We start from the raw sequence: 282488 nt of genomic DNA on the forward strand, positions 1-282488 counted from the left end.
GCAGGGCTGATCACCAGAATGATCCCGGCAGCTGATTCTCAGGAAATGTGCCCAGAGACCTGAAGGACTGTAGCTTAACCTTCCATCAGAGGTGGTGACTTAGACCCTGAGATCATAAGAGCATCATATTTGCAGGTCCTAAAGAAACGTATTAAATATACGTTTCCAAGACACCTTGCATAGGTATGTCAAAATAACATGAAGAATGACACCTTCAGCAGTCCTCATTTAACAGGTTGGATATTTTTAACTAAGGTGAATTATCAAATGATATATTTTCTGAAGATCTCATCTTCAGGATTTTTCTGTGTTCCTTAAAAAACTACAACCAGAATGGCATATGTTGACTAGGACTATTTGGTAATTTGAAAAAGTAACTTGAGTATCATCCTTTGATTAAGGACAATAGATTCTTTAGATAATTGCCTATGTAAGGTACATTTGTATTTTGTAAGCACAATTGATGCTGTGCAGTTATTGCACTCCTTTGCTTTGATTTAGTGATCATCTTGAAACCAGCCAAGTTTATTTTGAGAGACAGTATCTTGTGAACAATGATCAAAGTGTAAATTTATGCAAATTCAATGCTTCACCTTAATTACCTTGATGGCGCTTGTCAGAAGCCTTTTCCATGCTTTCACTGATTAGTAAGCTATCACAAATAATTATTATTTCATCTGCAATTACAATGATGCTGTTCACTGGCTTATTGCCCAGCCACTGTATTGCAACCCACCCCTTGGCCTGCTCTTCTGGAGTTATGCCACAATGCACGTCTCCTGAATTAGCATCCCTATTTTATTTAATCAATCATCTAAACTCCTGAACTTTATGATCCCATAAGATAGGTTTTCTCTAAGCTTCTACAAGTTGGATTACTACATAAAATTGCTAAATATAGCCTAGGAAAGCGTGAGGGCAAGAAAGGGATGTTTTCTCAACAATCATTTTGCACTATCTTCACTCTCCCTTTAAAAAACCCTTTCACTTCTCCCCTCCACTTTTTGTTTGCTCAGCTACTAAGAAAAAATGAGCTCCATCCCAGTCAAAACTAGGGCAGTATTTTGCTTCAACAGATTAAGTGATGCTACTGTTGACAATTGAAATATGAAGTTTGGAGGTTAACAAATCGCTTTCAGGCAGCCCAAGGTTATCACTGTGAAGTGGACTCTATTGCATGGAAATGCATTTGGTTCCATCGTATTGGAAGCTCTGAGGAAATCTGAGTATGAGGTGCAAACAAGGAACAACTCAGGAAGTAAATAAATATCTGTTTGTTCCTTTTTCCAGTTGAGTAACAGAGCAGAAAAACTAACATACCCAAACCCTGTCCCTATTTCAAGCAAACAGTTTATTTTTCATTGCACTAAATATACTTGTGTGTATTAAAAAGGGCATAAAGAATGGGGGAAAGTGAGTGGCTGGCTGGTTTTCTTTATGAATGCATGTACATAATCTTAAATTAATAGCTATTGCTAACAAGCAAAAAGAAAGCAAATATAACAGTAAAAAACGCAATTAAGTAGTAACATATGGTCAAATATGTAATTTCTAAAAGCAGGAATAAAATAAATTAAAAAAAAAAAGAGGAAAATATTGGAGGAGAAGCCTGAAGCAGTGTTTCCATACTTTAACTGCAAACAGTGATTATTGACTGTTCAAGGTCAGAAGAAAAACACCTAAAACATAAGTGAATGCTCGAGCTACACAAACCCGATCTAAGAAAAAGGAAGCTGAGGATGATACAGGGAAACTGCAGTTAATAGCAGCCACCAGGTCTAAAATCATAAATTGCAAGTACCTCTAAGGCATAAATGCTGTATACCAGAAATAGAAAGATACATTTTTTAAATAGTCCCTGGAACATGACACAGGTCTCAAGGAATAACTTATAATTACTAACATTATAATGATTAGACCAAAGGAAGGTACTTTAATTAAACCTGCCATAAATTATAGGGGAAATATTCCAACTTTAACCAGAAACAACTAGAAGGTATTAAAACGCATTGCTTACTACCACACACTTCGAAACTACAGAATAATGTCCCAGAATGACAAACTCAGATCAATAGATAGAAGAGTCAGCATCGATTTAATATAGAAAATTTGCACAGAACATAAAGATAGCAAAAAATGTGCAAATCCATCTATTTGGACTAATAAAGCAGGGTATTTCCAAGAGACATATAAAAGAAAAAAGAATCCTGGCTGGATTCAAATCAGAACTAGAAAAACAAGTCTGTTGAAGATTCACAATTCTTCTTAATATTTTGCAACAAACAGACCCTAAAAACAAGTCAAATGCTCAGGTATATCTCATGAAAATCTCTCTTTTGAAAGGACAAGCAATGGTTGCAAACCACCTGTCCTAGTATAACATAAATTGAAATAGTGTTACAGGTAACATCTGAGTGCTCAGCTGAGTCCAGTGGACTCTAAGGGGGGTACACAGTGCAATATAAGCATGTATAGAACAATGAGTTAAATAGCTTTCTGTAATCCATTGACTGTATTTACCAGACCTGCTTCTAGCTGTCATATGAACATCTAGACTGGAACATATGGGTCTAGTGCCAACCAAGAAGTCTGCACCCTGGTAGATGCAGCACAGGACCTATAGTCTTTCTGTTGTGGGTCAATAGGTCGAGTGGAATACCCTACATGATCTTCATAAAACATGTGGTACCTAGGCTGAAGTAAGTGACTAATACTGTTTTGCAAATTCTTAAGCATCCATGTCCTAAACTGCATGATGAATACTTCCCCAAAATTCTATTGGATTAAGTCAAAACCTGTACTGAACCAAATTCTAATCAGCATCCACTGCTCCAAAGTGCAATTTGGTAAAAGGTGCAAAGCAGAGAAAGAGTCTCAAATCTTAATCTAAATTCTCAGTAGAAATAGTAAGACCAAAAATCCCAGTGTATACAGTCCTCCATAAGTAGTCATTGTGTAACTAGGAAAGCTCAGAAGCGAATGTAACAAAAGGAATCATTATACTATAACATCTAAAAATTCTTGTTCATAATAGAGTGATATTCTTTCAAATTATCTGCTTGTAGGAGACCACTAACCATTCCACCTACTACAAAAGAGGAAGGTAGCAAAACAAAAAATGTAACAAACTGCTGCCACAGGATGAATTGAAAACAGTAATAAGTAAAGATTAGCATCCCAAATATATTTTATTGCCTCATCATTGTGAAACCGTGTCTTACTATTATTTGAAGTGTTTTCTCCTACATGTTAGAAATTCCCTGGAATCATGACAGAAAGAATATATGGGTATTTATGATATTGGAGAAGGAAAAAAAATGGTAATCCATTTCTTCACCTACTACAGGGAAAAGTTGAAAGGATTTCTCTTTCACTGATGGGTAGTGAAATCCTTCCTAATATGACAATGATCCTGAATCAGTGAGCTGAAGTAGAATGCACCTGTACACAAGATTTGTTTTGCATAGTGGAAAATGCATCTAGGCATGTTGGATATAATTTACTAAAAGATCAGTAATTTTACTCCATGCCCTAAAGCTAAAGAAGTTTGAAATAGAAAAGAGCTATATAATCTAATTAAGTTAGTTCTGAAGTTTTCTCAGTTGTACATTAACCAGGACTTTTGGTCAGCCTAGTTTTGAATGCATTAATGAGGTTATTTTTCTGGGTAGGAAAATATTCCACAACCTGCCAGAACACAAGCAGGAAGCTGTTCCAGCTATTTGCGCTTCAGTTATGTCATCTCACTTCTTCGCTGTTATACCCTATTGACTGCTATGAGATTAAACATGAGGGTGCTGAGTATTACTGTGCTGCAGTGAGCGTGTGTTGCATATGTTACTGAAGGTTTTTCATCACCCTTCTCAAATGGAAATGTTTACAGCTCAAGTGTTGCATGTGGGTAATCTTACACACCACGGAATGAGGTGCACACTGCTAAACCGCTTTGCCCCACTAGGCTTGATTTGTAAACCAACACTACAGACTGATATTCTTTGCAATCTTTAGCACTATACCTGTGGAGAAGAATTTTTATTAACAAGAAAATGCAGATGAATACCTAGTGCAGAGCATATAGGTAGTAAAAAAATTTGTACATAATAAAGGTGAGTGACCATTTGCTAATGGAATTATTTATTCTACTGGTGGCAGAATAAATATAAAAGAATAAAAATATAAATATATAATTACATATATAATTATATAAAAGAATAAATAAATAAATAAGACTTCTGACTAAGTTTTTCATATAAATCTATTCATTAAATCTGCTTTTGACTGCCATTTACTCATTGTCCAATTGCAGAAACCCTATTATTAAAAACCTAAAAGTTCAAGTGTCCTCTCTGTCATATGTTTATACTAATGGGATTTTATCTGTGGTTCACCTGAAGCTTGACATTGTACTAAGACTGCAGTCTGTAGTCTTCACCTTTATCTGAAAGCTACAGTATCAACCCAATATGTGGAATTTTTGTTGCATTTGTCTTTGACCTACTGTTTTTATCTTCCCTCAGTACATGAGGAACTTTTCTTATTAATTGCTTTCAACCTGAAATAGACTCTGAAGTAAAATTCAGTTTAATCTGCTTCAAAGAGAAAAAAAAAAGAATTTAAACTGGGAAAACATAAACATCTGGTACCTGGAAACCTGGGGACAAAGTGAAGAAGTATCTTTCCAGCATGGCTGTAAAGTTCTGTTCACCTCTTGATTGCTAAATCAGACAGCCTTCAGATTCCTCTGTCAGAGGCATTCAATAATTTTTATTGACTCATCCCTCTGCCTCAATGTCTAGTTTTAAAATCCATTATTAATACAGTATTTGACCTATGTAGTTCATTAAACAATTAATATTTCCCTCCTATGCCCTGTATAAGCGGCAAGGTTATGTCTCTCCTACAACACAAGCTTGGAACTGACTGCAGCACACCATGGTGTACTGAGGCCCAATCCACTCACCACCAGCACTGCATATCTACCTCCAAAACTGGACCAAGTGTGAAGGGTAGGAATAGGTTGCCTGGTAGTGGTTCAGGCAGGGGAGTATTGTGGATGGGTTAGAGGAAAGACTCATGCACAGCCAGTGACTCTGTTGACAGAGCTTACTAGAGCCATCCTTATGTCTAAAATCAAGCCCTGAGTTTGAGCCAGTATACCAAAAGCCTCTGTCAGCCCTTTTTCATCATCCCTCTATTGAAAGCTGCATCTTCAGTTTCAGATGTTCCAACGGCAGGTTCAGACCAGCTTCAAATGGCTCTAATTCTGCCCAGTCTATCTGAAAATGAGGTTGTCTGAGCAGATTCTCCATCTTCCCCTAGATAGCTGTTTCACTGGAAGCACAAATAAAATTTATTCATACAGCTCTTGCAAAAATGTACATTAAGAAAAACCAACCAAACCTTACAATCATGACACGGATATCCAGAAATAGCCATCTGTCACAAACAGCTACTGGCAGTAACAGGAACAACATTGAACCCAAATTTCTGTTAGCACTTCATTCTGCTGCAGTATCACAAGCACAGCTTCTAGCACAGGTGCCTTGTGATACTAGCCATATTCATTTAGGAAACCAAAGCATTCAAAGTCACACCTAACAAAAGCCATGGGCACAGACAGATGCTTTCCACTGAGTGTTAAATTTCATCTGAGATAATTTCCATGAAATTTAAGCAAAACAAATGCATTCTTTCAGAAATGTAGACATTCAAGACCTTCAGGGATCCCTTTCCAGAGGATCTACAGAAAGTAAATTGCATCCAGGAAAAGAAATGCCATTGAAACAATTCACTAGATTTCTTGTAAAATCTTAACAAACCAAAACGTAGCCCAGGATGACTTTTTTTTAGTGATTCACAACAGCATATCCTGACCATTTTGCAGATAGTTACTTTGCCATAGATGGCAATACTAAAGCACAGGGAGTCTCCTTACAGGAAAATCAGAAAGGATGATAGATGGAAAGGAACTGAATCATGCTGAAGTGCATTTCAACAGCAAGTGCAATGCTATGGAAACAGAAGGGTAACAAACAAGTTCCGTCTGCAGGGAGATGGTGATTTATAGTTAGGCTTGATCAGATTACAGAAAGATTGTGTACCTGCTCATATCTGTTCTTTCTGATACCCTTCTGCTGAGATGACCATCTCAGAAGCACAAGAAGTAATTTCATGTAATGATCTATTATTATTATTATAAATGGTTTCTTCTCTTATAAAATCTTTCTAAATATGGGCACTCGTACTATGGAAGACAACGGAGTCCCAATCTCCATAAATGTTGCTGGATACAGGATACAGGAGTACAAGCACTTGTAGAAGTATATGGATGGAGAAAACACTTTTTTTCAATATAGTCTACTTAATCAACAATTATACTAACTTATTTCTAATGTGGGTAGTAGCAAAATTTTAGGTGTCCTTCAAAAACTTGGAATAAATAGAACATCCATCTGATTAGAACAGTCAATCCCAGTAGAATGTACCAAAACCAATTCTAAGCAAGAATCTTTATCATTCATCAAATTGAAATCATTTCACTGAGACTATTCAAACTCAATAAACTCTAAGGAGTTGTTGACATAGATTTTTCAGTCTTTGAGAAAAAAAGTTCTCCTCTCCCTTTCTTTATTATAAAAAGCTCCTGACTTGGTGAGGTTGGAAGACTCTATTTTGAAGAAAATGAAGAAAAACTACAGGTCAAAAGCCTGGACTATGTGAGAATCTTGTCATTCATTTTCATTCTGTCCTTACTTGACCTCTTGTTATTTTAAAGAAAAGCTTTACACTTCAGATAAGGACAAAGCAGATTTTTCAGGCAGCATGAAACTGTGTACACTGCCTATTCCAGACTGCTTCATCTTTCCAGTTCCTTTGTGCTGGAGAAGGCAGTACTTTTTGGGGCCAGATATCCCTGAGATGCACAGATAAGCCCAAGTAACTGGTTTATTAATTTAATTCTCTAGTTTCTAAAACCACCTGTTATGCTGACAGCTAAGTGCTGATTATAGAAAATTAAAACACAAAATGAGAACTGAGTAAAAACAGTTAATTAAATGCTAAACAAAATAAATGGGGTTTGTCTCCTTCCTTGAGTTCATTCAAATTATTCATTGATTAGATTCTACTCCATTGCCACCTGCTTGCCAGTTAATAAGGTAATCTTTGGTAATTTTAAGTTTTCATGTTTCCATTCCTAGGCATGAGGTGCAGTAGGGAGTAGGCAATAAAAAGCAATTTAGACAGTGCCATTATCTCTCTTCAGAATAATTTATTAAAGGTACTTTCAAAAGATTCACTTATTTCCCTTTATCCAGGCTTCCCAAAAGAATGAGGTTTATGTGATCAGGAAAGGTTGGTATCTTAGGGGAAGAAGGAGGAAGATGAAGCATCTTTGTGTAGGTCAGTTTTTGAACCTGGTAGTATCTAAACAGACTCACCAAAATTTCACACTGGTAATTAGACTGAGAAACAACTAGTGAAATAAACAGCCACAATGAGGAAATACATCACTGCTTGCTCTGTGGGAGACATTACAGTGGCAACTCTTGTGTTGTTGAATAACCTAGTGAACTCACATGGAGAGAAGACCTTACAGATACCCCAGCCACAGGAAAGCTTTAATTGAAGATAATAAGTAATAAACGAAATAAAAATAAACAAAAAATAAAAATAAATAAAAAATCTGTAGGAATTTGAGTTTAATTCTTTCTCACACTCATGACAGCACTTACCATTACTGTTCTAGTGTTTCACAGACTCAGATAATGGTACAGGAGGTCCGACAGTCCAACCTCTCACTGTGCATCCAAAGCTGCAGAGGAGACTGGACAGAGGTATATTGGAATATTAGGGGTCCTGTATACCAGTTGTTTGAAAAGTGTCAGAGAAGGCAGGATTCTGCTTTTGTACATTTAAAATTGACTCTATGGTGAAGAGCATGCTGAGGAAGCTTGATAAATGTAATATAGAGAGAAATTGAACTGGAATTGAAAATCACTTGAACAGTATTATGAAAACCCTGTTCCATGTGTGACAAGAAGAAACAAGGAAGTTCTGGTTTATCAGGTGGCCGTCTATAACTGGCCATTCCTACGGGGGTGTTACGACCCGCCCCAGAAAAAGGGAGGGGGAGAATAACCCAGGTTTTTATCAATAATTCCCTTGGGGTGGATTAGAGTGAAAAGACACTGAATAATTGGTGTCTGAAAACATATATTGGTAAGGTTTGTTTTAACAGTTCTGTATCAACAGGTATGCTAGCATTTTGGGTGTTGTCATATAACAATGTGGCATAGAGATAACCTTTGGGGGAATAACCTTGGGGGGGGGGGAGAAAATGCATACAGGAGAGAAAGACAGGATAAGAGTAAGGGAGGGTAAGGAAAAAGAAAAGGTAGAGTGGAAAAAACATATATAGTCACCGCCCACGGGGTCCAGCGATGACACTTGGTAGCTGCGGCTTCCAGGTCTGTCAATTGAAGTGGTGGCCTTGATCTGCTGGGGGTGAAGGAGGGAAGCCCCCACACTCCAAGAACTTATGATTTATTATATCCATGGTTAGTGTTCACGGGCCATGCCTCGAGCCTCCAAAAGCTCTCCCTGGGCCCTGCGCAGAGTTTCTGTGTCTGGTCTGGTCTGGTGGTTTGGTCTAGGCCTTCCTTGTGACCAGTTTGTAACCAAGGAAGGGCCCAGATTTACCCAGTATTCCCTATGATTTTTACGTAAGCCAGGTTATAAGAAGAAAGGAGGAGAGGCCTTCACTCTCATTCCTTCTGGTCACTTGTAGGTGCAGGTTCCCTGCTGTTGAGTCTGCTGTGTTGGGGAGCGAGGCCTGGTTAGGCCTTGCCGACCTTGGGAGATGGAGGTTGCCGGCGATCGTTCCAGAGTGACTCTTGGTTGTCCCAAGGAGAGTAGTGAGATATTTCTTTGCTAACTCTTTTAATTGTTAGATATTGGGCTACTAATCGGGATATATATATATTTTATTTTGGTTTTGTTCCTTTTCCCTTCCCCCTTCCCTTTCCCTTGTGAAATTGTATATATTTCAATTGTATATAACTGTAACATAAGTGTAAATATATTTATATATATCACTTTAACTGTCTCTCTCTCATTTCGGGGTTTCTTAGTTGTTTTTCTCCCTCTTCTCCCTGAGGTTTGACTTCTTGTGGTAAGGTTTGGAGACTTGGTAGGGAGCCAGCTTCAAATGATATCATCTGGTTCCCACCTTTTTAGATTGGAAGAGGGGGGGATGGGCTTTGATGGGCCATCAGAGATACAATGCAACAGTCAAAAGCCTGCAAACTTGGCTCTTCACTGGAGGGAGGGGCAGGCCCAACTGTCCATCCAAGGTATAATGCAAAAGTCAAAATCCTGCAAGAGTCTCCTACTTAACCATTTCAGTCTCTGACAGGGGGTCTGAGAGTCTCTTCACCAAAGTGTATTCCTGTGGTTATTAATGCTGAGGCAACCTGTGTTGAGCATAAATTCATGGCATGATAACTCATTAAAACACCATTAAAATATAAGGCATCTGTAGTATATTTTTGCCAAAGGAATAAACAGTAAAAAGTCTGTAACATACAGATTAGCAGTTGTGAAGTGGTAAGAAGCAGCATGTTATAAACTACTAAATTGAGAGACTGTAGTAAAAAGTACCTTAACATCAGTAACTTTCAACCACATAACAAGATTATAACATTTTATTAGACAAAATAAATTAATACATAAAAATCTGCAGATAAGGTAGATGTTAAATTCATCTTTAATGACTTCTAAAGCAGAAGAACTTTTTAAAGATCAATGCAAATGTAGAAAATCTCCAACATTGTGATCATATCTACCATTAAATTATCTTTTGTACTGAGATGTCACTGCCAACTATGTCTTCTTTTCCCCTTAAAAAATAAAATAAGACTCTCTTTTTGTTGTTTTCTATTTCTTCCTTGGATTTAGTATAGTTTTAGCCTTCAGACTCTTTGTCTTTGGAGACTGCTATGCAATCATGAAAAGATTCTCTGGATAAATTAAATAAAATGAAGTGAGTGTACTTAAATAGAAACAAAGCGTACTTAAACATAAACAAATCTAAAGATTTCAGGCTGTAAAGGCTACTTTAAGAATTAGAAGACAATAAAGATCCTACAACCTAGATTTGTCCTCAAGTCAACTAAAATGTTTTATTGTCTAGTCATACATTTAGAATCAGTGAATAGAATATATGCCCAGACAACCCTATTTTATTCAATGTAGTTGTGCATGGGAGAAGAGAAGAATTTAAAGGTAGTGGAGTTCAACAGCTGGTCTATAACTTGAATTATGATCCTGTAATAACATTGTTGGGTTTGTATTCTTTTTTTTTAATCAGCTAGGATTTAGGTCTTGAAAAAATACTTAATTAGAATGTCACTACTGTAGTCTGGTTTATTTCTGTGTTTTTCTTTCTCAACTATGTTGATTCCTCAGGTGTGCTACTGTGTAGAAGTAGAATCCATCTCTGTAAACTCTTCATTACACAGTGACCATAAAGAAAAGTGCATTTTTCAAACCCAAAGATTGCTAATAGTTGCAAAATATTTGTGCTTATGTTGACACAAGAGCTCATACTCCTCTCATGAATATTATCTGATGTCATCTTTGATTGAAGTTGCACTCCCTCTCCCCTCCACAGATGTTCCTGCAAGACTCAAACAAGAAGGGGATCTTGAAATATTTTCCTATGATTTGGGGTATGTTCTTTAAGGCTGTTGGAGATGGTAATGCTTTCTAAATGCTTATTATCTTAAAATCCCTACATTTTTATCCTTAAAGCAAACCAAAAAAAGGCCTGAAAATCACAGTCACTCAGTTTTGCTGTGGATATTTAAGAGAAAGAGAGAGTAAGTTATCAATGTTAGATTTTTTGCTTGCTGCTTAGATATTCTTAACACAGTGACATAGTATTTGAGCAGAAATTCATGGTGTGTTATTCAAGAGCTTCAGCTGCCTTGCTTGAAAGGATTTCTATGCAACCTTAGCTGTTTATAGTACTGAAATCACCTGTCCAAATCCTGTTGCTTGCACATGGCGTGGAGAGACTTGACTCGGTGAGTCACCATGAACAGCGTAGAGCTGCAGCTCTAAGACACCTTGGAAAGGGACCTTGGCTCACAGCGAGATGAAAAGGGATAGAAAACAAGTGATTAAGTGTACAAACTGCAGTGCAAAAGTCTTGGTAGGTCCATACATTCAGAGAATAAAACCGATGATTAAGATGAGATTTTCCACAGGCACTGTGTAGGCAGTTTAGTAAGTCCTACAACTAACCTTAAATACCACAGGAGCACAACAGCAAAATGCTGCCTGCTTGCAGTGGGTAACAGCAGGCATTTCTTTCATTATATTCTTTAGTACATCCATTGTAATGTATTGGGTTTATATGGCAAGATTTTGGTAGGGGTTGGGGGTGTGTGGATTATATCAACCTTAAATTATTAATCAGTTCAGAACATGAATACAAATACTTTTGAGCCAACCACATGCTATCTGTATTTGAATACAATTTCCTTTCTTTTAATCTTTCCAAGCACTAGAAATCTCAGTTAGGTAACCTAAAGTCTAGATTAAGGCTGTCACCTCTTCAAAACCCCACACATGATCAAATCGTGTTTTATTATTTTATGGGAAAATAGTAAAAGTAGGTGTGCTTTCTATTACATACCAAAACATATTTCCTATTGCACAGCAAAATGAAATGAGATTGTTTCTCTCTTACAACCAAAATATCCAATTTCTCTTATTAAAGAGAAAGGATAACATTGAATATTTTTCATCTTGCTGTCCCCAGGGTAGCAGATATGAAAGGTCAACATTTAAATCACTTTCCAATAAAAAGAAGATAAAATAGGCAGTAAAAATGGAAATCAATGAAGGCTGAAGCACTTTATCCAACCCACTTCTTTCTCTGAGCACATAACATTACAGCATCTACACAAAGTTTTAAAATCTTCACAGAATTCAGAAGACAGTTCTAGTTTATTAGTTTAACTAGGAACACAAGCCTGGGAGGTGCCATCCTAAAACAGTGACTCCAGTCCTCTGTGATCCCTGACCACAGGTGGGCAGGGTGACCACTTCACACACCTTGGGCCAGGGAGTCCATTCCTACCTGCAGTAAAGAAAAACCCTACTACAAAAAGGCTGAAACCAAAGCCAAAATGTGCCGTGCAAATAAAACAGGGAAGACTGAAGACCATCTGCTTCACAGCTAGGTCCTCAGAGGACTCTAGGAAATGTATCACTGCAAAAAAAAAAAAAAAAAAAGATAAATTTGAATAAACAAACAAACAAACAAACAAACAATAAGTAAATCCTTGTAGGCTTTGTAAGTCTGGTCTGGGAGAAACATCCAATCTCTTCCACACAGCCAGAGAATGGATAAGCAACTGGCAACAGCTATCTGGAAGTGTGATAGTGTTTAATAATATCTAATTAATTCTCATCTAATTTTTCAGTGAAGGACAAGAATAGATCTTAAAATTTGAGGGAAAAAGTCATTTCACCAACTCCCTCACTTAAGAAGCAGTGACACTTCTAAATAGTGGTCAGAGACAGCATTAATATTCAAAGGCTTTCACTCGTAAGGTTACTTGTCAGTAATCTTTATATTTGGAAATGTTTTATGTTTTAAATCAGAGATTGCATGACTGCTTCAGGGGAAGTGGTCAGATTTCTAAAAGCAGACATCAGCTACTAAGCTCAAACTTTTAAATAAGAGACATTACCTTCAGAAGATTTTTTTTTTGCTTCATGTTCAAATGAATATCTCAGTCTGGTTTCTAGTGGCCCAATTTTCCACAGTAGAAAATGAATAAAAAAATAGAAGACAATACTATAGCAGTTTGCATTTGTTAACAATTTGGTTAGCTTTCTCAGTACAAAAAGAAAATAAGACAGAATACGACTAAAGAACAACTTGCTTTCATCCTTCAGAGGGTCTCATCATCAGGGCAAATCATGGCAGTAGGTTGCATGCAAGAATTTAATTTCCTTTCATTACTTATCAGATTTAAAAAACCCAAAAGGTCCACATGTTCCAATCCAGCTGCTTTCAGAGTAAGTGAAATTTACTTTAAAAACATACAGTAAAAAGAAGAATATATGAGCAATTTAGAGTTCCATATAAATGGCACAGTGAGAAGTCTCAGAAAATTATAAAGGACAGTGGCAATGCTCATTTATCTATGTCACAGAACTGCACAAGTTATGTTCTTAATTTCCTAGTTTAACTTAAAGTTGTTGCTTAAAGAATTCTTGAATGAGACAATCAAGCAGCTTCATGTGTTTGCTAAGAGAGACTTACAATGTTGTAGTAAAATCTTAAGTAACAAATATATGCATTATTTTGTCATGCCAAACGTAAGAGAGGCAGAGAGGAGAGAAAGCACTTTCACATGAGTCTTAAGAGAAAGTTAATGAACTGTCAAGTTTAAATGATGTTGTCTGCATGGATACTCCATCAAACTAAACCCAAAACCAGTTGTTGACTTGTGTGAGAACATTTGAAAAAATCATCTGTTACAGAGCCCAGAGTGGCAGAAATAAAAAGAATGAACCCTCATTTACACATACAATATGCTCACACACACACACACACACACACACATATGTATGTAGCTGTATATTTACACAGTGTGAATATAAGAAAAGTCTTCCTTAATATCTTAGGTATGTTCTTCTTTGTCCTATCATGTTAAAAGTTCTTCAGCCCATGTATTAGTGATCTGTGTTGATTCAGTGTTGCAGTGCCTGAACTGGCATTTTCGGTCTCCACAAAGAAATGAGAGAGAAGTGTTGCTCAGTGTTCTAATACCAGCTTGCAAGTTTTATGAATAATTGATTTCCTTTCATTGGACCTGGGAAACTCTGATAATAGTGTTGGTACGAACAAGGAGCACATGGAATCTGGAGGGATGCTTCATGCATGTTTAATTTTTACCAGTCCACTGGGGTGCCTTGCAATTGTTTTCTGTTACTGTTCATAAAAATCAACTTTTCCTTTGCAATGAAAGATCACTGAAATATATTCTAATAGATATAATAATGGACAACTTGTTTTCAACCCAAAGGTTATTTTACAGAAAAGAGTGATATAGGAACTATCTTTTGGGTCTAATCAGGCTAAACTTGTACAGACACACAGATACTGCATACCAAAACTCCTTTTGGAAACGACAGGCTCTGAATCTCTTTGCTCTTACAGCATTTTCTGGCAGGCTGAACTTATGAATCTGAAAAAGATGTGAACCAAAATGGATGCTCGAAATCCTAAATCAATTGACAGTATTATTTTTACATTGGAAAGAGATCTTTAAAGTAATCTCATCAAGTTATTTTAATATTGTAATATTATCAATTATTTAGTATTTTATCTACAATTATGTAAATTGTAATATCAGCTATTTTATCTCATTGATTTTTATGAGATGTAGTTTGTGAATTGTTATGAAACCAGGAAACATTTCTCAATAGAAATCATATAATGCAGGAAGGGAGAAGAGAGGTAGTATGTTAATTCAATAGATTGCTTAAACACCTAACCATGTCTGAGCTGAGAAATATTGATCACATTTCAATAATAATATATTGAGGAATCTTTGTGTAATTCTGGATTAATTTGAAACTCTGTTTTAACCTGAATAACCTGAATTCCTTTAAGCACTTGAGATAATCAAATAAGTAACATCTTGAAGCATCCCACATGTATTACTGGAGTTAGAAGACAGGCAGAAGTGGGTAGAGGTCTCCAGGAATGGCTTTGAAGATTTATTTGCATACAGTGACATCACAACAATGTTAAAGGGTGACAGAATGGGATAACAGAGCCTAAATACTAGTCCTATCTCAAAGACAACACTGTTAGGCATCTGCTATCTTTGAGCGGTTTCTGCTTGAGAAAAATGTGCTAGAGAAAACTTAGATATCTAAGATTTGGGAGAGATTTGGTTCAGATATGTTGCACACTACTTAGAGTCTGTTTTGTAATAGTCTTTCTAACCTTGTAATCAGGAACTTATATTTTTCTTAGATTTGTTTCATTTTGAACTTTCCTCATATTTAAGATTGATGTAGACATTTTTGAGAATATATTATTTCCTTTTACTTCTTTTTATAAGCAAATCTATGTCAGGCCATACTGAAGAAAAAATCTTGGTACCCAAAGTTCGATAGTATAATATATTCCTTGGCCTTCCTAAATTCATAAAAGAATGACGAATAACATTTTCAAGAAAACAAGCTAATTTTGATTAAAAAAGTAAGCGATATTGGCAATAGTCCTTGGCAGTTTTTCTTTCCTGGTTTGTTGTTTAAAAAAGCATTAATAAAGTTATCAAACAAATGGATGCAGTTAAATAAATAAGAAGCAGAACACTAAATACTAGTAATGCAATTATATCTGCCCTGATGCTTCACCAGTGGACAAAAAGAAAAATTTGCAGAAGTACCAGATTTTCATTTCAGTTTAAGCAGCATTGCTCTGAATAATGCCAGACTTTGACTAAAACTGATTATAACGAGTTATAGGGAGCTAGAGGGAAATGTTGCAAATTTATAAATTATGGCAATAAAGATCTTTGACACCTATTTTCTTAGATTATATGACTGATAAACTAGAGTTTGTACATTAGCAGAACTTCACAATATTTTTCATTAAAGAAGTCATTCAAATCCCTTTATTTACCTCTCTTTATCCAGAGAACAAAATGGTCACCCAACATGAATTTCTCTGAAAAATGTTTTTGGGTTTTTTTCCCTTTTTCTCCTGATGTATATGGGCAAGTAGCAAAGGTCCTTATGTCTGCTGTCAGTTGATGAAGTGCATATTTCATGTACTGGGTAGGACACACTTTGTAAGAGACACCAGTTTCTTGAGGCTGACAGCCAAAAGGATGTAAAGTGAATGGAGCTGTTACTGATATTAGAGGCTTTTTCCAAGGGAAGTAGAGTTGGTGAAAGTGGGTTTTTAACCTGTGGAGCAATGCAATAATCGACAGGTAGGCACTGGCAGTAAGGCAGACTCTGAGTTATCACAGCTTCTGAATGGGGCTACATTGTCAAATAATTACAATTTGAGCTTTGAGTTTAAGTGTTTGACTGTCAAAAAATAATCTCCACTTTGTCCCTTTTGCTTTAAAATAACTTTCTTTTATTAATTCTATTGAAGAGTTTGATTTTGGGTTTAGCATCTAATGTCAGGATTTGAGTGGATAACAAAAGGAATAGCTATTCTTCTGCAGGAGTGCAAGTAACTATTTGTCCAAAGGTAACTGTGCAGTTTTTTCTGCTTTCTCTGTTCTTATGATTTGATATTATTATTTTCTCAAAAAATATACTGCAATTGTTACTTTTTTTTTTAATATGTAACATATTAGGTTAGAAATTCAGCCATGGGAATAAACAGGAATTTCTGGCTTTTATGATGTTTATTTTGGTTTTCAGGAAAATAATCTTGGCCATAATAATGTTTTCTTCTGCTAAGTGTGTTGACCATTGGATGTGGAGGGTGCCTAGTACTCGAGAAGGTAAAAGTGTCTAATAATAGAAGGAAGGGATGGAGGCTGACTGCCAAAAAAAGGTGAAATAGCTGGCAGCTGTGATGGATAACCTAGTAACAAAGATGAAGAAGTCTTAGCAGGAGTGCACAGAGAGAGAATAAAACATAGGGTAAAAGGGGAAATGACAAAAGGAAGAAAATGGATCTGTAGAAACAAAAAGGAATTGTTTAAATGAGTAAGTGAAAAAAAGTATCACTTTATTTGCCACAAATGAAAGGAGAGGAGAGAAAATCTATCTTAGGAAATGACCAAGATTATTTTAATACTATTTTCCCCTGGAAAAAACAGTGAAGAAAGGAATTATGGAACTTAAATTAACAACTGAACAAAATCCATTAATGAGAAATAAAATCAGTCTAATTCACAAATCACAGACTGTGTCTTATAGAGACAATGTGCTTTTGAGAGTCTTCATAAGACAGAAGATATACACCAATTATATTCAATTTAGCGATATACTGCATCTAACTTCTACATGACTCACAAAAACCTGTGTTCTACTGTTTTCATGGAAGCAAAAATTTAAAAAAACCAAACCAGTAAGTTGCTCGTTAACTATTAAAAGGTTACATTTCCAAGAAGTGTCTGGATTAAGGAATTATCCTTAAGAAATAATTTCCATACATGAGAATTTTTCACGTGTTTGCAAATAATATAGAGGATGGATTAACTGGGAATGCTTTCAAACTAACAAAGGGTGAGAATCATACTCTTGAACATTATGGGAAAACAAAATTAACTACTTCAATTAAAAAAAACCCAACAAAACAGTGATTTGTGCAATACAATGATATTTAGCAATACCCAACATAATATAAAAGAAGCGATAAAGTTGTGTTAGATGAGCATTTTGCCCCAGGCTACATTCCCTAGGGAGAAGGCTTTCATATACTGTACTAACTGAAAGCAACCAAGGAAGTTCAGGCTCTGTCCTCCCACTGCTTCCTCACTGTCTTATGCATCACACACATTTGTATCACATCGTTCTGCCTTGGCCATAGGATGGCTCCTCCCTGAATATGAGGATGGTCTACCACTGAGACACCTTTACACACTTTACTATCAAGATCATTCACTTTCTCCTATAGATTTATTTAACATTAGTTTGTTCTCTCCTCCTTTCTGTTGCTTTTGGCAGCCTAAACTATACATCTTCAGAAGGATACCAAAAAAAAATGTATAAAATCTATTACGCAATTGGAAGAATTCCCTCATGTTAGTATCTGAAACCTTTACAAAACCTCAATTTTCTTTCTACCAAGAGTAGCAGAATCAAATTATTTTCTCCATTTTCTAGAGGACCCCAAGGAGGAGACTTAACCAAGACCACATGAAAAATCTGTGGTGTAAGAAGGCATTGAAATCAAGAACCATGAACCTTAGGTCACTGGCTATGCTGGTGTATGCAATTCCACAGGCAGATAAAAAATTAGCAACAAAAATAAATTTGTGAGTAGATAAATGTGAGCTGACTTTGTATACAAATTTGCAAAAACCAAGTCCCTGAGTTGGTTTACAAAATGCTTGCTTAGTCCAGACAGATGGATGTTTACACTATGCAGTTACCATAGTACCTGGTGTGGTGTAGCACTATATCCTGCTGAAAAGACAGAATGTTTACTAAGGCTCAGCTATGTGGTAGCACCACTTTCAGGTAGTTCAAAATTTAAGTAGGATGTGCTTCTACTTACCTGCAAAAGCCTGCCTAAACATATATAAAGCTGCCTTCTAGAGGCAGCTCCCAGGAGTTTTGTGAAGCCTTTCCACAAGAGCTTTTTTCAGTTCCTGAAGAGATTGGCCATGTGGCCTGTAAACTCCAAAGTGAACAAAGATGCTGAAAAATTCACAGACAGCACTTATCAGGTCTAAACATAACTATTTCACTACTGCAGAAGCAAAATGATTGTCATATTTATCAAGGAGAAAATGGATGACTCGGAGCCCAGAAACATTTGGATGTGCAGCCTGAAGACATGACTAAAACTTCATTCTGAGTATTGCACTTGAGCAGGTGTATTGTAACCCTAACAGTGAGTTTTGTAACAGCACAGTTGCCAAACACAAACTAAAAATTCAAGATATCTTCCACAGATTTTTAATGACATATCTTTTTAAAATCCAGTGCTGGGGAACATTTTGTCTTTTAGATAAATGTTAAGAGTCGCGCAAGGCCATGGGTCAAGGTTTAAGAAGTATGCCCAAGTGTGAGGGAACTCACAGCAAAATGTAAAGAACTAACAGAACTGTAACAGACAGATGTTCCAAAGTCCTGGTAGATTGTATGGTGCTAGATGCCATATTTCATTGGATCAGCCCAGAAAACTGGACCATTCCTAGAAAAATTGGCAAGATTTTAAACTCGGTGTCTTTCCATCAAGTCTGATACAGAGTAACAAAAGGCTAAAATTGCAATATACAATTTTACTCTTAATAAAATCAAATTATGATTATATAAATTTATTATATACATCAGCCTCAATGGAATTGAAAGAGATAAATTTATTAGGACTTTTGCCATAGGAAGATATCAACAGGAAATTGTAATGGACTGTAAGAAAATACATTGATTATATATCTGATTTTCATATCCACTAGAGTTGCACATTTTAGTTGATGGGCTCACTTTTAGGAAGTATCTCAGTTCTTCTCTTAGAAAAGTGGTTTTAAAAATCTGAAGCAGAATGGTTGTTTACAATGGTAACTGTGTTTCTGCATTTCATTAGTTGGCTGCACAAATTTATTCTTGTGAGTACTGATTATTTTGTTTCAACAAAATTTCTTCTATTTCAAAATCTTCATGAGAACATTTAGGGAAAGGAAGAACATAGAGATTCTTCCACAATTCATCCACCTCAAGCTGTCTACAATAAACAAGCAGAGAAACTTAGATAGACCTATTGCAGCTGAAAACAGAGTCTTCCTCAACAGTTATCAAAATTGATATCATCACTGGAACAGTCCTCAAACCCCTCATTGCTCAGGGTATTCCTTTCTCTGGAAAAACAACAAATATTTTATAGCAATGGTAGAGCCTCCCTTCTTGCTGAAGGCATCACTGTAGCAATTACTAGACTGTAGACCAGGATCCCATTCATTCTGTGGCACCCTTATCAGTCGTCTTTGTTAAGGAGTAGTGGAATGCAGCACTGTTCTGGAAACTAGGAGTTCCTAATTCCTGTTCCAGGAGAGCTGAATCTAGTGTATTTGCAGACCTGGAGGCTTTGCCTATGCCAGCCTGATGTGTGCTGTTCCACTACCCTTGGCAAGTCCAGCCAGCAGCAATGCTGAAGATAATCTCCAAAAGCTAGGTACATACAATTCACAAAATACACAGAGGATGCTAACACAGCCAGCCACACAGACCTGTGTGCCTTTACAGCATGAGTGCCTTTACCAGTACTGCATAAAAACCCACAGCACTCCACAAAACACAGACAGATCAGACTTGTTCCTCTCTGGACTGAGGCTGACATGCACACACACATGTTCTCTGATTGCGACACCCACAGAATTACAGGACCCTTAAATATGTGCTCAGGCTCAACATCCATCAGATCTCATGCCTGGGTCCTGATACCCTACCATAGTCCCTGGCTGTCACCTTTGGTCTTTCCAAACATGAGCCTCTCTAATTAGTCCAGCCTAAAGTTCAGTAGTGAGTTGCACAACCCCCCAGGCACAACGGACTGGGTGTCAGGAGGAGGGTACACAGCACGATCTCCTGTTGTTGGTCCCCAGACCTATAGACTAAAAGCCTGGGCTTCCTTGAGGACTTATGCAGCCCAAGCATAATCAGATGTAAACCCTGCTCTGAGATTTCTCCATCTATCTCTGAAATAAAAATGGGCATTTCCCTTTGCCAGTAGTTGAAGGGATAGACTCCCTCAGAATAAAAGGAAAATTGTCAGGGTTAAGTTTGTATGTACTCTGCTGAGAACTATAACTTTTCACAAAGAAGCAAGGAATGACTATATTACCAACTGAATAGTTTTATGCTTATACTTGTCTCTATCTGTTTTTGTAGTCATATACCTTTATCTTAGTATTGTCTGGGCTGAGACTACATAGTCAGACCTGTGGTAAGAACTGTGCCTCTTTGGGATTATATAGGCTCAGAGAAAAGAATTGTTTATCGCCTTGCAATGCAAGGTTATTTTTTTCTATGGGAGATATAGCAGAGTTGGCCATGATCTCATTATCTGTCTTTCCTCTTGCTCCCTACTATCCTCACATTTCATATCAGACTGCTTTTCTTTTCCTTCTCTGTGTTTTTGTCTGGTGAGACCAAGCTCTGAGATGGTGCTCATTGTTTGGACAAGAGTGTGAAAGCTTTTGGCAAATAAGATTAGAGGGGCTCTGTGGGAGACAAGTATGTGCTTGAACAACCTGTATTATTTAGATGTCTCATTTTTAGATATGTTCTGTCTCATCAGTTCTGTAACAGAAGAGTGTACAGATGTATCAGCTTTTTAAAAATGAAAAGCATCAAAGGAAGTCTATGAATTTTCTTGCAGCATGCACTGTATATAAGAAAAACAACACCTATGAGAAAATTGTTATCAATATAGTGAAGCTGCATAATTTTGCTCAATGTACAGGAGAAATTATAGCATAAATGAACAATAAAAAACATTTTCATTATAATGGTTTTATGACAATGGATTATCAATATACAGGACCAAAATATTTTTCTCTATTTTTTTTTTGTTTTGTCCCTCTTCAGGGACTTAATCAAGGAACTCAAGTTAGAATCCAGCTTTTCCAGTCTGACTAAATAAGGGAGACTACAGAAACCTGTGAAAGGTGACTCATATTTAAGATCAGCACCTAAAAATGGCTATAAATTTGATCACATCTTTTTTTCAGCTTACTTTTTAAGTATACAAAGAAATGTTGTTTACCCATGCAAAGCACGTTAGAGTAGAGATATCAGCCATCATCGTGGTCAAATTTGTCAAACTATTATGATCTGTTAAAATATAACAGAATAGAGGTTTCCTTTACAGGATCTCCTTTTATATGATTGCACACTAGTTTTCCGTTTGCTTTTTCTTTTCCTTCATTGGATGTGTAGAATAGATCTTCTGTGTTAAAAAGTCAGCATTTGGGATGAAGAAAGCTGTTGATTGCAGGATTCTTTCTTGTTGCTGAATTTAGAAAGAGCATACTGAGTGACTAATGTGATTGCAAGCAGAGAGAAAAGGTCTCATTAGTCAAAGTAAACAAATGATTCTGTGGAAAATTCCTGTGTTAAGTCAGTTAATCTATCTCTTCACAGATGGTCACTACTATGTATTTCTTATTTTTTGAATGCTCAGCTTGATGATCTGATAGCTTTGATAGACTTGCTACTCAGTCACAGTAATAAACAGCAGTGAGTGGGAGCTAAGTTTTGGGCATAAGAAGTGCCATTCAGTGATAAGCATTCTGCAAATAGCAGGTACAAGAAACATCACATTAGGTACCTGGTCTTGCAGAACATTTTCACACTTATCTTACCTGTCCTTGTCTTTCAGTGTTAAAATGAAACTGCTTTGACCGAAGAGTTAGGGTAATACACTAAAAAAGATTTACATTCTTAAATCCAGTAGTGATATATGCTGAAGAAAAATCCAGAGGCAAACTTTGATTAAGGAACCATAGAATAAGGGATGGAAACATATGCTGATTATAGAGGGAGGAAAATAAAGACATGCTGCTCTAATTATAGCATATGATCTTGTTATTGCAACTTTTTTCACAGTGCACAAGCATCCCTACCAGGGCATTACCTAGCTTTGATTTTCTTAGCTCAGTGGTTCTAAAATCTAAGTGTGAGGGGCTGACTTCAGTATACAACTCATTTTGGAATTCTGAGAGAGGGAATTTTCTAAAACTTACTTTACATAAAATGCTACTTAGATTTCTACATATTTTGGTTTGAGGAGCCAGCATATCTTACTAGTTTCTGAGTAATGACTGTTTCTTGAAAACCAAGACTTATCCTAAAGAGCCTAAGCATGAATTTTGCATCTTAACTTCAAGATCCTGTTATATGAGATCTTGACAACTGTACATTGTTTTAGTTTAAGACCAGTTGGAAATAAAGCACCACGCAGTTACTCGCTCAACCCCCTTCTCCTCCCCTAAACCAGTAGAATGGGGAGGAGAATCAAAGTAAAACTTGTAGGTTGAGATAAGAACACTTTAATAATCAAAAATAAAGTATTTGTAAAGGATATTAATAATTACAAAAATAAGGGAAAAAACAAATGATGCACAATACTATTGCTCATTACCCACTGACCAATGCCAGACCTGCCTTGCAAACCCATATTGGCCTCCCTTCTGGGTAACTCCCCCAAGTTTATATACTGGGGATAATGTTCTATGGAATATCCCTTAGGTCAGTTCTGGTCACCTGTCCTGGCTATGCTGTCCCCCAATTTCTTTTGTGTATCCCCTCACTGGCAGAGCAAGAGACAAGAAGAAAGTCCTTGATTTAGGATAAACATAACTTAGCAAAAAAACAAAACATCAGTGTGTTATCAACACCATTTCATTCTGAACCCAAAACACAGCACTCTACCACATATTGAGAAGAAATTAACTCTACCCTAGCTGAAACAAGGACATACATAAAGATGCAAACCCCAAAATGCAGGCATACATACAAGCATACTAAAAATGTACAAACATCATACAAAAATACATTTGAATGGTGACACCCAGACAAAGCATTCTCACATTTTCTTTCAAAATGTCACATCTATGTTTTCATCTCAATTTTATAATAACTTTCTGCAAATATTTGAGCACTAATTACGTCTTGAACTCAAGGTACAAATTTCATTAATCTGAGTAACATGGATTTTCTTCTCTCCATACCCAAGTTCTGAAGTCACTCAAAGTCTTTAGCAGAAGTAGAAGTTAAGAATAAGAAATTGGCTGGATGACCACATCGAAGAGTTTCAATCAGTGGCTCAGTGTCCAAACAGAGATCAGTAAGAAGTGATGTCCCTCAGGGAGAAGTATTGGAATTGATGTTCATCTGTATTTTTATTAATGACATTGAGAGTGGGATGGAGTGCACCCTCAGGAAGCTTGCAGATGGCACCAAGCTGAGTGGTGCAGTTGATACATATGAAGGATGGGATATCATCCAGAGAGACCTTGAAAGGTTGGAGGAGTGGGCCCATGTAAATGTCATGAAGTTCAGTAAGACCAAGTGCAAAGATCTACACCCTGATGGGGCAATCCCCAATATCAATACAGGTTGGGAGGTGTATGGACTGAGAGCAGCCCTACAGGGAACAACTTGGGGTACTGGTGGATGAAAACTTGGACATGAGACAGCAACATGTACTCGCAGCCCAGAAATCCAACTGCATCCGGGGCATCATCAAAAGCAGGTCCAGGGAAGTGATTCTGTCCCTCTCCTCAGCTCTTGTGGAGTACTGTGTCCATGTCTGGGTCCTCAGTACTGGAAAGATGCGGATCTGTTAAAAGGGGTCCAGAAGAGGACCATAGATCAATATGCCTATGAAGAAAGGCTGAGAGAGCTGGACTTGTTTAGTCTGGAAAAGAGAAGACTCCAGGGGGATCTAACTGAGGCCTTTGAGTTCTTAAAGATGGCTTATAAGGAAGATGGTATAGTCTTTTTAGCAGGATCTCCAGTGATAGGACAAGGAGTAAGGGTCTTAATTTGAAAAAGGATAGGTTTAAATTGGATATAAGGAAAAATCTTTTTGTGATGAGGGTGGTGAGATGTTGGGCCAGGTCGCCCAGAGAAGTTGTAGATGCTTCCTCCATGGAAGTGTTCAAGGTCAGGTTGGGTGAGGCCTTCCAACAATCTGATCCGAAGACCCCTTTCTAACCAAACCATTCTATGATTCTTGATTCTATTTTTCTGATTTCATGGAATAGACTTAGTATGACATTTTAAATAGTAGGACATCTAGGACACAAAAAAGGACACTGAGTTTAAGGGTGGTGTCAATTATTGTGATGTTGAAACATAGAGTAGCAATTATACTGTGAAGTGTCTTAACAAAATGTATAAAATGCACATTAGGTCTTTCCTGACAGAATAAGGGGGAAAAAATAAAGGAAGGAGTGAGACATTTAACCATAATCATTGCCACTGTTTATTTACAGAGTCTTCCTAGTAAGTGCTTTTATGACTCTCAGGTTTACTTATGCAAAGTTTGTATAACAGGTTTATAATTATGAGAATTATCCTCCCTGATGTGGTTTCCCATTAGGCGTTTTAGATCCTGACAATTATGCATATGTCTATTTTCACTTGAGGACTGTCATCACCACATATTTTTTACAGAGCTGGTCAGCAGGAGTTACCTACACCCATTAAGCATTCTTCATTCTGGGTCTGCTGCCAACAAAGATCATTAACTGAACAATGTATTTAATCTCATAAACATTTTTTATGCTCACAATTTGCTAATGTTAAATTTCTAGAGACTGTAAAATTGCCATAATTTCTCCTGGGTTAAGCAAGTCCTGTCGTATTATCTTTAATTCTGAAAGTCTGTACAGATGAATGATAAAAGTCTGAGACTATAAACCGGAACCTTTGAATTTCCCTCGACAGATAAATGCCCTAATTGTTGATCTAGTCAATTTTGCACATGCTCTTGATCTCTGACACATTCAATGTTTTGTGCTGTCTTGGAGAGTGGAATGGCTTCAAAGGAAAGATGGAGAATTAACAGCATCCTTTCACTCTGAATGGACTCCAGTTTGTGATTTTTACTACTATCCCATGGAAGGAAAGCTAAGATCTGGGTAAAGGAGGGAATCGTACATGTTTTTTCCTGTATTCAAATGTAGTGCTTTAGACTTAGAGGTGAAGGAGGTTCCCAGACTTCATCTGTCTCCATTTTTCTAAGAAAGCTTTTGGGAAATTCCAGGCTATAAACCCTGAGTGTAAAGGATGCTTTGTGTGGATCAATAACATATTGAAATGCAAGGGAGGGGCATTTATCCCGCAGCATTTTCATTTAGTTACCTTAACAGGCTCTAATTTACCTTACTGGTATTAATTTTTATGACAGTAACTAGACACAGCTAGGAATAAAAGCTAAAGATTGAGTTTAAAAGTTAGACATCCTTGAACACTAACAGAATTTTATTAGTTTTTAATTTGGGGTTGGCTCTGTCCTAATTGGGAGACATTCGCTTAAATGTGATTATATGAGCATGCCAGGTTTGTGTTTCAGTTTTGATTTACAGATGAGATTTTCAAAGTTGTCAGATTTGGTTTGGCAACTAGCCAAAAGCATGCAGTTTGGGGGCCTAGGTTGCTTCAAAAACATCTCATCTTACCTCAGTGCAGTTTACTCTGCGGAAATTTTGGTCGTATTTCTGTCAAGATGATGTTTGCTATTGACTTCAGTTAAGCTTGTTCTTCCATCTGGACAATTTTTCCTGTAAGATAATCAACCATGACAACTGAGCAGAGGAGAGCTTTGGAGTATTCTCCTAATTATATTTGACATATTTATTTTGTAATAAGCATGGTTCTGGCTGATATTTTAAAGAAGAATACAATGAGACTTTGAAGCTGCTAAAATTTCTTCTGTTTCAATATACTTAACAAATGTAGACTTTGTATTACGAAGGCAAAAGTTCTACAGAGAACATGGTGCATGTGATGGGAAGACATATGTAAGGAGTTATATGCACACAGATAAATTGAGAAAGTGTAGAGAGCTGAGATATTTTTAATAAATGATGATTTAAAGTGTTTTAAGTAGATGGTCAGGCAGTCTTATGACCTTAAAACTAGGATTAAAATAAGATACAATTTACCAGTGTAATTGACAGCTAGAGATGTTAGCAGCTCTAAATCCTAGTTTTTATTTTAGCTCCTGTTTGTAATATAGTCAAAATTTGCAGTTCAAAACAAAAATTTCCATGAAAATTACTGACAAGTAACTTTCCAATAAATATTGGATTTTAAAAAAAACTCTCAACAAAAACTACCTGACGCATAAATCTGAGCACAGATTTATAATGACATAAAATTTTATTAGCCAAACTAGCTCTTTCCAGTCTCAAGAACTTTACCTCTTTCTCAATATATTTTTCCCAGATTGTCAAGTTTTATTTAACTAAATAGTACTTTGACAAGGTAAAGCAATGCATTCTATCACTCAAAATTTTTCTGTTATGTATTCCTAGCTCTTTCACAGTTTGTTTGAGCTTTTCTATGGTTGACTCATGTAATGACTACAATAGAAGAAAATACTATGACTTTTAAGTGAGAACCATCCTCAAAGAAATGTTTCTTCTAGGTCAGTTTCATCCAGGTCACTGTAAAAGGCTGTATTTCAACAGGACAAATTTATAATTGAGAGCTTAATTAGAACCAGGTTTTGACTTTCATATGCTTTTCAATCTTGCTCTTTTACTCCAAGAACAAAAACTTGTCTAACAAGGTTTTTCCTTCCTTGAACAACATACTCACACTTTAAAAATTAATCCACATCATACTTGTAGTGAACAGTGACGTATGAAACATACACATCTAAGGGAGTTATTGTGGAGCTGTATGTGGAGATCCTTTCCATGTGGAATATTATGGACACCTTGGTCAGGAGAAAGCTTATTCTGCCTGGAGTCTGTTCCCTCTGCAGAGTGTAGACATGTATGAGGCCCCTTTTTCAGGGCATTTTACTACAATAGGACAAACTTTTTTCTTAAATGCATACATATGCCTTGGTACTACACATTTTTAACCTTTTTTTTTGACTGATCTCAGCTGTCTTGGATTTTTTTGACCTTTTAACTTAATTAATAGCATGTAAAATATTTTTTCTTCTGCAGGAAGTGAAACAATTGCAGTGATTGATCAAGTTCTTTGACCCAGGCTTCTTTCAGCTTTTAGCAAGATCTCTAGGTAACTGCTCAAGCTGGCAAGTAACATAAAATTTACTTACAAATGTACATGTATACTTATGTAATAAAAATTATCATGTGTTAAATATTCTTAAACTTTTTTTTATCTTCTGAAACATCTTACTTTTTTATCTCCTGTAAAGTTTTTGGTTCCCCTTCAATCTAATTTTTAGTAATATTTGAATATTCCTTTTTTAAATTTATCATTAAGATAAATTTGCCCCATTTCTTGCTTAACAAGCAAAATGTAAAAATTAATACTTCTAGATATTTAATAACTCTTATAAGTTATATATCTAGATAGAAAATATTTTTACATGAAAATCAAGGAACAGCTAATATTTCTCTATATTTGTCAGAGACAAACTGATTATATTGATTACTTTGCCAGAACATGTCTCTTCTCAGGTTAGTTTTTGCCTTTTTTAGGGCAACAATTGAAATATTGACATAGTGCAATGCAAGAAAATTGCTACTTTTTCTCAGTTTATGAATAACTATTAACGGTAATTCTAATAATGTTTATTTAATTTTCCCCAAATATTATTAACTCTTTTTCTTTGTAATAAGTGTTTAAAATTTTCAAACTGTATAAAAAATGAATTAATAAAATATGTTTGTGTTCTGAACCAGAGTGTAATGAGTAAATAACATTCAAGAAGAGTATATTGTGTAGACCTGGTAGCTGCGATCTATTATGAAAATAAAACTTCCAGGCTTCCTCTGCTTTCTCCAACAAGAATTCGAAAGAGAAACCAAAAAAAAGAGAGTGTCGAGTCTGTTCATGACTGAAGAAGAAAGATAAGGGGAGAAATAGGTAATCCTGAAGTGTCAGTTTTTATATGCTTTGATTTGTATTATGACTGACAGATACTGATATCTTAAAAAAAAAAAAAGTCACCCTGTCATGAAATGGTGGGAAATTTCTAATTACAATTTTGTGGAGGAATCTAGTCCACCAAACATGTCTAAACATACATGGGATAAGTGGTCATTGACCTTCAGGAATAGGTTTTGGCACTGAGGTTCAGTGGTGAGAATTTAAAAACAAATCAAGAATCTTGTCTACATGTGTTTCATTTGATAAAAACAGAATCTTAGATGTGGCAGCAAACTGTATTTTGTATTCAGGATTCCACGTTTGCTCAGATGCAAAACAAAAATCTCTTTTTGTCTCACTGGGCTACTTGGCATGGTTAGCATGCAGGAGCAGAACAAGCAATGACTAGAGGAACAGCACGACTGGAGTACATGTGAGAAACTATGAGCAGAAGTAACTCATACCATAAGAGCAGTCTGACTCAAACTGGGCTTCACTGCCCAGAAAAACCCGACAATCTTAAAATTTGAGTGAAATTTTATGCATTCATAATGATGTGAGGAATTAAGTAGTCTTATCCTGTTTATTTATCTTGTTGAATTTTTCTCCTGCTAATGAAAATATTAGTTTTTAAGCTGATTTAAGAATGTCTGAAAAAGGCAAAAAGCTGTTCATTGAATGCTGGGAAATTTAGGTTAGTGGTTCTGGATTTCTGACTTCAAACTTCATCTAGTCTCTTAGTAGTAACACCTTCAAATTTGAACCTGGTTTTTATTTTTGCTAGTCATAACCTTGGGAAAATTTTGATATCTCAGTAGAGTCTTTCTGGGACATATACCCAACTATTATAACACTAAATAATATTATTCCTATCTCTTTTGTCCCCTGACATCCTACTCAACACTTGGCAGAAATCTGTCTTCTAAAAGCAAGTGTCAGCTACAAAATTCATATTCTCAGATTGAAGCACCTACACTTGAAGCCCAGCCAAAGCTGGTTTCTCTTTGTATCCAAAGTAGATAGCTGGGCATCTTCACAGACAATTTCATTTAATAGAAATTTACTGTTCACTGTCTGTACAACAGACCCAAAAAGAAGTGATAGAGGTGGTCTTCTGAGAGGTGTAACCACAGCAGATTGCAGTGCTTCCTATCAGACCCATGGAATTAAAATCCACCAGTATTAAGAAATACATAGACAATCACAAGCATAGACGAAAATACGTGATTATTGGTCAAGTGTTGCGGAGGAAAAATACATATATTATTCCCCTGTTCTTACACTTTTCCCTCAGCATCAGCTTTTGACCATTGTCAAGGATAGGACACTGGGCTGAAGGGACTGTGATGTGACCCAGACACCCATATTCTTTAGTCTCAGGAAGACATGGAACATTTGGGACCTTTTGAAAAGGATCTACACTGGAGATTTTTTGACAGAGAATCACCACATATTATGGTATCAGGCACAGATTCCTGTATGAGAAGTTTCTCTTCCAGGATCAAAGCCTAGTTTTACAATTATGCTGATGAAGGTATGATTTATACTCCCTATACTTCAAATTACCTTCCTTTACTGCTTTTACTTCCTTCAAGGCACTCAGAACTTAAATAGATCTTGTCAGCCTACCATCTGCTTCCAGTGGCAGCCAAGGGGCAGAAACATTTATAACAACAGCAGTGAGGCTCAAAAGTGACATATCTTTCATATGTATTCACCACTTATTAGAAAAAGAGGCCTAAATGACAAAAAGAAATATTTTTGTTCTGAAAAATAGTAGCTACTCTCCTCATCCGAGTTCATTGAGACAAGAATAGGAAATATTTAAGGTACCTTTGTGCACTGAACAAGTGGGCTAGTGAAAGAATTTTGGAAAGCTTTGAGGTCACTTAGTGCATGTTTTTATTTTTTTTCTATGTGTAAAATGTTGATGTGAAATGCTATCCAGAAGACAAAGTGAGTTTAACATTAGGAGGGATAAACAAACCTGTAACCAAGGCAAGTTTAGATTGAAATGCAAGTCATATGATAACACTGAGACTTAAGAAATGTATCTTGGAGTTGGAATTTCAATTTTTCAGTAAGGCCTGAAGTTCTAGAAAATAAATATATGTTCCACATAGACATTTAAAATCAACTATATTCAGTGGAGATTTACACAGAAAGCAAGCTCCTTCCCCCAAAATTTCTGGTTCTCTAGGAATTTGTGTCCTATAAACTGCAGTGAAACAAAGACTGACATGGTGTTTAGAAGCTGAAGTTCGTATGTTCTACATTTCAGCTTAAAGAATGCACTGAACTTCATAGTAATAACTAAGTTTGCAATATTGCGTGGGAAATCCTGGACAACAGTGTTCCTCCTATTATATGTGGGAAATTTTTGTCTGTGCATCATGATATCTATCCCGCTGTTTTTCTATGTCTTGGTTAACAGGGATTACCTATTGTTTCATCTTAGTCCAGCCGTAATGAAATAAGAAGTATTTAAAAGAAAAAAAAATACAGGCAGGCTAAATTCCTTGTATGGCAAGGCTATCTGTAAAAAAAGCACCCTAAAGCATAAACCTTTATTTTTCTCTGCAAAACAAGCAGTCATCTTTGCTTGTCTCATATCAGTTGGTACTGGTATGCAAAAAGCAGAGAATTTAACTTACAGAATATGTAGCTCTTACCATCAAGAAATGACTACAGAAAGAATATGGCATAAATTATCATTTCTCTAGAGAGATTTAACTTAAGCTGAATGTTTTTGCTGGGTTCACCTTGTCCCATGTTTTCTGAAACTCAAGATGTTTTGGATAAATGTAGCTTGTGGGCAGTTGATGATTCAGTCAGGGCTTTTACATCAAGGCAATATATCTACAGTTCCTGAAGCCTAAGAGGAAACCTGGTTGTACCTGTCTTCCCTAAGAATCTGATAAGGTCAAGCATTAAGCTTTTTGTGTGAGATTAGATAATGCAATATAAAATATGACATCTCAAGAGTTGAAAAATTTACACAAACCGGAAATTAATTAATGAATCAGTTATCTATACTGTTTAACTACTAACAGAAATTATTTGTTTTAATAAATCAGTCTTCAGAAATCTAAATACTGCAGAAAACTTTCAGAAGCAATTTTTCTTCCTGCCTTTTTTTCAGTCAACAAATAATTTTCATATAGCTTTTAAGGATATTTCTTTTGATGGTGTGCGTTTTTATCTACATCTATAACAAATATTACCAGCCTAAACTTTTCTATGATTTAGATCACACATTAAGTGTGATCTAAAGCAGCGTTGCTGGGTTAGTCTTTTCAATTAAACAAACCAAAAAGTTAGGCTTGCAGTTTGCAAGACAGATTTTACAAAATGGTAGTCAAAGCACAAGTAAATTTTTGAAAAGTCTTGGAGTCCATTTCTTAAGACTTGCATACACTTGCAGTTAACTGAATAACTGTTACCAGTTAAATGTCATAGAATCATAGAATGGTGTGAGTTGGAAGGGACCTTAAAGATCCTCTAGTTCCAACTCCCCTATTGTGGGCAGGGACATCTTTCACTAGACCTGGTTACTCAGATACCCGTACAGCCCTCCTTGAAAGCTCACAGAGATGGGACACCCACAATTCTCTGGGCAACCTGTTCCAGTACCTCACCACCCTCACAGTAAAGAATGTCTTCCTAATATCTAATTGTCTTGGGTTTTTTGTCAATATATTCAGGAGGATATATTTATTTTGCTAAAACAAGAGTTGATCAGAACAACACTTAAACAAAAAAAATATTCAGTTTCTTGGGAAAAAAATCCAAATATCTGTGCATTATATATAATTATAAATATTTAAAACATTATAGCATTAATAAAATATAATATTAGTTTTTATCCTTAGAATTTAAGGATAAGGATTTTCCAGCTCCAGTATAACAACACACAGCATTCAAAATCTTCCTGAAGGTTACAAGACTCTTCAAAAAGTTAAATTGTACAAACTGCAGATCTTACATGGTGTTTGAAAACACTCAAATTGTGAGATAAAACAAGTTTCCTAGGAAATCAGATAGTTTAGATGGAAGGTCTCCATTTGATGCCAGAGTAAAGTACAGGGGATTGTGAATAGATGCTTGGCATAGTAACTAGTCACAGTAGGACAAAAAAAAAAAAAAAAGCATAGCTCTTTATTCAGTTTTCAAACTCAAAAAAAAAAGCTTATTTTAAGTAAACTTCAAAGTATAAGCCTTTACTACAGTAGAAACAGAGGATGATCCTGTAACTTCAGCAACTCTTTGTCTGAATTTCCAAACAGTTAAGATATCATCATACATACCATACATGTGAGGAAAAAAACTCAATAAACAAGACAATCAGTTCAATCAGAATGAGACCCAGTTCCAACTATGCTACAAAGTGGTGAATGGCTGCTACTATACAGTATTATTTCTGAAAATGCAATCATATGTCCCATAGCAGTCAGGGAACGTTTTGTAACACAGAGGAAAAAAATATTTGCATTTTGACCTGCAGAACCAAATGGACACTTAGAACCAAAAGTTTTAATGTAAATTTCCTGTTTGGTCTGCTTTCTCCCAATTCCAGCCAGTTGTAGACCTCATACAAAAGGATCCTTGTGCTAGCCCTGCAAGAAGTGAAAGTTGGAGACTGGTCCCATAGTGGGTTCAAAAGGCAAATATCCAAGGAAAGAGAGGTGTCAAATTTATGAAGATTGCAATTTACAAAATATCACACATCATTGTATTTTAACAAAAGAGAGTTCCTCAAGTTTCTCGAGGGATATGCACCTGGATAACCACAAATATCTGCAGGCTATAAGAAGGTCAGTAGACAGATTTCTGATGGCTGGGTAGGAAGTAATCGCAATTAGTTGAAGAAAGCTGCTTTGGAGGATCCCCTCTGACTTTGTTTTCTTATGTTCGCATTGGCATGCTATGAGATAAACTATGTTAAAGAAACCAGGGGCCTAGTTTACAGTACAACTTAAACAAGACCAGCACACAACTGTGACACTGTTTCTAAATCAATACAGAAATGGACCAGTCAAGGCACAGAACATGTTCCACCACACTCGCCACACTGTTGAGGAGAATAACGAGATTTTGGTTGCTCTTGCAAATCAATTATTCCCTTCCAAGCAGTTAATAGGCAGAACTTTATATTGCTCATGTGCTACTTTATTTGGCCTATTATATGAACATTGATATGGTAGATAGCTATCTTCCCCCCCTTGCCTTATAATTTTTATTTCTCTCATATTCTCTGTTGCACAGATGGGCTTATGTGGATAAGGAAAACGTGTCATTTCACGAAAATTATTTTGTATGTTATTTGAAGAACACACTTTCATTTTAAACCTTCATTTTTGGAGAAGGCAGAGCAAAGATGGCAGTGTATTACAACAACATTCCCAGTATAGTTTAGATTCATTAGTACAATCTGATGGAATTTTTTATTTGGTTATTGTTTTTCTCTGCTACTGTTTCTAACTCACATAAGTGCATAACATAAAATGGCAATATAACATTTTAAAGACTGCAATCCATTGAAATCTAAAAGAAAAACTTGGATCCTGATGGAACAGGCTGCTGAGAAAGTCCATAAATAAGAACTAAGGCTGAGAAAATAACAGAAATCTAGGTTCAGGTATTTTATCTTGTGCATTGCTGCTGACTGTGAGCACTGGTTCTTGATGATATAGAATGGTTTGTTGCACCAGAGCTCCAGATAATAGCTACAACTATACTGCACAGCACGCTCATCAACCCACTGTTCATAGCTGAGCTGACTTAGGGACCTATCTCTTGTCAAAAAACACATGACACAAAAAGGATTTTTTTTCCTAGGACTGTTAAAGCACTCAATTTGTTAGGCTTGCTCAGATGTCCAGTTTATTTAGAGTGCTTTGAAATGTAATGTTAATTTTTTAATAATCTCCCAGGACAGAGCTTTTCAGTGAGGTCCATACCTGCTAGCCTTGACATGAAGTGTGATCCAACATGGAATTTCCACAAATAGTCTGAGCTAATAGATTAAACCTAAACAGTTTCATGCAAGGCTAGGTGGACCATTTCTTTCCATTTAATCACACATTTATTGTGTGATTAAATGCTGTAGATACAACCATACAGTTCACAAATGATTCCTCATAAGTAACCTTTAATAATCATAATTTTAGACAACTTTCAGGACTAAGAAATGTACTTTCCCCTCTCCTTCTTTGATACTCTGTTCACACTAGAGATGAGCACCAAACTGTAGATCTGTCCTATGTAGTTACTTTTATAACAAGTCCTCTCTCCTCAGAATGCAATTATTTTTTCAAACTATGGAACCCAACTTCTACCCCAAAATAATCAATACTTTTCAAGTCAGAGATTTAATAGGATGCCAGGAAGATACTTTGTATGAGTGGACAAAGCAAAAATGTGAACATTAAAACCTGAAATTACTTATTCAATCTTGTTTTCTTTGGTTTCTCTGTAAGCAGGGGTGCTTCTATTTCATTCATGGTAGTTTCCACGGCACACAGTATATATTGATTCTGGATAGTCAGTCGCTTCTAGTCATTTTCTGTCATTTAGAGATGCCTGAAGATATCTGAATGGCCAAAGAAATGCTAACATCAAGAACCCTGCTTCTTAAGTACCAGATGTTTTCTCTCCATTGGGAAAATTTTTGTCTCGGCAAAAAGAATTATGACCTAGTGCCTAGGTATGTTCTAGTCATTGCTTCATTTAATTCCATGAATGTATATATTTCCTATCTTGTTAGTACTATCTGTCTTTCATACAGTTTAAAAGGATGAAATTTGTGTGGTTCATCCAATGAAGAATAAGTGTGTACACACATAAACACACATACCTATATATATTTAATTCCACATAAAATATTTACAATATGTGATTGTGTTCTAGTACTAAATACCTTGTTTCCTAAATATGTTATTAATGCTTTTTGATGCTTTTTTTTTCAGATTCTCCTTTCTTTGTTACTGATTTCTTTATATTTAAAGCTATAGATTTTCTCAGAACAAAGGTATTTAGAGAGAGAAATATTATGCAAATTTCAGTAAAATGCTTCCTGCAGGATAACCATTCATTTGATACATCCATTATATTTGCTTTCCTTTTAAACTACCTAATTTTTGCATTTGTTTAAAAATGTAATGTTCTAATCTAGCATTACCCTTTATTTTAAGCACAAAGCAGCAAATATAAAAGTTAATTGCTTGCTATTTGTGAGAGAGACCATTATACTCCTGGCCTCATATTGCTTTGGTTGACAAGATCAGTTGTGTCTTGTGTGAGATACGAAGCATTCTCCTAAATTTTGTATTGACATTACTTAAGAGAGAAGTTCACCATTCAAAGCTCTCCAAAAAAACACTACTTTGAAAGAGTTTTGCATAATAATTGTTTTATACAATCTTACACTGGAACTTCATCTTATTCTCTCTCTGTTTAAACTATTTTTTGTCAGTCAGGTTCCAGAGTTCATTTTATTCTCTTCCTTATATTCACCAGTCCGAAGTGTGAATGCTGGTGTTGACCTACTTTAATAAGTTGATGCATACTAGAGCTAAAACAAAGCACTGTGTATTTTCATTAATTTTTCAATTGTCACTCTCAAGAAGACTAATAGTATGAAATGATGCTTGGTCAAAAAGTCAAATAAACCCTTGCCTCCTCTGTATTTTACTTCTCCCTTCTTGGAAGATTTTGTGATACCTACATTATTATATATACACAATAGTGGGATTTCCACTTAGAAAACAGGCAGTCAGTAACATCTAGGTCTCCATTACAGCTGGGTAGCCAGTCAGATGAGTATGTAGTTATCTTGTCAAATCTATATTCAGCTTTACAGTGGAATGAATAAACCTCTGGAGGCCACAGATGTCATTGAATAGGTCTCAACGGAATAAAATGAATGTCTAGATACCCTAACATAAACGTTACACCTACACTAGAGACATCTGAATGTGAGGTGATGCCACTCTGAATGTGACAGACAAAATTTCAATGGCAAAAGGTTTCACATCTTTGTAGATGTGCTACTTCAGTGGGTCAGCAGCTAAGATCTTTATTCATAAATAGCATGTATTTAACTACTAGTTCTGACATTTCTGTATAATACGATGTCATAATATTTAATGAAACATCCCTTTTTTTATCATGCTTCATTTGAAATAAGTTATTTACCGTTTGGTTTTGTACCAGATGAAGATGTATTAGTCAGGCATGCAATTTTAAAGGATTCAAAGTGCTTAATTGCTACTTTGCCATGTATAAAAACAAAATAACTACTTTGAAGGTAACAACCTATTTTTCAGGGATGGAATGAAATTAAGCCCTTTGCATGGTACTATCAGAAAGTATATCACATCTTCACTTGTTAAATCAAAAGAATTAATGGAACAAACAGAAACAGCTTCAGTCTCTGAGAAGGAGAATTTTTTCCAAATCTTGTTTGCTGACATTCATTCAAAATCTTTTATGCTAATAGGACTAAAAATTACATTATCTTTTACAGCATTTACAGTAGCACAAAAATACACAGAAATACATAATTGTAATTCTGCATCTTATTAATAGCAATTTTTTTTCTTCAGGGTGCTGAGGAAGTGTGTACAGTTTAGGGGTAAAAGCTGACCTGATTTATTCATTTATACATACATAAAGTTATAAATGAAAAATAGTTAATGATTTTAGGAGAGGAACTTTTGACAAGGACTTGTAGTGATAGGACCAGGGGAAATGTCCTGAAGCTGAAGAAGGAAAGGTTTAGATTAGACAGTAGGAAGAAATTCTTTAACTCAGGGAGTGGTGAGGCACTGGAAGAGGTTGTCCAGAGAGTTTGTGGACTTCCCATCCCTGAAGGTGCTCAAGGCCTAGCTCTGAGCAACCTACTCTAGTGGAAGGTTTCCAGGCCATGGCAGGTGGGTTGGAATCTAGATCTTTAAGGTCCCTTCCCACCATTATAATTCTATGATTCTATGATTTTGTAGACCAAATTATTAAACCCACACATTGAGAAGGAATTATGGATGAGCATGTATATGTGCATATATAATTTTAAAGAACCGATGTAAAGTAAAAAGCTTTACTTTACATCCATTGGGCTGATGAGAAATTTTAAATATTTTTAACTTATACAACGTTAAGAACCTAAACAGTCACTGTCTAACATACATGTATTAGGCTATTTGTTACCCTATAGTTCTATCCATTCCACATTCACTCCTCATGACTGTAGTCTATAGGAGTGAACAATTGGGGGTGAACAATTATGCTGTAAAGTTTATCATGAAATGAACCAGGACAGTTATGTAATGTGTTACATTTGTGCTGTTATAACCTTGACAAAACTGCATATTTTTAATTTTATAGCAAAGAATGTCAAATGACAGATCATTCTTTTTATTCATTTTCACATATCTTCCTGTATTGACCTTGTTTTGAAAAAGGAAACTTTTAAGCAAAATCATAATTAGCTGACAGAGGTATTTGTCAAAGATTTTGCTCCCTAACATCTATTTCATCACAGCTGACTAACAAGAACCAGATTTCTGTTAATATCTTAGATTAAGTTCTCTAATTTTCAGTCTGATGCAAAATTTTATTTTCCGATTATGTCAAAGCAATGGAAATGTATTGCTTCCTAATTCTAAGAAATTCCTTAGAGACTTTCTACATTAAATCTACTTCATTGACATATAATTTCAAATTTTCACGGTGCAAAGCCCTGCGTTTTTCATGGAGTTCCTTCAGTAGAAGTATGCTGTTGGCACATCCATGAGATCCCTTAGTTAGTGTCACACTTCAATCTCAGTGAAGGAAACAAAACAAGATCTACATCAATTCCAATCCACTGAGAGCACCATTGGAAAGGCAAAAGAGTCGGAACACTTGGAAATTTGCTTTATGGCTCTTAGTCGCTAGATTATAAAGTTTTACTCAGAGGAAACAGAAACAGATCTTACTGAAAGAAGGGTCACTGTCCGTGAGCTGGTGTTGGATCAGCCTTCTGTACGGACAACAGCAGAAGAGACGGCAGGTTTTGGAGCTTGTACGCCAAGGTGGGGACCACCCTGCCTCCTGAGCTGGAAAGGAGGGTCATCTTCTTGCGTTATGTCTCTTTCTGTAACAGCTTCACACATACAATGACATAAAATGAAAGAGCTTTCCCTCTTGCAGGTGTGGTACCAAGTAAGTTCACCCCAGTGCTGTAGAGAAAGAAGGGGTCCCTAAGGCCCTTTAGTCAGTGTCATCCCATCTTTCTGTGTGCCTTATCACATTCCTGTTGTTACTCACTTTCCTGTGGATGTCTGTTCATGATGTTTTGATTACAAATTGATAGGTATTCTACCTGTATTTTTTGACTTTAACTATTTCTGTGGATTGCCAGATCTTCTAGGTTTTCAGTTAGGAGATGTCAAAAGCTTTTCTTTATGTTTATACAATGATATAGTATTGATTAAATATAACCTACTTAGCCCCTGTTATAGCACCACATTTTGAATTTGTAATTGCAACACACTGAAAACAGCTTTAATATGATGGTTTCTTGATCCTGATGTCTGTTTCTATGTTCAGATCAGGAAAGCAAACTGGAATCAGGTGAAAATATATGTCTACCCTGCTTATCTATCTCCAGAAAACCTGCTTAATCTTGATTACTTATGTCTCATTCTCTCTGGCTACTCCTTTGCACACAGGATAACCCCATGTTTGCAAGTCAGCTAGCTCTTTTTCCTGGGAACAGTATTCAGCACCTGTGATATCTGTCTGTGCACTTTTGTGGGATCATTTTAAATGTCTGTCCTTTTCATTTTTTGCATCAAAGAGGCTCAGGGTTTTCAAGTCGGGACTTGAGAGAACTTACTCGTTTTTCAGCAGTGCTTTTATCTTAAAACTTGTGGATGACAGCAATATAATTCACAGACATCTTCCAGCTTTACTGTTGTAGCAACAAGTTGCTGTATAAGGAAACAATTTTCACCTCTCTGAGATTAGGTTAGCTGCAATGTGGTGGGAGGTGCTACTGTTTTTAATAGTCCATACTGACTGTATTATTCTGGTCCTTGTTTTTCTGGTTTCTATGCACGTGCAAGGTAAATGTTTGGTGCATTTAACAACAGCAGAACTTTAACGGACAGGGCTGGGCAACCACCAACCATATGAAGTTTAAGAGCAAGTGACAGATTCTGCACCTGGAATGGGGCAACCCTGGAAGTTTGTACAGACTGGGGAATGAGATGCTGGAAAGCAGTGCTGTGGAAAGGGACCTGGGGGTCCTGGTTGATGGCAAATTTATGATGGGTCAACAGTGTGCCCTGGCAGCCAGAAGGGTCAACCATGCCCTGGGGGTCATGAGGCAAAGAATCATGAGCTGGTCGAGGGAGGTGACTGTTCTGCTCTGTTTTGCACTGGTGTGTCTTCACCCAGAGTACTGTGTGAGGTTTTGGGCACCACAATATAAGAAGTGTCCAAAGAAGGGCCACAAAGATAGTGAAGGGTCTAGAGGGGAAGCTGCATGCACAGAGATAGGACCCAAGGGAACTGCATAGAGCTGGGTTGGGTGAGATTTAGGTTGGAAATTATGACAAGGTTCTTCACTCAGAGGCTTCCTGGGAAAGTGATCACAGCACCAAGCCTGCCAGAGTTCAAAAAGCATTTAACAGTGCTGTCAGAGGTACAGTGATTCTTGGGGTTGTCCTGTCCAGAGCCAGAAGCTGGACTTGATGATCCTTGTGGGTTCCTTCCAACTCAGGATATTCCATGATTCTATGACAGTATGACAAGAATAAAATATGTCTGCGATACAATTCCAGAAGATACCCCAATTTAGGAGTGTTAAAAATAACATAAAGCATTTTTCCTGAAGCAATTTTTTTTTCTCAAAACTGTCTATAAAGGTTGATGTGTTTTCATGGTCTCCTGGGAGGCTTATTTGTTTGCTTTTAGTGTTCTGAATTTTTTTCCTTTGTTTTGGTTTGGGTTTTTTGTTTGTTGGTTTGTTTGGTTTTTTTAATTATTTTTATCTTTTTTCACTTGTGGTGCTGCAGAAAATGAAAAAAAAATGTCCAGAAGGATAAATATATTAACCTTCAGATTCTGTGGTTTTGCTTGATAAAAAATAATTCTTGCAATTGAAAGGTAATTTTTGACATATATGTTTTCACAAATTTCTCCTCAATACACTTATCTGCTATCATCTTGAACCTTACAAGAAATTAATTATTTTTCTTTTCCTTATCTCCAAAGAATTTCACCAGGCCCAACCTCCAGTACTTTTTCCTAAATAGAGAAAGGTCTTCCCACACTTTTCTCTCAGAGCAGGGAATATCTGTTTGCAGGTTGAAATACCTCCTGGAAAACTTCCATAGGAAGGATAGCACATGTCTGATTTCCCCTTTTATATGTTGTTGTCACAGCCTGTCAACAGTAGCAAACATAGATTTTTGGTAGCTTGCATTCTCCATCTTGCAGAGAGCAGCAGCAGCCACCAGGGAGTGGCGGGAGGAGAAGCAATAGATTACATTTAAGGCTGGGCCTGAGACTTGTATCCACGTCTGCCATTACTCACAGAGGTGGATTTTATGATGTTGCCATTTCATATTTTTCTGGTTTAAGAACTCGATACTGTAGATGTTGTTTCCCCTTTTAGTAGACCCTGGAGTGCCCCAGATATTACTTTATGTTATTGATAGCAGATGTGGCCATAGTCTCTGTGGTATATGAACATTTCTGGTGTAACTGCTATCATTTACTGTTAAATCTAATTTGGGAAACAAAGTCAACTGTGTTACACACTGTGTATGTATTAGAAAAATAAAGGAACCAAACACTAATAACTCAAAATAATGGAAGTAGTGGGTTTTCTTCTGTGGAATGACAGACAGCTCAATTACAAGCCCTCTAAATTGTGCCCAACTCCCCAGACACCAGGGGTCTTCGAAAGGTCCCATTGTGGATTTTACTGCTGTGAAACACAATGAAGTAATGTCCTAAAAAACAATGAAACCAATCTATTTCAAAAATTTTAACACAGTTATAAAAGTACATTTTATTTCCTTTATGGTTGAAGCATAGCTGTCACCGCCATATAGAGACTCATTTTGGAAGTCTATAACCAGTTTTATTTCTGCTGGGGAAGTTTCTCCACTAGATCATATAAATTATCAACAGTAGGTGCATGCAAACTTTTTGACTTTGAATTCTTACTTTTCATTTCTTGTAGCTCTTCAAAGCCTATTAAAAGGCATCACAAGTGTTTGAGTCCAATCCATGTACTTCTTGTTTCACTTTCCAACAATCTTGAGAGAAAGCAGCAGAGTTATTAATTATGGCCTTTTCCCAAGAGAAGACAGTCATCCTGACGATGAAAATTAGATATAAACTAGTCCAAATATAAGTATCCCCCAACACCACTAGAGTTTCATCTGTGATTAGACCAAAAATTAGACCAAACCTTTAATGAAGGTCTGAAATATTAAGATAACATTTTATTTTTATGTATGCAAATTTGCCGTATGGGTTCCAGATGGAACTGCAGATGATGAAACACAACCAGGGTTTGTTGCAGTATTTCAGAACAAAAAGCACAACAGGTCTAAATTTTCCAAGAAAATATTTTCTTATAAGAACCTCAGGTTTGTCCTAAAACTCAAACTATTCAAAGAGTGTGACTGACCTCTGTCTAATCATCAAAATTTTCTATATTTGGATGAATGGAAACTAAGAAAAGAACATATATAAGTTTACCTATTTTAATGAAAACCCATGTTGAATGTACATTTAGAGGCAAAGAGGATGAAAAGAGAAAAAATGAGACATGGAAGACTTGGAAAGGTGTGTGTGGGGGGAGAAATGACAATACTGAATATTGGTTTTACTAATAAAGCTCTGATAGATATAGGGAGGAATAATGTTCTGTGTGTTGTGGTTTAAATCTATATCAAAATTATTAAGACTTCTGCTGACTTTTTTAAGTACTGGATCATGTTACTAGCGAACAGGAAGAAATAGAAAGAAATATAGAAAAGTACTGCTATTTGCTGTGTAATCAATCATCCGTCACTGAACAAAAGTGTTTAAGATTACAAACCGCACCAATGCATTAATTTCCCAAAAACAGTCAATTAGTCTGGCCCTTTAAATTCTCATCCTAAGTGCTAGCAGTTACTGAAAGAACTTAAGCTTGAAAATCCCAATAATGATATACTTTATTACATGATCTGAGAATGAAGAACTTTTTCAAAGTGTATGAATAACTTTCCACTTTCTTTAATCAAGGAACTTGAAAAAAAACCCCCAGAAATATTAAGTCTAATAGCAGAGCTTTGTTGTCTTGTATCAACCTACTTATCCAAAACCAAAGAGGTATGTAGGAACATAAATAAACCAGAATTAATTTGGTGCATGCAACCTTGTTAACCGTTTTAAAAATGTAGTAAAGCATTGTACTCTGACAGTGAATCAAGAAATCAATGTAAACATTTTAAAAAATAGAAATGCAACATTCCTAAGAAAACTGTAACAGGGCATGACTGTGTAATTTGCTCTTTATAACTCCTAATTCTTGTCCTGCTTTGTCTGGAAACTGGACTACCTCCCATTTGCTCTTTGAAACTTGGAATAATTAAAAATCCATTATACTTTCCTCTCTCCAATGACAGTACATAAATTAAGCTTCAGCAGTGTTGAAACACAGAAAAAAATTGATATGACCCTTTCAAAGTGTCACTTATCTGCAATGCAAATTTTTCCTGGGCGATCAGAAATTCAGCAAATAGCTTTTTATTTAGAACTCAATCTTTAAAGCTAAGTAGTGTTCATTTGTTGATTCACAGTTCAGAAGTTACTGAGGTGTTTATTCTTATTAATCAAATGTGCACTTTTCTAGTTATTTTTATACTCCAACACTCCCAGTAGTCACCCTCAAGGATGCCTCTGTGCCTCTCAGCACAGAGAGCTGCAAAAATATCCAGCCAGGCTTTCACTTTAAAAAGTGTCCACTCCTAGTAACTCAACAAGAAATAATATGAAGCAAGTTCTGATAACGTCTATGTAGTGTTTACCTTTTGCCCTCTTTTGTGTTTACATATCTTTTTTAGATATAGAACATAAAAATTAACCTAACTCGGTGCTCTTCAGACCTCTTTGACTCAAATCTAGCACCCACAAAAAGGAAAAAGTAGTTGTAGATAGCTCAAGTCATGTATGTATGTATGTATGTAATGTTTCATAAGCACCTGACTATGTCTTGATTAATACTTTTCATTTTTAGTTTTATTCTGTGAAAAAGTTTGTTCTTTGAAGCTTTTCTGAAGATGCCTGCATGGGTTTTCCACTTCTTATTCTTAAACCTTGCTACAAGGTGTGTACTGAAAATAGTAATGAAAATGTTGCCTGGAACCTCTAGATCTCACACAATGGAATCTCTTATTCAAGGCATAAAAAAAAAGGTTGAAATTTTCTAATTCCATGTGTAACTTATCTCTTTTGTATTGAATAAGGCTGGATCTGGGAAAAATAGGAATTTGAAAAACTAGAAAAATAGGTATAAACTCTATGAATTCTTACATAAAAATCTTTGAATGCTTAACTTCATGACTGACAACTATGACATTTTTTAGAATTGCTTTGCATTCTTGCAAAAATGTAAGCCAATTTATCTTAGTATGAAATGGAAACTTTCAAGCAAATATTTTCTTTTTCTTCTTTTCTTTCATTCATCAGCTTGAATCTTCCCCAAGAACCGCCTTGATTGAAGTCTTCACATTACTTTCTGCTGACTTGAACTCCTTGTGCTATGACTGCATAATAAGATGAGACCAAGAGTAAATCAAAGGGTGTAAACATTCACTTCAGAGGCACTCACATCACTTTTGTGTCTCTGAAAATATTAATGTTTGAAAGTTTCCTCTACACTTATTATAACAGCTAAAGTCCATAAGTTCAGTTTAGTTTGGTTCTTAATTAAATTCTAGGTTCTTTAAAAAGAGTTCATTTATCATATGAGTCACGAGCATTTTCATTCACCTTTTCACATTTTCATGCATCTACTCTCTGGTCTCATAATGGCTGTTGTCCTGACAAATTTGTAAAAACCCTTGGGCATCTTTAATTTATGCTCATTTATATTTTCCTCCTCTTCACTTTTACTCGAACTGACTGTAAAACACCAGATTAATCTCGGATATCTGAGCAGCTATTTTGACATTATTGGTTGATTCTGGACACTGTAGGTAAGATTGGCTTTAATTCAAAAATTCACAAGTAGTAACATTGTTATTGTGTTCTCCTCCAGGTAAAACTTGCCAGAGTAAACTTAAAATTCTTGCTCTATGTCTAAATTTACTTGAGGTCCCTCTCTAGCTGAGTGAGTGAGGTAGGAACTTCCAGGTTATGATTAATCTTACTGATTAGCTAAAATAGATCAGATGAATGGAAACCTAGAAGTGCCTCATTTTCTCCCTTGGCTGTAGAATGAGCCAGTAAGAGTCAGCACAACTTTAAATATTTTTATTATGGACATCTAAATGTAGGTTAGAAGAATCTTGCCAGATATGAGTTAAGTAAAAATTACTTGGAAGAAATGGAGTTTGTGTGGGTGTTTTGCTTTATTTTTTTTTATTCTATTTGGAATTAGAGGGAAATTATTTGAGTTAAGAATATTTAGTCAAGCACCAGAAAAGAGTACTTGGGCAGGTTATAGTATCCCAGTTACTGGAGGATTTTATGACAGGGTAGACAAATATTTGTTCAGAATAAATTGAAGGACAGAGAAAGCAAAAGCCTCTTATAATTCAGATAAGATATACATGGAAAAAATGAGAAAAACGTGGGCACGCATGAGCCCTCTTGCACTAGTATCAGGGACATATTGCACATATCTCTGCTATTCTTCCCTTGTGACATGAGACTAAAAAGAACGGGAAAACGATGCTCTTCTCTTTGCATATTGGATACTATGAAATAATTTTTCGTATACTGTGTCTGAGAACCACCACATTATTTCCTTCATTCCTGAATAGGTCTTCCTTTCTAATATGCTTCCAATTAGAGTTCCTCAGGGAATCAATCTGTTGAACAAATAAAAACACTGTGCAAGTGTGGAGACAACATGAATCTTATAACTACTCACCATTCTACAATTCTGGAACAAGAAAAATACTTAATTTTACCCGTCAGGAAACTAGGACATTCTGAAACCTGTTTCTACTATGATCTTAAAGCTGCAGCATGGGTGGGGGAAAGAAGGAAATTAATTGGAATTTAGAGAAGTATCTGAAACAGGCAGGCTGACCTGGGATGTCAGGCAATCCTGATGGGGTGTCCAAACTGGACTATACTGCATTTTCTGTCTAATCTCTCAGCCAAAACACTTATAACCAAGCTGAAAACGTAATGAAAAGGATGGAAAGAGAGGGAGGGATAGTTTGGAAAGAGGTTATAAAGTGTTTTCTGTTTGCCAGTTTAAGGTCTCCACTTTGGGATTACACAGAGTCAATGATTTTTTCAGCCCTAGCTTAACAATTTTTGAAGTGGTGACAGGGTGGCAGAAAAGGGATAAGGCAAACTTCGTGAGATAAAAAGTGCTACAAGGACTTTCAGAAGAAAGGACAGAAAAGAACTTTTAAATGTGAACATTCCAGTGAGTACCAGAAAAAGACATAAAAGATACTACCTCCCAGTCTTTCCAGTTGAAGGTTTGACAAGAGAAAAAAATTTTCTTCACACTGTTTCTTGTTTGTGTCTGTGATTTTATAGGAACTTGTCACACTCCCCAATATATAATGCCAAGATTTCCAGATATTTCATGTGCTTGTATAAAGTAGTTGTCTTCTGTAGACAATAAGCCAATCTTTCAGTTTCAGAGCTACTTTGCTAAAATTTGCTGCCAGCAGCCACCAGGTATCTCCTGAGAAATTATTTTAAGCAAACAATGGCAACAGACAAAATATCAACAAAAATAGAATCAGTAAAAGCAGACTCTGCATGTTCTGCAAAATGTGTGTCCTTTTAGGTAATAAAAGAACCCCAGTCTTGAATTCCTCTGGCTCCAATTCCTTTCTAAGTTGCCTTTTGCTTTTGTATGCTTCTTTTCTTTCCCTTGTGATTGTTCCCTACATGCAGCTGTTAAAGATATTTTAGGTACAGACAGAGATTGCCTGTAGCACTGACTAAACGAGACTGTCACATAGGAAGGTTGTAAATGCACACAAATAATAAAACAAAATCCAGGACTTTGGCTACCACCACCTGTTCATAATAACCTCCAGTGGCCTCTGGCAAAGAAAGAAACCAAAGATGAAACAATACTTTCAATTGCATAAGGGGGTTATTTTTCCTGGGTGGTACTATGCAAAAGGTGTGTCACAGGAATTGTTGTGGGGGTGGGTGTGGAAAAGACATAATGGGAATGCTGGTCACTGTGAAAGCTCCCCGATAAAGTTTATAGAAGGCTGTGAAGAACCCTCTAAACAGAAGTGCAAGCATTTGCCCTGTTTAGAACTAATGCATCAGTTTCCTGATGCACTGCTGGAACAAAGAATGCTTGCAGGATTGTGGACGAGGACAGAATGGCTTTACTCCTTCATCTGTGGGTACAGCTCAGACCTCTTGGTATAAGGATATGTTGTTTGCTCATGAGAAAGGGAATGGCCAGGGAAAAATCAGAACATTTAAGAACAAAAAAGAGACCATATGTAAATTGTTATCATTGGTCAGTCCTTACAGGGTTCCCTTTTTCTACCAGCTACTGTTTGCTTTGCCCCACTGGCCACTATCCTATCTACAGGACATTTCAGCGGCTCTGCCCTACTCATGTCATACCAGGTACAGATGCTTTTCCACTGGCCACAGCTGTCTGGTCCAGAATTTACATCTAACTCTCTCTTCTTCAGCAAACACATTAATTCAGTGCTTGACCAGCTTGTTACTGCTTTTGTCAGTCATACTTCCTTATCGGAGGACATTTACTGTGATTAACAAACCTATACATAGCACTGTGATCAAGCAGCACAAAATTAGATCTCCTTGGTCAACAGTCCAATGTAAAAAATCAAAACTACAATTCCACTTCACAAAACTAAGTAGTTCCTTATGCAGTGTGCTATTCGTTCCCCATCATCTTCCAACATACGTTTTCTAATTAGTCAATTAAACTATTTTTATGTTGAGTGTGTGCATAAGGAGTCATCATTAGTAGCACTCTATTCACTACATATTATGTATCTTTTGATGACATATTTGAATATTTTCCTCCATAAAGCACCACAAAAGTGTTGTGTAGAGCTTTGCGAGTCCTAAAGCAATTTACAACAACTATATCCTCCAACTATAGGCATATTTTCAAAGTACATTTCAGATCTTAGCACTTTGATTAAGCACAATTAGTAAGTGAGGGCAACAGGACATTATTATTCATAGACCACTCTTATCAGAAATGTCTGGATGAGGATGACAGCAGTATCTGAAACATGTTTATATGCCTTATCCTGCCTCTTCCATCTTGACTTGTCCTAAGTTGAAATATCTGACACCGATACCAGAAAGCTGTGTGTCTCATTATGCTTCCTACCTGGTTGGGATTTCCCCAAAAGAAATATAGCTATGTAAAAAACTGCAAGGGTGGGCTACCACATCCGAGCAATGATCCAGTTCCAGATGTGGGTATTCTGAGGGGCAGCACATGTCTGTGATTGAACTCAAGTGGGCAACAACTTGGTTGAGGTTGTCTGAAACCTGATCTCATTACAACAGAGACGTATCCTACCTTGCAGAGTGCTGCTGGCCTCTGATTTATTTTTTTGGTGGGGGGGAGGGAGGGAGGCTAAATAATACACTTTTCAAAGCCATAAGTTCATGGCACAAAAAGGAGCTGTCAGTCACAGCTGATTGAGCACCTCTTCAGAGAACAAACTTGCTCTCTTTTCTGACATGCTTTGATGAACAGTTAAATAGTTAACAGTCTTGACATTTATAGATCCTCAAGAAGTACACTCACTAGAGCATACTGCTTCATGGTAGACCAAGTCATGCATTTGCTGTCAGCTTCGACTTACAAGCCTGTAAAGAGTTGGCACAGGAAGATTTTATGAAATTAAAGAAAAGAATAAATGATAATTTAAAGTGCCTCTGGCAGAAGCATTTTGTATATGTAAATGTGTATGTAGTAGTTTTCTGTTATAAAAGGACAGGCAATGCATTTTTGGGGGTTTTCTTTTATATCTTTCCCAGAGATGAATTCTTTCCGATGAGAATTCTTCTGTAATCATATGAAACTATGAGACATTAAGATTCAGTAAGTTCATCTGAAAAGATCAAATTCCCATGTTTCATAATCTTGAATGTCTGTTGAGAGAACTGCAAAACAAACAGCAAGATGAAATAGAAATAATGGGTACCTAAATTGAAAAAGTGTATATGAGTATGTGAGCGAGACAGAAATCTTTAATGAACCCACAGCTGTTCATTCTTAGCCCAACAGTCAATTCTGCTCCTAAATCTCAGAATCAATACTGTTCTTTTCAGTGTGAACCCAGTAACTCTGTTCCTTCTTTAACACCGTTTTTTACGTAGTATTTGGGATTCTTTAACATCATTCCTAAGGCTGGAATGCTGCTTTGTGCCTCAGTTCTCACTCTGCTTTTGCAGACTCTCTGTATATGAGCACTTGTTAAGCATCTGGGTTGCTAAGGATCTTTCCTGTTGCTGTCAGACAGGTAGATGATGGAGGAACTAGTGACATAGTCCTGGTTTCTGTTTTATTTTTCCCTTTTTCCTGCCAATGAAATTAGTCTTTGTAAGGTCCCAGATTGGTTGTTCTTCCCCAGAGGTGTGATTAAAAAAATAAAAAATTTCAAAACAGAGAAAGAAAGTGGCTTCTTCAGATGACAGTGTATGTACGCATAATCTCCAAAAAGAGGACTACGTTGTAAAGATTGGATTCCTTTAGCTGGGCTTCATAAGTACTGAAAATGAGTAGCACATTCCTGTGTAGATTTGCAGGAATCTACACAGGAATATGCTGCTAATCTAACCTCCATTTTCACAGCCCTAATATCAGAGCTTTTGTAAAAGATGCTAGTTTTCAAGTGTGGCTATTCAGGAAGCTATTGCGGCCTTGCTGATTTTTTTAAATAATCTAGTATGATAATTTAATCCTTTGTAACTACATGGTTTGTGGTGATACTTACCATTAACATCTGGAAAAATGGACAGCTGATAAAGCTGTTCTGCAAAGCCTATTTGTGAAAGAAAAAGTGGGTCAATCATCACAGTGAAAACAATGTTCACCTGACCAACACTGGCACTGATTAAATCTGATTATGAAGCAGATGTCTATTCTCTAGTCTCCTCCTAAAACCTGCATGAGGTCTCATGTGAATGTCTTCTTTTTCAAATACAATTTTAGAGTAAAACAAACATAATTTAGAAAGAGAAGAAATAATTCAGAGTATTAGTTTTATCTTGTCCCCACTATAAAGTAAACTATCTAATATTCTAGTTGTCTCATTTAAAATGTGTTGCAGCACAAAATAGAAAGTTTATGTTTAAATGGCCATGCAACCACATTGCAATCAAATGTACAACTAAACCTTTAGGCATTGCACAAAACCTCTTCTAACTGATCATTTTTATAAGCTCTCACTGAAATCTATGGAAGTTTAGTCCACAGTTAAAAAGCTCCTTGTCTTTGATCATTAAATATACCCAGTGACATAACATTGCAGAGGGATAAACCATATCACAGTAGTTTTGGAGGCTTCGAAACTATATTGTAAAACCCGTCTATTAACCGTTATGTCAGCACAGACTAATGTGGATAGCCTTTGTCATAAACGAAAATGTCTAGTAGTTGTTCAGATTTATTTTGGAAAGTCATGAAAATTTTCAGCTGAGCATTAAAAGTGAAATATAAACTGCATTTTGAGGCTTGTGTTTTGAAAGCACACTGTGTATTAATATTTAATTTCTAATATAACAGTTTTATAATCTGTATTTATATAAACCAGTAAGATGTTACAGTATAATAAAGAACTATGATGTTTTTAATAAAGGTTATTTTTACACATGAAGTTGTGGGTACACTTAAGGGATCAGAATGCACATAGATTTTTATGCCTTCAAAAGATGAACCATGTTTTGTTTAAAGGGACATAAAAGTACATGTAGATCATTGAATAAATTTCTGAAAAAATGTTCATACATTTCTGAGCTTATATTTCACCACAACAATCTGCACAGAAAAGTACAGGAATAAATTCACATTTTATTATGAGTGAAAAAAAGTCAATAAACAGAATAAAGGGTGGGTGAATGTGCAATTGAAATTGTTTCTGATATTATTTCCATTATTGCACCACTGAATATTTCAATTGCCTTAGGCAGAATTTTTCCCTTGCTTTCAATATTCCTTGTATTTACTAATATGAGATATAGGGTATACCAATTACAGGAGCTAAATTATTTATCAAATTCCATTTATTGCAGACATATTTGTTTGACTTTGTTATTCCTTATGTTCATTTCCTTAGCTGAATTAACTCCATGATATCAAAGCATTTAAAGAAACAAAAGTGAATCTTTATTACAGAGAGTTTTTTGTCTGAATATAGTTTCTTAAGACTCCCATAGATTTTGCTTTCAAATAAGATTAAGCATTTCCACAGCTAAAGTCCTACGGTTTCCATAATTTGTGCAAGTTACGTGTTGCAATTAAAAAATTACTAGCTTTAACTTTGTTAAAATTGAAAAATTCATCTAAACTTTAGTCTTTAAATGTGCAAAACTCACAGTTATTGACTCACCATACAGATGCTCTCTCAGTAGTAATTAATTTACCAAAACTATGAGGGAGAGTACAAAAGGGCATGTCAGCATATATTTTATTTTCTGAAACAGCTGACCTGTGATTTGGGATTCATATTATTGACACCTATATATAAGTGTCTGCATGTAGATATTTCCTTTTTTTAATATATAATCTGAATGATGTTTATATACTGAAATAAACATGTTTGGTGGGAAAAGATAGGTTTATTTAATTGTTTTGAGTTTAAAAAAATGTCAGAGGAAATCTTTATATAATTTACAAATAGCAGAGAAAGCTGGGGAACTTGTGAACCCTTTTCCAGCTCTGTATTTATGAAGATCTAGAAAAGCTGTAATTTTTTTCCTGCAGTGTCAACCTAAGAAAATGTCATGATAAAGTGACTGAACTGTGACTGACATGTGAGAAGATTCATGTCCAGCTAAAATCTGACCTGTCCCTTCCATCCACAGCAAAATTAAGAGGATGGATGATGAAATTTTATTCTTTCTCCTGCACCTGCACTCAGACCTTGGCAGAGGAGCTATGAATGTCTTAATGTCTTTGGACATAGATTATATGTTAAGAGCATCTCTGTATTCTGCATCATCTTGGAGCATTTTCCTCCAAATTTCAGTGAGGGGAAGGTCAATACAGAAGGAAAAGTGGCTAGTTCAGTAAACTAGTAGTAAAATGATTAGGGTGTAGTGGATGATTCATCTCTCAGCCTCAAGAAATTCTGGAACTTAATAGCCTCTTTTCATACCTGAGTGATCTGATCAGGAAACCTGTCCAAGAAAGGAAGAATCTGTCTGCTAAACACGTATATAGAAGTCATCCTGACACCATTCTGTGGTGAACTCTGCACTGGGTGACCACAAAGAAGAGGACAGTGGCTAACCCTTCTTGTCAGGTGGAGTTTGGACACTGTGACCTTGCTCAAAAGAGCACCTCTCTCAACAGAGAGTACCTCGCCCTTCCAGGTTGTCATCATCATCATCATGAGTCTCAAAAATTATGTTGAGTCAGTTTAATGCCCTGGAAACTGGATAAAAACCCCAAGCCTGTAGTTAATTTTACAGTCAAATAAGAGTAATTTCACAAGTATCCTCTGTGTGTTTCTAAGCCATCTATCATTTTACATCTACAAAGGATTCCTTGAAAATCAATTCTTCTATAAGAGTCTGTGAAATTGCAATGTATCATTTTATGTTGGTAGGGAATGGTTTGCTGGGTTTTTGTTGGCTTTTGTGGTAGGGATTTTAGAAATGATTCAGAGATTATAAAGCAGCATAAAGACCAGCTTTGAAAGATAGGATATACTGCTCACTATGATTTGTATGAACTAATCTCTAATGTCTCTTTGGGGAAAAAACATCAATTGAAGCTTATATTCCATTGCATATATTAGCAGTGACTACTTATTAATCTTATAACCTTTTCTAATTAACAGAATAAATTCTAAAATGAATACAAATTGAATGTATCCAAGGGTAAAATATATTCAGCTATGAAATGTCCCCTTATGTCTACTGAAATATCTATGAAGTAAGTGATGTGTCACAGAAATAATCTGTTTCATTTCTTTTTCGTTTGCTTATAGTCAACAGGAAAAGAAGTGCCAGCAGCTGGCACTTTGCAAGTGACACATCTGTGTCAATCTCGTATATTATCATAGGCACGGCTAGTAAAATTGCATTGTTGTTGCTGCTGCTGTTGCCATTGCAGCTGTTGCTATTTACTATGTACTACAGTTCTAAATGCACGACCGGTGAAAAGTAGAAGTGAAATCTGAATGGCAAATTTAGAACTAACAGCTTAAAGTCATAAAGTACGATATACAAATTAATCCCTGGGATGAGTGATGCTTATGGAAAACACGTTAAGTATAAATTGATGCTGTATGGAAATTCTGCTGTATGTGTTTCAACCAAAAGTTTGTTCTGTAAGAGTGCACAAAGGAACCGTTATGATAAAGAGAGGTACAAACACCTGTAGACATTAGGACATGGAAAAATGAAGAAAAAAATACTTATAGTTATTTCCTACCAGGTATCAAACTGGTATAGTTACATGAAGCAAAAAATATAGAGAGATTGGATCTAGTAGTAGTGAATGTTTAACAGTTTTGGTATCTCAAGGAAGGGAAAGAATTTATGTGCCGTCCTTTAGAGGCTCCTGACTCTCGTTGCGCTGTCTGTACAGTAATAGAGAAGCTGCATTAAACAACCCAGCTTTAATTGCTCTTTCTTATCCAGGAACCAAACAGATGTCCTAGAGTAGAGGTGATACTTCGCTTCAGCTGGAACCTATTTAGGCCCACTCGACTCTAGAACAGGAGTATGTATCTTTTTCATTTGGGAGAAAACAGCTCAAATTACCAGGCACATCTGCAGAACCAGAATTAATATTGTACTGGGATAATTACTTAGAGAAAATGGGAAACATGAAAAATATAAGAATAAGATCAGAACTGGTTTTCATTTATACTTCCCATTACAAAACCTCTAAAATATCCAGGTAAGACCATGGTATCGATTATGGTGATATGCCAAAACAAAATAGGTAGCAAGAGGCATAAATCTGAGATTAATAATTATATGTGCCTTTTAAATGTACATTTCTGTGTGTAAAAATACATGTGCAAGGCAGTTAGAAGCCAGGGTCTTTTAAGTGATCCCCAGTGACAGGACCAGAGGCAACGGGCACAAAGCGAAACAGGGGAGGTTCCCTCCGAGTACCAGGAAACACTTTTTTTTCCTATGAGTGTGACTGAGCACTGGCACAGGTTGTCAGAGAGATTGTTGTTTCTCCATCCTTGTTGGAGATATTCAAATGCCATCTGAACCCTGTACTGAGCAACCAGTTCTAGGTGGCCCTACTTGATCAGGGGATTGGACCAGATGAACTCTGGAGGTCCCTTCCCACCTCAGCTGTTCTGTGATTCTGTGATAGCATCATTAAATCATATAAAAAAATTAAAATCAAAATCTATGACTTAATGAAGTTCCCTGTTTAATTAAGAAATGCAACTTCTATAGTAATGTCATATGGTAAAATTATGACTCCTTTGCAGTTCAATAAGTTTATTCCAGAGATATTTTATAGGTGTTAATCTGTGTGGCTGAATGTAGACATTAAATATGTTGAGCGTCTTTGACTCACAACCCCCAAAGACATTGAGAAGCTAAAGTTACATGGACTGAAATTGATGAAATTATGATTAAATTAAAATTAACTGACTTCTAAAACTCTCCAAGGTATTTGGTGTCTCTTCAACAGGAAAACATGTCAAATAGGAGACCTCCATCACTACATAGTTGCCTTGGTACAGCTCTTATTTCTTTAGCTGTATGACTGACTTTGTGTTCTGTAAAATTGCCAAAATTAAAACTGATTTTTAAATAGAATTTTCTTATCTTACAACCCCTTGAAAATGTATACAAATATTATGAAAATAATAACTCAAAATGAAAGTGTTACAGTCAATACAGTTTTACATTCATATTTTCCTTCAAATATGGCAACTCTACCATAACTTTCTTAGACTTCTGTAAAGACTAAACCAGATCTGCCATACCAGAAAACAGATTAGAACAGTAAACAACAGAGACTAGTGAAAAGTGGGAGCTAAAAATGTAGAACAACAAACTCTTTCTTGAATTTTTTACTCTGTCTCCAAAAGGCCCCAGGATTCTCAGACACTTTTTTTATCTTGTAAAGACTATATGGTATGGGCTATTGTATTACCATGATTAGATGAGCAAATCCATGCAGATTTTTATTTCTTTTATTATATTGTATTATTATTACTATTCTCAACATTATTATATATTGAAAAATTCGTAAGAAATATTTAATCCGTGCTTTTAAACTAATTTCCACTAATTTAAAGTTGGTATTCATTCATCAGAAGCATTCCTTGAGTTTTTATTGTGAGTTAGCATACTACATCCATCCTCTCACTTAGTCTGGGAAACAGGAATCTCTCTGACATAGTTAAAGGAATTTTATCACATCAAGGTTATTTGAGCTATGTATATATATCACACAATTCAGTATTAATTTGCCATGTGAGGTAAGCAGGGAAACAGTGATAGGCAGACATGAAAACACTATGGTATTAATGCAACCATTTTTTATAGTAGACACTAACCTCTGATGTTAGCCCATGTCCTTCCTAGCTAGAACTATGGCAGACAACATCACATGGCACCAATTCTTTTTTTTTTTTATAATCATTCAAACAAGTCTTCACTATTAGAAAAACCCATATTCTTTTTTGGGGATTTTTAAAGGGGTTTCTTGTAAAAAATCAACTGATTTTTGCAGTGAGAAGGAAACATGGCAATGCAGAAAATTATGCCTCTGCAATGAGTTCAGGTTAGTTTCAGCTCCAGAAGCAGCAGGATCTGTTAGGCTGTGATCCCTGACAGAGTTTGTTTGCTTGTTGATCAACAGTATCATTTCAGAAGTATGTATGTGGGTAAATACAGTTAATTATTCTCTGAATATAATCAAGCTCTAGCTCAGTTAGACTCATCCTACTTTTCATGAGTTTTTGTATCCACTGGAAATCTGAGCTCTAACATCACAGGCATCTCCTACTGTTCAGTAAACAGATGTCACAGGTGTTTAAATAGGACAAAAGTATTTGAAACACTAGCAATATCCAAGCATTCTGTTTCAGCACACTCTCCCATCTGCAGTCTGCCATCCATTTCTAGGCTACCATTTCAGAGTCTGTTTTTTTAAATTCTTCTCATTTTACTCTGATTTTATATGCAAATTAGTACCTTGTGCATACACACATCCTAGTAGCTGTTGTGCACTCAATTGTTTAGTTTGAGCACTTCCAGTGACAAGCCATGCCACTGAAAGATAACGCTCCATGCCTCCATTTATTTGAAATAAGGTTTCTTAATGTTCTGTAAATGTTAAATCCTCTTTTCTTGGTGCTTCCTCAATTTTGTCATACAAGTACATTCTTCCCACTGAGATCAAACCTACAATAAAATATGGATTCGCTGGGTAATGGCCTACCCTCAGACAACTGGAAAATTATTCTTCTCTGTCTGGCATCTTCTATCAGAAAATCCAGTTTCCCCCCATGTTAAATGTAGCACCAGTGCAATAATGACAGTCATCCCAGTGTAGTAGGCTGAGTGCATTCTACTGAAATAAGAAACAATTAGTAATTAAAGTCCTTAATCACAGAGATTCCATTCCACCCTCTCTTTTTGAGGAAACAGGAGTCAAACACAAGCCTGAGCTGCTGTATAGGGCTCTTGACCCATCGGAACCTGGGTTGCCTGCCTTACCGAATTATTTTTCTTCTTTTGGGATGAAACTATAGCTGGCATTTTAAACTCTTATGTTTCAGAAAGCATTTTTCTATCTTCCTTAGTAAGTACTCTTTCTTTATTCTCTCCTGGTTATAATTAAAACAATTCCTACTTTCCCTGTCCTTGTTTTCAGGTTTCTTTCATACTTTGGTATTAACTTGATTGATATCCCTTCACAGTATCAAAGTTTTAAAAAGCAATACAAATATCCCCTGGAATATATACCAGGTCTGCTTAGTATAACACAGCACTTCAAAGTCCCCAGTTCTTGGGGTGTGACTATAAGAAATAATGTAATTTGGCTATCTTCTGTCAGCCTACTCTTTGTGATGGGAAAACGCCAACCTCCAGTACTTTAAAACCCTGCCAGTGAGAAATATTTTGGTTTCTCTCCAGTCTGTAGGCGATACATAGCCAATGAAAGGTCTTTTGAAAAGTATTCCTCCTCCACTGAGGAGGTGGCAGACAGGCAGGGACATGGGAGAGGGTCAGACGTATCAACTGATACCTTTTAGTTTGTAGGGCAAAGCAAAAAAAATCACATTACCTTCAAAGCTGCTGTCTCCTTCCCTTCCCTCCCTCCCATCCCTCTGCTCTGTCACGTGGAGTCTCACTTGAAACACATAAGGGATGGCTGACACAGATAAAGCTGAAAGTTTGGGAAGAAGAATGGCCAAGAGATCCCTGGAGCTGCCTACTTCAGTATAAAGGTGGCAGGGAAAGAGCAAAGCCCCCACACCCCACCCGAAAAAACAGCTCTGTTGAGGAACGTGCTCAAAACTGGTCTACTCCTGGAGAATAAAAAAAAAGAGGAGTAAGCACAGGGGTACTGAGTGATGGTTGGAAGGACTAGAAATCTCAAGATTGACAACTGACTTTCAGGCTGAAAAAACAGCCCTGCCTCAAATTACTGATTACCAAAGAGACGGAGCAGGCAATTCCAGTTGTCCCAGGTAAAACAGGGCTGGCAGGTTTTTCTATTTAAAAACCAAATCAACCCAAACAAACAAAAAAAACCCCAACCCTAAACATACAACTTTATTTTGTTTTTTTTTTTTGTTTAGGTTTTAGCAATGGGTTGAGAAATGATCTTTCCTTTTGGGGAAACCCTGGCACTGAGGTTGGCAGTTCCAGACTTCCTACTGTTGCATTTATAAGAAGGGAATTCTGTGTATCATGTCTGAACTGATGGAAAAAAATAAGTGGCATGTCATGATGGCTTGATTGATGGCAAACAAGCAAACAAGCTTGTGAGGAGGCAGGAGAGCCAGAGCTCTTGCAACACAAGAAGATTAATGTTAAGTATATTAGTATTGATGTGGGTAGCAGATTACACATAATAAACTGTTTTCAACAGTATCAACAGCCAAAAAACTGTGGATGCAAGGAACTGACACAGACTGATAAACAGCAAAATTTCAGGTGTTCTTTATAAGATCACATGCATCATAGTAATGAAGAATAGTTGTAGTTTAATTAAGAAATTAATCTTAATTGTTTCAGTATTACTCAGTATTATTTCAGTATTACTATCTTGCTTTCCAAGACAGGGAAAAAACCACTAGAAACTCAAGAAAAAACTTCCATCTCAGTCCCTTCTTTCTCATCATTAGGAATCAGTACTATATCTGATGAACTTCTCCAGCATGAAGGATACAGTTGTTTGTTATCTTGTACCTTTCATGTGAGAGGCTTTTGCACGCCCTATAAATTCAAAGATACGAATGTGGTGAAAGTACTAGATATGATAGAGACTAATTTCTTAACCACATGGTTTTTCTCTGTTTCTGCAATCTTGTTCTAGAATCTGTGTTATCTAACATTGAGCTGAATGGGACCTATCTGTGCTCTGGCAGTAACAGAGCACCCTACTGAAACATTGACTGAAACAATAGCATGTCTTGAACACTGAAATAATGTATGCTCCAAAGCCTTTTAAAAACAGTAGACTTCACAGGGGCAGGGGGCAGGGAACATTCACAGAGCAGTAATAAATATAACAAAAAAGTCACCCTTTTGTTAAGAAAAAAATTTGTATTCCTTGAAGAAGAAAAATCTAAACTGGCTGAAAAATGTCTTTTTAAGCAACGTTACACTACAGCAGAATGTTATATCTCATAGCAAAACATATGGCATCTAACTCTCAGAGTTAAGCCACAGATAGCTGGGAGTACTTAGTATTTGAAAAATGATCTCCTTCTACTTATGAGTTGATATATGGATTCATATCCTTGATTGTAGGCATCAGACATACATCCTTTCTTTTAACTTGCATAATGCTTTCAGGGCATACACAAGAGCAGTGCCTCACAGAAAACAGGCAAATGGCAACACTGACTTACCAGCAAAACTGATATTTTATTTTCCACTGATAGAAAACAGTGGGAGTTTTGTCAAAATTTAAAGTTTTCATTAAAATATATTCATATTTTTCTCAAAAAAAATTAGAAATGAGAAAAGGTCCAAATTTTCATAATCATAAAAAAAAATCTCAACAAAAAGATTAAGAATACAAAAGAAGAAAAAGAAAAAGGAATAGATCAAGAAAGAAAAAGAATTTTATTGAAATAGTTAAGATTTAAAATAAAATCCAATGAAATTTATTTAATCCTCCTTTCCTCTAATTACACAACCAAATGTTTCATAATAAAACCAAAATGCCCCCCTTCAGATGAATATTCTGCTTCACTACAGATAGTTCTTTGAAAATACTGTGATTGCAGGGAAATGTTTGCCACCATGACTACATATCTCACAGTTTGAATCTAAACTAGTGGGGTAAACATTTGAAAAATAATTTAAAATGCATATTCTATAGCTAGCAATCATGACTTACAAGTACCACATGGCATCGCAAAGCTTTCAATCACCTCCTGCAGTGACAACCTTTCATGGAAAAATGTATTTCTGCTACTCTTTTAATTACTATGTTTTTCTGTCAAGAAAAACTGCTTACATTAAGAATCTATTTATGCTCCTAGATTCCTAACACATAAGGTTAGGAATTTTATGCTGTATTTTGTTTATGATATTCCAAAGGGCACTTTACTTGACGTGACAATGGTATGCCCTTTACCATTCTTATACCTTACAGTAAGATAAACGCAATATTTCCTTACAAGATCATAATTATTGATGAAGGCTTATTAGAACAATTTTTACCCATTGATAACATGGGTAAAATGCAGAACCTATTGTCAATGTCACCTGTTCTGCCACTTTGCAAGAAGCAATTTAACAGCAACTGTGGAAAATGTGATCATAAAGGTTAACAGGGTGGAGATCATAACAACAATTTTAATGGAGTTTTAGAAATTCAAGTTGTATCCTTTTCTATTTTTTTTCCAAAGGATATTCCGAAGGTTTATAAAGGAAACTTAATGATGTGTATGCTTGTGCATGAAGAGAGTTTGTGCATCAGTATTCTAGAACTGAAAGCACAACCAAGGAGACCTCTTTGCAGTAGGTTAGTTGTTGGTGTGCCTTTAGGGTAAAATAGTTACATTATTTAATCTGGGAGCCATGGCAACATAGAGGCGCAAGATCAAGTACAGATTGAGTTCAAAGGATCAGGTTGTCAAGCAACATTTTAAATGAACTCAGGTCTGGCATGGATCTCCTGATATATCTACGCAAGTTAAATCAAGGCTTTTTAACTGTCAGTGTTATTTAATATAGCTGATACAAGGACATGGAGAAAAAGTTGAGAACAGACAATGTAGTCAAATGGGCAGCAACACACAATGGCTTCAGTACCTACTTTCAAAGGCCTCCTAACAATAAATCCATCTAAATAAATTAAATAATTCTTATTGTATGGAAGGCTTTAGAGATTTTCCTCTAGTGTTTAGCAGCTATTATTGAATGCAGTCATCACGAGCCATTTATGTGTTCATCATATACCCTTGAATGATAAGAAGCCCATGTAGCCAGGGAAACCATGTAGTCCCAGTCTATTTATAAAATATCACTGAACAAAATTTTCATTTTAATTTTTAGGGCTGAGATATTATTTTCCTCTCTACTTTGGTGAAAGGAATATCTTTGTTGATACTATGGCTTTGTTTCTTGGATGCATTTTCTGTTTTGTTCTGGTTGATCATACCTTCAAGTCTTTCTTTCCCTCACTGTCAACACTTTGCCTGAAAGGTCTCCTCACTCAGCTTGTGGGCCACCTCTGTAGCAATGGTTATACAACCCCCTCCTCTTCACATATGTCCTTCCTCACTTCCACCTTAGCTTTCTTACTTTCCCTCTAATAGCAGTGTAGCGAAAGACTTAAAATTAATCAAGAAAGAAAAGAAAAGAAAAGAAAAGAAAAGAAAAGAAAAGAAAAGAAAAGAAAAGAAAAGAAAAGAAAAGAAAAGAAAAGAAAAGAAAAGAAAAGAAAAGAAAAGAAAAGAAAAGAAAAGAAAAGAAAAGAAAAGAAAAGAAAAGAAAAGAAAAGAAAAGAAAAGAAAAGAAAAGAAAAGAAAAGAAAAGAAAAAAGAAAAAAGAAAAAAGAAAAAAGAAAAAAGAAAAAAGAAGAAAGAAAAAAGAAAAAAGAAAAAAGAAAAAAGAAAAAAGAAGAAAGAAAAAAGAAAAAAGAAAAAAGAAAAAAGAAAAAAGAAGAAAGAAAAGACTGTGTGCTATAGGTCTGTGTCAGATATTTTGTTAATGTCAAATTACTTCAGTTTTAGATATGGGTGTACTTCAGATTCTTGTGCAGCTAATGTAGATAGAATGAGCCTTTTTTAATGAGCTTACACAGTTGCTGGTTTGCAGTTTAACCTTGTAAGCACAAAACTGAACATGGATTAATTTAGGCTGCTAAGTGATGTCATTCACTATTGCTTTGGAAGCTACATTTTAAGAGGTTTTAGAGCTTTATTTAGTAGTAGTAGCAATTAGCAGTATTAGTATTTTATTTGGAATTATATTTGACATGTTATTTGACAGTACTTAGGATCATGATATTACATTGTAATGGAAATAGGTAAAGAGCAGAGTTACGGTGAAGGAGAGAAGTGAGAATGCAGAATTATTGTCTTAGTGATTCATACCACAACAAACTCACGTCTCTAAGCGCAAATGTGGTTTAAACAGAAATAGAAACATGTATATATATATATTAAATTTTCAGTCTGGGATCATAGCATTTATTGCAACAAATCCAAGTTGGTCGCTTTTAATGTCTTTCATTCCAAAAAATAGCAACAAATAAAATTAAGATACTTGTCCAAACATAAAATATTTTGAACATAGGCAAAGTAAAGAATAATTTCTTCATCACTACAGTCAGTCATCATGTTTGCTAAATTAATGTGTCCTATCTTCCCCAACATTTACTTTGTCTGTCTAAGAATTTTGTGTGTTTTAACACTGACCAAAACAGTCTGGTGAAATCATACTTAAATATCTATTTCATTTTATTCAGGGAACAAGAATAGACTTACCATAAATGCTGTTGGCAATGCTGGAGGATATCCCTTGTCCCAGATCTCCAACAACCACTACTTCTGGATTGCTTCTTCCTCTAAAATTAGCATTGCGGATTTCTCTTTCAGCATGTCTGGAGGGGGAACCTATGTGTTTAATTTCATTATTTACAATTAACACAAATATGACCTGCCTCTGGAGACTTTCAAAGTCATCTACATTTTTACATAAAATTTATGTATGAAAAGTAGAGATTTAGAGGGACTTCCTCCACCATGCACCCAATTATAGGGCTTCATTGGTGTCTAAATCAAACAGATCTTTTCACAGAATCACAGAATTATTTGAGTTGGAAGCCCATCTAGTTTCACTCCTCCTGCCATGGGCAGAGACACTTTCCACCAGACCAGGTTGCTCAAAGCCCTATCCAACCTGACCTTGGACACTTCCAGGGCTGGGGCACCACCAGCTTCTCTGGACAAGCTGTTCCAGTGTCTCACCATCCTCACAATAAAGAATTTTCATATCTAATCTAAACCTGCAGTCTTTCAGTTAAAAACCATTACCCTTTGTCCTATCATGATATGTCCTGTTAAAAAGTCCCTCTTCAGTTCTCTTGTAGCTCCCTTTAGATACTGGAAGGCTGCTAAAAGGTCTGCATGGAGCCTTCTCCAGGCTTAACAGTCCCAAATCTCTCTGTCTTCATAGGAGAGGTGACCCTGCCCTGCAATCATCATTGTGGCCCTCCTCTGGACCTGCTCCAACAGTCTTTCATATGCTTGGGGCCCCAGAGCTGGACTCAGTACTCCAGGGGGGGTCTCACTAGAGAAGCGTAGTGGGTGAGAATTCCTGCCTCGACCTGCTAACCATGCTGCCTTTGATACAGCCCAGGACACGGTTGGCTTTCTGGGCTGCAAATGCACATTGATGTTGAGCTCCTTGTCAACCAACACTCCCAAGTCTCTCTCCTCAGGGATGCTTTCAATTCATTTTCCCCCCAGCCTGTATTTGTGCTTGGGATTGCCCCAGCCCATATGCAGGCCCACTGAACTTCATAAGGTTTTTACCTCTCAATTCTGCCCAGGTCACCCTGGAAGGCATCCCTTCCCTCCACTATGTTGACCCCACGAGTTAGCTTCTGTTATTGGCAAATTTGCTGAGGGTGCACTTGATCCCACTGTCTGTGTCACTGACAAAGACATCAAACAGCACTGGTCCCAACACCCACCCCTGAGGAATGTCACTCATGACATTGAGCCATTGACCACAACCATTCAACCAATTCCTCGTCCGCTAAGTGATCCATCTATTAAATCCACATCTCTCCAGTTTGGAGACCAGGATGTTGTATTGGACAGTGTCAAATGTTTTGCACAAGTCCAGGTAGATGACATCAGTCAGTACTCCCTCAACCACCAACGATGTAACCCCATTCTAGAAGGCCACCAAATTTGTCATACATGGTTTGCCCTAGTGAACACATGTCAGCTGTTGCTAATCACCTCCTTATTTTCCATATGCCTTAGCATAGTTTACAGCAGGATCTGCTCCATGATCTTGCCAGGCACAAAGGTGAGACTGACTGTAGTACCCTATGTTTTCCTTTCTACACTTTTTAGAAATGGGGGTCATGTTCCCCCTTTTCCAGTCACTGGAAACTTCACCAGACTGCCACCACTTCTTAAATATATTTTCCCATCCAAGTAAAATTAGAGCTGGTGTACACTTTTTTAAATATCTTTCTGTGGTTACTTGACAAATTCATATACTTCTTGCTTGAATCCAGGTTTCCAAGATTTGTTTGCTGTCCTGCCAACAGTATTTTATTTCTGTGGAGCCATAAGCAATGTGATGGTAGTTAATGCTGGGCTTAGTTCATTTCTAACTCCATGTGGAAAATACTTCTTTCATGTCTCATTTAAATATTTTCTTTTCCTCTCTTTTAACAGTGGAACCTAACAGATTCAGTGTTGCTTCTTGTGACATTTTATAGCTGGATAGTAGTTGACTGTCAATGCCTTTGGATTTATCCCCCCAGAAAGCTCTTAATTGTTCTGTTATTTTTTTATTATCTTTTTTAGCCACTACATTCTACATCATGATCTTTATGGTAAACAGTATCCTAGTAACAGAAGTAATTGGCTGTTGAGCTCAGAAAAAAAATGTTAACTTGCATTGCATTTTCAACAAAAAGCAAGGCTGGAGACAAGCTTACAAATATCTGATGGATATAGCCTAAAATTACAGAATGGGAAAGGCTGGAAACAACTGGCCTTTAAAATACGCAAAATATTTTTTGTTTAGAGTAAATTACACATATTGATAATAAGAGTAAAACATTATACATGACTTAATCTGTGTATCTTCTCTTGTGAAGGGGTTCATTCAGCAAAGTTCCTGAACACAGAGGAATGTTGAAGACAGCTAAATTGCAAGCCTGTGCTTAAATGCCCAGCTGAACTAGGATCTTTCTGCCTGTGTTTTTACTAGGTGTGTGCTTAGCTGTGTGATAATACAGTATATTAGGAAATGAAATCCATTAAGGTGTTGCAACTAGTTTTATACCTAATATAATGCAGCATAAGCATTTTTAACTTAAGAAACAAACTGAAAAGAAATGCTTAGCAGATGGAGCCCTAAAATATTTTTTCATGCATAATTCAGTGCAGTTTATATGTTTGTTCAGCTACAAAATATTTCTGAAGATACAAGAAGATGGGAAATGTATCATATGCACATAACAATGCAAATGTTTTAACACTTAAACATTCACTATAGTACAGATTGAGAGTTGTATATTAAATGTCATGACTTTTTTCCAGAAGTTCAGCAGTATTCTTTGAGTCAAGTCCTTTCAACACAATCATAATCAATGTTAAAAGAAAAATGTAAATTAAAAAGATTCTTATTTACTGCTGGCAAAACTCTATTCTAATTGAAATATCTCACCATAGTAAAATAATTAAAATGTGGGATAAAAATTTTTTTAATATGACCTTAAAAACAAATTGCTTGACCCCTCTAAAGATAACACTTTTAACTACTTCCAATAAGATGTTTCTTCACTTTCTTGCAGAGCATGGGAGAGACAAAAAGAACTGAAGGTCAGTGCAAAAAAAACCAAAAAAACCCCAGGCAAACAAAGAAGTTTACTCTTAAAAAAAAATGCTTTAAGTGAAAATAAGGCATTAAGTTGCAAAATTGATTATGAAAATCTGCATTTGGATACTGTTTAAAGTATTTAAATTTCATATATGCCTCACTATTTAAAAAAGCTTTAAATATTACAAGAGAAAGAAGTAGTATTCCACTCCTTAAAAACAGATGTCTTGAGATTTTATGCTGTTTTAACTGTAACCTGTGCCTTTTTTTTTCTTTTATCTATGAAAAAGAAATAAAGAGAACATTATTAGGCACAACTAATATAATCTTCACACAGTCATACAAGTTAGGCTAGACTCATCTTGTTTTACTCTGCCCTAGGTGGAAATGGAGCCAAATTCAGCTCTAGATATCTTCCTCATTTAACTCAAATAAAATAAATCTCAGACCTAAAACTACATTTCTAGCTATAGTGTTATAAATTCTTCTGTATCCAGAGAATACATCCTCCCTATGACATCTGAGGACTTTGATCCTACTTTCAGAGCACTACTGGCAGCGCAACAATGAGGTTATTTCTGCACAAGTACAGTATTCTTTCGAATGCTGGGATCAAAGAAGATATTTCTTTAAAGCTTTCCCTCCTTGACATTTTTCTAGATGGGATATGCAGTTAAAACAAAGCATCCCTAAGCAGCTGGCTGTGTGTGAAAAGAGGGGGGGGCATGGAGAAATGCACTGCACTTTCTGCCCATTCTGTACAAGCTCTCCCAGACTCACGGGGTCAGGTAGCAAGTAACGGCGACAGAAAGTGACTTCATAGCCATAAGGTATGTCCCTCTCTGCTCCAGAGGCAATCTGTTGCCTCATATGATTAAAAACACTTAATCAGTCTTGAAGTTTCATAGCAAAGCTGTCATCACAGCCCAGGTGAGTGTCCTTACCGCTAGGGAATATTATTCTCTTCTTAGTTCTCTGGATTTAAAATTGTTTGCTACTCACTGTCACAGTTTGAATCAGAAGATGAAGAGTTATTTTTTTCATTCCCAGTCTGTATGCTTTCTTAGATCTTGATTTCTTCTCTCAACCTCTTGATAACATTCTTGACTCCTCTAAATTGACTTGTAGAGGTATGCTCTGATGAATTTTACAATTTTTTGTATTACAGTCTATTATAAAAAACAATAAATTTTAAATTAGGCATCATGTGAGGTTGACAATGTCAATTTGATCCACTGACTCTGTACCTTCTTCCCCAGCAGAGCAAGGCCAGACAATATGGAATGAGATTTTGGCTGGGGCACATAGCCAGAGTCAGAAGATGGAAAGCATGCTCAAAGCTCCAGTCTGTAAATATACCCTATGTCCCCTAAAAGGTTTCCTTATTCTGCCTCTTTCCTGATTATGTATTCCTTTGGCTTTGTCAGTCTAGTGTAAATACACATGATCACCTCAAGAAAGCTGAAGGCTCAGTATCCTGAAAATCAGTTAGTTTAAGCCATAGCTTCTCTTAGAGAGTTGATGGATTTCATGCAAAGAAAGGGTTTATATTTTCATAAAACAATCTTAGGTAAGCCTTGGCTTATGTCAAGCCACATTTTTAAAGTGAAACTACATTCCCCATAATAGGTCTGGAGAGGAAAGGGAAAAACACAGGAGACAGCTGAAAGCAAGCATAGGTTTCAAATGCAGCAAAGATGGCAACTCTCTACACTGGTACTGACTGCTTAGAAACAGATGGACAAAACCAAGTGTCTGCAGCACTCCTTTAGTATACATTAATGCAGCTGCTTGAGCTCTAGCAAAAGACTTTCTTCATTCTCATTAATCCAGAAAAGGCAGAATGCCTAGCTGCTAGTGTTGGCCTCTCGTGACTGAATTTTGTTGAAAGATAATCACAATGTTTTGATTTAGTAGCACAAATCTTAGAGAGGATTTCCCTTTATCTTTGGTAAATATATAGGGGAGAAGGATGGTGTATAAAGCAGCTCTTTTTGCAGAAAAATATGCTTTTTAAAAGCTTAAAAGCTTAGTGAGTGATGACATGTCACTGGATGATTTTGTTTTTCATATGTATCAGACAGGGAAGTGTTAGGATCTAAAATTCCTATTCTAATATACTCCCTGAAGTTTAAACAGTTATCAGAACAGTGGCATTAATCAGTTGCTTCCCAGTGCATTACATAAGACAATGTACGGTTGACAACTACAAACCAATCAGCACGTTTTTCTAAACCTGAATATTTTGTCTGCTTGGCAGGAGGAGTTATAGCATAAAAGATAACAGTAAGCTAAAAAATGAAAGAAATTCTCGTGCATGGTATAAACTTCTAGTATTCTTTTTATCACTAAAAGCACAGGCAAACTATTCTTAAAGTTGGAGTTTTTTCTTCATAATTTGTTTTTTTTTTCATTTATGAGCAATGAAGACCAAATTAAACCAAAGTTATTCTCTTGCAGCCCAACTTCAGTCCATAAGGCTTTTGAGATGCTTTGTATCTAATCTTTTGTAATAAATATTGCTACCGAAAGCAACTTCATATCGATTTCTCTTAAAATAAGTGTAAAAATTAAGAGCTCTGCCTTATAATTTAAACTACTTCACAGCATTTTTCACATAAATCAGGCACAATAAAATATTATCTGTATAAAAAGACTTTATTATTGGATAACTGTAGAATAAATAATGCTGAGCTTACCACACATGCTGAATGTTATCTTCATATATGGTTTTATTTTCCAAGGAAGTACCTGCAACACCATTCTTTTATAGATAAGACTAACATCAATCTCCACAGGGAACCTAGCATGATCTACTCTTTAATAGAAATGTTTTTTAGATATTCGGGAGATGCTGCATAAACATTGCAAAGCCTAGAATCCACATCCCCCAAATTCTGCAATGCTTCATAACTTTGACAGTACAATTAGAGACGTGTGGATAATCAAGCCAGTCTTTATCTTACCAATCAGAATAGTGCAAGTTATAGTGGGAGTCTGGAATTCAGCATTTTTCCATATGCATAAGAAACCTTCAGTTCCTGCACCTTTTGTTGGCACAAACTCACTGTTCTCAGTATCAAACTTGCAGGTTAAAGCTATTGTTGGGGGTCTTAAGAAAAAATTTGTAATATCCTTTGTTTGCTGTACAACAAAGGTGAAGTTTTAGACAGATTCTTACTGTTTTTGATGTAAATAAAAGGTACCAAGAACAGCAAAATGTTTTGGAAATGCTATATGATCTGCCAGGGTGTTTCCAGGACTCTCTGAATTATTTGCAGTTTTAGTGTCCTGCAAACTGGGAGTCCCTAGAGCCTGTTTCAGGTCTTCTGGTTTTCCAGGGAACAAAATGCGAGACTGTTGCTCTCTTAGAGCCAGAGCGTCAGACTAAGATCTGTCATCTGTATGACTCAGGAGCAGCCTGCTTGGTGTATTTATTCAGAGGCAAGGAGTCCTGCATCCTGTGGGCTCCCAACTAATTTCCACACGACAGCCTGACACTGAAGGATACTGCTGCAGAACACACTGCAGTCCAGCTGCCCAGAGATGCCACCTCCTTCCTCCCGCAGTCACCTGCAGTCCCTGACAGACCCAGAGGAACCAGCCATTTGCAAGCCTCTGTCCTGAGGCTGGAGATAATCTCCAGACACCGTTTGCTTCCTGGTAGTTTCTAGTGCAGAGTTTTGCCTACTCTGTATTTCCTCCTGCCCATACTGCTTGTAGACTACAAGGGCAGGTTGGATGCTTCTTGCTCCTCAGAGTGTCTTTCCCATGCTGCACAGGCAATGCCAGAGGAAAGGGAAATGACAGAGAAGATGAAAAGCACAGAACTATTATGTCCTAATGTAAATCAAAAACATTGTGCTAATTTAAGTCATAAACATATATTAAATAATTAAACATATATTAAAACATTGCTCCATCTATTGAAACATAGAATTTTTGTAGCTATTCTTACACTTGGTTTCTCTCTTTTTCCATTTGTTTCTATATCAGGTGATATCTTATGTAAAATTTTTACATTGTTCACATATCTGAACACCCAGATCTCACATTACTGCACTGTGAAAGAAACCATTGCTGGCAAGTGATGATCCTCACTGAGCTGTGAAGGATACAGACCATATTCACCTAGTTCTCTGCAAACTTTCAGTTGGATTTCAGTGAGCTGACACCTATCTCCAAAGGCTTTTATTTCCCTTTTTCTTTTTTTATTTTTTCTTTTTCTGACAGTAATTTGAGGTAAGTCAGGACATCTCTATTTTTAAGAGCCTAGAATCTGTGACTTCAAGTCCCTGAGGGGGAAACATTTTTTATTATTCCACATAGTCACCTTGACTTCTAAAAAAGAGAATAAATGTAATTAGAAAAATGTGACATAACTTTCTCTGAATCCCCAGTGTGTATCTTTTTTAGCCATCTATTCTCTCTCCTCCAGATCCTGATCCTACATGTGTTAAACAGTACACACAGAACTCATCTGCAGTCCTCAAATTAAGGATATTGAATACCTCCTCGTAAAGGAGAATCTTCTACATCATAGTTTTCCAGCATTTAAATTGTACCTTCTGTAGAGAAGATGCCTTATTAACTGGAAAGTGCACCTTCAACATCGTTTGTTCTTTCAGTATTCCCAGCAGTTAGAGAAATACTGTTATTCTTCTTTGGGCACAGTGGAGGAACTGAAAAACAAAGTTAAATGACTTGCTCTGTGCCATACAGGGACTCTGTGACAAACCAGGATGTGATACTGTAAAACAGTACTACAGAGGAATATACTTTTCTCTGAAGCTTAACTCTCAGTTTAAACTGACACGTCCTACAAACAGGTACTATGGTACAATACTGATGTTCATTAAATGATAGATTGAAAGTCAGTCTCAAAGTACCAGAGCAGCACATTCTCCTTGAGCCTTCTTTGTTAATAAATTGTAAATCATGTATATTCCATAAAAAAAAAAAAAAAAGCCTGGAGGGGAAGAGACTGGCGGGAGACCTCATCGTAGTCTACAAATTCCTCATGAAGGGAAGAGGAGGGGCAGGTACTGATATTTTCTCTGTGGTGACCAGTGATAGAACCCAAGGGAAGGCCTGAAGTTGTGTCAGAGGAGGTTTATGTTGGATATTAGGAAAAGATTCTTCATCCAGAGAGTCACTGGGCACTGGAACACGCTCCACAAGGAAGCATCAAGCCTGACAGAGTTCAAGAAGTGTTTGGATAATACTCTCAGGCACATGGTGTGACTCCTGGGGATGGTCCTGTGCAGGGCCAGGAGCTGAACTCAATGATCTTTATGGGTCCCTTCCAATTTGGTATATTCTCTGATTCTGTGATTCTGTAATAACCTGTTGTGGAAAACAAAACTTTTCCTTGTTAGCTCAGGCAATACCATTACACAAATGGTATACTGTCCTTCACATTTTATATTGCAAATAAACAAGACTACTTTAATTATCACAATCTGACATGCCATCGCTAGAACAGAAGGTACAGTACTGAAAGGTATAATACATTTGCAATACAGGGAAGGTTTATTTTAGGCATTAAACAAAATAGCATTAACATAGAGTATGAAAAATACTGCCCTATTCTTAATAGAATCTTTCCTGAAGGAACAATTTTAAAAATGGATTTCAGATTTTACCACTTAAGTCAAAGTATTAAATGTTGGACTAAATTTTGTTTTGGAAAATATGAAGCTTTTGCAACAGAAAAAAAAAAAGCTTTTTCTATTTATGGTGTCTTGGCTGTGTTTTAATTTCTTATATTTCATAATATGAAGTTAATCCTTGCTAAACCTTAAATAAGCAGGAGGTTAGCAGAGTCAAGGAGCCCTAGCAGTTGAATCTTTTGACAAAGACCACTTTTCATTTTCTGCTTGTTTAGGGTAAAATAACCATCACAATCAATATGACAAGCAAACAGATGGACTGAGTGGCAAAGAAATAGATGAAAAATATTTGAGGGATGTGGATGTTTAAAGAAAGGAGATTACAAAGATGACATCAAAAGCCAAGGAGGGTATGAAAGAAAAGTCATATTCAGGCAAGAATAAACTAGAGCAGTAGAAAATTTACCATTTTTGGACTTCAGTCAGGCAGCACAGAACAACTGTTGTGCCAAACAGAACAATTCTTGTACCTGCAGAAAGAAAATAAAAGAAATAACAGCAACACAGCACTATCTTGATGAAAAGAAGTAGATGTGGAGGTCCTTGACAGTATAAATTGAGATACTAGTTAAGGTCACAACCCAGAAACTGTGGGAACAAAATAGATCCAATGACACCAAACACCTTGTCTGATTTAGCACTGTATACTAACACACTACATATTTTTTCCCACATGCTTCAGCAGGAATACTTGCTTGAAAAGTTTTTGTGTAAGCTGTGGCAGAGTTGCAGGAGTTGGAAAGAGCATCCCTCCATGCCATGGGGCTCTGGCACCTCAGCCACAGCCCGGACTGCTCACCCACTGTGGGGGGAGGCACAGTGGCACCAGCACCATGCCCCAAGGGGTTCTACGGTCACATGGGGAGGACCATAAATTTGGGATGTATGGATCCTGCCACGATGTCTAGAGGCAGCCACTATCACTGCAGAATAATACTTGTACTCAAATGGCAGGGATCTTTCTTCCTAAGATTATGTAATACATTCAGTAATTAAATAAAGCACAGAGGGAATTATACCATATGAATGCCCATCTGACAGCTTTCCTGATGCAATGTAAATGGTCCTGAGTGGTTATCAGGGAAATATCTGAACAGACAAACTTTATCAGCACACATGGGACTTGGCCACCTACAAAGAGCTTGCAGAGGACATACCATCATAAACACAGGGTGGAGCATCAAAAATAGGACTTCAAGGAAAAAGTACATTTCCCAGGACAGGCATCTGGATATTGTGGAGAATGAAATTTGGAATGAAACTGCAGCAGAAAAATCAAATAAAGCCTAGGTTTTACAGACAGAGAAATACGCCATATATCACAATATATTTTACAGGACAGGCTTCAATAGCTCACAAGAACCAGGTCACAACCTTAATGTTGGCTGACTGAAGCTATTGCATTACTATCAACACAGATCACTTTTGCACCAAACAGGTTTTAATACAATGTAATGTGGGAATTAACTGTTTCTTTCTGATAAGGAGTAAGTCACCCTCTATTATCAGGCATCAAATCATTTTAGTATTTTGCTGATATGTTCTCTTCATCTACAATCTTCCAAAGAAAATAGCTTGTCTGCCTGTGGAGTGGAAACAAAATGTGCCTGAATAAGATTCAGCTAAAAACGGACACAGAAATTAGCCCTGGAGAACAGTAGGTTTCCCAAGGCCTTGCTAAGAACTCAGAGACTGTTATATTTGGCTTTAAGTACTGAAGCCCAAGTTTATTTTCAGAAAATCATAGATCCTATTCAGAAATCTTAAAAGATGGTAAAGATATTTAAAGGAAGACCAAATTTTATTTATTTGTGATTACATTCATCAATGGAAGAATAGGTATGGTAAAGATAGTGAAAGATATATTTGTAGGATCGTGTATTTGGAACTCAAATATCAAGTACAGACCAAACCTTTTATTTTATCAACTGGGCTACGACCATAAAGGTGTGCCTGTATCAGAGATTGAAGGATTTGTGGGTTATTAATTTGGCTTGCACATATATATATATATATATATATATATATATATATATATATGGAGACTTATGGTACACACTCAAGTGCACAACTGATAAACAAAGGTTGCTGACATGCAATAGGACAGTAGGGATGCTGGGGAGCATCGTTTTAATATGGACACAACGACTTCCACTACATAGCTCTGTACATTTTTATGGCACATACAAAGTTAGACTGTTGGCAGTCTGTTAATTTTTTCATATCCATGATGCTTGTTGATAAAGATGATGTTGCAAGTCTGCTATTAACCTATCTATCAGTTACCAAATGACAGTCACAGGTGGACCTCTCCACTATTATCTCTCTCTCTTTAATTACTCAGTGTTATGTCCTACTAATGGTGGATAACACTTAGCAAAAAGGACAGGAAAGTGTGCATTTAGTAGTTGTGATTGACAGAAACCACAGCTAAATTCTTTGCTGTGTAAGAAAGAAGCTGAAGTTGAAGGTCTAGAAAATTATCTCACATAGAAAACGCCTACAGTCTACTCCTTTGTAGATGAGGATGGCAACATGTTTTTCATGCTGTATGATAAAGGTAGAAAAGCAGTGTCTCATCCTCCCTTTCTTGGCACATTTTCTTGACTGAAATTTTCTTCTACTGCAATGTGTCTTTGAAGACAGGTCCTCATCTAATACAACAAAACCTCTGGAAGGCTAGTACCACGCTGGTTCAAGTCAGATACCCACATTCTTCCGTTCCAGTTTCTGACAGCAAATTGCAGCTTGTTTATCCTGAATGCACTTCCAGCGGACTCCCTCCTGAGTCATAGTCACAATAGCAAGACTGAAAGACAGATGAGCAGCAGAGCTGGAGCCATGGCTTCCAGAGAAGGTTGTCCCATGACAGCTGGTTAGGAACAGCCTGCAAGGATCTGGTGTGATTGTCTACCGCTTGGTGAACGACCCTGAGGATTTCGTAGAAACGGCTCTCAGTTTCTGGAGTCAGCGGGACTTTCTCTTCAGGGTCTCTGGACAGATCGAAGAGCAGTGGGGGATCATGTTGTGTAATGAATCCTCCATGGCAAAAGCAAACATGAGAATCATAGCAACCATTGGAGTCCTCAGGACTGAAGTTTGGAGTGAAGAAGAAGACTTTCCAGACAGATTCACCTGCAATTTACAGACACAAAACAGCTGGTGATAAAATGACAAAATGAAAATCCCCTAGTCTTAGGAAACTCTAATTTACACAACAGAAAATCAGTCTTTTGGTATAAAGACAGTAAAGAAACTCTGTGCAGAAACTGCAGTATACTGAAAGAGTAAAACCAAACCAAGCAAAAAAAAATAAGCAAAACATGGCTATTTTCATACTACATATATTCCTGAAATAATTATGATAATTTCATTCCTTTGGAAGAATTCTGATTAACTAAATCACAGAAAACTTAAAAGAACTGTTTGTTTTTACATAAACAGTGCTAAGAAGATTTGCATAAATATTTACTAAGTCTTCTTCAAGGCTTATTAAAGTGTATCTTTGTCCCTTGACCACACCTACCCACTGCTGGGCCATGTCTGCTTCTCATTCTGCTAATCAAGATAATTTCATTGTTACCTTTTTCTCTCTTCCTCTCTTTCTTGTATTAACACATTGCCCTCTGCCACATGCTTTCATTGCAAACACCTGGAGATAGAGTTTCTCATTTTATTAAATGAGATGACATGAAAAGGTATAATGGATGCCAAATTCCTCTCTTAGGCCTCTAGATGATTTTTTTCAAATACAAATAACTGTTACAGTAGTGCAATTCTTAGGTGACATTCTGTTTTGTAAAATGGGAACCAAAGTTCTTCATGTATAGGTTGGTCATTCTTTCTCAGCTTAATTTTCTCTGTACAGAAACTGAATTGTCCACCCTAATGTAACTTCAGTCCATATTTTCACTGTTAAAAAATCCTAGTTATTTCTTGGAATAAGAATATGCAAATATCAGTTGGTTAATTCAAGAAGCACTCTCAAACAGGATGTACACTGCAGAATCTGAACATACTTAACAAGCAAGCTGTAAGTAAAAAACAGCTACTCTTTTTCTTACGTATTACAAAACAGATAGGGAAGGTAGGAACACACAGGCACTTCCATGGAATCACAACATCCCTCCTGCAGTCAAAGAAGTATATAGCTCTCCAAAAATGGATTAAAGAATAATTAATTAGAGTTTAAAAAATCTGCATTTTATTCTTAATAGAACTAGGATACTAAACAGATGAGGTCTATGATATCAGATTACCTCTCCACTTGAGACCACACAAACATTGGAAAAACATAGTCATCAGTAATTTACATTTCTCAGAACTTTAATACTGAGGGAAAATTCTCTCTTTGGTATTTTGTTGAACTTTGTTAAGATCACAGAAAGCTTTTTAATGTAGTAACATACTTTCACAGGTTTATGTGCACTACAGTGGTCAATATTTATTAAGCAATTCATTAGTTCAACAGAATGGAAAGCACTAGAAAATGTGGGAAGAGCAGAGATAAACTGGTGCATGCCATGCTGTAACTACATGACACTCAACTTTTAAAGAATAAAAACAGGTTTAAAGAAAGAAATGTTTCAGCAGACTAAAGAGTCACAGGCTGCAGTTCTATATTATAGCACGAATTTAAAGGACAGTGGGTGACCTCAAGATTCTTTACAGCTTCTTCTATCCCACAGCATTTTTCACATTATAAGAAATTTTACCTTTAGGAACCAATTCAATGACAGAGTCTGTAGACTTCCAGTTCACTTCGTCTGCACTTAAATCAGGGTCGGACAGGTGATGGCTATTATACACATTAGACTGGGAGAACCCCCTGAAAGCTTCTTGGAAGTCAGCAAAGGGGAAGGAGCTTTAAAGGCTGGGAGTGACTTGCTGGCACAGACAATAGGACATGGTAGGTTTTAAAAGGCTCTGGCTGTGACAGCTGCAATGGTACAGTCTTACTGGGGAAAAGGGAAGGGAAGGGAAAGGTAAAGTAAGGCAAAGCAAGATAAGATGTGGCAAGGCAAGACAGCATTCCTTCATCTACCTCCAGTAACATTTTGACAGCTTGGTCTGACACTTGAATCATTTGTTGTTTTCTCAGAATTAAAATAAACAAATAAAATCTAACACTACCGTTTAAACGTCTTTGAACTTATGCACAGAACATTTCCCAGAAATATGCCTCTCATTTACTCAGATTTAGAGTTACATTCTGAGAAGGTATGTAATTTTATACTAAGCATTGCTTCAAGCTCCTTAGAAGTGTTTAATTGGCAAGATGGACAGTGAAAAACAAAAAAAGCCAAAGGGTTTGATTAATCAGTGCATTGTGTGCCTTTGTAGACCATGCAACACTCGTTACACTTGAGAATATTGATTCAGGGTACCATAACATCTATATAGAAGAATAGCAGAAAAAATTTACATAGCTACTAAAATGCCAACTAAAATAAATTCCAGTAAGTCCATGCACGTGAGAACTTTGTGGTCAATTTGTCACTGCATTTGTGCTGAATGACATTGAAAAGAAAATTTTCAGCCACCTTTTCTTGTTGTTGGGCATTGTATCACCAGATCTCTTCAAGGGCTTACAGACAGCAATATAAAGTTGGGAATTCTGAATTAATGCAAGTTGGTACAAGAGACTGAATTATTGCAAGTTGGTACAAGTTAAGAAACAGAGAAAAGAAAGAAATAAGGCAATTGTACCATGATTTTTTTTTACCCATAGAATAAAGAATTGTTCAGGTCTGGCTATATAGAGAGTACACGGCATGTTGTAAAATGAAGTGTGGGGTGGGGAAAAGGGATGCATGACAACATATCATGTCTGAATGACATTGCTAGTGTTTTGGAGAGCTGATGCTAGTTTATCAGCTTGCAGCTATAGATGTCATGATTATACAGTACAAAACACTGAGCTCTGGGAGAGCACAGTCTGTTACTGAGCAGTGTTTATCTGCTGCACTGCAGCAGTGTTTCTGAGAGGATCTGGAACTTCGTGTGGTGCTGGAGAAACAGCAGTACAGACTTTAAACACTTATTTCCTAAGCATTATAAAAACTAAAGCATATCTGTCAGTGGCTGTGGCTGTGGAGCAGCCAGTGCAATATACTAGGAGACATTAAGAGCTGTCAGATTTCTAATCTGTAAAGCTGATGAACTGTATAAGGCACGATATTAAAAAGAGAGAGCTCTCTCCCAGTCTCTCTCAGCTGATATAAAATCTCATTTTGTCAGAGGGTTAAGTACAAGGATCAAATTAATCTCTCAGTAATTAACGGTACCTATGTTCTGCAAAGCATCTGGATAGTAAACCTGCTTTATATAAAAAGATAACTATATGTCTCTTCCACAGTGAAGTTAGTAGCAAAATTGTCAGGGCTCCCCCACAGCCAAGTGTATCAGGTCCCTTCTGAAACAGCAGGCAGGCTCTAAGCCTGCAGCACCTTAAAGGTCCTGTCCCAGTGCTTCATGATACCTTGAGTCCATTTTTCCTGCTATTCTCCAGTTCTCTGAATTGCACAATAAATTGACTCTCAGAATACATCTTTTCTTTACATATTAAGAAAAACAAAAACTACAGAAGTTGTACTTCTAAGTAGTCTCAAATTAAAATAGGTTGCCATTAGTTCAAGCAAATCTATTAGGAACATAATTGTTCAGTGTTCAATTTCCCTAACAGAGTCCCCTTCTGTTTTATTGTCCTTCACCCATCTAATTATCCTCTCAGACAGACAACAGTACCTCCAACAGACAGGTAGCAACCATGATATTAAACAAAAGTTCCTCAGTGAGACATTAATATTTTCAAGATGAAGTGACAAACTGGATAGGGATATAATTTCTGTTATAATAGCACTGCTCTTAATCACTGATGGCTAACTCATGTTTTCTGATAAGCAGCTCCTGAAGTGAATAGAAGCTATTGATGAATTATTGCCTGGACCTCATTTTTATTGAATTTAATCTATGGCAGTAGTTTTATAGGTTTGCTGCTACTGTTATCTCCTTTGTTCATATTATTTTGTTTCTTCTTTCTGTATAAGAACAAGTTAAACAAATCTGTTCTTCTCTGTATATTGGGGAGCTAGTCTCTCCTTGAATTCAGACACCTTTGAGGATAGCCATTTGTAGCATACCAACATAAATTGCCCACAGACTTTTACTGTGTCTTAAGCATCCTGCTCTGTAGCCATTGTCAGCTCCCACGCTCTAATTCACGTTTCTCAACATTTCTACACAGTAGCAGATAAAAGCTGCAATTCACTTGAAAATTACTTTCTTCAGATTACTCTTGTCATTAGATGGAGTCCTTTCTTCCTGCTTCCTTTACCTTTAAAATCATTTAGCATTGTTAGGTTCTCTGATAATCTTATATGTAGTACATATTGCATATATGTATATATATATATCTTCAATACTTTAAAAATTTAGAAAAGAAAATGTGCATTTTTCAAACAGCTAATAAAAATATCCCATTTGAGTTTAAAAATTTGTAATTTTATTGTTCTTACACTGAAAATTTGTTTCTGTTTTTGTTTTTTTTGATACTTGTTTTAAGTGTCTGGGCTCTTATGATGTTACATTTTTAAAACAGTCAAAAGACATCACATTATGTCCCATCGTAGGTTGAGAATAACTGAGTGAGATTCAAAGACATAATGCTAGTTTATGAGAATCAGTTGTTGCTAAAAGAGGCTTGCATAAAGAACTGTGCAGAATATACAGTACTTCAGGGAAAACCATGAAAAAAACAACAGTAGTAGTGATTTTAAAATCTTAAGGATAAAACCAACAGTGTTAAGCATCCACTAAAATATAAAGGACTGTACACTGGTGAATATCTAATAATCATACTGAACAACTGCTGAAGGAAAAATGCAATACAGTGAAACCATGCTCAGACTGCTGAAGACAGAAATCTCATGACTGAGCTCATTATCTAGAGTAAGTGCTGTGAGAAAATTCCACTGAATTCTGTTCAAAAGTCAAGATTATCTGATGAATTGTAGCAGCTGACATTCCTGAATTCTTCATCATCATCTTCAAAAGGAATGATTGATCATTTTTAATATTTTCTTGTAGAAAAAAGTCCCAAAAGGGAAGAATCTGTGGACACTTGCTAAAGATTTGTCTGAAGAACATTTACTTGCTGAGTGGTCCATGTAATTTTCAGTTCATTCAAGCAGCAGCTGACGGCATGCTGAAGACAGAGGATAATGTTGGCACAGTAAAAACCCAACAAACAAACAAACAAACAAACCTGGTCATTTTCAAATGATGGCAAGATCCAAAAATAAACCTATTCAGAATTGTGTTTTGTATTTTGTTTGTTTGTTTTTTTTTTTTTCTGTCCTTCAAAAATGCATTTTATTAACAGAAAGTAAATTGAGGACAAACATTTGCTAATGAAGTACTCAAAATTATCAATCTGAAAATTATGAGCATGTCTAACCTTTCAGTTGCAAGAAGTACGTCTAAAAACAAAGAAATAACTGTTCAAAGTTACTTTAAAAGTGAAAAATAGAAATGTTGCAAATTTTGTCACCTGAAATTATGTGCATTGCTAAATAATACTGAATAATCATTTGCTTTAAACAGTTGAAGAAAAAGGTGAATTACTCTTCCTTACAGGTGTCTTAGCTAGTTGAAGTGTTTTTTCTTTACTTTTATAAAGCTACTAAAAATCTTTAGAAAAATATTTTTAAGACTGAATCAGTTAAGCATAAACGACAAAATAACAAAGGAGTTGGTTTTGTCAGAGTGAAAAAATTGGGTTGACGGAAACAAACATATCCCAGTAATATGGTATTCTCTTACAGATGATCAGCAGGGACTCTGGTACAAATAATATATTTTTATTCCAAAGAAAATTTCTAGAAGTCTATTTTCTGTTTCACATGGACTTGTTCAAGGTTATGATATTTCAGAGAAATCCATCAGTCTGCCAGTTTGGCCTTCTATGCAAAATCTGAACTTCATTTCACAGTTCTCATCAGGAAGAATGTTTGAATTTGAAGAGTTTTAGGAAAGCAATGGGAATATTTTCTAGTTTTGGTGGGGTACAAAATGGTTGCAGAAGTCTTCAGCCATTCTCCAGATGATAACAAGTGATGGGAAAAGGAAAGAACCTTGAGTCTGTCTCCTAATTTTCAGCTTAAAAATGCATATGTACAGTATAGTGAAAAACAGGCTTTACCCTTTAGAAGTGCTATTATTTGCTAGAATCTCCTTCCTATGATAAACAAGAACAGAGAAGGATCTCCTGGGGCTGTAGATGAGATGAATATGTTTTAACATTTCCTTATATAGGACTTGGAGATCAGCATCATTTTTATGAAAAGTTACTTCAGGCCTGTGATTTGATTAATACAAAAGAATTTTGGATTTTTTTGGTTTTGTTTGTTGGGGGGTTTTTAGGTTTTGTTGGTTTGGGGGTTTTTTGTTCTTTTTTTTTTTTTTAAATAAAGAATGGTTCGTTGGATTGATGTACAGGAGGTTTGGCTTGTACCTTCCATGCTGCAGCCATTCCTGCCTCTTAGTTTGCAGTCTAAACCAGGAGAAAGGGAAGGGCAAATAAGACAAAGGGCAGAAATTAAAAAAAAAAGGTCCCCATTTCAACTTAAGCAACTGCAATAGTAAGTTGGTTTTATGTTCTCACTATGATTAGGAATAGGGCAAATATTTTTTTAAATGATAGCATTTATTTTTTTTTTCCTTCCCTTTATTTCTCTCTCTCTCACACACAGAATAGGTAGGGGAACACTGCAAATCCCAAGGTATAAATAGCTCTGCCTGAACCTAACAATAACTCTGCTGCCACTGACACAGAGCAGAGCAAAGGCAAGAAAATACTGTAACAGTATTTGTCATGCTTGTCAGGGGGAACACTTTCCTACCTAAAATATTGTTAGCAGAACTGTGTATCAGATGATTAGGTCAATTTTCTTGAGCTTTATATAAACCATTTCATGGTGTCTATTCATGCTAGAAATGCTCTTCTCTCCTTCATCAGTTACGTTATTTCACACTTACCAAATAATATGTCCATTCTGTGTCACCCAAATTCAGCTGCAGCTGCTCTGATATGAGGATCAAGATAGCAAATTAAAATACTTAATGAGATAGTTTAGGTAAATGACATTTGATGCTTTTCTGCTTCCTCCAGCTGTTGCAGTTGAAATACTGAACACAAACAAGGGATTTGTGAGAGAATTTGAGGTTTTTGGGAGGGTTTTCTTGATTGTGGTGTCTCCATGAAATAAACAAGATAAGGTAGAGAGAGAGATAAAAAAACCAAGGGGGCAAACAAAGAGTGAAGATGATGCTCAAAAAGCAAGTTAGGAAGCAGGGGAAACAAAATATCTTCAGTAATCTAGTAGATGAAAAGGACTTCAGCAAGAAACAGTAATAAGTGACTCAGATGTTTCAGGCAGTGCAAAAGGATATTTCTCCTTGGTATTGTCAAAGAAGAAAACAAGGGGTAAAGAAAGAAACCATAAACATTTAAAAAAAAAATCAACAACAGGAACAGGAAAAAACCCCAAACAACCAAAACCAAAAACAACTCCCCAAAAAACCCCCGAAACCAAAAACACTTCTAAAATGAGAGGCTTCTCTAGAGAGAATGGTGGAAGTGAAGGAATCTGTGAGACTGAAAAACAAAAGGCAAATGACCAGAAAACCCTCATGAGGGTCAGAGTTTATTACAGCTTCTGCAGTTGCAAAAGGAAAAGATTCATGCAAAGGTTCGATCAATTAAGAGGATCAAAAGGAGATTCACTATCAGTGAGACTAGAAGCTCAGAAATAAGGAAAGAAAGGGGAATTAAAAGATGGGGAAAGGATGAAAATATGGTAAAAGGACATAGTTCAGAGAGGAGAACGGGGCTGCTCTCTGTACAACAAAAATGTGTTCTAAGTAACCTGAAGACTCATGAGTTATTACTGAAGGAAAAGTGAATTTTCTTCTGTGACCTACCTACTGTGAATTAGATACCTGAAGCTCTCTAAGTCTTTCAGTAGGGAACTGACACAAATCCATATCAGGCCAACATTTCAGTGTTTTTCATGCACAGTAATCCTCAAATACAGAAAAGTGGAGTGCAACATTTGCCTTCTACTGTTGAGGAAATCTCAAGAATATCTCAAGAAAAAACTGCCGAAAACTTATAACATGCAAAAGTCTAAATATCAGTAAAAGGTATGTCTATGTATTTATGGAAACTTGTTACTTATTGTTACAAGTTTTTGTGCCATTTCTTTGGTAGGTTACTTTGTGAATGTGTGTTGCCGTTAAGACAAAAGCCAATGACAAGGAATGAGGTTTAATGAGACTTAATGAAGTTAAGTGATTTTGTGGAGAGACATCTATACCTCCACATTAAGAGCTGCCCTACCACAAACACCACCTGTAAGAAAGAATAAAAAGATTCTCAGGGAGTTGATGGCCAATAGACAAGGTAAATGACTTTTAGTCTTGTGTTAAAAGTAAAATTGAACAAGCAAAGGAAGTGGCACTTTCTTAATTAGATTTGAAAGATATTTATGACAGTGCAACTCAAATCAGGACCTACATTTCAATATTTTTGTTTTCTGACTGTTGTCAGTTCTTTCATGACACTGAGGCATGGATAAAATGCTGCTCTGTGCTACAAAACCAATTCACTCCTTGTATTTTATTACACATTCTAATGGCTATCTTATTTGTCTATAGTTGTAGAGGCCCTTTTTTGAACCTCTCTTGATTTAAAAGAAGACACTAAATAAACTACATGAGCCTAAAATTCCCAGTCAACTTCAAAAGACTCCAACAGTGTCCTTCCTGACACCTAGCACAATAATACTATTTTTCAAACTTTGAAAAAGGTGGCAAGGCATCTCTAATTTTAAATGCATGGTACTAAGCAGGATTTATTGCTCATCACTGTGCTGTTACTTAGTATGTAATCTGACAATCTGGTCACCTCACCTAATTTTGGATCACTGTACACACAGGTCTTTATGTAAGTTAGTTACCAGCCTATACTTATCTGCTTCTTAACTTTGTTAGAGGTGTTTAGGGTGAGTTCTGCTTATTTCTCTTTTGATGAGAGTGATTAGTTCAGGTTAGCTCAGCTGTAGGCATTTAACCTGTAGACGTGTAGGTGTTGCCATCACCATCCTCAGAGTTTTCTAAAAATCCAGGCTGTCAAGAGTCTTGAGAGCACCAAAAAGCCTCACTGGCCCTGCCTAGCCCTTGGGTGAACCTTCATCCATGAATCCTGCCCACAGACCAGGATTCCAATTTCAGCTCAGCCTGAAGCCATCAGACCCTGCCTGAGTGGTGCAGCAGAAGTGCCGGTTACCAGCCCTGTTCTGTGGATGGCCCTAGGCCCCCAGCCTTTCTTCCAGCTCCCTCTTTGCTCTCATCTCCTCCTGCTCCTGACTGTACTCCCTGGGTAGACCTTGAACCTGACTCACCACTTTGCCTACACTGCAACTATTGTGGACTCTGTTACCAGCACCCAGCTCTGCTCATTCTGCTCAGGTTCTTGAAGACATTGCTCTGTCAATAAAGGCACTGGCAGTGCTGGGGTCACTTACAGTTCTGTTTGAGTCACCTTTACAAAGAAGTGTCACCCCAAGTTAGAAAGCTGAACTTCTTGTCTCTCCAGTATTCTCCAGTCTACCTCCAATTTTGTTTTTTAAGGTCAAATATTTATCTGCAAGTTGCTGTTGAAAATGAAAGATACCACAGTGTTCATATATAGGGTGTTAAAAATTTCCTCCTCTCAAGTACATGTAAACCCCACATGTAAACCCCACTGACAACAGCCAGAAAATACAGGGAGGTTTGCCTTCCTTGTTCAGATATGTTACTTCTGCATACTTTTCTTAATGAGTCTTCTAATCCCTAATGATCATTCAATGACCTTTGAAATACAGTCACTAGCTACAGTACATCTGCATCAACTCTGCTTACGTGATGCTGGTATCTTGCTCATATAAATGTACAGTTTGCTCTGTTCCAGTTGTAGCAAATAAGAACAAAATCTCATTTCAAGTATTTCAAGTGAATTTTCTTTTTGTCATCTAATTCATCCCCCTGCCACTGCACAATTGTTCCTTACAATGTATTTTTTAAAGACCTCTCTTGATGCATGGTGTCTTCTATTGTAACTTTTTTGCCACTATCATTCATTTCCTTTATTGCGGAAGACAAAGACATTTTATTGGCACACTCCTTTCACTTAGTGTTTTATCTAGTAACTTTTTCAAATACAAATCCTTCACAAACTTTTTATGGAGTTTAAATAAAGATTTTGGTGCAGATGATTGTCTCTGAATTCATCTGGTTCGTCCCATCCCTCAATTACCTGTTGCATTGTTTGTTCGAAATTCCATTTCTACACCTTTTGTAGAGCTGTGGTGCACTGAAGTGAATGTTAAAATCTCTGTGAATTTACTGATGATTTAATCTTGTTTGCCTTTAGTTCAACAAAGTATTTCTACCTTAGCTTAAGAATACAAATAATAACCTCATGCTTAAATTTAGCAATGTACAATCATTCTATGACTGAAGCTGCTGTGTGCTCAACTAATTGTTTAAGTAAGGCTCTACAGATGCTCCTCAACTTCCATTAAATCAAACTATCTGAGGAAAAAAATGAATAAACTATTTATTTGGCCATCTGTTCTATTGCTTAATAAAACAGTTAATAAAAACTGTTTATTTCTTTGCTACACTGATACTAATGGATATACCATTGATTTAATGTTGTCTGAAGGTCTATAGGAAGAAGAAACCTTAATCAAGTTTTACCAAGTCTAAGACAAGTGCCTTTTCACTGGACAACTCTACCTTGCAGAAAAATCAGTGTTCAGCATTCACTTAACACCCTGAAGCTTAAACTCACGTCTGTTTAGCAACATCCTCTACCTTCACACAAATTTCTCAGTTACTCAGCATTTTATTGGTAAAATCTTGTTGCCTTTTCTTCTTCTGGAATATACATGGATATGTACAATGACATACTGCTTAGTATATCCAGGTAAGTCCAGGTGGTTCTGAGCTATGTGATGCATGGACCTGAGTGCAGGGTTTAAACAAAGCTCTTCCCAGCTCTTGGGCCTCCTGGAGGAATTCATAGGATAGTCCTACACAATGTCAAGAGTCCTCAGCTGTTATCTGCTATGGAGTGAGTTCATCTCAAACTAGAAGGAAGCAGCAATGGAGCCATTGTCCTTCATTATCTGTGCTATATTACCTTACATTTTTGTGTAAAAAAAAGACAAAATTGCTAGAACTTCAGGCAGTCTCTGATCTCTCTCCTAAAAATGACTTAAAACTTCTAGCCAATTATTTTCATGAGTCATGAAAGGTGGGGGGGTTTGAGGGTTTTTCCATGATACATGAGCAGCAAAAGGAATTCTAGTGGTTGTTATTTCCCTCCAGCCCCTGAAGCACACTTGAAGGAGGGTGTGGTCACACCCAGCACTGAATGAGGCAGTAGAGACAATGTTTGTTCTCTTTGGCTTGATCTCCTATTTTTAACTAACTATATAATTCAATGTAATAATTTTAGCATGCCCCAAAGTATCTTTGAAGAGGGCACTTATCTCATAAACTTAATGCAATACTTACTATTAATTATTGTGGCACTATGAGGTCCAAGCTCTGTTAAGCAAGACAGTTACAAAGATGAGCTAAACAAAGAAAGCTTCATCCTTGAGCACGAAATCCTACATCTTTTTACTGGTCTAAGGGTATGCTACCATACATTATGGTTATCTTTAAGAGCTCTAACCCTGTGTTCTAGCAAGTAATATAAATAAATAGAATATAAAACAGCTTGCAGACCGAAGTCATTCAGTTACACATTGTACTTCCTCAGAACTACTGAAAGTGCTTTTGGCATTACATGACAGATATAAATTTTATATATGCCCTTCCTCCTCACTGCAGTTAAGAGTGATGACAGCACTCAAAGGATATTGTGAAATGCAAACATCTGCATACTGGTAGTTGTTTTTTGACTGTTGAAGCTTACGTTAAATTTTTAATTTAACTGCAAACTCAGCCTTCATCTCTCAATTTTAGCTAGTTTCTTCGTCAAAGTGTGAAGGAACAAGATTCAGGACGGGAGAGGTTCCAGGCGTGGAGAAAAACATACAGCAATTGGCAGGACTTTATGATACCGACTTTACAGTTCTTATGTGTTTATAAATATACACATTGTATGTTTTCCCAGGATTTGTATTTCCTGGGCATGCCCAGGCATGCCTGCTTCCCTGCTTCCCTCTCTGATAGGCTGAAGAAGCTGCAGAGAGGAGACAGTTACCATTTACCTTTTCCTTCCCCAGTACCTCCCACGTTCCTCCCCCTTTGCCTGTGTCCCTAACCCGATTTGTTCCCCCATTTGTCCGTCTCATGCTCCACCCCATGTTCTAGCCCTTTCTCCACCTGAAACTCATAAAACCCCTACTTCCCTCAATAAAGCATTCCATTTGCATCTCTACCTTGTCTACCGACCTGCTGTGTCATGGCCCTATCCCCCCTCGGACCGTGGCATCAAAGTACTCTTTATAAGGTCCATGACAATAGTAATGGTAACAGGAAAGACCAGGAAATGTTTTTTTATTGTATTCATGGCCCCTTCTTCTATGCCTTTTTTATGTTATTCTTCACAAGGCAAATAACCATATGCAAATTCCCCATCTATTGCATTGGAAAACAAAATGGATTACAAAAATGATTTTCACCTGTAAAACAGGTTTGGTTTAGCATTCAGCAGTGGTTTGCATTGATCCTTGCTTCATACTGTAGTGCACTACACACTCACAGACATTTACCTCAATCTCATCTAGTCATTAGTTAAGACATACTTTCTCTTACACTTCCAAAGAAGCCTCTAACTAGCTGTCATTCACCCTGAACATGTCCAAGCTTGAACTCTGTCTCTTTACTGATACTGAGTCAGTATTCCTGAGGTCTTGGCACTTAGACTCTGTAGACATAAAAAGGTACCTGAAATTCAGTTAGGATTAGAGAAACCACATTCAAAAGGAAGTTGGGCCAGGCAGATGGACTTGCTAAACAATTTTTCTATCATCCAGATCTTCACCTCCACTTCAAAAGGTTTTCCTGTCCTACTGAATCTCATGTCTATCTAGATTTAACTTCAGAACTTTTGATTACTACTTTCTTCTCACCAATCTAACATAAAAAGACCAAAAAGTTAAATGCAGAAAAGGTTATCTGCTTCCACAACCATGTCCCCAAGAACAGATCAAAATTTTTTAGAGAAGCAATAAGATGCCCCTATCCAGACATATTACACAGCTGTACAGACAGCTGCATAACCAAGAATGCAGACAGTTTAAGCCTTCCTAAAGGTCCTGCTCTACCTGGCTGAAACACAATGTGTTCTCATACACCTTTTGCAAATATGTAGCAACTGAAGTACAAAATCTAACAATGCAGAGTGGTAAGGATATATCTGAGGTCAATTTAGTCCACAAAGTGAACAAATTGCTTGAAATCGGTTAGGAAAGACCAAGTATAATTGTCATGGGAACTGTTCTTTTGTGTCCAGGCAGAGACTGCATTGACAGGCTCAGCCAGCCTCTGAGGTTCACATGTTAATGAGGTAGAAACCTTCTGCTGACTCTTCCATACCATAGCAATAACAGAAATTTATCAAGTTTGACACATAGACATTTGCCAACATCTTTAGTTTGAAAAATATCCACTAATGGAATAATCCTTTGCAGCATTCAAATAATTTATACTTAATTTTCTTAATTAAAAGATAAAAATATATACTTTTTTCACATTTAAGCTGTGTTAAAGAGAGTAATATGTTAATTTTTTCATATTGTCTGTCTTTAAAATACAAACATTTCTCAAGGTTACTTACAAAGGATTAAATGCTTTGAAAGATGTGTACTCAAAAATATTTTGTGAAATACAAGTGGTACATTCACTTTTCTTTAGTTCAACCTGCTAGTTGCTAAACATTCAAATATACTTCTCAGAACCTGGTTCAAGGTTGTTGTTTTGGTTTGGTGTGGGTTTTTTTCACACATCAGTATGTCATCACTATTTAAAAGCACTGGCAGATATTCAAACACTTCCTATCTGGAGACCTCAAATACTCTGGCACATAAAAAGGATAAGAAAAAGAGGCCTTTGATAATGATCAGGTCAGGAGCTACAGTCTTTGTATAATCTATTTACTATCAAGTTTCAAAATCCAGTTAAAGCATTTCTCAGCACCTTTTTCTTGATTATTATAGCCTCTCTGTGGATAGCAGCATGGTTTTCTAAGCCAGCTTTTTGCTGCCTGCTGTTTGGAGCTACTTGGCATTCTTGAGATCACCAGAATTTCTAAATGATCAAACCACTTTACTAGAGCAGAGTTGAATGAACTGAAGCATATGAGCAAACAACATGTATTCTTGTACAATTTTTTTGCAACTCCCAGTTGCTTTTCTATCCACTGACTGATTATGCTTCCACTGACCGTGAAACTGAACCAAGGCATTTGAGCTCAGTACTTACTCTTGTGTTAAGATAAGCCTATTAATACATTTTGCAAGATTTTCAGGATAAACCTGAAAACTGTCAAAGTATGATATTCAATAGAATAATGTTAGTTGTAATAAAAACCTGTAAATGTTGCTAATTTTGATGAATTCAAATATCATAATCCAAATATTTCAAGTATCATAATCCATTTTTCATAATGGATTTAATTTCATTATAATCCCTATTTCAAGTCTCTTATTTTCTAAAGAATGCATCAGATCACTAACCTTCTTTTCCAGACTCAAAAGAAAAAAATAGAGAATGAAAATCAAAATAACGTATGAAGTCCCAAAGTTTTCCTTCAAAGTTTAAAAGTGACCATTGCAAACAGGACTCCAAACAGAATTCTATATGCTTTCTGTATTTGTTTAAAAAAAAAAAAAGGAAAAAAAGTCAGCTATTCAAACCCTCGGTTTCAGCACAACACAATAGTTACACTTTCTTGTCTCTGTCATCTGCTTGATTCTAGCTTTGTTGTTCTTATGCTGACCAGCTCTGTTAGGATAGATTCTTCCAAATGATATTTGGGGTTTTTTTTTAGCAAATTCCAAGCTTTAGGGCAAAACTTCCCTCTCACAGCATAATTCAAACCATCTTCACTTCTGTGAAACGTATACTTGTCCTCATACTTGTGCATAAGCTCATGCCTTCACGGCATACTTACAAATAGTCCTCACTGATGAAACAGATTTCCTCTGGAAAACAAAAGATAAGTTTTGTTTATCCCAGACTTTCTTGTAAGTTGCTTTTTGAAAACTGACCTGAACGCTCATGAGCTACAGTTGTTTCTGAATCATAAAGATGTATGGTCTTAGAGCCTCTGGCTACAGCTGAAAATTGGTTTTAGTAGCAATTGCACTGCCTTTCAGAGTCAAAAAATCATTGTCAGCTATAAATACTACAAGCAATCCACCACTCAGTGTTATAGAACTAGCAATATCATCCTCTATAGGTGAAACTCATAACTTAAAGCTTCTATATAATACTTATGAATCAAAATTCAGTTTGAGGATCAGGCTTTGAGAAAGCAGACAAAAAAATTGTGATATTGTATAGAGCACATGATGTGGATATATATATTAAAAAAGCATTTTTTTCACTTCTAAGTTAGGTATGCTGCATAAAACAGAGAGGGAAATGCTACAGCAAACCCCATTTTCATATAAACAACTTAAAAACTACGTACTGTAGGCAGGAATTGCATTTTCCTGTAATAAAATTTAACCATGTCTAGGACAAAAAAGTAACAGCTGATCAAAACCAAACAGCAATGTAGTTGCACCAAATCCCCATTTGCTAGGCTGAAGGTTGGGATAGTTTAAGAAGCAGTGAAGTCAAGAAAGTGCATGGAAGTGCCTCCATGACCAGCTGTAGGAAAAAGTGGACCCTCCTCCTGGTGGGACTACAGGAATTGCAGTTCTAAGACACTGTGGACATAAGAGTCCTAATTTTAATGTTTCCCAGAGCGTTCTAGAACTGGAGAACAGTGCATTTAAAAGAAACTCCAGAGTGTGTTGATAAACCATTTTTAGAGAATAAGTAATTCTTCGCTCAGGTAGATTTATTTACTCACAACATCTTGTTTAATATTTCTGCTTCATATTTTTGTTGTGCTGAAGTCAAAATCTTCATTATACTATTTATACTCTGCTATTCCCTCTCTGTAACTTTGTGCATATGCATCAGGGTACTACTTTAGCAGCTCCACCAAACAACTTATTAGCAGTGCTGGCTATTGCAACATAAAAAAGTATTTGGAGCTTGGAATTGGGTAGGGATAGGAGGGGCACTTTGCCTATTTAAAAAAAAATAAAGAAAGAAAAAGGTGTGAATCAACAAAAATCTTCAAAAATGACAATTCTATTAAAAAAAAAAAAATAAGAGCTACAGTAGAGAATTTAAATGGGAGCCATCAACAGCACAGTAGGTTAAGACATTGCTGAGCCCAAACTAAAATGCTTTGCTGGCTAAGTAGTTTTGCTGTCAAGGATAAGAACTAATGCATAAGTAACTATAATGAGATTCAGTCTCCCTTCACCACCGAACAGGACCATACAGATGGAAAAGAGCCACAGACTGAAAAGCTGCTTGTATGACATCCTATGGCATTAAAGAGAGTCCAGATAATATAATTAAGTTAATCTTGAAGACTTTACGGAGTTTGAAGACTCTACTCTTTTCATGAAGCATGTGAGGTGATTGAGAATATTGCTTCTATGATATAATACCTTTTAAAAATTAATGTACAACAGACAGGTAACAGGTTATACATGAAAAATTAGCACACATTTGGTAATGACAAAATTATCTTAAGGATGACTAATATTTCCTATTATTAAAAGGGTCACCCTTTCTTTACTGCACCAGTGCTAATTCTAAGTGCTAAATTATCATGATCTTTATTGGGGTTTTATGATCTTGTTGACTTTTAATGTTGTTACTACACCATGATTTCTAACTTCCCCCTCTTCTATGAATGGTAGAAACCTATTTTGCTTTAAAATGTCAGTCTTGAAGAGGAGTAAGTGAGTCTCAGAAATGTTTGCATTAGAGTACCATGTCTATGGGACCATAAAATATCTCCTTAATATCACAGAATCACAGAATATGCTAAGTTGAAAAGGACTCATAAGGATCATCAAGTCCAACTAGCCCTGCACAGGACCATCCCCAAGAGTCACACCATGTCCCTGAGAGTATCATCCAAATGCTTCTTGAACTCTGTCAGGCTTGGTGCTGTGACCACTTCCCTGGGGAGCCTATTCCATTGCCCAATGGAACTGTGAACTGCATCTGAAAAATTATTTTCAATAAACTTGAGGGTAAAAATTTGAATAAATTTGAAAAATGTCACATCTGTAAGAATTTATTCTATACTACTTCACCGAGTTTGCATTTCTACTTGGAAGTCATTCAAAGAACTATAATAACAAATCACTAGTGAAATGTAGTTGTTTTCAATTTCAAAAATTGTTCATACAAATCCATCTACAAAATTTCCCTACTAAGAACAACAAAACAAGAAACAAATTATAGAAAGCTGTTTGTTTTTTTTGTTGTGGGGGTTTATCCCCCTACTTTCAGTTTTAGGAAACTATGGATGTCTTAACAAAAGATACTTGAACAATGCAATGCATTATGTGTCCTCTCATACTTTGAGACCACAAAAAAAGCTCTGAAAGGAACAGAAAACTCACTGTTTGTACTGTAGTGTGAGCTTTTCTCAGGCTGAGAACAATTACACTGATAATTGAGTATTTCTGGTCGTGTTGTCTGTCTAAAGTACTGATAAGAACTTTCATTCAGAAGCAACTGCAAATCATCCACAGATCAACATATGGCCTCCAGCATGATATTGTCCAAGTGCACCTACCCTCAGACCATCCACTGTTTTCTTCTACAATTACTTCTGCCTTTCATGGCATGGTCTTTTATGGCACACTAAGAAGTCACCTTGCTCTTGACAGTCAAGTTTCCAGGGAATTTCTCAATAAACAAATACTTTGCTTTATTTTCTAGGAGTAATAATATGATGTTAGAAGCGGTGGCACACCGAATAGTCTATGTGGGTTGTGCATGTATTAACTACTTCCCTTGAAGAACATTGCCTAAGACACCATATGCCATTTGAATCTGATTTTAAAATAAGGATGAATCAGCGCTATGTTCTGAATGTAACATGCAAAATGCTGCAGGCTTAAATCCAGCACTGAACTAAAGATATTTTTGGAAGTGTAATGCTCCAGATACTGTTAAAGACCCACTTTTTATGTTACTTGGTAAGCTGAAATTAATTTTTGAAAGTTGCAGTGCATTTTTATCTATTCTTTCATGTAGTTGTTGTTATTTACATTTGTTTTGACTACTGCTAGCTTTATAAATATATTTAAAAATATTAGACAGTTGTTCTAACTCAGATACCTTTTTCTATTTAAGTGTTAGCTCTTAAAATTTTTCTTTTGTACATGTCACAAGTGCATGACACAATATCAGACAGCAAGCCATTAAAACTGAAGTTTAAATAATACTGAATTATCTGCTTTAAATGCCTTTGCCTTTATATGATCACTGAAAGCTGTCAACCTCTCCCTGTTCACTAAAAACATTACTAATTTAGGTCAGGAAATCTTGAATTCAAGACCAATATGTTAAGGTTGCTATTTTTATATGAAGAAAAAGCAGTATGATATGATCACTGAAAGTCTGTGTGTATAATGTCAATGTCATATGACATTTACCACGGTCTTTCACTGGGGGAATGGCTCTCTAAGACAAAAGTGTTCCTATATCAATTTTACTTTTACTACAAAAAAAAGTTTATTACTTCTAGCTAAAAATCTAAAATTTTTGTGACAATAGGAAAATTTTACTGCTTCAAATATTTACCCGTTCTGTCTTATCCTTTCTCATTTGTTATTTTCTGAGAAAAGATATGAGATTGGTATGATAAGATCTGATAAAAAAAGATATTCCTTTGTAAGAAAACTAAATGTTTCCTTGACAACAGTTACAGTCACATGGTAGTATCTGTCCCTTTGAAGATGTGCAAAAGAAGAAAGTTCTGGATCAAGCCTCTATTAAATTTACCTTCCTTTGTCCTGTTAAGCAATGAAAGGAACTATAACTGTTGGCATTCTCAGGGTCAACGTGAGTCTTTACTAATCTGTAACAACATAATCCAAGTCCTTTGTTCCCCAGAGAGAAGGCAAATAAACTGTAAATGGAAAAAGCTCCTCAGGGAAGCAAGCAAAAAGAATAGGAAAAAACTAGACAAGGGTTCTGCCAATGGGTCTACTGTGTATGACAAGCACATCCCACAGTTTACATATGAAGATACCATAGCATTCATTCACCATCACACTGAAAAAATGCTCTCCTATTACTAAGGAAGTAATGAAAAAAGGCTTATGAGGCTTTAAAGAATGTATGAATTGAAAATTTCCTGTTTATATTAAGTAAAAGCAATATTAGGAGACATCTTTAAAATAACAAGTACTTAGAGATATTCCTAATACTTTCTACTTCAGGGAAAACAGAACTGTTAATTTATTTTGTGGATGTTTGGATGATTGTATTTCTTAGATGCACTAAGAGGACTGAACAACTGGCATTTTCAAACAGAAGTGTATTGACACTACTTACACTCCAAAATCTCTGTCATATACAAATTGATGCATTTCTGTTTGCTAGAGACAACCACTAGATTCACTTAATCTCACACTGAGAACTTGAATATAGAAAAAACATTTCAAGCTGATTCTATGGAGCTTCATAGAGGTTTTCCAGTTTTTGCTACCTGTCTAACCTCCAACTCCTGCACTTTCCCTCTCAGTACAATATTTTCTCACAAGCCAGTGTTCTTTAAGCAAATGAATTCACTTTACAGTTTTAACTATTAACACTCAACGTGATATTACAAAAAAGATAAGCTTAGAATGGCACTGTAAATAATGCAAGCCTCCTAATTAATAAGGTAACCCTTACTAACCCTTAAGGCATGCATAACATAGTGCTTTTGAGAGGTAAGGAAAAGTGCAAGAAAATCCTCCTATTTAATTTCTTCAGAAACAGGCCTTATTTTAACTCAATTTCACAGGAAAGGTTGTACCTGTCCAAACCAGCAGTTGCTATAAAATAGTCATTCTGAGCAGATTTTTCATGCTTTGTACTCTGTTTATTATCACTCCAATGCCTTTAGTCAAACTAAATCTGGAGGAACCTCTTAAAAAACCCAAAACACTATTCTGTAAATTTATCCTACATATCCAGTGTGACAACTACAAAACAAAAGATTCCTCTCTCATTCTCTTTTTGTTTGTATTTAACTTGTAACAGCTGAAAATGTAGAAAAGGCTAAATGTGAGACTGGGAAAAGCCTGTAATCTCTAGCCAAAGAACAAAATGTGTCTCATGAAATACTCATGATGCTGGAGAACATTGCGACAGCCAGGAATAGCATGGCTATGAATTCTGTGATAATACAGAAAGAATTTGATTGAACTATTTTCAATAAATGCAGCAGATCACAACGTACAAGAAACTCAGTATAAACACCAATTGAAATGTATCCTGTTTGGTAAGTGAGGCAAAGCAGGAAATTTCTATATAATGTTTTTTAGTGAACTGCTACTGTCTTTAAAAGTCATTATATTTGCATGATAAGCTAGTTTGACTCTATGGTCTAGTGTGCTTCAATTTAACTTGCCACAGTACATCTCTTTTTCTTTTATTTACTGAATGACATTTTTCACTGAATAATGAAATATATTTTGAATTAGAAAAGGTGAAGTCCTGCTAGTAAAATCACTCTAGCATTTATCAAAAACATTAGTATATTTTTATTAGTAGTACCAAAATACTATGAAGATCATGATTTCTTTTTAATGCGGACTGTATTACATTATATTTCTGAGTTTATCACACAGTATTATAATATATTTCCTCCTTATCAAAGCAAAATTTTGCACACAATCATAGCAGTCTGAAAGATGCAGTAGTTCCATTCAACTGTAGATTTGCTCTGTATCTGATTAATTCTCCACTTATAATTAAGTTGTCATAGCAATGCATTTTTATTAGCACTGATTCATATGCCAGTAATGTTCTGGAGACAGAGCTCTCGATAGTTTTTTAATACTCAGAAATGCTAAATTATAACATTAGCAAATACACAAGAACTGGTCAACTTGCTTGAGCAGAAGAACATGTGATCTAACTTAAATAGGCCAAAGCATAATCTGGCATACACCACAGAATGGTGGCTCAGCTCAAGAAAATAAAGGCATATCCTACATCTGTTTAGTTTTCATATTGAAAAAGCCTAATGATAAAAAAATTACTCAATTATTTAAAAAAAATTAGGTGATTACATCTTACGAGGCAGAAAGAAAATTTAGTGTTTTTTTCTAAAGTTGCTCCTTTCATATATTGGTACCTATATGATACACCAGGCAGCTGTGGAGAATAATTATTGTTAATGGGAAATGGCTGTACTTTGTTGATGCTGTTTTAGCACGTCTTTCTCTATATATTTTTAACAGATAATTTAAATTACACATATTTATAAGGTTTCAAAATAATAGGAAATCATCCTCTGAGGACTAGGACTGTATTTTCAAGGCACTTATAGCAAGTTTCCACATGCATGAATCTGCGAGAACGAGACAAGAATCATGAGCAAAGAATATTGCCTGATATTTCATTCATTTTTTTAATTCAGAATGTGAAGAATAATGTGCATTATGTTCTAGCATCAGGTAAATTGTGAGTCAAAGAGAGATGAAGAAAAAAAATAGTGTTAACTTATTTCTGTGGCTGAGAAAGGAGGAAAATAGAAAACAGAGACATTATTTTCCTCATGTCTCTGTAGAAACCACAAGGCTTAAATTCTGAAAGTGCTGGTTGAAAAAAGCATTGTGTGGCACATATCCTCTAAATGTTCCTTCAAAGGGCTGATGAAGGGGAAATTATATTGTGAATGTAATAACTGACCTAACTAATATATCTTAATGAAGATGTGTATTGATTTGGTTATGAGGAATGCTTAGCCTCTAAATATATAAATGCAAAATGGTAATTGTTCACTCTGAAGTTTCTGACCTTCCTTGAATGATGTGAGAAACACATCTGCTTAAGTCAGACTCTGGAAGCTTGCAAGCAAGGAAAAGGTGTGCAACTACTAGAAATTTAACATACACTAAATTTTTACCTAAGAGTCAAAAATTAAACCAAAAAAAGGGGTTTCAGACTAAAGCACAGTTGAAATCTAACAATGGCAAAGATAAAGTTACTAAGGGAATTGTGGAGTGATGGAGGAAAAAAGAGACTAAATAGCTTAGCAGAACTTTTGCTTCCCTCTCAATTCTTGGTATATGCATTTTTCCTTAATATCACTGTCATTGGCAAGGAGCAACTAAATGAAGAGAGATTCTACAGTCATTTCTGGATACTGGAAAATGCATGAGCTCATGGAGGAATATGGTTTTATTTAGGCGACAGAGCATGTTAGCCATGGAATACATGTAGAGCGGGAAACAGTGCTCAGTCTACAACCAAACCCTGAAGACTTACAGTCTTGCAAGTGATAATAGTAGCAGGCTGAGGTTAAGTGACAGTTGCACCATTTTCCAGTTTTTTAGTCTGTTTTTAATGAACATGACCTTATTCACTTTCTTGGATGTATTCCTAAATATAAGGTACGAACTGTCACTATAGGATACCTCTAATTTAGTTCTTTGCTACTAGACAAAAGCTCTGAACATTTTTGAATCAAATGTTCAAAATAATTGCTTCTCCAGGAGAAAAAAAACAACCCAAACCATTGCACTATATTTTTGCTTTACTTGTATTAATTTTCACATACTAAAATATCACTCAATAGTAGCAGAAATAGCAACTATGGATGGACTCTGAGATAAGCTGTAAAGAGTGCGCTATGGTGGGAGGCTATAAGACAATAACACTAACTAATAATTAATAATATAATGCACTTTGAAATTATTAGTTGCACCATATAGAGCTGCTGACATATCAGAAGAAAAACCAACCATACTTGTTTTTCCACAGGAGTACCCATAACAAAGCAGATAGCATCAGGTGCCTACAGCTGCAATGCCAGCATATTTATCTCTCTTAGACAATAACAAGTGGTGGAGACATAAACAGGGGTGAGACTTTAGCTGACTTCAACAAATATCTTTACAAATCCGATTGCATTGCCTACATAGAAAAGGCATTTTTGAAGATCTAAGATTGGACAAGTAAAAAAGAAGAAGGTGTTAAACCCTCAGAGAGGATAACTACAAAAGATAGTAGAGAGAAATACCTGGCTATTGTCTACTCTCACTGTAGTATTGCCTACTCTCAGTGTAGGCTGACAAATTAGCATAACAAAAACCCTTTGTGCTTGTTTTGGCTGGAATAGAGTTTATTCTCTTCACTGATGATGAGCTAGTATGGGCTATGTTTTGGATTTGTGCTGAAAATGGTGCTGATAACACAGGGATGTTTTAGTTATTACAGAGTATCACTTGCAGAGAGCCAAGGCCTTTCTGCCTCTCACCCCACCCCACCAGTGACCAGGCTGGGGGTGCACAAGGAGCTGAGAGGAGACACAGCTGAGACAGCTGATCCCAACTGACCCAAGGGATATCCCACACCATATGGCATCATGTTCAGCATATAAAGCTGGGGGAAGAAGAAGGAAGAGGGAGACATTCAGAGTGATGGCATTTGTTTTCCACTTTCCATGTCACCAATATGTGTGATTGAGCCCAGCTTTTCCAGAGATGGCTGAACATCTGCCTGCCAATGGGAAATAGTGAATGAATTCCTTGTTTTGCTTTGCTGACATGTGTTGCTTTTGCTTTACCTATTAAACTTTATCTCAACCCACACGTTTTCTCACTTCTACCCTTCCAATTCTCTCCCCCATGCCACCAGGTTAGAGTGGCTGTGTGGGGCTTAGTTGCCATCTGGAATTAAGCCGTAACAACCTTCTACAAACATCAGCCCAATGTTAAGAAAATGTTATTGCCAGGTTCTGAGTGGGCTTTGTCCTTTGAATGCCTTGGTGAAAGGAAGAATAACGATCTACACTGTTACTCATCAAATAAATACAATAGACTAGTCCCCCATTGTTACTCCCACTCATTTCCCATCACAATCCCCTTCAGTGAATAATAAAGCTGACCCTTTCCTCAGACAAGGGATAGGTCATCTTGCAAAGGTGTATGTTTGACAAAAAATGCCTCTCTGCCTGCCAAAAGCTCTGTCTACTTCTCTCATAATGACTCAGAATAATTTCATCCAACATCATATACAAAAGAGTACTAGATCTGATTGCTTGGTTCTGCCTTATGATTATTTATCAAATGCAAGACATATAGGCAAAGTAGTGGTAAATAAATGTGACATGTAATATTTTCCCTTTTCCTAGTTTTAAGTCCAAGACAGGTAGAAAGTCAGCCTACAGATGACCAAGAAGACAACGTTTCCAACTCACTTTAAGTTTGCACATTAACTATTAAACAAATCCTTTCCCAAAGTACTTAAATAAAAAAAACCCTGATGCCAAAGCTTGTCTTGGATCATCATTTTGAAGCTGTAACACAAGTCGTCACTTTGAGTGTCAACTGAGATGGGACAAATGTGTGTTTAACTTCATTCAGCACAGAGATTTTTATAGAAAAGGAAATAAGCTTTGGTTAATGTGGAAGGTGCTACTAGAAACAGTGAGCTGTAAGTGAAAAAGGAGCAAAACAGTGAGAAATGATTTTTTCCTTGGCCTACAAAATAAAATTATGTTGTTCATAAAAATGATGAAAAAGGACCTTATAATACTATATTCATTTATTGGATAATTATGACTTTGACTCAGTGATTCTTCTATACTTTGCTATCTGAATAATAAAAACAGTCAGACTGACATCATACTTGTGCTGTTATTCAGCAAGCCATTCCATTACCTGTATATTTTTTGGACAGTGTAAGAATTAACCTTGACTACTTCATTTTGTAACACAGACTCTCTCAGGAAGGTTTTGAAAAAGGAAATTTTCCGATACCACAGATCTCAGTGTTGCATTGATATGTAACATTAATGTATAGCAACAAACTAATGTCAAACAGTGAAATGGTGAATAGGTACATTGTAGCAAAGAGAAAAGTGAAAGGGAAGGAAAAAGCCTAGATATTTTAAACAATTTTTTCTTACTATAGCCCAAGGCTTCCTCTTGATTCTTTTCAAGCGGCAATAAAAATAATATTAAATATTTAAAATGTGAACAGGCAACTTTACTTACTGTTTCCTGGATGCCAGCGCACTACATTTAAATATGCATTACAGTAATGGAAGAGAAATTCATGCTTTGATCGAGTAACTTTTCCTTGAAGTAAGGGCAGCAGATCATGTCCATCAATAATTCTGAAGAGGAAAGCATTTCAAAATCAGAAAAATCCAAACCTCACTTTACTGAGAAAGTACTATAACTCTGCACATCTGCTAGTAAAAAGAACCAAAATCTGAATGGCCACCTCCATCTGGTCAAGTCAAAGAAAAATCTTCATGTGCTCTTTCCTTTGATTTTTACATTACTTAAGTAAACATTAATTTTACATTTTTTCATTATGAATGGTTGTTTTCTCAACTCTGTTTTGTTTTGTTTTGTTTTTTTTTAAATGAGAAAGTGACCAGATATATGTGAATAAATTGCTACAACACAGTCCTTCACGTGTACCTGCTCAAGCGTTTGGGAGTAGCCGGGCCAAAGTAAACCTAAAACTAAACTAGAGAAATATATGCTGTGCTCTGTTAGCATCCCCAGAAGTAATGGTAAGAATTCTGTCCAGCATATTATGCATGCCTGAATTTAAGACAGAAGTAGTCATTTCAAATTTGAAAATCAACTATGTTTAAATACATATTTATCAACTACAGACAGACAGACAGACATACACATGCATTGGTATATGTAGATATGTATATAAATCCTCTAAATGCTTCTGGACAATTCTGATCATGTGCTGAAGGAGTCAGTCAATTTACATAAAAATTGACTTATAAAATAAGTAAGGTTTTTAAATGTTTCCATAAATTAAGCCTTTGAATTGCTCGAATCAGCTGGAAGAGGAGAAATCACAATCTGCCTTTTTGACCTGGTATGAATTACAAATTTTACAATAAGTTTTATAGGAAATTAGTTTTTGCTGATATACATATCAGCAAGTAATTCTTTCTTAAGCATTTTGAGCAACGTCTCATAAAAACTTTTTGAAACTTATAAAAAGTTTAAAAATGTCTATGTTAATTTTCATTACCATGAAACATTTTTCATGTTAGTGTAACAAGACAGGTACTAACTTCACTTTTTTAAGCCATAAGCTACATATGATGATTAAATTCATGGCAGCAACTGTATGCAACAGAGCCATTATGAGTAGCACTTTTCTCAATGGTAGCCAAGAAAACATCCTGGGACTCCTAAAGCTATGTTATCTGATAACTCTGCCTTCTGGGTACATCCTTGACTGTAGGGGTCTGTTGAATCAGAGTCTGTCCCACTTTCAATTTATCGTGTTTTCTTGCCTGAGTGACAGACTCTTGTCTTGCCCCTGCAGGCTTGCTCATTAACAACCTAAGAGCAGGACAGATGCATGTATATTGTACACTTTCTGTTTTAGAGCCTGTTGATAGGGAAAAGGGCATCTCCACTAATATGTCACCAATACTCTTGCATTCCTAGAGCTGCCAGTTTCAGAGGAATATATAAGACTCTTTCTGATGAATAATTTCTCTTCTTTAACTAGGAACACCTCCTCCTCTTCTTTTTAACCTGCTCCCTCACAGTGACTGAATCCCAATTGTATTAATTTTTCTTACTTCTAAGGAGGAATTCAGTGGAGTAATAGGAATTCAGCTGCTGGATGGAAAATGCTTCAAGATAGTCCATGACCTAACATGAAGCAGTACTTACAGCATCCAGTCTACAGAAGAAATCTTACAGAAGAATCAGAGTGGAGCAACCTACAAGTGGAAGTTACACAAGTATATTGGGATTTCTATCAAAGAGATCAGAGAAAACATTAGTACTTAGTCTCCACTCGAGCAATATGAAAACAAACTGCATAGTATCTGCCACATAAGGACCAATCTGAACCGCTGAGGTTTGACAGTTACCACTTGTAGGGCATTTCTCAGGACCAATCTGACTAATTTTTCATGTCTTACACTTGTCCTACCCTGCCATTTCCTTCAAGCACTCAATGAATCATCATTAGCAGAATGACTCTGCTCAGCACTGGGCTTTCCCATGTGGATTCTCAATGCTTTGTGCTGTTTGTGTGTTGTAGATGTTGAAGGATATGTTTATCAGCAGGTTTCTCTGCTTACTGGATTTGGAGGGCAACAGCACTTAAGTGGAGGTACTGCTGCTGAGATTAGGTATCTCCCAAACCAGACAAAGCCTGGAGATGCAGCAGTGTCAGTAAGGTATCTTATGAATTTCAGAAACCCAGTGAGTTTTCTCATCAGGCTGCAAAACTCTGTAAGGGATTATTTTCACTAACTCGGCATAGGGGAAAAAAAAGTCCAAACAACAACAACGAGAACAACAAAAGCAAACAAACAAACAAACACAAAAACAAAACCAAAAACCAACCACCAACCAACAACGCCCCCCCCCCAAAGAAAAAACAGGAAAAAAACCCCAAAAAACAAGCAAACAAAAAAAACCAAACACTTGTGAGAAAAGCCTAGCTGGCCATGAAGTTTAAAGTAATTTACAATTGCCGTTCCTTTTTCTGCCACATTCACTCATGCAGAACACAACTGTTTTGATACATTCATTTTTGCTTTTGGTAAATATTTCCAGGTTTGATTTGACAGTATGTTGCTCTGATGGTTTCTCTTATCTTTTTGGTGCTTGGTGCTTGTTCTGCAAGTTAAGCTGTATTTACATACAATGTTTCTGTAAAATATATCAGTATGTCAATACGAAAAGAGACAACATACTATTGTAAGGATAAAACCCAGTTTCTTACTTACATTCTCACCTCTATCTTAATAGACATCACCAGAATGTATAAAACACTCACGACACTTTCTCTAAAACAGAGATGATTACAGAGCATACCTGTCAGAGGGTAACTGTGCCTCCGCAAGTTTGACTACGGTAGGAAATATATCCATGTTACTTGTTGGCTCATCAATATAGGCACCAGCCTGTATCACTCCAGGCCAACGGAGAAGACCTGGCACACGAATACCTCCTTCCCAGTTTGTTGATTTTCCACCTGTAAAATTAGTTTTGTTTGCTGAGAAATCAACTTCTTCTTAGATAATGCTCCTTCCACAAGATTCAATTTCCAAACATTAAACATTCTGCTTAGCTAGAATCTTTCCATTAAATGTATTTATCTTATTTTTACTTTGCTAGATTTTCCACCTAGAGTAGTACTTTATCACAGTAAATTTACTAATATGTATTAGTATTTAGTATAAATAAACTAAATAAATGTATTTAGTTTACAAAAAAGTAAACAGTTGCAGGAGATTAAAAGGCACTTTACAGGAATCTACATATAGAATTTGGTCTAGATAGTGTGTCCCATAACCACTTTATTCATGTATCTCCCTTTTTCAAATAAAAAAAAAAAAGAAAAAAAGAATTACAACAAAGAACTTCAAGAGTTCTGTTTCCTCAGCCTCTTTAACCTCCAAAACACCTCATAGATGTCTATACCTTTAGTGCCAAGCTCAGGTCTTGCTATATGTATATGTTATCTATTTTACTGAGTCCTCGATGATCTTTTCTATTTCAGTGATAGTGGTTTCAGAATCCACCTGGTTTTCTACAGGTTTTTCACTGTTTGTAAAGGTAAATAGTAACTTCAAGATAGAAAATTCTCTTTTGCAGAGATATTTACCTATATATAATACATATTCTTGTGGCTGAAAGAGTATTAGCTCATGAGTCCTTGTTATATCAAATTTCTGCTTACATTTTTCATGGGCTTTATCAGAATTCATAATATTGAATAGTCAGAGACACATCTAGTCTGCAATCAGAAAACTCAGACTTTCTAATATCCAGCATTATGTCAAGCAACAATATTTCCTTAAGCTGTTTTTGGAAAACAGTGCCAAGATCAGATCTCAACAAGACTACCTGTCTTCTAGAGCACTGTTAAAAGTTTACTCCTGTCAGTGAGTCAAATCTGATTCTATTCACATGATAAAGTGTTTGGCTACCTATTCTAAAACTCAAGAATGAGATGCATGTACTATTTTTGTTTACATTCTTGTAAAAAATATGATTTTTCAAAACAAAAATGTAAATTTAATTTCATAAAGTTTTATCTGGGGAGGTGTAGAACACCTGTTGCCTAGCAAAAGGAAGTGTTCACCCAACAGTATGCTGCTTAGTTGTTAATTTTGTTAGGTCAAGGTCAGAGTAGGTCTCAATAGACTGTGTACATCTTCTGTAGAAAAGATTATTCCTGTACAACAATCATTAGGTTTTTCAAAGTTTGGTGGGATTAGGTGTTAGCTAGCAGGAAAAGGTCAAGACTGAGCTATGGTGCATAGAAAATCCTGTTGAGTGGGAGTAGTTAAATCCAAATAAGAATTCAAGAAAAGCACAAGGACATAAAATTACAGATATCTTCAAATTAACATACTTTCTGTGAACAGCTATGCCAGGGAGATAATTTAGTTCATGAGCCAGATCCTAGTTCTGTGTACACATCACAGCACCTTTTTGGCTGAACAGTATCAACAGACAGAAAACTCCAAGAGTTGACCTATACTGTAGGTAGCTTTAAGTGTGAGGTTCCTTTTATTTCTGTGTACAGAACCCAGTAACAGTGCTAGCTAGATTGGATTGCTTAAGTAAATTCTCATTACACTGTTGTCTCCTGTGTAATCTGAAGACAGAAAAATTTCAAGATAAGGGGTGAACATGATTCCCACATGCTGGAATTCTTAAAACCTAGATATTGTGTCACTTCCACAGCTCTTAGGTTGACAGTGCAATTTTCTTGAATCACTACAGAAAAGGTCAGAAAAGCTGCATATTACCCAAGCACAAAGGAACTCTGCAAACTCCGACTCTCCACTGTAAGATACAAAAAGCAAAATTGACTCCACAGTAGGGCTATATCTTCACTTACATCTATGAAGAAGTGACTGCTGTTTTCCTTTCAAAAGGCTAATTGGAGCATAATTTTTTTATAGCTCTGGAGATTGGGAATAGCAGGGAACCAGGGCAGGAATTACAAGTCACTGCAGAAGACTGTCTTCTATTATCTATGCCTACGCGGTATTCATTTTTATTACAATAGTGTTCAGCGACATCACTAGAGTTGCTTAATGCCATGATGTGATTACAAATAGCTTAACATACATGATTTTTAAAAATCTAGCTGTTAAAGTTTGTTCAAGCATTCTTCTCTGCATTCTTTTTTCCTAAAAAAAAAAGTTAAAGTTTTTACTTCTGATGCTTGAAACATGAAGCAAACATCCAAATAGCTAAAATATGAGAAGGGTAATAAAAAAATCCACAAAATATAATTATTTAAAAAAAACCCTCTTAATATTAAGGATCTGACTCACTATTTTTGTATTTTGTTTGGACTTGACAACACTGAAATGGAGAAAAGACAGCAACCTAGTAGTCTATATGCCTTGCAAACTCTAGGTAGCCTAGCTATATACTATTTCTGTTCTCTTAAATTCTTACAAAAGTTTTTTTTTAAAGCATAAGATACACCAAGCTGCATCTTCACGCTTAGCTATCTATGCTTTCTGAGTGGTTGCAGCTTTCAGTTTTATATTGAACAATAGCCTGTGTTTACCTCTCCTGAAAAATCCACAGGAGCAGGCAAAATACATAACTCTCTGCAGTCATCCACAACATGATGTCAAATTTCCATTATATACTCATTTTAAATCTTAGCTAAAAGAACACATCTTTTCTTTTTCTCCCTCTGGTTTAAATTGACTGCTATTATCTAACTCTGGGAATAGAGTTTTTACAAAGGATGATATATAAAGGGGAACTCTGTGGTAAATTGCTATTAACATGAATGATAAAAACTATTTTAAATACCTTTCTTAGATCATGTGGATTATAGTCATACTACCCTTTCCTTCCTTCATATATTCTCATTAAAAAAAGCTTCTAAATCCAATTTATTATCTTGAATAATACAGAAATACAAAGAAATTAATTATTCTACCCATATGTAATATACTTTATGCTACAAATATCAACAATCTATTGTTTACTTTACAAAACGATCAAAACCCAATTTATTTTCAATGGTAAGTTAATTCTTTCTTTTACTGATTTTTAACTTGTTTCATGTACTGGTTTTGCTAATTTTCAAGCTGTTCTTGTACAGGTGAATGGAATAGACATGATTCATTTGGACATCTCCTCATCCGACCTTTCTTCCAATAAAAGGAAATGACCTCTCAGGATACTTTTTGTTTCAGTCAAAATTGAAAGATGGGTTGATCATTTAAAAATCTTGACCACTTCAGAGAGAATATAAAAATACAGTACATTTGAAAAAAAAGGTAAACTTCTGTTTTCATTCAAGTCAAAAGTGAAACTTCAATTAATATCCCTAAATATGCCATAGTGTGGTCCTTGGGGCCAAAGTAGTGGTCATCTTGATTTCTCTGTGGCTTACAGGTAGGAAAACTTTACTAATAGCTTCAAGAAAATCTGCTGAACTAACTTGTCACTGAGTGTATAAACTTATATTAAAATAATAAATTTGAATGACTTATTGGATACTTGATTCCTCCAGTAGTTGTTTAGGTCTCATAGATCTGTATTAGATTAAAAAAATCAGAGTTTAAGTCCTTAGGAAACACTCATCATTGTTTTTCATGGATATTAACAAATAACGATGATAATATCTATTTCTAAGGCACAAAGCACTTACAATGAATGTTGTTCAAATAGTTTGCCATTATCAGTGTTGGACTCCACTTCCACTAGCAGCAGAATTCACGACCTACTCTGGTGGCACAACAGTAGCCTAGGGCCTGTATGCATTGCACTAAGTGCTTCAGAAGTACAAAAACAGACAATGTTTCTAATGCACAAGTCTGAGGTACAGGAAAAATATATGTATCCAAAAGAAGCTGATGGCAAGAGATGCAAGGAGACTCCACAGAAATCCTGTACATAACAGAGTGGGATAGACATCAACAAGTGACAATGAGGGAGAACTTCTACTGTCTGCATATGTACCAGTGAAATAGTATAACGAGAAAAGGTGTGGAGAAAAGTTTTTATTGTCTTTACTGTTTACTGCTATAGATTATATACATTGAAGCCAGTTCAAGAAATTACTCATTAAGAAACTAAATAAAAATTACCACAAAATATTTAGATTTAAATTCTCAGGGACCACAGAAGAATATAGTGCCATCCTTTAAGCCAGTCATCTTACACTGGTTGTTTTTTCCATGGAGAAAAAATTCTGTTAATTTATTTATTCTATTCACCTTATTCTAAAGTAGAGATCTGAAGTATTTTGAAAAACTAACCTTACTTCTGTTCCTAAAGGAAAGCTATGGTGACTAGCTCAAATGAACATGCTTCAATGGGACAATTAGTAAAAAACACCTAAGGAGAAGTCAGTGCAGGTATCCTGGCAATCATATACAAAAGCAATACCTCAGTGTTCCATCCCTTTCAACAGAGAAATGTCACAGAACTGAAAAAAACCCACTGAAAAAATTACACAGAAAGTTTTAAGAAGAGACTTTGGTTACACATAATAGTGTCCATATTTCAATCTAAAAGTATTAATATTAATGTATTATCACATATGCATCCAGGAGTACTTCATGAGTTCAAGTAAAAAGACCTTGAGTTGTTGGGAAGAAATTCTTATTAAAATAGCCACTATTTTTTGCTTTAGAAGCTGCATCTAGATTTAAACCTTTTAAAGATCTTTGACAAGGACCTTCAGGAAAAATTACTGGAACATTAATCATGGGTTAGGAGACAAAAGGTTGTCATGAATCAAAATCTAACAGGCAGGAAACAAAAAGATTAAACAAACAGCCTATGACCCTTTGCAAAAGCAAGTCAATAGTAAGGTACCTTGATGCTACTCTGTGTTAAGCCCCTTACTATTTTAATATATTTCCTTCAGTTTTGAAAGAGAAGTGAGCCATGGAATTGAAAAATCCACATGACACAAAGTATCAGAGGTTGATCAAATTCAGAAGAAAAGATAATGCCCTTCACACCAAGTTGGATGAACAGGAAACGATGCAACTTCAAATTCTGTAAAAATATTTGCAGCACAATGAACATTGGAGAAAAAAATAACTGAACTAGAGTCTATGGTCTTAGTTATTCAGACTATAACTTTCATTGCATACTTTTGAAAAAGAACCCATACAAAGACTAAGGTTTTATGCATATCTGTAATCAGTAAGATACAAAGTCAATAGGATGAAATGGATAATATTAAGAAGTATATGGACAAGTTGACACTTAATGGAAAAAATCAAAAGGTTTTGACCTGTAAAGTCTTTTTAAAAAATACATTGCACAATTAGAAATAATTCACAGAGGAAAATAACAAGAAATTAGGGACAAGGAAAAAGTCATCAATTAAGATCGATAAGAGAGACAGAAGAGACAATTATCTTCTGAATGAAGTATTAAAGGCAAGGAGGCACCAGAGAAGTATTTAAAACAAAGGTAAACAGGGAAAATATAAAACCTTTTCCCTCCTTTATCCTATATCAGAGAGTTGAAATGAAGTAAAATTTACAACTGTCCTATTTCAAAATAGTAAACGAAAGCACTGTTTTCACATTGACAAGTGATATAGGCTATGCTCAGAATTTAAAAAGACTCAGAGTAGAATTTCATTTCCATATGATGAAAAATTATATAGCTAATTCTAAAAACTTTTGTGGAATCTCAGTTGTCAGGATTCACATCTTTAACCAAGGTCATACTATCTAGGATTAGAAGATCATCTTAGGGATTTTCTTATTTACTACATAGATTCTGATCCTGATAACTAAATGTCAGAAAAAGGCCACTGGAAAGAGATTTTCATCCATCACTTCAATATTACTATATAATGTCTTCTGAAAAAAGATACTGCAGAGATAAACCAGACTGTGTATGGTAGCAACTGCTTAAACACTGGTTAGCTCTGGTTTTCAATTTCAAGGGTTATCCAAATTTATAGAGACTGTTCCATAGTCAGAATCCAGGGCAATAAAGCCTTCAAATAGCAATTTCCCCTTTTTGCATCCAGTCTTGTAGCAGAGGCCTAAGTCTCCAAACACCTCTTAAATTTTATCATTGGTGCTTATTTGGCTGGATATCAAGACAAATTACTGAGTTAGAATTGTGGAGATCTGTTGAGAGCTTTTGATTCTAGGGCAGAACCAATTACTGCTGAGCGTACCGCTCCAGCTCTGACAAGAGGGTTAAGTGGCTTGATTCATATTCGCATTTATACAGCACTCATATACAAAAAGATAAGTAGTGGAGATTGACTGGCAGAAACAGGAAGAAAGGTCATATATGTCTCTCGTTTTTTTAAACTACTCATCAGACGAAGCAAATTCCTAGTGTGCTCACACATGAGCACAAGCAGCATAAAGATGGTCCTTTTGCTTTTTTAGGCACACTGCTATATCAGTGCCTGAGACTTGGGACTTCACAGGTCTGGTCTCATTAACTCTGCCAGAGATTTACACATCTCTAACACTTTTCATCACACATGACTTTTAATATTAATAAATTCCTATGTATGAAAATTGCTAATTATGCAATTAATTGATCATTTCCACTTCAGCCCTTTTGAAAATGATGCATAATACACCTGTTAAACTAAGGACGGATATGGAGATGGAGGGAGTGGAAGATAAAGTAGAATTAATTGTATTTTTAAATGATAGAAGGATATTCAACTGATTGCATGGGTCTTTTAATTTCTTTTTATTTTATATGAATGTCTCTCATCAAATAATGATTTTGTTTCTTACACTGTGATTATTTTCTAACCTATCGTATATAACATTGCTAGCACAGCACAGTAAACAGAATCACAGAATGACAGAATCAACCACATTGGAAAAGACCTCTGAGATCATCAAGTCTAAACTATGACTTAACACCACCTTATCAACTAGACCATGGCACTAAGCGCCACATCCAATCTTTTCTTAAACAGCTCCATGGATGGTGACTCTACCACCTTCCTGAGCAGCCCATTCCAATGCTCAACCACGCCTTCTGTGAAGAACTTCTTCCTAATGTCCAACCTAAAACTTCACTGGCACAGCTTGAGACTGTATCCTCGTGTCCTGTTGCTCATTGCCTGGGAGAAGAGGCAGACAACCACCTGGCCTCAACCTTGTTTCACATAGTTGTACAGAGTGATAAGGTCTCTCCTGAGCCTCCTCCTCTCCAGGCTAAACAACCCCAGCTCCCTTAGCCAATTCATAAAAAAAAAAAAAAAAAAAAAGTCCCATTATTACCCAAGTAAACCCATCAATCAGATTTTTTCATGAATCCAGGTAAGACCTATTTCAAGTTTTTCTCTGTTCTGTAAGTATGAACACAAAATTTTGCAAGGCTTGAGAGAAAAGACTTCATTCAATCAAAGTTCCTCAGCAAGGCATATTCCCTAGTGTATTTGTATTTTTTTCCCTCCTCACCATTTATCCTGTATCTTATGTCTGGCACTCGAGAAGGCAAATATTTTTTAGAGCTTCTAAAACACCTCAGGCTGTGCCTACAGCTACAGATATGTAACCATATGGTTCCTTAATTACTTAAATCACTATGTAAGGCCTGTGTGCTAATGTTCAAGGTACATTTCACTCTGGTGTTAGCCCAAGGGGACCCATCTGATAGACAGACCTTGTGACTTTGGCATTGCTTGTTTTGCTGCTGTAGCATTTCCTTGGCAATTCTCTTAAAATATAAGGGTCGTTTCTCAGATATCTATTGACTAAAAACTATGGAGTCTTCTCACTTGAAAACCTCATTGTATTGTTATTGCTTACTCTGTGTGCCTATATTTTTTCCTTTCTGAAGTTTTGCAGATGATATAAAACTGGGAAGCTACCATCCAGAAGGACCTTTAGAGGTTTGGAGAAATGGGCCAAATGGAACCTCATGAAGTTCAGTAAAGGAAATACCAAGCCCTGCATCTGCACAGCAGTAACCTCTAGCACCAGCAAAGTCTGGGGGATGACTTGCCGGAAAGTAGTTCTGCAGAGAAGGGCCTGAGGGTCCTAGTGGACAACTAGTGGAACATCAGCCAGCATTGTGCCTTATGGCAAGGAAGGCCAAAATCATTCTGAGCTGCGTTAGGAAGAATGTTTCCAGCAAGTCTTATTCTCTGCTCAGCACTGGTGAGACATACCTGGAGCACTGGGTTCAAGTGGAGAACTCCCCAGTACAGGAGACGTGGACATACTGGCATGAGTTCAAAAGAAGGCCACGACAATGATTATCCAGCTGGAGCATTTGACATATGAGGAGAGACTGAGAGAGATGTTCAGCCTGGAGAATGCTCATCCAGCTGTATGGATTTACATGAGTAAAGAGGACAGAGCCAGACCCTTTTTTGTGGGGCCCCTTGACAGGACAAGAAGCAATGGGCACAAACTAAAGCACAGAAAGCTTCATCTAAACATAAGAAAAAGATTTTTTTTTATGGTGGGTGTGATTAAACACTGGAGAAAGTTGCCAAGAGAGGCTGTGAAGTCTTCATCACTGAAGATTTTCATAACTTGACTGGATATAGTCCTGAGCAACCTGCTCTGCAGGGGCTAGGACTGCAGACACTGGGACACGCCCTCCAAACTCAACTACTATGAGATCTTTTAGTTCTGTGATACTATATAGAAAAAAAATCATACCTAAGGGCAATTTACTTCTTTCTCTCTACAACTAAAAGTTTTAAGTTTGGTAAATGACTTTCCAAAAATTGATGGATTTCTTTGATCTTGTCCCCTGAAATATGAGTTGAAAACAAATTACACAGCCGCTACCCAGTGAAAGAATGAAAAGAACTTAATCTCTGGTAAAAAAAAAACAACAAGAATACGCACTGAATTTTATTTAAAAGAATGAAAACATCCTGTATTTCAATAAGATTGAAGACTTGACCTTGTCCACAAAGTACATTACAGTTTTGGTGCAAACCCAAGAAGATGATAGCTTTTCTCCTTGCATTTTTCAAGAATAATCAGAGAATGCTCACCTTTATATATGCCATTGTATCCTCCATGGACTTCTCCAGCACTAGAAATTTCTTCAACATGAGCCCCTTGGTCAGATGTAAAGTATACAAGTGTTTTGTCACTCAGATTATGTTTTACCAGCACATCCAGAACTTGTCCTAGGGAAAAAGACAATAAATAAATACAAAGGAAAAAAAAGGGACAGCTTTAGTATCTTTGAGTGGCTTTTTCATTAGTCTTGGTGCACATAAATATTTTTCCTTATGCCTTTTTGAGACCACTTTCCACATAAACTCTATTATACATAGCAATTGGCACCATGCAGCATACAGTAGGAGACAACTCCTCAAGGCATTTTGCAATCAGGACCATGGTTCGATTGCTGCAGGGTTTCTTGAAGTACAAAATTAGAAGATTTGTGCACATCAGAGAAAAGGGCTGATCCACAGAGAGCCTGTGACCTTTGGAAGTAGTTGGTCTCAATCAAGGAAGTCCCTCAGCAAGAAGATTCAAGCTGCTGAGGATATCTGAAAGCGTTTCAGCATGCAGAATAGAGCTCACAGTTTGGGGGTAAAGCCTTGCTGCCTAGCAACTATAGAGGCAGCATGGCAGAAATCTCAGTGTGAGCGTTAAGACATTCTGGAAAAAAAAAAAAAAAAAAGGAAGAGAATGTATGTAGTGCCTTTGGAGACCACATGTTTTCATTATCAAACCTATTAATTAGTCCTTAATATCTCATCACATAAGAAGACATCAACTAAACTCAAAATGTGTTAGGTAATAAACACACACAGGAGCATGTATTTAAAAGAAGTATCCACATGGATACATTTTGTAACTGTAAGGCAACATGGGCTCATGTTTCATTTTCACAAAAGGCTCCTCACGCTACCTTGGCACTGTGGAGAGTCTTGCAGTGTACACAAATTACATTGAAACCCATTCCGACCGAGTTCCTTAAAGGGTGTTTATGAATGAGAGCGAAGCCGCTACTTGTAACTTGCTCCAGTGAATTTTATACTGATTAGGAATCTAAAATTATTGGTCCTGGAAAATGACCAAAACTTTAGAATATAATTCTTCACCTATCTTCTTCTATCAGCCTGCCAATGGGCTCTAACCTTGTCCTTTAGGGATCTCAGAACATTTTATCTTTAATCTTTTTACTTAAACATTCAAAAATGGTCCAATTTGAATGTTAATTTTGACTTGTTCAGCTGTCCACTAAGAATTAATTCCTCATCTAATGCCCAATTATTATGTCAAAGAAGATGAGATAAGGACTTTTAAATTATTTTCAGATCATCATTTCAGTTGCTATGTTCTTTTTCTGGATAAGGAGTAGTTAGTTTCTTATTGCTACTATTTCTAGTTGACTTTCAATGTTGTAACATTCTAAAACTGCCTTGTTAAAACGGTTGACTGTCTTCATTTCTCATCAGCTCAGATGACTGGATCATGAATAAAGGAACACCAGCAGTTAAATACCTATTCATCTTGTATGCAAACTAGAAGCAAAGAAGAAATGTAAGAGTAGGAGAATTTGTTTATGTAAATTTTGAAGCCTCGTGGGAGTTGAAATTTCCCAACAGAGATGAGGAAAATCTGTTACAAAGGCTGACATTTTAAAGTTGGTGAGTTGAGGAAAAATCATGCAGATCCATCTTGCTGCATAAGGTGGACTTAGTGCCAGAAAAGAGAGAGGCAATTTCCCATTTGCTTCTGAGATTCTTTGGAGAAGGTACTTGCTAAGTAACTACAATATCCCTTGGAAAGGTGGCAATGATGATAAAAAAGCAGAGTATAAAGATAAATTAGGACATTATGTGTAGGTATTCAGCCACATGACTTCCAGAGTTCCCTTCCAACCTATATCAATCTATGACTTCATGATATTATGACAATAATAATAAATAGTATTGTGCAAAGAAATATATGTACAATGATGCACACACCATTTTTTTATGTACGCCACTTTGCTTTATGAAACTGAACTTTCAAATTCATCGATATTAAACAAAATTAAAATAAAATTAGAATTGCACTCAGCATATCAAATTAAATGATCTCTGGTGATCAGAGACATCAGTAATCCTTCAATAATGGCCATTTTGATTCCCTAATTAATTTGGGGAAAAATAAGAAGCAATGAAAAATGTCTTGCTATCACAGATAATTAACCTAAAATTTAAAAATTAATATTAAATATGTAAGACATTATGATGATATTTTTATCTGGTTTTTGTAATAGAGTTGAGTAGCTTGACATTGCCTGGAAAAAAAAAATTCTGACACTCAAATGTTTCCCATTTTAGAAAAAATACACCTCAATAAAATGTATAGAAATTCTCATCTAAAACTTGTTGAACTCAGTGGTAAAACCTCCATTTTCTTCAAATGGATTTTTAAACCAAAGATGATTGGCTACATTAGGGTTAATTAATGAATGCTAAAATGACAATTTATTTTAGAGCAACTACATTTTTCAGTACAGGTGGACTAATAGTGGTAATTCAAATAACAGTATTGTCAGATAATGGCAATCACAATGCACTCGCAGAAATGAAGCAAAACTTCCATTTCTATTTTGATCTTGAACACTGACACCTTCTAGAATGAAAAATATAAATAAAGAGCAAAGTATGTGCTCCCAGGAGATAAGTCACATTTAAGTGCATTTGAATGAGGTTACTACTGTTCACTTAAGCAATACATTCATTTTTTAGTATTTCTAAATGGTAACTAGAACAGAAAAATGAAAATAATGCCTTGCGGATCTCTATGAAGAGATACCTTTTATTTGCAATATTACATGAATTTTGGAAGCAAATACTACCATGAAGGAAAAACACAACCTTTACCATTTTCTCATAAAGATTTAATTTCTTTTTAAGTCTAACTCATCCACTCTCACTACTTCTGTATATTTTAGAGACTTTAGAATTAAGTTACAATCGATGTATAAACATTCCCAGGCAATGGCAGTTAACTATTTTAGCTGCCTTTGGAAGAGGTGAACTGTAAAAAGACCTTTTATACCTGTTGACTAAAAAGAAAAGATAGGCAACTAACTCGAAAGTAAATGCCTTCATATTAGACATCAAGGACAGTAAGACAAATTGTACCCAAAGTGCTAGACATGCAACTGCATCAGCAACACGCTTTAATGAATGTGGTGAACAGATAAATGATGTCTGCGTAAGAGATGATGGCAAATCTGTATTGCTTCACCCATAAAATATGATGGGAAGTATGTTACATGCCATGTGCTCTTGAATTACAGGAAAGGGGCTTCAGCTGGCTGAAGTTCCATTGCTGGTTGCAGAGAGCAATACAAATTTTAATAGCATTTTTGCATGTGAAGAGTTTATACAGGATATGAAACTCTGGGATAGATAAGTCAAAACATCAGGAAAACCATAGCTTTGTTCAAGCAACAATACCTTGCTATCCCCAGAGTAGGAAATTATCAATAAAAATGGAAAGAGTTTTGATTGGAAAAGCTCACCCGAAAGCCATGTTCTAAAGAATTAACAGCTGCATTGATCTCTGTGGATGGTACCATTTACATTTTTTCCAATTTAAACAGAACATATTTGGAAAGACAACATTTCTGAATATCAAAATCAATCTAACTGAAGGAGCTGCATAATTTCTGAAGTCATTTAGCAACTAGAATTTCAGATCAAGTTCCTCCTACTATAATCATTTTAGCAATATATATCACAATGTACGTGACTACCATTGTAGCAGACAAAGGTATTAGATCATTGGACATTTTCATTTCTTTTATACTTTTTTAGGTTAAGGACACCGTTAAGATGTTACCTGTTTTAATTAGTACATCAGTGTTCAAAAATTTAAGTAAAACTCCCTCCACAGTATACTGAAGACTACTCTCTATATTCAGCTCTCCATTCTCGCTTCAAGCTTTGTAAATTATAAAGAATTATTTCATTTGGAATGTGAAAATGCCAATTTCAGTGGATTGGTAGTCATGTGAAAGTGAGAAGAGCAATTGACTCAGTTCTTTGGAAGGAAACACAGTGCCATGTCACTATTCAACTTCTGTAGCACAGCCTGAATAGTAGCTGAACCAGCTTCTCTAAAGCTGAATGTAATTTCTGAGTTTTGAATTATGTAAAGCTCCTACTGTACTTATCTACATGAAGAGATAAGGTTTATAGAAAATGACTATTCATTTGAAAACAAGCAACAAACATTGAAAAAAAATAATGTATTTACAAACGTGTTAGTGATTTGGAAAATTGTTCAAAGGTTCAGTCAAGTAGGAATAGGAACAATTGCACTTTATTCATAGATTAGTCTGCTGTCATTTCAAATCAATAGGAAAATATGTTATTTGTACTAATTTGAAATAATTTAGAGTATTGCTGAAACTATGAATAAAAAGCTACAGAAAACAGAATACCTCTGTGTAACCTAAGCAAAAGAACAAAATAGTCTCTCTACTTGTAAGGAAAGCTTTAAAGCAGTTTTCCAGATTCAAAGAAAAAACTAGATTCAGAAGGATGGTTAAGGATCTGTCTCAGGAAAAGAAAGTTGACAATAAACTAAATTCCTGTAAATGTAACATTCTTTTCCCACTCCAGCAGACTTTCACATGTCCCTCATATCTAGAAACTTACAGCAAGCTTGAAACAACTATTGGACAAAGAGTCCAATAGATCAGCCACCACATCACTGCCTAGAATAGGTAGTTTGGTTGTAATTGGGATTTTATTCTTTTTATTTCCTGTTCAGAATTTGCTACTGCTGCTCATATTTGGTTTCAAACAGCATCATTAACCAGAATCACAAGTAACTTGTAGTCAGCTCTAGGGGTTCACCTCTGTGAGTGGCAAGCCTTTGAAATAAATGTATAAACTCCTACAAGTTAATGCTACATGCATAAGAATCTGGAAACCCACATTTCTCCCAGAAAATATGTTGATGCCATTCAACTATATACCTACCACATAGTAAAGCTCTTGGGAGCCCCTTCCTGCTACAGCAGTTTAAGGTAATGCCACAGTTAATTGTCTCTTCAGTTTAAGATTTTCACCTTATAAAAACTTAACATTGCAACTTCTGCATACCATTATTCACAAGCTAACAATCATTTTAATCTCTATGTTGATTTTCTGTGATAAAAAAAGATACTTCACTCTAACGCACTAATCTGATTACAAAATCCGCTGACTAAAACCTTTATATGAAAACAAGTTTAGTAACTAAGACCAAGACATCCCCATCTTAATTTTAGCTTTTGCACATTCCGGGTTATAAATATGCAAATGTTCCTGTGGTTTGCTCAGAGCCATCCAGTTTTCCCTTGATAAATATGTAAATCAGTTTGTCTCTGCAGTGGGCAAGTAATTATCGCTTCTAGACCTAGTCATTGAGAACAACACTTGAGGTAAAGATGGAAAATAATAAAACCATTGACAGCAACACAAGAAGCGGCTGCACATACGGTGAACAGTACATAAACTCTGCATGCAACTTCCTTTAACATTCAGAGGTAGAACACAACCACTGTAAAGTGGAAATTCTGAGACAAAGTATTACAATGATGCTATGGCACATTATCCAGCCAGTCAACAGAACACATCCACCTAAGAAGACAAGTGATTCTCATAAGGATGACATCAGCATGTGAACCACAAAAGTGAGAGTAAATACTAGTTAGTACAATTCTTTGACTAGAACAGAAAATAAATGCATAACTAATTATAAAAGGTAATTCCTGAAGGAAGTAGAGTGTAGATTCAGTGCAAAGCTGAATCAGTTCTACTGCACTCCTATTTTTAAAGTTACACTATGGAAACAATCCATACAATGAAGTCTTCTCCAAAAGTACAAAGCTGGAGCCCCAAATGTGCAAAGTTCCTACTATGATAGGCTAGTGGGATACTCAGTGTCAACAGGACATTCTGCCAAACAAGTAACATCTGATTCTGAAAAAAACACATCTACATTAGTGCTTTAATTGGTAACAGGAGTGCATATTTACAGTAAATCCAATCATGGATGGTTAATATATTTATGTTTCCATAGCAAAACTTTCTTGGATTTTGTGACCTGGATTCCTTTCAAAGTAAACTAAACTCAAGGACAAACTCTAGGAATGCAACTAAAGCACTGGCACTATTGATGGACATTCAGTGTACAGAACCACAGTAGAGCTGGTCTGAAGTGAGTTTCCTGTCTCTGTTGGTATGCTGACAGTCTCTCTCCAGCTTAGAAGAAAGTTCAGACCTGCCTGTGTTGGCAGTTTAAAACATGGAAGAATTGATGAATCTGCCACAGAAACTCTGGTGTAAGCATAATCCATCTCCACCTGTGCACACTGTAGATACATAGAGGGTACATACATACAGGGTAGATACATACAGTGTACACATCTACATCTAACATAGTTACTATAAACACTTTTTAAGGTCAACAAAGCAAATTAAGAATTTCCATATGCAGATCACCTATACTAAGAATTTGGCCCCAAAAATTCTGAATTCTTTCCACAATGAAGTCAAGTGAGGCAATTGCCTGAGGATCTAGCTACCTACCACTGCCATTCAGATCAATAGTTGTTAGGTCCAGACAGTCTGTAGAACATCAAACCCTTTTCTGTTGGATTCCCCTAGACTCAAAGTGGGAAAAGTAAATCTGAGTGCAAGCACTCAGAGAAGGGCATCTTTTAAACAAAAAACAAAGCAACTTTGGTGTAGAGTCAGCTAAGCTATCAGTGTGAACTTGTGTTTTGTTTTGATTTGGACTGCCATATAACTGTAAACTTGTAATTGATTTGTGACTGTTTATACAGTTTTATAAGTATAATGTGTCTTTCAGACCCTCAGGATAAGTTTTCAGCATAGTGCACGGCAGATTAGGTATGCACAGCTTAGCAGCTATGAATAAATCAACCAAATTTAGACTTACGCATAAGGTAAGTTTTTTCCTGGAGAGGAGTACCAAATCTCTTATTTTCTTATTCATATAGGGTTCAAATTATTTTTAAGTGTGAAAGTTGGAATGATACTTTAAATATGCATAAATATATGTAGATGATAAAGCACAGAGTTAAGATGTCTGAAGACCTGTAAGTTTAGCAGCAATACAGACAATGCAGGATGGAAAAGGTTTCATATTTACATCAGTACTATAACACTAATGATGGATTACTACAGGTCAAAAAGTATAACTATTTGGTGGTGATTTCCTTATTAGTATTTAAATTAGCTAATAAATGCGTGGCTTGAAATTCAGTTTTAGACCCTACATCTGTTGAACATAAGGCTATGTATTTCTAATGTAAATCTTAATTTTTAGCCTGCTTAAAGTGCTAAAATATGAGAAATAGTGATGCAATTTTAGGAAGGTCCCTTGCATTTGCATTTTGCATGGCAACTGTAATAACTTTTTGGGTAAATTTGCATCTTCATTCTGCACACATCTAAGATGCCTTTTCACACATACAACTAAGATGCATAATTCAAAAGACACTGTCTCATTTCCCACTTTGAGGTCTCCCATGTTTTCTTCCAAATCATGAAAGGGATTTCTTTAGGTGGGACTTAGGCAAACTGTAATGACAACTGATGGATGCTATTCACTTTTGAATTAGACTGTCAGGGGAAGTTAAGGCTTCAGCTATTTGATCCTTCCAATATATGCTGATGGTGACTGATTGAATAAATGTGGAGTGATAAAAGAAATTCTTCTCTATGTCTTCAAAGATTTAAACATTCACTAATGTCAGACAAGTTTTAAACTGAATATGTCTATGGTCCTAGACCCAAATGCCTAATGACAATATTTTGCCAGATTAAAGTATGAAGATTATGAAAAATTCAAAGCAGGGCAAATAATTTAACCCTACATTTTAATCCTCTGCTATTTTCTGAAAACTTCAAAGTATTTTTCAGTTGTTTGTTTCATTTTTATAACTTTTGTTAAATAAAATTCAAACTGTGATAAAATTGGCTGACAGTAGAGCATAAGCATTTATTGTCTTTTAACAGCCAAACTTTGCTGAATTTGGAAGCAGATGTTAAACATTTACTGTAAAACATATACCATAAAGCTAAGAGGAGTTTTATCAACATCAAATTAATTTTCCTCATGAAATCTTAATAATTTTCATTGTTGGGTTTTCTGATTTTAATTGTGTTAATCTAAACTAACATGAAAGTAGCTGTGCATTAACTCAACCCCAATACGGAAGACATCTTTTTTTCCCCTTGACAGGACCATCACCATGAACACTTGTTAATTCACCTACTTCTCTAATTGCTTCTGGTGAACTCAGTGGCTTTTGTGCCCAAGTGCTACCAGACACTCAAAGCCTACTGAAAAATCACCATATCCAAACCACACTACCTGTGAATGAATCTCTGTACAGATACCATTAATACCAACCAAAAAAGCAAATCTGACTGTGAAAATTGCCCTCAAGGGAATTTTTCAATAATGAATGTAGACTTCACTCTGTTCTCTCTAGATGACATTCTGAACTTAGAAAAAGTGAACAAATAAATTGAGGGCCACAAATCTTTGATTCAGCTTTTTTTCCTGGTATATGTATATGTGTTAAATACGACAGTATATACAGTGATTTAAACTCCAGAGGATCCTTTCTAAAGGAAAGGAAAGTAATTTTTCAGGTCATCCTCATTGATCACAGATTACTAGCTCAAAAGATTACTCACTATCTTATGAAATGGGACTTCAATACCTTAATTCATCTAAGTGCTCTTGAAAAAATATTCCCAGCCTATTCAAGAAAAAGTTTTTGTGAAGTCTCAGAGTAGTATTCAGTAGCACAGAGATGTCTACAAGTTAAAAACAATCTGACTTTTTCTGGTCTGAGGCCTGGAAAGTGAAATATATCATTGTCATTTAAACTGTTTTGGAAATACTTGAGGTCTCTGCTTAGGTCAAGATGTATTTGATGCCCTCAAGATATGGAGGAGGCATGAGACTATGGGGGCCCCTGAGATCATTAGGGTAATTTCTTTGCTTTTTCTCTAATTTTCATTGATATAATAACAAAGCAATAAAGTGAATATGTGACGTGAAGTTACTAATTAATTGAGTTTACAAAGGTTCAATACTATGAATGCTATGTGTCATTTTGTTTGTAATGGGAAGTTACAAAAATGTAAGTTTTCCCCATGTGAAGGCAAGAGAGATTTCTGGAAGAGCCCTACCTTACATACAAGGATCGCAGGGATTGGTGTTTAGGATAAATCTGAGGGCTAAATTTGAGATGAGGAAGGATCATTCACACAGGAACACCACAAATCAGCTGAAATATTAACACAGATACAAGGACCAAATTAGTCTAACTGTAAATAGATACTATTTGGGGAAGAGAGAAGATATTGCCAAGCTAAACTCCCCAGAGCACAGATGGCAAATAACCTCTTGAAGGCCACAACCAGCACATTTCTTACTTATGGGAACAGCACTGTTCCCACGGATAGAGAGGCAGGTATAGGTTAGTCCTCCCTACTAATGTGTTTTTCTAAAGACTAGTTATTTCTGAACCTATAAAATCAAATCTAGGAAGTCGTATATAAGGAGATATCTTTGAACAGGAAAGGTTTGGAATCTCCACATTTCACATGAATAGCTCTGTAACAGACTAGTGTTTCAGTATCACATACAGAGAGAAGTAAGCGAAATCCAGCAAATAGATTTCTGCTCTAGAAAGCACCAGAAAAGCATGTCTAGCTATAGTCAGGAACTGACTGTATTGTTATCAAGATTCAACAAATAAATACGGTAACAGTAGGACAGACTATTTGCATACAATTCCTGATGATAAATTTCACATACCAGTGTCTCCTACTTAAAACAATTATTTTTTATTCTTTTACCATGTATTCCTAAAGTTGATATAGAACAAGGAAAGTAATTAAATGTCATATCAAAAATCAGTTTACATTCTGAGAGGGAAATGTGATATTATGGTCTAGTATTTTTCACCCAGAAAGTCCTTAAAGCTCTCTGTAACTCAACCATCTATTTTTTATGAGCAGCACCTGGGGTTGTTGCAGAACTAGCTGGCAAACTACAGCAGAATCAACACAAAAGTTGATATGTGAATGGACTGAGAAATTTGGAATATGGAGCTTGACTACCTGAGCTCTAAATTGGCAAGAATTTTTAGGATATGTCCCATAGAAATGTTTTAGGGATTTTTTTTAAGGACAACTGCCAATTTTTTGCATTAAAAAAATGCTAGTAAAAAAGCCATCATAGCAGCACTTTGCTCATAACATCCTGTTAAGATGTTCAAACCTTGTTCTGTAGGATGTGCTGCTTACATTATGTTTCACTCTGTCCTGAAGCTGGTTTGGAAGGGACCTTCAAAGATCATCTAGTCCAACTCTCTGGTCATGGGAGGGGACATCTGTCACTAGATCAGATTGCACAGAGCCTGGATGTGAACACTTCCAACAATGCAGCATCCACAACTTCTCTGGGCAACCTGTTGCAGCGTTTGACCACCCTTATTGTCAAAAATTTCTTCCCAATGTCCAATCTAAATCTACATGTTTGCAGTTTAAAACTTTTGACCCTTGTCACTACAGAGGCTGGTAAGTCTTTCTCCAGTCTTTCTCATAATTCATTCCCCTTTATACTTTGATAGGCTGCAATAAGGTTTCCCTGGAGCCTCCTCTTCTCTAGGCTGAACATGCCCAGCTCTTTCAGTCTGCCTTCACAGGAGACTCCACCCCTCTGATTAAATTCATGGACCTCCTCTGGGCCTGCCTTAACAGACCCACATCTTTCCAGTGCTGGGGACCACAGAGCTGGATGCAGTATTACAGGTGGGGTCTCACAAGAGGAGAGCAGAGGAGCAGAATCACCTTCCTCAACCTGCTAGCCATGCTGCTTTAGATGCAGCCCAGGACACTGTTGGCTTTCTGGGCTGAAAACTCACACTGTTGGCTCAAGTCAAATTTTTCATTCACCAAAATGAAAGGATAAATTATATGTGTTTGAATTGTAAATAAATTTATTACTTGCTTAATGTGTGCTCCATGATTTTGTGATGTCGAAATCAACTCTACTCTGGATTAGAAGCATATAAAGCATATAAAAGCATTCTTTTATACCTTTGACACAGCCATACATTGGCTATTCTTTTCACATTATCAAAACTAGTATCTTCCTTGATTTTGACAGAAATGCTTATACTGAGCTATTAATTTATCTCAAACATCTTGCATTGTTATCTTTGGATTTGCAGGAAGACAAAATTCATACTGTTTTTCTGGGTTAGACCATTCTTTAAGACTAAAGCACATTTACATTTGTATTATTTCTTTTTTGCCTGCTTTGTTTTTAAACTCTAGTCTGATTCAGGAAGGAAAGTAAACTTGCTTTCTAATCCACAACCATCTCATCCACAGTGAGATACAAGAGCCTAAAGAGCCAAAAATCCTTTATCCTCAGAACAGCGAAATGGCAGCTGTACTATAAAAACATGTAAACTGAAGGAACTAAGGGCCAAGTTATTCACACTGAATTTTAGGTAAAGTAAGTGTGACATTCTAGATGAGTCCATCCAGTAGCTTGCTAAAAGGGCTCTTGCTGAAAAAGGAAGATGCTTCTCCTCTTTCTCTCCGTTTTCCCTGGAAGCTGGTTAGGAAAAAGGAGGTAAGGGAGAGAAGAATGCTCTGCCTCCCATCTTGCAGTATCAAAAAGCCGCAAGATCCACTGAAGCTGTGGAATATAACTTCATGCTGGTCTAAGGCAGGGATTTGATTATCCTGCAGTCTCTCTTTCATTATCCCAAACAAGTAACTCAGCCCTTAGGGGTCAGGTGTTCCTTTGGATATTGAACACACTATTGTAACATAAAATCAGCTTGGTGTTCTCAGGGTTACTGCAATGTACTCCTCATGAAACAGTGTTATAAAGAAACTTCCATGGGTGGGTAGGGAAAGAGAATGATTTAAAAATAGAAGTGTGTATACACAGCCAAAAGAAAGCAAAACCAAAAAAAAGAACATTCAAACCAGTAAAAAATACCCCAAATACACTAACTGAAATAAATACACAAATACTCCCTTGTCCCCCAATAATAACATTGAAAAATAATTGTAGGAAAGCAAAATAAAGATTCAGTATCAGTTTTTCTTAAATAGTACCCTAAATTGAAATATAAATGCCTTCTTTTACAATGAAGTAGCAAGGAAAAAAGCTGAAGAGCAAAATTATCACTTTACCAGACTGCCTTTCACTAGTCACAGCATCATTACTCTAGTGCTTTCCCTAGCCTTAAAAATTTCATTATTTATCTCATTATTACAGAAAAAGCAATAAAAAGCTTTCTTTAATCCAATATAAACAACTATTTTTCAGAAGAATAATGATCTTCAGTAGTATTACCAGCCTGCCTATTATAGAGTGTGATTGTTTTAGCAGTTAAATGTACCACTGAAAAATTCCCAGCCATAGTCAATAAAAAGTCAGTTCTACCAACCTCATCAATAAGAGCTTATTACCACCTGGAATCTGAGCCTTGTGAGTCAGCAGTGTGAAATTTCTGCATGGAAATTCACTAATAGGAACTAGTCTGTTGATGAACAATACAGAATCAATATTGCCACGAGCTTTATTGTATGATTACTATTTTCACTCAGAATTAGTTCTCCTTTTTTTAAACAGTGTGGTCTCAAAACAATTCACATACATTTCAAAAGAAGCATGAAAAAGTTTCATGTTTCTCTCCAATAAACAGCAAGGATTATTTTAAAAGAATCTCTAGGATTCTCAGTATCATCACTGAAACTGAAATGCATGTGGTCAGTTTTAGTTCTTTTACTACAGCTAGTTGATATGCAGCTATGAAGAAATGGTAAAAGGTTGGAAGACACTTCCTAAGTCATCATAGAAATTGTTCATATCATTATAGTTCATATGGTGGTGAAGATATTTAATTATGCTTAAAAAAAATCCCTTACCCCCCAAGACCAGAAGAAAACCTGAGTCCTTGAGTCCATGTACACATTCTAACCATTTCCAACCTCCAATGTGGATCAAGACCTGGCTTATCTTCCCCCCTTCCCAATTCCCATGCCAGCTGAATTAAAGTCCTAATGCTTTACAATAGATCCAGAACTGGATTAGTGAGTGACTGGCAACAAAGTTATATCTCTGTAGGTAAATCTGAACATCATTTCTGTGCCTTGGGTTTTCTTCTGGGAAACAGATTAATGAGATTCCCCTATCTTAAAAAGACTTTGTGAAAATGCTTATTTGAGAATCCGTTATACACTCTAGCAAAGTACTGACACAGAAAAGATGAGAGATGTCAAAGAAAACTGTCTTCAAAACAGAAGTTCAATGGTATGTGTTAAATAAAACATGAGAATTCATATTTAACAATGAGGAATACACCTACCATTGAGAAGCTGCTGATTAAGAAGGCACTCTGTGATGAGGAGACAGGCTTCCAACAGGAAAAGAAATGGCATGTAAACATATGCTTAAAAAACTACAATAAGACACAAGCACAGGAAGATTGATTTTTTTCTATCTTTGAGTACTTGACTTCATAGCCTTACAATGTTCACTTGTGCCTTCTGCATGTTTGTATGAATTTATGGGCTGTATCAGATATGTTCAGGTACTGGGTAATACACTATAAAACTATCTGGAGGTACAAGGAAAATGTGTGGATCAGAAGGTTTAAACACCCAAATTAAAAATCCTTGACATTTTTAGTTTCTCTGCTCCTTGGTTTCATGTTTAGCCTTCTTTCATGGAGATGCAACTCCTACCAGCAACATCCTTCACCTCTCAGCTCAGTTGCACCTTTTATAAAACCATGATTACAAGCTCTATAAATACCTACACAGATATGCTTTCAGTGTCCAACTATGGAAGAAAAAGTATGGCAAAATCATGTTCCTAAGTCAGTACTAAAGGTTAAAGTTTGACAAAAGGGACACTTCTGCCACAGCAAGCTGTCTTATCACCCTGATCTCTTGTTCTGGGTGACTGACTCACTAAATTCCTGTAGTTTCTCTGGAACAGGGCAAATGTAATTTCTCTTACCAGTTTCACAGTATCTGTGCTAAAAAGGTTGCTATGCAGAGGCAGTCCACGAGCAAAATCTTTAGCAGCTTCCTTTAAACTGTTTTTCCAATCTGTATTTTGGAGATTACCCACAATTTACATAAAGTTAGCCCTGTTCTGTTTGCTAGTTTCAACCTTTATCAAGTATACATAGAAATCACTGTACTCCTGTAGGTCAGTTTTGGCTTAAATCTTTGCTGAGTTCTTAATCCCATTGATAATGGTTTTCCCCAGCCACCTTAAGCAATGAGCAAAATCCAGCCATACCATTTATACGTAAAATTCAGAGGTAAAGGTTAAAGAAAAGGTTGGTAGCACATTTCATTAGAAAACTTCCTATACTCATTGCTTGGAGAGTCCTAGGGATTCTCTCTCATCTCTAGTTTATCTAAAATAAGCTTTGAGCTTTCTCTTACTAATGGCAATTAGCTTGTCTCAAGAACAATGCTATTTTTTTTCACTGATTACAGCATTTTGATCACAATGTTAGATGTCATTTCACTGTTTTGTATTAGACCAAATTTTAAGAGTTCCATAACTAATAGAAAGCTTTTAAAATTTTGAATGTTACATGATTACATTTTTTTTAAAGTAAAATGTACTATGCAATGACACATTTTGTGCTGAGAATTTAATTCCTGCAATATTAGATGCAAATGAAATCTGTTCAGCAGCTGGTAGAAAATTTTGAACAACACAGCACTACTACGACAAGCTGCATTACACTGAATTTTTCCATCACGGAGTATGCTTTACTAAGGCATTATTTAAACTTGACTAATTTAAAAAATGCTATAGAAATGGTTGCTTAAGATGTGCCTTGTAATCTTGTAAATAATGTTCTGAGAAGGAGTTTTGCTGTGTGCAAGGATGTAATATAGAAAAGGTAAATTGTACTGAAGGAGGATTAGGTAGCTCAGGAGGCTTATCATAACAGAAATGGGAGTCTTTCATCACTTAGTCACCTCTTAAATTTGGTCCCATTCCGTAGTGAGTGAAAGTTACTGCTGCTTAGTGACATATGAAATGGGTTTGGGTTTTAGATCAGATTGTACCTGGAAAGCATCCACATCACAAAAGGCAGAACCACAAAAGTCTTTAATCTGCACCCATATTGACAATTTTCACAGATCTGACTTAAAGAATGAATGTGCTTGAACAGCTTAACTACTGTCTTAGCCAAAGAAAGAGTCTCTTATGTTAGGATAAGAGCAGAATGGTAGAAAAGGGTGGGAAAATTCTGTCCTAGTCACAGAGTACCTGTATTGGCTGAGTACATTCTTTCTCAGAGGTGAATATCTGTCATGATAACAAAAACAGTTTAATATTAAACCTTATAGATTTGAGATGTATACCATGATAAATTCATAAAAACAAGGTCAAGGAATGTACCATCAGCATCATGCACCACTCTCCAGATTTTTAATTCTATCTATAAGTTTTCAGGCTCAGCCAACTTTATGTCACATTCAAAACAGCTGGATAAGATCAATGCTTATCTGCCACTTCTGATCATGTGGCATTACATTCTGCTTTGCTTATCTTTGAAATTGATGTTGCACTGTTACAAATGACTACATCAGGTGAAAAGCTATGATAAATTAGGTTTATCTCTCTGTACACGATTTTTTCCTGAAAAAAACCCAGACCTAAGGATAGCTCATTCATTTTTTTTCTGCAAAGCATTAGGAATTTAATCTTTTCCCCATTCAGATTTTTGTTAATGCTTATTTTGATTTTTAGCATAATTCAGAATTCTCAGAAAATTTGTGGTACGTTTTTTAGATTGCTCCTAATAAAATAGGATTCTAAATAGAGGTTCAAAGCATACAAACACTGTAAAGTTGTAAGAATTCAAAATAAAAACCACTAACAATTATATATAAAAGAAGATTATTGATTTCAGATGAAACTTACCAATACTATGCTGTTTTCCAGAAGGAATATAGTTACTGTTCAATATAGGAAAGAACATTAAAAAAAAAAAAAAAAACAAAAAAAACCCAACAAACCCAACATCTAAGAATCCAAGTTCAGGCCAGAGTAACTTGAAATAAATACTAACATTAAATTTTAATTATTTTGTAATTAAAAATAATAATTTAACTTTGAGAGCTTAAAGGCTTGTAAGTTTAAAATAATTACTTTAAAATGAGAAAGAAAATACTTCTTTTTGTTTTGTGAATGTTTTAGGCTATGATACCTTCATCAGAGCAAGAATTTTACTAAAAGTCTTGTGGGCATAATTCAGTTTTCTGTCTCCTAAATATTTTACAATTTTCCAAAGTAGCTTTTGTTTTGTTTCTGAAAGCATTCTTTCCATCTACTAATAAAGCAGTTGTACATCTAGTACTAAAACAGAGAAAAAAGCCACAGGGGTCAATAAAAAGAGTTTATGTAAAATTGGAATAGTTTCTACTTAAGACCCTTGATTCACGTCACTCCAGAGTAGAACAGAAGTTCAGTGCAGAGGACTCAAGTTCATATACATTGCATATTAACTGTTTAAACATGAAAAAATTCATCAGATAAAAGACACGTAAGCATTTAGATTTTTAACTAAATAGGCTGTATAGGGATTAAGAGCCACAGCACGTTGGTATAATCTCTTTAACCACACTGGGAAATCTTACTATGGAACAAATAAATTAAATGTTTTTCACAAAGGTCTGGAGCTGACTTGGTAGAGCTTCTGTCCTTCTCTTCCTCTTTGAATGCTCTATGTGAAGATATGTTTCTGTAGACAATCCTTCATCATGATAACAGTGGAATCAAAGAAAAACAGTGTGAAAAGTGGTCTGACTTTCAGTTAGTCCTACTAGATTGTACCCCATCTGACCTTCCTCAGTAAACTATACTTTGTCTGCCTCGCTGTATTTCATTATAGGCCCCATCGCCCCAGAGAGCTTGTGTAGCACAGTATCACAAATGCTTTGACAAGTCATAAATATTCCTCATGTAAGGTTCAATTACTTCAGATAACTAAGGTTTTACTTACATAACTACTTCTGGTTAAAAAAAAGTTAGGCATATATTTCCTTGTAAGGAAAATCACTTAAGATGTCATTAGTGTTCTCAAAATTTGTCAATCACTATAAAAACAGAGAATGATGAAATGGTTTGGGTTGGAAGGGACCTTCAAAAATCAGCTAGTCCAACTTCCCTGCCAAATCTCTCACTAGGTCAGGTTGCTCAGAGCCCTGTCCAACCTGACCATGAACACTGTCAGCAATGGAGCATTCACAGCTCCTCTGGGAAACTTGTGCCAGTGCTTCACCACCCTCACAGTAAAGAATTTCTTCCTAATAGCTAATCTAAACCTGCCCTCTTTCAGTTTAAAACTATCCCTTGTCCTCTCGTAGTGGGTTGACCCTGGCCAGATACCAGGTACCCACTACAGCTACTCTCTCACTCTCCCTCTGCAATTGGACAGAGGAGAGAGAAAAAAAAAAAAACAGCTAAGGATTCATGAGTAGAGATAAGAGCTGGGAGAGGTCAGTTACTGATTACTTTCACAGGCAAAATAGACTCAAAGTGGGGATAGTACTTAAATTTATTACTAACAGGATAAGAGACAAAGAGTGAGAAATGAAACAGCCTTAAAAACACCTTCCCCCCTCTCCTTCCTTCCATGTTGTCCCTCCTCCCCCCAAGCCGTGCAGGGGGATGGGGAATGGGGGTTATGGTCAGTTGTTGTTTCTGCCACTGCTCAGAGAGAGGAGTCCTTCCCCTGCTCCCGTGGGGTCCCTCCCATGGGAGACAGTCCTTGATGGACCTCTCCAGTGTGAGTCCATCCCTCGGGCAGCAGCTCTTCCCAACTTGCTGTCCTGTGGGTCACTCCTCCATGGGGTGCAGTCCTTCACGAATGAGTTGGACCCGCGTGGGTCCTCCACAGGGGCCACAAGTCCTACCCGGGAAAAGCCTGCTCCAGCGTGGGCTTCCCTCTCTATGGGCTGCAGGTCTCCGGCAGGACCCTGCTCCATCTTGGGCCTCCCATGGGGTCACAGCCTCCTTCATGCATCCACCAGCTCCAGTGTGGGCTCCTCCATGGGCTGCAGGTGGGTCTCTGCACCCCGATGGTCCTCCATGGGCTGCAGGGGCACAGCTGCCCCACCAGGGGCTGCACCACGGGCTACAGGGACCTCAGCTCTGGTGCCTGGAGCACCTCCTGCCCCTCCTTCTGCACTGCCCTTGGTGCCTACATTGTTATTCCCATGTTCTCACTCCGCTCTTCCCTGGTTGGAATTCCTTCTGAGCCACAACCTTCTGTTCTTAAATATGTTATCACAGAGGCATTAATATTACTCCTAATTGGCTCAGCCTTAGCCAGCTGCAAGAAGTCCGTCCTGGAGCCGGCTGGCATTGTCTCCATGGGACAGAGGAAGCCTCTAGCAGCTTCTAACAGAAGCCACCCCTGTAGCCCCCCCAGCTACCAAAACCCAGCCACAGAAACCTACTATACCTGTCAATACAGGCCTTAGGTAGTATTAATAATATACCTTAATAAGATACTTAATTAATATACCTTAATAAGATACTCAGTCTTCTCCAGACTGAATGGAGCCCCAGTCCTAGATCTCTCAGCCTTTTCTCTTAGGAAAAAATGCTCTAGTCTCTCTTGTAACCCTTTGCTGGACACTGTCCAGTAGCTCCATATCCCTCTTGTACGGTGGATATACCAAGCTACACTCTTCATATATAACTCTTACAAAATCTTTTAAGATATTTCAAATACAAGTTGCATGTAAGATGCTTTGGGATTTATTTCCTCGCCTTTTCTTCTAATTAACCAACATGAGATGATTGTTGTATCTTCTTGGCATAACTTGATCCTAAGACAGGTCAAAAGATCGTGGCAGAGAGGCACTTAAGTTTTTTCAGCTTTCAGGACATTCACATAATAAAGATCTCCAGACAAAGCTCTCACTTTACAGTCTGTTCCAGACTACAGTTTCTGAGACCTTTATACATATAAGCCTTTCAGTTGTGATTGTTGTACAAAGGAGGAAGACCTCATATGTAGTTCTGCTACAGAATAAATAGCCATTTGCAAAAGTGGTGTTGGATTACTGTGCCTTCACACAGCTTTCATGCAAGTCTACAGGGGGCTCCAAAACTCTTTGCAGTGATCTGTTTTGGATTAAATTACTGTAATGAAATTTACATCAAAACCAATTTCTGAATGTATCCATCTCTCTTCCTATACTCAATCAGGAATGAAGGAACGAAAGAAGGGAAGAAGAGAGGAAGGAAGAAGAGGATAATATTGCATTCATTGATTCATTCATCATTTCTTTTTCCATTTTTAGACAGTAAGATTATTTCATCTGCTCTCATATGAATTATAATTAGTAGCATTAATAAGGTGCTTAGCCTACATTGAAAGAAAATTAATATTATTAGCCAGAGAATAATTCTCTAAGGCATGTCACATGCAGTGACATTATAACTGTAAATGCTTTCAACATTGAATTCTGCTATGCACATATCAGTATCCAAAAGCAGTAGACACATGTGGTCCCAGAGTTTATCCGGAGGCTTTGTATTTTTGATTTTTGACATGGATTGTAATCATACTCTTCAGCAGTGGTTTAACAATTCACAAACATGAAATATTCAAATAAGTATTTTATTAATGTGTTTTTCTCCTCCTAGAATGGAGATTGTCTTACAATTGAATTATTGTCCAATTTGGTATTGATTCTCAATAAAAACCAAAACAAATGAAAATGGAATTGTTTTGTATTTAGAATTCTCAGTCTGGAGTGGACTTCTCCATCTTGCTAGAAAGGCTGTTGCTTTTTCAAGATGGTTCAATCTTGATATATATATATCTTCAATCTTTTTCATCACTGGTACCTAACAGTCCTAATTTGTACTTCTACTTGCAACTTTGGAGGTTTTTTTGGTTTGTTTTTTTTGTTTGTTTGTTTGTTTTAGTCTTCCACAAGGGTTTTCCACAACATTTCCCAGTGAGCAGAAAACATATTGTAAGTTTCTTTTAGAACTGAGTTAAAGTTGTGGGGTTTTTCCTACCTGAGGTCAAAGGTTTCTGATGTTGTACTATAATGTAGTTTTCCATACACTCATTTTTATTTCATGTTGGGTTGTCTTCACTTAGAAAGTTTTGTAGTATATTGTTATACCTGGGTTATTTTGTTATTGCTTTTGCAAGCTACATTCTTCTATGCATAAATACTAATTTCTGCCTACTGAATGATAAAACCACTTTTTCTGGAAAGATTACAGTTTTCACTTTTTCAACTTTTCTAGAAAATTTTGTTTGACTTTTCTACTGTAGCATCCTCAGAGGCATTCCAAGAAAATACTGGTTATTGACATCAGCAGTACAGTGAATGAATCTACTTTGTCTGACTTGCTTGATACATTAGGACTGGAATTTTCAGTGGAGGTTAATAAAAATAAGTACTTCAATTGAAAAAAAAAAAAAGCTATATTATTCCTTCAGACTCCTTCAGAAATGACAGTTGTAACTTTTTTTTCATCATGTTAATAATGCAGGAGACGAACTAAACGCATTTTCTACTTCCTGGAGAAACTATGCCATATTTCATCATAGGAATCTTACAAGACAGAAGCAAAACCAAGTAGCCAGACCCCCAGCAGAAATAAAATTTGATGCTTGTATTCTAGTAAATGACAGTCAAGGATCTGTTTCCTGATTAAGCTAACTCCACTGTCCCTGATGCTTTTGTAATGAACTCTAAAGGACAGTACATGAGGAAACTCATGTATCTCCTCCAAGTTTGTTCAAAATTCTTGTATTACCACCACTAAATTTGTATCTCTGATTTATCCCAAGCTTTTTAAATAGTATGCTTCTCTCCTACAGAAGTTTGACACATCTTCTAAGAGCCTGTGGTCATTCTGGAAAAGAGCAGTGCGTTTTAATGTTACCACCTCTACATCACTAAATAGCCTGAAACAGCATCATGTCAGCTGCCCTGCTTTCCAGCTTGCTGTTTAAACAGTGGAGACACTCTCTGGGGCAGCAAGGAGGCAGAAAAATGTAATGGCAGCAGCAAATGACCAAATAGGCTTGGATAAGATAAATATCGCACAATAGAAAAAGAAATAGTAAAATCAAATGCAGACAGTAAAACCAGCTAACGCTCAGTAGCTTACTACAATGTGAATGCCAATAAAAATGATAACACATGCATACTTTTATCTAATACAAGAACTCAACTGACCGAATGCTGGTGGCCACTGAAAAAAGTGATAAAGTTTCAGGGTTGATACAACTGGAGTGAAAGCTGCTCTCTCTTTACAAAACCTGATTTACAAAAGAGTATTATTCTGTTATCTCCTACACTGAAAACCCTTCCTCAGCACATCACAGTTTCCCACAAAGGTTTTCCCCATTTTTGTAAATAATGCAGTCAATACCTTAGAAATCACTAAACGTGCTGTGCTGCCTTTTGCCCATTGCTTCTGAAACTAGACTTCTTGATGGAAAATATCCAAAGAAATACATATGTTTAACTGCACATACTGGCATAATTTATGTAGGCACCAAAACTAAATATCTGTTCATAGAAACTTAATAAGGAAGCGACATTTTCCTGAAGAAAGCCGATTTGCTCTGGCTTGCACTGAGAACAGAATCAACTTGGGGTACACAGGAAGAAGGACTGTAAACTCATCTTTAACCCTTATAATACTGCTATTCTACAATATGATTATTTACAAATATGAACTGTTACTTGTTTACACAGGCGATTATTTCTGGAATCAAAGAAACACTTCAATATATCTAGAGGTATAGGAAACCTCTTGAAAAATATAAGGAACAATTGCTCTTCAGCCTCAGAGAAGCTCTGAAGGGCAAATTGTTTGGTTTGACTGTTCTACATAATCAGAAATGGACCTCACATTAGTGATTTCGATAATTCAGAGAACTCACTAAAATAATTAGCAAATTAGTTTTGCCAACAGTGAACAATACAGCCACTTCATTTGAAAATAATTTTATATAGATACCATCTGGTCACTTTTTGAATTAATATATTGTTTTATAAGGATAACCTGAACAGGTCAGATGGCACCCAGGAGCTCAGGGCATTGGATTTAACTACTCAGCTTTGAAAGTCCACAGTTACGTGACCACATCTCTGCTAAAGTCCATGCTCTATAGGCTACCTTTATAGTTAAAGACGAGAACAGGACATAATAATTTTGGCCATAAAGTAGATACTACAAGAGCTCAGATTATTGTGCTTTTTAAATGACTGTTTCTTTCCCCTAAGTATAAAGGACAAGTATGACAGATATACTGTAGACATCCAAATTGCTGGTCAGAATTTAGTGAACATGAACACAAGTCTTCCATGAATTCCGTTGATTATTGTTAGAAGCACATGTAACATACCTACACTCCAGTCCATTTCCTCCACTGCATCACCATATAAGCCATGCTTGCTCTTTCCTCTGAAATTTTCTGAAGCATACAGAGCAGTGTGGACATGAAGATAAGACAAGACAAGAAGAAATGGTGCATCAGTGTTCCTGGAAAACAAACCAAACCAAATCCACAACTCCTTAGTATATTTTAGAACAAAATGACTACAAAGAAATCTTTCAACAGTAGAGTTAAAAAAAAGACTCTCCCTCTTCCCTGGCCTCCCTTCAAAACAAACCAACTAACCAACCAACAAACCAAAAAAAACCCCACCAAAACAAAAAAGAGAAAAGGAATACTGTAATTGATTACAGAGTAATCCAGAACAAACATACACCCAGTGAAAATGCCATTCTTATACTGAATTGAAAGCAAAACTAAATTACTTAATTCACCTAATTACTAGTTACTATATATATTGAAAGAGGACTTGTTTAAAGCCAGGAATCTAGCGTTTTCTAGAGAAAAAACACCTCTCTTCATTTTACAAGTATATATTTAAAAGCCTGAATACAATTGCTGTTCAAAAACATACCCTCAGAACTACATATCTACACGAAACACAATTACCTTCCTCACAAAGTCATGTGGAAGCTGATCTACTAGACTATTATGAGGACCGGGGTCTTTATCCTGGACTAAGGTATATGACCAACTCTCCTTTCATTTGAAGCTCTGTGTGTGTATGCATGTGATCAGAACCTTGAAGTACATACTGATATTAAAGATTTTTCTCCTCAAAGTAATGAACAGTCTCCTCTGTCTTCAGTGTATTTCCTGAACAGATGCATTAGAAAGAGCTCAATAAATAGACTCTGTAAATTTTGCTGTTCATGTGATCTGTCAACATGATATTTATGATTAGTTCTAGCAGGCTGTGAAAGCACAGCTTAAGCAAGTACTGCTCCTTATGCATTATTTATAAAACTTTACTTAAAACTGTGCCGTACTAACCAAATTTACTGCTATATACTCTAACAGCATTTGCAGTACATTATGCATATTGTAAATATCAGCTGAATCACAAAAGCACTACCCACACAACTTGTCTGGATCTCACCTTAAAGCACACAGCTAATTGCAGTCTATTTTTAGTTTTATTTACCATATTTTCCCTTGCCAGTCTGGGGTGGATAATACCTGTGATTCATGTCAGCATCAAAGGGAGACTATATATTTCCTCAAGCAGTTGATTCATTCACCCTTTAAAGAGGGGAGGAACAATACAGACATGCTCATACAAACTGTTCCTTTAAAATTAACAAAAAATCCTAACCTTTAGAACCTGAAAACAAAGTATTTTAGTAAAAGACATTAATCTGATATCAATACTTTCATCTTAAAGAAAAATAATTAATTTTAATGTAGTATATTTATGATGCATTTTTCCTCTCTCCTTGGTTCGATATGTTTTTGCAAAAGTTGCATGTTTTTTTACTGGCATACACAGCAGCACATAAACTCAAAATGGGAACATTTTATCCGCATTACTCCCTTGATAACTGTGTTTTTGACAGGAATTTTTACTTTATAAATAAATTCTCTTTCTTCAAAAAAAAAAACTACAACATTTTCTTGTGGAAAATGGATACAAAATTATTTTATTTCTCTTCCAAATATTTGTGCATGTATCCTGTATTAGCTTAGTATTGTGAAGTAGAGATTAAAAAAAATAATATTTTTTATAAAAGATACTGTAGTGGGGGGAAAACACTGCAGTTATAAAATGGTAAAACCCCAGGGGATGGTGACCCTGGAATTTGGAAGTTTTATCCAATGAGCGCTTCTGTGAAATGTAAACATACCACAAGCAAACAGAAGAGATTAGTTGTAGTTTGGTTGTAGAAGTGGTAGCCATGCTCTGACACCACTAGAAAGGGGCTCGGAGCCCCTTGGGGCCTCTGAGGCTGGGGGGGCTGCAGGGACTTGGAACAGTGTAATGCTGGGCTAAGTATCTGCAGCTAGAAAGCTGGGAGTTTTTCTCCACTGTGAGTGAGCAGCAGAAGCAGCGGCAGAACAACACTGGCCGGAGCGGTGGCAGAGAGCCAAGAGAGATAAGACTGAGCAGCAACAACAACATGCAGCTGAGTGAGGAAGACAGAGATGTCTAATGAAGAGAGAGAGAGAGAGCAGGACTGAGCTCTACACAGAGTTTTGGGGGTAAGAACTGAAGCAGACCCCCCAAAACCCTTTTGAGACCCCTCTTAAGTTGGGGTGGTGGACTCCTACTGGATGGAAGTCCTAAAATGCAACATGCAGCACCAGAGAGAGAGAAGAGCTTAAAAGCTCGGAGAAAGAATGCGGAGGGAGTGACCTTGGCTCCCCCCTCGCCATTGCTGCCAAGTTGGCAGCTTGAGGCAGAGCACGGGAGCTCTGCAAAGGGGCTTGAATCCCCTAAGGATAAGGACTGTCACGGAGACCCCGGAGCTTCGTGATATGACGTGGTGAAGTGACCCTTGTCCTGGTGAACACAGCCTATGGAAGAAGACCCTCGCTTGAAACGAGTGGCCAAGGGGGCTTGGATTTCCCCCTCGTGTGTGCTGGCAGAGATCCAGCCATGGCTGCTGCTGCATGAGAAGAAGATAAGCTGCTGCCCTAGAGAGAAATTGCTGCTCTGAGACTGGAAAGGATCTTTCCTTCTTCCCTCCTGGACTTTTATTTGGAGGGGAGAAGAGATCTGGTCCATTGTAAATACTGATTTGTCATGGTAGAGATAGTTGAGATCGTGTGTATAATGTATTATAATATTTATGTGTACAGTCATTGTAATATATTCCCTTTCTTCCATTCTAAGTCTCATGTGGTTGTCTGGAAAAAACCTTCTCACCTTGAGTTGAGATGTGGGAGGGGGCTTTGACTAGAGAATTAAATTTTTGAGGCTCTCAAACCATGACAGATACAATTTTCACAAAGTTGGTTATTGCTATTTGAAAGGTCATACATGTGAGAACTTTTCAATTTTTTAGCAACAAATAACACGGGACTTCCGAGTCAATTAAAACGCTTGAAAATATCACCACTTCAAGCAAAAAAAAGATGTATACTTATAAGTTAAATATTTAATATATACATAAATATAACACTGACCTTTCATTAGAGAATATTTCTGCAAGGCAGATATTTTTGTTTTATAACTTTGTATTTTTCCTTCCTTGGATTTTCATTTATGTTTTCCTTAAACACAGTTCACTGAATTGAGATTAATATACAAATACTAGGGTAAAACACCACAAAAATTTACTTTATACTTATGACAGTGCAGGCAAAATTTACTTTTCATGTAAACTGCCTTGTTCTAATGCCACAGAGATACCGCATTCTTCTAAATGTACACCTGCTTTGCTAGAAGTATCAAAAGCCTCCACTATAAATGTTATTTTCAAGACATAATAACTTGAGTTCTTTGAAGTTTTCTTTTTTGTTTGTTTGTTTTGTTAATAGAACTGACACAAAGATCTAACTTTCCTGAAGCGTTATCGAATCAATGGTTGATATAGAAGGCCACTACATCATTCTTTTCTTTCCAACTAAAATTGACAGGCTCTGATTGACAACTTGCTGGCAGGTGGAGAAGAGTCTCACCTATTAATATCCTATAAAAGAACAGACACAGCTATTTATCTCCTACCAAAACTCTTTGAGGAGTATTATAACCGACTACCTCTACCACGACCTTGAAAATGGAATGACAATAACAGCTAGGAGGCAGGAGAGAAATTTGACAAAAACAGCTTAACTCCTGAACTTCAATAAACAGCTCCTTCAAAAATTATTCCCACTATCTTTTACACAGTGCAAACACAGGGAATCTCAGTTTCAAAAGATCTGAGATTTTTTATCCTAACATGAATCACACAGTCTTTTCAATTTATGGGGTAGCCAGAGAGATTACATAGATCTGACACAAGATATTCTTTAGTGTGTTTTTAATGGATCTTGAAAACATCTAAAAGCATCACATTGCTGGTGATTCCTCTGCATTGCAAAGTACTGGGTTCTTTTTTACTGTGAGGAGTCTTTATACTAATCAAAGATTCAGCTCAGGCTAGAGCTGTAAAACACAGCTTTAAAGTGGGTGAGTGAGCAATTAAAACTAATCTGACTTTGTGCTCCAAACACAAGTCTTTTAACTTTTTTTCCTGCAAATCTGCTCCAAATACTGCTCTCTGCTTTGAAAACTCCTCGGGCAATTTTGTTTGCTTTTCTGTGCACTGATGTGGTGCAGTTGACACACTGCAAGGAAGGGATACCACCCAGAGGGACCTGGACAGGCTTAAGAGTTTGGTCCATGAGAACTTCAAATGAAGTTCAACAAGGCCAAGTGCAAAGTCCTGCATCTGGGTGATGTCAATCCCAAGCACAAATACAGGCTGGGTGGAGAATGGATTGAGAGCAGACCCAAGGCAAAGGACTTGGCAATGTTTGTTGGCAAGAAGCTCCATATTAGCTGGCAATATGTCCTTGCAGCCAAGAAAGTCAACTGTATCCTGGGCTGCACCAAAAACAGCATGACCAGCAGGTCTCCTTGAACGCTTCCAATGATGGGACATCTACAGTCATGTTACCTGTTCCAGTGCTTTGCCACCCTCTGAGTAAAGAATTTCTTCTTAACATCTAATCTAAATCTCCCCTCTTTCAGTTTAAAACTATTGTCCCTTGTCCTGCCACTATCTGTCTATATAAAAAGTCCCTTTCCCTCCTTTTTATAAGCCCTCTTAAGGTACTGGAAGGCTACAGTGAGCCTCCTCTACTCCATGCTGAACAACCCCAGATCTCTCAGCCTGTCCTCATAGGAAAGGAGTTTCATCCCTCTGATCATCTCCATGGCCGTCCTCTGGACCTACTCTAAGAGGTCCCCATCTTTCTTGTGCTGAGCACTTCAGACCTGAACACAGTACTCCAGGTGAGGTAACAGTGTGTTGACACAGGCAGATGCAAACTTAACTTTTCCTTTCCTGTAAGTCTCCTTTTACTAAAAGGATCTTCTTATTCAGTATCCTCTCAGTGGATAAATTAATGCTTATTCCCCATAGGCACCTCCTCTACTTCCAGATTAGATCACCAATTAGACAGTGATCTTTGTGATAGGACTGGCTGAATGCACTCATTAAGCCTTCTTATTCCTGCAAGAGGAAATGGCAAACCTTGGCTTAGTTGTATCAAAGCAGGACTTTCTCCTACATGCTGGATTTCATTTTGTTTTGACTGTTAACTGTTAAAATTCTTGTTAGTGTGAATGAATCCATGAATGAATGGTTCTATCCTACTCTTTTAAAAGACACACCTTCAAACACATGTCACGTTTTCAAAATTTTTCAAAATCAGAAAGAGAACTCCAGACCACTTGGGTGTAACTTATCAGAACCAGAAGAGTTGCTGAAAATGGAATTGAGAGAGGGAGGAAAATGTAAATATATAAATAATCTGACTCTTTCTACTACATATTAAAAGTAGGATGTGCTACTACTGTATCTGCATTTGTGATGTAATTCTTCCATGCAAATAGACAAGACACTTTGACATCTATAATTTCATACCCATTGTTTCCTTTAAATGCTTAAGGTACTCAACTCATATATGTTTTTATTTCCTTTCTATATAACCTTTTTTCTCCTCTTCCTAAAGTACACTTTCATAAGCATGGAGAAAGAAAAAGAATTTGCCATCTAGTACAAATTATACTCATTATTAAATCCCTCTCTCCCACAAAATGTTGGAGGCCAATAGACAGCTTTACTACCTTTTTAGAAGTGTTCCATTGACAATGTTTTCTGCCACTCATCACAGAACTAGTGAGGTCCTTAATAATTCTTAAATTATTTAAAGACTTTGTAAAGCCTTATATGAATCCACACCTTCTTCCTGTTACCTTTTTGTTCAAAAGGCACAATCAGAGGTCTGAGAGAAAAGGCATGAAGATCCAGTAGAGTTGTTACAGCTTATAGGTTACTACCTGTTTTTAATATATGTGCATAAATACATCATATGTATACAAAGATTTACAAACTCTACTCTATAATTTGTATTTTGCTGTAAACTATAAGGAATATTCCTGTAGGATTTATAAAAACACTTGATTTCAGAACTCTTAACTCCAGTATAAAATGACAACTGCCAGACATTAAGACCCAGTAATACATAGAAAAACTCTAAACCAGTCTCCTAGAGTAGATGAAAAAAAAATCTGAATACGTGTTGCAACAATGTTTCAAGGACTAAAATAGAATAGATAAAGTGAAAATTTAAAATTTATTAACTGTTATCACAAAATTTTAAAAATTATGCCTATGCAATCTATGACTAAAATAATAGACAAGAAAATTGTTCATAATCACCTTCCCCATACCTTTTAAATATAAACGTGTTTGTATGCAAATACTGTTTTCCAGAAACTAGATTTCATTAGGATTTTTTTAAATATTAATTGTGACCAGCTATACAAATTTGTCAGAGAGGTATTCTGTATCAGAGAGTGGTACTTTCGTATTGTTAATTTTTTATACATTAGAAACTGGTCTCTGGCATTTTCCAAAACTGGATTTTCTGTGCAGTTGGCCATTAAAGGGCATGCTGAAGATATAAGAGTGACAACCACATTGAATTTAACATGAAATAATTAGCATGCATTTGACTTTCAAATATGCTGTAGTATCTAGAGAGTGTTCTTACAGGTTTGCAATATGTAAACACATTTCCCCTTGGGAAAAAGTAATTAGAATTAACACACACTGAGATGACCTGCCCACTTACAATTAGGGTAAGCAACTAAATTACTATTTGTTTTCACACACCAGATCTGACATTTGTAATTGTATATATTTGTTTCCAGTGCCATTTCTGGGTATTGAATTTTGTATTTGCTCTTTTTCAGTCTATCTAGGAACAAATAAAAATTGTAATATGCGTACGCTAGACTAAAGAAGATAAATATAATTTCACCTCTCAAAAAAAGCAGACCAAAGTAACTACAACAGCACATAGCTACATGCTATAAAGAAATTATAAGATAACTTTAAACACAAACTCTAATGATTATATAGAATCACAGGCCAAAGTCTGCCCTCCAGCAGTCCAAGGTAATAATTCTGCAGACCCCTCTCCTTGCTTTGCTAGGAATCAAAAACTCTTATCATTTTGTGATCCCTGTGCCCAAGATGGTCTTCAACCATCAAATCACTCACCAGTCTTCCTCTGTTTATAGACAGCAGGTCCATCAGGGCACCTCCCCAGGTTGGCTCACTCACCAGCTGTGTCAGGAAGTTATCTTCTACACACTTCAAGAACCACTTACACAGTTTCCTGTCCACTGTACTGTATTTCCAGCAAACATCTGGTAAGCTGAAGTCCCCTACATTAACAAGGGCCAGCAGTTGTGAGACTTCTCCCAGCTCCTCATAGAATATTTTGTCTGCCTCTTCATCCTGGCTGGGTGGTCTATAACACATTCCCACCATGATATCTTCCTTGTTGGCCTATCCCCTGATTCTTAGCCATGAACGCTCAAACCTATCACCACCATCATTAAGCTCTAGATAATGAAAACACTCTTTAACATACAAGGCTACCCCACCACATCTCTCCTTCCTTGCCTATTCCTTCTGAAGAGTTTGATGTTTATACATAGTAAGAAGTCATAAAGCTGACAGTATGACTGAGAATCAGCTAGAAAAGAAAATGTCAGGAAGGCCATCACCTGAACTCCAAAGAACTTGCAGAGGTAATATAGGCAATAGGTATAATAAACTTATAACATTTATGTTGGAATTATCAATATATATTCATACACATTGCATATATTTATTTTAAAGATAATTGACCAGTTAAAAAATGCATGATATCTGATGATTTTTTGTTTGATGATAAAATGCGTATTTAGAACCAGTTAAGATGAATGCTTGAATTCTTTAAATTCAGAATTGTTTGCATTCTGGTATACTTGTGCACAAGAATTACTTATGTACACGACTGAGCTTGCTATTCACTGTATCATCTAAAGTAAAGGAGACTGTATGACAAATTGAATATTCAAACATGTGACTAAGGGGCTGAAAGAACTGGAATGGTAAGAATGCTGTCGAGCAACTGTGGCTTCCCAAAACCTTGTGGTCCTTCATTTATGAGTGCCAGATGTCTGCATGCTATTGAAACCTGGTTGACTCTTCATAGCCATTCACCAACAAATCACCAAAGTCAGTAGAGAAGTCATAAAAGCAATGGTCTACCTGTGCCCTGGAGTTGACAGGTGTGAACTATATAATGTCAGAACCAGTGTGTCAAAGCAAATATTGGTTTTGTTGCTCTCACTAATATATGGGACACATCAGTTCAGTGAATATTAATCTAATTACTCCTATCCCCAGGAGCAAGGTTTATGGTCATATACTTTGCATGAGAATTCACTAAAGGGCACAGTTAAGATTGCTCAAATGCCTTAATTGCTTCTCAATACCTTAATGTGCTTGGATATTCTCTAATTTAACAATGACTCTGAAGAGTCTGGGTTATAATTCTCACTATAATTGCATCATTCCTGTAACAAAGTTTGTTGTAAATTACGAATATATGCTATTAACCTTGACTTCAATTTAACATCACTGTTGTCTGGAAACTACATCAAGATTTGGGGCCAAGTGCTCAGCTGATGTAAAGCCACTTACCTCCAGCCGAGTCAGCAAAGCTGTGCTGATTTAGATTATATGTTATTTTTCCATCTCTAAACACTGGGCTCAAATAATGACACTAAGCTATACAATAACAGTGTGCACGTTACACATATTAATAAAGTTAAAAGAGTTACTGTTTTTCTACCAATGATTGCCCATCTTGAACTCACCTGTTTTGGGGCAACCATTTTATTGTCATGGCATTGAAATCAATGAAACATTCTTAGATACCCAAAACAATATCACTACAGGCACATTATATACTTGTAAATAATGGTAGAATATACCAACATATAGTTAATGTACTCAAGAGTCTTTTAAAATCACCAAATGCTTGGTCACAAAGCAAATAACCTCTCAACAATTTTCATTGTGTATGTTTGTGTTTGTAGTAAACAAAGTACTTCACAGTTAAATGTAGTTGAGAAGGCATCTTTATCACTATTGCCAAGAGGAAATAAAGATGTTTTAGTTTATTTATAAATACTGATGAGAATGTTGATTGTTGGGAAAACTTACTCACTTAAAGAAATTTGATATAAAACCACTTTTATTTTGGTATGATGAGTAGAGACGGCCACAGCAAATCATAATGATAGAAATGACAGAAAAATTGCAGTATAAGATCAAGATTTTAGTTAAACATTTTTTCTGGCTAACAGCTAGAAACAGCTGCTGCATGCAGGCACTCAGTCTAGAAAATTTAGCCTCTGACTCTTTGGTATATGTTTTCATCCAGCAATGACACTATGTGAATGTATTCACAGTAATTAATGGTACGTACTTTAAGAATAATAATTCAGGGACTTTTATGTCTTAGAATATATTTTTACTTTGATTTAGTATTTTTTAAAATGCTTTAATCTGTATCAAAAGGGATCAAGAAAAATACTTTCACATATTTTTTCAAAAAGTTAAATTGATGAAATATTTTTTCTCCAAATATATTGATATATATTTCCAAATATACAAATGTATACTTTTATGACTTCATCCCATTAGAAGCCCTGTGGTGACAGCTATGGCAAAGTAGCTAACTTAGAAAAAATGAACAATGACTTAGGATGTTTTTGTACATCCAATGTTTAGGTGGCCCAATGTGATGGCTATTAAAAAAAATTGTTTTCAAAAAAACCATTTGTTTCACAGAATCACAGAATGAGTAAGGTTGGAAGGGATCACAGTGGGTCATCTGGTCCAATCTCCCTGGTCAGGCAGGGTCATCCTAGAGCACACAGCACAGGATCTCTAGCACAATCTCTCTGGGCAACTTCTTCCAGTGTTTGGTAACCTGCACAGTGAAGTTCTTCCTCATATTCAGGTGGAAATTCCTGTGCATCAGTTTCTGCCTGTTGCCTTTTGTCCTTTTGCTCGGCACCACTAAGAAGAGCCTGGGTCCATCCTCTTGGCACCCTCCCTTCAGATATTTACATAGATTGATGAGGTTCCCTCTCAGTTGTCTCTTCTTGAGGCTGAACAGGCCCAGTTCCCTCAGCCTTTCCTCATAAGAGATGCTCCTGTCCCTAATCATCTTTTTAGCTGTCTGCCGGACCTGTTCCAGGAGCTCCACCTCTCTCTTGCGCTGAGGAGCCCAGAACTGGACACAGTAGTCCAGATGTGGCCTCACTAGGAGTGAGTAGAGGGGCAGGATCACCTCCATCTACCTGCTGGCAGTGCTCTTCCTAACACAGCCCAGGATACCATTGGCCTTCCTGGTCAGTAGGACACACTTCTGGCTCATGGACAGCTTGCTGTCCACCAGGACCCCCAGGTCCTTCTCTGCAGAGCTGCTTTCCAGCAAGTCAGCCCCCAGCTTGTATTGGTGCTGGGGGTTATTCTTCCCCAGGTAAAGAGCCCTGGACCCTAACTTCTGTGAGTCAAATATTTTCAACATTAATCTGCCATAAAAGTGGAGGCATATAAAGTGCCAGTATCTTTAAAAATTTATTTTATGAATGCCTTTTAATGGTTGCATCAAGTTGATGAAAAAGTTTCCCATTCCAGAAAAGTCATAGATTATGACTCTGTACTGTGTTTTCACATAATTAAATCACACCGCAAAAGATTTGTCAGATTTCAAGTTACATGAAATTCTTAATAATGAAAGTCCTAAAAAAAATTGACAATTTTTGGGAAAAAATTCTGAAGTATGTAAACATAAACAATTTTAAAATTTTATAGAGGAATTAATTATATAACTGATAGAAAAAACCCCAGTCACTTTCAATAAGAAGATTAACTTTAGTCATCTTTTAAAGGAAAAAATTATGATGATTATATATAATGACATATTCCTCATGCCCACAAGCTCATATTTTTTTCCAATTTTTAGAAGCATCATCATTGTGAAATGGCAACACTGACTTATAACATAGAAACCTACCTTCCAATAAACTGCATGGCTTCCTTTGTCAGCCTCTGAGTAAGGTTCTCATAGGACAGTGGCTGCTGGATAATCTGATGATTCCTCATTAAGAAGCAGTTTAAGTGTCGAAAATGATAGAAGAAAAATATCAAAACCACAAGTGAAATTGTGATTATTAACAAGCAGTAACAGAATGCTTGGAAAGGTACATTGAGGAGGCCGATGTACCGCGCTATCGCCAAAGACACAAGGGTGATTCCAGCGATTTGGATTGGGATGATAAGGGCTTTCTGAACCCCTTTTAAAAATACGCTGCCTTGGCCAGGTTTGCAGTCTCTAAAATTGGTCACAGTAAGCCCATAAAAGTAATCAAATCCATGACTGAGGGGGTGGTGACAGAAGTCATTTCTGCTTTCACAGTTCATCCCAAGATGCCACTTTCCTACAAAGAGAGAAGGACAGGGGGTATTTTTTTAGTTAAATCATCAAACTTAGTTTTAATATGCACTATCCCAAACATGAAACTGTCACTGTCTAACTGCTATCCCCCTGCCACCAGCATCTATTTTGTGGATCCCTATTTTCTATGTAAACTTTCTTTATGCCTTCATCAAAGATTTTGTTTCATGTCTGCCTATTCATCTTAGTTAGAAATAGGTTTAGCAGAGCTGCTGCTGAAGAACATTAAACTTTGAGTGGGCTAGCAGGTCACTGAAGAGCAAGAGCCCTAGCAGACAGTTAACTTTGGAAATGAAACCTTTGTGTATGTGTAGTTGTTATAAAAAAATACCATTTTGTAGCAGCTACTGACTGAACAGGAAGAGCCGATACAGAGTTAAAAAATATCTTCTCTGAAATTTTTCTTGCAAATAATTTGAATAGTTTAAAAAAAAAGAGAAAAGAAGAAGAAAGCAGTAACAAATAGGAAATAAAGCAAGAATAGGAAAATTACCAAAGCATTTATTATTTAAATGATTGCAAAAATCTCTGTCAATCGCCCTCACAATATACACAGATATATATGATGAGGGTGATTATTTTGCATCTTTTTATTTTATATATATAAATAAAAAGCCAAACAACAGTAAGAAGTAAATTGCTGCCAAATACTAGCTCTCACAGCATTTTGTCTCACTAGGAAATCACTCTAATTCTGCAATAACGTTGGACACTGACTGACACAAAAAACCAGGAGCCTGATTTGCATTATAGTAGTACAATTTATGTTCATGCTGATTACAGTAAGTATCTAGATAATACATTCTATGACTCAGGTATAACCTCTTACCATATGCTTATGCATTGCTTAGCACAACAGACCTAACTGTTTGGAAGCTGTTATTTGAATTCAAATGCATAATTATTAAAAAAACCAAGAATTCAGTTAAGCCTGTTGAGATAGTTTGGGGATAGAGCTATGCTCTTTACTCTCAGCCAGAAAATGTATTGAATATTTTAAAAAATATGCTGGCCTTGACAAAACAGACAACATTATATATTTCTGGGCCACACTATTTATTTTTCTGAACCAAATATGTAAACATGACCAGCATAATTCTGGGGTTGTCTTAAAGGAAATAAACAAGAAAACCTGAAAACCCAGTAAGTCCTCATTCCCATAACTTAGTCCAAAGAAATTTGAAATATTTGTTCTACAGGCTTCAGAATACACATGGTAGAAAGTACAAAAAAGGAAAAAAATCATACATAGAATTTTCCCCTTTTCCGAACCATGCCAGCTTTTACACATCTGTAAGAAAGAGTGCTGATGCAGACAGTCCTGAACATCTTCTCTTGGGTCTAGAGAACTGCATATTCATTCTGTACTTCTTCCTTTGGCAATGACAAATGCAGGTACTGCAATACCAAAGAGAGGTTCTGCTTTATTTTAAATAGTACCTAGCAACTGGATGTTGCTATTTCTCTTCCTCAAATAACAGAATGGAGGTATAGGATGGGAATGTCATGTGCTTAAGTTCATCTCCCAGCAAAGGTGTAAAAAAGTATCACAGAAATTTGACTCTGAGTGTTTAGTTGAGTCCAGTTCTCCTCATACATCTCTTGACAGTCTAAAGTTAGAAATATCTTCTGTATACCATCAAAGCAGGTATAAAACATTTTCAGGTCTGCTTATGTGCCAGTGAAACTAAGGTCTCTATAGCTCTTTCATCCAATCAGAATTTTTCCCTGTCAGATGGCTCCTCACCTGAGGTGGTATTCTGCTTTTTGTGGGCAGAATGGCTTGTCACTACTTTTGACATGGTTCAGTAAAAATTACCATGGTCAATTAAAAAAAAGAGCAGAGCAAACCACTGTACTGACATTTTAGATATTATAATGATGCTATAAAGGGTTAGATAAGGCTGGAACTCTGATTTTCATTCCCAGCATATAAAGACAGATTTTTGAAAAGAAATGCTTCAATGTTTTCTCTCAGTTTTACATGACTGCCTTCATGGAATAATCATAAAGCCAGACATGTAACAAGGTGAGCATGAAAAAACTCTCATCAAGTTAGATAACTGAATTAATGGTAGAGGCTAATGATCATGAATATAAATGACCTTCAAGTTTTAATTTTTCATTTTTTGCTGTTATATGTCAATCTCAAGGCACCTATAATTCAGTAAAAAACTCAAATTAAATACAGCTTCAAGGTCATTTATTATGATATAGAGGTTTTTTTTAAATGGGATCTCAATAAAACTAGATACTGCAAGCCAGGATAGAAGAATCTGGCAATAACAAATTAGGACAAGGTAAAATACAGGTCCTATTTTTATCAAAAGGGTTTTAGCAAGCACAACAAATTGTTCAATGTCAGGTTGAACTTGGGCCTCAAAAAGAGATTTGTTCAGAAGCAACTGAAGCCAAACAAAGCAGAGAGCAGGTTAGTGGGAAAAGCAACAGAAGCTCTGGTTCAAATTATATCGTCAGCTGTGATGGAACGACAAAATTGCTGTTCTCAAATGGCTGATGAGGTAGAAGGTTCTGATAGATCCTGTACTACTCTGAAAAAGCAAGTGATGACTGGGTCATGTTTTGTTTTATTCCTTGTGACAATAACCCCTGCCTTGAGCTAGTGCTTCAACATATTACTGTAATGTGCTTTACAGTCTGAGGCCCTTCTGAATCTGAGAGCAGCGCAAAATGCTCTCATCCCTTTGCCAAGTGATGCTTCACAGGATGGACACTTCACACAAGCATCATAAGCATTTCAGTAGATTCTACCAAGCTTTTGAGTGAAATTTATGCTTTTAATTGTAAATTATGAGTACCTCAATAATTTGAGACTTAGGCATTTTTCCTTCTCCGTCAGCCACAATTACGATTTCTGCAGAGCAAAAGCAATGCAATGAAAGGCAAGTAGAAATGTGAGGCAAGTATTATTCAGCCAAGAAACTTCACTCAGAACTCAGTTTTTCAGAACCCAGAATCCTGGGGATACTACAAAAATCCATGTTTCCTGTCTTTTTTTCCCCCTCAGTTGAAAAGGGAGCAATCTGAAGACTGAATTGTATATAATAACATATTTCTTTTGGAATGATTTTATTTTTCAGATAAATGGCAAGAGGCAAGATGTGGAGCAAGATGCAAACAGAAATATTTTATGTGCTCAAAGAAATATATTTATATCAATAATAATAAAAAGTGTATGTGCATATGCTATTACCATGATCAGATTTTAAGATGTTTTATGAATAACTACTGCATTCATCCCAATCTCTAGACTCAGTCAATCTTGGATTGGACACCTTACTACTGTAATGTGTCCAAATATTACATCACCTCATTCTGGAAGAAAGAAACAAGTACCAGTTATCAATTAGTTTTTCAACTTTGGAGATAAGATACATAGGTAGATTTTAAACTTCTCTGGATAGCAAACAAGACACTGGATAAAAATAGTGAGGAAAAATTAACCTTTTACTCAACTGTAATTGATCATAGTAGTAGTTAAAATAATACTTATCTAAGTGGAATTTTGCATTATGAATAGCTATTTCCTGTAAAACATCATCATTTCTTTCTACTGTTGAAATATCACATATTCTATGCATCTGCTCTTTCTTATAAAACTTGGGGTTTTTGCAGATCTGATTGTGTGTCTTCCTAGCAGATGTATTGGATGTCACCTTCTTTGTGTCACAGGGGAAAACAATGAGGTAGAAAAGTGTATACATAGAGTAGATTTATAGCCAAAATATATTTTGGGATGTATCAAGCAAAAGGAAGCATATATTCAGAGGAGCAAAAAGTATAAAAAGAAGCAAAAATGCATTTAGGGAAGAGAAAAATGTCCTTAGAGAATAAAGCAGAGAGCAACTTGGGAGAAAGAAAAAAAAAAAGAAGTGACATTACAGGTTTGAGGAACTGAAAGGTTTAAAATTACCCTTATGCCAATCCATCACTGGTGCAGGATTTGACAATAATTTGTTTGGGAACTGCTGAGTTAGATTGAACCCAGCAAAGACTCCCTGACCCAGACCAATATGATGTGGTAAGAACACCAGTAGAGGCAGAAAATGGGCTGACTGGGAATCAGACTCTGTCTACCTACTCTTCAAATCTACATAATGTTTCTTTTTTTCATTTACATATGCTTTATCCCTGATTTTAATGCACTTCTTGATTTTTGGAAACCTTCATTATACTCTAAGGATATGGTGATATTACATTTTATGGTCTTATAGCTATCATTCAGGCCACTTGGAAGAACTGTTCATTAAGTATCATGGAGATAACTTCTGGAGATCTAAGTGGCAAGCTGTCATGTTGCAGTGAAAGTAGTTAAAAAAAGAACATTAAGTAGGTCAGCCCCAGAAAATGAGTTATATTACAGTGCTTGTCACAAATAGAAAAAACCCCAGCCTTTAATTGAATATGGAGCAATAGGAATTAACTCCATGAGGAACATGACAAATTATGAATGGCTTTTTTGCACTATGATTCAAATACACCTGCACTAAATATACTTCTGATAAGATTTTCTGGTTTTCTTGTTTGTTTCTGTCAGGACATCATGGTATTTTATCCTTTATAAGAGCAGGATATAGCTAAGTAGGATTTTTAGTTAGGAACACTAACTAAAGTTAGGTTTGTCTACACAATACAGATATTTTTTGAACAGTGGTGTGAATTGTTAGCCTTGCTAAACAGCCTGATTTTTTAAACAAAAATCACTCCCCAAATTACAATTTTCTGTTTAAAAATCAATTTAAAAAATCAAATTGGATGCATCCTTCATCTAAATTAATTTAGTAATTCCAGTGTTATGTTCTCTGAATAACGATTCCCCGGTAATTCCAGTACAGAAATACATTATGTAATACAAGTTGTAGTCTAAAATATAAGCAGTCTGGAATAGGTCATTGGTCAAATTAAAAAACAAAAAAGGGACCAATCTTTAACTTTATACTTTTAGGATATTAATTCCAATTCTATTTAAAATTCACCTAGTGGGATTCCTTTGCCCATCACTGGATATTTATGCTGCAGTTAATTGTCTAAACTGTCTTTACAATGAGAGAGAAATACATTTTTATATTACATTTCTACTACAGGATAAGAAAACTTTCCTAGAAATGCCCTTTTCTGGCTGATGACTAAGAAACGAATTCAGGCAGTTATTCCAGGTAATAACTGTCTAATTTATGGATATTTAAAAACTGGTGAAATGAATTGTACCACTGTTCTGACTTGTACCCTGTGATCAACTCCTTATTGTGATCAATCCCTCTGTTGTAATCAAATTTCTATTTATACTGAAAACTTTTCAAGAGCTTGACTAATTTTCAGTTTGTTCATCATGTTTCTCCAGTACCTTGCACAGTGAGACTATAACTACACAAGTGAATTAGACATACTTATCAGATTAGTGTTTCACATAGGCATGGGAATGTGCTCAGCTTTGTGCCAGAAAAATAAATTCATTATGCTGTGGGGGGAAAACACAATGCAAACCCTTAATAGTCTATATGAGAAGCTAATGTTCTTTTGATTTAAATGAATGTAAAATAGTGTTGCACATGTGTTGTTGCACAATTTTACCTATTAGAGCGGTTGCATAACCTTTCTGTTTCAGGAGATTGGAAAAAGTTATTTCTTCAGAAGGAAGTCCTCCGGAAGAGGCAGAAAATAAGAAGACACCAACTCGTGAGAAGGCAGCCATTCCTAAATACAATGAAAATTAATGAGACCTGGATAATACAGAGAAACTACTTTCTACATGCACTTTTTTGCTTCAGGTGGTATCACTTAAATGACACATTAGAACCAGACATTAAATATTGCAAGTGGCTGATACAATCATCCATTTAGCTGAGTGAGGTCTTCTCTGTATTGACATCAGAAATTGAGAAGTTTAGAAAAAAAAAGTCTCTGCTTATAACCATGGGGCCAGACATGACATAAACAGCTGCATGTCCTTCTGTAGATGTTCTAAGGGTTTTTCAGCAAACCTGAAAAAAGTTGAGCCTGAATAATTTATTTTTCTTGTACCTGGGGTAGGAATGGAACTGAGGACTGAGATCATTGCCAAGTTCTACTCTCCAAATTTCCACTTCCTTCATACATGGTTTTCTATAAGCTTTTAAGGCTATTTAAAAGAAGGTACATTGAAATAAGGCAGTCTTACTACTGGGTATGTAAATATCATGAGGTCAAAAGAGCGAGAGAGAATCTAATTCCGGAAATAGAGCAGCCAGGGCTCTCAGCATTGATGGGAGAGGACCAGCAGTCCAGTGGCATGAAGACACATGATTCAATGCATTCAGAGTGCACTAAAAGAGCATCAGGTATCGGCTAACAAGACAATATCTAAATAAGGCACAGTAATTTCTATATACTGAGAGTCTGAGGAACACAAATGAGCTTATAAGCTACTCTCAGGATGAGGAACTTGAGAGCTCAGGTTCATGAAAATTAGATTACTGGGATTCCAGATGAGAGCTGGTTCTGAAAATAGACAGACAGAACAGAGAATATCTATGCAAATCTGTGCAGATGTATCTTCAGGAAGTCTAAATTATGCAACTGGATGATTGCAGTGCCCAAATTACATGATTGATGTAGACAACCAGAATCTTCAGTCAGGTATCCCTTGTGGTTACATGTGAAAAAGACTTGTTAGACTGGTTTATCAAAGACAGCTCAACTTACCCCTCATATGTTGACTTCAGTTTTTTACCCCAGCTATTTTTGTTGATTAACAGTTTAGTTTTAGTCATATATATATCTAATTTATTTATATTTAATTTTATGTATTAAAGCTCTTGTAATGGAAATCAGTGCAATTCCCTTAAGCTACAGAAATGAAAGTACAGACTTATGTTTGGGGTTTTTTTTCATCATCACCTTTCTCTGAGTTTGTGTCTCATCAAATACTGCATTTTGGAATCTTTTTCTTCAGCTCTATTAGCAGGAGTTTTAAATTTATAACATTTTTTTCCACATCATGATTCTACTGCCTTGTGTAATAATCCTTTACTAGGTCTTCAGTGATATTTGGAAGCACTCCATATTTAGCCATTTTGTAATTTAAGTAAGAAAAAGTTCAATTTTTGCACCTACGTGGAAATGATCAGTGAAGAAAAAAATTAGAATTTTTCAGAATTAAGAACATTTTTCAGAAATGAGAACAAGAATTATAATGGAAAGTGACCTGTTGCTTTACCTACAGTAAATATTAATAGCACTATAGCTGTAACAGGTATATGAAATTTTCCTTTGCAGCTGAATGGAATGGAAAATTTAGCAAGTTATATTAGCTGGCACTTTTGCAAAAGTTTGTTACTTGATTTGAATGAGCATGAACGTATCAAGTAGGCTCCAGAGTCTTGCTTTGCTTTCATTCCCAGAAGCAAGGACAGGATGTTTTATCACTAATGAACAAGTGATCTGATTAATGTATAATGATCCTTGCTAAAAATGATGTTAAGGGAATGTTAAAGTTGCATGGCTAAGCACTGAGAGGCTCAGTCCCAGCACACTAAAATAAACAGACTAGATCTTCACTTGCTCAAATGGGTTTTGGATCAGGTATTTGAAAAGTAAGAAAAATTAAATGCATGTATTCATAAGATACTTAACTCTGTATATTGGTAGATACAGAACAAAAATATGCAAAAAGAAGGGAGATTTTTTGCTTTCCTCTTCCCAGTCTTAAGAGCAACTTGAATACCTTAATGAGCTGTCCTGCCCCCAACCTTCCCCCCACCAAAACAACAAGAAAAACAAAAAAAACCCCAAAAGGTAAACCCTACAACTTGTCTAAACCAAAAGGTTTTGTAGAAATCGAAATGTCTGAGTGGAAGCATTTACACGGGGTTCTTCCGTTGCGTCTTTCTAGATGCATCTCTGTGATGTCCAGGACTTGGGCTGCCCACCAACATACTGGGAGCAGCCTGAATGCAACTAGGGAGGCAGGCAAAGAGAGAATTGCATAGTGGTCATTGAATACTGGAGGAAGTTGATGGATTTTGCGGACAGATGGACTGCTCCTTACATTAAATAACCACAGTCAAATCTTTTTCTCGGTATTTAAACAAAAAAATATTTTACTCACTAAAAAGACTTTATTTTTTCTGTCAACTCTTCTCAAATGCAAAAATTTGCCATATATATGAAATATTTCAAAAGCATACCAACTCTTGATGAGCTTGATCAGTAAGCGGAAAGACTGATCATTTATCCTCACCTAACTTGGTAATGATAAAGATATCAAGAAAGGTCAGACAAAAAAAAACCTGCATAGAGTTTACTGTAAATAAAATATGATATTTATATACAAATAAAGTAATGGGGTTTTACCTGATCTTATAGGATATCTCCCTGTCAGGAAAGCTGCCCTGCTTGGAGTGCAAAGTGGGGCTGCTGCTATATGCTGAGTAAGCGTCACTCCTTCCTCTGCTAGCCTGTCAATATTAGGGGTTCTGGAGAAACATAAGTAGGAAAAAAAAAAAGAATACACAAAAATTATTATTTGGAAACAGTTATGGTGAGATCAAGACATCTTAGGCAAGAACTATTAAGGAAATCAAGTTCAGACTCACCGTATGTAAATTATCAAAACCATGATGGGGTTGCAGTTCTAAATACTATCATGTCAAATATTTTTACTTTAGGTAAAACACTGAACTGAGACACTGTGCCACTATGCCAAAAATCTTTTTTCCCACTTTCATCTACTCTTCATGGCCAATACTAAATTGTTACACCTAGACATATTGCATTGCAACCCTTTTTAATGGATTCCTTGACCCAGAACTGTAATTTTGCAACCTTTCTGCTTCAGCAATGGGGAAAAACAGAGACTGGAGAAAGGTTGTGCTTCCTTTCTCCCTACTTGGTGTCACATCTGTCTCTCCCCAGTAAAAGGTTTTTGGGATAGGGATAATGTTGTATGGTGCTATCAGTTAATAGAGGAGATTCAAAAAATTACAACTCTGTGTTACACTTTATATTAATGGTATCTACATGTCTGACATGATTATGTCTGCAATTTTAGAGCCAGGGGCACAACCAAGTTCCCATATCTGCCTGGGAAACCTGTCTATGACCTGGCTCATCATGCAGATGAAAATTGGTTCCTGCAGGAAGAAATCCTGTGTCCTCGGTTCTACAGATAAAAATTACTAATGCAGACTGGCCAGGAGCTGCAGCATGCTCTAATAGCTCTCTGACCCAGGAGATTAATGACCATGACCTCAAGGCATACTAGTGCTCCTATCATCTAAGTCTGAATAGTCAGAAACATTAATTTTCCAACTGACTTATTTGCTATCAGTAGCATCACCTACTAATAACAACCAGTATGATGAAATTTCTTCATATTCCAAAGATCTAATTCTGAATTGTCACATCAGAGAACATAGATCTTGGAGTCATTCTGTACCCTGTGATGGGAGTAATTCGAGCATCAGTATTGTACATAATTGTTTCCTGTTTAAAACTAGAATCTGTAACTTTATTTTCTTTTTTCAGTTATGAGGAGGTTTTACTTCTAACTAACATCAGCAGGAACAAGAGCATTTAACATTTGACAGGACAGTGCTTTTAGTCTGAATGTTTTATTTAACTTTGTCAAAGCCTTTGCACCACAAACAAAATGACTAGGTACCACTTTCTCTGTTTACAAAATCAGCACACCTAAGTTAGTAATAAGGAACATTCCGGGGAACATTGCTGCATTATTCAGGCCTATTAACATTTGTTTTAATGAATATATCGATTACTGTATGAAGATAAATTAATGAAAAACATTTACAATTGGTTAACAACAAGCTTGTCTCAAATCATGAGTGCTTCAAAATATGCTTAATTCATCGTAACTGTGTCATGTATATTTTAAAAGAAAACTGGTGACTATACTTTGCTTCCCTAGAGCTACCCTTATTTGGTTGGTTGGTCAATTCTCTGTTTATAATGCAACTTTTCAGCAGGATAAACACATCAGATAAGTCTTTTGTCAAGAAAAGAAAACAAAGATTGAAGATGTTATTCTCTGGAAAAATTATTAACTTTGATTACTTATAAAAAGCCTAATCAAATCTCTAAATGTTCTGGCATTTTTAACTTTAAAAATCCATAGAAAAACTAAATACAAACCTGTGACTCCCCTAAATTATCAACATACCTTAAGGTTTTGTTCCCATAACATCCCAGGTCTCCAATACCAAGATCATCAGCCATCAGCAAAATTATATTGGGATTTGAAGCACTGTGTGTTTTGACACTGTTTATGGCACACTGACAAATTATTAGAAGTAAAAGGGGTCCCATCTTCTTCCTGGTGTGTAAGAAGAGGTGGAAAATATAATAAATAGACACCTTTTAAAAAAAAATTTACTTTTAATCTAATTTTGTCCTATTATTGACCTTTGTATAGCAAAAGACAAAAAGAAAGATTGAGTATTTTTATTTGGCTTTTTTTTCTCAGGGTTTTCTTTAACATTTTCTATTTCATAGTTCTTAAAATAAAAATGCATCTTTTAGTATATACCTAATTTTTCCTTCTACCTCTTTACAGAGATGAAGCCTTTAAATAAAGACAAACAAAGAACTAGCTACAACCTCAGTGACAATCTTGCATACACAGATGCACTGCACAGCAATAAATCATAACAGCAAGCAAAACTTGGGATTTTTTGTCATTTTTGTGGGGGGCGTTCTAGGTCCAAATGTGATTTGAGGAACATAGAATCTGAAATCATTTAGGACCAAAATTTCCAAGGCTCATTGCAGGAAAAAAGTGCTATATCCAAACTAAAATGGGAAGAAGAATGTATTGTACACAATACAACATACAATAATATGCTTTTATGATAAAAGCGGAGTATTTGCAGATGTGCATGCTATGAATGCTACTTTACCTCAAGAGGGACTTGTCACATCTGTTTTAAACTGCATTGACTATGCCCTGTCTGAAACTGAGTGCCTGTAGGCTGTAATGGACCATGCCAGATATATATATCAAAAAGAACAAACTCTATTTCTCTCTCTCTTTTGTGTCTGCTTATACTCCCATCTTTTCTGGATGTAGGTAGCCTTTTTCAAATGCAGATGAGGTATGAGTCACACCTGTACTCTGGATTATGCTGGGACAAGAAATAAAGTGGAAGAAACTAGGACTGAGGTAGAAATTTGAAAGTGAAAGAGTAGAAAAAGGAACTAGAAACAAGAATTTCCAGAGAGAATGGGGACAGCAGGTCAAGAAAAAAATCTTGAAAATCAATGAGTTATGGTAGATAAAAGTAACTGGAGAGAAGATAAAGAAGCCAGAAGTGAAAGAGCTAGTACAAAAAGACTAGACATCAAGGGAGACAGATTCATAAATCAGTGAGGTGGGTAAAAGTATTTGTATAGAAGACAAAGTAGTCTGAACTAGAAGAGCTTTTACTGACTTGAATAGCAAGAATAGAAGTTGAGACCCAGCTGAAATGAGAATTGCAGCCTGAAATAAGGAGAAATCGGAGAAGAATAAAGAAACTGAAATGAATAGTATCACAGTGACTAGAAAAACAAAACTGAGGAAAAGAGGTGAGAGAACTGGGAGCATTTGGGATGAAAGATCTGAGGAGTTATGATTAAGGTCAATGAAGAAAACTTAGTGGAAAGACCTTGGGAAGATAAGACTTGGGACTAACATAAGTGAGAAGAGATCAAAATAGTGGGGATCAACCAACACAGACTGGGACTTCTGATTCCCAACCTTCATTATTGGCATTCTGTCAGAAAGTATAGGTGTGAAGAGGATTTTAACTCTTTTAGTAGTTCTCCACATACAGATAAAACAGTAGTAAGTGTATTAGCTATTTTATTTTACTGTTTAAGGTATACTTTATAACTCATTCACCTCACTTTGGTGAGAACAGTTCTGGTTTAGACTTCAGCTGGCAACATCTTGTCACTGCAGCAACAGATCATTACCTGCTTTACCCCATGGGAAGCAATCTACTTCATTTCAGACATGGAAATACATACACAAACTTTGCTACTAAAACACTGAATGCATTTTTGTTGGGCGGGATGCATCTAACTACCCCTTCATCAAATAACCGTACTAATGAAGCTGTGTAATGCCTGCCATGTCACAGACTTTTAATCTGCACTGTAGATGCACCTTTCTTTCCTGTAAGGATAAACAAGAGTGATTTGCTTCCCAGCCAAAAATAATGTTATTAAAAGTTGTCTCTGATACTCCTCCACTCTGAAGATGCTGTAAACTCTCACACGCTGAGCTATTTGCCTTCAACTGATATCATGTCCCTGAAGTGAAATCAAGAAGGAAACAGGAAAAAGAAAATAATCCTAACAACTATGATTTCTCTGGTGTACTCTCTCTGCAGCAGATATTCATGTGTCTTGAAAGGATGTGAAGGGAAAGCAAGAAAAATCAGATGGATGAAATTGAGTGGAACAGACAACAGCAAAGAAACTCAAAGGAGCAAAAAGGGAATGGCATGAGAAGAATGAAGCTCTGAGAATGCTGAGGGCCATCTGTGCCACACCAGGGTTTGTACTGGTGAAGAGACAGGCATGTGCAGACCTAACATGAAAATGATGACATCAAATCAGATGAAGCTTCCACTTAACCTCGTATTTCCTCTCTGTCCACAGACAATTCAAACGCTTAAGGAAAGAATGAAAAAAACTTGGCAAATTAATTATTTTACTAGTACACCCTTCTAGCTTTTGGCAGTTACCATTAAAGGTATTTTTGACAGGACAGCATTGTGCTGTATACCTCTCCATGGATCTTTCAATCTTCATGAATTTGCTACAGTCTATTTTGAATCAATTAACTTTTGTTTTGGTTTGGTTTTTTGCATTGAACGAATTTGATTTTTTTTTTTACTTCCACGACTTTAGATGTTCCTGTAGGAGGCATCAGCTTTGAAGGCTTGTGTTTTATACTCAAGTGGCAACATTTTTCCTTTTTTTTTTGCATGCAGGACACATAAGTGCGATTTTTAACCTTTGCTTCTCTTTCCCTGTGATATAATAGAACTAAAAGTAGTATCTTTCTTTTCAAGTTCGCTGCAAAGCTGAATTGGTTTAAGAGGTGCTTAATCTCCTACAACAAGAGCCATATAAAAATTTGTATTTCACACACCCTATTTCAACCTACAATACTTTAAGCACTGTATATGAACTTATAGACATGACTACATACATACACGTGTCAATATGCACATATATACATGTACATGGGGAAAACACACACATCTTACTTTTTCTACATATCTTCAAATTACATTTTTGTGATTCTAACACATATTTTCTATTTGTATTAAAAACCAAAGTATAAATGTGTAAGAGCAAATGGATGAAAATAAAAACACAGATATAATCCACTATTTCTTGATATTTGTTTGCTTGGGACTTTTTTCCACAAGATAACTGACTCAAGACATGGTTATCATATAATCACAGAACACCCTGAGTTGGAAGGGTCCCACTAGGATCCAAGTCCAACTCCTGGCCCTGCACAGGACAGTCCCAAGAATCACACCATGTACCTGAGAGTATTGTCCAAACACTTCTTGAACTCTGGCAGGTTTGGTACTGTGACCACTTCCCTGAGGAACCTGTTCCAGTGCCCAGTCACCCTCTGGGTGAAGAACCTTTTCCTAATATCCAACCTAAACCTTGGTCACCACAGAGAAGAGATCAGTTCCTGCCCCTCCTCTTCCCCTCACGAGGAAGTTGTAGACTGCGACAAGGTCTCCCCTCAGTCTCCTCTTCTCTAGGTTGAACAGACCAAACGACCTCAGCTGCTCCTCACACGGCTTCCCCTTAAGGCCCTTCACCATCTTCGTTGCCCTCCTCTGGACACTCTCTAACAGCTTAATGTCTTTCTTATATTGCACTGCCCAAAACTGCACACAATATTCAGGTGAGGCTGCCCCAGTGCAGAGCAGAGCAGGACAATCCCCTCCCTAGACTGGCTGGCGATGCTTTGCCTGATGCCCCCCAGGACATGGTTGGCCCTCCTGGCTGCCAGGGTACTGCTGACTCATATTCAACTTGCCATCAACCAGGACCCCCAGATCGCTTTCTACAGCACTGTTCTCCAGCCTCGTTTCCTAGTCTATACACACAACCAGGGTTACCCCATCCCAGGTACAGAATCTGGCACTTGCCCTTGTTAAATTTCATACGACTGGTAATTGTCCATCTCTCTAATTTTTTTAAGTCTCTCTGCAGGGCCTCTCTGCCCTTGAAGGAGTCAACAGTTCCAGACAATTTAGCATCATTAGCAAACTTACTTGGTATATTTTCCAGTCCCGCATTGTTCATGAAGATGTTGAAGAGTACAGGGCTAAAGATGGAAGCCTGTGGAACCGCAGGTGACTGACAAGTCACCAGTCTGATGCTACCCCATTTACTATAACGCTTTGCACCTGATCCATCAGCCAATTGCTCACCCGTTGCACGACATGTTGACCCAATAGGACAGGAACAGCTAGATAATCTTTATCCCGTTTACTACAGGCAAATGCATCTCTTACAAGAACAACTATATGAAACTCTTTCAAACATCTCTTCCCAACTGAATCATCTCAGCATTTTTATTAAGTTTGATTAAGCAATTTATCTCTAAACTACTCTTTTAATGTAACAGAGCCCTTTGAGAAAATGCTTAATATACTTTATCCTTGAAGGTATAGTATTTTTCTGATGAAATAAGCAACATTTAAAGATACTGACCTCATTAAAAAATGCTGTGCTATCCTTAAGCACTATGCAAAAAAAAAAAAAGTATCTTAATTGAATGCTAGAACTTAAAAAATTTCTGTAAGTCATAAAAATCACTGTAAACAAACTAAAGACAACTCTGCTCTCCACAAGATTTTGCAAAGAGAAAATTCCTCAGCTTAATGAGAAAAAAAAATAAGTTTTTAAATTTAAGAAATGGTAAAGTAATATTATATGCTATTAATAATTTTCTGGTATCAGCTTAAGATTGGCTCATATCTCTCAATTAATTCCTCTCTTACAAGCCAGTAATATCTGTTACATCTTTGATGTAATAGAACTGCTTTTCTGAAATTTTCAATTAGATTTCAGTATGCATATTTAGGTAACTATGTACATAAATGAAAATCTGTATTCAATTTATTAAAAGTTGTCTCATTGTAAGACAGAAATTTCACGTAACATGAGCTGGGACAAACATCAGAACAAATAATCATGTTTCTTGTTCAAGCTTATTAATTATTGGGTCTGAATCAAATAGAGATGAAACCACAGAGCCTCTATCAGATCTAAGTTCAGTCTAGGTGTCTTTTAAAATGGTCTCTCAAGAATTTTCTAGTTTTATCTCAAATAAATTACAGAACTTAATGGCAGTATTAATAAATAATAAATATTGTTTCTGGTAGCAAATTATAACCTAAGTAGAAGAAAATATAATATTTTGTGATATAATGTCATTATTTTATTTGTAATAAAACCCCTGTATAATTAGATACAGATACTAGAGAATACACTCTTTTCCCTGGTTACTGTTTCACAATATTCCTCCTGTTAGCCAAACGCTCATTAAAAAGTTGATTTTGATTATTGGCCCTGGTCAGCAATGTAATAACAGATCCTCGAGGTAGCACAAGTAGTCAGCTTATTTGCCAGTTATGCACCATCCTGAGAAGGAAAAATCTTTCCAATTGAAAAAAAAAACTACCATGAGTAATTAACTACTAGTGACTGTCCCATGTCAATTCCTGAAGACCAGATGTCTAAACAGTATTCTAAACAATTAAAAGAAATCTTTCAGATACAGTAAAATGTGGGAGCATGTATGAAGGATGCAAGTCCACTCTGTCTGTACAGTTCATCATTTCACAAGGACTTGAAGTCTGTACCTCTCTGCATACATTTCATGCTTAGCTTAAATGATATGGTAAATCATCATTACATGTTGACGGAACGGAAAGATGAGAGATGAGAAAGTTTTGTTTCTGAAATTCGTATCAGCTTCAGCAAACATCACATGATGCTTACTGACATGTGCAAAGCTGTTGACACACGATATTATGAAGTACCTGTTTTTATGCATATGCCCATTAGAATAAGAACTTTATAATGCTGCATTAATCAATGCAATATGATGCTGACATACTTTGAGGGTTTAGCTAAACTCAGCCATGATATCTAGGTTAAGTTTTGAAAGATGTTGAGTCAGCGTTTTTCTAACATACCCAGATGATGTGTGAAATTACTATTTTTGACACTATCTTTTTCAAGAGTATCAAATGGACATGAGGAAGAAGAATTTAAGTGCCTAAAACTTTGTACTTCTGTGTTTATGATATGCAAGAAGATGAAGACTATACAGCTCTGCATGACTGTGAGTCTTACACATGGAATTAGCAGAAGAGTTTGGTTACGTCCATTTGAATTGCACCAAGATACAAAACACAGCTTCATATCATTAACTGGGTACAGACTTTTTACCTTTACCTTACTACAGCCAAACCAGCTTCTTTTGAGTTTCCATTCATATTCTAAGTAGTATTTCAAAAAAGTGTTTGAAAAAGAAAATAGTTTAATTACACGTCATATTGGAATGAGACACTACACTCCACCAGTACACTGCCTTCACAGGGATAGTGCACATATCTGAAGGTTGGTATCTCAGTTCTTTTGTAAGTCTTTGTAGGGGCAGTAACACAAATAACCAACTGTTTACACTGAATTTTATTTTTCTTCAATTTGAAAGCAGTTTCTAAACCATTTTCACCGAAATGGTAGTCTTCAAATGTCTGTCGGGGAAAACATGAAACCTAACAGAAAAAAAACCAAGAAAAACCCCCCACCGAAACCTGCCTCTCTCCAGGTTACTCATTAGCTTCCTCTGGAGTTGGTCAAGAACAAAGCTTTGGATTTTATAACATCATATTCCTCTACCTACAGTCACTTTTCTAGTCAGAGTGGTTTACCAGAGGAAATTGCAGAGAAACAGCCAGTCAATTTTTCTTTGTGACATAAAGCTAGCAAGTAGTACATCAATAAAATGACCCAGTATGCTATGCTATTTCCAAAATGATGTTTCATTTAAAGTAAAGAGAAATGGCACTTGAATTAATTTGTTCTCAAAGTGTGGAATTATTATTTTCATATTAGTTCTATTGTTATTTATATTTGTATTATGATAACACTTAAGGGCTCTCAATACAGTTGATTGTACCAGATAGAAAAATTAAGAAAAGGCTTCATTTAGTAACTATTGATTTTATTCATGCAGAAGTTAAGTGCCTAGATGGCCCAGAGCAAAGAGGTACTCAAGATGCAAACTAATCCACATGATTTTATTCATCACTAAGTTAGGCATTTAGTTTGAGCTAATTATCTAGGCTTCCCCTCTAATTATTAGGAAGAGACAGACATCTTAGAAGGATGATTCATTTCTTCTTAAGATTGGTATGATGAAATTTTGAAGTGATGCCCATGACCTTTTCCCACAGAATAGAAAGCCTAAACACCTGGTTTAGACTAGATTTATATAAAAGGAATAAGGTAACATGAAATAAATCCCACCTTGATGGTGGGTTGCCTGCATGCGCTCAGCATAAAATATGAAAAAAATCCTTTGTGTAATAAACAAACATGATATTTTTCAATTAGTATGTTGTGCTCTACTAATCTTTGTGGTGTAATAGTTTCTTACTCTGAGTAATTCCACTGAAATCTGAGAACTAGGGACAATTCTTTGTGAGTTTTAGTTGCAAAATTTTCCTCCAAGAAATGCATTTAAGTATTTTTCTTTTCCAGGTTACAGAGCAATCTGATGAATATTCCATCTTACATATTTTATTTTTCATTACTCTAAAGAAAAAGAGATAAGAGTAATTACATCCAACAGTAGGGATTATTTTATAGGAATATGGCTAATACTCTGCTTGGAGTCAGCTATAGCCAACATGCTTTTAGGTTACAATCACAAGTTTGATCAGAGAAATAAACTTTATCTCTGACATTGTTCTGACAGAATAGAAATTACAATCCCTAGTGTTACTCAAGTTGGATGATATTTCAAGGGAGATCTTGTCAGAGGTGACCAGCCAACAGACTGTGAGCTCAGCCTGACTGTTGTTCACATTTTACTCCCTGCCTACTCTGCATATGGGCTGCCCACACAAGGCAACCAAACCAGCTTGTGACTGGCCAGTCATTGCTAGATTCTGTTACTTCTTTCATGAGGTTCTTGTCACAGAACTAAAACCACTTCACTTCCGGACACATGACAAGAAAAAGTCTGCATGGGTACTGTTCAGCAATTCACATGGATAGTGAACATTTTGATCATGTCACTACTCACATGCACAAGTACCACACATGTTCTCCTGACCCCTGTCACACCAAGGGAAATGAATTCATTCTCATCATGGAACAGTGAGGCACATGCTTGTCTTGTCACTTAAGAGGTAGGAGAACAGGTAGGTCAACGTTTTGGCAGCCAGGGTGGTACTGCAGGGGAGGCTTTTGTGAGAAGAGACCAAGGGCTGCTCTGTGCTAGACACAGTCAGTGCCAGCCAGTTCTGCAATGCACTCACTGCAGGCCACAGCTGAGCCCATCAGCCAAGCCAGTGGCACCTTGGAAAAACATTTAAGAAAGGGCAAAAAATACTGGGGGCAAGGAACGCAAAGAGAAGGGCTGTGGGGAGCAGAGAGAGAGGAGGAGGAAGCAGGAACAAGAAGGTCAGAGCAGTGGGAGGTGTTCCACACTGGATCAGGTATGTGCCCAAAGGGACTGTGGCCTGTGGAGCAACAAGCAGTGACAGAGGGAAAGCCAGCCAAGCACTGACTTCATCCTTGTGTGCCACTCAGTGCTTCCTCAAAGGGACTGTGCACCACGTGCAGCAGTAACGTGGCAGGAGGAGATGTTTGGAGAGAAGGTGTGAAGTGGAGAGTAGGAAGGTGACAGAGAGGAATCTGAAGCTGAGCCTGGGAAAGTGGGAAGAAATGTGTTTTTCCTGCAAGATTAAATATTTGTCCTTTTTTGTTGTTGTTTCCCAATACTCCAACCAATTAAATATTTATGCTACTTAGCAATAAATTAAGTTAAAATCCCCAAGTGGTTTTGCCCATGACAGTGATTTTCCTGTCTTTATTTCAACCCATGAGTTTTCTCACTCCCATTCCTACAATTTTCTTCCCTATTTCCCTAGGGAAGGGAGGAAGGGAGTGAGTGAGCAGCTGTGTGAGTGCTTCGCTGTTAGTCAGGGCCAACCCACCCATTTAAAATGAAACGGGATAAATGGATCCAATGGCAAATTACTTTTATTGATTACCAGTAGCCAAAAGTTTCTTTCCTGTGATCCAATTCATCTAGATTCTAAAAGTGAACTTTTTACCAGGGGGAGAAATGGCAAAGCTTTTTAAGTAAAAAATAATTCAATTTGAGACCAACTGACTTATGGTGGTGCTGCTGCAAGCAGGAAGCTCACAAGACATAAACAAGCAGCTTCTCCTTCCTCTTAATTTGCATGGGTAAGAGATATTAAAAATAAACAAGTGTAGTGGCTTATTGAAGACCAAGCTCCTTCTTTACAGTTTCTAAAACCGGAAAATCTGGTTTATGTTACTTTTGTCCTACAACTAATATTCAGGGAATGGTGCGTCCTCATTCTACAAACAGTCACGAATGTGTTTCACGACAAATTATTTGTAATTTTTTTGACAAAAACCTTTCTAGCAAGGAAAAAAAAAAAGTGTTTTTTTTATTTTTAAAAGTAGTAATTTAAAAATTAAATTGTTCTCCTTTACTTTTACACCATAAAAGTAGCCTGTTCGGCATTTACAAGGTGAAACCACACCACTTTTGTTGTTCTTTTGGGCTGAGAGATATTTCTACTGTATTATTTTGAACAGAGTTAAAAGATTAACCCCAAACTACTCAATCCTTAGGACCCAGTGCAAAATCAGAAGATAACAGAATTATCCATTCATTATTTTTATTTTTCCCCAATTAACATGATGGTAAAAGAGCTTCAGAAATGCGGGGGAGGGAGGGAAGTAGGATGGTAAGTAATTTTCTATTCAGCTTTAATGAAGAGATACTCCACTAGCATTATACACTAAACAGTAAAAGTACAAAAGGGTTTAAAATAAAATACAATTATTTCAAAACAATATGTAAGGAACATGAAGTTAGGAGGTCATACAAACCAGGAAAAATATTTATCCTAGAAAGAATACTTGTTCAATCAGGAAAAGAAGGACTACGAGCTACATAGTGGCTATATAGCCACCTGGTTGCAAACTATACTGATCAGAGTCTGCTAAAAAAATGTGCCAGCCAAAGGGCAAAGATATTTACAAAATAAGATATACACATTAAACAACTTTTTATGTCAATCTCAAGGATTTGATACTTTATTAATTTCAATAAACATAGAAAGGAGTAACTGAGTCTCACATCAAGAAAAAAACCCAATTGTGAGTAAACTTAGCTTGGCAAAATATTTGAGGGATAGAATTTAAATGTCATGGGATTAGGCAACAATTAAAATGAAAGTCTTAAAATGAAGGATATCTGAAATAGCAAATCATTCTAAGACTAAAAATATCTGCCTACAAGAGGAGGCTATGTGGGTCTTTAGAGTCTGACAGAAAATAAAAATACCCCAAACAAACAGTGAAGAAATGCATATATTGTATTACAGCAATACAGGAAAACCAGCAATTTAAGGCAGAAGTATTCAGGTTCGTTCTGCCCTGTGTAAGTAGAAAACTCTTGCTCTTTCTCTCCCTTCCTCTCCTACCCTTTCTCTAGTCTTTCTTCCTCACTTTCAAAGGAACTTGACGAAACTTGTAAATTCTTGCTGTTAAAACAGAACACCATTCCTTTGTCCATAGGACCTAAGAGGCCAACCCCACCACAACAAAATAAAAATTATCATTAGCTCAAAACTATAGCAATTCTCTTCATTTTCACGTTATTTTGTATGACATTTTAAGATCATAAAGAAATACAAAAAGTATTAAGAAAAGGCATTTTTCCATTTTCTTGTGGCACACCTTTTCTTGTGATATGCCAGCATTAGCTTCCATTTAACATTTGAAAGTTTCTCAATAATAGCTCCAGGGATCTTTTTATCTTTTGGCCTGGACTGAAGCACACTGCAAGTATTTCTGAAGCAAATAACATGCTTTTTCAATTGTATCAGAATGCTTTTTAAATAAGCTTTTAAGAATGGACATTTTCCTTTGCTTTGTGCCTTCAGGTACAACACAACCTTATGTTTTTAAAGGATGCATTCTGTTCATCAGTGAGAAAAAATGTATCAATTCCTTTGTCAAAAATGCATTTTTTCAGGACTAATACTTTACTGCTATTATTAGACAATTGCTATACTAGACAACATATCAAGTTGTCTATTAGAAAAATATATGAATTAGAGATGTGATGCTAAGAGTAAGTTTTGTAAATGACTAATCCATGTCAATAGCTTCTAATTTCCTTCATTATAGTTGTCAGTCCTGTCAGCAGTGCAGAATATAAACAAACAACAAACAAAAGAAAAGAAAGAAGATAAAGTAGCCTTACTGACTTTGACTTCCAATGAAATAATTTTTGTAGGGATTCCTGCAGAAAGTGTTTTTGCATACACCACCATACAAACACCACTCTGGCTAGTAATATCAGCGGAAAACAGATCTGCCTGAGCTCTATACCCTAAGATCTCTTTATGAGTATGGTTGATCAATTGATTTTTTAGCATGGTAGAAAAAAAGATGAGGTTATTTTTACACCAAATTTAAAACATTTTTCCATGATGCAAAAAATCCCAAATCACTGTCATTGCATACCTGAAGCAGTCCAATCTTGTGTGTTCACAGTCCACAGTGCCATAGACACAATTCTTGTTTAATTCTTCTTAAAAAGCCATCTCAAATGTCCTGTCTTCCTCCTCTCATTCTCAACTAATTTTACTTCATTCGTTTCATCACCAAACTTCTGCTCATAGAATCAAAAATCCATTGCACAAACTCTTCTTCAATCCTTACCTTACTAAACCATGCCCTACCCCATTTCAAATCCCTTCCTACTGAAGAATCCCATACTAATGTGCCATGATCTAAACTCAGGCTGAATACCTTCTGGATGCAGTGGCTCGACTCCTCCAATCCTGCTTGCCCAGGTACTGCTATTCTCACTGCCACTCCAGCATTAATCACTACTCTGGATGCTGCTGCGTCTGTTTATCTCCTCCATGACTTCCCTCCACACAGCAGAGGCTCTTCCACCTGCCAGCAGTACACACTGCTCCCTACCGGTGACTGGCCCTCCCCGTGTTAAAGCAGCCTCGGCTGCTGGTCTGACAGGCTTTAACACAGGTCTGCACTTACCAAAATCCACCTGGAGAGCACCCTAAGGGCAGAAGCAAAATATATGTTTGTGAGAAAACAGGATGTATGGAATCCATATTATTAACGAGCCATTACAAAACTGCATAGCAAGCAATATTTGTGGTCAGATTCTGTTCAAACACTTGTTTTGGTTAAACAAGCTTCTCCTCTTTCATCTTCCTTCTTCTTGTCTCAGCACGGTTATCCAAATGCAGTTTTTCTGTTTAAGCCTGGCAAATATAACCTATCCAGAAGTGATTATTTTTTCCTTACCTTTTCTCTTTCTCTATTATTCCTTGCCATTCTCCTCTGTCTCAGTGATTCCTCTTACAGATACTGTCCCCTCAGTAGCTGTGTTTATCCCCAGTTTACAGGTTGGATGTGTATGAGATTACAAAGGAAAATATCAGATTTATTTAATAACTCATTGAAAGTTACAGTTAAGTCTTGTAGTCTTCCACTTTTGAATTGAACGGATTTTGTCAGATTACATATACTGCACACAAACTTCAAAACTACAAGCTTACTTCTTACAAACTTACCCACTCCTCTCCAAAACTATTTAACAATTCATTTCCACTTGATTCTTGAAACAGACTCCATAATCAAAATTACATACACTTTTAACATTACTTTTTAAACAACTAGAGCTTAAGTGCTATGAAAAAAACAGTTGCACAGCTGGAAAATCTTATAGTTTATAAACAACCTTCTTTCTTTTTTGTTCAAAATGCTTTCACAATTCAATGCTTATGCTCCTCTTAACCTGTTGTAGGTAGGGAATTGTTCTACTTCATTGCAATATCTAATAATAAAGTCCATTGGGTTACAAAATAATTTGCCACTGTGAGATATTTGATAATATCTCACAGATGAGAGTAGATGGTATTAGCAACTTTTTTTTCTTTCTTATAAAAAATACATTGCATTAGGTTAATGAGAAAAAGACAATACTGAATATGTTATTATTTCTTATGATTGCTAATTTCCTGCCATGAAGATTTTAATTTGAGCTGTGGAAGAATATGAACTCCAAATACACATTACCTCAATGTTTACAATTAAACTATACATAAAATTACAGACTTTGGGGCAGAAGGAACATTTTACCTTGTAACACGGAATTGTTTCAGTTTCTGATTCTAGTTTTCAAACAAGATGGTTGTGCACTTATTATCAGTAAATGAGTACAAAGTCCTGTCACGTGAACTGAAACAGAAGGGTGGAGGGGAAGAAGGATAACACTGAAAAAGGCAACTCACTATACAACACCTACATGATTTCTTGATAAGACATTACTTCACTAGTAGGAAACAATCTCAACATGTTTTCATAATACCTATATGCACATGCCTAACCAAGATGCTTGTTTTAGTTTGTTACTGATTCTCCTGTTGGACTTTTTCAATGTTAGTGATTTTCCATGATATTTTTGGAAAACAAGGGCAGTGCCAGAATCCCAGGTACATTTCTTCCTTTCTGTACACATGAAAGCATTCCTGCTGAATATCTACATAGCAACTTTGGGAAAACTGCACTGAAACACCTTGTAAAATATAATCAGATCAGTGTTTTTCATACTTTTCCATCAGAGGCACAGAAATATTTAGAGATTCTCTTTTTATAAATATCATACCGTAAATATCATACTATATCATAAATATCAGCCCGTCCTGGCTTGTTCACTATGCATTGTCTTAGAAACTGTATGTGCTCCATGTGCTCCCAGAAAGTCCAAGCACCCTCACATGAAAAAAAATCATTCATTAAACTTCAAAAAGTTAGCTAGTTCACCATATTATAGCTATTGTCCTCCTTACCCCAACTTATGTATTTTTTACAGATATTTGATCAGGAAGAGAAAGATGGATGTCGAAAGATGTGTGACAATCAATGCTGATGAAACTTAACAGAATCCAAGCCTTACATTTTAAATATGAGATTTTACTTTTCTTCCAGGCAAAATATGAAAGCTCGCAATGATGGGGAGGAATCAAATTGAACTAAGGTTTTTGAACAGCTGTCTAAATGCAAAGTTTACATTACATTTTTCTGTGGTTCAGGAAATCAGTACAGCTTGTCCTGAGCCTTCTCCTGCATTTTTCCTCTGTCTATTTAAAAATAACATTGTACTGTAACAATTTTGAAAGAATTTGAAATTACCAAGCTTTTCTCTGTCTCAAATACAGATAGAAAACACTAGCTCTATCTTAAGCCTTTGAAAAACTGCACTACCATCTTGCAGTTATTGAAAGTTGTTATTAACAAGTGAATATAAAGACAATTTTTTAAAAAAATTGTCAGTCTCCATAAAATAAATAACCCAAGTAGTTTTTAATCCCTTTGATTAATGATATTTTTAATCATATTTTAGAAGACACTAAGAAAAAAACCCTTTAGATGGACATAAGAAGCAGTACTAGAGATACGACAGATCAGAAGCAACATCTACCAGCGAAACACCATCTCCTCTGTACATACACTGCAACTCTTAAATGTGTAATAAATACTTAAAATAAATTTTATTAAAACAAATTATTATTAAGCAGCATTCATTCAAAACCTTGTGATTATGTAAATTAGAAAAAAGTAAGGATAAAACAAGGGGATGTATGAGAAAATAATGATGGACTGAATAAAAAGCAGACTTGTCTGTGCTAATTAACATGACAATTCAAGGCATTTGATATGGAAAACCAAAATGCAGCATAGAAAGATCTATTCATTCTAACTAAAATAGTTTGCAAAAAATCATAATGAGTTAATGAGTGAAATAAATAAACTTCCTCCCCCTCTCGTATCCAAATCTAAGCACTGAATAGAGGGGTTTTCTCTGTTTAGGTTTCTTTTCCATGTTTGATTAGAAATCATTGAAGGGTGCTAAAGTGACAATTACTTGATGATTTCAAAGCATAAGTAGGACTGAAAATTAAAATGCTACCAGGGAGGCTGCATTTAGCTATGGCAAATAGGGTACTATGTGACCCTGTAACATTGTATTCTCCAACGATCTATGTTACTTAATGGATTATATTATCCATTTTGAACAATAGGTGTTTTTGTGCATTTGATTTCTTTTTTACACATGGATATGAACATATTGAGGCTTTTTCTCTTTCTTAATTTGTTAGAAACATTGCTTTTTAAGATACTTTGGACTTCTGGTCACCAAGTGGGAGACAGTATCTACATATTTATATATGAATGTTCATATCTATAACAGAGTTCAATTCATTTAATTGGTAAAGGAAATTATTTTTTTAAAGAGTGTTTGGGATGAAAAAGAAGAAGGATGCATGACTGAATTATTGGAATCTAGTGGAAAGGCAGAGCTGCAGTGAGGCAGAGCTTTTGTTTTAGTTCATCAAAACATCTTTGCCAAAGCTTTAGATGTTCAGGATCCAACTCACATGACTAAATGTTCATCTACCGGGTGTGGTACAGTGTCTTTGTAAAAACAAAACATGATACAGCTGCCTTAGACTGGCTTAATGTTGGTGCACATATAAATGCTTATGCTGTCACATAAATCTGCTAATACAAACTTGTATTTTACTTGGATTCAAGTGAAATACAAAAGTAACAGAGCTAAAATGGAACAAAGGGTATTTGTTAATTTCTCTTATCATAGTGAAACCAAAGGAACACAGCTAATTTCAGAAGATATTTTTGAAAGACACACATATCCAGAATTAAAAAGGTAACAGCTCTGCTGTTCTAGGGACTTTGTAAAAATTGGATTATGGATTCTAGAGGACATTTACTCTGCAACAAATCTTCACTGAAAAAAGATGTTTAAAGTTCATTCTTTGGCTTAGTCCAAAAAACCAGTGTTAATTTTCCCTCTGAAAATTCTGTAGCCATGTAGTTATCTTAAAGGATGTAGGGGAATCATCATATAAACTTGTGAAATCTGTGGATTGCAGAGGACTTTATACAGTTCTGAGGAAGTCACAACAGCCTTTATACATGGAAACCTATGACACAGTCTAATGGTTTAGGTGGTTTTTTTTTTAATCATGGTTGTGAATAACTATTTAAGAGTTACATGTCAGAGTTTAGCTGGAAGAACATATTGGCTATGCCATGTAAGAATAAAGATCCAAATTTTGTAGTTGCTATAGCCATAGTTTCTGACTATCGAATAATACTGGTCTAAGCTACCTTGAGTCACAAACGGAATTGGATTTTTGAAGAAAGATGGGCTTGAACAAACAGGAAAAATATATTTCATTGAATCTACTAGGTAATTCATTTTATTATATTTCCTGGATATGATGAATTTAGAAAAAGCAGATGAATATGCAGGTCCCCACACTTTGTCAGGTCCTTCAAGAAGCAACAGTCACACAAATATTACAAAATTGCAATCGGACAGGGGTTTACTATACTTCCACCAACTTCAGAAAGCTTCAGTGCAAACATCACACCAGAAGATGCTGTTAGAAATTCAGTGACAAGAGTGCCATATACTGAGTGAACCTCTATGCTTCCTGAAGCATGTAGGCTTCTCTCCATGCTCTGCAACTCCAGAATACACCCTAACTGTACCTCATTTCATGACCCCAACACAAAGTTAGTTTCAGGATGGCACATTAGGATATATAGCCATTTTAATATTAAAAGCCTTGTTAACAGCTTTTGGAAAATTGCATTAGTCTAATTTTTCCAGATGAGAGCATAATTGTTGGCGTAAAAAGGAAAAGTCAGTGAAAAACAGATTATGGACACAGGCTGTCAAATATGGTCATTAATATAATACTCATTCCCTACTGCTTGTAGTAGCCACTGGTCTAAATGACACATACAGCCTTTCCGAAACAGTGATACAACAATTCATCTTGTAACACAGCTTCTTGCAGATAGCTGCCTCATTAGGCTTGCAAGATAGTAGTTTTTCATACTTAAAAATGCAAAAAAATATTTCAAATGGCACGAAGAGGTAGTAAGCTCTTCATGGGCTAGAGATGTTGCCACTGATCTCTTTCAGAGAAGTATAATACTGACTTCTCTAATTAGTGAGCATACATACAGATGTGATCCAAAAAGAAAATTTTAAATTGGACAAATGGCAACAGAAGTTTTGAGCTTTTGTCTTGGTACAACATGGTGAATAACCTTAGTAATCAGCAGTAAAAATCAAACTACTGCAAAGATGGTAATTCAGTTCTTATGTTAATTCAAAGGTATTGCTGTATCTGGGACTAAGGTGGCAGTCTAACAGCAGAAGATGGCCTTCTATTTGTCACTTATAAACCCCACAGCTATAATAATGTACCCAAGTGCTGGACTTCTCTAAAGAAGAAGGAAAAACCCAAAATGCTGAAAAGCAATCAAAATGCTAAAAGCTTCAGAAAGTATAACTTATGACAAAAGAATATATGAATGAAATTTGTAAAATAGAAAAAAAAGACAGAGTAAGAACACAGGATATCATAGCAGAGCAAAAGATTCACTGAAAGATTTAGAAAATTTTAGGCATAATATTTTAAGCATGTACAATTCTACCTCAAAGAATTCATTTAGATCTTGGATGTCTCTCATGGTCTTACCTACATGTAAGTACATAAAATGGAAATCCAGGAATCTTTCAAACCTGCAGTTTCACTGTAAGCAATCATTCACCTTACAGAACTCAAGGTGAAATGTTTGAGATGTACTTATTAAGTGGAGCTAGTTGTCTTAGGGAAAAAAGTCAGGGTCTCACTGGCTTGACAGCTCTGGGACTTCATTGCTTCCTTCTAGGTATCCCTAATATCTAACCTTATCAGTATTTACAAGTGGAGTTTCTTGTTTTACAAATGTTTTATGAATACAAGTATATGTTACTGATCTGCTAAGAACATTTCTGTTGAAAGTACAATATAAAAAATAAAGTGACATCATTGTCTCATCTATTTTGTTACAATACGCTGAACCTAATTCGTCAAGGTAGGTGAACATAAGCTGAACTTAAGTGGACAACCTAACGAAGGGACTATTGCCCCACCCAAAAATTAGTCAGTGTCCTACATGCCAGTGGTCACAAAAGCCTATTTGTCATTGGCTGTCCACAACAGCACATTCTGGAGTATACTACCAGTGCCTATTTGCCTGCCTGTGCCCATAAGGAGGAGGGCAGGGCAGTAGCTTTGGGGGGAAGACAAAAATAGAATGATGACTTGGTTGGGAGGTACACTAACTCCTGCAGCCAAGGAAAAGTCCCAACTCCCCTAGTCAGGCACAGCCTTCATGTCTAATACAACTCGGCTCCAACAGGGAGTCAAGAAGCCTCTCGCTAACTCTGCTTGGCACTGCCCCCTCTACTCTCCCCACCATTTCTGCTTCCTGATCAGAGTTGCTACTTCATATGTACCAGCACAATGTTATGGTTTCTCTGGCTAGATAGATCTAGGAGCTCAGACCACCAGAATCACTGCAAAAGAAAAGTAGTGGCACTGTTCGACAGCTGGCCCCCAACTGCCTCCCTGCAGTACCTAGGCTGTTAGCATGCTCACCCTGACCGTGTGGACATTCTGGGTTGCATGTCAGCAAGTTCAATTATTTCTACTCATCTCTTCTGGGTAGATACAAACTTAAGGGCAGGCAGCCACAGAGTAGGCTGGATATCTGAGCTCTGGAGATTCAACTTTACAGCTTGTTGCATGCTGAGTGGGGAATATGCATATAAAACCTGAATCTGGAGCAGCATTACAGATCAGCAGCTTAGAGACCTTGTGACCCTGAGAATCACAACTCCTTTTCTCTCTTTTCCATCTAAAGATCTAATTACAGCAGCCTTTGAAGAGGTTGAGCCTAGGAACACAGGACTGAAAGGGACCACTGGCAGGGTGACCGAATTCGGTTTCACCTTGACTCCTGGCAACCAGGTGATAGATGACTTGCTCAGAAAGGTTCACAGAATGTGTATTCCATGTGACAGTACAAAGTTTTTCCTATAATCTCTAACAATCAAACTGCAGTAAAATGAAAAAAGCATGGCCAAAAAATTCACATGCAGACAAGGAAGAAAACCAACAGCTTAAGAAATATTTTAGGCTCCTTCAACAATGGGAAATTAGATAAATAAATGAAAGTTGCAAATGATCCCACACAGGAAGCCCATATCACACAGGAAAAGCAAAGCAGGATACAACACATCTTATCTGGGGATGCAATCTCATTTGCCTAATCTTTCTGATAGTTTAAGGCTAAGCAGGACCCACCCATTAAGTACTTCAAGATTTCCATTACAATAACATTGCTAATCACCTGAACAATTTGCCTGTGTGCAGCCACTTTTTTACTGGAAGATCAAAAATTATGTCAAAAAGCTAAATCAAAACCCATAAAGAAAGATGGTTGTGACTTTAATGGAAACAAAAAAGGCCCTGAAGCATGATATTAAGGCTTCATTTCCCCGCTTCAGACACAGTTTGTTCTGTTGTACAATCTTATCAATAAATACAGCAATTGACATCTAAAAATATCACAGTATAGTCCCCTTGTTCCCTCTTGTGTGCTTGCTTGGCTTTTCTAGAATTTCGTCCCTCACTGCTGCTTAAGAACCTTTTTATAGTGCCTCATCTAAATTTATCGTTGATGAACATATATCTTCCTCACTTTATTCTCCTGAAGCATAACACATCATCTTTCTTGCCTTTGTAACTAACACACTTGTAATTGGTGGTCAATATCAAAATCTAGAAAACAGATGGCTCTCCTCCCCCTACTTGCTTGGCTGGAAGAATACACGATTGACTAAAGAGGATATACTCCCTTTTGACTTATGTAATCAATAAAACATGACTTAGCTCAGCAAGGGTATGGTAGTATTTAATTGCCTTAAGACATATGCTCATCTTTCCTTTTGCAGCTATAAAAACATGAACTGAAACAATAAAATTCACCTGATTCATTATCTTAGGGTGAAAAGTTCTATTTTTGTGAAATCCAGCACTGATTGGGGCTCAATTTTATGAGAGCTTATAGGCTCAAATATAGCAACTGTTGTGAATCTCAGCTGATACCTGAATTAATTTACATTTAACTTTAAGACATTCCAAATAATTTGTTACTAATAGTGGGTTTAACAGCTGCTCATGTAAATCATTATGAAAGCTTTTAAATTACTGGATTTATTCAAGTCTTCAGATTCTTTTTTAATATTCAAACCAAAACGGATTACAATCTGTTTATCCTCTTTGCCAAGGTGCCTGCAGAACAAGAAAAATAGTCAGTCATTTCTGTGTGAAACACATAGGGCATGATGTTCCTATCAATGGCATAAAAAATAGGTAAGTGAATCCATGCTTCAAGCACAATATGAAATTGCAGGAAACTGTAATTATTGAGTCAACTGTATTACCTAAGAAAACATTTAAGCATATTCTGAAGCTTTTACTCTCTAGGAAAATAACTTAATCACATAAATTTCACTGACGTGGAAAACTTTTTAGCTTCAAAGTAAAGAAAACCCAAACAAACATACAGAGGTTAAAAAAAGGTTAGGAGGACTCTGTGCCTAAAACATTGTGTTGCATAATGAATATGCACCTGAATATTTTCACTTTATCTCACATGCAAGAACAATAAAACCAAAGTGATTTTATCATATTATTAGAAATATTAAGAGAAATTAGACTTGTTTGATGTATGAAGGGCTACTTATAGACAGTTAACTTACAGTAAATTTAAAAACCTGGATATCCAGATGTATATTTACCACGTATTACCATAAAATTTAAAACTCAGTAATGATTTATTCACCTGTTTTAGTGTATGCCCAGATAGCAACTTTAATTAATTTTAAAAATGCACATGAAATTAATTGTGTTCTTCAGACTTTGCAGGAGTCGAATCTACTTGCACAATTACATCTCTGCTACCCATGTTCATCCTTCTCAATAAGCATACATCAGCTTTGTAGGCATGTAAATAATTATCAGTTTTCATGGTTACTGTACCTCCACTACAGTATGCTTCTCACAACTCAAAACTTACTGAAGTCTTCATAATTCAAAACCATTTTAAAATAAGTAATAAAAATAGTAGCAAACAAAAAATAAATTGCATAATTCTCAATCTCAAATTCTTTTCACTCTCTCTTTAAAAAAAAACACAACCAAGACTGAATACTACTGCTGAGTGACAAATATTTAGACTGCTCAAATAAAACTTAGATCAACAGGATCTCTTACTTGTGCATCTAGAAAACTGTGCTCCATCATGAATTAAAAGTTGCTTGGACTTAATTTCATTCTGTTAGTACGAACACAGTCATGCTGAATAAACCTAAACAGTTGTCTATATTGGGAAGATATTCCTGTGTTTGAACACAGCTATGAAGAATTTAGTAAGCTAACATTACACTGATTATCACTGAAGAAACAGAGAAAAGCAAAGCAAATTGAGGTCATCAGTCTGTCAGGCAATGTGACAGTCTTGAACTGTGTACCATAAGATTTGTAACACGGACCACTTAACCCTAAAAATGTTTGCCTTGTGTATTACACTTTAATTTTTGGGCTTCTTTCATACAGATTGTCTTTATGACCTTTTTCCACTTAAATATGCAAAAGTTTTGCAAAAGCTTTATGTTTTCTCAGATGAACTGGTTACTTACACAACAAAAATACTATCTCCCTTTTTGAGGAGGGCATGGGAGATGGAATTGTGATCAAACAATTAACACCTTTCTCTAATTAGAACAATGAATCAAGATACCCAACTGTTGTAGCTTTTTCTTGTTGACAAGTGTAAGTTTTCCGATGTCAGCAAATACAATTTAAGACCAGCTTTTTGGAATATTTGCTGATTAGAAAGTGGATGAATCCACCTCAGGTACAGTTGTCATACCACCTCATTACTAATCCTCTTTAAATTTTGTCACAACAGCGTACACTCTTACTATAGAAACCCATTCTTTCTTAGGACAGCACAACACTACCATTATAGGTAATGAAATTACTATAATGATTTTTTTATTCCCCTTAACAGTTAACACATACTGTATTTTGGATTTTACCTTTCAATTGATTCTAGCTGTGCTCCCACCTAAGTGAACTACAAAGGAAACTAACACATTTGCTGTCTGAAACAAAGCTAGAATATTGACTTGTTGCACAGTGTTTATTGCAGAAACAAAACAGCTGTGGGCATTCTTAACACTTGTACTGTGAGGTTACAATAAAAAAAATTATCTGGAATCACAAGACTCATTTTCTTATCTACGCAAGAACTAATTTTTAAAAGACATTTAAGGTACTATGCACAGACCTTTTCCTAGCCTACATAGGCAGGGCATAGGCAGTATTGTCATTACAGAACGAGACAAGATGAAAAAAAGAGAAAACCAATCAAAAACTCAAAAAACTTTGTTTGAAAGTCAAGTTTTATTATTAAAAAGGTACAAGTAAAGGCCAAGGATATTTTATTTGTCTTCTTATTCCCAAGACAGGAGAATGTATGAGGAGGACTCTGTGTCTATATTTCACACAAATGTAGGGTGAGTATAGTTTGAGAGACAGGTTTTAGGGTTAGATAAGACGCTTAAAGGAGCTAAATTAAAATTCAAATATAGCAGTATGACACCTACAGTTAGGGATTTTAAAACCACCATTAACTTGCTAAAATGGTGATGCATTGCCAATTCAAATGAAGGCATTGTTAGAAAAAAAGAATTGCTGCAAGGCCTACCTACAAATGAGACAGGACTTCCCCTATGAGAAGCTTCAACTAACCACTGCCTTCACATGGAACAGCAAAGCTGTACAAATCTTCAAGCCAGTATGTCACCTTGGGAGCTTGATATAGCTCTTTTCATGTCTGCTTCTGCAATTGGTATTTCAGTGATCTTGATGCCTAATGGAGAGTTACCTGCATGAAAAGATAAAAAAAGGGAAGACTGATGAATTAAGTCCCCTCCTTTCCTCACAACTGCCCAGTCAAAATCGGATGGATGATGTGTCCATGCAGGGAGATTTTGCTTCCTATCAACCTTCAATTCTTGCAGTCAACAAACCATAAGAGATGGGTTTACTCTAACCTCACAGTTTGGGTTGGTTTTTTTTCCCCATTACTTTACTCTTCCCGTACAGCTTTACACAGATTTGTGCCTTTCTGTGTATGTCTCCAATTATGACCTGGTGGTAATATCATCCCTGCAAATCTCATTACAGACACGCAAAAGGTTTCCGAGGCAGCGCTGTCTGAAGCGTCAATTTGGGAGGAACTCCCCGGTCTCACCCGCCAGCAGCACCAGGGGGACTGAAGAATCACAGACTGGGTAAGGTTGGAAGGCACCACAGTGGGTCATCTGGTCCAAGCTCCCCACTCGAGCAGGGTCATCCCAGAGCACACGGCATTCAGATTGCATTCAGACCGTTCTTGAGTATCTCCAGGGAGGGAGACTCCACAAGCCCTATGGGCAAGAAGCTCTATCATCCAACAAAAGACGCCCCACGAAATGAAACGGAGTTTCCTTTAAAAGCAGAACACAGCAAACAGACAGGTCCCGCTGGCCCGGCCCACGGGGCTCCCGCACCCGCTGAGTGCCCCGGCCCCCCCGCGTCGCGCCCTGTCCGGCCTCTTCCCGCGGCGGCTCCGCTCGCTCGGCTGCTCCGGCCTCGCCATGTCCGCTTCCAGCTCCTCGGCGGCCGCGCTGCGCCCGGCCACTCACCTGATCTTTGACATGGACGGGCTGCTGCTGGGTGTGTAGCCTGCGCCCCTCTCCCCTCTGTGCCGGGCCCCCGCGCCGCACGGTCCCACCGCACCGCCAGGCCCGGCCCGGCCCGGCCCGGCTGTCCGGACAGCGCGGGTCCGTAGCTGGCGGCGGGCAGCCCCCTTCCCTTCCCTTCCTCTCCTCCCCTTCCCTCCCCGCCTCCCGCTGCCCGAGCGGGCCAAACTGCGGGCGCTCATTTGCGGCCTTCTCGCTCCGGGCGAGGGGCCAGAGCGCCCCGGGCGGCGCTGCTAAAACCCGCATGAAGGGATTAAAGCAACAGGAAACGATCTAATTCCTTCTCCTCCTTCCGCCATCCGCTGCCTTTCGGGGGCAGGTTCCGTCATGAATTAAAAGATCCGAGGCTGAGCGCGAACAGGGCGCTTGCTCGTGATGGTGGAGGGCTGAGCGAGGTTTTGGGGAGAGAGGTGAAGGTCAGGTTGGGGTTGGAAGCCAAAGAAAGCGGGTATGGAGGAAAATGGGGATCCAGTGTGCGGAGCTGAGGGAGCCCCGGGCCCAGCGCTGGCAGCAGCGAGACCCTGGCCCAGGGCTGGAAGTGCCAGGGCAGGACACTGCTCGGCAGCCTTTGGGGTCACACTGCAGCTGGAAACCCCCGTGACAGTCTTCTATCACGGCTTTTGTATCAGTAGACTGCTTGGTTTGCAGGCTTATTCTGTAACCGGTGTCCTCCCGCGATACAGCTAGATTGGATCTTGGGGTTTGAATCGTCGTTATGACTACGACGGTATTTAAGGCTGTTTAACTGTTTACTGAATCAGGACCCTCTGATGAGTGTCTCCTGTGGAATAATAAGAGTATTTTTATATGCGACTTGGTTTTTGAAATAGTTCATGTGGGTTATCGCACAGGAAGCAGCATTGGATGTGGGTGAATTCTTAAAAGGTATGAACTTGACGTGTGTGCCTTCCTTCTGCAAAACCCAAATTGTTGCAGTTTCTGGGAAGACTGGTGTGAAGTCTGATGAATTACTCCAAGAAATGTGCACTTTCCCCTCCTATAACAGGTGAAGATGATTCACTTATCAACTTTTAAAACAGAAATGACATTTCCCATGCTATCATAAATATTTTTAAGTATTATAGAGCTGTTGGGTTTTGTTTGTTTCATCTGCACTCTTAATATGCTATGCAAAACAGTGATTGAATTATTTTAGTTCCGTTTTGTGTTTCATCATTGGAGTCTCAAATAGCCTGGGGTTATATATATATACGTACATACATAAATATATATATATATACACACACACATGCATGTATATATGTATGTATAGTGTATATATTTGTAATCCTATAATCCAGAACCATTTATTTTAATTTTGTTCTTATTTAGAAGTTTCAAGAAAGCTTTTTCAGTTACTCTTGCTTTTTGTCAGAAGTTGAAAATCTGTTTCACACAGAGAATACTCACCTGAACATGACAGTATTGGTAAGTTATATGAGTATTTAGTCACCGATATGGATATGTAAGATTTCCATATGAGGTTTATAGAATCATAGAATGTTAAGGAGTTGGAATGGACCTTAAAGTTTGTCTGCCATGGGCAGGGACAGCTCCCGCTAGAACACGTTGCTTAAGGCCTTATCCAGCCTGGCCTCGAACACTGCCAGGGTTTTAAGTGAATTTATCACGCACAGGTTAGGTGCTTTAGCTTTGGACAATATTCTAGGAACAAAAGGCATTTTTCTCAGATGCTATCCTGTTTATGTTTAGAAATTGCCTTTCTGTAACATTCCAAACAGGCAACACCAATACCAGTTGAGGTTCTGAGTCATTTTTAGATCTCTAAACTCTTGGGGTTCATACAGTGAAGAAGGATTAAAAATACTCTAGATTATGAACTGTGCCTCATACTGGAAAAGTAATTATAAAATATCCATAATTCTTGGACATAAAACTTTGCCAAGATTGAGACACTTGAAGTATAAACCTATTTCTTGCTGTTATTAAATTTATATGTTGTAAATTACAGCACCAGATAAATACTTTGTCACTTTCTGAATTTCAGTAAAAAGATGGACATAAATTATGGCATTTTGGGTGCTTATATAAAAATACATTTACATGAACATTTTATGCATGCTAGTATAATTTGCTTTTTTATCCCTATATATGAAGCGTCCTTTGCACTGATAGATACTTATTCTGTTTTCATTCCCCTAGTTACTGTTATGCTATGTGGATGTGATTTCTTCTGTTTAAAAAAGTTGCATATAAAGAGTGTGTTCTACTTCGGAAGTCTTTTCAGCTGCAATGAGTTAAACTGAAAATACTCTTTAAATAACTTCCAGTACAGAGGAGCAAAAGAGATACCACCTTGATGATTTTCATAATGTACACTTCGTTTCAGAGGACCTGTAGTATGTTTCAGCCTCTAAATACTATCAGTTCTGTCACAAGTTTGACATATTTTTTGGTGAACCTGTTTGTTTCATGATGAGCTGTGACTCTTGGGAGGCAAAAAGGCGGTCAGGAGACTGCTTGGACTTTTCCAAGATTTTAAATGTTTCAAGAAGCTTGGAATAATTTTGGGGAAGGAATGAAATAAGGGGCACACAAGTTAGATACTGCCCAACCTGTCTGCCATAGATCTTCTGAATAAGACGAATGGTTATACTGATGTAAATCTACATGAGAAATAAGAACCCCTTTAATTTTTTAATGAAATTTTAATGTGTCACATAGTGTTCATTGAAGAGACTAAAATGGATAACATAGATGTTTTGGGAAGCTGTAGAAATATGCCCAAAATTACTTCATTTCAAAAAGCTTGAATTTGGTATTGGATATTTATATATACAAAAATTTGGTATTGGATATTTAAAACTACACTTTTTGAAGTACCTCCATAGTTGGTTGCATTTTTCAGAATCTAAAGCTTTAGGTTTTTGCAATAGTTTTCACAACAAAGTAGTGCCTGAAAATGTGTGTGACTATTTTTGGAAGTTTTCACCTAAACTTTACTGATTTTTTAGAACAAATATAAATTGATCTATAAACGGTGAAAAAAAAATTGAGCATTAAATTCATCTGATGTAATGTGCTGTGAACTTGCTTTCTGTAACTGACATACTTTCTTCTTATTAAGGAAGGTAGGCTGTTTTCTGATAGAAAGATTTCCAAAACCTTTAAGAGTGTAAAATCCTTAAATGAGATCTGAGGAGCTTACAAGGTTCCTGACTTTGGAAACAATCCAAGTGTTGCCCTATAAAACCTGTATCCTGTACTTTAGTGGCTAAGGCTCAGCTGTGTGAAAGTGTTACTGAGTCTGATCCTCTGTTATTTATCTCCCCTGCTCTGGTTAACATAATTGAGGCTGATTAAGTTGTCCTTGAGTCCCACCTTGCTATATCAGTTTACCCTCAATAGGGAAGTCCTTGCCCCTGAATTGCCTGTGAAAGTACTTCACCCCTTTTTTTTCCCGAATCTTTCTGTATCATTGTTTCAGGTGTTATCTAACACATTTTCCAGCATGTATAATCAATGCAATCCACCCTTCCTTTTTTTTTTTTTTTAATTACCTTCTCTTTCCAGCTGTTGGATGAAGTCTTAGGGTTTTTGTCTGTTGCTCCAGTTGCCAAGAAGTTTGACTGGAAAGTTATGCTCTCATTTTGTAAGTAAAATATATGAACAGCACCTCTGGACAGCTTATTATTTAAAGGGTAAAATTAATTGAAGGATTTTTTAATTTTTTTTTTGGTAGGGAACTCCAGCTGTAAGAGAAAAAACAGCCTTTGTGCTAATGTACTACAGTTACGTCCTGCTGTATTATACATAGAATATTAGAATATCTCAAGTTGGAAGGGAGCTTAAGGATCATTGGGTCCAACTCCCTGCTCCTTGCAGGACTTCCTAAAACTAAAAGGGACTAAGAGCATTGTCCAAACACTCCTTGAACTCTGACAGCCTTGGTGCTGTGACCAGTGCCCTGTTCCAGTGACTGATCACCCTCTCAGAGAATTGAACTAATTCCAATCTGAACTTCCCCTAAAGCAGCTTCATTTGTTGACATAGTTGATTAGTGATGCACTGTGAATTATAAACCAGAGGAAAAGGAATAACTAATATTTTAATTTTAGTGTACTCCTGTACTTTCTTTTTTTAAACAAAAACCCCGCAAACAATAACAACAAAAAACCCAACCAAACAAAAAAAACAAAACCCCAAACCCCCACCACAAAAAAACCCAGTACTTCGATTAAAGTGTTAAATTTCTAAAGTTAAACTTCTGCTTGATTTCCTACAGCAAATAATATTAAATGCTCAGAATAGTAGATTGTTTTTTCTTAAAATGCTTTAGTCTTTTTCTACAGAAGAGTACTGTTCTAACTGCTAGTATGTAGTATAGTTAAAAATATTAAACCTATTTATGTGTGTGCTTATCCAACACACACAGTACAGGGTTAATCTATAATGGTAGTAGTAGTAATAATAATAATAAACCAGAACAGAATCTAGATATCTTTGATACCTAAATAAATCCTGTTATAGTTGTACTGTTTGCTGTCTGATCCTGGCATTTTAGCATGTTGGAAAAACATACAAAAGCAATGCTAAGGATAGAGAAGGAAAAATCTATGTAATCTGTACAAAATATACAATTAGAGTAATGCCCCCTAGGATCTATCTGCTAAACTTACTGCATAGGTTGTATTTTGAGCTATGATAAGTAGTTTTGTTATGTAGCTGTAGCCAATAGCTACCCCCCCACCAAAACACATAGGATTGAAAATTGCCTTTGTTGATCTGTGCCTAAACTTATAGGGGGCTGAAAATATTTAAAATTCTCTACAAGCCGCATGTACAATATTAACCTTTCCCAACTGACAAGTGAACTTGGAAAAATGGCTGCCAAGATAAGAAGTTTCTTAGCCTTGTACTTAAAGCTGAACTAAAGGTAAGCCAACATGCAGAGAACATGACACTTCAGTATAGGAAATTTAGTCGTGTACTTATTTTTGTTTAGGTTTTGCTAGGAGTAGCGAGAGGGTTCCTAAAGCAGCTTAGCTTTGCAAGATACCTTCTCCTTGACTCAAAGTCATGTTGGACTGTACAGGGACAGGTATGCCAGCTTGTTGTGACCATTTGTGGAGGGATGAGAAGTAGTTTAGGCAACTGGGATCAGAAGTTGCTGCTTCTACAGCCGCTGTCTCCTTTGTGTGGAGACTGCTGTGGTCCTGTGTGTCACTGTTAGTCCACTCCTGCATGGTTTGTAATACAGGTCACCTCTGGTCTATACTGTAGAAGAAATTAGCTTGCAGTTAAATTCATTGCGGTGTTGTGAGATCCACAAGAGTTTTGGCATGTTTTCTTTCTCCCCAGTGTTACCTACCCATTGTCACAAGGTCAGAAGTCAAAAATGTACTCTTACTTTCATTTCATTGCACAAGTTGCCTAGGAGATTGCTGTTATAAGAAAACTGGTGAGAGTTCCATGCTGGAGTTTGCTTATGTGCATGCTGTCTTTTATTTTACAGTGTGAATGGGAGGTTAAAATAGCTTCCTATTTCTTCTTCATCCGAGCAAATAGCACCAATTCAACTAAACATCAGTCCTCTCTAGATTGTCCTCTATTATGGCTTAAGTGCAGGAATTAATCTTTTTAGGCTATAACCTGGCAATCTTGTAAGCCTGTTTTCTGCTTCTGTGTAGTGGAAACTTGCTTTCTTGTCATTCTCCATTTTCATCTGATTTTGGGGGAACAAAGAAGGAAGCAAAAATATTGTCTGTTCCCTGTGTTCTGTACTTCTAATTTGTTGCAAAAACAAAGAGATTAAGGATGTTATTAGATTAAAATACCTCATAGATGCTTCATGAGCAAATTTTGGAGATAACTAAAACAACTCCTCATTGAGAATTAACTAACCATAAATAGAGTAAATAAGATTTGTCATATGCTTGAAAGCTAACATTTTAATTTAACAGGAAGGAAAATTTTGGCAAGAACATAGCAAACATACTAACCCAGAGTCTGACTTCTGGTATTCTCATGATTGATTTACAGATTGCCCATCCACATGGTTGCCTGTTTGTGGTTAGAATAATCCAGAATCAGAGTTTAGTTCAGCATCAGTAGAACAGGGTTTTGTTGTGGTGGTTGTTGTTGTTGTTGTTGTTGTTTTTTGATTTCTGTAGTGGTTACCACATTTCAAAATGCCATGGGCAGCATTAGCAAAGATAACTTTTTCTTCTGGAGAAATGAACCAAGGAATGCTCCCAGGCTAAAAGATCCATGATTCGATTTTAATATTGCACAGAAATTACACACAAATGCAATGTATTTTTCGTGCCTATTTATTAGTTGCCCCTGATGCAAAGCATTGGTTTTAAAAGAAGAGAAACCACATGTTTAATAAGCTAATCCCAGGAATTTTCCATTTTCCGTTTTTGTAATGTGGCTTTTGTTTTCTGACTGTTACACACATTCAGTTGTATAGAGGATCTTTAGCAAATGAAGAGGTATATTTTGAAAGTGCTGGGAGTCCAAAGGTTCTGTTTAGTGATTTTAAAGGTGCATACAGCAGTTCTAAGTTAGAATTTATAAAAATTAGTCTATTTCTGTGCTAAATGCAGATTTGCAAATCTGTTTGTAGATGATAAGAATTGTATATTTGTCGGCTATGTACACTATTTTGTGTATAAAGTTCCAATTATTTTGCTTTGAATGTAAATAATAAGGTGTCATAAATGGAACAGAGTTTCACACAAAGAAAAGATTAATAGAATTTCCCATTATAATAACACAGTTTCCAGCTGCTGTATTCCAATTTTCCTTTTACTTAACAAGAAAAACAGCATTAGCAACCATGGATTTATTATTCTGCATGCTGACAATAGTTATACTGTGTACCATCTTGGGCTCAGCAGTTTTTGTTCTGAGTAGTTGTAATCCATTCATGTAGCCTTGTTGTGAGTTGGCTAATTGAACTTTTGAGAGTGGAATTTTTCAGGACACCTTAATTGGGATAGAGCAATTTACCAACAAAATTTTACTCTGTTAATTCTGCTGTTATATTTTCTCTGAGAGACAATCCTGTTCTTGAATACTGGCATTTATAATTCTAATGCTGAGGGAGGAGAGGTGTTGATGTTATTATATTTTAACTTTTTTTTTTTTAATTGGCAACAGACTGTGATGGTGGTGATAATTTTCACAATACGATCATTGCTCTTTTAAAGACCAGGAACTCTGTTAACTAACAACACAAAAGCAATTAAGCCAAATATCTTCTCTTTTCAAACTTTATTGCATTCATAATGAACATCTTTAGCAAGAAGTAGAGACTGCTAGTGATTGTTGCTGCTTCTATTATGTGTTTATATACCTCTCTGTATTGATACTAATTTCTTTCACAAGACTACAGAGAATTATATAAGCAAGATCATTTTTGTGTCTTACAATGGTTCTGGCAGAGACTCCTGATCTTAATTTATGCTTTTTCTCCCCCTTGATAAGAATAAAATCAGTTTTCTGACCCAAAGTTCATGGAGGTAGTGCCAACCTTTTTCAAGATTTTTCTTGGGACCTAGGAGAAAACCATCCTGTATTACTTATCTCCTTTTTTAACTTCCTTTGCTTCAGTAACCAGTGAAGAATGCTTGTATCTCTCGAAGGTCTTTTTTTGATGGTTGACAATTTTTTCTACTTTTTTTTTGCAATATTTTGCTTCTTGAAGGGTTGCACACCTATTGACAGTATCAATGTTTGCTGTCTCTATGTATACTTTCTGTTCTAATGCAGCTTTTAATAAATTTTTGTTCCTCTTATAATGAATACCATATTCAGTAGTAGTTTCGCAATGAATCTGATGCTGTATTTTGGAAAACCCTGCATCTAAGTGGACATTGCACTTTCTCAAGTATGATTTTGCTGTTGTTATATACATATAATAGCTGGTTTCTTTTTAAATTGTATTCTTACTTTTCTTCCTCCTTTTATTTGGAGATATTTGAGGTATTTTTGTAAAAGTCATCAAATCAGTCCTAGTAGGCCTTGTATGTCTGATGAAACAGGTTTATTTCTGTTCTTGAAAGATTTCCTTTGGGCACCAGTTATGGGTCATCATTCCATGCATTGCTTTTTTTATCTGCTGTTAGTTTTTGCCTCTGCTGTGTCTAGTTAGTTTTTGCCTCTGTGTGGTTCTTTTGAAAGAGTTTTACGTGCAGTTTGTCTCAGCATAACGCAAGGTGTTTGAGAGGAAAACCCAGTTTATTTGTCAGTCCAGTCTTTCTATCTAACATCCATGTGAATTTATTCATGACCTCTGTCATTATATGTATGTACAGAGTAACACAGCATTGCATTCTCCCAGCTCATTAATGCGTGTTCTCTGACCTGGTATAATCCGTCCCCGTGTCCCCTCTGCTCTCCAGAGGTTGGCTTTGTGCTAGTCCTTTGCAGCAGTGCTGTGCTTGCGGGTGCTGAGCTGACTGGGTTTGCTGCCAAGCAGCTCAGCCCTGGGCACTGACTGTCTGCTCTGCATAAACATGAGTTCACTCAGGTTCCCTTTCACAGGGTCACCGTGTACAACAAATTGCCTGCTCATGTGAGGGCATCTTTTGGAATGTCATGTCTTCAAAATGATGCTCTGCTTTAATCACTCCATTTGTGTGTAGTATAAACTGACACAGAGTACAACTACTAAAATAGACCCTTATTTGATTACTGATTGGTAATAAGTGGGATAATCTTTGTTGGATTGGGATGTTTTATGAGTTTAAAGCTGGTATTGGTCATGTGAGAACATTCCGAAGCACAAGAAAAAATTTACACTAGTACTGGAAGAAGAATGGAGTGAAAGATAATGTGTGTTTAGTGAAAAAATTAGGATTATAAGATATCAGAAGGTCCGAAGTATGAGAAATTAATGTGTTTAAGGTGAAACACAAGTATACTGAGACATAATTTCATTTGAATAAATTGTTCTATGGTAAAGGTTTTTTTGTTTGTTTGTTTTTTAATTTACATACAGAAATCTCCTTTGACCTGTCTCTTCAGGCCAAAAGCGTAGACCCACACATGCCCATAAAGTGACATAACCTTGGATAATGTCACCATTCTGCTACAAGACCATTACTGCAAAAAGTTAGACCATGTGAAATGGTGGATCTTTTTATGCTAGAACTAAGTCTTCTCTATAGTGTTATATTATGATTGGACTAACAAAATGTTATTTGCTTTGTGGCTCAGGGGAGATGGAGCCACAAAGAGCTTATCACAATATAAGAAATTTCTAGTCTTTAAAAATTAAAAACCGTGTTTCATGTGGGATGTATCTCTGGAAAATGAAAGTACTTGGGCCACTAAGGTATTGTAGTATATCTAATTAGTACCCTGCAGCCTAATAACTTGCATTGTTATTATTGTGGTAGATCATATTTTTATTATATTTATTCTTCTCCCATTTTTAATTTTAACATTTTCATTTTTCATGAATGAAGGTATCTTAAGCATAAAGAGCAAGAAGTAGTGTTGCTGTTTTGGTTTTGTGTGTTCTAGAACTTAAAATGTTTTATGTGGCAGGTGATGGCAAATTATACAGTATTGAAAAATTTAGTTTCTTAAAATGTTTAGTCAGCGTTGACTTTGCATAGTTTACTTTTTATCATGGTTTTACCTTTTCAACCATTAAGATAATGAGCAGCTTTTCAGTAACTCTGAGGTTGTCAAAGAAAAATGCCTTAAAGACATGTCAAAATTTTCTTGAAGAAGTCATCCAAGCATAGTGAAGAGCTAACAGCAAAATTGGATTATATAGTTTATGTTTATTAAACTAAGCCTTGTTTTTCCCTAATCAAAACTCCTGGCTTTAAGAGTTGGCATTCCGGGATCTGTGGCTGGTACCTGTCTGCATTACACTGGTTAAAGCACTCTCTACATAAATCCTTATGATTCCCCTGCCTCTCCCATAGGCAATAATACAAGATGATTAAGTTTTGTGTTAGCATGGTTTTTCTCTCCTCATTGCCCTGGTTAATTGAGACATGGCTATGTGTTCTAACTTCGGAGTTTCTACTAAGAGGGGAAGAAGAAAAGCAATATTCTAAGATTTATCACAAAGCAGTTGAAGTTATTCACCTCTTAACCTATTCCCTTTTCTAAACCGTAGTTCAAAATGGAATAGATTCATATTTTCTTTTTCTTCTTTCTATTATAATTGCATCTTTCAGGGACTAAAGAAGATATTCCTGTTTGACCCAAATGTTTCTGTATTTGTATGTAACAAAAAGGAAGGCAGAATACTTATTTTTCTCTGGATACTTTTCAGTAGATATTTAGTTTACCTTTCTCTTCATAGTATCTTCCATACTGAAATTGTGAGCTTTAGTTCTCTGCTTTATATTCTAATTGTATACACAAGAAATTACATTTCATTGATAGTCTAACGTTCCTAAGTATAGCCCAAGAGAGTTACAATACCTAGTACCCATTCATTCTTTCTGTGTTGGATCCTACATATACCTTACTTGTCTCCTATTTCTTTAAAGTAGTCTTCTTGTGCTGTGAATTAAAAACAGGCTTGCTTTTGAAAAAAACCCCAACTCTGTAAGTTTAGGCTCAACTGAGATTTAATCTGATCTTCCTAGAAATTGTTCTCACTAACATCTTGAAATCCTCAACTTATCTGAGTCTTCTTGACTTGGCAGCTGATTTGATAGAGCTTATCAATAACTTTTCCAAAAAAACTTTCTTTACGACATTCTTTTTTTAGAGGTGAGCACAGCATGGAAATACATAATTCAGAAAGGTTGTATTTGTACTCCTGAGTTGTTACAAGGTGCCAATACATGGGCAGTGTACCATATCACAGGTGTAATACAGTGTACCTTACAGATACTGCACTTTCCTTAGATAGAAGTAAAGGAGTTGGCACACATGTTATGAAATCCCATAGTTCTGTTTAGATAACAGTAGCTACTCCCTTCCCTCAAGCTATGGAAAAATATTATTAATGATATAGGTCCAGAAGCGTAAATCATACATTCAACAAAATAGTTTACAAATATCAGTGATTATAGGTATCATATAACTGTACCTAGTGGTAGTCTAAGTTTGGAAAATGTATTACCGACTTGAATTGTCTGTAGTGGAGCCTTTGAAACAATTACAGACTACCACGGAATTTTTTTTTCACAGAATGATGATGATGGTGCAATTTAATGGCTTCAGTACTGACATTGTAGATGCTTCCCATTCTACAGTAGTTCAAGAGCTACTTAAGCTCCTCTTGTGAGTCCACTGAAGAGAGTTAAATTTTCAAGAGACATGCTAGATTTTCTATAATGAATAGTAATAGGGTAGAGAGCACTGTCAGAAGAAATTCCTCTCCTAAAGAAAACAGCTTTAATTTTTGTGTAATTTCAATTTTATTCATTACTGGCAAAATTTTAAAGTTGTATTAAATAGAAGTTCATAACAGAAATGATGACAGGCTGACAGCCCTGTGGCAATACCACCATGAACCATGTCAACCTAACACAAGGAAAAAAAACTTCAAACTTCTTTGCTTATGACAAGGTCAGCGACTAAAGGTAACCTTTACATTAGAGAGGGTAGACAGTAGCCATGGTCAACAGTGTTCAACTCTGTTTTATTTGGTTTCAACAGTCTCTACAACTGGATTCTTTTATTAGTAGTTAGATTTGCTCTTCAGGCAATGGAAAAAAAAAGGCATTTCAGCTTGCTGATGGAATACCAGGTTTGCATTTTTGTGCAAAGTTTTCAGTCTCTTTGAAAACTACTATCCAGTGGTTATTAGAAAGGTGTGGCCTACAATTCATTTGCTTCTTTTCAGAGGAGAAAAGCCTTTGGTTTTTTATTATTATTATTGCAACTTGTACACCTCACAATTATTTTTTCCTTACATTTAGGAAACGTGTAAGTTATCCTGTTTAACTGGAAATGAAACTCTAACTGTATGCCTATGACAGGTTAGTTCTTCTAATGGTTTAAAAACATAATGAGTCAAAAGGTATGGGACGTTTTTATCTAAAAGTCATTTAGGTTCGGTGGCTCAGTTCAGTGTATGCAGCAAATGAAGCAGGCAGTTTCTCTTGCTGATTGTAAGCTTGATTTTAGATCAAACAAAAGGAAATTACTGAAATGGGGTTAGGGAAGCTATTTATTGAACAGCAATTGTTACGAATCGTATTTTTCAGAGTTATTTCATGAGGTAGACTCATGAGTAGAAGGTAACTTCTACTTCATTCTAGATTTTGTATGTCAAATCTGTTTGGATACCACTGAATACAGCTGTTCATGTTTGGTTTTATACTTATTATATATAGTTGCATAAGTGATACTTCTATTAATTATTTCTAGCTATAGATTTTTTCCATACCTTGTAAGGTGATGGAGGCTATTTTTTTTCCTAATTTCCTTAAACATCTTGCCCCTTGGTAGCAGCTACCTGCAATGCACCTTCAAAAGCAATTTTCACATTTATAAGCAGTATGATAGAAAATAAATTTTTTCTTTTTTGTAAATCTAAATTCAGGTTAGATTCTGTGGAATTGGAAATGTATATCTTATTGCACATGTTTATATTCAGAAACTGTGAGCTTGTTTGTTTCTTGCTTGTACTGTTGTGACTTAATTGATTTCATTAGATTTTTACCTCATTCTGAGTAGTGAGAGAAAGGCGACTGGTTTTTTTTTTTCCTTCTTTAGATTTTGGATGGAGGGAAGGAAGTTGGGGCTATTATTGAAAATAAAGTAGAAAATCTCCTCTGTCTACTTATTGAGCATATAATTTACCAGCCCGCCTTTTGCAAGCACTGTTGCAGTAGAACTAAGCACACTCCAGTGTAGTAACTCCTGTGTCAGGCTTATTAAATTCCAGCCACAGGAGAGTGAAGCTGTTTGTGTCTCAAGATGTAAACTTTGACCTGAGCTTGCAGAACTGAGGTTAGAAGGAAAGAAAGATTGAGTGAAAGTGGAATGACTTCTAGTTCAGTTCACAGTATCTCTTTTTATTTTTATCACATTACTCATATGGAAGATGAAATGATAGACTAAAGTTTCTTGCACCGTGTGAGTCTCCGAACACATATTTTTTATTTCATTTAGCTGGATGTACAGCAGCGTTTCTTGTAACTCTAAGCTGTCACACTCAAAACAGAGTCATAACATAACATTTCCATTATGTCCAGAACCACTCTCTAGCAAAAGAAGGTTCAGCCTCTCCCCTTTGAGATAGCTGAAAATATAACCTTAATAGCTACTGTTGGAGAGTCTCCTTCCAGCTTTCTGTTTCTCCTGTAGTCCTCATATGAATTGGGTTCACTGACATGTTGGTGAGATTTTCTGTCTGAACCTTTTAATAATCACTGTATTCTGACAGGATTGTAGTGTGGATAAGTTTTTTGTCTTCTTATAAAACATCTCTGGTACTGTTTTATTATTTTCCCCCTGGTTTAAATGAGATAGTAGAGTTTAGGTTAAATGGATTTTGATGTTTGAAGACCTTATGCTAGTTTAGAATTGTCATAATATGCTAAAATAATACGAAGTCAGTTTGATCCAAGCATGGGAGTTGAGATTCTCAATCACCTCCTCTCTGCCAGGAAATACCACTCTTAGAAAAGCTTTAAAAACTAAAATATTTTTACTTGAAAGTGAGGACTGGGTCCAGTACATAAACCTTTAGGCACCTAATATGTGCCAAATTTTTATGTTCTGTGTGCCACTTCTACTACAAGAAAATAATTTGTATGTGCAGTAAAGAGATTGATGCAGTTTTTTGCAGATGAATGTCCCTGGGATGGTTTCAAAATCAGGTGATTTGAAATCCTTTCACAGGTATTTTCATGAAATGTTTAATTTTGAATTGTCTCTTCCATCTCTTACAGGAACTGTAGTCAATGCCTCATATTTATATTTGTTTTTCAGGCTTCCTAATCAATCTGCATCTGCCATATTAAGTAGATAGGAAGTAGAATTTTAAGGAAACAATTTTCACAACAGAAGCCTAGCTTAAAATATGCTGATAAGATTTTACAGTTAATAAAGGCTATTTTTAGTGTGATATATACTGGTATTATTAGGTAGACTAAATTGTCTATACAGAGAGGCTAAAGTTTTCCAGCAAAATTTCAAATACATACTGGGAGGAAAACTATACCTCTCTTCAGTAGCAGGTCTGAGAATTAGTATGTTAATACTCATGAGGAAAATAAAGAGAATCCCATTATAAAACTGTTATTGCATACTGAACTCTGTGTCAGTTTATTGGGGAATATTACAAAAGTCTAGTACAGAAACAGACTGCAGCTGAGTAGCTTAATTTCCTGGGAATAGGAAGAGGTCCTTTTGCCATACGGGGTGTTCTCAGTGCACAGCATCTGCAGTTCAGATTTTGGAGTACAAATGGTATTTTAGCTCAGAAACACAAAAGCATTGTGTGTTGGATGGAGCTTTGAGCAACCCGATCCCCCTTAGTGGACTAAGTGATATTTCAAGGTCCTTTCCAACCCAAATTTTCTGTGGTTTAGGTACCTATCTCTCAGTGGCTTCGATGGGGCTTAGTTAAAAGCTTCCATGGCCAAGTATAAGTTTTTATTTCACTCTGCTAATTATAAGCAAGCTGATTATATTCTAAAGCAAATGACAGTCTTCCAGTAGTTCTGTGCTTCTACTCATCTTGTTAGGAAACAAGAAGAACTCCTGTACCATCATTCATGATAGCCCACTAACTTTGAGTGGTCCTGCTTTGGGCTGCAGGCTGTATTTGATCTGAGAGTCAGTTAGGACTTGCCTCTGGATTACTGCTAAGGACAACTCTCACAGTCTCTGTGTGAAGTTTTTCAGCACTCTGTGAGAATAACCTCTCTGCTCTGATCCTCAGCCCCACATGAGAGGCAAGGGCTGTGGTCATGTAACTTCAGAGAAGCCTGTGGCTCACCTGTAGGAAGTCCACTGTTATGTGGTATTGGAATTTCATTATATTGGTATCTATACCCTGGTTTTGAGGTTCCTTCTACAGTTTTCAAACAGGTATTACAGCTTATAAAACAATTTTCAGTTTGCTGTATCACACTTATGAATCTCAAAGATCTGATTCTCCTTTTTTTTTCTTCTTTTTTTTTTTTTTTTTTTTGTAATTTAGGTTATGGTTAGGATTAGGAGTTCTTGGTATATAACTGTTAAAGAGTCACTGTGATCGGGTCTTGCAGTATTCTGACTCTTTCCTCTTGACTGTAGATCGTCAGCCATGATGGGACATCCTCACTCTGGGAGAATCAAGCTATTTGATGATGTTTGATTTTCTGCTCTTGGTGTTATCACCACAGAGAAATTACTCCATCAGCAGATTTACTTCAAAAATTTTGGGTGCTCTTGAGTGGACAGAAGCGATTAGCTTTATTAATCTGTAGTTCTTTACACTTCCTTTGTGGTAGTATGTTTGACACATTGCTGCAATTAAGTTTAGAACATTGTCCAAGATCATAGTGGAAAAATAATGGGTTTGTTTTCTGTTGAAGTCACTCTGTCTTTTGAAATGTTTCCACTGTTGAGGAAACTGACCTTTTGACAGTGTTACAGAAAGTGATTTAGAAACATATAACAGTGAAAGTCTTCAATTTGCAACTTGATTAAACCTTTTATATATGTGTATATCTATCTATCTAACTACCTATCTATCTATCTATCTGTAGTCTCCGGGGCAGGAAAAAGCTTTCTGAGAATAAGGAAATCAGTATTTTTAAGAAAGCTATGGTGTGCTGAAGAGAATTTCCTCTATGGTATTATTTTGTTGGGGTTTTTTTGAGGAAGGAAAAAAATTTTCTGACCCTTCTTTCCACTCTCATGACTATTCTTTTTTCCATTGTTGCTCTTTTAGGTTGTGGGTTAAACAGAACAGATCTGGGATGGTTCAGGAAAGGTTATGTTTTTTATTACTTTTCCTCAAGAAAGTATATATTTGTATTGGGTGTGTAAAGCAAGGTTTTGGTAGTTGGAAGGGGTGGGTTGTGGAGTGGGCTGTTGAGGTGGCTTTGTGAAAAGCTGCCAGAGCTTCCCCAGTGTCCAACAGAACCAGTGCCAGCCCACTGCAAGATGGATCTGCTGCTGGCCAAGGCTGAGCCCATTGTCTGGGGGTGACAGGTTTAAGAAGGTAAAAAAACTGCTGTGCAACAGCAGCAAGGACAGAGGAGCAAGAATATGTGAGAGAAACAGCCTTGCAGACACCAAGGTCAGTGAAGAAGGAGGGGGAGGAGGTGCTCCAGGCACTGGAGCAGAGATTCTCCTGCAGCCTCTCGTGCAGACCACGGTCAGGCAGCTGTGCCCCTAAATCCCATGGAGGTTCACAGTGGAGCAGATATTCACCTGCAGCCCCTGGAGGACCACATGCTGAAGCAGGTGAATGAAGAAGGCTGTGATCCTGTGGGAACTGCATACTGGAGTGGGTTTGCTGGCAGGACCTGTGACCCTGCAGGGCACCCATGCTGGAACTGTCTTCCTGAAGGACTGCAACCCCTGGAAGGGACCCATGCTGGGGCAGTTGATGAAGAACTACAGCCCATGGGAAGGACTCAGACGGTGATAAGTTCATGGAGGTCTGTCTGCAGGGGCAGGGACCCCACAATGGAGCAGGGGAAGAGTGTGGGGAGTCCTTCCCCTGCAGAGGAATGAGCGGCAGGGACTTGATGAACTAAAGGCAACCCTCCTTCCCTGCCCACCTGTGCTGCTGCAGTGGACAAGGTAGAGAACTTGAGAGTAAAATTAAGCCCAGGAAGAAGGGATGGGTGCAGGGAAGGTGTTTTAAGATTTGATGTTATTTCATATTCCCCTACTCTGATTTGATTCATATAATTTCCCCAAGCTGAATCTGTTTTGCTTGTGATGGTAGCTGGTGAGTGATCTCTCCCTACCCTTATCTTGACCCACAAGTCTTTCATTGTATTTTCTCTCCCCAGTTCAGCTTAGAAGGGAAGTGACAGAGCAGTTTGGGTTGGGTACCTGACATCTAGCCAGGATTAACCCTCCAGAATTTTCATTAAGAAGATGTCGTTGGTTATTCTTCTGCTGAATTTGATAATACAGTGATCCTTCTGGTTTCATCTGTTTTGTGTGGTATTTTATCCACATGCCTTGGAGCATCTAATTCCAAAACAACTTTATAAACCCTGTTTTGTGTTCCTCGGGTCAGTGAACTGCTGCTATGTGTTGTCAGCAACATCTCAAGAAGAGGAGGTACCCCCTTGGTGAAAGGCTAACTTCTTGTGAACATGTTATAAGCTGACAGTGTGTTCAGAGCTGGCAATTGCTCCTCTGGTAGAGAACATTCCTTGTGTAACACTGTTGCCTTGGTATAGTCGCTCATATGTTAATGGTGGTGTAACTGTGACCTGACTCCGGTCTCCTCATACACATTTTAAGAAGCTGCTTCACTGTTAACTGTAGGTTTCAATCCTACAGGCAGGATTTTTTAGGCACCATATCAACTGCTGTTTGCATAGTTCTATTTTTAATGGTTAAGGCTCTGTGTGAGAGTTTAGGAAAGCATATCAGGCAGTTTCTGTGAATCAATAGCTTTTCTATTTTTAAGCTAATATGATGCTGTCACATAGGTGATGCTTAGTAAGTACAGTTTTAGAATGTTTTGCATTAAGTCATATATATTGCCTGCTATTTCAAAGTTGGATTCCCTTGTGCTCTGGAATTGAAATACGGACTTCTCTTTACTTTTTCATCTGCTATTTTGTATTGTACCAGAGTATTTGTTTACAGTTCCACATCAGAAGAACATTTGCATGGTTTATTCGTGAACTGTTCTTTCACTTCCCTGTGGCATTAAAAGGAAGGATAAGGTGTATATGAGAATACAAGATAGCATTAAGATAGGTCTGCTATATTAATGTAAACTAAAAGCCTTTTGAATTTGTTCAGAAGCTTCTTTCCCTCTCCATAGAAGTAACATGTTTTTCTGCATATAAAATGAGAAATTGGCTTCCTCTGTAGCTGCCATTGAAGAATTCTCCCAGTAATATAAGCCCAGAGGGGCAAATACGTGATACTCATTTGGGAACAGTTCCATGCAGCTGCTATTGTTTGGGCACCAAATATACTGTCTTTTTAGACCTGTTAGCAACAACCTGAATTCATAGTAGGATGTCTGAAATCAGAGAAGGGCAAACAGATTGACCACACTGACTTAGCCAGTGGCAGTGTGTTTCTCTGGCCTTAGTGAAGTAATCACTGTGTAATGTATTCATCTGTCTTGGAGTGTACTTATATTAATATTCAAGTACAATGAAAAAAAAAAGAAGGTTTGCAAGAAATAAAGCTCCAGAATACTTCTACCTGCTCCTTACTAAAATGAATAATGGATCATTTTCAGTGAATTTTTCTAAGCGCTAATCAAAAATATAATGATGTGCAGATCACTACTCAAATTGGAAGCAGTCATTTTAATTTTCAGCAATTATAGTAATTTTTTTTCTTTATCTTTGGAGGTTATGGTTTATCAGTCATGTAAAATGGTTTACTGAATAACTTGTTCTTTATAACTACCTCATGATTTTGAAGTAGCTATTATTTAATGTTTAGTGTTTATTTTAATAGAGACTTCACCTTCCTTTAACTTCCAGGTAACAATAAAACGAACTTAAGTGGTACTGATTATGAGAGTAGATCAGCTGAAAGGTTAAAGACATGAATACTGCAGCAACATTTCCTTTAGTTTGGTGGTCCAGACTACCTTTAGGTTCAACCCACCTGGTTGGGTACATCAGCACCACATACCTTGACATTTAGGCATGGCTCAAATATTTTGGTTGAGCAATGCGTGAAAGGAGTGTTTATTTCATCCTGCGGCAGTGACTGAAATGGGTGTCTCTAAAATGATAAATTTAGATTTCATTTTTCTTCCTAAGCAAGTTCATGGAAGGAATCGGGGGGAATACTACAGTAAAGAATAGAACATTCCTTTTCCTTGTCTTCAAAGAATAGAACGTTCCTTTTTCTCCTTTTCTCCTCGGGAGGCTTTCTGTGCTAAGCAGTTTAAACCGCATCTCTTTAATGAGCCGTTGAGTCAACAGGCTCCAGGTTGATTTGTATTCACTGGATTGTACTCATCCTGAGTTTTATTCTTTAAAAGACAGCTTTTGCCTGTAAAACACAGTGCTATACATAGACTATGTATAAGTAAATGTATAAAAATATATGCTTTATCTATATATACGCAAGCATATAAATGGATTATAGGTATAAAAGTGTATATACATATGTATATGACATAATAGCATAAAAAAATTAATGTGATGTTAGAAAAGTAGGCTCAGGCCCTTAGGGTGTTTGAAAGGCTGAGTTTCGTTTTCCAGACTAGTGCTGTAACACTTAGGCCATTGCGCAAATGATGATTTCTGTTGCCTGCCTTCCTCATCCCAACTTTTGCTGAACTGCTGTAAGTGATTTTGAGGTCAGCTGTGAAACTGCTGGGTTTTTTCTTCTATTAGCCATCATAGGTAACCATAGTCATGCATTTTTAAACTAGCTTTCGTAGTAGTGAAAGTATGAATGAAAGGATGTTGGAAGTGCAAGACTGACCTTTTGCCACAAATTGCAAGATAAAATAAAAAATAAAATTTAAAAAACTTTCCCTTTATTTTCTGATCTTTGCTAAGTCGGGAGCCTTCAGCTCTAATTCTTCGGTGGTTCCAAGTGAACTAAATTATTTTTTTGCAATTTCAGACCTGTTCCAGTGACATTTGTATAATTGCTAGTATTTTGCATCATTTATACTGGTTTTGTCTGTCCTGTTTGACTGCTGATACCTCAAGAGGAAAGTCTTAAATTCTCTCTGAAAGAAATTATAAGGATAGCAGAAGAATGGGGAATGAGTTATGCACAATGCTTTATTTAGTGACATAAAGTATTGCTCCCTCAGTGACCCTTTTTATTTTTGTGGTTTGGTGGTTTTGGGCTTTTTTTTTTCTTTTTTTCCCTTTGATTGTTTTTGAGATGGAACTGTAATTGATAAGTTGTGGATAGTAATATCTTAATTTCTTTTTTGTGTTGAGAGGGTGTTCCTTGTTCCGTTCTGTTTGCTGTTCAGTAGCTTTTACCTTGCCAGTGGTTCTTCCTAAACTCTGTGATAGTCCACAAACCGTTAGGAATTGTGTTAGATGTCCCACTGTTTGATACTCATATCCTCAGTTGTATGGATATTTCAAGAATCGCTTCACTTCTGTGACTGAATGAGCTACGGGCATGTACTGCCTGTGGGGAGAGAGGTTGTAGAATGGAAAGATTGATGAGTGATCCCTTTAGAGCACAGAGACTTATTGAAAGACATCCATTTCCTTGCTTTCACGTTGTGCTGCAGCATTTTTTATCCTCCTGAGTCTCACAAACTTGACACGACTGGTCAGTGAGCTGATCAGCCGTGTCTTTGTACGCTGGAGAGAGAGAGAGAGAGAGAGGGAAAGGAACCGTGAGTTCATGATTTTGCTGATGTTGAAATAGGTGGGCATGAGGACCATTGACTGAGTTCTGCATGTGATACCCAGGACTCGACAAAAGTCAGTCTTTTTGATGGGAAATCTGTCACTACTTTGGCTTTACCATTATTCTGTTTAAATCCGTGTTCTTTGAAACTGTTCAGTTGATTCAGTGGGATAATAAGCACACAAGGGTCTGTGTTATATTTAAATCCAGAAATGAGAGAAAATGTGAATGTTGTTACTATAACTCCATGATTAGAGGAAACATCTGATACTTTCTGGAGTCTTGATTGCCCCCACCATTCCAGCCATTGTATAGATTTGTTTGCAAGTTTACAGTTTATGCTGTGCTAAATGCCATCGAGTTGCAAAAAGCAAAGGAAAAATTCACACTTCTATAATTATATTCTGGTTTATAATTATATTTATTTCTTGTACCCCATTTGAGCATTTCAGTAATATGTGTGGTTTTTTTACACAGTTGCATACCCCAAAGAGATTAAAGGAATATTGTGAAAGACTGATAGGAAAGCAAAATCAGTCTCTGTGTTCATTCACTATTGATAGTGATGAAATCCAATGAGATTTTCTCAGTCTTGGGCCACAGTGTTGGTAAAAATGACTGTCTGTGTTTGAATTTGGCTGAATCGAATACTGAAAATGGTACTCTTCTACGTTTAAATAGAAATCTACCTCACAGGTACGGATACAAGAAACCTGTTGCTTAAATTAAAATTCTTCTCCTTAACCATTTCAATATCCCTAAAAGAAAAAAAACCAAACAACAAAACAAAACTCTTGCCGAGTTTCAGTGTCTGGGATCTGATTTTGACTTACTAAAATATCTTGAATACACACAATTAAATTCTGTTTAAGACGGTTTGAACTCCTAGCAGAAGGGATAAATCATAGGTGTATTTCATCTGGAAAGCTTAATGCAAAGTTGGGATGGGTTATTCAGACTAAGAACTCAAAACTAATGATTAAGATGAGCTACAGCTAAAAGAAGCTTCCATGCCAACTAACCCTATCTCCTTGATAAACTACAGATTATTTTAGAATCACAATAACATAATTTTAATAAATTCAGAACGTGTAAAACATTCTGAAAAAATCAAGTTCTGTATTCATTCATGAGGTCATAATCTTCTGTAATAAGCTGTCCTCATGTGTAAGTGATTGCTAAAGCTGAGGTTTAGATACTGCTTTGATGCTTACTGTACCCTCTGCCTAGGTAGATCTGCACTTCTAATTCTGACTCTGCAGTGATTTGATCAGATCATGCACTCCACTTATGCACTGTGGTCTGTTGCCAGGTGACCTGTAAGTCTTTCTGAATGCACATCAGCATATTTTTGTGCCAGATAACAAATTGAGTAATCCAGTGCCTCTGTCATTCTTGTCACTTTATTTGTATTTATTGTGACTAGCTTTTGCACACTGTAAACAACACCAGTGGAGCTGCCTGTGCTGTTACATAGAAAAAGGGTTGCTGTAAAAATGACTAGAAGATAATATGTGACTGGGGAATGAATATTACTCATTCCCAGTGAAATGTAGCAAGTAGATGGACAGAACATCCTGCTGATAATGTCCATGTAAAAGATATATCAAGAGATGAGAACTAGAAATGAGAAGAGTATTTTCATTCACCAGTCAACTATGTGATACTTAAAATGCAGGAGACTTTTTAAATTAGTGTCTTTAGCTATGGAGTTGAATCTTTCACTTTCAGGTAGATTAACATGTAATTATCATAGAGACTCATAGGAAAATTTTCATGTTCTAGAATTTTTTGTTTCCTTGTTTTGTTTTAATTCTGCTTAGCTTGATATTTATTATTTAACAGGATGAGGATTAATTTTCTTTCTCAATTTTAAGTTTAGAGTAAGAATTTTATGTCCTTCAACTGGTGAGTCTGAGATATAGAAGAAAAAACAGTGTATAAGAAAAAAAGGAAAGGGGGAACTGTGAATTTTAAACATTGTATTCTTAATTTACCTTCTCACATGAATTATTTCACTATTTTATTATCTACAAAAATGTTTTTACATGACAAAGGACATGTTGATGAGTGAAGTCCTGAATTTCTCTAAATTTCTCATAAGAGCAACTTCTTTCCTTCCTTTTCTTTATCTTTTTCTTCTCTTCTCTTTCATTGCTAAAGTGATAGTAATAAACATACCTTTAGAGATACAGAAGGCAAAGACATGCATGACAAGGAAATTAAAGCATGGTTAACAGCAATAGCTGGCTTTTCAAAGGACACTACTTGAAAAGATAAACAGACTGGTAGAAAAGCCAGTGTTCAAGATCTTTGCTGAAATGAAGCCAAGAGCTGAAAGTACATTTCTTCCCCATATTAGTGTTAAATTAAATATTAATGACCTTCTTTTTCAAAGATTTGTTGGGCGGGGGAGAAAGGACGGATTATTTGTTTCTATTAAAAAAATAGCTTGAAAGCTAAAACATCTTTGACATATAAGCTGCCAAAATTCAGCCTTAAGTTTATTCTCGTCTGAAATCCCCTGGAAATACAAGTGGGTGTGTTTTGCTGGAGTAATCCCATGTAAATGCAGCACTGCCAGCAGCACTATAGTAATGACTGTTACGTCTTTGAAGGCACTCAGAAGCTTCTGTTCAAAGACACTCTTAAATAATTAATTCTTTTTTTTCTTTTTTCAATTTACATGGAATGTGTAATGACATCCCCCAAGTACCAGATTTCCTTCCTTCCCTTCTTTTCTTTCTCATAGAAAGCATAGAGTATTTTAATTAAGACACTTCTTGCTAACTTGGATAGTAAAGAAAGGTGATGAAAGAGAGGGTCCAGATAGTTCTTTGCTGAGACCCTTAGTTACCACAGAAGCGACAGCTTGAAAAACCTTGGTACTTGTGAGGTGATCCTGGAAACCTGGGATCCCCTCTGCGAATAAAGGGAGGCAGTTTTACTCGCTTCAGTATGAGCCCTCTGGCTCCTGGCAGTTCACTCTCTGACCATTTATGTGGTCCATTTGCAAGACAGCTGCCTAGCTGGCTATACATGGGCTTCATTTTCTTTCTTTTCTTTTGTTTGTTTGACAGATACCGAGCGTCTGTATTCAGTAGTGTTCGAAGAGATCTGTGGGCGTTTTGGAAAATCATATACCTGGGATGTGAAATCCTTGGTTATGGGTAAGAAACCCCTGGAATCGGCAGAAATTATTCGAGATGTTCTAGATCTTCCAATAACCAAAGAAGAGCTACTAAATGAAAGTAAAATCATGCAGGCGAAGCTATTCTGTACTACTGCATTAATGCCAGGTATGTTTCTTTTCAATATTTGCAAACTCTTTATGGAATTATTTAAATGCTAATCAAGCAGAAGTTTGTAATCTGTCTTCCACAAAACAGTTTCTCTTACAGATTCTGTTTCATTGCTGTCATTTTAGCAAGTCTTACTCAAATCCACGTGTTATTTACCAGTCTAAAGAGATATTTTACCTGTCAAGGAGTACAGAAAACTTCTTTCCTTATTTACTTGGAGCAAAGCTTTTTTCTAGGTGTTTTAAAAGAAAAAAAAGGACTAGGTACATATGCGTGAATTCTGTTTTGTAAACCAGCCATTCTTTATAATTGTTGTTGGTAGCTTTCCCTGACTATGAGCATAGCCTTGTTTTGTTAAGCACAAATAAATTTGCCTGCACATTTAAAAGTATGCAAGCCCATGAGTTCTTTCAGTTGGGATTAATCTCACTTAACCTGAACACTGAAACTCAAGTAACAGTGTCTGAACGTGTCACTGGCGAGGGAGGATTCCTTAGGTTATCCTAAAACATGAGTGTTTCCTCACCTTTTACCAGTGATAGTGCAGAATGCCCAAATGAGTAGCTTCAACCAGGTACCTCAAGATAAGCAAGAGGACAAATCTTATCTGTAGTGTGAATGGATACTTTTATATTCAATTACATTTAGATCTGAAATGCTCTAGAGAGAAATCCTCAACCATACAAGATTAGCGATACCTAAACCTAGGATTACTGGTAACTTTATGTACAATGTTAAACTTTCTGGAGCAAATAATTTATGAATGGAAAAAAAAGGAGGAGATGGAGAGGAATATAAAAAAGTATTAGAAGTGAAATAACTGCATGTCACTGTACGAGTTTGACTGTTATCATTTTTTCTCTTTGAACGTGTACTCATTTGTTCTGACAATTTCTACCATGCATTAATGTTTTAATTTTTAGATGCTTTTTTATACCTAGTTTCATAATGCATTAGGAGAATGAAAGTTAAAAATATGTGATATGTTAGGAATAAATAACAAGCAGCAAAAATAAAAGGTGCCATTTTTTTAGCAGCTTAAAAAACTTGAGTATTTTGTGCAGCCAATTTAGTTATCTCTTTAATGTGTTTTATGTGCAAGGTTTTTCAAATTGCATCTCTCTCAATCATAGTTCCACTTAAAACTGTAAGCCTAGTTAAACTCTTCAAAACAATGAGAAATATGGATTGATGTGTTTTTCATTTTTCATGTCAAACTTCTGGGGCTAAATTTTCAGCTATATCTTTTGCAAGCCAAACAAGAAAAACGTACGTAGTCTGGGTTTAGAAAATGCCAGATGGACAGACTGGGTAAAATGTTAGGAGGCATGGAGAAGAGTTGCTGTAATGAAACAACGTAATAGACGCTATTAAGTAGATATTGTGTGCCAGCTGAAGATTGTGATAATGTGGCTGAGCTGCTTAAACAGAGTTAGAGAGGTGAGGGAACAGATTAGCTGAAGGAAACATGAGGTTTTATGCTGTTCCTGACTTCAAAAAGTGAATTCTGGGCTTGCTGAAGCTGGGCTATTATGGATGAAAACAGCAAAATTCTTACTGTGAGAAGCAAGTAAACATTTTCATCATCCCCAGAATTGTTCAACTGATTATCTTTTCAGTTCAACTAAATACACATAATAACTTTCTTCAGGGTATTTTTTAAAGCAGAATTGATGTGAACTAAAATACTTTATGCTCACTGGCCATTGTGGAGAGCAGAGGCGTCCTTGGTCACTAAACTGATATGATCTGTCCTTTACTTGGAGGCAGCATATGGGATACAAGCTAAATTGCCATGAATTTTGAGAGACCAGGCTGATGTCAGTTAATAAGGTAGAGGGAAATGACTCCAGCTGCTTACCATCTAGTTTCTTTAAGGACTGTTCTCCAATCAACCAGATTTTTAAATCTGATATTTTCTTCTGCCCTTTTGTGTCTTCTGAGAGTGTTTATTCATATAATCCTTGTGGATTTGTTCTGCAGTCTCTTAATGTTCTTTAATTAAGAATGGGCTTCTTGCATATGTTGTGTAAGATATGAATGGGCTTCTTGCATATGTTGTGTAAGATATAAGACTGATGACATTTTGAGTTTACACTGTTCTCTGACTAAATCGATCTTTCAGATGGTTACAGGTAAATACAGGAAAGTGAAAGTTAATTGTCATATTAATGGCATAGGATGACTGAAGTGCTGTATCTCTGGCCATCTTTTGACAGTTAATATTCAGGTGAGGTTCTATTTTTTAATCAATTTCTAAAGTTTGTCCAAAAAATAAGACTGAAATTTGATTTGGTGGAGAGCAGAGCTAAAAAATGACCAATGATATTTAAAAAAGTGACTCAAACAAATCAGCATTTGTTTCTGGATGTGGAATGAGCTATGCACATAATTTTGCCAAACATGATAGCTCTATTAATTCCCAAACCAAGTAATTGACAGGTGTGTTGGTGACGATTAAGGACAGTGTGGAAGTTGTACAAATATTTAACTGGCAAAACAGTTCTTTGTCTGACAGGTTAGAAACCTGGTTTCAACTGGGATAGAGTTCGGTTTTTTTTCTTAGTTGCAGGTATATTGATGTGTTTTAGATTTAGTACAAGAATAAAGTTGATAACACACTGATGTTTAAGTAGCGCTTGCCCCAAGTCAAGGATTTTTCAGTGTCCCGTGCTCTGCCAGTGAGCAGGTGAACAAGGAGTCAGGAGGGAGCATGGCTTATCTGAACTGGCCAAAGGGATATCCCATACCGTAGAACATCATGCCCAGGGTATAAACTGGGGTTGTTACGTGGGAGAGGGATGAGTTGTGGCTTTTGGATGGGCTGGGCATCAGTCAACAGGTGGTGAACAATTGCATTGTGCATCACTTTTCTTTCTTAGGTTTTATCTCTCTCTCCCCCTTTCCCTTTCATTTTGCAATTAGTTGTATTAGTATTGTCATTATTATATTTTACTTTGTTTTGATTATTAATCTGTTCTTATCTCGACCTGCAAGTTACTTTTTTTCCTGATTCTTCTCCTCATCCACCAGGGAGGACACGCACACTGAGTGAGCATCTGTGTGGTACTTAGTTGCCAGCTGGGCTTAAACCATGGCACAGGCTATATTACAGCCATGCCACTTAATGTGCAGCACTTCTGAGGCATGAGTGGTTGAAGACAGAATTTTGACTATTTCAATATGGCTGAACTGACAGACAAGCCTCAACACATCTGGCTGTGGTCAAAATGCAAATTTTGTCTAAGAAGAGTCTATATCCATTTCTAATATGGAATTTTCTGGTAACTATTTGAGAGTTTTTCACAGTTTGATTTATTTTTAGTTTTGAAAGAATCTTAAGGAATGGTAGTTTTGATTCAGTGGAGAAAGAAATTAATCCAAGAGAACACTGACAAAATGACAGACCTGCCACTGTGCTGGTTTTCTAAATATTTCTGTAGGAGTACAGACATTGTTATCTGCAAGAGTAATATAGTAGGTTTTCTGTTTCTGCAAATGCATTTTTAGCATTTCTATTTTACAGGGAAGTGCATAGTCTGAAGAATAAGGAATGGCAGGTGGAACAGAAGAAAACCATGCATATGTATATCTACCTATACATGTTTAAGTGTGCTTTTGCATAATATAAACCTAGAATATATACAGAGCCAGAAAAACTGAACTCCAAGTTATACAACTGCCAACAGTTACTGTGATCATGTCAGGATTATGAAACTACTGCTATTCTTTCATAGTAGTCTCTGGTTTGGCTCATCATCATTATCACAAAGCACAGATCCTTAAGGATTGTGTGACTGTGTATACCTTTCAGACATTTTCCATTCCTGGGTTGTTTTTACAATAACTGGGATTTAGTTGTTGCAGCTCTTGTTCAGCCAGTGCAGAATGTGATGTGCAAGATATTTTTCAGTTCAAGTACAGTTGACTGTTTCTTGCAGCCATGAGGAGGTAATTTTAAACCTCAATTTTAGTACCAAATGAAGCCAGTCAGAAAGCATAAAAAGAGAAGAAAGGAAAACAGTTCAAATTTCAATGGAAACTCCAATTTATTTTTTTCTTCAGCAGTTCCATTCAACCAGCAGTCTAGTGAGCTTAACTATAGCTTCCTTGATGTTGTGCCCTTAACAGGTAAATAGATTTCCTAGCATGCTATCTTTTCTTTTCATTGCTGTTATTGTTTTAATGCTAGGAAACTCTAGTGAGTCAATGCTCGGCTCAGTGAGCCTGTAACCCCTAGATATCAGTCAATTAGATATCTGCAAACTCAGAATGATGCTTTCTGTTTGGCTGATTTCAAAGATTTGTTCTTTACATCAAGTCCTAAAGGATTGCAACCCAAACATGCTTTTATCAGGAAATCAGAAACACAGTTGATGCAGGTTCTAAATTATGTAAAATTTAGTACTTATATTTCTTCTATGACCATGCATGTGTCAGTATGTCCAGACAAAATGATAATAATGATTCAGTGAATAAGGAGTCTCTACCACCAGAAAGATCTCTGGTACTTTTTAGAAGGCAATAAGATGAGAAAACAAAATTCTTTATTAGTAGTCAATTACCTTCCAAAGTGGGGAATAGGTTAGTAGTTTCCATCTCCGGTTTGTAGCTCAGCATTTTTAAACAGTGTATCATAACAAAAAAAGAAACAGGTTGATCTGAGAGTTACATTTCCATAGTCTCATGAGATTTAGGAATAGAATAGAATAAAACAGAACAGAACAGGACTACTTCAGTTGGAAGGGACCTACAACTATCATCTAGTCCAACTACCTGACCAATTCGGGGCTGACCAAGTTAAAGCATTCATGGCAATTAAACCAAGTAGTGGATAACCCCACCTCTGTCACACTGTCACCTTCACAGCAGCAATCCTGACTTCCCCTGAGGATTGCAAGAAAGTATAGATAATGAATAGCAGTGTGTTGATGGGCTTGCAATTGTTGTAGCACACCAGACTACATAAAAAATATTTTTTAATGATTTTATGGCTTAAGTTAACAAACAGCGGCTTCTTTTCATAAGTGAAATTTTTTTGTGTTTTGTTGAGTGCTTTTAATGTTCAGATGCTGCTGAGGTTTTTGCCCTAGAATTGTTTTTATAAACTTAAAAGACTGTCATGGAATTGGCTAGAAATCTAGTCAACCTGCAAAGCTCTGAGTGGTAATGCTTAATGATTATGAAAAAAAGGAGCAGTCTTTTAATACAGAAGCTATTTTTATTCTTAAGATTTTCATTTGTGCATATGGACATAAATCATCAAGATGTGTGTTTGCCCAGTTTATGATGGAGATCACTTTCTTGTCTGTTTTGAAAAACATACCCTTACTGGGACATACTCATAGAAAAAAGGTTTGGTTAAAGATGTATTAGAAAAGAATAGAAGAGCTTTATAGTATCTCCTCTTTTGTCTGGAAACATTTCAAAAGAAATAGATCTGAATGTGGAGATAGAGAAGTGGTATAAGTTAAGAACAGTGTTATGTTCAGTGATAGACAAATACAAGAAAAGGGATGGTACAAAAATTTGAAATTATATAAAATATAGCAAAAATACACGTGTTGTTCATTGTTCTGAAGTATTCTGCATGACACAGAAACCATGTTTGTATAAAGCTAAAAGGAAAATAAAAATTCCCTTTGTTTTTCATCAATTTGTGCTAGCTTTGAGGAGTTTTGTCTTGTTAATTTGCACTTCATAGTGAGTAATGGCATTTGATTAAAAAATGTGATAACTTTAAAAAAATCATGTGGAAAACAGTGTTGTAATACCATGTAAGTAATTAGATAGGGATTCTCATTAGATCATTTTAGTGTAGCATTGTTTGGTTTCCTGAACACTTGCTGTACATGTTTGTATTAGTCAATGAGAAGGAAAAAAGTGACAGTTAGCCCAAGGGTTTTGCTGTTCAGTATGAGTCTTATTTTTAGTTTGTTAGTTGATCCAATGTATTAGTCACCATGATTTCAGCTGAATCTAAAAAGTGCAAACACCACATTTGGAGTCTAATGGAGGAATAATACTTCCTTTTTTAAAAAAAAGAAATGTATATTTTTATATATGATTTTTTCCAATTTTCAGAACAAAAACTGATCTCTTTCTTTGAAATGCATCTGTGGTCTCAGAAGAAATAAATCCTTTCTGTTGGTTTAATTTGTTTTCCCAAACTTGATAACTTCATTGACATTTGTGATTAATTAGGTGTTAAAGATGCTGACATTTAAAGTTGATCCTTCTTCTTTGCAGCTACTGTAACAAAATTGACCTTACAATTCTTTTCACCTATTTTTCTTTCCAATAGTTACCAGTGTTGAACTATTGCATTTAGCATATATTGAGCTTCTATGTCTGTTCTAAAACTTCACATTTAAAGACATAGCATAAAGAAACAGTATTTACTGCTTTGGTTATCTGAAAAAATGAGTACATTTGGAAATAAAGCATAGCAATGTGGAGTACTCCTGATTTTTTTGTAATTACTTGAAGAATTCATATACTGCATAAGATAGTTATTGCCTGTGTGCCACATTAGAAGTGTATCCTTATCCTGGAAGAACAGAGATCTTTATTTCTTTTGATCTTTCTTTATTTTTTGTTCTTGCTGTATGTGCCTAAGCTTTCAGTCAGAAGGGTGAAAGGTGGTCCCAGGAAGTCTAACAGAGGGGTCCCTCTGTGATGGATGGGCCCTGATGTAGCAACAAGTAAGTTAGAAGTTATCAAGATCACAGGAATTTTCAGCGTAGTTCTTCGTGGTCTTTGAGTTCTTACTTGGTTGGTTTGATTGTCATTTGATTGAAAAATCTTTGTAGCTACAGAGGGTATAATAACACAGGATATACCAGGGGAAGTTTCTTACAGATATTTAAAGCAGTTCTTCAATTCCCCTTCTGTTGATGTTTTCTTTTAAAAAAACACTATAAAGATACTGAGGAAGATATCTTCCTAATAAAAAATTATGTCCTGAATTGGTACAATAATTGTGTCAGTAATTTGATGTGGTGGCTAAGTGTCTAGAGCTATACTGGTGGTAGCTGATGCAAACAAAAATGGATTTTCTTGATCTATAGCTTTTACAAAGAGGAAAGCAAACCTGGAATGAAGATATTTTTCATCTGTTTTGAGTTTGTCAAGTTATGCTAGCTACTCTTCCAAATGCAGTTTAATTTTTTTCTGTGCAGCTGATTTGCCTTTTGCTTTTTCTCTAATCTATCTTGCTCTATTTACACATAAACGAATAATCATTTTTAAATGGCATATTCTTATTAAAGTGCATTTTCTGAATAATGTAAATATTTGCTTTCTGGAGGTATTAAGGACAACTGCATTTTAGCTCCCTTGTTGTGAGGGAAGCCAAAAAGAGAAATCAAACACGCACCTATACACAGTTACACACTAAAATCTTGATGTGCTGGGGGAACATAAGAGAGGACCCTGGAGAAATAACCTTTCTGCAACAGTGCTTTTCTGTGGCTGGCTACTTCCAATAGAAATATAGAATAAACATACCCTGTGAGAGATGAACTGAAGCTGTGATGCAGTGGGACTGAAGAAAATTAGCTATTTGAAAAGAGCACAACTTTAGAGAAAACTAACTATATCATAGCAAGGGCATAGGAGATAGGAAAAGTCTTCTGCTTAATCTTTGGACTTCTTTATATTACTACACACATGACATGCTAGCCTTGCTAAATGTTGCAGCTTATTTAGAATAAGTTCCTTAGAATGAATGCATTTTATTTTAAAGAAGGGATGCTTAGGCTACTGCTTTACATTAAGGTATCCTAGTACTTCACTAATTTACTATAGACTTACTACATGTTTCAGAATGAAGACTTAAACTATCTGGAATAAAAGGTTGAATTGTATTTAACGTCATATTTTGGTGAGAGGACATAATAGCATCATTTGGGAAAAATGCACTTGCTTAGTATAACCATTTAAGGAGGCATAGGAAGGCTTTCAAATGGATGATGCATTGATATTACAGGAGGAATAGCACTTGTTATTTCTGTCCAACTCGAAATCTAACATCACAGAAGTGTGTGTATTTAAAGTCATCAAATATGAACATGGAACTGGAAATGTCAGCTATTAATTGTTTGCTTAGATTCTGGAGAATAGATGAGAAATCTGCAGAGAGCCATACCTACAAGTCCTAGTTCCAGACAGGTGGATTAGTTAATGCACCTATTTAGTAATCTACACACTTTATTATCAATAGTACTTACAACTTCTCCAAGTTGGGCATATGACTATACTTGGGAAAAATGTGTGGCAGATTAGGTGGTTGATTTTTAGAATTGAAAGGCTAAGTCACATGGGAAATGCAAATCAGAGATGCTGGTGTGGCAAAGGAAAGAATTAAATGGGCATGAGGGTTAGGAATGGTTGGAGGGAGCGGGGACCAGACGTAACCATGACAGTGCAAGGAAGGGAATAAGATTATTTTAGTATAACCAGACATGAAAAATATAAGAATGCATGCACTTGGAAGGTAAAAACAGAGAATTGTGCTCAACTTGTTTCAAAGAGCCAAAAGTCAACTGTAATCTACTTGAACCTAAACTGCCTGAAACTAATATCCTGTGTCCAACACCGTGGGACAGATTTATGCCAACAAGCAGAGCTGAAATGATTATACAGATATGGAGGGATTTTCTCTTGTGAGTTAATAAAGACCAGACATCCAATCTTGTTCTTCATTACACAATGCTAATTGTTTTTTCTGGGAGAGGTATTCAGCATTTAGAATGCTGCAGAAAAGGAGCATTAAAACCCCTTCAAAGAAAACTCAAAACTTGCACCTAATAACGGTGTATGTTTCCCTCTTACACAGACTGCTGTGCTTTCTCTGTTCACTGCATTAACCTTCCCTAGAAGACTGGATCAGATTGAAGTTTCTACCCATTAGGCTTGAGGTGTTCATTACTCTGGGTTCACAGCATCAATAGATAAAGCTCTGGTATTAACAACTGTGACTGACAGCTGCTCTCCTCTGCCTAGTGTTACTTGCTTTAATAATTGCAAAAGAGAGAATCTGAGCTCCCTTAGGGTCTGGATTGAGCCAGTTGGATACCTGCTTCAGAAACTAAAACTATGCCATCCAGTGAGAAGAGTATATTTTTTTGATTCTTTTCTCAGGAGCCTAACTGTATATGAAAGAAAATGTTCTCCCAAACTCTCAGAGTTCGAAATAATAAACTTACATAATATGGGGACATTGCTTAATGACTTTCTAGTGGATGTCATCATGTAATGATGTTGAACCCATTTTTGACATATTTTGAGAAAAGAATCACTTTGATAACAGAACAAGTATATATATACCTTGAGGAATGTTCCATGGTTTTTGTCTGGAGAAGGAATGTTTCAGATATAGCAAGAATTTTCTTTCACACTAACTGATTGAAATAGGTTATTTTATTCAGTAAGACAGCATTGTTGAAATATTGCCAAATACTTTGTAGTTAGGTATAAACATTAATACATATACCAACATACATGCATATATATAAAAACTAAAACATATATATTTGTCTTGCAGGGGTCGATAAGCTGATCCGTCATTTACACAAACACAACATACCCATGGCTGTTGCCAGCAGCTCAGATGAAGTCTCATTTCAGCTGAAAACAACCAGACACAAAGACTTTTTTGGTCTTTTTCATCATATTGTGTTGGGAGATGACCCTGAGGTGAAGTGTGGCAAACCACACCCTGATCCATTTCTGGTTTGTGCAAAGAGATTTCACCCTCCTGCACCTCCAGAGAAGGTAAGAAGGGGAGGGGACAAATTTGATTTAGGAATATTCTCTTTGGGCTATATTTGGATTTTTTTTTTAATGTGATAAATGCTTAGATTAAATTTAATATAAAGATTATAAAAATCAGCAGCTTCTGTTTTCAAAGATGTTTGTGCTGTTGAAGGAAGAGATTTCCCCCCACTACATCTAGTGTTTGTAATGCTGATTGCTCTGATTTACTACACAGTAGCATGCAGTAGTATGCTACACAGTAGTAATGATTTTCTGCTGTGTAAATAAATCTACAATCTTAACTTCACTATTCAAAGTTTGGAAACAGTTGTTTAAACATAGTTCAGTTTATTTTCCATACATTCATAGCTGATTTACCTCTTAAGTATCAAAACATTAAAGATGGTTCTTTGTGAACAGGGCATTATTTTTCCTAAGCCACATCTTTCCTGTTACAGTCTAAATCTCTGAGATCATAATTCTTGTTTCTGATTTAAAACTATCAGTTTGAGCAATCTTTCTCAAATAGTAGGTGTGTTTAGTTTTTCTCTCTTATATATAACTTTCCAAAGTTTATTCTGAAATAGAAATCTGCAGGGAAAATATTTGAAAGATAAACTGAGAGTTGTTAAAATAATGTCTTCACTTTTATTTTAAATTAAATTGTCTTTATCCATAGAATATTTTTCTCACTTCTTCTCTGTCCCGAGTGGAACATAAGTTCTGAAGTTTCAGAGTTTCATTACTGCAGAAAAATGCATTACATACTAATTTTAAGGAACAAGTTTAGGTAGATTAGACTGTGATTACTGTTCTCTCAGTAGGATTATTGAGGAAAAAATGGCTACACAAATACAATTAACTGATTCCTCAGCCTTTCGTACTTTGAATTCTCACACAGAGTCTAAATGGTATTTTCATTGCCCGAGAATACAAAGTGAAATAAGTTTGATGCAGTGTGGTTTACTGTTGAACAGTGTTAATCAAACTGTGTTAATCAAACATGGCGTTGTAGGGGCGTGGTAGATACTTGTGTGAGTAGGCCTTGTGTATATGGCTTGTTCCAAATGTTGAAATCTGAGCAGCAAGGCTGTAGATCTCACTTTAGAGTCAAGGAGTTATGAATTTTGAATATGTTAGTATTCAGTTCAGAGCACATATTGGGAAGCAGCCCAAGGTTTTGGAGAGAGGAAGAGAGGAGTTGAACACAAGCTTAAACCACAGCTTAATATTTTTTTTCATATAAAAATATTCTTCCTTGCTTAACTGTATGTGTAGGGAACAAAAAATCAGGGTATGTTCCTGTAATGTTGTATGGTATGTTTTTTTTGGGAAACAGGATGAAGTGCATAATTGCATACTTTTTAATTGGATGTAAGTATAACTGTAAGCTGTTCTGTAATTCTGAAAGTAAAAGAGCAGAAAGTATTGATAATTTATATAAATCTGGGTTGTAACTGTTACTGTATCTCAAGAAGTAAGAAAACTGAATGTCAGCTGTGTTAATGGCAAATTAAACTATAATTTCATGTGAGGAGCAGAAGGACAGCTTTCCCAAAACTCTTTGTTTATTTGGCTCTATTTCAGAAAAGTCACAAGGTGGTAATAATTAAAAAGGACAAAAACATTAAAAAACAGCCCAAAAGCAAGCAACAAAACCAGTGACACTGTTGTAGATAATTGTTTGTTTCCTTAGTTATGTTAGCAACGAAAAAAATACTTGAAGATAATAGTAGCATCTATATTACACTTAATATTTTTAAACGATTTTAAAGGTATGTTGGACAAAATTGCAGATTGTATTTTTGATTGGGTTTGTATTTTTATTTTGTTAACCTTTTTTTGAAGAAGAACATAAATGTTTGAATATACGTTTTTCCTCTATATGAGTTTACAGCATCAGCGTTCCCTTAGAGCAGATTAAATTCAACTGAATTTTTGTTGCATCTACAAAAATCACAAATGTTGAAGTGTGGGAATTTAGCACAAGCACAGAACTCTCAAGGGGAAGAAAAGTATTTAAATTGATATATAAATGGATATGATATCTGCTTTACTGTCATTGAAGGATGTCATAGTTGTCCATCTGGGAATTTCTTAAATGTTGACCTTTTTGTTTGCAGTCTTTGGTTAACTAGGAACTTAATAGGCATAATGATGAAACCACAGCACAGGAATTTTGAACAAGATACACCCTGCAAATTCAGCCTAAGTCTTGCTATCTGGTGATACGTGAAACATCATATGAACTTGCAAAACTAGCAACAATGCACTGTCCTATAAGTAATTAATTAAATCAGGTAATCAAAATATGATCTGAAGATTAAATACTAGAAAACTTAAATTTTTCTAAAATTTAAATTTAAAAACATATACTCAAATTTCTGATCTCAAATGCACAGATGCAACTGGTATGAAAACCATCTGGAGCTGTACATATGTAGAAACAATGTGTTCTTGAATATTATAGAAATTTCAGACCAGAATGTTCAAAACACTGTGTTCTTTTTCATACATTTTATTTAGACAATTAAATAATACTTTTCATAGTATTGTTTCTGTTTAGATTTTGGTGAGGGAATACTTAAACAAACTGGACATGAGTAAGTCCAGGGACCCTGATGGGATACACCCTCTAGTGTCATTGCAAGACCACTTTACATACTCGTTGGTCAATCATGGCCACTGGGAGAAGTGCTCAAAGACTGGAGAAAGCAAATGTCACTCCTGTCTTCAAGCCAGGGAACTACAGGCTACTCAGCCTCACCTCAATCCCTGGAAAATGGTGATGGAAGAACTAATCCTGAAAACCATTTCCAGGCACAGGAAGGATAAGCAAATCATCAGGAGCAGTCAGCATGGCTACACCAAGGGAAAGTCATGGTTGACAAACTTGATTAACTTCTATAATGAAGTGACTGGCCTGGTGGACAAGGTGAGAGCAGTGGCTGTTGTCTCCCTGTGCTACAGGAGTGCCTGTGACACTCTCACCTGTATGATCCTTGTAGAGAAGCTGTGGATGAGCAGACAGTGACGTGCTTTGAAAACCAGCTGAACGACCGGGCCCAGAAGGTTGTGATCAGTGGCACAAGTCTAGTTGGGTGCCAGTGAGTAGTGGTCAATACTGGGTACAGCCCTGGTTAACATCTTTAGTGACGTGGTTGGAATGACGAGAAGAGAATGCTCAGGGGATCTTATTAATGTGTAGGAATACCTGAAGAGAGACGGTAAAGAAGAAGGAGCCAGGCTCTTTTCAGTGGTGCCCAGTGACAGAACCAGAGGCAGTGGGCACAGACATACACAGGAGACTGAGCACACGAAAACACTTTTTTTGCTGTGAGGGTGGCCAAGCACCTGCAGAGGTTGCCTAGATGAGTTGTGGAGTCTCCATCCTTGGAGATACTTGGAATTTGTCTGGACACAGTCCACAGACTGAATGAGCTCTGGAGGTCCCTTCCAATCTCACTTATCCTGTGATTCAGTCATTAACTTCACAGATTTGATCAGGGAAAAAAAAGTAAGGAAACAAAAGTACTTTTGCTAAACAATATTTTTCTGTTCCACTTTAATTTATAGGGCTCGCATTATTAAAAATCATGATTTTCGAATTTATAAATACTAGAATATTAATTTTTGCTTTAAAAGAGTTCATACTAACATGGCCATTTGTATGTATTTTTATATATTTTATATATATATATATATTTATAAAAATTTTCAATACTGTCTTGAAGTTTTATTTCATAATAACAAAAATGATATGCTAATAAATTTAATTTAAATATGGCTCTAACTGAGAGGGCTGCAGACATTCCCATGCCAACATTTATACATACTTCCAATACACTTCTGTCATCAAAACCACAGATTAATTATCCTCCTATTTAAGGATGTTGTGGGCTAGGGCCTTTCTTTCCAGTATTTTGGTTGATTTGCCTACAGCTTTTCTGTAAAATAAAGGGCCTTACTAGTAATTTAAAAGCAAATAAATCCATTTATATCCACTGTTTAAAAAGAGGAATAGATTGCAGTAATACAAATGGTCATAACTCTCTTATGAAGAATCAATCTGTTCTATTTAAAAAGTTCCAAGTGATGTAAATCATCACCTTAATTTAAAACACTATTTCTTTGCAGTTTCTTCCATTTCTAATTAATTAATTGATCCCATAGTTACAAATAATCTCTGTACCAAATCTAGTGAGAGCTCATTAAAATTTTTTCAGACTGATTAAATGGCATTAGGATTTATGAGTCTCAGTGGACTTTTTATGTCATAGAACAGAGAAGTTCAAAGAGAAATTTCTGCGACTTTTTTGCTACAGAAGATGTAGTGAAAGAGCAATAGATTCAGAATGGTATGACATTCAAATATTTTGTAATTTTATTCTGTATTGTACAAATAAAACAGAGGATGAAGAAGGTTGATTTAGCACTTAATGTGACCATCGTTTTTGTGAGTTTTTTGTAAAAAGGATGCTAAAACCTTTTTTTTTTTTATTATCCCCTTTTTTTTCCTTTTTCAGTTTTTTCCCCATTCAGCTTCACCATTTTTGGTGTATACATGTAGTGTATATGTTTTACTTACTATGGTTTTCAGATAAGCAGCTATTTTATGAGTGATGTTTCTCTTTTTCCTGGAGGTTTAATTTATTAGGAGTACTTTATGTAAAGTACAGAAATTATAGACATGAACAGCCGTTTTAGGTGGTGCACTGAGCTGTAAATTGGAATGTCTGCTGTTGAAATCATGTATTTTAGTCATCATAAATCTGCCCCTTTTCCATTTCATAAATTAATTGACTTTTATAAATGAATGTTTGCAATTCACAGATTTGTTATTTGAGAAATAACAAAAACATTAAATGCAAAAGCACATGGACATTTTTCAGCTTAGTTCAAATCTACATCAATGGCTATTTCTTCAAGCTTGACTCTAGTCTGTCCTTTGCATAGGCCTATGTTACCAACTTTTCCTCATCTCACCTTCTAAATAGCTGTTTGTGGTATAAACCATTCTGATTTACGCAAGTTCTACTGTCTTATGTCCTTCGACTCGCAGTTCTTTACTAGTTATTTTAGCATATTGCTAGACACTTGTTTTTTCCAGGTATAGCCTGCCATTGTAATGGTCAGAGCATGCCTGACTTTCAGTGTCAGGCTGCATTCAGGAGGACAGATGATGAAGAGTTTGTAGTCAATCACTGTTGTTCTCAGGCACTGCAATATGTACAAAGATAGTTATAGCACATGCTAGTGGGTGCTACTGCATGAAGAGAGTGTTGCTCCTCAACTCTTTCTGAATGATGGTGCATTTTGAGGTAGAAAGCAGAATTTGGGCTTTCTTTTTGGAAGCCACTTGACTGTTTTGTCTGTACTGATGTAATTACAGTTCATCAATTAGTTCAAATTAGGCATTTGATGGATTGGAGCCAATAAAGAACTTCTTGTGTTGTCTGATTTGTTGGTGCCAAGTCCAAGTGTACCCATATACTTAGTACACTGAGTAAAGGTCTGGGATGTTTGAGTGTTTCTGGTGTGTGTGTTTCCTTGTTGGATAATTTCCTCACTGCTTGCACAGAGTGCCCCTTTGGAGTCTCCCATCTGCAAGGTTGTGCTCCCTCAGTGTTCCTGTTAACCTTGCATCCTGTGCTGTGCAGTGGCTGGTTTCTGGAGAGAGCAACCAAGTCTCTCCCTTGACAGAAGTGTGTTGTGGTGGGGATGAGGCTCCCTGGAAAGTTGTGGGACTGCTGAGCAATTGGTTGAAACCACTACGAGAGATTGAAACCACTGCTCTTGAGTACACACAACGTGCTTCAGTTTACAGCAAAAGCAGAGTTCACTCCCTTAATGAATTTAGATTACGTAGATTTTACTGTTATTTTACATGGAGTGACTGGGAAGTGAATGAACTATGTCCCGTAGTTTCTGTGTACCCAAATTAGTTTAGTTCTGTCATGCAAAACATGCACTGAAGTGTTGAAAGTGGATAGCAACTGAAATCTGAAAGGATATATCTATTGGCTTGAGAACAGAATGTTTCCACTTCTCTGCCTTCTAACTAAGATGAGGTGCCAAGTTCAGTAGGAACCTCCCTTTTTCTGATTTTATAGCTTTTCTGAGAAATGAGTTTTTTGCTTTCATGTATTCATCCAAAATTGCCCAGTCTCAACAGCTTGTGTCTTTTTATCAGGATCTAAACATATCTTGCAGTTAGTCTTTTGTAAAGCATAATTGGAAAAGTAGTTCCAGTGCATTTCAAAAATGCCAAGAAAAATTCTCCATAGAGAACACCAAATATGGGAGATCTGTTTTTAAGGTGATCAGAAGAGAGTTTTGTCCTTGTCTTGTCTCCTGTGTGGAATTCTTCTTCAAAAAATTGGGGAAAACATCTTTTTGAGCACTTTTCAACCTGAGAAATTCAGTCTTCCAGTCTTTGAGTTTCCTTGGGGATTGTCCTAATCACCACACAATACATCAGCTGTTTGCTCATGAAGGGTCTTGACTAGAACTTTTTCCTGAATTCATAAAACCGTTACTTTTCTTCCTCTGCAATATGACTGAAGACTTATTTCTAGATGTCAAGTTGTGTTTTGAGTATTTAGTATATGTTGCTGGCCTAGTTCTTGAAATCCTGCTACTATGGGGTACTGCGAAATAATAAACAGCATAACTTTTTCTTATGGGTTCCCATTCCTGCTGGAGAAGCTATTGATTTCAGACAGACACTGGAAAAATTTAAAGGAATAAATTAATAATAAATCATACTTTTAAATTGTGTATTAAGCAATTTAAAGTAAGTAGGTATAGAACAATGTGGGTTTATGTGTTAAGACCTCCATCTTGAAATACTGCTAGAAGCTTTACACCTTGGGATGCAAAGAGCTCAGCACTCTAGTGGAATGTACTTTTAATGTGATATACTGCTGAATGTTCTGTTGGCTGAATCCTGCACCTTCCTCAGCTTCTACACACTCTAACCATGTAGCCCTTACTTGTGTCTCCCAGGCTGGATGATGAGGTCTGTGATTATGAAGCTCGCCTTCCAGCTTCATAAGTGTAATAGACGTGGCTGTAGAGAAAAGATCATGAGATATTTCACCAAATCTCACAATCCAGGACTTCTGAAGATGTGCTTGTCACGACCCACTGGTAGAGGGTGTGATGTTGGTTACCATGTGTCAGGGAACTCATGTTTTATTATACAGTCTTCTTACCTACAGCAACCAGCCCAATATTTAGACTCAAAATGTATTGGCTAACACTCCCTTAAATTCTTACAATACATTTCCACAAAGTGTCAGCTAACAAGCCCTTAATTTTGTACAGTACACTTCACAGCTGACACAAAGTACTCCTCAAAAGTTGCTGGCTCACAAGCCACAAAGACCTCCACAAGCTCCCCCGTCCTACAACAAACTTCAGTGCAGAGTATGGGGTAGAATATGATAGCCATGCTTTGCCTGGGCAAAGCAAGGAAAGAAAACAATATCACCTCAGATCCTGCATTGGTGCTGCCACGTGGATGGTGTGAAGCTGGAGTTGCAAGATGAAGGAAACAAAAGAGCAAAAAAGGAGAGAAAAGGGAGAGAAGAGAGCCAGAGAAAAGGAAAAGAGAGAAGGGGGGCCCAATCTGCTCCCTTTTATAGTTAAGGTGGTGCATACCTCTTATGTAAATTAGACTATTTGCATGTTTTGTTCAGGTGTGCCACTTTCTGAGCCCTTTCTAATAAAGAATGGCATGAAACAAGGCTGTGTTCTCACTCCTACCCTATTCACAGTCTTTTTTAGCATGATGCTCCAAAGGGCCACGGCAGACCTCGGTGATCAGGACGGTATCTACTGTACTGATGGAAAAGCCTTTTCAACCTAAGGTGACTGAAGGCCCATACCAAGACCTTAAACCATCTTGTCCGGGAGCTGCTTTATGCTGATGCTGCCGCCCTTGTTGCCCACACAGAAGCAGCTCTGCAGCGTTTAACATCCTGCTTTGCAGATGCTGCTGAGCTCTTTGCCTCCCTAAGATCTTGCTTTATGGTGAACTTGCCACTGGCTGCCGCAAGAGAGGAGCCTCGAAGAAAAGATACAAGGACTCCCTGAAACAACATCTCAGCCTTGGCCATATTGATTATCATAACTGGTCCACTCTGGCCTCCAGTCGGGAGGCCTGGAGACACACCATCTATAACGCAACTGTCTCCTTTGAGAATGCACGCCGGATCACTCTCGAGGAGAAAAGACAACGCAGAAAGAACCGTGTCTTGCGGAATATATCATCTAAGGAGTCTTTCTGCTGTGCCTTTTGCAATCGGATATGTTTGTCACGTATTTGCCTCATTAGCCACCAGCGTGCCTGTATCAAATGTGGACAGAGCCTTCCCAAATCTTCGTTCGCGAAGCCTAGCCATGAATGAATGAATCAGGTGTGCACAGCCAGGCTTTTTCCAGGAAGTAAGGTGAAGGTGGGCACTGAGCACCAGTCTCAAGGAGGAGCAGGAAGTTGGCTCAGAACAGCACTGCCCCACCTCCATGGGACCTTCTCCTTCGATCACCTTTCCTGCAGCAATACTCAGAATGTTGGAGACAAAACATGCTTAGATCTGGTCCTCTACACTACTATACACAGGGATCTTTTCCATAAGGCTATAATAGGCCACTATTTTATATTTACAAGATAATTAAAGGAAGGAGATTGATTGTTTTCAGGTTTTTTTTCAATTATCATGCTCTTAGTTCATAGGGTTGATTTTCTTCCTTGCTCTTCTCCTGAGGCATGTGTGCTTTTGTGTCCACACATGCACACACCCACCCTCTCAAAGTACACCCCCCATGCTGGTAGTCTTTATTATATATTTGTGGAAGAAAAATTATATGTTGGATGGCTTGAAAGTAATTTAGCTTTTAAGTGTTCTAGACATTGCCCTTGTTACTGCAGTGCATGTTTATTTATGGATGTATTTGTCTTACAGAGATGAAAAAAGTCATTGAAATTCCATGCAAAAAGTAACCTGGTCAAGGTTTGCTTTCACTTAATGTATCTGATTGGAAGAGGAAAGAAGGATTATAATTGGTACTTAGTCTTTGGGATACCCTACTTGGGGGGTGGAGAGGCAGGAATAATTTTTTTTCCTTGCATTTGTCTTGATAATGTATCAAGTAGCTGCTAAGGGACTTGATGAAATGTGATGCAGAATAATAAATTATACTCTGCAGCCTTCTTTGCTTCTACGTGAGGTGAGTGTGTAAGCACAAAGAGACTAGTACACCTCCAAATTCAAAAAGCATTATATTCAGATTAGGAGGTCACTGGAGATGCATTGCTAATTGTTTTAGGGAACTCATTATGGGTATTATCACATATTAATTATGCATGGTAAGTAGAAAAAAGAGGGGAAAAATCCTTATTTTATGATAAATTGTTCACTGAGTTATCTTTTCTTTCAAGACCTTGGGCGTTTTCTTGAAGATGCCAAACAGCAGTCGTTGAATAATTAGATTTTAATTAACAAGAATTTTCACAAAAATGTTTTTAATATCTTTTGGGTTATAGCAAGTATGAATAAATCGTCTTTCAATAAGATCTAGTGCACTGATCCTCTCTGTATGTGAAGTTACCTTTGTAATCACCCCCGAGCTTGTTGTAACAATGCTTTTCAACAGGTTCAGGACAAAGAATGAAGACTGAAACCAGGAATTGCATTGTTGGTAGTATTTTTTGGTTGCTTCTTTGTAAAGTATTGTCATGAGGAGACTTCTGGAAACCTTTGAAAGACTGAGGTCAACTATGTCTTGTTTTAGTGCACTAAGGCTAGGGGAGAGTAGTGAGTTCATTTTTGCTTTTTTTTTCAATTTGTTGTTTGTTTGTTGAAATTACTTGATTTTTTTGAATATGTGATTGTAGGTAATTTTCAGAGACCTGGTATATGTGGTAGGGTTCTGCTTAATCTGTTATGTGATAAAAGAATTTTTAAGAGTCTGTCTCTTTGGCACAGTTGCAGAAGACCTAATACAGAACCATCAATTAACACTGTCAAGTTATTTATAATCTATCAAGGCAAAGCATTTTGCTCTGATTGCTGTATCACAAAATAAATGGACTGATAAGATGATTACAAAGTGTACTCCATAAAGCAATGTTGGAGATTTTTTTTAAATTATTATTATTTTAGTAGATGTTAGAAAAATAAAAGACCTTGTAGTATATACAAGAGCTGAAGACATAAAGACTTGTCTGCTAAAAAGGGATGCTTAACATTTCCATTCCAGCATCTTTTCTATCTTAGAATAATAGCGTGATTCAAAGCCAAGAAGGAAATGATTCAAGTTAAGCTTCAGTAATACTGAAGTGATTCTGATTTAAGGTAGAATACAATTCCAAACCATGGTAGAAATGCTACCCTCCTATTCCATAAAAAAAAGTTTTTCATTTTTGTCTAACTGATACTGAATATAGGAATTGCTGTTCATGCTCAGATTCAGTGTCCATCTTATTCAGTACCGTCTCTGATGACAGCTAATACCAGAGGCTTAATAATCACCTTTTAGCTAGAGGGGGTTAATTTATCCACTTAAATTCAGTTACCCCCATATCAAGTAGTTGAAGGCTCTTTTATACAAAACCAAAACAGAACAAAGCTATTTGTGTATTTGTGGGTTTTCTTGATACTGAGGTGTGTCTGGGACAATGAGTTCTTTAAATCTTTTGCATATGTTCCAATGTCAGATTTTTATATGTTGTGAGTGAGAAAGATAAGAAGTAATTGATCTGCCACTCAGTGTTTTAAGTACTGCTTGTCACATCTTTTTTTATTTTTTGCTCCATAAATAAAACTCTAAAAGAGTCTGTTCAGAACCTCACCATCTGAAAGGGTTGTGTTTTAGATTTTTTGTGGGAGCTGGAGGGGGCGGTGGTGTGGTTGGTTTTGGGTTTTTTTCTTCTCATAAGTGTTCTGATTGCATTTCTTCAGACCCTTCCTACCAAAAACATGTTAACATAAAATAATGTCTGTGGCATGTAGTGTATAGTGTAATGTTCTAGAACATTCCAGATGAGACCACTTTATATATATCTGTGAATATAAACAATATATCCACCCAAGCTCTGAGTTTTCACTGAGCTGTCTACAGTGATGTCCAGTACTTAAACCAAACGTTAGAAAATGTAGATGTCATTTATTTTTTTTCTAGCTAATGTGTACTGCCTACATTTCTTGACCATTTTATTTCATTTGACACTTGACTGCCCAGTAAACTACCTTGTCACTCCAAGGTTCTTAGAGATGTTATCCCAGATGACCTACATAATTTTGTGTCATTAGCAGATTTTCCCAAGTATAAAGATTATTAGTCAATACTTCTCTGAATAGAACCAGAATTATTTTAAAATAGATCTGCACCTATTTTCTAAAATACTGACGCAGTAATGGAAATGGTTTAGTTGTTAGTAACTCCTTCAATTCATAGTTCAGTTGCTTCAAGGCTTCAAGGTCTTGCTGACTACCAAAGACTAGTTGATGGGATTTCGCCCATTACTGAAGTTATGTTACAGAACGTTTTCCTCCATTAGAAAATTGTCCTCTTTCTCTTGAGCAGATACCTGGTCACAGTGATTCTGTTGCTGTCTCCAAAACATATTATTGCATCCTGTAGCTCAGACTGGAGACATTAGAGGTTGCAGCCTAAAACTATTACAGGCTCAAAATATTACTGATCCAAAAAAGTGCCGTGGGCAAAAAGCATAATGGTATGTAACATATCCTACTGCTCTTCACTTTCAATAATGCAGTTATCCCAAAAGAATTACAACAGAACCTTTCATTTTACGAAGAACAATCATGTATCTTAGGTAGAATGCATTTGCAGTTTTAAGATTAGGAATCATATATCATTTAAAGACTGATTTCAGTTGTGAGCTTTTATCTTTCCAGGCTAAAAATTTTCATTGAGATTTTTTTTCCTTAAATTTCAGCAAAAAATTTTGCAGTTATTTTAAGATGTTCATCAGAAGATAGTAATATTTTTAATTATAGTAATAAATAGTAATATGATCATAGGATAACTTCTATGAATAGTTATACTCTTTAGAGTAGGTGTTTGAAGTTTGCAGTCAGGTGTTCTAGAAGTCAGGAATAATGTTGTAACTCTACCATACTGTGACGATTACTAGACCTGGGAATGCTCCCGAGATCCCTGATGTTTATGTGCCATTGCTGCTTAGTGTGGTCATCATATTTATATTTAAGTACACATTAAACCAAGAGGGGGTAAAAAGCATCATAGTCATGTATGCTGGGTCATAGGCATGGAGCCTGCTCTGGACAACTGTTGGAGCACTATGAAATATATATAAACATCTAAGACTATAAAAAGTACAGACACAGCTTGTAGAAAGTAATCACTACATATACACTGATTGGCATTTATTTAATGAACATTGTGGCTTTTTAAACAAGATTCCAGGTTCCTACTTTAGATTACAAGCAAATATTGTCCCTCAGTTTTCCTCAGAGTTAAAGAGTTAAAGAGGTCATTCCTGATAGAATTAAAAAGCAAATCAACCAGCTCTGCATTAGCTTTCATCTATGTTCCCTGCTGCCCTGGTCCAGCAAGAAGCAAAAGCGATTTAAGCAAGACAAATTTCAGTTAATAACTCAGCAATAAGAAAAGAAGGAAGAAGAGCATGTACCAGTGATTCCTGAAAGAGTGTATTTTTAAAGATACTGCTGAAGAGGGACGAAGAATGTAGGCATGGAGATTGTACAAGGCACGGAGGTCAGCATGATATAAGACATACAGCTGAAAGTGGGAGAAGGAGATAAAGAATGCAATTAAGTCAAAGGATAGAAGATGTCTAGGGAGTAGAGGGAAATAAAAGCAAGACATGCAGTAATTGTGGGTAAGATAATATAGGGCCTTGAAGGTGAAAATGAAAACTTGAATTTGTGACTGCATTAAGTAATCTATATAGCTTTATTATAAATTATAAAGAGTTAATAGTGTGCAGTAGCCCATTTGTCCTCATGGCTTTCTCAAGCATTTTTTAGGGACTGTAGATGAAGAATGAGGAAACAGTATGTAAGTTAATGATCTATATACTGAAATAGTAAACGCATTTACTTTTTTTGAGGCTAAGCGTTCTGTCTCAAGAGGATTGGTAGATGATGTGACAGGGCTAACATTATAGCAGAAACTCTTTGAACATTTAGGATGCTACATGTCTAAATTTAAAATCTCACAAAGATAGTGGAAAGGAGTCAGCTGCAAATGTGCTCTTTGGCATGTCTCTCAAAGTAAAGAGGTTTTCTTTAGAAACACTGATGTCAGAGTTTCATCTTCTAGTATTGCATTAACTAGTAATTCTAAAGTGTTTGGACAATTTATTGCTGTCCCTTTCTCCTGTCACTTGATTTTTTTTTCTTAGCATCTTAGCAATCAGTTGAAGAGCAAGTATGCTTGAAGGATGATTGTTGACTTTGAGTAGGCTGGTGTAAGACTGTTTTACTGATATCTTCCTATTTACAGCTCCTCTTTACAGCTGTGATGTTAGTAAATGACAGCCTTAATTTTCTTTAAGATGATTAATATTTAGTGAAGTAACCTTCTTGTTTCTCTGATTTTGTTTTAATAATACAGTGTTAATGAAGGGTGAATTAAATGTTCCATAAGTCAATTATTCAGAAAAGGCCTTCAGTGTAGTTTCTCTCAGAAATTTTGAAATGCAAATATTCTTTGCAGGAACAATTCAGTCTCATCAGCTTTCACACCATTTTTAAAAATCTGTGTATTGAGTCCTTAGCTTCTCTGTCTGAGTTGAGTATGTGATCTGGCTTTGTGTGAAGTGATTACTAGTAAGAGCTTCAGGCCCAATGTCAGTCCAAGGATGAAGAAATCCATCACAGGATGCTGTATTTTAATAAAAGGATTTCAGTTATTCGGCAGTATGAAGACATAATAATGCTTGTGACATGCTGTGGTGTATTGCTTTAGGATCAGACTGAACATTGGAATAATAGCAGCATCAAGAAGAAAGAAAAAATAGGATGTCTGATTTGAGCATCGCTTTTCCTTCTATTGATTCTATATTTAGCGTAGTGTATGGCATGTCAGGCTCTAGTTATAAAGACCTGTGAAAGAAACTACTTGGATTCCTGGTCTTGCATGTTAGGAATCAAGCAGCATGTGATTCCTAAACTTGCATAGAATTGGATAGATCCTAAGGAAGATCCACTACAGGATGCAGATGTTGTGTTGTGTGAAAAAAGCTTGTCTGCAACCCATGAAAGAGATGAGAGAGGTGACAGCAGATGGAGGATCCCAAATCACACCCTGCCTGACTGCTTCCACACCTGCCACAGAAGCCATCATCCCATCAGAGGCACTTCTCCATAAGGCCAGGGCAGCACAGAGTCCAGAAAGCAGACAGAAGCCCAGATTAAGGACCCAGAAGGAGGGACGCCCTCCCAGTGCTATCCAGAGAGAACCATCAAGGTCAATAATCCAACCATGAGACCCATCAAGGTGAATCAACCTTGGATCCCATTTTGGACTGAGGGGAGATGCTGCCGAAGACATGGCACACAGTATGGGATGCAGAGGAAGAGGATTTGGGGTTTGGTCAAGATTTATTACAGGGAAGCAGAGTGATAAGAGGTTAAAAAATGCTGGATGTGTATGACACATTTGTCTGGCCACGTCCAGCTCCTTACCAGTGCAGTTTGTCCTATAATGCCAAATTCCACTTCTAACTCTTTTGCTGGCTGAAGGGCATCTGTTCTGTGGGTCTGTGGTGTGTGGCCAGCAACTGGGGCCAGACCCCAGGCAGAGGCCCATGTGTCTGTGGTGCCAGTGGCTGGAGGGAGCAAGGGTCTGGGTGCTGGCAACTGGGCAAAACCCAGTGCCAACCCCCAGCATGGGACTACAGGTCGCAGGGGCCTGGCCCACACGTCTGCAGTGCCAGTGGATGACCGAGTGAAAGCAAGTGTGTGAGCACTAGTTAACAGGCAGCTGAACAACCCTGTGGGTCCACAGGAATGCTGAGTATAACCGTGTTGATCTGTGTGGCTAGCCATGCATATATAGACATATATATATATATATTTGTGTATGTGTGCGTGTGCGTGTGCCTACTGGGGGATATGTACTCAGCCTTGCTACTGTTTGGACCGGGGGCACGAAGCCGTGGCTGCCTCCCCTCTCCGGGCTACTAGATGAGGCTCTATCCCAGTATTGTGACCCCCTTCAATTAAAACTGTTTCTCATTTCTGTTCCCCTATTTGATTTTGTTTGATGTAAGTTACTGGCACCAAATATTTATTTTTAGTTGAGATAGCCACTGTAAAAGTTTATATTAATTTCTAACTTTATGCTTTTTATATATTTGTGTAAATAAGTTCATAAATAGTTCTTTCTTGTTCATTTAAAATTTCTCTTACTTCCATGCCTTCTTTCTTGCTTCAAGAGGAAGAAAAGGGGACAGATTGTTTAAGGAGAATCTGGATTTTCTGTTTACAGAGCATTAAGTGTTCCGAAATGAACTGCAGTTGTATATGTTGTAAAATTGCTGTTGTTTGACAGGTTAATAAATCTCAGTCGAAAGTCTGAATGACTCGAGATATTAAAAGCTTGTGTTGCCTGACAAAACCAAACAAACCAACCACCCTTTTGCATTTCTTTATAAATACAGTGAAGCGTTCAATACTGTTTCAGTTGATCATGGCTCTCATTTTATTTGCAAACCCTTTGTCTATGTGTCTTACACACAGTTTGTTGTTTTGGCCTTTTTGGAGTGGTTTTTGTTTGTTTGTTTATTTTTGGTGTGTAAATCATTAACCAAAATTTACCTCAATTGGCAAATGTTAAAAATGCTGTGGTTCTTCAACAAGTGCACATGTTCATGATGCAGACAATAAAATGCCAAACCTTCTGTTGACTTTTGCAAGTATCAGTAAGCTTATGAATTTTAAAGAGCTTAAATCTGTGTTTTCAAACCTGTGTTGATCTTGTGGGTTCATCTTTTATGTCACTTTAATGCACAGACTTGTGACACAAATCTACCCTATATTTAACCTGCAGTGAGGATCCTTTCAGCTACTGGATTTAGGTACTCAGCTGGCTCTGGATCCCAGTCTGCCTGGTTATTGGAGTCAAGCCCCCAAGGTCACAGCCCCACTCTAGCCCTTGGAGCAGATCCTTCTCCCTTCATATCCCTCCTCTTATCCACACCGATGCGGTGCACACACAGACAGGTCTCACAGACAGCCTCAGGTGCCATGGTCTGTACAGCAGCTGGCCAAGGCTACCTTTGGCTAGCCTGTTGTTCCAAGAGCCAGCGGTGACTGTGTTGTTCCCCATAGGGACATGCCTGGCTTCCAGGACACTTCTCCTGCTTACCAGCTAGTCCAGCATGCTCTTTGCTAGCCCTCACACCCTCACTTGCACACCCACCATCACTGCAGGTGCTGCACTGTGGGCACGTGGGTCCCCTGATCCCACAGCAGGACTGACACTGAGACCTCCATTCACATGTACATGCACAGTAGTAAGCCCTTGCCTAGGAAAACTATCAGAAAAGGAGTTTAATTAGAGGAGACAGGACAGGCTGTGCAGACTAGTGTAGGAATGGCAAGGCACAGAAATAGATGGTCCCTCCTCACACCCCACCAGCCCCTTCTGTCCCATGTTCCCACGGAGTGCCATGACCCATGGAGCCTCTCCTGCTGGCATGTCTGTGTGGGTCTGGCCTTGTGGCACCAGGGGTCCTCACAGGGCTGCTGGGGCTCCTCCTGCTCCATCAGGCATCACAGGCATGAGCTTCTAGAAGGCTGATGACTGCTGTGGTGGGTCTGGGAGCAGATCCCCCACCCGTCCTTGCTGCTCCTGCTTTTTTCCTTCCTGTATGCAAAGATTAGCAGTTTTATCACATAAACTAACTTGTGTGTGCATATACTTATGTATTTCTAGATATGAAAATGTACAGATCCCTCTCTGTAGAAACTTGGCAATTTTAACTGTTACATTCCATACATGCTCTTTGTTCTTAGTGGTATTATACTGTTTCATAACCACAGAATATTTGGAAGGAAGGATTCTTGTTAAGATCTGTATACCTAAGCTGTGTTCCTTTTCTTCAACGAGGGTAGTAAGGAAGGCACCCACAGCAGGGAGAAAAACTTTTTTAGTTGACAGGGAAGTAGGAAAACATGGACTAGAGAACCTTGGCTGGTAGCAGCACCACCACTGCTAAGCACGAGAATATCTGATCCAGAAAAGCATTTTAAGTGTTATAAGCAACATCTTTTCATCAAGATGCAAGGTGCTAGTTATCTTTCTGAACGAGCTCAAAACGACAATGGTCGCTTGATTTTGTAAGATTTTCTTCCTGTTTCTTTTGGTAACAAAGTTAAAACTTCATCTAGTTGAGCTTATAGTAACAGTAGTTCTAGAAAGTAATTGTATCTCTCTGTTTTAACCAGTGGTATTCCGTAGAACTACCTGTTAAATTGCTACTTCCATCATCTATGGGGAGACTGTTTTTTATGGCTTCAAAAGTATTGAAATGTTTTTTCTGCAGATGCATGGTCAATGGAGAAAAGAGAAGTTTTAGTGTCTGTTCTTATGCTGTTCTCCTTGCTAAGACTAGAATTTACAAACCTTTGAAGACTATGAAACAGCAGTTTTTAGCCACAGATTTGCAGACCCAGAACATAAATCCCCAAGACAATCTTTATGTGTGGATGAGATTTTCAGTCCTCAATCTTTAGACATGTTTGCTATTTGATTTATGTTTATTTAATAATGAATCCTACCTGTATCTCACTAGAAGCAGTTGGAATCAATTAGCAAAGACTTGAAATATAACAGAAAGCTCTACAACTTCTAAAAAATAAAAGAGGAGAAAAAAAATCACCTGAGATATTTCCCATGTCATAAATCATGGGCTTTGAAATTCTCTTTTGCTTCTCAAATGACAGCCTGTCCTCCTTTATTTTTTGTAGTCACAGCATATTTTACCTGGTAGCCAGAACATATCATTCAAAGGATTGTGTGGCAGTGATACTTTGTCACCTTGACACACCTGCTGCAGTCTGGTTTCCCTAGGGAATCCTTGTACACTGTCTGGGCGCTAAAGCCTCCAAGTTATCAGCAAAATGCTGCTCACAGCACTCAACTGCTTGTCAATTTATCCAGATTCTTGGCAATGCCTTGGCATCTATTTCTTAATTGATTGTGTTGCCATATTAGAGGTGGTTTCTTTCAGGTCATGTATTGTGATGCTTAGAGCAATGTAAAATCATTCTTTCCAGTATGCCATGGTAGTCTTACTAATATATATACAAATAATTTGTTTTTAAAAGGAAGAAAAAAAAGGGGTGGACTGTGCTTCCGCAGGGACAACTTAGTTTTGTTCTTCAAATAAGTGTGTGTTATAAGCACATTAACTCTCATTCAGGTGCTTCTCTGTAATTTGACTGCAAGCATTTGTAGAGAAGGCAATTTGTCTTTGATGTAACTGTGAAGAAATGTGTTTATGTCAGTGTTGGGGTGACTTGAGACACTTCCTAATGGAGTGTTTTATATTCTCATCATAGGTTTTCTAATGGTCACTTAGCAATATGTTTTGTCAGTATTTTTTGTGCATTTATTATTCAGACCTTTAAATTTATAAGTTTCATTACAGTACCATCTCTCTCTGCACCAGTGAGTGTGGCTGCACACTTTTGAACTGGAAAGAAAAGCAAATTGATTTCCTTTGCTCAGAAAAAAAGGTAATTACAATGGCTGGTGGACACCAAGTTGACCATGAAGCAGCAATGTGCCGTTGCAGCAAAGGCAGCTGATGAAGAGGAGTGTTGCCAGCAGCAGATCAAGGGAGTCGATCCTGCCCCTCTGCTCAGCACTGGTGAGGCCATACCTGGAAAATGCTGTGTCCAGTTCTGAGTTCCCCAGCACAAGAAACTTTGAAGTTTCTTTGAAAAACGGAGTACCCAGAAGAAGTTACTCATGACAGAAGTTGCGTGCCAAGTGTAGTGTATAGTTGCTGATACTATGGCTGGTATTCCCAAACTAATGTTACCGTGTCACTTACTAATCTATCTTAAATTGAATAAGCCTTAAGCCACAGAGAGAGAGACTATCTGTACAGAGACTACAGATAGACCATGTATTTGTCTGCATGATACATATGCAGAGTTAAATAAGCATTTTTTTTAATTTTTGTTCATTGTTTACTCTGAAGCATTCATTTATATCTTACACCTCTCATTTCTTTCATGGAAAATAAGGGCATACTCTTCCTGAAAGCATGCCTGAGTCAAAGTAGGAACTGAGAGCCTTTGGTTGGAGTGACTTTTAGCATTCTTTTATCTAGCAGAGCTGTTCTAATAGAAAAATAGGCACACCTTGATAACTCTGGGTCATCAATGCATTTAAAAAAGTGTTTCTACGCAGTACTTTAAATAGCTAAATGATAGTATTAGGGGAATTGTGACAGAAGTATGTTGAAATATATTGCAACAGGAGATTAACACTTAAATAACTTTCTACATGGGAATTTTAGGAGTGTAATATTTTTCTTATTTATAGAAATATCTGGGCTTGGAGTTTACAGTGGAAATAAATTTTATAGAGGTGCAGTCTGTTTTAATGATTGATTCATATAAAGCTGCTTGATATTCACTGGCTTTCCATCTTACTGTTTTCATAGGTTGAAATACCAATGTAATTAGTGCTTCCCTAAAATAAACAAAGCAAGCTGATAAAAACAAGCTAGAGATTATTGTGAAAAAGACGATTTCTCTACTGGAACTCTTTAAAAAAATACATATTCCTTTTTTTTAAACTTTCCTCTTACTCTTAAAATTCTTTTTTTTTTTTAACCAATAATAATTGTATTGATCTAGTAGAACTTGCTATACACTTAAAACTTAATCCCTCATTCAGGGTTAGGCGAATGTTGTCTATTGAATTTATTATTTCTCATAATAACTAGTTCAAAGGGGGCATATTATACCTAGTATATGTAGGAATATGGTTTTTATTATTAATGCTTTTACTTTTGGTGGTAGATTTCACGTCCTTTAGAAATAGTTTATTTAGCACACAGAAATGTTTTCTCAGCTAGAGAAAATTATGTAAGAAGTTTTGAGTTCTGAGCTCTGTTTGCTTGCACAGTCAAAGCAGCTTTGCTAAATAAGAGGCTGAGAAATCATCTTTTGAAATCATGAGGGCAGTTACTTAAATAGATCTGATTATCGATGTAATGAGGCATTTCAGATGTGATATTTTTAGATTGTGGTTGCAAAAATAAATTATGGAATTGTGACATAACCTCATGTCCACAGGTGGGCTTGTGTTGAAAGAGCAGGTTCTGCAAAACTGGGCACAGACATTTTGTAGTTTTGCACATACAGTCAGCTTTCAGCATGCCAGGGAGAAGACTGTAGTTTGAAGGGATGAACCCCCTATGATTCAAATACTGCCTAAAAGGATGATTTATATTTCTCTTAACTTTAGAAGCTAATACTTTTTCCAACTTAGTTTTGTACATTGTTGTCCATTTTCCTCTTAGAAAATCTATAACGAGAAGAGAGAATTGCCATTTTTAATATAAGTATTTGTTTTCTGTAGTTGAAAAATGTAAAAAATTATTATTAGAATGTTGTTAGTGTTTTGTTTGTTGTACTTCAAGGTGCTAGTTTCTGGCTTCATGCTTGGGGTTTTATGCAAATAATCTTAAATATTCTCTGTGATAACTTTCAGCTTTGAATTTTGAAAGAAAGCCTCTTTTCTTCTTGATCATGAAGAGTTAAAGAATAACACAGCTACATCGCACCAAGTCACTCCAGACCAGTGAAACTGTGTTGTGTACAGTTCAATGAGAAGCTTGTACTGAATAAAAAAAAAAAAAGCAAAAAAAAAAAGCATTTTCTGTGATGTTTTTGCACTCCCAGTGAAAACCTGTTTAAAGGTGAATGCCTCTTCTCATCCTTTCTTTCTTTACTGAAGAAGTTAGGAAATGACTTTATGTCTGAAGCATATATAGGTTGTTATTAACACTTCTATCAAAAATTATATAATGATTAAGTGATGTTTCCATCAGATTAAGGTAAATTTCAGTATGCAGGCTGATCTTTCTGTGTGGGAAAATAACACTGGTCAAGGAGACAGTATAGAGCAAAACCAAATTATTGCCAAAATAAATTGAAAAAAATTAGATTGTTCTGTGAGAATCAGGTGTCTTCTGCAGAACCAGATGAGTCTACTATAGGCCAGTGGTGGTGTCCAGTTACACAAAACAAACAGGCAGGGTACCTGCCTGCTGCACTGCACCTGCGGGTTTGCCATGAGGCAAAAAGTTCATAGCTTTTATTCAGGACATACTTATGGTGCCTACTTCCAGTTTCAGTTTGAGACTTAGAATTTGGGTACATCAAAACAGTTCCTCCTTTGGATGTACTTGGTTCATATTTCTGATGTGTTTGCTCAGGAGATGGGGCCAACCTCTTCTCCAAGGTGAAGAGTGATCGTGCGGTAGGCAACAGGCACAAGAAACTCCTCCTAGATTCTTGGAAAACCATTTTCATCATAGGGGTGGTGAAATATGGGAACAGGTTGCCCAGGAGGTATGTGGAATCTGCATACTTCAAGACACTCAAAGCTAACCTGATGAAGGACTTAAGCAGCCTGCTTTGGCTGGACCAGCATTGGATAGGGCTGTTTCCAAAGGGCCTCCAGAGATCCCTGTTAGTGTATATTGTCCTGTGGTTCTGAGCTCTGTGTGCAAGGTGCATTGCTAGAATGTGTTGTGTATTACATGTCAAGGAAGTCTGGCTTTGGTAAAGATACTTCTGTGTGGAAAGGAAGGCAGCTCAAATTATTTTATTGCACAGAATTCCTTTTTACACCACTTTTAGGGATAACTGGCATAAACCCCCAGCACGTTACGCAGTATGAGTAGCCTCAGTAGAGAACATCTTGAGTATTTGCCTTGTGTTCTCCGTAAAAGAACAATACCCTTCTATGGCTAATCCAAGCTGCAGTTGATTGAGTTAGATTTCTGCTGCTGGGATAATTGGACACTGTTTCAGAAATGCCTGGGAATTTCTTGAGGCCTGTAACACAAGTTGCCATACAAAGTTCCCAGTGTGCTGTCCTCTAAACACATAGTGCTCTGTGAAAAGAGTGCTCCAGCCATCCGGAATGATCAGAGTAACCCCGCATGTAAATGTGACCTTCTCCCTGCCTCACAGAGCCGCTGTGTCTGGGGCCAGCCGTCACTCACAGAAGCACTTTATTTCACTTGATCGAGTCTTGAAAACAAGCAAGAAATTTGAAATTTCTTCTCCTTCTTCCCCATCAAAACCATTTTACTCCTTCTGGCCTTCCTTAAGATAATGTTCTGTGAACTGGTTTGTGAGAGAGGAGCTGCTGGTGTGGGCTGAAATGTAAAGTGTCATTTCTGCAAGAGCTAGAAATGCAGAGTGATCTAATTATGTGCAGATATAACAAACTTCCTTTTCTTAAATTATGTTAATTATTTTTTGTTTTATAAGTTTTATAGTAAATAATTTGATTCTTATATTGGTCTGCAACATACTCCTAGTAGCTAGTTATTAAAAATCTGAATTAAAAAGCATGTGTGCATATAATTTCCAAACAGTTCTTAATATGAATCATTGACTCATAAAGAACGGTGGGTGATAGTATTCTGGATACACTGGTGCTTAATTCATTTGATTTTAAGTTTCTAGCTTGTTTGTTCTTTTGTTATAGCATTTAAAAACATCTTGGCTTACTCCTCATTTTCCTTAATGGAACTAAGTCATAGGGCTGTAAGCTGCATGACTTTCTTAACAACATATTTAATATGATTCTGTTATCCCTGGCTAGTCAAATTGGCATATGTCCTTAAAATAAAATTAGGTGTAATTCATTATTGTATTCATTATTGAGATTTTTCCCAACTACTTCTGAAAGGAATGTAAATCCAAAGATTAGGAGAGAAACATTAATCAAGTTATTTCATTTTTGTTTTTTGTTAATTCATCAGAGAATTAACACAGTAGGAGACCAAAATTGAAAATATTGCAGCTGCTTAAAGTGGATTTATTCAATTATGTTTAAGTAACTCTAGTGGTAAATGGGTCACGTTTCCTCTCTCTTTTTGTGAATTTCCACTGCCTTGCATAAATGACAAACAGCATCTTTTCAGCATCTCAACATTTTGTATGGGATATATATGGGTCTGTGTAGTATTCTGAATTACATTACGGTTCTTGAAAATTTCTGGGTCACTCACCCTACTGACACAGTTGGTCAGTAATGAATTATTTTGGAAATCTGAAAAAAAATGAGCAAGGGAAAAAAGGTAAAAGCTGTTGAACAAAACACAAACCATGACGGCAGTAATAGTATCTTTCAGAGTGATAATTTATTTCTTAGATATTAATTAGTTTTGAATTTTGATCACAGAGTATGGGCTAGTTTTTCACAAAGAGAAGAGTAAAAATACTTCTGGCAGTGAAAAGTCAACAGATTATTTATAGAAATGAAAGTCCTGGGCACCTTCTGGTTAACGGAAATTAACAGTGTCATTCTGAAATCCATGTGATTGGCTGTACTTGGTGAATTTCTTTCTGCAGCCTGTTTTGGGGCTTTTTAAAGTGATATTATGGAATTTGATCTAGTCCTTATGGAAGACTGCATTGTGCATGTATAAGTAAAGTAATGTATAAGGTTACCAAATGTTTCTAGAGTGCAAATGTTACAAATAACTCATCATGCTTTTGAGCTGTGGGTTTCATCATGAAGGGGAAAAAGATCAGTGATAAATAAAGAAGTTACAGAGTATAATATGCAATCCATAAGAAGCCTCAAACATGTCACATTATGATACCAAATGTTTCTGTGTCATCTGAGGACAGATGATAAAATATTTCTCTTTGTTCTTTCTTTATAGAGCAATAGATGGTAGTGTTTAATTTGGAGATGAGTTCCGTGTGTATAAATTATGGCATCTTTATTTATCATCATATTATTTCATCCTTCATTCTGTTTTAGAGCTGATATAGTGCTGTCATATGTGGTCAAGGATATTTGTTTGCTAAGCAATCCGTATGCATATATATATATGTTATCTTCACAGGTTTTCCAAAATCTTAATTTCAAAACTCATTTTAATGTTTTGTCCCTCCAGGCTTCTTGGCTATCACTTACAGCAATAACATTTATGGATATCCCTGTTAGTAACACAAATATTCCATCTAGACATTTGCAGTATATAGATTAGAGAGTGCCTGCTGTACATACCAAAAGCCTAACTAAAACTCTTCTTATATTCTTAAATTTCATGCAGGAAAATGAGATAATGAGATGCTGCAGTGATCTTATTATTTCTTCCTTTCATTAAGTGAATAATTTTTCTCTTTTCTAGATTGATAGAGTGAAATATAAATTAATATACTTTACTGCTTTACTTTTTTAAGCATTTAGTTCATTTCAAAGTGAGAACTGTCCTATATTGGTATGACCTTTTGAGAGATCTCATAGCAGTAATATTGATCAGTGACACAAGTTTTGGCAATAATGCAGAGAAGCAGCCAGAATCTCAGCTGAAGTCTGTATAAATCTCATCTGTCTCTCTGTTGGAGTGATGCTGATGTTGCAATACTTATGCAAAATGGGAAAGAACTTGGCTGCTTTCATGTCTCTAAATTTAGTGTGTGGGTGGGCCAGGACAGTGAAGAGTTTATAACATCTCTATGTATTAATAAATCCATTTCGTGTGTGAACTTCTGTAAACCTTTCGTTATGCATTAGAAATGCTGCTGTGCTACTGACAATAAGTGTCAGTAGCAAGAAAGACTCCAGGAAGACCTAATACACTTATTTCCTGTAACATTCAAGCCACTGTAATTATGGGTCGTTTGCCTAGCTTCTTTGGTAATTAAGAGTTTTAATTGTTTCTAGTTCCAGGGAATTAGTTAAGCTTTTCATTATGCATATTGCCTTCTATAATCATGGTTCCTCTCCTATGGTAAGCTTAGTGACATCATGGAAGTCAATTAGGTCTTTCAAGGCAGAGCAGTGAAGTACATTCCTTTGTATGGGCTAGATCAGAAAAGGTTTCAGAACGGCCTTGGTAATGCTCTTCTGTGCAACATTTAAGCTTACTTTTCAAAAAGCTAAGCCTGTCAGAATTTCAGAGTACTTAAGGTCATGAACTAAGGTATTGTTAAGAACAAAACCTATAGGCAGAACCATGCTTTCTTTCTAAAAGCAATTGTACCAAACTTTCCACAATCAACTGGTCACATACTTGCAGTTAGTAATAGTAATAATGGTCTACATTTGAAAATACCACATTGTTAAAACTGGAATGCAGTGACTTTATGAAGGAAATGAGCACAAAAGAGATTGGTGTGATTCCTTTGGCTCACTAAAAATCATTAATTAAGTTTTACTTTATTACATGCAAGGTAGAAAGCACATCTTACTTTTCTCTTGACAGACTCCAAGTGATTGCTGACACGTTGAAAGGCAAGAATCAATATTTTAAAAAGAAAAGAAATCAAAGGAAAGGGTTCTTCATTCCTTTTTCCTCTTCCAGAGGCTCTGATAGATGGATATATATAGGGCAGAGAGTTAATACATCTGGCAAAAATGTTTTCTTTGAACATAACGAAGTTTTTGCAAATTGCAACTTGAATCTCTTAGAGCACAGCCAGAACAGACAAACATTATGCATCCCTTACTTTGTGCATTGAAATAATTGTATGTTGGAGAAATTAAGAGATGCAGTATGCTCTTGTATGTTCATAGGATCATAGAATATCCAGAGTTGGAAGGAACCCACAAGGATCATTGAAGTCTAACTCCTGACTCGGCACAGGACAGCCCCAGGAATCACATAATGTTCCTGAGAGCACTGTCCAAATGCTGTAAGGCTTGGTGCCATGACCACTTCCCTGGGGAGCCTGTTCCAGCACCCAACCACCCTCTGGATGAAGAACCTTTTTCTAATATCCAACCTAAACCTCCCCTGACACAACTTTGGGTCATTCCCTCGGGTCCTGTCACTGGTCACCACAGAGAAGAGATCAGTGCCAGCACTTCCTCACATGAGGAAGCTGTAGACTGCTATGAGATCTCCCCTCAGTCCCCTCTTCTCTGTGGTAGGGCAGAGTTGCACTGCCTTATGATTACTAAATGTGGGGAAAATTGCCCTAACCATCCCAACACCTGTTTTCAATTACTGAAATTACTTGTGGCAGTGATTTTGGCATTAGGAGCAGTAGCAGTGCTAATAATATTGATAATAAATGCAATATGAATTGCAGAGACCATGTGTCAGTATAGGTCATAATTTTTTGGATTGATGAATGCCAAAAGCTGCTTTGGATTGTCCTTAACCAAAAATTCAAACTGAATACTATGTAATGGCAAGAAGAGATGCTTCATTATATAAATTCTGGAGTGAACTCCAGAAGTATTATCTTTTATTTTATAAAATTTCAGAACATATAATTTTAATATATTTATCTTATATATTTATTATTCAATATTCTGAATTTAAAATACAAAATCTACACAAATAATGTATGATTATTTTTAAAAACTCTGCTTCCAAACTGCAATCTTTAATGATTGTGACTATTGTGAGGCATGGAACTTCTACCTGACTAAACTGTCTCTTCTCTAAATCTAACCTTGCAATCTAATTGCTGATTTTCTTTCTCATCATTGCTTTGAAAGAATTAAGCAAATAGAGCACGTCTTTGACAGCACTCCTCTGATAAGTGATTTTTGTCTTACTCTCCACTCATCCAAAGTCCTGCTATTGACCTAGGTAGTGGCCTTCCCCATCTTGTGTATGTAGGAAATGCCACACCTTTAAGTGAAAGCACTGCTTGTGCCATTTTGTAAAGTTGGTTTGGAAAAGTTAAATTGCCTGCTTATAAAGGAATTTAAGCAGTTGCTTAACTTTAAGCTTCTGATTAAACTCATCCCTATAAAAAACAAAGCACTTAGGAACATCTGGATAACAAGTTTCTGGGATTTAAGTATGTCTGTTGATGTTTTTTGAATTTAAATTAATTAAAGGTTAATTACCATACAGATGTTTGAATTGAGACATTTGCCCTTGTTCTGATTAGGAGTGTCTAACCTAGTAATGGAATTCAGTTTTTCTACTAAGTTTCATTTGGGATCATTCTCTCTTTTAAAACAAACTATTTAAAGTTCATAGTAACATTATTCTTTATTTTTTTCCCCTGACCTCCTTTCTTCTCAGTGTCTTGTGTTTGAAGATGCACCACTTGGAGTCAAAGGAGCCCTGGCAGCAGGAATGCAAGTGGTTATGATTCCAGATGAAAATTTAAATCCAGATCTTAAAAAGGAGGCAACTCTACTTCTGAAGTCCATGGAAGATTTCAAACCAGAACTGTTTGGTTTACCAGCATATGATTAATGCCTATGAACATCCACTTGACTGGAGATGGATTAAAAGTGAAATGAAATTTTATTTTGGTTTTGTGATTGTTTTTCATCTTTTGCTCTCTTTGTCAAAACTAGAGCACAAAAGTCCCATTAACACCAAGTATTCTGCACAGTACCTTTGGAAAATTGTCTGGAACGTTTATGATTTGTCCTCTTGATAAATGCTAAATTAAAGCAGCATCTCCCTGTGAAGTGAGTCCAGTCTTGTTCTCTGCACACCATAATGCTTTCTGGGAATATTATGAAACTATTTAGGCAATTTATTGTAATTGCATTGGAAGCTTCTGGTTCTGTTTCCACTTGAATGACTTACTGTTTAGATCTTAACCAGAAATCTGTTCTAGATTGGCTTTTATCCCATTACCTTTTTTTTGATAGTTATTGCTATCAACATGTTTATCCATTTCCTCATCCTGTACTTGTCCATCTATTCCCCTCGTATTGTGTTGTCTTTTTATTTTTTTCCCCACCTCTTTGCAAGGATTTTTTTGTACTTTCTGTGCTTTTTTATTATGTTTTTCCTTGGAGATTGAATGAGATGACTTAAAACCTCCATTATTCTATAATTCTCTCATTATCCTTTCTGATGTGGTGATAGCTGGCTAGGAGGTTTACAAGCTTATATGATCTTAGAAGTTAACCAAAATGTTTTGCATCTTGTTCCTTTCGTTTCCTTCTGATTATTTCATTCTTATGAAATTAATGCTTCCTGTCTCTATGCTTCAACTCTATGGCCTTAACTCCTTTGTATCCAAATAGCTTTTTGTAGGCTATCTGTACTTTTCCATTCTTGTCTCCTTTTTTTTTTTTTTTTTGCCAATTTCTCTACAGAGAGCATTGCTATCTATTTTTAAAATGCAGAAATTGAAGATTCGGCTTCAATAAATGCTTAAAATTTATTTTCCTGGCTACCATAATTTCCATGAAATGTTTATGTTGTCAAATGTTCCTCTTTGTCGCTTTCTGACATCTTGTCAGTACAAGGACAAGTGTCTCTTTAGAAAATGCTAGAAATGTAGACAGACAAGTGTCTCTTTAGAAAATACTAGAAATGTAGACAGATTTTGGTGAAATTCACAACTACATGTATGACATGGTAGAAGCAATGTCTTTTACTTCGTTTAAAGAAACCTATAGTATGTAGGGCTTATGACAGTTTTATAAAATGAATTATTGTGTTCAGCATTTAAAAACCTAATGAGTATACAGGAGGTACTCCAAAATCTTGATAAAATATCGAACTCCATAAAAACAAGAAACTTGAAATATGTCAAATCAGAGAATTTTGATCTTCCTCACAAAAATATTTTCTAGGCATTTCTGGTCTTTAACTGTTTTAGATTTAAGGGCGTTTTGTCAGGAACAAAAATTAATGAATCATAGACCCTTCAGTATTCATGGTGAGTTTCCTTAGATTTTAATCCTCCTGTATTTAAAAAAACCTCAAACTTTTACATCTTTTATGTTATTATTTTCTTTTACTGTAATCTGTTTATACCTCAAAAATTAAGGAAATTTTATTCCGTATGGTCAGTCCATAAGTGGTACCGGAATCTTTTTAGTACATATAATATAATAGTTTGCAGTTAAACTTTTAATTCTAAGGATCTAGAAGCATTTTTTAAAAAAAGGGTGAATACCAATTCTGTGTAAGTATTCTGCATGTTATGTTGTTTCTTTAGGCCCATAGATATTGCAGTCATTGGTGTTTGTACAGTAAAAACAACCTGTCTCACCCAACCTGAATTCCATTTCTGGTCTTCCCAGACAAGAGAACAGAAATATCACTGTATAATTCTTCCTTTGACTGATGTTACATAACACAAAATGTTACTGTAGAGCAGTAATTCCGAGCTTTCAAGTGTAAAACAGGTGCCTGTTGGGATCCCCTTCGTTCATAATTACTGAATTCCAACAGGGAAGTTACTAGGTAGAACAAGCTTTAATAAGCTATAATTGGTAACTTTTTCAAACTTTTGCATATATTTAATTTAACTGGGGAGTTTTACAAAACATAAAAAATTAGCCATGTCTCATTTATACTTTACTTTGAAGGAATTGTCATCAAAGTCTTGAATTTTCTTTTTAAAGATGTAGAGACATTAATAAATATATCACTGACAAAATCAGAATTACTTCATCATGACCACCATGGCAAGATCAGCATATCCTGCAATTCTAATTTAATAGCTTTATCTTCTGCTGAAAATTAATAGTCAGAAAATTATTGCTCCTTAACTCAACAGCAAATCCTATCCCATAAAATTACTCTTCCATTAATTTAGTATCCCACCTGAGAGTCGTCAGTGAGATTATGGCCCCAAACTGAAATCTGTGAACCTGAGCCATATGCTGTAACCTTCTCATCCTTTTAGTAAAATTTCCTTCCATATACTTTTTGGTGGTGGTTCACTGGCTTCCTGGTCCTGAGCTGAACCGTTTAACTGGTACTGAAGTAATTTTAAGTGTTGTGGTTAGCTTTTCTCTTGACTGAATGAGAAATCAAAACAGCACATAAAATGAAATTTTTCTACAGTAACCTTAAAAATCCTGTCATCTCCATCATGTGCAAGGTGGATATCGATGTCAGCAGCAGGTGACTGTAGCCTGCCTGATTAACCATATACCAAATATCAGCATATGTTTGTATATATTACTTTACCCACTTTTTGGTTGGATTTGTGGCTCTGTAGCTTGATCATCTCAACAACATCTGTTCAGAAAAGAAAAAAATAAAAAAGGATTAAAAACTTGGATTCCCTCCCTTCATTCCATCTGCTGCTTTCCACATGAAGTCCTGTTCTGACTGAACTGAAAAAAATCCATATCAGATCCTGGCTACAGATCATGAGAACATGTGAGCAATCAGGACATTTGAATGCTCCATCTGTGTTTGTATGAAGAGGACTGTTAAAAACTAATCTGAAAAGTCTATCCTCTAACTCAGCAAGCAGACTTCAATCCCAATAAATATTTAACACATGCTTAATTCATTTTTATTAAGCAAGGAATAAGCACCAGCTTAATTTTAAGGATACATTTAATTTTATTTGGCTTAATGTAGAATATGTGCTTCAGGCATATCCTGAGAAGAATTCCAGCCTCCACAAAATACAGGCAAAAATTCATGACCAACTTTTTACCATTGGAAAATAGGATAAGCGCAGCATGATGGACCTAAATTCAGCCATGAAAATAAATTTTAAAAAAATTTTTAAAAGTTGGTGAGGTATGAACTATTGTACTGTAACTTAAACTCCTTTCAACCTCACAAGTGAATTAGGATTTACATTTTACTGGAACTTCAGTGGGATTAATCTTGGTAGAATTTCCATGTTGCAAAGATATACATAAATGGAGGTTTCATTGAATATATTCAGGTGAAAATTCATTGCCTTGGAACAGGATTAATTTCAAAATGTAGTCTGACTTCTGTGAAGCTTGGCATTTGCCTTCTACAAATAAAGCTCAGAAAAAGCTGGGATTTTCATTCCTCATTTGGATTAGATGTCTTTCTAAAGAATGCTATAGTTAAACCAAAGAAACCTCTGCCCAGAATCAAGCTCATGTTGCATATATTCCAAAAAAGCAGAAGCCAAACTAGAAAAATATTGCGAGAAAATTCATAGTAAGACAAAATGAAATTATTTTCTACCACATTAAAATTCATGTGTATCTTTAACAATCAGAGAATACTTGAAATTTACTGCTTTCTTGCTAGCTCTAGATACTGATCATCCATACAGAAATCCACCTTTTTTTTTTTAATCTAGATAAATTTAGACACCAAAACCACTACATAGGCACTCCATGGGCCATATGGAAAATTGATTTGCTTCTAATTTTTTAATATTAAAACAATGTTAAACAATAAAAATATAGCAGCCTCTTTTTTTTTTCCCAATTAATTTGTTTCCATACATTTGTTTCTAATTTACTTACTTTGTATCTTCACTGAACTTACCGTGTTTTGACATTGAGAAGGTAGAACTGTTTTTTTGTCAAATTAATGGAAAGAAATGGAAATAGTGGAGTGGAGGAAAAAGAGCTCTCTCAGAACACTTCTCTGTCCCAAGGGAAACATGACTATCAACACTTTATCTTAACCTTCCTTTTGGCTGACACTTCTAAACTGTGGGTTTAATCACCATATTAAAGTGAAGAACAAAAGAAGGATGAGAACTCAAACTAAAGCCTCTTCCAGAACTTACAAGGGCCAAGGAAGTTACCCCTGACATCAGGACTCACTGAATGTGCCAGTGACTGTGTCTACACTGCCTGGTAGCTCACTGTGACAAAAAAAAAAATTCTATTAGAGGACGAGGGGTAGCATGAGAAATACTGGTGGTCTCTTCTGCTCTTCAGTCCTTTGAGTTATGGGCTCTAAGCCATATTCAAAATGTTAGGTGTTGGCTCGCTCTCGTGATTAAAACAAGCCTCAGCAGAGGGAAAGCATTTCAGTTCTCACCCCTCTCTTTATGGCATTTTCCCCAGAATATCTGTGGTATGAAACTGGAACATGAAATGAAGCGGTAACAGGACCATTATCTATATCCAAGGTTCCTTTGGTTCAAAAAGCAACTGAGAGGGCATTATTTGGTGGGGAAGAACAGAATGGTAGAAGAAAGGAGCTGGAGACAAGGAAGCAACCCATGGTATAAACCATCTAAGACCAAGCAATCCAATGAAATGAAGAAAGAGGAAACAGTCAAGATTTCCACTTGTCCATAGCAAAAATGTAAAAGCAGTAATTATGGAGGGAAATTTTTTTGCATAAACAGAAGCAAAACCCAACTCAAAAATATATTCAAAGAAACTGTGTTATGAGACACTGAGATTTCTAGAGACAAGATTCAACCCCTCTAGAAAGTAGAGCAATTTGCCTGTAGAAGGGGATATTGGAAATGGACTATTGGCTGTCCATGATATCATGATTACTTTAAAAAAATGCATTATGATGGTGTTATTGACATTTCACAAAAAGCAGTACGGCTATATAGCCAGCAACTCTTCATTTAGAGAACTTCAGCAATTGGAGAATCAAGGCTAATTAAGTTCCTGTAAATTTGACAAAGCAGTTTTCACTGTATCATCTGGATGTCTTGCTAGTAATTTAATTGATTACCTACATAGCTATAGTGTAGTCAATGTGTCTAATAGTAGCAGTATCTAATCCAAATCCCTGTATGACTGCAGGTAGAGCTGCTAACTTACACTCAAATGTGATAAAATAAAAAAGACAGGAACTTCAAACTAGAGGTTCTTTGTCCAGATACTCCCCTATTTTCTGTGAAAAGGAGGTGTTTAGTAGGGGATCACATAGATCTACAACTGTGAAAAACACAACCAGCTCCTCATATAAAGGTCATGCAGCTTGTTTGGGGAAGACTGTAAATATAATATTTCTACAACCTAGTTTTTTTCCTAATAACTTTTTCCAAAGGCAGGGTAGAAACATGTAGGGGCAAGAGGAAGACACACAGATGAATCATACTGAGCCTCTTCTGATTCTACCAGAGGAGGTGCCCAAGACCAAGAAAAGGAGAGGAGTCCTAGTGGCTAACCAAAGCAATGCTTTGACATAACAAATGCAGAAATACACAAATTTTATCTCTGTTCTCACAGTTTTCTCTAATGTACAAAAACTTTAAACAAAAATACATAGTTAGGCTTAACTTGCAGAAAGTTCTCTGAATACTTTGCCAGAAATGCAGAGAGGTCTCTCTGTGACATACTGGTACAACTACTGTGTACTAGTGTGTACTGCTCAGTGGTTGTCCCAGCTGCAGCTTCTCATACTCGAGTTAATCAGCTGAAACATGGTCAAGCACTGGAACATGGTAGTTGAGCTGAAGAAAGAGAAGGTAAGTGCTACACTGGGGAATGTTTTTCAAAAATGCTGAAAGACATCCAATAATATTGTACCTTGTGAAATGTCTTTTTGATGTAGGAGAATGTAATTTCAGCAAACAGTAGTGGTGTCACATAGGAATATTTCACATACTTACCTGCTGCAGAATATTCACAGACACATGGATATCATAAGCTACTTTTAAGTAGAGAGAGCACAGTATTCATTACAATACCAAAAAAGGGGAAAACCAAGTGTTAATGTTTGCTAAAATAGCACCTTGATTTAAAAATTGTGAAGACTATGCAAAATGTATTGAATCGTTTTACTACTGTGTCCTCATTCTTGGATATGATCCAGAAGTGCTGTATTTTACCTGCAAAATTGGAAAGCTGATTAAGTCAAAATGGATTTCCAGGAGGCCTATGACTGTAGCCTTGTAAACTGATCCATTATAGCCCTCAACATTGTTCTTATTGATGGCTGCATTTGAAACATTGCAAAACCCGTAGCGTTCACTTTCTTCAGACCAAGCATATTAGGTAACTGATTTTATGTTTTTCATTGCAATATGAGACAGGAAAACATGGGTGGTTGTTTTCCCCTCTCCAAAGCAAATCTTGCTGTAAGGAGATTTATTAATCACGTAATTTCATCCTGTCATATTTCCTTAGCTTATGTTATGTAACTGGTTAGTAATGATTTTATCAATGTAATGGAGCACATATGTAACTGAAATATGTGTTAGGAAATTAACTTATTTGTCTAGAGTGTCCTAAACACATTCCATGGCTATCTTATAAATTATTGTTATTTGTGTTGTGGATATGGTTGAAGTAACTTGGTTTGTGAAGTTGTCTATAGGGCATAGGTCCTTTCAGCTCTGATTTTCTAGTGAAGGCTCAACTGTATTAGGAACAGCTTGTAAACTTCTTCTGGTACAAAAGGAGCTGGTGCAGCTGTCATCTGTGCTCTTCTTAAAGCTGATTCTATATCTGATATGAAATTATTACTCCTTATATACTCAGCAGAGAGTGCTGTATCCTTAGTGAAGTTCACACCTGTGTGAAATTTTGCTGAAGGGAAGTGAACAGCCAAAGCAGGAAGAAGGAAGGAAGGAAGGAAGGAAAGGAGGGAGGGAGGGAGGGAAGCAGGAAGGGAGGATTATAATGCCACCCTACCCACAGAGTTGGCTCCAAGCCTTCTCAGTTAAATGAATTATCAATCTGGACATGAATGACATTTCTGATTAAAAGATCTGTTTAGCTCTTTCTCCTTCCAAGCTGAGACTTCGTGAACTTTAAAAATACTGGATATTTCTCAATGAAATTTACTTAAATTGCCAACCTTCCCCAGAAAATGGAAGTATCACAATAAATTCTGCTTGAAAGAGATACTGCCTAAAGGACTAAACACTTAGTATGAGCACCCCACGGGGAGGTTTACATTTCTTTTTCCAGTGATACTGAACTAGCTATAGACTGCCTGGTCTGATGTTGAGCAAATAACAGAACCTAATATGAAACAGCCTTCTTTGCAGACCAAGCTAACTGCATTAACATTTACCTCACTTTTAGTCTGAGATTTGCAGCTGCATCTACCTCTAATCTTCTATGGTAATATCAGTACCCAAACCCTGATAGGGACAAATGACCATTAGAGACTAGAAAAACCTCTGACTCCAGAAGGGTTGGGTTTTGTTGGAAGAATTCCAATGCTTCTTTGAACTGAATTTGTTCTGTAGCTAAATATCCAGTCCACTTTGTGCCATGAGGCTAGGCAAATTTCATCACAATTAATTGATGTAAATTAATATGTACTGCAAAATTTTTCATACAATTCTACAGGAAACTTTTTAAAAAATACTGCAGACTATAAAGATTTATGAAAAATGATGATAGCATCTTCCTACCTGGTTTAGTGGTAGTGATAAGACTACAAGTGTGCCACACACATTTCTTTTTTGATGGAGGTGGCTAGAATGAAAGAAAAATATCTCTCATGAGAGGTACAGGTAATTGCAGCTCATAAAATCCTCTGTTAAATGGGCTATGCATCACAGAAGTATACACTGGCAATTTTCTTTTAGCCCATCTCCCTCTCTCCCTTGTTACCTTCTTCTTCCCCTCCCCCTGCCACATATAAACATTTGGGTTTAGCATGTGCTAAAAGTTAAATGAAAGGATTAAAGTATATTTAAAGTCCTAACAGTAGATAATTACATTTGACATGATTGAACACTGTGGTTTATATGAATTCATCTCTGAAGGTAAAAGGTCATCAATGCATATGTGACTCTAATACTAGTGATTAAATGCCATCTTCCCAGCTGGGTTTCATAGCTGAGGTGTCATTCTTGGTATGGTATTTTTCAGTTCTGATAGGTTTACACAAGAAGAAGTAAAATAAATAGTCTTTTCAAATGTGTGGCTTTTCAAATGTGTCACTTGCCTCGATAATCAAAACAAATTTTGAATGTTCTTGCCAAATTATTATTATTATTAATAACTGAGGTTTGTACCTGTAGAAAAAATAAAAATTTATTGTTCTTACCTGTTTTGTTCCGTAACTTATCTCTTTGTAATAGAATGTCCAAAGAAATGTCTGATAAAATTTTAAACAATCCATTCAAAACTAAAGACTCCAAGAATTCCTAGTAACTGTGGTTGTTTTCACTTATGAATTAGACAGAGACTTTAATAACAGACTCTCACCTAAGAGATAACCAGGAAAAGCACAAACCATTTCTAATGTGAAGAGGGAAAATGTGCATTCTACTAATTAAATGAAAAACAACCTGAGATTTATTTGCCAAAAGGTAAAATTTATCACCTCATCCAGGGTTTTTGTGGGGAAACACCACCTAGATCTTTGTTTTACAGCGAACCTTATCCTCAGATTTCTCAGTTTACAGCCCAGCATGCTGGCATGGTTATCCCTAGTGATCTGAACAAAAATCACTTTTGGTGATGAAGGTTAAAGCTAATGGACTCCTGAAATGAAAAGCCAACCCATTGCATGGGACAAACTTGCCATGTGCAGTCAGAGTGAATAACTAGACTGTCTTATGCTAGAAGAGCTTCTATGTGATAAAGGCACTGTCATTAATCATGTTATCCCAAGGGAAAGACAGGTATTAACAACTATGAGCAAAGTGTGCATGTGATTAGGGATCGTGTGACTGCTGCAGAGTGGCCAGATGGCAATTCAGATCTCGCTGAATCCCCTTTGGTATCAGTGGCCACCTTCAGTGCCCAGAGCTCCTTGCACCAGAAAAGCAGAACTACCTGTGTATTCAAAATTCTTGGAATAAGAATCATTGCCATTACTAAGCCTTACCCCTTTCTAAAGTCCAGAGCAGAGCTGCAAAGTCTTTGATTATAGTTCACTAACGAAAGCATGATACTTTCCCCCTCTCACACTTGCAGGGTTTTTTTAGAAATGCATGTAAACTAATTGAGTTATTCAAAGTAGAGAATAAACCCTGCTGTCATTCGCTTTGCTTCGCTTTTGCACGTGCAAGCTTTCACCTAGCTTCTGCTTTAACAAACTGCCTTATCCCAACCCACAAGCTGTTTTCCATCTTACTCTCTCCTGTCTGACTGGCAACTGGCGTCCAGCCAAGGTCAACCCACCACACCCTCTTTCCCTTTTATCCCTTCCAATATGGAGCTTAGATACCCAGGATTACGATGTGTACTCCCTCTGATCAACACAATAAGAAGTTAGCATTTCAGAATAATAAAAAAATATTACAGATTGAGAAAAAAAAATCATTTTTCCTATGTAAAAATAGAGTAACTGGAAGCAATGTTTTTGAGCTGTCTTTCCACACTGTGGATGGGAGCAATACATACATCAGGTCTAGGGTGGATAGAGAAGGGTTAAGACATCCATCAAGTGGATTTTGTTTGGATTGTTGATTCAGCTTCTTTTTCATTTTTGTTCCAGTGTAAATATGATCAATCGTGATGTAAAATCAAAGAAATAGTAAAGTGAGCTGGATGTAATTAGAACCCTTCATCTACTCAGTGAAATTAATGTTTCTGTGTCTTTTCCTGCTATGTGTTGGCTCAGGGCTAATGTGACTGGAGCATCAGGAGGCCTCCTGGGAATTCTCCCACCCATGCCTATCATGGCAAAGCTGTTTCAACACACTGTCCTAAGTCATAGACCCAAAGCTTTCAGGAAAGCAAATAGTCAAAGAAAATATATGGTTAACTTTCTGTTTGGGGTTTCTTTGTGTTTGAACACAGAATAGAATAAAATAAAATAAAATTAATTCACAATGATTATCATTGCACAAAGTAAAAGGTTTCCTTCAATATTTCTGTTCTCTTTTGGGAAACATCCAGATAATATAGTCCCTTCATAGTTGATGATAAAAAAATTTCCATTACAAAAGTTACTCTGAAGGATGTTAAACTCTTTCTCCCTCTCACTTGGATGTACCACCAGCATGCCTATGTAATTTGCATCAAAGAATTATAACAGAAGTGTCAGAGGAGTTCTCTACACTATCAAGGTTGATTTTCAAAAGTATTTAAACATGGAGGACATTCAGGAACATCTGGAACAAAAATGAATGTTGTGCCACTATTTGAAAAATACTCAAGAGAATAAACTATTAAGTTATAAGTTTGTCATAAAAAAATCAGTCTTAGAAAAAAAATTAACACCTAATATAGGACTTAATTTATAAAGAATTAAAAAAGAGTAATTAATGCAAATCAACACAGGTTTCTGAAAAACAGATCTTGTTAAAGTAACTTGAGGTCTTTTTAAACATATACAAATTTGACTTGTAAAGGTACTGTAGTTGTAATGTTCTTGGATTTCCATTCTGACCTAATACGGCCAAGTATCCTGACAAATACTATGAAATAATAAAAAAAAATCTGCATGTAGTACATAAAATCTATTAAAAATTATCTAAAGTATAGCTCGGTGTAATTACAAGCAGGACTCGTTAAGTGACTGTGAAGATTGATTCACAGGAATCAGTTTTTGACTCTAAGCTATTTAATGAGGTTACGAAAGTCTTGGGGGGAAAATAGTTTCTGATACAGTCTTTAAATTATGCACAAATTACAGAAGGGGGTACAAACAGGTGGAAGCATGACTGGGTACTGGTTCAGAAAAATCTTCAGATGCTACTGACTGTGTCTCTTGGCAAAGTGTTTAATGCAGTCCATTCTGACAGGATGAAGAACTCTTTCCTGGTAAACCAAAGCTCTGAAAGCACCTGGGACCACGCTGGATGGGTCCTTAGGAAATGAATCTCTGGTGCAGAAGCAGATATATCAGTTAGGAGTTGCCCAATCTTGCAGAGGAGAGGCAGCTGCAGTTCCATGCCCCCAGTTCCAACCAGCAGTGAGGCTGAGCATGCCCACAGAGCACACATATACACCATGTGTATTGTTCAGTAGAGCATTTTTCAGTAAATTGCTAGTTGCAATTTACCTGCAACAGGTAACACAGACAGACACACAGAGCACTCACACAAACACAGGCAGTGCCAAGGGACTCATCCTGTCCCCCTCTGCCCAAGCAGGGTGGAGGTTGGCTACTGAGAATATATAAATACATGTGTGCATTGTAGATCCCTTTAGCAGCTGGACTTAGACAGCCAGGTTGCCCACAAGAGTTTTTATTTCACATCTGAACAATGTCCTCATTCTGGGAGACAACAACATGTTAATTTTTGAGCAAGAACTAGGAACACATCATCATAGCAGTCTACAACTTCCTCATGAGGAGAAGCAGAGGGGCAGGAACTGATCTGTTCTCTCTGGTAACCAGTGACAAGACCCAAGGGAATAGCATGAAGCTGTGTCAGGGGAGGTTTAGGTTGGATGTTAGGAAAAGGTTCTTCACCTAGAGGATGGTTGGGCACTGGAACAGGCTCCCCAGGAAAGTGGTCACAGCACCGAGCCTGATAGAGTTCAAAAAGCATTTGGACAATGCTCCCAGCACATTATGTGATTCTTGGGACTGTCATGTGCAGGGCCAGGAGCTGGGCTTTAGTGATCCTTGTAGATCCTTTTCAATTCAGGATATCCTGTGATCTACCCCTACATATTCCCTCATTTCCAGCAGAGGCATCCTTGGTCAGGCTGGAAAGCACTTGTCCGGTTAGCTCCCACTCTGTCCAGAAGGGCACTCGTGCTTGAGGGTCTCCCTTGTGCACCCCTGCCTTGCATGAGAGCCAATTTTCTGCATCTGTCCAGAGGGCTGTCAAGCAGAAGCACAGAGTAGCCTCTAAGTTTGTTTCTGGTGTCACCACTGAGTTAAAGGAAATTTTGAGAAACACTTCAGTTTAGCATGATTCTTGTAATCTAGAAGTTTTAAATTTGAAGCTAGGTAAATTAAAATGAGAAAGCAGTCTTGTTTGGAAGGAAATATTGTAGCTAGAACAACTTGTCAATCGATGTAGTGAATTCATTATTCCTCAAAATATTGAAATGAAAACTAGAATGATTTTTGGTTTGGTTTTGGATTGGGGGTTTTTTTCTTTGTTTGTATCAGGTTTTTGTTGTTGTTGTTTTAATTTCTGCTTAATTCATGAAAGACATAATTCAGGGAAATATTTCATTGTCTGTCAAGAAGTAGATCACATCTAAAGATCAGAATAATTTTATGTTGCCTTATACTTTGTGAAAATGGATTTTAGGACCTATTAGGTCCTTGCAGAAAAATGTTTCCCATCATTCATCTCATTGAAACACTGAGTTGAAACATCCTTTTACATCATGTCCAGGTCTGCTAAGTCAAGTTTTTTTTCTAACAAAAACAGCCAGACATAACCTTCCACGCATTTTTAGTACCACATGTATAAATCACAAAAGCAGCTCAGCATTTTTTAGAAAGAATAGGATAGCTATCAGGACAACCATAATTCTTTATGGACTTTAAAAACACATGACTGTATTGTGAAATTTTTACTATAAAATGCAACCTCACTTTTCCAAATTTGATTCAGCTATAAATCTCCTAAAGTAGAAAGGTATAATATGTAAAACATCTCAAGAAATGTCTTGACAATGAATTTTCAGTTTGGGGTTTTTTGTCTAAATAGGAATTTCAGAAATACGCTTACTCACAAGAATGCTGAGAACAGTGGTGACAATATAACCATCAACTTTGCCTCCCTAGAGAAAAACAAACCGTAATTTTTTCAGTTCAGAGAAAGAAATAACAATGTATATGAAAAGGTCATCCTCATAGTGATCTCATGCAAGCACTGGCATGAAAGCACTATGAAAATATTAATTCTTTTGCTGTTGCTTTTAATAGGATACTAACAAAAACTGAAAAGTGTGACCAGGGGATGGGAGACAAAGACTACAAGGATAATTTCTTATTTTGCTTAAAAGCAAAAATCTCCCGAACCACTTCTTTATTTGTATTATAGTAGATATAATTAAAAAATACATTAGATGGTTATATCATAGTTGATGAGAAGAGGAAATATTTTGTTTAGCTCGTGTCCATAATGATATTTAAATGTTTCTCAGCATTATCAAATTCACATTATTGTATTCAAATTAATCACATTAGCATTTTTAAAAATTTTTAAAAACTATTTTTTTAAGATAGTTCATAATTCAACATAAGAAATACTACATATGTACTATGTATGTACTCAGGGGAAAAAAGGAGAGTATATGACCTTTGAGAGAAGAAGCAAGCAACTTGGAAGTACTACAAGGATATTGTGAGGTTATGCAGGAAGAAAATTAGAAGGGCCAAAGCCCAACTAGAACTTAATCTGGCTACTGGCATAAAAGACAATAAAAAATGTTTCTATAAATACATCAGAAAAACAGGAGGGTTAAGGAAAATCTCCATCCTTTATTGGATTCAGGGGGAAACATAGTGACAAAGGATGCTGAAAAAGCTGAGGAAATTAATGCCTTCTTAGTCTTTAATAGTAAGACCAGTTGTTCTCCAGGTACTCAGCCCCCTGAGCTGGAAGACATGGATGGACACCAGAATGAAGCTCCCGTAGTCCAAGAGGAAAGGGTCAGGGACCTGTTATACCACTTAGGCACACACAGGTCTGTGGGGTTGGATGGGATCTACCCAGAGGTACTGAAAAAGCTGACGTAAGTGCCTAGTGAGCCACTTTCCATTATTTACCAGGAATCCTGGTTGACTGGGGAGTTCTCAATTGACTGTAGGTTAGCAAGTGTGACACCAACCCACAAGAAGGATCAAAAGGAGGATCCCAGGAACTAAAGGCCTGTCAACCTGACCTTGGTGCCAGGAAAGGTCATGGAGGAGACCATCTTGAGTGCCATCACACTGTACGTGAAGGACAGCTGGAGGATCAGGCACAGTCAGCATGGGTTCATGAAACATAAGTCCTGCTTTACCAGCCTGATCCCATTCTATGGAAGGGTGATGGGCTTAGTAGATCACAGAATCACAGAATATGCTGAGTTAGAAGGGACCCACAAGCATCATCGAATCCAACTCCTGGCCCTGCACAGGACCATCCCTGTGAGTGACACAATGTGCCTGAGAGTATTGTCCAAATGCTTCTTGAACTCTGGCAGGATTGGTGCTGTGACCACTTCCCTGAGGAGCCTGTTCCAGTGCCCAACCACCCTCTGGGTGAAGAACGTTTTTCTAATATCCAACCTAAACCTCCCCTGACACAACTTCAGGCCATTCCCTTGGGTTCTGTCACTGGTCACCACAGAGAAGAGATCAGTGCCTGCCCCTCCTCTTCCCTTCATGAGGAAGTTGTAGACGACAATGAGGTCTCCTCTCAGCCTCCTCTTCTCCAGGCTGAACAAACCAAGTGACTTCAGCTGCTCTTCATACAGCTTCCCCTCAAGGCCCTTCACCATCTTCCTTGCCCTCCTTTGGACCCTCTCTAATAGCTTAATATCTTTCCTATATTGTGATGACCAAACCTGCACAAATTATTCAAGGTGAGGCTGCACCAGTGCATGAGGGAAAGGCTGTGGATGTCATTTACCTGGGCTTTAGTAAAGTGTTTGGCACTGTTTCCCACATCATTCTCCTGGAGAAGCTAGCAGCCCATGGCTTGGATAGGCATACTCTTTGCTGGGTAAATGACTGGCTGGGTGGCCAGGCCCGGAGAGTGGTGGTGAATGGAACTAAACCCAGTTGATTGCTGTTCACAAGTGATGTTTCTCAGGGTTCAGTGTGGGGGCCAGTCCTGTTTAATATCTTCATTAATGATCTGGACAAGTGATCAGATCAAGTTTGCAGGGGATCAAGATTAGTCAGTTTGCAGACGACACCAAGCTGGGCAGGATGTTGATCTGCTGAAGGGCAGGAAGGTTCTATAGAGGGATATGGACAGGCTGAGTCAATGGATTGAGACCAATTGTATGAGGTTCAACAAGGTTGAGTGCCAGGTGCTGCCCTGGAGTCACAACAATCCCATGCAACACTCGAGGCTTAAAGGAAGAGTGTCTGGAAAGCTGCCTGGTGGTAAAGGACCTGGGAGTGCTGGCTGACAGCCAGCTGGACATGAGCTAGTGTATGCCCAGGTGGCCAAGAAGGCCAATGGCATCCTGGCTTGTATCAGAAATAATGTGGCCAGCAGGACCAGGGCAGTGATTATCCCCCTGTACTCAGCTGCACTGGTGAGGCTGCACTTTGAATCCTGTGTTCAGTTTTGGGTCCCTTGCAACAAGAAAGATGTTGAGGCTCTGAAGAGCATCCAGAGAAGGGCAACAGAGTTGAGGAAGGATCTGGAGCACAAGTTTTATGAGGAGTGGCTGAGGGAGCTGGAGGTGTTTAGCCTGGAGAAAAGAAGGCTCAGGAGAGACCTTGCCACTCTCTACAACTGTCTGAATGGAGGTCATATCATGGTGGAGGTTGGCTGCTTCTCCCAGGTAATAAGAAATAGAACAAGACAAAACAGCCTTAAGTTTCACCAAGGGAGCTCTAGATTGTATGTTAGGAAAAATGATTCACTGAAAGGGTTGTCAAGCACCAAAAACAACTGCTTACAGCAATGGTGGAATCGCCATCCCTGGAGGTATTTCAAAAACATACATGGACACTTAGGGACATGATTTCGTGGTGGACTTGGCAGTGCTGGTTAACTCAGCAATCTTAAGGGTCTTTTCCAACCTAAGTGATTCTATGAGTGTATGCATGCATTATATACATGTCTGTTTTCATAATATTCCTATTTTTGCATAATTATTTTTTTAAGCAAGCAAGAAAAAAGCAATTGTTTGACATTCCAAGTAAACATTTCCTTCCAGCTGATTTTGAATGCTAAAGACATTGACTTGAAATAATGGAATAAATGTAGAGGGCAAAACAGATTGTCTAGCTAAATAGCTCTAGACTACTAGATCAAAATGACCTTTTGATATAAAAGATGCCTCCCTTCCCATCTCCCCCAGATCTGAAAGATTTTAAGAGAATAACCTCTACTAACCTCTTTGTGCTACAGTGACATTTCTCTTTTATTCCATCATGAATATATTATGTCCTTGAGTACGTACCTGCCTCATGTATTTTAATCTAATAGTGTAGCACAGATTTCCATAGAAAATGTCATTCTCCTCCAAAGGGCTATGGACTCAAAAATATTCAGCTGAGGGATTTTTCTTCTCATTTTGATGAAACAAAAAGTATTTCTTCTGGCGTCACCAGCAGAAACATAAAATATAGCCTTCTCTAGTGGATCTTCTGAAATCTGCAGGTTTTCAGGTGCTGGAATTTGCAGTTTGAATATTCATAAATCCAAAACAGTTACAGGATCTTCATTGTTGGCAGTTCCCTAAGCTGAGAGATCTGAGATCTGAAGCTGTGTATTGGGAATCATGTAAGTTAGTCTGCACAGCCATGAGGACCTGGGACCTTTGCTCTGTAGGAGCTTTAGCAGCTCACTGCTCTGGGTTTATTTCATTTTCTATGCTGTACAAGAAATGGCCTCAGATTACTCTCTTTCTTTAGAGGTTTTTAATACTCATAATTGCAGTGTTTATTTGACAGCAAATCTCTGTACATTTGCTCTTGTTTATTATTCTCTTCTCTTACCGACATTATTTTGCTTATACTCTTAGAGCATTCTAGTGACAACACCACTAGGTTCACCCTTGCTGCCGAAACATACCTCTGATTTACCTAAATCTTGAGTCAAATCTCTACTAATTAGACAGTGCTTCAGTGATTAAAGTAATTATGTCAGGTCCTGATGTCACATTTCCTAAATAAACACACTCTTGTTTATCTTAATACTGTTCATTTTTTAAAAGTGAAGAAAGAGAAAAGAGAAGGTCAGTGTTATCATTGAATTATGTCACTGAAATAATACAGATTCACAATCAAATATAATTTATTTTAGTTATAGAGCTTGAGTTTATAGTGTCATGCCCATTAAGCATTTAATTCTTCAGTGTTTGCTTAAAAAGAGAGATTATATGGCCAAATTTGGTTGAAGATGTAGACACTGGAAGATGAAAAAAACCAAGCCTCTGTGAAAATCTTTTAATAATGTAACAAAGAAACCAGGATTTGAAGTTTTCTTAGGATAAACATTTACTTTTAGAATTTACAGAAAAAAATTAGCTAAGGCATGAAAACTTTAAAAAGTAATTTGATTGGAAAACCACAAGAAATTAGTTTTTCAATTTGCCCAAGTTTAGGGAAGTAAAAAAAAATCTAAAAGAAATTATAATAGTATGTTGCAATTCAAAAAGATCTGGGACAATATGTCTTCAATGCATAGAATGGATGTCTTTTGTTGGTAGTTCTTGCTGGCAGAATATCTTGTTAGTGGAACAGATGAGGTTATATGCTTTTCACAGAATCACAAATCACAGAATACGCCAAGTTGGAAGGAACCCACAAGGATCATCGAGTCCATTGAGTTTTATATACAAACTACTTACCTTTAGTGATAGTCTGTAGTTTCATGTTCCCTTTTTAACTTCACCACTTGTCTGCAGGTAAAGTCAGGCATTGGACCATACACTTGCCTATAATATTTTGCATCTTTAACTTGGCCTATTTTATGCATTTGTGAAGACAGTAGTTAATGAATCAGCTTGAGAAGATGTGAGTCCTTCTCAATAGATAGTTAATTTTTTTGACCTGAAAATTAATGTAACTGATAATCTCATGCCTGCTAAAGGTTTTGTACCTGTAAGTTTCCAGGCTTTTTTTTTTGTGGGATGAGGATGTACAGCTTGCTCTGAGTTTAAAACATGCCATTCCTAATGGGAGTGTTTTTGAGCTAAGCTTTTGGAAGTATCACTCTTCCATAAAGACAGATGTCTTTCCTGTCACTTCTTAAAGAGAGCAACTCATCACTGCAGTCTACAACTTCCTTGTGAGGGGAAGAGGAGGGGCAGACACTGATCTCTTCTCTGTGGTGACCAGTGACAGAACCCAAGGGAATGGCCTGAAGTTGTGTCAGGGATGGTTTAAGTTTGATATTAGAAAAAGGTTCTTCACCTAGGGAGTGGTTGGGCACTGGAACAGGCTCCCCAGGGTAGTGGTCATAGCTCCAAGCCTGACAGAGTTCAAGAAGCATTTCGATGATGCTCTCAGGCACATTATGTGACTCTTGAGGATGGTCCTGTGCAGTGGCGTATTCTGTGATTTTGTGATCTCTATCCTTCTCTTTACTTTGCAAAGACAATTATTTGAGAAGCAGAAGTCTAAATTATCACACATCCACTTATGGGATCCAGTTTTTATTCAGCTGCTCTGTCTTGGCTTACATTAGCCGTATGTGAGATCTGCAACTTATTCATCAAGTGATTAGCACTAGCACTGTAACTAAGCTGACAAAAAATTTTGTGTGTATCAGATTTTTAAGCAATTAAAAGAATTGAAGTAAATGAGCCAACACACTTTGGAGGTTTACAGCAATATCCTCTTTGCGTGTCTTAGCATCAGAGCTCATTTTACTCAGCAAAAAGTGTTCAAGAAACACATTCTATTGCTAAGAATGAGACAAAGCACTCTGATGTGTTGATACAATCTAAGAATGCCATACAGGATGTACGAACTTTTAATTTAAACAGCGCACACTGAGGGAGTCAGGGCACACTTATAAATTAGGTTTATAAAGTATTCATCAGATCCCTTTTGTGCATTGAACTGCTGCATATGCATTATACATTTACTTTCCTCTCTACATCTCTCTCTCTTGATCCTTCAGTACACAATTCATGCAAACTTTGTCTCAAGTTCAGTTAGAATCAGTGGGCAAATCTGGAGATTATAAGAAGTCTACAAACTATGTTTTCCTGTATGTCTGTGATTGCAGTATATGTCATACATCCACTATGGTGCTGTTGTGATTTACGCATCTATTAGCTGAGGATAAGGTCCTTGTGAGTTGACCTTACAAAGATCTGTGCAGACAAAATGAAAGGACTAAAAGATTGCAAATAACACAAATTTAAAATAATTACAGTTTACTTATGACCATAAACTTAGAAACATAAAATACAAACAGAAGTGTATATATTTTTTCTGACTTTTTTTGTTTCCCTTCTCATCTCCTCCTCTTATTTTTACTTCCTCCCTGTCAAGTGATTGGCAGATTTTACAATAAAGGACAAATAATCCTGAAGATTGTTCCTCCCACTCTGTTTCAGAGACCTTCTTTCTTTGACAGAGATTTTAAGGAATCAAGGTAATTGATTCCACTCAAGAGATTCTAATCCAATTTAAGAAGAAAAATTGAGTGAAGTGTGGGAGTTGAAAGTGGAACAAAAAGGTTATCTTGAATATTGTGGGCAGGACTGAAACAAAAAAATAGTGACTTATGCTTACGGTTATGCTGATTTAATTTTCCAAAGAAATCTATTTTCTGATTCTTGTCAACAGCTCCAGTTTTAATATAATGTTTTATCCATACATATATCTCTAAAAAAAAAAAGGCAAAATTGCTGATTAGGAAAGCTACACTTAAAAAGTTATAAAATATATCCTATATATTCTAGTATATTGTCTCTAGAAATCGCTACTTCCTTGCATGTATGACACATGTATTCATCACAAGGGTGTGCATGTGTCAAGGAAACAAACGCATCACTATCCTAAGGGCAAGACGTAATATAGTTTTGATAACTGATAGCATTTCAGTTCAAGGGAAATTCAGAGAAATGCAACCGAATGAAGTATTTCTTACCTACAAAACAAATGCACAATGGTACTGAAAACTTTGCTGTTTAACAGAGGGTGAAGGAAGGGACGGCTCCCTCACTCCCAGCCTCTCAGACACTGGGGCGAATGGTGCAAGCCCCTGTGCCGGTGGCAGAGACCATGTTCTGCACACTCCGAGGTCCGATGGTGAAAAAGCATTTATTTCAAGCGACAGAGAGTTTTTAAGGGTTCTGGTCAAGGGCTTAGAAAGTGGGATGTGATTGGGTAAAGGCTTGGGGGGAAGGGAGTGGCTTGGGGAATTGCCTAGCCAATGGGGGAAACAGGAGGATCAAAATTCAATAGAAACCCAGGGACTGGGGAGAGATGGGTGAGACGACCAATGGAGTTAAGACAGGGGTGGGGGCTGGCTCAGTGAAGAAGACAACATGGCACTGTCCAGTGAAACTGCATGGATGCCACATGGGGGGGAATAACAGAGCTTAAAGGGAAACCGTACAATAAAACCGCTAGTAAACCATGTTTCTAATTTCTCTGATTCTGGAGAGTTGCTGTCATGATGATCTCGTTCCTAAAGGCGTTCATTCCACGATCCATAGTCCGTGCGTTCTCCCACAGCTGTTACTACAAAAATCATGAAAGATAAATTCTCAGTGGAGATATAGAACATACTGTCTATAAAATAATGTATGGTCATGGACTGAATATTAACATCACAATCTGAGAAATAGGGGAAAATGATATAAGAATAAATAAGTATATATTTTACTAAACAATAAGGAAGAAAAGCAACAGTTTTGCATTATTCCACAGGTCATAAAGTGTGAATCTAGTACAGGTTATCTCCATTAGTATTTAAAAGAAAACAAACCAAAACCAAACTCACCTGTAAACAAGTCAAAAGTAGCTGTTGTTCACTGTACACCTATCATTAGAACTCTATTAGATGAAATTAATTACATGCTAACAAGAGACTGCCTTCCTGCTCTGAAGACATATGGGACATATCAGTCCTGCTTGTGTGTTCATATGGATGAGAGAAAGAGGGTGGGCATGACTCATTCTAACAGACAAAACCTATTCCCAGAATAAATGTCCAGACCCTAAAAATAACAAGGCAAACAAACAAAATGTGCAAAAACGAAAAAGGATAACACATCTTACATAAATAAGGGAGATGAAAGAAGAGATACCCATCTGAGATATCAGTTAAACATAAAACAATGCATTGGTATGCAAGCAAAGAAAAGCTATCATTCAGAGCTTAATGTCTTATGCCATTAATATCATGCATGCATAAGTTGTCTCTGACAATATTGCTTCTAAAAATATCACATTTTTGTCCTCTACAATTTACAAAAAGAAATTCACTCCACAACCATTACCCACATCTCATTTCTGTGGTAGATTTTCAGTTGATATAAACCAATGCAACTTCATCTGTGCGTGTGGAGCTTTTTTATATTAATTTAAGATTTTCATATTTTCCTTAGATATTATGTGGAATGTAGAACTCAGTGCAGTTAACAAAGTTATGGAACAAAAAATAATTTTAGTACTCATCCAAGTCCAAACAATATTAAAAAACAAATAAGCTTCCACAATCACAATATGCAAACACAAAATTGTACAGTTGTATGACCATCCATGGAAAACGTCCTTCATCATTTTGTTCTCTGGTATAACTCCCTTCGGGCAACATATTGCAATATCTATTTTTCATCCAACAGCACTCCTCAGTTCTTAGACTGGCCAGAGAATCATTAGTGGGGAGAAGAATTCATCTATCAGAGACATAATACAGTATTTATGTATCATGAATCCTTCATTAGTTTAGAAGACCCAAAATCCTCTAGGGACTTAAGCAAATCCAAAGGCTGTTCCTAAATGATAAAGCAAGTGCTTGAGTTTCTGGCCTACCTAGCTACTAGGTAATAAACAACAACAACAACAAATACAGTGAGACAACAGTTGGTTATATGGAACATATATTTACCTACTCACAAGCAGGGCTAGCACGCACCCAAATTTTGCACTTGCAGTTTACAAGATGTGCTGCATTAGATGTCGGTGCAAATTGGCCTAATACTACCAAGTCAGCATGTACAGAGGCTAGTTGTTTACTGTTGTAGAGTTTCGTGTGAGGACTAATGTATTGCAATGACTGAAAAATAGTGGGTTTGGGTTTTTTTAGATTAAGAGTACTAGTGGTCTTCATCTGTCTCTTGTTCTTCAGTAGTGCTTCAAGACATTTGAAAATAGCTCAGAGAGTAAGAGAGAACGGAAGATGTGTACTGGTAGAGACAATATACTCACAGATCATAGCTTATACTTTTTTCTCCCTGCATTGACAGTAATTCTTATTTTGACTTTTTGGAGGCAACTACCATTTAGCAGCTCATTGGAAGATTGCCAAGCAATATTTCAGTTTGATTTATAGTTTTAGAAGCAATGCCTTAGAATACAAATCTGATTTGGCTCTCAGATTAAGAAAGCAGTACTGAGTGAAAATGTTAATTAGGCTCCTAGTGGCCACTAAACATAGCAGTCTTCAATTTCAAAGAGCAGCCCTTGATGTAACACAAGAAGCTACACTATCTCACAGTGGTACTTTTCCTCAGATTTCCAGCAGCAAAATTGCAATTAGAAGATGGAAAAAAATGTGTTACTCTCCTAATACTAATTTTTCATGTAAGCACTTGCTTTAGTTGCTATTGGAATGTTATATAATTGCATTTCGATGGTGGGGTGTCTTATGCGATTATTGAGTAGGAAGAAGTCAACATTAAGTATTCAGGGGGCCTTTGGTAAATTTAAAGGAATTTTTCAAGCATTCTGCTTGGAAGAGAATCAAAATGGTTAGTAATGGTTTCAAAACCTAGTTATTGCACAGGTATAAGTAATACACAATCTACTTATAATACATGATTTTCGCTTCTCCTGACAAAAAATAAGTCCTCCCAATACTTCCATCCAGTTTACAGGCAACTTGGGAGTGCTGTTTTCTTCACATTAGGATAACTATACTGTACCTTTTTGGCATGTAATTCATGCACTGAACTGCCTTGGGTAACATGCTGTGAATGTGGAACCATGATTGATTTGACAGATTTCAGAGTGCACCAAAGGATTTGGTATATGAATGCAACATCACCTTTTTAACAAAATGCCATGAAGACAGGGTAAAGGAGTAAACACTTCATAGGTAACATAAACGACAGTCCCAAGACTCTGTTACTGGGATAGAATTCCAAAAATATGGACCCAGCTGTCAGAGACTGAAATGGTTAATGATTTATGCATTCTAGGAGACTTCTGCAGGCTTTTGACTTGCATGATACCTCTGATGAGCAGTCAGGCCCCTCCCTCCCTCCAGTGCTGAAGGTGTGAAGCCCTGAAAAGGCAAGAGCTGAGCTTGCAGGCTTTTGACTGTTGATACATCTGATGAGCAATCAGGCCCCTCCCTCCCTCTGCTAATCTTGAAAGGCGGGAACCAGGCGAGACACAAAAAACTCAGCACACAGACCTAGGAATTGTTGTAGGCTCGAAGCATGGCCTATGACACTAACCATGGATATAACTCATAACTTCTTGGAGTATGGGGGCTTCCCTCCTTCACCCCCAGCAGATCAAGGCCAACACTTCAACTGACAGACATGGAAGCATCGCTGGACCCCGTGGGCGGTGACTGTATACATCTGTCCACTCTCAGCTTTTCTTTCCCTTACTCTCCCTTGCTCTTATCCTGCCTTTCTCTCCCCTATGCATTTTCTTTCCCCCCTCAAAGGTTATCTCTGTGTCACATTGTTGTATGACAGCACCCAAACTGCTAGCATGCCTGTTGATACAGAATTGTTAAAATAAACCTTGCCAGTATATGTTTTCAGACACCGATTATTTAGTGTCGTCTTACTTTAATCCACCCCAAGGGAATTATTGATAAAAACCTGAGTTACCCCCTCTCCCCTTTTCCTGGGGCGGGTTGTAACACCAGCCTCAGGTTCTGCTGTGAGCATCCTTTTCGTTTGGTCTAAGTACTGAAAATTTGTGACTGCTAAATTCTGTGATGCTGAAAATATGCATTTATAGACAGGCAAAGATGTGTCCCTGCTTCTTCAACAGGAGGTATGGAAAACAAGACCACCAAAGATGAGAAAAGTTGAAGCAAAATTAAATTTGTGGTTCATTTTCTTAGTCACTGTAACTGTACTAATACAAGAAAACCTGGCCACATCCTTTTCTGTGGTCCTGGTGCAGCACAGTCTGTGTGACTAAACTCTCATCTTTCCTTGGGTTTTACTGTTTGCGTATTGAGAAATGTCTCTGGCTTGTGCTGTCTTTTGAACTGGGGTCAGGCAGGGGTTATTTGGCACAAGTCACAGCCGTGCCCAAGAACAAGCTAACCTCGATGGGAGAGATGTTCTCATGCCTCTACTTCAGACTGTGCTATTGCTAGATTTAATTTACTAGTATAGTTGTAATGAACAATTAACTGTGGTGACAGTGAGGTTCACCAATATGCTGTGTGATTGTACTTCTCAAGTAAGAACAAAATGTAGGAGCAGCAGAATTTCCTGTTTTTTCCTTTTTATGATTAGACCTTTAAGTCTCCTCATATCAGAGCAGATGTTGACATGCTGGGCCAGCTCCACCTGTTGCATCCTCTCAGTGGACCCTGCTTTTGGGCCAGGGAATGGGCTAGATGGCATCCAGATATCTTTATTAGCATGTGTTCCACAAATCTAAATAAAGTACTGCTCCTGCCTAGGATAGCTTGAGTGGATCCTTAGTTCTCTGCAGAGTTGCATACCATGTGACAGGACATGGGAACCTGATAGCAACAAGGATCTTGGCCTCCTTGTTCTTTTGCACGTTCTTTCAATCACAGGTAGGTTTCCATTGCCACTGTTTCTTAGTTACCCCAGCACACCAGACCTGCCAGACCCCCAGGTTAGAAGGAGATGATATGACTGAGCTGAATGAAAGCTTGCTTTTAAGGTGTGACTGTTCATTCACTGGCTTTCCATTGGAAGGCCCCTTCCTCCCTGCCATTCCCTGAGGAAGTTTGGATGGAAAGTTATTGAGAGATGATCAGTATGCTGCCAATTTCTCAGTTTGGCTTTTCTGGCTGGAACAACAAATTTTGACTGCAAAGAGAATTGCAATGCCAGAATCAGCATTGCTTGTGTCACCAGCTTAATAAATAGAGCAAGGAAACCCTGGCACAGTGCACAGCACTAAACTGGAGCAAAGTGACTACTAGCTAATGTATCTGTTTAGAGAAAACACTTTAAAGAGTTCTGGGTCTGTGGGCTTTTCCACTGACTTTATTCTAGGTGCTGGAATTCCAAGGATGATGTGTGCAAGATCCCAATAGCTTTAGTGATAAAAATTGTGTAGATTTTTATGATGTTACTTTCTGATAGATCTACTCTGTCTGACAATTTCTTACAGGTGATGTTTGTTTTAAATGGCCTCTGTTATATCTGTTTATCCATGCCTTGCATTTATTTTAAGCTATTATTTTGTAGAATTGTCCATATAGAATACATGCTGTAGTCCAAGAAAGTTAGTGGGAAACAATGAAAATAAAATCAATTTCGAAAGATAAAAGTGTCCATTTTTTTAATACTCCAGATAGTAAAACTGATGGTTACATGAAGTCCTAAATGTGTCTCTTGACTCTTCTTAAAATAGTATCCATATTCTCATTGTATATATATACTTTTAAATAAACAACTCTGAAGATTCCAGAGAACAAAATATATTTATTTTATTATTGCATTGCTTTGAAATAATGTCTGTGGTGAGGGGAAACAGTTTTCCCCCTGAAGTTATAAAATGGTAAACCCCAGGGGGTGGTGACCCTTGAAGTTTTACCCAATGAACGCTTCTGCAAAATATAAACATATCACAAGCAGAACGGAAGAGAAGGTAGTTGTAGGGGTTGTTAGAGAAGTAGCCATGTTGTGAAAGCCACGAGGAGAAAGGGCAGGAGCCCCCCCCAGGGGCTCTGGCCCCCCCAGCCCACGGCAGGGTGGGTACAGGGACTTGGAACAATGTAAAACTGGGCTAAGTACTTGTAGCTAGAAAGCTAAAGAAGTTTTCTCCACTGTGAGTGAACAGAGACAGAGCAACAGCAGGAGCAGCGTCCAGAGAGCAGTGGCAGGGAGCCAGAAGAGATAAGGAGCAGCAAACAGCATGCAGTCAAGGAAAACACAGAGTTGCCTGAAGGAACGAGAGCCAGCAGTAGAGAGAGCAGAGTTAAGCTCTACAGAGAGAAAGTTTGGGTAAGAACTGAAACCAAAAACCCCCCAAACTCCTTGGAGACCCCTCACCTCCTAGAAGGGAGGGGTGAAGTGCAGCATGCACTACAGAGAGGACCTGAGAAGCTCAAGGTGTCCTGGAAAGCTGGACCGGGATGGAGAAAGAATGCCGAGGGGGTGACCTTGGCCCCCCGTCGCCGCTGCTGCTGAGCTAAGCTAGCAGCCTGAGATCAGAGCCCAAGAGCTCTATAGGGAACTTGAATCCCCTGAAGATAAGGACCATCACGAAGACCCCTGCACTTCGTGATATGACGTGGTGAAGCTCCCTTGTCCTGGGAAACGCAACCCATGGAAGAGAAGACCCTCACTTGGAGATGATGGGCTGAGGGACTTGGATACCCCTCGTGTGTACTGGCAGAGATCCAGCTACAGCTGCTGCACGGAAGAGCGAAACAGAGAGACTGCTGCCCTAGAGAGACTGCTGCTCTGAGAGTGGAAAGGGATCTTTTCCTTCTTTCCCTCCTGGACTTTTATTTGGAGGGGAGAAGAGATTTGATCCATTGTAAATACTTTTATGTCATGGTAGAGATAGCTAAGATTGTATATAATGTATTGTAGTATTTATTCGTACAGTCATTGTAATATATTCCCTTTCCCCCCATTTTGAGTCTTGTGTGGTGTCTGGAAACCCATCTCACACTGGGTTGAGATGTGGGAGGGGGGTTGGACTAGGGAATTGGATTTTGGGGCTCTCAAACCATGACAATGTCCTAAAAGTACCAAAAGAGAAAAAAAGAAGAAACAAACAACAAACCAACAGCACCACTACAAGACAGTTACATTGTACAGTTCTCTGAATATATGAAGAAATCTTCAGTGTTTCACTTATTTTATGACTGACACATTTAAATGCACACTGTCAGGTAAGAAAATTATTTGGAACTTTGCCATATTAGCAGCATCTAAAAGATACTAGCAAGAATGATGTATATAATGTAAAAAAAGAAGATTATGTACTCTAAATATTTCCATTTATTTGTTTCTTTTGCTGCCTTCCAAGTTTTAAATTTCACTTTTGACAAAGTGACTGAAATCCTGGAAATAAATAATTTCACTTGCATGCAAAATATGACTTGGCTGCAGTAGTAGCAGGGTTCAGTGCACTATACCAGTATATTTTACAGGCAGAAAACTGCAAATTACAAACCTAAGATTTTAGAAGGTTGTAATTAGTTTTATTATCTCAGAATAAAATATATTCACAAAGTATTCACAATTTCAATTATTTATATTGAAAAAAAACCCACTTGGAAAGTGACCTTTTTTGTTATTGTTTTTTACAGATATTGTATTTCTGCATTCAAATATGATTCAATATTTGCTACCTGCAATCCTAGAAGTATCCCTAATGAAGCTTTTTTTTTTTTTTAATGAGTGAAGGAAAAATGTGTAAGGTTTGTACTGTGAATTAAACTTAAAAATTGAATATTAAATTCTAAATTCATTGTATTGTTGTGCTATGTAAGCTGATATTTTTGAACAATGGAGATGATTTTTTGGTTCTCTTGGGAAAGACAGATAATTAACTGTAAAAAAAAATCCTAGAAAATTACCTTAGCTATCTTCATAGTCCAGAGACTCACCATAGAACACAGGGACCTTCTTCCGAAATTCAGTTATTTGAAATGCATAGATGTATTGATCAACACCATTTATTAATGATATCTGCTTTTCATGATTTGTTTATGTAATGTAATAGATGTGTATTGTGAATTCACAGAGAACTAGCAGTGCTTGCTGCTTCTTTGGTCATTCAAAATATTTGTAATGTGAGGAAGCCCTTAAATGTCAGATTATAAAGTACTTATGGCAAAAAATGTATCAGCAATTGGCATCAAATTAACCCTTTTGCTAACAAAAACATGAAGGAGGCTGAGATGGACTCAAAAAAAATAAAAGGGTTGGTTTGTTTGTCAGGGAAGAAACTTTCTGACAAATCAATTTAGAAGGAATGTGCATAACTAATACCTACAGTATTAGTCAATTGAAGTAGTTTGCAATGTTCAAGCATACCCTTGAATCTGTGGGTGAATAAACATCAAATTATTACTCTATTTTGTTAAGTCCTCATCTATGTTTCTAAATCACATGTTGTAATATGATTTTCCACATGGTTGCATTCTTCTCTTAATCAAATCTGACTTTTCCTAGGATATTCTGTCTTTCCTCATGTGCCTAAAAACTTCAGAAGCCAGATGCGAGTTACATTTTTAAGCAGTATCCCATATTATAAAGACCTCAAAGAGGTGATGGTAGAAAATCCACTTCCTACTGGACTGAGAATTCATATTTTTGAAAAATTTAACTGCACCTTCCCCGTGTGGCTTTGGAGGATGTAAGACTGACATGCAGAAATTGATATTTTTATTTAATGAAGATGCTTGTATTGGAGCAAATTATCTTTTAACAGCTATAATTTCTTGGCTTTGTTGTTTTTTTAAAGCATTTAAATACCATTTCACTGGTAAAATTTTAAACAACTGTGTAACTTTTGCTTTATATACATATGGAAAAAAATAATTCTTATTTCCCTTCCTTCTGCCAGAAGATAGTTCAACTTTTCCTCTCTTGTCAGCTACTAGTGGAACGAAAAAAATAACAGACAAAATAAGATTTTCTCCATGTAAATGAACAGATGTTGTTCTTAAAATTATTATGAAGTTTTGCATTTCTCATTGAAAAACAAAATCGTTGGGAAAATTAATTAAAACGAAAAGGAAATATTGCCACAGACTTCTAAAACAGAACAAACCAGTGGAAAATCACATTAAAATTCTGGTTAGAGAATGCCTAGGGGAAGAGAGAGATTCTGAGAAATGTTTGAGAAATCAGTCTTTACCCTACAGGGTATCTAAGGAAGGCACAGTGCTCAACTTATGTGATTTACAAGCTCACGATGGGGAACAAACAGGGTTATAATGAAAGATGACTTACTAATAATATTTAATTGAAATTCAGACAGTTACTCTTTTCTCTGAATATAGGCAACAAGTTAAATGAGAAGGAATGAAGATTCATCACTAAAAAAATACTTCCCCTTTCACTATGACAATTTAAAAATAAACCAAAACATTGAGGTCAGCTATTTTTTCAGCTGTGCTTTTTTTTTTTTTTATTTTTTTATTTTTTAATCTTCTCACCTTCAAGTATTTTGGAGCAACTTCCTCCTCCTTTTGTATTCTTGGAATATTTCCTAAAGAAGTTTTCTCTCCTACTCTCACGCTAATTAATACATGACAGAGCACTATACTGTGCCCTGTAGATGCACATTAGTGCTACTAACATTCTGCTTCTTCCCTCAGTAATTAGCATGAGAGGATGAAAGGAGACTAATCACTAATTCACTAATGAATGCTCATACAGCACTTTGAACATGTAAGGCCCTATAGAAGGATGAAGTGGAAAGTTTCAGGTTCTTTCCCTCAAGGTTTATGTCCGTGTTTTGCTGGCTTCATCTTTTTCTCCTATGGTTAAAACCATTCATTTACATTTTTGATTTGATGTTAAGTGATAAAATTAAAAGACTGAGAATATAAAAGGATTACAGTTTGTATTCAGAGGAAACACCTGTATGAAAAATCAGTGTGACAGATTTATGTAGGTTTAGATTAGTTATTAGGAAGAAATTCTTTACTGTGGGGGTAGTGAGGCACTGGAACAGGTTGCCCAGAGAAGTTGTGGATTCCCGACTCCTGGAAGTGCTCAAGGCTGGGTTGGAGGAATCTCTGAGCAACCTGGTCTGGTGGAAGGTGTCCCAGTCCATGGCAGGGGGCGTTGGAATTAGACAATCTTTAAGGTCTTTTCCAACCCAGGCCATTCTATGATTCTACAAACTCAGCGTGTACAGATGAAATGCTGTGCTCCTTTGCAGATACTCATGTACATTTTTCTAAGACTTGTTTAAATGTGATTGGTAAAAGTGCAAGTTTTTTTGCAGTAAATTATTTTTTAAAAGTTTGAAAGCAATTAGGATTTCTTGCTGCTCAACTAAAGAGTGCTGAGCATTTTCTGGTGTAAAAAATACTCAATCTTGATGGATCTTAAAAAATAGGTACAGTTCCTTACGATTTAATAGTTGTGACACAATAAAAGATGGATCTATGATAGGACAGAAACCCAAACAAGTGGTTTTCTGTCTGAGAAGAAAATGTCTCAGAAACAGTTTTTCAAGAAAAAGTTGTTGAATAAATCAGTTCAGTGGTTTTTGTTTCCATGCATTTTTATTGCAAAATATGAAATTTAAGTATTTTGGCAGTATGTGCCTGTCAAAAAAAAAAAACCCTCAAAATAGATAATTGTGTTTTATTTTCAGTATTGTTTCACTAACTTCTCTGAACTTCTGTGATGTTCTCAGTGGTGTCCTACATGACGTAAGTATTCTGCCATATTGACATCCTGAATTTCCAAATACAGAGTTTTCTGTTCCTGAATGAAAAAAAGCCATTATTTTTTACCTAATAGCACATTTATGTAATTTCTCAGTCCCACGGAATTCAGTTCAACAGCTCCTCTGAACAATCAACAGAAGTAAGCTCTTAGAATATCCAGATGATCAAGATGCCTTAGACTATCTCCATCATTTTTGAAGCAAGAAAACAAAAATTGAATACAATATTCCACATGAGATTTTGGCAACAGGAGAAAGAAGAATTGACATGGACTTCAGTCTTTGCAATGTACAGCTGAAGTGTTTCAGTTATTTTTTCTGATTTGGATAGCTTGGGGAAAAAACCAAAAGTTCTTATATCCATAGAAGATGCTAACTTTCTTCTCTGTATTTGTGTGCTTGCTTTTGAGAGAATATGTACTTTCTTTTCATTTCTTTTCAATTTTTTACTTTGCAATTTTTGTAATGCTGACTTCCATAACCCTCGTATTTAGCAATATTACCTTGGTATTTCCTCTTTCTTTCATTTCATTGACTAGACTTCCTTTCCGGAATACTCTTTCCTATCTAAAGGAATTTCACTAGAAATATGAGATGATTATAACATCACCACTATGGCATTCTCATGAGAGACATTTCTTACTCAGATTTTGCAATTTTTTTATTGTTTCCCCTGAATTTATGATTATTTATTTCAGGTTTTACCTTCTGAAATTCATTCCACCTATCTTCTCATTCGTCAGCCTAGTTCTATGCAATTAATAGTAACAACATGAGTTATAGTGTAGGTCTTCTGGAAAAAGCCAGCCTTATATATGTTGGAAGAGTAGATTGCAAACCTTTTCATTACCTTTATATTATAAATACATTGGAATCTGGTAAAACAACACTGTGATCTCAATAGGAATTATAAGTGTTAGTAAAGCAGCTAATCTTTTTTTTTCTTTGATTCATAGAAACAAAAAGTGGCAGCAATAACTTTTCTTGGACAAAATAATAATAGCTCTTATTCTTAGCTAGCAAGATCAGCTGAGTTATTATATGACTAAGCTGATAGAGGCACTTTATTTCTAAATTTCTATTTGGTGCAAAATTTACAGGTGGATATGACATGCTCTTTTCCTGTATTCACAAAGATCTGCTCTTATGCTTTATCTCAGGGGATCTTTCTAAGTCATTGTCTTTGTCTCAACCCTTGCACTTGTGAAAAACTCTGTGGGGTTTTTTGCTGAAGCTGGATCATTTTGGTCCTTTCATTATGGAAGGCTCAGTTTCTTCTTTGTCTGCAGTTTCTTCCTGTGTCTCCAATAGCTTTATCATGACCCATGGTTTAAGTAAGAATTGCACGTAGTTCTAAAGTTTCTTTGTTTCCTTCTTGGGTATGTCCTTCAGATTTTTTTGATACCCATCTGATTACATGATGTTCTGGCTATATAATTCCTCCTCAGATATTGTTTCCAAAGCTGTTATCTTTTGTTCTGTAGTTTTCATGGGATTTCAAATTATTTTTCTAAAGCTACATTGTCTTTTCCTACATTGTCTTTACATGAAGATTCTAATTAATGAGTCTAATATATTAGTAACTAGTATTTTTTCCCCTATTTCTACAATTTATCTTTATCATCTGAATGATTTATTTTAATAATTTTATTTAGAATCTTTCTGTATATTAGTGATTACATGTAACTGATCTAGCAGAAACCTGGTTTAACATTATTGCTGTGTGAAGAATAGATAAGCAAGATAGAAAGAATATTCTATGAGCCTAATAGCTCCCAGATTGTTTGATAAACTGGATGTGATATTTTGAACATGAAAAATTATCATGGGATTGTGGAAAAAAACAAGATTAAGCAGAAAAGTAAATTTTATCTGTAAAAGACCAAACTTTATAAACAGAAATGCAAAAAATTGGGGGAAAAAAAAAGCCAAAACAAAACCAAACAGCCCTCATCTCAAAAGATTATTTATCTCCTTGTTTTGAGATAATTCAAGTATAACCAGTCTGTCCCTGACAGAAACTTGTGGGACTTCTTTTAAATCATGAAATTACACTGTTTTTTAGCCTATTAAACAGCCTCTTCTGGCTAGTCTTATATTTAGAAGCATGTTTGTCTTGATCTATCCAAAATTTTCTTTGCTGTAAATTAAGCTGCATACTTAATGCACTGCACTCATGCAACACGATGAACAATTGATCATGCTCTCTAATAGCAATCTTTTATATTGGAAAATTCAGTCACAGTCTTTTCTAGTCAGAGGCACATCCCTTTAACTTGTCTCGACATTCAAATTTTCTAAATTTTTTAGTGATTTTGATGGTGTTATTTTCATTACAAATTTTTCTTAAGTGCCATTGTGAAATCAGTGTTTTATACTGAGCAAAGCCTTTCCCATTGCTACTAGTGGTTTTTAGCTACCTCTTAGTGCAATCTTCTTCTCCTTTTTCTGTCTATCTAGCAAGTACTCTCCGTTTGGTATTATCATTAGTATCAAGACTTTAAAACTTATGATCGTGGCAGACTGCAGAGATAATTTTGAACTCTGAGACTGTCTTCCAAAGGGCCTGAGTCCTCCTCCTGACCAATGTAATTTTATCATTTTTCTCATCATTTTATTCCACTATCCTGGTTATTAATGAAAATACTGAGCATTACCAGACTTAGAAAAGAAAGTATATCCATAGTCCTGCAATAGATTCTGCTCTGCCACTTGACTACCAATATGTACTAATTTTAGTAGATGCCATGTTTACTCTTAGCCAATTTAATCTATTTTGTCCCTTACTTATGAGAATAATAATAATAATAATAATAATAATAATAATAATATGACTGCTTGCTTTAAGTTTTTTTTAGACCACATTTTATCATGCAATATTCCCACTGCTATAAACAAAAACCAGTTGTCTTGGTTTTGGTAGGCATAGAGTTTTTTTGGAGGGAAGTGGTATCTTAGACTACTTACTAAAATGATGTGTTGTTGGATGGGGAGATGTCACTCCCATCTTCCATTTTGGTTTTCCTGAGAAGAGCTATCTTCTATATGATATGCCTCTGCAAGTGGCTCAATAACTTCCTACATCCTGCTTGATATGTAAGCAGAAACTGGATATCACTGAGGTTCCTTAGGACCTTCCCAGGTGTTAGCCAGTGAAAGAGAAACAAAACTACATGTACTGAGGAATTTCATAGTGATTTCTCCGAGACTTCTGGCAGATTCATGCAAAATTTATAAATGAATATTGTCTGTAGGAACATGATAGGTCCATAAAAGGACTTCTGAAGTAATTTCTGAGGTAGATATCCTTCCTATACTATGAATACTAGTCTAGGTTCCCATTCCATTAAGCAGGTAAAGTAAGTTCAGATCACCCAGGCATCCTTCTGATTAGTTTTGCCCTTGTTTTTAAAAGGTTTGTCTCATCATGTTCTGGAGGAGATGTTGCTTTATTTTTGTAGAAAGTTTCAACCTAGGCAGTGTCTTTTATCACAGTTTCTGACATACCAAACAACTCTACGAAAATAGAACAGAAGTTGGCTTTCAAGTGATAGTACATAAAATGTGTTTTAATATCAGATCATGGCTAGAGGTAACATTTAAAGATGTCCCTTTTGTCAGTCAGCTCCAGACAGTTTTCAAATGCATTCTAAGATGTACCTTGTTCTGGATAAACATTTTTTTATGGCTGCATTTAAATTAGTCACCTGGGTCAAACTCTTTTACAAGAATAAATATAGATACAGTTGCTGACTCTAGTGGTAATAAGTGACTTGCATGTCTTGAGAATGCAGTGAATTAGATGTTACTTAGAAAACCTAAAGAAAGGGAGAAAGTAAAATAATGGAAACCATAAAAACATATAAACCAAATATCTAGAGATCCATTTACTGCCACTGAAAAAGGGATGTGAAGTATGATCAGATTAGAGAAGGTATCATTTGGCAGACACTGTGTGGGAGCATAAATAACCATAAAAAATGCAGAGTAATACTGAATCATCCTACCTGTGGTTAGCAACTCAACACGGAAGAAAGGCCAGCATATGATGGGCTCTGGTACATTATTCAGATTACATTCAAATATGTTTATTTGTCACAATTTATGAAGACTGCTGACTGGTCTGGTGCCTCGCTGAGCTCAGCACAGAGCTGACGAGGAGTTAATTGAAACTAAATCCAAAGAAGAAAGAGGTTATGCCTGCAGGCAGAATAAACCCCCTAGGGAGATTTCCATCATATTTGCTTCTTCACTTGAAGATATATCGCACAAATCATCAAAACAGCCTTTGGTTTCTAGACTCCCCTGTGAACTTGGACTTAAAAATAGAAACCTATACACGAACACCAGGACTAAGAGACGACTCCTCACTTTTTGTTTGGTGATGAAATGACCTTAATCATGTATACCTTCCTTATCTCATGAATTAATTATCATGATGAAGCTTACTGAAGCCTGAACACAATAAGTACCTACACCCACGGTTCTGCTCTTGGCAATTGCTCCTTATAGAAAGAACACTGAGTCACATTTAATGTTTCATCTAGTGTTTTCCAGTCATTGACTGAGCAGGGCCAGAGTTACTCTGACCTTCAGAATTTAACTATCTAACTTTGTGAGAAAGGAGGTAAGTCATCACATTTTTAGAGATTAGAATAAATTAATGGAATTCACTGCTTGGAGAAACAGAGAAAGACCATAATATTCACCACTTTCTATTCCAAATGCAAAACCCAGTACTTTGAGGTTTCCTGTGATAAAAAAAGTTGAAGCTATATAAATATTTAAGTAAAATTGACCTAAAAATACCAGATTTTATGAATGTTAATTTAATACAGGAAAATAATGGATTTTTTTCCCTTTGGAAAGAAGAATGATGACTACTGGCAATATAAGTTAGGTTTGTTTTAAAAATGTTCAGGAAGACCTAGAAAAGAATGAAAGAGAAAAAAAGACCAGTTCAGGTTTGTTCCAAACTTTGTTCCTTTAACTTACGTAAAAGCCAATGGGTTTTGACACTTTTAAAATTTTTTTTTCTCCCTAGGCATTTCTAGCAAAAGCAAAACTTTAGGTCTACATGGTTAAGTTTTAAGGCTATAGATCCTATGCCATACTGGAAATATGGAGCTGATCTCCCTTTCCACTTCTAACCTAGTTGTTATTCTTGCTAAAATGGGATATTGGAGATCCAGTACAAAGCTTCCCTTTCTGTCTCATCTTTGAAGCCTTTTTCTTCCTTACGCAGCTGTACGAGATACTGAGCTCTTTGCATAATATGTTGAAACTGATTTACTTCATATAAAATTATTTATAGACAAATGTTAAAAGAAATTATTAAGACAGTGAGGAAAATTGGTCAAAGGACCTATTTTGAATTAGGGAAGTGGAGAAGATGAGACTAGATTGCTTAATTAGGTTTCCTAGGGATACTTCTGTTCATCAAAGTAATTCCACTTCCACATGAATGAAAAACAATATTTTGCAAGTACAAGAATTAACCATTTCAGTGTTTCATTTCTTACCCTTTTATCTTTTAGTAATCCAAAACTATTGCTTGCATTCTTCACAATCAGCTGAATGTTGTGGTTTGGTTTGGTTTGGCTTGGGTTTTTCTAATCGGTGTCCCGGTATAAGCTCTGCCAACACCTAATTCGCTGATGAATATACTCAAAGGGCTTCAGAGTTCAGTTCTACTGGTTCTTCAGAAAGATCTCCAATGTTGCTGAGGTGAAGACTTCCAAAATGCTATGCGAACCACTGTCTTCTCATGTGGAAGAGGTAAGTGAACAATCCTAGTATCATGATCTCAAGATCAGAAAAAGACAGCAAGATTCATAGATTATTTGGATGCAGGACTTGAATTTTGCTCATTATAGTAAACTGGGAGGAGCGGTTGACTCCCTGGAAAGCAGGGAGGCCCTGCAGAGAGATGTCAACAAATTAGAGGACTGGACAATCACCAATCATGTGAAGTTCAACAAAGACAAGTGCCAGATTCTGCACCTGGGATGGGGCAACCCCAGATGTGAATACAGACTGGGGAATGAGATGCTGGAAAGCAGTGTCACAGAAAGGGACCTGGGGGTTCTGGTCACTGGCAAGTTGGATATGAGTCAGCAGTGCCCTGGCAGCCAGAAGGGCCAACCATGTCCTGGGGGGCATCAGGCAAAGCATCGCCAGCTGATTGAGGGAGGGGATTGTCCCGCTCTGCTCTGCACTGGAGTGGCCTCACTTGGAATAATTTGTGCAGTTTTGGGCACCACAGTAAAAGAATAATATTAAGCTGTTAGATAGTGCCCAAAGGAGGGCAAGGAAGATGGTGAAGGGCCTTGAGGGGAAGCCATATGAGGTGACTGTTCAGCTTGGAGAAGAGGAGACTGAGGGGAGACCTCATCACAGTCTACAACTTCCTCATGAGAGGAAGAGAAGGGGCAGGCACTGATCTCTTCTTTGTGGTGATCAGTGACAGGATCTGAGGGAATGGCCTGAAGTTGTGTCAGAGGAGCTTTAGGTTGGATATTAGAAAAAGGTTCTTCACCCAGAGGGTGGTTGGGCACTGGAACAGGCTCCTCAGGGAAATGGTCACAGCACCAATCCTGACAGAGTTCAAGAAATGTTTGGACTATACTCTCAGGCATGTGGTGTGACTCTTGGGCATGATCCTGTGCAGGGCCAGGCATAGGACTTTGATTATCCTTGTGGATCCCTTCCAACTTGGCATATGCTGTGATTCTATGATTCTGTGATTCTGCTTCTCTCATTTTCCAGCCATCTTTCTTCTTTGAAAAAATGAAGATCATAATGAATAAATAGTCAGTTTTTCTTAAAAAGCATTGTCCAGATGGTTATGTATCCTGATTTAGAGGCTCTAGAAACCTAAAATAGCTATAAGTAGGTTTGAATTTTATTTATTGCCTGTCTGGCCCCAAAGCAGAGTTATTAAGGAAGGAATATCTCACAAGACCATCCACGTACTTTCTCACATATCACGTGAGGCCATAAGGGAACAGAGGAAAGCTTGCGGTCATATTTTCACCAACAACTTTATAGAAACCTGAGGAAGTTAATGGACAAGGGAAGAACTGTCAATTTCCCAGGTGGAAAGAAAGTTTAACTTAAAAGGTGGCAAAAAAAAAAAGCTTTTAACTTTATCCTCACTGGAGTCCGTAGAAGTCTTGAAGATACTTGTGAGTAAAACCCTGCTCTTGCTCCCAGAAACAGAAGAGAGCTGTGGGAAACATGCCTGGGACATGAAGGCCCCAGTGCTCACTTCAACCATAGTCAATTAATACTCTTGGCAGCGATGTAGCAGTTGTTCCCTCTTGTTAGCCTTTTAAACCAGCCTTTGGACAGAAAACAAAACAAAGCAAAAAATTCTGATCCATTGCTAGAGATCAAAATTCCAGCTTTTTAGGAAAGGAGAATGCCCTCATATGGCAACAGCATTGAATGTCGTCAGCTTCAGGATGCAGTTTTGTTAAAGCAATTTGTATATAGTAGTTATTGTTGTAAAGGTTAACCAGGCCCCCTTTAACCTCTCTCTACCTACTGAAAGACTGGTGTTCAGATTACCTGTTTCTATCTCAGTCTTGCTGAATCAGTGACCCACAAACGTAACACCACCTCCAGGCTAAAAAATGCATGAGCTTGTTCTTTAATGCATGTCCTTAGGGTACATGATTATTTTAAGTCTCTCCACTGCCTATTAACATTAGTAAATTTGCTACAGCTTCTCCCATTAAAAAAAAAAAAAAAAGGGAAGAAGAAAAATTAGACTAGAATGTAATGAAGACTCCATTATCCTGACACAGCAAAGTGTCCTTTTTGCTATTTTGCTTTAAAGAGTATAATCTCTTACTATGCAATGGAAAGCGTACAGATAATTAGTGAAGCTCTAATAATATCTTAATTTATTGGGAAGGTAAAATCTCACTGGATGCTGTGGAAACACCCACAACACACCCTAAGTTTGAAAGGTTTGGGGCAGTTTTTGTGTTGGAATAGTTTACATTGATTTCATAATGTCTAGAATATCAACCATTCTGTGGGTTTATTTCTTTAAATTCACAATCTATTTTATGAATTACCCTGTTTTAATTTCTTTAATATCCTACAGGAGTCTATGGCACTAGGAAGCATGCCAAGTCAATTCTAGATGTTCTGCCTAAAACCTTACAATTTTCTAATATTACCAGTCTATTTATTGAGGGTACTCTTCCATTCACCAAATCATTCTTTTGAGTCATCATATCAAGTGTATAACTGCAGTGAACAATCATTAAAGAATTTCGTGCAGTGCTTGAAGATGACTGTGTGTCTTTAGAGACTTATATGTCCCCAGGTCCTGTCGTTTTCAGGAGAGACTGCTGCTTTTTCAAAGTCATTGATTTGTACTTTCTGCCTGATTTAGTTTGTATGGAGACATTCACACACACAATAAAACTTTTTCTGGGGACAAAACAAAACCAGGGAAACAAAGCTTATGTACAAATACCTTAAAATCCAAGTAGCTCACAGAGCTCATACCATTTCAGCACAGAGAAAGGCATCATGCTAAGTCAACTGAAGTATAAGATTTATGATGCCATTTTCTGCCAGTTCCACATAAATAGTACAGATCTACTTTTGAACTTATGCCTCAGTGTGTTTATATTTGTTCACGTTAAAGATCACAACTGACTTACAGACAGAACCTTTGGTTGCCCAGAATTTAATAGCTGAGGTGCTATTAAAAACAGCATCAACAACCAAAGGATAGTGGGGGTGTTTTATCTGTTCGGTTGGATTTTGAGGGAGCGGCCATGTTTTATTCTTGGTGCCTGGTCAACTCTGTGCCTGGTCAACTCTGTCCCTCCTCCATCCTCTCTTCTGATATTCTCTCTCTTTAAACCTATATATTTTCATCCAGTTTTGAGGGATAGTGTTTTTCAATTTTTTACCAATGTATCAAATGATTTTAAAAGAAGAATTCATTAATCATTATACATTGAAAATGGGATACAAACCCATAAAACAATGAGATACAATTAGCAGATATTTAGTAAATTGAGAGCATTCTACTCTGTAATTTAACCAGTTCCCAGATGAAAAAAACCCTAGATTTCTAAAGGAGTTTTAAATATCCACGATTCATGGAGGACATCTGGTAAGTTAGAACTATTTTAGGACTTGCTTGAAGAACAGCATCCTCTTCTGATCCAAATCTCTTCTGGAAACTTATGCAATCCATGACTTTGTTAGTGTATAGCATTTCCTAAAATATTTCCTACTTGATGTGATGTATCTATTGATTGACCAGCAGTTCCTGACTTTCACCCAAGGAGTGATAAATAAAAATGTAAGGTTTATATGGAAAGAAAAATTTTTTAACTTGCAAGTTACTGCCACATCTGGATTCTTCATTGTGTATGTTGAAACCAATAGTCGGAGAAGAGTAAAAAAGATGTATGTTTATAATTTCTTTTACAAAGGACAAAGCTTTCTTTTAGACAAACAAAGCCCCTAAAACTGCAGATCTGTCAGAAAATAAGGTTCATTGCTTTCTCTATTACCTGTAAAATGCCAGGAGAGTTTCAAACAAACAGCAGTAAATGAGAATAAAGGCCACTGTGTTCTTTTCACCTAACTGGAGTGCCACAACAGCCTGCAGTATGTTTTTAGTATCTAAATGTTTCATATTACAGCAGAGGAGAATCAGAAGATCTGTCAATCTACCTTAACTGCAGAGACAAGTAGAATGATAGGGACTTTTAAAACATTTAACATAAGTAGCTGTGCTGGATTTGGCTGGAATAAAGTTAACTTTATTCATAGAGGCTAGTATGGGGCTGTGTTTTGATTTGTGGTGGAAACAGTGTTCATAATACAGAGATGTTTTTATTCTTGCTGAGTAGCACTTAGTGTCGAGGCCTTTTCTACCTCTCACTCCACCCCACCAGTGAGCAGGCTGGGAGTGCACAAGGAACTAGAAGGGGACACAGCCAAGACAGCTGATCCCAACTGACCCATGGGATATCCCACATCATATGACTTCATGCTCAGCATATAAAGCTGGGTGAAAAAGAAGGAAGTGGGGGAAAAATACTCAGAGTGATGGTGTTTGTCTTCCCAATTCACCACTGCACATGACAGAGTCTGACTTTCCTGGGTGGGGCCGAACACCTGTCTGCCCAAGGGAAGTGGTGAGTGAAGTTCTTGTTCTGCTTTGCTGGCGTTTGCAGCTTTACCTATTAAACTGTCTTTATCTCAACCCATGAGTTTTCTCACTTTTACTCTGGATTGTCTCCCCCATCCTGCTGGTGAAGGTGTGAGTGGCTGCAGGAGGCTTAATTGCTGACTGGGGTTAAACTATATCAGTAGCTATTCCATTTGTCTGGCAGAATGCAATTTATGATCAGTGGAGGTCACAGAGTATATTTCTGAACCACATTTTGGAGCATTTGTAACAAAGGTTTCAAGTGTTAGAAACTTCAATGGCCATGGTGATTTCCCATGCTCCCAAGTGAAGCTCAGAAATCCAGTGAAATACATATCTGAAGAAAAAACAATAGCCTAGGGGAAATAATATTGTAGGTCCAGGTCCTTGAAGGTATTTTGGCTTTGCAGTGACCAATTCCTAGATGTCTTATTGTCACAAGGTACATACTTTAGCCAAGATTTTTCAGTAGGCAACTGCTATAGTCAAGCCAGTGTTGAACTGAAGGGAGAGTACTGTCATTTGTCTAGCTCTGGTTAGGCAGGAATCCTCCCTTCTTTTCACAATAACAGTGGAAAATTATTATGCTTTAGATATATAACTTTTCTGAGGCGACATAATCAGATGTCTGACAGTGCTTTAGGAAGATTCTGTCTTTGAGTGTATTCAGTACCTGCTATTGATTCAGGCTGCTGGCAAGAGTGATTTGTAGGACTGTGTAAGCTTCAGGTTGAGCTGAGCTCTGAACAGCTTACTGACTTAAGACAGTATTGGCTTTGCATATGTCTGGGAGCAGAAACACGACCTTAAGCAGAAACAGGTGGTACTGATTACAGGATTTATAGTAGAAACTTGTTCTTTATGTAGGCATATGCCTGAGTATGTCTGAGATTTTAGCCCACAGGGAATATTTTCTTTCTAATTGGTGCTTTTTGACACTTCTAGTGACCTGAGTGATGTTACTGCAGAGTTCATGAGATTGTTGCCTTATTTGGTGAATGTTAATTTAATTAATTTACTCAGGTACAAGTAAATATTTTCTAGAGAAATTGACTGCTTGTTTAACCGTCAGTTCTGCTGCCTTTATTGTAAAGGATACACCTTTTGTGAAATATATACCTAACAGACCAAGATGTTCAAACCAGTTTAGCATGCCAAAAAATTCCTTCTAGTACCACACATAAAAGTGAGGAGAAAAGAGAAAGACAAAAAAAAGAGAAGAGAGAAGAGAAAGGAAAGAAGGAGAGAGAAGAGAAGAGAAGAGAAGAGAAGAGAAGAGAAGAGAAGAGAAGAGAAGAGAAGAGAAGAGAAGAGAAGAGAAGAGAAGAGAAGAGAAGAGAAGAGAAGAGAAGAGAAGAGAAGAGAAGAGAAGAGAAGAGAAGAGAAGAGAAGAGAAGAGAAGAGAAGAGAAGAGAAGAGAAGAGAAGAGAAGAGAAGAGAAGAGAGAGAGAGAAGAGAAGAGGAGAGGAGAGGAGAGGTTCGGA

The 282488-nt window shown here is 36.7% G+C and overlaps 2 protein-coding genes and 1 long non-coding RNA gene across 14 annotated transcripts; 2 read left to right on the forward strand and 1 right to left on the reverse strand.

Moving 5' to 3' along the window:
* Nucleotides 1–71137: 71137 nt before the first annotated feature.
* On the reverse strand, nt 71138–179398 carry STS (steroid sulfatase). 7 transcript variants are annotated; one of them, XM_051794949.1, is made up of 12 exons: nt 179064–179398; nt 178431–178805; nt 178082–178261; nt 155184–155336; nt 153359–153480; nt 150599–150721; nt 144566–144989; nt 133490–133626; nt 111018–111155; nt 101876–102035; nt 99047–99168; nt 71139–73805 (listed from the first exon to the last, which is right to left on the reverse strand). In XM_051794949.1, exons 4-12 carry the CDS (start codon nt 155327–155329, stop codon nt 73423–73425), a joined length of 1755 nt encoding a protein of 584 aa, XP_051650909.1. In that variant the 5' UTR covers nt 155330–155336; nt 178082–178261; nt 178431–178805; nt 179064–179398; the 3' UTR covers nt 71139–73422. The 7 variants fall into 7 exon arrangements, with proteins under 7 accessions (XP_051650915.1, XP_051650909.1, XP_051650911.1 ...); XM_051794951.1 differs by lacking the exon at nt 178431–178805; XM_051794953.1 differs by lacking the exons at nt 178082–178261; nt 178431–178805; nt 179064–179398 and adding exons at nt 167405–167426; nt 168515–169529.
* Nucleotides 178930–242878, forward strand: PUDP (pseudouridine 5'-phosphatase). Of its 6 annotated transcripts, none has more exons than XM_051795002.1 (5): nt 179406–179536; nt 180057–180126; nt 202649–202867; nt 212418–212647; nt 239919–242878. In XM_051795002.1, the coding sequence occupies exons 2-5, from the start codon at nt 180084–180086 to the stop codon at nt 240093–240095; spliced, it is 669 nt and encodes a 222-aa protein (XP_051650962.1). In that variant the 5' UTR covers nt 179406–179536; nt 180057–180083; the 3' UTR covers nt 240096–242878. The 6 variants fall into 6 exon arrangements, with proteins under 6 accessions (XP_051650960.1, XP_051650966.1, XP_051650962.1 ...); XM_051795004.1 differs by having other exon boundaries at nt 179411–179530; XM_051795000.1 differs by lacking the exons at nt 179406–179536; nt 180057–180126 and adding an exon at nt 178930–179094.
* Nucleotides 203090–206120, forward strand: LOC127474364 (uncharacterized). Its single transcript, XR_007905827.1, has 3 exons — nt 203090–204703; nt 204996–205100; nt 205904–206120. It is a non-coding gene; the product is annotated as an uncharacterized LOC127474364 (long non-coding RNA).
* Nucleotides 242879–282488: the final 39610 nt, after the last annotated feature.

Source organism: Manacus candei, unplaced genomic scaffold, assembly GCF_025592945.1.
Source record: "Manacus candei isolate 608988 ecotype Guabito, Panama unplaced genomic scaffold, ASM2559294v1 h1tg000041l, whole genome shotgun sequence".
NCBI lineage: Eukaryota > Metazoa > Chordata > Aves > Passeriformes > Pipridae > Manacus > Manacus candei.

What these genes read in the sequence shown, in the direction of transcription:
- STS (XM_051794955.1), bottom strand. Translation starts at nt 155,329, where the DNA reads ATGGGACCCCTTTTACTTCTAATAATTTGTCAGTGTGCCATAAACAGT. An exon ending in TATGGGAACAAAACCTTAAG is followed by an intron (nt 153,481 to 155,183) that starts GTATGTTGATAA and finishes ATGTTTCTCCAG; the next exon opens with AACCCCTAATATTGACAGGC. An exon ending in TTATGCAACCGCTCTAATAG is followed by an intron (nt 144,990 to 150,598) that starts GTAAAATTGTGC and finishes CTCTCTTTGTAG; the next exon opens with GAAAGTGGCATCTTGGGATG.
- PUDP (XM_051795000.1), top strand. Translation starts at nt 179,016, where the DNA reads ATGTCCGCTTCCAGCTCCTCGGCGGCCGCGCTGCGCCCGGCCACTCAC. An exon ending in CATGGACGGGCTGCTGCTGG is followed by an intron (nt 179,095 to 202,648) that starts GTGTGTAGCCTG and finishes TTTGTTTGACAG; the next exon opens with ATACCGAGCGTCTGTATTCA. An exon ending in CTCCTGCACCTCCAGAGAAG is followed by an intron (nt 212,648 to 239,918) that starts GTAAGAAGGGGA and finishes CTTTCTTCTCAG; the next exon opens with TGTCTTGTGTTTGAAGATGC.